General features: G+C 48.1%; 1 long non-coding RNA gene across 5 annotated transcripts; it reads left to right on the plus strand.

Annotated features, from left to right (window-relative positions):
- Positions 1-67953: 67953 nt before the first annotated feature.
- On the plus strand, positions 67954-224446 carry LOC102956089. 5 transcript variants are annotated; one of them, XR_006215889.1, is made up of 5 exons: positions 67954-68177; positions 132188-132309; positions 185644-185751; positions 213154-213570; positions 217995-218775. It is a non-coding gene; the product is annotated as an uncharacterized LOC102956089 (long non-coding RNA). The 5 variants fall into 5 exon arrangements; XR_001510306.2 differs by lacking the exons at positions 213154-213570; positions 217995-218775 and adding an exon at positions 222352-224446; XR_006215890.1 differs by lacking the exon at positions 213154-213570 and having other exon boundaries at positions 217995-218771.
- Positions 224447-288358: the final 63912 nt, after the last annotated feature.

The following is a 288358-nucleotide window of genomic DNA, read 5'->3' on the forward strand; positions in this document are numbered from 1 at the left end:
GAGAAAATTCTTCAGTCATTCTTCAAAGATAGGCTGCCGATGACTGAGCCTCTTCTGCAGTCTTCCTTCATCTGCGAAGGTCTTCTTTCCCCTTCCTTCCTGCAAGGTAATTTTGCTGGATATATAATCTGGGATTGCCAATTTTGAGGGGTTTGTTTTTGTTTTTTAACACTGACAGGATGTGGTGCTGCTTCGTTCTGGCTTCTGTGATTTCAGAGGAGGAGTTGCTACCGTTCACGTCGCTGCCCCCCTGTAAGTAATGCCTCATTTCTCTCTAGCCTCTTTCAGAAGTGTTTATTTGTCTTCAGTCATTGGAAGTTTAATGACGATGCATCTTGGCAGGTAAAGCCCACCAGTCAATCAACCCTCCTCGCCATGGGGATCAGATACAGAGCCTGCTTACCCTCCAGTAGCAGGCTTCAGACCCTTGCCAGCCCATGGGGTTATTCAAACGCACCAATCACGTCATCCCACGGGATACAGGGGTCACCCCATACTCTTGGTACTGCAAAGTCTGCCTCCCATGCCCCCTGTTGGTTAGTGAACCAACTGTATTCCACAGTGCAGGCCTCATGTGGCCCTGAATCCTCCTTCCCCAGGCTGTGAGTGTCAGTAATTAACAAATTGCTATTAATCTCATCTGACCCGTGTTGGGTGTGAGGTCTTCCGTTATCCCTATAACATCAGGATGGGAATCCCTGACCAATGTAGTGAAGAGAAGGTATTCAAATGTGAATGATCTAGATTCAATAATTAAAAGACAGAAGTTGGCAGATAAAGAACAATAACAGCAACAAAAAAACCCCATAGACACAACTTGTCTTATATGCTCGTTTATAAGATAATCACATTAAATTTGACCATATAGGTGGACTGAAAGTAAAAGGATGGAAAAAATACACCATGGAAACATTAAAAAGGAAAAGAGTAGATATGTTAATATCAGATAAAGTAAACTTCAGAACAAAGAAGACTACTGGGGACAAAGAGGGACATTGCTTAATGAGAAAAGAATCAGTACTCCAAGAGCGTAGTAATTTCAAATGTAAATGCCCCGAACATCAGAGCTTCAGAATAAATAGAGCCAAGCTGATTACAATCAGGGGCTTTAATATGCCTAACTCAGCAATTTATAAAGCTACTATATAGACATTCAGCAAGGATACAGAAGAACTCAACAATGCCATCCATCAACAGGATCTAACTGACATTTACAACATTCCATCCAGCGGCCTCAAGATACACATTTTTATTTTCAACCATTCATGTAACATTTACCAAAACATTCTGGATCATGAAACAAACTTCAACAGATTTGAAGCCATTGGAATCATACAGAATAAGATCTCTGACCACAATGGAATCCAATTAGAGGTCAGTAACAGAAAATTAACAGTACATTCTCAGAGCACTTAGAAATTCATTTGTCAAGGAGGTAACCTCAAAGGAAATTAAAAAGTACTTAATTCTGAATAAAAATGAAGAGACAAAATATCAAAATTTGTGGGAAGCAACTAAAGCAGCAGCACTGAGAAGGACATTTATAGCACGTTAGAAAGCAGGAACGATTTCAAATCAGTAATCTGAATTCCTACGCTCCAGAGAAAAAGAACAGCAAAATAAACCCAAAGGAGACCAAAAGAACTGAACTCAGTGAAATTGAAAACCAACAATAGAGAAAAATCAAGGAAAGAAAAACTGGTTCTTTGAAAAGATCAATAAAATTGATAAACCTCTAGCAAAATTGACAACAGTAAAGTAGAGAAGACACATATTACCAATACCAGAAATAAAATACTGAGTTCAACTCCAGATCTTTCTGTCATTAAAAGATAAAAGGGGACACTGAAACAATTTTACACAATTCAACAGCTTTGATGAAAATGAACCAAATTCTCTAAACCACAAACCACACAATTCACCAGCATGAAATACATAACCTAAATATTCCTAGAACTATTAAATACATTAAATCTATAATTTCAATCTTCCAAAAAAATTTCAGGCCCAGCTGGTTTTACTTGAGAACTCTAGCAAACATTTTTAAAGTGGCAGGGCACCTGGGTAGCCCAGTTGGTTAAGCGTCTGACTTTGGCTCAGGCCATGATCTCACGGTCTGTGAGTTCGAGCCCCGCATCTGGCTCTGTGCTGACAGTTCAGAGCCTGGAGCCTGCTTGGGCTTCTGTGTCTTCCTCTCTCTCTGCCCTTCTCCCACTCACACTTTGTCTCGCTCTCTCTCAAAAATAAACATTAAAAATATTTAAAAAAATAAATAAAAAGTGGAACGTTGGGGGACATCTGGGTGGCTCAGACCGTTAAGCATCCCACTCTTGATTTTGGCTCAGGTCATGATCTATCTCACAGTTTGTGGATTTGAACCCCGCATCAGACTGTGAGCTGACAGCCAGATCCTGCTTAGGATTCTCTCTCTCCCCCTCTCTCTGTCTCTCTCTCTCTCTCTCAGAAAAAATAAAAATAAAAAAATAGAATAAGAAGTGGAATATGGATTTCAATATAAAATTAAAAAAGATAGGATCTTCAAAAGGAAACATAGGAGAAAATCTTTGGGACCTAAGGCTAGGCAGAGTCTTAGATATAACATCAAAAGCACCATCCACAAAGAAAAAGAAAAGAACCCAATATGTTGGAATTCATCAAAATTAAAAACTTTTGTGCCATGAAAGACTCTGTTAATATGATAAAAGGACAAGTTGCAGAGCATATTTTTAAACACACGTCTGACAAAGGCCTTCTATCTGGACTATGTAAAAATCTCTCAAATTCAACAGCAAGAGACAATCCAATTAGAAACGAGGAGAAGACACACACATACATTTCACCAGATAGGCTATAGAGACAGCAAATCAGCACACGAGAAGAGGTTCACCATCACTGGCCTTTGGGGAAATGCACGTTAAAATCACAACACTTGTCACTACGCACCTTTTGAAATTGCTAAAATAGAAAATAGGGACTTATTGCGGTGCTGGCAAGGCTGTGGGGAACCTGGATCACTGCTATGTTGCTGGTGGGAATGAAAGGTGTGTTAGCCATTCTGGAAAGCAATTCGGCAGTTTCTTAAAAAACGAAACCGGCAACTACAATGTGTCCTAGCAATTACACTTCCGGGTATTTACTGCAGAGAAATGAAAACGTATATTTGCCCAGAAACCTGTACCGTCATGTTCACAGGAGCTTTATTCATAATAGCCAGAAAGTGGAAACCAACCAGATGTCTGTCGGTAGGTGAACAGGTAAACGAGCAGTGGTACATCCATCCCCTGGAGTACCGCTCAGCTGTAAAAAGGAACAAACTAGTAACACACACAACAACGTGAAGGGATCTTCAGAGGAGTAGGCAAGGTAAAAAAAAAGCCAGCCCCCAAAGGTGACATCCTATATTATTCCATTTATATAATATTCTTGAAGTGGCAAAATCCTGGAAATGGAGAACAGATCAGTGGATGCTGGGGGTTAAGGAGTGGGCTGGGGGAGGGGGAGAGAAGTGGGCACAGAACGGTGACACGAGGGAATCTTGCTGGGATGGAAATGTTCTATCTTGACTATATCAATGTCAGTATATTTTACTACACTTTTACAAGATGTTACCATTGGGGAGACTTAGTAAGGAGTACACAGGGTGTCTGCGTAGTGTTTTACAACCGCACAGGAATCTATATTACCTCAAATTCAAAGTGTAATTTAGAAAATGCTGAAAAAGAGCAGTCCCTGCCATAGCCTTCCCCCAGAGAGCCATTTTTATCTATTTTGGTCGTATTTCTTTGAAACTGACTTCTACGATATTCTGTATGCTTGGATTGCTAATCTCGGACTTGTTAATGGAAGGTAATTTTAGATCGATCTCCAGCTATTGGTACTTTATGGTGGTTAAAAATTTAATTATCGAGGCAAAATGGTAATTGAAAATTCAACAGCTGTTGTTTTGGAAGTCGTCCGCTTTCTGCATTGTCTATTTTCTCTGCGCCTCCTTTGTTCTGTTTGTTTCGGAGTTCTCACGGTGCTGGGTACCCCTGCCTCTGTTTTCTTATTTGTGAATCAGGGCCTACAATTTTGATCGGCGGCCCGGTCTGCCTGTGCGGTGGGGAGAGGGCAGGTTTGTTAGTAGGTAGGCTTCCCTGGAAGGTGCAGCAGCAGTGAGCTGGTCTTTCCTCAGTGGACCTCAAATGTCAGAACTGGACATTCTCTGGCCTGGCCAGGGGCGGGTTTGGGGTGGATGGGATGACACCTGCTAGCTGCTCTGTGCAGGGTCAGGGTCAGGGTCAGGAACGGTTGTACTGGGTTCATCCACGTGTCTCACAGCTGATCATGACTGAGGACCACGGGCCATTTGCCATCTTCTGGTGGGGTGCCTGGCCCCGTGGGTTAAGGAGGGCTTCTGGAGGCTCTGCAGCTCGATATGCAGTCTGTCTTCCAGACCTTATTTCCACCACCTCCGCAGGAGGTGGTCCCCTCCTCCTCAGGAACCTGAGACCCCTGCTGCAGAGTCCAGGGGGTTCTACCACCTATTGGTGCCTCCTCTCTGCGGGCCTGTAGATGACAACTTCCTCACTCTCCTCAACATCTCCCTCCTGTTCCCTTTTCCATTTAGTCACTGACACCTTCGTTTGCTTGCAGGTTTTTTCGACGGTTTGGTGGGGTTTGGGAAAGGAGAGGAGATCAACGTGTGAGTCTATGATCTTCGTCCAGAGTAAGCTGAACAACGGTCACATTTCCTGCTTTCCAAGGTGCCATTGTTCATTTAATCACAGCACAGGCAGGGCAAAAGGAGCGGTCACCATGTCACGTGTTCACATCCATTCTAAGATGCGTTCCGATCCTAAAACAACAAAGTGTTCCGGAACTGGGGAGAGAGTGGTGAGTCCGAACTTTCCTCCACGTCTGAAATCCCAGTTACTTCGTCTTCTTTGGAGACCGGCGAGTGCGTCTCTGAAAAGGAGGGCAAGTGAGAAGAGAAGAGAGTTGGGAGGAATAAAGATGACAGTAAGCTCTGTTCACACCACTGCTCGTATCCCTGCTTCACTGTGGAGTCCGTATTCCTTCCCTTTTCCCAGAAACAACAATCAACCCAAGTTTTAGGAGTTGATTTCAAATACAAAGAATCGAGAGTCTGGATTGGGCCAAAGCCAGATGTGCTGACATCTGAGCTTGCAGGGTGATGTCTGGGGGATCTGAGGGATGGCTCTGGGCAGGAGTCGTCCGGGGGCTTGGTTGACTTCAGTCCCCTGAGACCTGACCGCGTGACCCATACCCGTGGGACCTTGGGCAGGAATGTCTTTGCTTGGATCCTGGCCAATCCTCAGGCGCCACAAATGGAACATTTAACATGTGGAGAATCTTCATATTGAAACGGCACAAAGGGCAAGGGGCACGTGAGGAGAGTGGGGGTGGAGGGCATCGGCCAGACCAGGGTCACTCAGTGTCTTACTTCAGCCCTAAGAGCAAGGCCAAGCCTGGGTCTAAACAGAGAAAGGAGATGTGTCTCAACCAGATGGGACTGTCACGTCAGCTTTGAAAAAGATGAGGTGGGGGTGCCCGGGGGGCTCAGTCGGTCCAATGTCCGACTCTTGATCTTGGCTCAGGGCATGACCTCACGGTTCGTGAGTTTGAGCCCCGCATCGGGGGCTTGAGGTTCTCTCTCTCCCTTTATCTGTGCCCCTCCTTGCTTGCACTGTCTCTGTCTCTCTCAGAATGAAAAAATAAACTTAAAAAAAAAAAAAAAGAGGAGGTGGAGGGCGGCTAGGGATGGCCTGCAGGCAACTTCTGCGGAGACGGTGATGGCACATCCTGGGAAGAGAGTGTGGCTTTGTCCGTCTCTTGGTGCAGGAGAAAGTATCTCCAAAGAAGAGAAGCAGCACATCTTCCCCTTCGAAGTGGAGATCTCTGGGAATATTGATTTCAGCACCTTCTTAGCAAGAATGCCTTGTAGGGTTGGACCTATGGATGCCATTTTTTTGGCTTCTTTTTTACTTACTCGTAGTTTCTGCGTGTTATATCATGAGCACCAGATTCTTTGGTCACAAAAGAGCAAAGGAATGCGAAAAGGAATTTCAAATCTTGCATACCTCGCCTTGGTTGGGTCTTCGGAGCCCAGTTTTCTTATCTGTAACCTGGGGATGATGACAATGCTACCAGACTCACAGGCTGAGTGACAGGTGAACGTAGACACCTGGCACGTCACCTGCCCAGGGCAGAAACCTGTTGTTACAATTTCATGTTGATGTTGGTTGTCCTGGTGACCTGTCCTGAGCCATGGCATGAACTGTGCACCTGGGGACATGTGGGATGGCAGGATGGGCACGAGGACAACTGTACTATAAAAGCTTTGTCTTGCCTTTGAGGAAAGAGTGTGGCTAGGTTTCAGAGGGGCATATACGGGGATAAAAGAAACCTACTTATAGGGTTGCCGGGTTTAGCAAAAAACAAACAGGACACCGAGTTCTATGTGAATATCGGATAAAGAATGAATAATTTGGGGTGTAAATACGTCCTATGCAATATATTTGGGATATGTGTATACTGAGAGTCATTTGTTGTTTATCTGGGTTTCAAATTTCACTGGGTGTCCCGTAGCTTATCTGGCAACCCTCCTGTTTCACAGTGGCATTCACTTCCTGTGTCAGTCACTGTGATGCTTTGGGGCTTGCTGACCCTCTGAGGGAATCTAGCCTGGGCGTTTTCCATGTCCATGATTCTCATAGTGGGTCAAGGGCACAGCCAGGCTCGAGTCGGCCCCACCCCTCCTGGGCCCTCTTTCCCAAATGTGACCCTTCTGTAACCTTCTTGTGGGTCCTCTTTTGATGTTATTGGCCTCAGATCTGGCCGCCTTAAAACCTGGGCTTGCCACGAGGGCAGGGGGTAATGGTCTGCTAGACCATTGAGGAGCCTGGGGTCTTCTGGGAACACGTTCAGCGTTCCTCTTTCACAAAGGGGAGGCCTGTTAGGCAGACCTCAGACCCTGGAGAGTGGGGAGGCAGGGTCCAATGCTGGCCACCCTTCTTCCCCCATCTTCCTCTTCCAGTGCCTCCCTGCCCAGGACCCAACATTTTCAGCCTTTAGGAATTCCAACTAAGTCCCTTGCTCAAGGCTAGGAATTGAGTTGGCGGCTCTGGTTGATGCTGGGACCAGAATCACTGCCTCTTTCTGGGCCTTTCTAATAGGTTCTGCTGTCCCCATCCCCTCCCCCCCACCCCGCCCCGCCTTGTTCTCCGGCTGCTGCCCCTCTAACACGTTCCCACAGTCAGATGCTTTCATGGCCTGTTGTAGCAACATCCCCGAAATTCCCGAGGGGCCTCGGCCTGGCCAGCGTGTTTCCTTTTCTCAAGTGTACGTGGGAACGGGAGCTGTCTGCCGGGATTAACAGTGCACATGATTTCCTAGACTCTCTCAGCGCCTGCTTCCTGTTGGGGGCCCCTGAGCTCTGAGCCATGTGGGTCCCGCGTGCCCGAAGCGTGGGCGTGGCAGAGCCCTGGGGCCCTCCCGGGCCCTCCAGCTGACGGCCACTCCCCTGCCTGCCTTCGCAGACACACGGTGCAGAGGTGTGTGGAGAGGCGGGTATTGGCTCTTCTAGAGTTGACTGTGAGATCTTCAGGAAATTTGTGAGTTGGTTGTTGGCCCCAGCCCTTCTTAAAAATTATGTAGACTTGCAATTGAATAGATTATATGAAAAGCAAAGGTAATGAATAGTAATGAACGCAGAACTTAGCACTTCCTAGTTATTTCAGTACAGTTTTCCGTCATCGGTGCTCTTGAGTTATTTACATCTGTTGTTACGTGTGCAGTGGGAATACTCTACCGCATGACGGTGTGCGGCTGCCCAGCTCTTCCCGATTCCGGGCTCAGTGACATTGTCACGTTGGTAACCTGACACGGACCCCACAGGAGTCTTTACACCACGGGAGTCAGCAAATCTTATAAATTAGTGCTTTGTTCTTTGGAGACCTGGTTATTTTGTTTTTTTGACACACACACACACACACACACAGAGAGAGAGAGAGAGAGAGAGAGAGAGAGAGAGCATGAGTGGCAGATGGGTAGAAAGAGAGAGAGAGAATCTTAAGTGGGCTATTTGCCCAGTACAGAGTCCCACTCGGGGCTCAACCTCACAATGGTGAGATCATGACCTGAGCTGAAATCAGGAGTCACACGCTCCATCCACAAGCCACCCAGGAGCCCCCGGAGAGCTGGCTGTTAAACTTTTATCGGCACACCGCCGCTGATGTGCCATTGGCTTGTCTATTGAAAATAAGCGATCACACCATTTGAGTACGGTGCAAACGGGTGCCAGCCTGGCCCGCGACATCGCTGGTTTAAATTGGAGATCCTCCCCTCTCTGCTGCCCGGACTCCTGAAGCTTCTCTGGACCTTGGCTCTCCCAGCTCGTCCTCCTCACCCCTCCCTGCCATGCCGCAGCTTGCTGCCTCCTCACCTGGGTAGGTTGTCTGCCTCCCCACCGTGACTCTCGAACATTTATTACGTAGCTCCCCTTGGCCTTTCAGCCAAGTCCTTCTTTTCTTGCCACTATGCTCTCTTTCTCCGTTCTCCTGATCGCATCACAACATGCCCTGGGCACAGTTTCCTTAACGCTCACTGGACCCTCCTGGGCTGCACTAACACACCATTAACATTACCAAAACCAGTGACAGCTGTCTATACCTGCTCCCACGCTACCTGGACAGGTCTGCCATATGCATTTCTTCCTCTATCCTGACACCTCTGGGAGAAATGAGAATTCGGGGATATGACTGCATTTTATCTGGAAGAGACCTTTTCAGACCGCCCTGACCAGCATACGGAACCTAAGGATTTTATCTGACAAGGAAGGTGGGGGGTGGGGGGGACTTCACCCACAGCCCTTCAAACTCCAGACCACAGAGAACATTTCGTTGTTGAGAGGTGGTAGTTGAGACTGTGGGCCTTGTGAGCAAGACAGTTAAGTAGCTTCACTGCTCTTACTGGCTGAGCGAACTGGGGCACTCTGCCTCAATTTCTTCATCTGAAAAATAGGATAACCTTAGTGCTTGTCTCATTGGGCTGTTCTGAAGTTTAAATGAATTAATACACACAAAACTCCTAGAACACCGCCCCGCTAATAAATGTTAGTCGTTGTGCGTTACTGGAGCTGTGCGCAGAATTATATTCGGTGAACTAATTCTGCTAAGAAGGAGGTTAAAAACCAGTGACGTAGCCCACAGGCTTTTGTTTTATATGTGACAAAATGAGGCTCAGGCCTAAGAACTAGACCTCCACACGGAGGCCAGAGTGGTCAGGGGCAGCCAAGGGGAGGTCTCTCTACAGCTTTATGTATGCCCTTCTTCCCGCACCCTGTAATATCCTCAGTATTACCAGCATTGTGCTCTGAGAGCTGGGCTTGACTTCCAGCTGCAGCCGGGAGTCTCCTTCTGTGATTTGGGGTGACAGTCACTTGTAGCACGAGTCATCAGGGGTTAGGTGAGCATACGTGTCCAAGATAGTGGAGATACCAATGGTGATGAATAACGCTGGGTGGGGTGTTTTTCTGTGTGCGCATATGAAGCTCTGTTGCCAGAGAAGTTAGACTCTAGTAGGGAAAACAGACAATAAATGAACGATCGTGATATAATATAATATCAGGTGGCAATAAGGAAAAAAATCACAGGGCAAGGGGCTGGACAGAGGCAGGGTGGTAGGCCAGGCACCTCTCAGGACGCCATCTTGCCCTGTGAGTTTGTGTCCAGCGCTCCGTGGGCGGGTTGGGGGGCTCACTGGCTGGTCCCTCGACAACCGCTGTGCTGTCGTCTGAGCTCCTCTGTCTTCCCTTCCTCTAGGTGGGGCCCGGAGAGAGTCTCATTCAGCACTGCTCCTGGCACTCTCCTGGGGGGGAGATTAAATGTCTTTGCAAAGTCACAATCCTTGAGCTCCTAGGAAGACAACTCTCGCTGGGGTGCCTGGATGGCTCAGTCCGTTGAACCCCCAACTCTTGATTTCGGCTCAGGTCGTGATCTCACAGCTCGTGGGATCAAGCCCTGTGTCAGGCCTCATGCTGACAGTGAGGAGCCTGCTTGGGATTCTCTCTCTCTCTCTCTCTCACTCTCTCTCTCTCTCTCTCAAAATAAGTAAATAAACTAAAAAAAAAAAAAAAAAAAAAAGACAGTTCTCTCTTGTACTCCTGCCCCTCCAGCCATGCACGCTAGTGGGTGTTCCCGAGGGGTCCCCTTCCTGGGATCCAGGATACTCCCTGGGCCCCTCTGAGGGACACCATAATTTGCAACCATTTCTTTAAAGTTCAATAACAGAACTTTTAAGGGAAGTACCGATTTATAATTTTTCTCGGCATGCATTCACAGGTGCTGAGAGCGCTTCATGATGTAAAAAATATGTGATAATGGGGTGGCGAGAGAGAAAAGGATGCACTTCGTAAGTTTAGGGGGAGGACTGCAGTATGTTTTCGCATACCACAGGTGCCATTTCCCCCCCACAAGTGACTCTGGTGCTGTGGTCAGGATAGGTTTTATCAGAATGATTCTAGAGTGTGAGGGCTTATGCCGTCAAGGGCCTAGGCTGTAGTTGCCGTGATGAACGGGGACCCCGGCCCCGGTGGCTCCGGTTTTCTGCACGGGGGCAGAGCGCCAGCGCTGGTTGGCTGTGATGGATTGGGCACAGCCCGAACACGGATCCTGCCGAGGACCTCCTCGGGATAGTATAAATCATTCTAACTGTGGAATGACCCTCAGCGGCCCACATCTCCCCCTCGGCAGCTGCTTCCCGGACACCCTGCTGGCTCTAGTTCTCAAGTGTGTTTTCTTGAGAAACCCCCCGCCCACCTCCTTCCCCCCTGACCCCGTTCCCCCCCCCACCCTTCTCTCTCCTCCTTGCCTCCTCCCCACACCCTTCCTTCACCATCTCTACCTCCATCCCACCCCAGGCTCCTGAACCTAAACCCCTGTTGCCAGCTCTTCCCGCTCCTCTGCTCCCCCAGAGCTGTCCACACGTCTCTGCAAAGCAGAGACACCCCTGGCCTCGGCTTGAGGCAGAGTAAGTTTCCAGCGGCTACTGGAACCCGATTTACACACGTGCCCCATATGGTGGGGACTGCCGCCGGGGTCTTGCTTTCAACCAGCCGTCTTGGCAGAGCAGAGGGCTGCCTCCCGAAGTGGTACGATTCCTCCCAAAGACCCCTCCCAGGGTCAATAGTTACCTGCAGAAAGTTTTAGTGGAAACATGCAAATGGAGACGAGAAAGAATGAAACCCTCTTGGTCTGTAGCACATTCCACGGGAACCAAGAGCCGGCCCAAATTGGAGCGTGTTTCTGGAGTGTGACGGGGAAGGTGCAGGGTGAGGGTGACCCACGCAGGACCCATCCTGTAGCTTTTGCCCAACACATAGAAGGCTAGACCCGGGAGGCAATTAAGGCCATTTTGGGCAGTTTTACTGCCCAGGGTGGTGGGTGGGCTCTAAACCAAATGCCTGGCATGTCCACAGCTAACCCTGGTCAGGCAGCAGGTGCAGAACCAGCATCAAGTGATGCCCTCATATGCCTGCGCCCGGCATGCTGGGGGCAGGTGCACAGGGTGGCCGGGCCCTGCAGTGATGGTCAGGTTCTCTGGGGCCACCTGACTCCAGACAAGAAGGCTTCACACTTGACAGCGCTCAGGAGCACGGCCTCTCCGCCAACTGAGGTACATTCTGAACAGGCTGGGTCTCACAGGGCAGCCTGGTGGGATGCTATTATCCTTGGGAGGTGTAGCTCCCTCAAACACCCCCGTCCTGTTCAGAGACGTTCCACCACGTTGGCTGGAGTGGGTAGAGTGACCTGGTTTGCCCAGACATGCTGAGGCCTGGCAGCCTGGGCCGACTTCTGGGGGGACACTAGGAGTACCACAGTGGGGGGCCCTTACTTGCCGGCATCCTGGTTGAGGAGGGGCCCCCACAGCCCGCGGCTGCTCAGCTTAGCAACAAAGGAGAATGGAGTGCGGCCGCCGCTGAATTAGTGCAACCAAATTTCTCTGAATTGGAATCATGGAGGTTTGCAACTTTTGGAATAATACCAAGTTTCTCTGGGCGAAAAACAAAAAAAAATCGCACAACTTCAAAGCAGTGGAGTTGTGGGTAAGGCTGGGGAGCGTGAACGGATTGCCTTTCGTTTCAGCGACTGGGCAGGTAGGTCCCACGGAGGTCCTTTGCTTTCTGGTGCAGACCACGCTGCTCATGTGCTATGTGATTCTTGGGCTTTTGTGGATTACCGCACAGTCATTTTAACTTTTGCTGTGTTATCATCTTTAAAGCGGAATCAAGATCATCTCATTAGCCGAGGGATGATTCTGGTGCCAGCGTTGAAAACAACATACCCGCATCCAGTAACTTTGAGATGAAAGTTAGAGCAGATCGGATGTCGTGAGGAAGGCCCCAAACCCCAGGAAACACCAGTCTGCTGCGTTTAGGACAAGCATCCTAAGAAATAGTGGAGATAATGCTGAAAATAAAAGTAACACTAAAGATCCACAAATAGCCCCTGGCCCCTTACTTTGCGGCCAGTGCAAGGGAAAAATCACTCCGGTGTGACCTAGGCTTCTGCAGCCCATTCCTCATCTAGAATGTTCCATCCTGCATCCTTAGAGTCACCCTCCCAGGGCAGATCATTTCCTGACAGCTGCAGCTGGATTAACACTAGATGGGGGTGGGGGGTGGGGGAGGGGGTGGCCTCAAAGAAGGGTGTGCACATTTTCAACCCCTTCAAGACAGGGGTCAACAGATCCACTCCCGGATCTGTGTCTGTGCATTTAGCCATTGCTGCACCCACTGATGCACATAGAAAATGGCGAGGAAGTGGCACGTGTGCGGCCGTGGATCGGAGGTGGTGAAGGGACCCTGACTTCTTCCCTATGCACTTCTGTAGCTTTTGATTATCTATAATGATCACATTGCCAGTTTTTAAAAGTGGCCAATTAAAAACAACGCGGGAAGAGGGACAGCAAGAAGGAGGTCAGTGGAAGATCCCCATAGAAGGAGGCCAAGCGTCTGTCTTGCTGCTGGCTCTCCTAGTGCTTCTCTGCAGGATAGTCACCTGCAACAAGGACATCGCATGCCTCCCTCACACATCCTCGAGCCAACGTGGTCCTCACCTGTGCAGTTCCTGGTCTGGCCATGTGCAGAAGCTCAGGGGGAAAAGGGTAGCCAAGGTCTGCCAGAAAAAGGAGGGGACCCCATCTTTGTTCCAAGGAGGGGCCTCTGCAAAGAGCTGAGGCAAATCCCTTGGCACTGGAATTGCTTGGGAAACAGGATAGCCTTGGCCATCAGACCACTTCCAGGGAAATGACCAATAGCTGGGGATGTGGGACCTTTGTGACCCTAAGAGACAGAGAGGTGGATATTGAAGTTACTGCAAAGGGGTGAGTCAGTTCTGTACTAGAAGCGACTGAGGCAACATGCTGGGCATAAGCCAGGGAGAGGTCGGCAGACTCCAGACCTTGCCCTGTCATTGTGAGGGGTGCGGGGGTACCATCTCATGGAAAAGGGAGCTAGGGGACATGTCCCGAGGCTACAAAATGCACATGCACTCACTTAGATGGGGAGGGTCCTGGGGGTTCACCCAACTCCAGCAAGACCACCTCCAGGGACCCCTCTGAGGCTCCACAATGTCTACACGCTGCCTGCCGGGTGCTCAGCTACAGCTCTGTTGGGCGCTGCTCTCTAGAGTTGGTGTCACCTTAGTGACAGGGAAGGACTGAACGTGCAAGCCTGGGGGCAGCGTACACAGTTAACAGGCTTCCTGACTCTGACCGGTTCTTCCCCATCATAAATCCAATCACGACCTAATCGTGTTGAGCGTCATTTTGCTAAGAGTAGCATTTAGCACCTCGGGGCCACGCAAAGTAACGGTGTTTAAATGCAGACCAGGCAGCCAGCCTTGAGTCAGAAATGAGCATTTCTGCTGCCCACATTCGTGCAGGCGTTCAGGCCAGAAGGGGATCCTGGTACCTTTGCTGTCTGTGTATGTGGTCCACACATTTCCACTCATCGGGACAGCAGACATTGTCAAGAGCTGCACTGTGAAACGAGATTATTTGCTGTCTTTTTTACTTTTTTTTTTTTTTTTCTTTGCAAAAGATAGTACAAAACAGAGGTTACCTTGAAACTGGAAAGAGTAATTCTGGGTGAGCATGCTCTCACGGGTTTTAGCTCCTGTCCGTGGGCAGTTTGCAAACGTTTCCCTCCTCCTCTCGCCATTCATTTATAAAGAAACCTCCTACTGGTGCTATTAAAATAAGAGCTTACTCATGTGCTTAGTCAGTACTGAGAAGCCTTTCTTTCATGTGCACCCTATGAATGAGTTCTGAAGTAGCAGGCCTAGAAAACGAAACTGCTCGGAGAGAATACGAAAACGATTTGAAAGGGTGCCAGAAAAGACTCTGGGTGCACATGGAGGTGGTGGGGGGACATCGGCTCATGGGAGTGTCCCCAGGCCTCCGGGTTGTGACTGTAAAGGAGCAACCACGAGAGCTGTCGTGGGAATACGTGGCCCAGGTTTATGCAATGGAAGACCCACCTGTTACATACACCACGGGGGCTGCTTCTCCTAGTGAACGAGCCACTTGTAGACGCAAGGACTCATGGCTGCCTGTTGATTACGTGGGTGTAATTAATGCCCTGACGTTGGGTCCTGGCTCTGCTATTTATTAGCTGTGTGGCCTGGGGCAAGCTGCCTAACTAGCCTGAGCCTCGGTCTCCTTGCTGTAACCTGCAGATAATAGCAGCATTTACCCCAGAGGGCACCCCCATCCCTACCCCTCGAGCTCCACAGTTAGATTGACCACGATCCTAGTTATAAGAGTCTCTACTTCTGATCTGTGTGTGGCTGTCTTCGTCATTTATTATATAATCAGTTATTTCCAATAATATAATGAGCTCCCGAGGACCCACCACCCAAAATGAAATCTCCGACGAGGACAGTAACCTACATCTCACTAGATAGTCCCCAGTGTATCCGTAACCCCTACTCTCCACTCCTGAGGTCACTGTCCCCTTGAATCCCACATTCTTAACACTCCTGATTCCCCTTATTTGATTTTTGGCTTCTGTAGTTTTGGAAAATATGTATATTTTTATTTCAATTGTTTTTAACTTTATAAAAGGGGCATGCTACATGGAATTTTGGGGGACTTGCTTTTTACGTGTGATGATAGATTGCTAAGATCCATCCATAGTATTGTGTGTGTCTGTAATTCATTTGTTCTGACTGTGGCAGCATAGGGAATGGATACGCCAGAGTGTAGTCACCACTCTTCCTGAAGAGGGGCACCTGGGAAGGGGGAGGTCCAGATCTGTACTAGTTAGAGCCGTGCTGTTTATACCCATCCTGTGCCCATCTGCTGCTATCAAAGGGGAAGGGCTTCTCTCCTGGCGATGAACCTTGAAAGGGAATCACGACAGGGAACAAATGAATGTTCAACATCAGGAGATATGCCAAACCTTTTTCTAGAGGCTTCTGCCAGTCCCCAAAGCCACAGACTTCAAGTTCTCCAACACTTCATGGTGTTAGACCTTTCACTTTTTTTTTTTTTTTTTTTTTTTTTTGCCGATTGGATGGGTACAAAATGTTACCTCATTGTGATCTTGACTTGTGTTTGTCTTCGTGTCTTCAGAAATTTATTGGGCATATGCGTTTCCTCTTTTGCGAAATACCTCTTGGTGTCTTTTCCCCCTGATTCTCTGGGGTTGTTTCTGCTTTCTTTTCATAAATTGATTTGTAGCACTTTTACATGTATTATGGATAGTAAATCTTTGTGGTAGATACTATGAATATCTTGTTCCAGTTTTTAGCCTGGGCTTTCACTTTTAATTGTTTTAAAGTTTTTATTTAAATTCCAGTTAGTTAACATGCAGTGTAATATTCGTTTCAGGGGTACAATTTAGTGATTCAACACTTCCATATGTCAACCTGTGCTCATCATGGCAAGTACATTCCTTGAGCCCCATCACCTTTTCCCCCATCCCCCCACCCACCTCCCCTCTGGAAACCATCAGTTTGTTCTCTATAGTTAAGAGTCTTTCTTGGTTTGCCTCTCTCTTTTTTTTTTCCCTTTGCTCATTTGTTTTGTTTCTTAAATTCCACATATGAGTGAAATTGTATGGTATTTGTCTTTCTCTGACTGATTTATTTCACTTAGCATTATACTCTCTGGCTCCATCCACGTTGTTGCAGATGAAGCTTTCACTTTTAAAGGTACCTCTTGGTGAATAAAAGTTCTTGGTTTTATTATAGTTAAATTTATCTTTTTAGAGTCAACTTTATGTGTTCACCTAAGAAAATCTTTAGGTACCAGAAGGTATAAAATGTAGCCACCTGTATTATCCACTATGAATTTTAAAATTTGTTTTTGACATTTCATTTCTTAATCTCTCTGGGGTTATTTTCCAGATATGGTTTGAGGGAGATAGCCAAGTTCTTTTTCACACATAGATATCTATTTTTTCCGGCTCCCTTTATTGATTACTGTCCTCCCCTTGCTGACGTTCTTTATCATCTGTCACAGACCAAAATTCTTCATACACACGAGTCTTTTTCTGGGATCTCATTCATACCCTTGACGGGTTTTTCTGTCCAGCCTCATAAAAGTCCAGATGTCCCATAAGGTACATATCCCTTGGTCCCTTTACAGAAAAGTCTGGCTATTTTGGTCCTTTACTCTTTCAAATGAGTTTAGAATCATCTTTTCAGGTTCTGTTAAAAAGAGAACATAATGGGGGGCACCTGGGTGGCGCGGTCAGTTGGGCGTCCGACTTCAGCTCAGGTCACGATCTCGCGGTCCGTAAGTTCGAGCCCCGCGTTGGGCTCTGGGCTGATGGCTCAGAGCCTGGAGCCTGCTTCCGATTCTGTGTCTCCTTCTCTCTCTGCCCCTCCCCCCTTCATACTCTGTCTCTCTCTGTCTCAAAAATAAATAAAAAAGTTAAAAAAAAAAAAAAAGAGAACATAATGGGAATTTGGTAGGAATTACACTGAACGCATAGATTCTGTTAAAATATCAAATCATATTATCCATAAATATCTCTCCATTTATTGAGGTCTTCTTTAATATGTCTTGATAAAGCCTGGAAGTTTTCCTCATGGAGGCCTTTCATCTATTGCTAGATATATTCTCAGGGAATCGATATTCTCTGATACTTGTAAATGGTGTCGCTTTAATTATGTTTCCTAGTTCTTTGACATATATATATTTTATATCTTCACCAAATGTTATCATTTCTAAGGATTTGTAGATTTTTGGAATTTTCTATGTAAGCAATCCTATCTTCTGCAGATGATACCAGTTTTCCTTCTTTCATAATATTATTTTGGGGGTGAATTGGGACTAGGCAAACAAAGCAAATTATGTAGCGGTTGAGCAGCCAGTAAGGGCTCAATAAATGTTTGCGCTTATCGACATGACGGTCATTATTAATTAATGGAAGAATTTTAGAAGTTGTCTTAACCAAGTTCCTTATGTTAAAGAAAGAAACCGAATCGCAGTATAGTTTAATGATTCACCCCAGGTCCCATAGCAGTTCAGTGCCCGGACTGGCCTGGAAAACCAGGGTTGAGTTTCTAGGCTACAAAAGCAAGTATCCTTTCTCTTAAACCCGAATCACACATTGGGGTGCTTCTGTCTGGCACAAACTTCTGCAAATGGGAGCTTCTCCACGAGTGGGGCTTCTGCGCGTCCATGACAAGCATTTATTAAATCTGCAGCATGAATTAAGCTCTTCCCGTGTGTTGGGCTTTCCACACTGTGCACACTTCCAGGAGAGGAAAAATGTACACCCTACAACTCAGATGTACAGAAAATGGTAGTTTATTTCATTTAAAAAATTATCTATACCGATAATTTATCTATAGCTTATCTATCTGTATCTTATCATTTCCTGCTGATGGCAGAGGATGGAGGTCAACCTTAAATATGCCTACTGAAAGCAACTTGGGACCTTTTGGGATTTTTTTTTTAAGGTTTTAAAAAAATATTTTATTTTATTTTTTTATTTTAGAGAAAGGGGGTGGGGAGAGGGGCAGTGGGAGAGAGAGAGAATCCCAAGCAGGCTCCACATTCAGAGCTGCACCTGATACAGGGCTCAGTCCCATGACCCTGGGATCATGACCTGAGGCCAAAATCCAGAATTGGATGCTCAAGTGACTGAGCCACCCAGGCAGTCTGTGGACTCTTTTGGTTTAACTCACCGTCTTTTGGGTATATACCCAATTACACCAAGATACACATTTCCTTCTCAAAAGGTATTTCTTCTAGAGTCTCTGTCCCAGGTTGGCAGCCAGAAGAGGGAGAAGCTTATGGATTCTCGTGGTGTGAGGTGAGGCCCCTGAACTCCTCTACTCTTTGGGACATGGCAGGTGTTGGTTGGGCGGGGGCTTGCCTGGTCCAGCCTTTGAGCATCTGGGCACCACTGGCCCTGGCTGGCTCTCCGGGTCCTTTGGGATTCCCATGGTTCACATCTCTCTGACCTTGCAGATTCTCTCAATCTCAGCCTGGTCTGGCGTCTGTCCCCAGGTCTTTTAAGGGTCAACTCATAGCTATGCCTGTTTTCCCTCACAGAGGACACACCAGGGCCAGGATACCCCTCCTCTTCTCCCTGCATCTGTCCACTGGAAAAGGGCCTACATCCCCTTCATGCCAGACCAGGCTAGACTTCTACCGAAGGCTTCCAACTTCTCTTCATTCAGGCTTGTGGCAAACTTCATGGTCAGGTCGGCCAGGCCTGGGTCTTGACTAAGGGAACCTTTTAAAATCTAGAATAATGCGTGTCCTTTCTCAACCAGACCTATGTCCTTATGACCTCTAAAAATGTCAGTTTTGACACGCAATTCTCTTCCAAGCATTGTCCCAGTCAGCCCTGGTAATGGCTGGCGTTGGCGCAATGAGTAAGACTGAAGTTGTGTGGAACAAGCCTCTTGGTCTGTGCAAGTGTCTGTCTTTATGGACGCAGGATCCTGTTCTCCCCTTCCTTAGCCCATCCCTGAACTAATGAAAATCTGATCCGTCTGTCCTCTGCTTAGTTACTGCCCGGGATGCTGGAACTCAACACGCCTCAAAGAATAGCCTCCGACTTCCAGCCTGCAGATCCCTGTTCAGCATCCACTTGATCTCCATCCAGCCTTTACCAAGGACTTACTATGGGTATGGCTCTGTGAGAGCCCAGAGAGGGTGGGACAGAAGAGCTGCCTGCCAGCTGCTTGAAGGAGTAAAACACGTGCATAAAGGAACGCGTAGCAGCCACGCTTACGCGGCAAAATCCAATATAACCGGGAAGACAGGTCCAGAGAATCAAGGAAAAGCAAGACCATTGTATACTACGTTTCCTGGCTCTTATAAATAAGAAGGCTGAGCGATGTTTACCCTCTTGGCCCTAGTGGGTTGGAGCACACCTCAATCCTGAGATGCAAGTCGGTGTTTCTGCTGCTGTTCCTGCTGATGCTTGTAGCTTAATTACCTCCATGGTTTTCCAATGAGCGTTAGGGATACCTCAAAAACCATGTCTGCAAAGAATTCCGACTTGTTCATCGGTGGACAGTGAAAGGGTGTCCTAGGTGCGGGCAAAAGTGAGGAAGCACAGAAGTGTTCACCGAGGATGCCAATTCTGAATAAGGAAGGGATGCTCATTCTGAGACCAATCTACCCTGTCTATGTCTTCACACATGTATTGTATTCTTAAACATTTTTATCCAAAAGTATTTGCTGCGTTGTCAATAGAATTGATAGCATCCTACTATGTTATCTTCACTATTAATACCTTGTTATTAAAACTTAGGTGCTTGATGTGGTCAAAGGGAAAAACAGCTTAATGAGACAATGAACGTTTCCCGATGTTCCTGCTTTGTACGTCGTAATTCCCTTTTCCTGGAGTTTGGTGAGGATGAGGGAGCTTGCGTCTGGCAACTGGGGAGGATGCTCAGCAGTCACAGGGAACCAAGCGAGAATGGTGTCCGTCAGACAGTGAGCTGTGTGCATTTATTTAAAAAAAATTTTTTTAACGTTTATTTGTTTTTGAGACAGAGAGAGACAGAGCATGAACGGGGGAGGGTCAGAGAGAGGGGGACACAGAATCGGAAACAGGCTCCAGGCTCCGAGCTGTCAGCACAGAGCCCGACGCGGGGCTCGAACTCACGGACCGCGAGATCGTGACCTGGGCCGAAGTCGGCCGCTTAACCGACTGAGCCACCCAGGCGCCCCTGTGCGCGTTTATTAATACAAACCCCAAGATGCCAGGTAGCTTTCGTTACTGCACATGAATCAGAGAGAAAAGAGCTATCTCATCTTCTGAGGAAATAAATAGATGCACAAATAAAGGTTTGCCTTCAAGTCCTTTGTGCTGATAAGAATAGTAGCATTTTTGATCATTTATCGCTTGCCGGTCGTTGTTCTAAAGGCCAGGTGCATATTTGCTCATTTCTTCTTACTACACCCCGTATGGTCAGTGGTTATATTATTCTCACCCCCATTTGACAGGTAAAGGCACGAGTGGTGCATTAGCCTGCCTGGAGTTGCACGGCTAATAAGCAGCCAAGCCGGGACCCCCACCCAGCAATGCGGCTCCAGGCCTGCCTGCTAACCACCCCCTCTTCTTGGCAACTGTCTCCACAGAGGAATTCAAGAGGTGGGTGGATTTGATGTCATACTTTGTATTGGGCCCCTTTCCATTCATGTCCCTTGGAGTCTGCTAAGATTGGAGCTGGAGAAAAATTCCCTAGTTCTCTCTCTAAGTGTAGGGGAGTTTCTGGCGGCTTCTTTGGCCGGCTCAGGCTTCATCAGGGTGGGCATGCCCCCCCAGGAGCCCCCTCTCCGCCGTGGTCCACTCCGCCCCAGGCGTGGTGCTGCTGTAGCAGCGGGACTTGGGGAGGCACTGGTGGCTCATGGGAGGTGGCGTGCTTCATCCTTTACGTTCTGGGTCTCTTGATGTGGTTGTTTTCACGACTCTTCAAATCCTTTGAGTTTGGTTGTATGGGAAAAAGGCTTGTGTTTCTAATTTCCCTTTGGAGGCCATCTTGGGTCTGTGACGTGCAGAGGTGTGGACTGAGCGGCAGAGGGTGCCGGGACACCCAGGAAGTGGAAACCAGAACAGATCTCACCCCACCTCCGGGAACAGGCCAGCTCTAGCCTCTGGATGGGATTTCCAAGGAAAGGAGAAAGCTGATGTTTGATTCTGTGCAGAGACACTTAACCTGGAGAATACTTACTCATACTTTTTGATGTTTCAGGCAGAGAAGTTCATATTTACCAGCTTTCTTCCCTATACCCATCCCCCAAATCCACTGACCCCGCTCGGCCACCCCGCGAGGCCCATTCCCACGCCACTCCCTGGAGAGCCCTTCTTCTGTTCCTGAGGCTGAGATGTAGGCACCAGGCTCTGGGCTCACAGAGCCCATGGAACACGGACCACATGTCACAGCCGTCCAGGTCAGGCCCCTCCCTGCATCGGCTGCCCCTGTACAGAAGAGGTGCAGCTAAAGCCCGGGTCCTCGGACACGGGCAGCTCAGGCAAATAACTTGCAAGTAACTTGGCTGTGGGTCTGCTTCCCAGAGGGGTCCTCTAACTCCGGCAGCCAGCGGCTCCCAGGCCAGGCCACGCAGACTCCAGATCTTCTTAAAAGGCAGGTGTAGTGTGGGTAAAAAAGTAAGCTTAAAGGGAACATCTTCGCCTTACGGTTGGGCATGTGTGTGCCAGGCCCTATCCTAGGTGCTGGGATGCAGCAGAAAGAGGTGTGCGGTCCACACCCGCAGCACACGTCCCACGAGGGAGCCTCGGTCTTTGCCATGCTGGGTCCACACCGTGTCCACAGGTCATGACCACAAAAGCAAGGTGTTCCCAACAGCTTCAGGAAGAATCATCACCAGTGATTTAAGAATAGAATTCACTTTGCTGCTCTTTCTCAGTGACAAAAGCAGTTTCACACCCTTCCTCTCAGGAGAGCCCCCTTCCACCCCCCCTCTCACCCCGCCCCCCCACCCCCCCGCCACCCACAAGTGAGCAAGGACACCTACGGCTGGTGAACAGGGAAGACTCCCCAGGGATGTGGCCACCCATGAGGCAGGTCGGCTGGCCTTTGAGCGGAAGCAGATTTTTTTTTAAATTTTTTTTTAATGTTTATTTATTTTTGAGACAGAGAGAGACAGAGCATAAACAGGGGAGGGTCAGGGAGAGAGGGAGACACAGAATCTGAAACAGGCTCCAGGCTCTGAGCTGTCAGCACAGAGCCCGACACGGGGCTTGAACTCACGAACCGCGAGATCATGACCTGAGCCGAAGTCGGACGCTTAACCGACTGAGCCACCCAGGCGCCCCATGAGGCAGATTTTTTTAAATGAAAAGACACACAAAGGATTTTTAGGGCAGGGAAACGATTCTGTCTGATGGATACTGTCATCGTACGTTTGTTCAAAACCTCTAGAAAGTACAACACAAAGAGTGAGCCCTAATATGAACTGTGGACTTTAGTTCAGGGGCGCTGTTCATGATCCGGGTTACTGGAGTGGGGGGTGGGCAGAGAGCGTATGGGACTTCTTTGTACTTCTGCTTAATCATTCTACAAACCTAAAACAACTCAAAAAACAACTCTATTAATAAAACCCATTTAAAGTAAAAAAAAAAAAAGTTATAAAAAAAGAGAAAGGAAAGAGGAAGGATGTAGGGCACCTTCAGTTCCCTAAGGAGCGCGCATGGGGCTTAACCACAGCGAGGCCTCATCAGGGAGCCCCCTCTGGACAGTGATCCACCTGTGAGCCCTGATTGCACTTGACACGGGGGCAAGGGCTGCTGACAGGACACGAGGCTGATGACAGATTCTCTCTGGCCTGTGGCAGCCAATGGGACTCCATACATGACCTTGATCTGGGGGCAAACGGGAACTGCCAGAAGGGAAATGTATGGCCTTGATCAGGAGAGGTCCTTTCCAGTCCAGACTGGCCCCTGCAACACTGCGCCTGAGGGTGCCCCGTGGAGGCACTACGGCCAAACCCAGCTGCCGGTCACCTCACCCCCTGTGCCCCTCGAGTGGGCCTCTGGTCCCCAACACAGGGGCGCTGTGCTCCCACTTTGCACCAAGACGCCCTGTGGGCTAGCACAGCCTGGGCGAGACCGGCAGAAAACCAGAAACGATCGATTCGGGTTTTGGACCACCCCAAAGTCAGGAGAGAAGCTCTCAGCTTACAAGACTTTCTGACAATCAAAAGGAAAGACCTGAGAGTAAAAGTAGCATTTTATTCATCCAGAAATATTTATTGAGCACCCGCCCTGAGGAAAGCACTGTGTAAGGTAACTATTGAATAAAGAGCTGGCGGGAATGATTTGTAAAATGTGACCCCTATTGCTAGCATTTGGCCAGCTGGTTTCTAGCGGGTGTTGTCCACTTCAAATACCCACTGAGTGACTTGTAGGAGGCGGGCATCGTGCGGGCCTGAAAATATGTGCTGGCTCCAGACTTGGAGGGCTTGCAGAGTAGGGGAGAGGCAGCCCTTGGCAACCTTGTTGATACTCTTGATAATTGCTCTGGGGAGCAGGCGGTGGGCGGGGGGCGGGGGAGCAGGTGCCAGGCGGGGGGGGGGGGGCGGAAGGGCACAGACACTTAGTGGGGAAAATGGCTGCACTGTCAGTTTGGCAAGGTGAGAAGGGTGTGCAAACCCAAACCCACATCTCTCCAACATCACATCATACGCTCGCGGCGCTCGCCTCACACGCACTGGCATTCTGCTCACTTGTTTGCTGTCTTCATGATGAGTCACTCGTTGTGCTTAGATAGCTTTGCCTAGAGTGCCCGCTCTCCATTGCCATCAGACAGGAAAAGCCAGAATTACTTGCCATTCATCGGCAATATTAGATCGAAGCATGTGATCAACCTTACACTGATAGACAAAGACCCCGCGGTAACAAAGTGATGCTGTTGATTTTCTTACCCGTGGGGGGCCCAGCCTCAGGCTTGTCCTCTCTGTGGAAAAGGAAGTTCAGCAAGAAGTTGGACCATTTAAATAGTCACTCTTTCTCCTTCACAGAGTCAGAAGGATTCAAAGGAATCGAGCAGGACAGCACTGTTTCTCTCCAAGACACAGGGCCCAGTAACAGCTAAATCTAGAGCAAAGAATGCCCATGGGTGAAATCTTGTGTATTGCCCCTTCATTCATGACTGCGTTCCAAGAATGTCCTTACAGCATTTAGCATGTGTAAAACATCATGGCGGTTCAGTGGAGAAAGCAGAAAAATGAGCCAAGACCCTTATCCTCCGGGGACTAACAGCTCTAGTAAGGCAGGTAATAGCTGTACCCCCACTGTGGTCTAACACACATGGAGTAGGGGCCCTACCCGGGTCAGCACACACTGAGGGTGAGGGGACACTGGCAAGGAAGATGCTCCTTCTGTCAGGCTGAGTAAGCTGGACAGGCTGGCCTTGGAGCTGAAGCCAGAGGACTAACTGGGATTCTACGAAGAGGCTTCAAAGCAGAAAGGGAAGTGAAGAATGCAGAGAAAGTCGTGTTGTTCCATTAGATTTTAAGGGCACAGGGATTGGGGCTTCCAGAGGGTTTTTAAGGGGCTTTGGGTCAGATTCTGGACTGCCCCCAATGCCACCGAGGAGCTTTGGGTTTTGGTAGACAAAGGAGAGTCACTGAAGGTGTTTGAGCAGAAGGTGAGAAGGAGCTGATCTTTTAGGAGGTTATTGGCGGTTTGTACAAGATGAGCTGGAGCCAGAACATTTATTCAGGAGGCAGAATAAAGCAGTTAGGGACAGAGGATGACATTCTGTGCTCATATGTCCACAGGAAGAACACCCATAAATGTTGCCATGGGGTTATAACACACAGCATAGGCACCTTATATAACGCACATGCTTGTGTATATTTCATATGTACTTTTGGGAGTGAACACATAGAACTTTGTGAATTTTCTTCATATTTGAAAACTCAACATATTGACACTTGAAACGCCAAACGACAATAGAGTTATTATGCTTTGCTGACCACCGACTGGATCCCAGGCACTGTTCTCAGCCCTTCAAATAATGTGCTAATCATTTAATCCTTACAATAACCCAATGAAGTAGGCATTATGATCATTCCTGTTTTATACATGGAGAAACTGATACGAGTTGGGTAACTTGCCTGAGGTCCCACAGATAACCTCAGAGTTCTCTAAGATAACTTGCAGCAGACTTCCTTTAAATAAAATTCCACCCAGACATTCAAAATGTAGTTCTTTTCGCAAAGTGGATTTCAGTTTTTTTGGAACGGAGCAGTGGGCACAGTGAATAAAGTACTCGACAGGTGGGGTACCACACTGAGACTTTTTCTGCAGGGCCTCTGGCCAAGTTCACTTTCACATCAGCCGGTCATTAGCCTTCCTTCCTCGTTTCTGTGTTCAGCTACCCTTCCCTTCTGTTACATTGACCCAGCAAACAGTCTTTCTGGCTTTTGGCAAAGTTTCCCATCTACCTACCAGGCTATTATAGTTGGAATAAATGTTTAATGTGACACCCATCCTGGTCCCCGGGAGATGCCACCAACTTCTTTCTAGAGAGCTTGCTCCTTTAGGAACATTTCATTCTTTAGAGTTCTCGATTCAGTTGATAGATTCCTTTCAGTTGTGCTGATTTGTTTTAGGGAACTGCCTTTTGAGTTTGGAAAGGATTCAGTGGGGGATGCGAAGGTCCCACAGAGAGCCCATGCAGGTCTGCATAAGTGACAGGAGTTCAGTTCAGCTCTGTTCACAGGCCATCTACCGTGTCCAGACTCGGCCAGTCCTGACCTTAAGGAAGGAGGGACAGTCCCAATGGGCCAGGGGCAGAGATAGGTGGGTTCCCTCTGTGTCTCTCCCTAGCAGGGTGTGTTGGTCTATTTTTTCTCATCCAAGAATTTGAAAATAAATACTTTGTTAATTGTCAGTAGTCGAGCTTTGTGATTGTTTCTTTAAAGGGTGTTTTCTAAGGTGGAGGCCAGCCTGCTCCACATAACAGTGTATCTATCCGGGCTCAGTGAATAGCAGTTTGGGTGGGGAGGGCCAAGTTACAGGATTTCGGGAGTGTGTCTGCTCAATGTGAGGCCTTGTACTGACCGCCCCATCACCCGGATTCCCGGGGGAGAAAGCAGAGCCAAGAGGAGAGGGGAGGAGAGAAGAGGGGAGGTGGGGAGAGGTGGAGAGAAGAGAGAGCTGTAACACTGGGGTTTCTTTCTTGCAAGACAAAAACCGTGCAATGAAGATACAGGCAAACAAATTTAAAGAGTTGAAGGAAACCGAGCCTCAAAGTAAATAATTGTTGCTAAGAAAGACATTCCTTATCTGTCATAATATTGAATTTTTAACTTTGTGTTATAGAAAATCTCAAATATATACACAAGGGAATGTTATAATGAACCCCCATATATCCATTACCTGCCTTCAACAGTTACCAACTTAAGAGTCCATTTTGTTTCATCAAAAACCCCATTTGGCCACCGTCTGGATTTTTTGAAGCAAATCCCAAATATTGTATCATTTTGCCTGTAAGTATCTCAGTGGGCATCTCTAAAACATATGAACTCTTGTTTTTCTTAAACATCACTGCAATGATTATGCTTTTAAGGAATGATTTTGAGAAAAATTCATGAGGTTGGAAAAATAAATTTCCAGCATGCACACTCTTCTTATTACTTTTGGTTTTGAATGACTCTTTCTGTCCTTTAAAGCCTCCTTTGCAGCCTGACTCTGATCCTTCCGGAAGCTGCTCCTGGAGAAGTAAGAGGTGCTGTGTGAGAATGAGCCACTTAGGCATCAAGCCTCTGGATTCTGGGAAGAGTTGATCCAGAGCCCTGGACAGGGCTTTATAAATGCACCTGCCCTCTTTCTCGATTTTTGTCCATCTGACCCTCTTATGTGTGAACCATCTCTCTTCACGGCGGAAGGACCAAAAACAGCCATTGTCAAACAGAGCAGCAAGTTGAAGGTCAAGGGTCTGCCAACACTATCTCTTTGAAATGAAGAGAAAGACTCGGCAGAACTTGAGATGCATCTGACATCCAGATAGTGTTAGCTGACTAGGTCCCAAATAGGAGTTGGCTGTCTACAGAAATGCCCTGTGTAGGTGATACGAATCTCAAGTACGCTCTGACTTGATTAATTTATAACAGTGAGAAAGTAGAAAGCTTCTTGTCATCATGCTCAAGTGGAATAGTTTGGTCTTTCCTGGGCAATTGGCTCTGGGATGTTATTACACGATTCCCTAAGGGTCCTGGGGGATGCTGTAAAAGCTGTCTTTATGTGGGTCCCTGAATTTCAGGTTGTGGGTGTGGAAAATGCCACCCTGGGGAGTTGGCTCAGCTTAGTGGGTCAGATCATTCTGAGAACCTTCTTCACTAAGGTTTACAGTTCAGTTTCAGAGGTGAATGAACCGTTTCAGATGATCAAAAAGATATGCTCCCTCATAGCTCCCAGAGAATACTCTTTCCTTCTGCAGTTACGTTAAAGCTAAAGGTTGCGGCCAGAGTAGGAGCCAATCCATTGTATCATCATCAATGACATGAATGTTTTGCTCAAGTTCAGATGTCTACCAAGAGTCATTTTCTTTCCGAGGGCGTGTTATCAGTTTCATGAATATATGCTCTGCATTTCATTAGGCATTCTTCTAGCAAAACACGATTCTGAGTCATTTCTGAAATATCTGCTCTCGCCTGCAAGTTGTTTCTCAGTTTTTACAAAAATTGCCTTTTCTACTTACTGGCAGAAAAGTTTAATGCCGCACAAGCCTAAAATGGGTATGCTGAGAAAAACACAAGCACACCTATGGAGTTGTGGCCGTAACAGAGCATCGTGCTCTGGGCCACAACCTCCATCAACGGAGGTTAATCCATCTCTGGGCACAGCCTTGCAAGGGAAGGCTGAGTCGGAAGCAAAGTTCTGGACGATGGATATTCACCACTGTGGTTTTCCCGGAGCGTAAGCCAGAATGAGGTTTAGCGAGCTTGTCAGAGAACGCCAAGTAAAAAGGTAAAAAGCTGCTCTATGAATCACGATCAGAGAGTGTTCGGGTCCCAGCCCCACAGCGCTGTAAATACCACTCACTCATTGTCAGCTCCAGCCCAGCCCAGCCTTGCCCTGGTTCCCAGGGGACGGGTTCTCTAGAATGAACGAGAAAATATATCCTCCCTCATACCAGCTATTAATGTGTTTCTTTCAACTAGAGGTATATATGTCTCTAACTGTATCTGTTGTAAAAATTGTCCGGCTTGCCCCCCGGACGCCCACCAACCCAGAGTCCCAGTCTGCAGTGATGCACTACTGGGTCTCTGTCCAAAGTGATCCCATTCGGTTTAAGAGCTCGCTTTTGAAGGACACTCAGGGACAGGCATCGACCCATAACTCTGCTCCGTCCCAATTCCTTGGGGGTGTAACCACTCCATCCCGTTCGAGGATCATCTGCTCTCTGAAGTACATGCCTTTGAGATGAAGGGTTTATTCTCCCTCTGCGAGTAGGGCTTTGACGGTGGATATCCACAAAAGATCCCCAAGAGCTTCTGGAAGCTTGGTTCTTGGAAGCCACCCGAACAGGCCTCTCTGTGTGCATGGAATTGCTGTCTATGCCTCTCTCCTTGACTGCACGAGTCCCCGGTGGGAATCTTAGCCTCTTGGGGCTCCGACCAATTGCTTTCAGTGCAAGAGAATTGTTCTTGCTTCTTCTCGAACCACTGTGAGAAACTGGGTGTGACCGCATAGAAGTGTTGTTGTGGATCCTGGGCTTTGCAACCCAGAATGGATAAAGAAGAGCATTCCATAGTCAACTCGTTTCAACCACCCGTCTCTTTTTTCTTTTTCACGTTTACTGTGGCAAACTTGTATCCAAAATGCTATGAGGGATATGATGTGATAAGTTATATCTCCCATTCCTGTCCCCGCAGAACAGAAAGGTCCAGCAGGAGAGATGAGCCAATAAGCCAACTCTAACCCAGGCTAAGTCAGATGCAGCCCTCCTAGAGTTTCATATATGCCTTTAAAATATATATCTTTTCATTAAAAAAACCCCTTTTTTAGTGTTTTTATTTATTGTTGAAAGAGAGAGAGAGAGAGAGACAGAGCATGAGCGTGGGAGGAGCAGAGAGAGAGGGAGACGCAGAATCCGAAGCAGGCTCCAGGCTCTGAGCCATTAGCACAGAGCCCAACGCGGGGCTCGGACCCACGAGCCGTGAGATCATGACCTGAGCTGAAGCCGGACGCTCAACCGACTGAGCCACCCAGGCGCCCCTAAAATATATATCTTTTCAAGTAAATACCCTTGAACCACCTTGGCCATTAATATACCAGGGCCTATAACAGGGACTAAATTAGTTCCTTCATGAGCAGGTTGGGAAGCCTTTCATGACACTGCTGCCCCTAGGCCACCAAAGTCCAGTTTCAGCAACGTCCTCTGAGTCAGGTTGGTGCAATTCTTTGAACAGCCTCTTGCATTTTGCTTCTGTTGTTTTATAAGAATGAACAGGAAACAGAATGGACGTGTATGATAGTAATAAGAAGCTTCACCTGGGTGCATTGAAAGAGGGGAGGCCACGCTGAAAATCACTGGAAATACTGAAGGCTTTCATTCAATCGTGCATGCATTTCCTCAGTAGCCATTGAACAGCTACGGTGTACAAACAACTTTTCCAGGCACAGACCAAGGTCCCTGTCCTCATGGAGTTGAGTCTAGGGAACAAACAAGATACATAAAATATGGAGTGTAGACAATGAAAAGGACCAACGATGAAAGAGCAAAGCAGGAAAGGGCTGAGGAAGTAAAATCGGGGGACAGTATACTTTTTAAAAAATTTTTTTAAATGTTTTAATTTATTTTTAGAGGCAGAGAGAGAGACAGAGCAAGTGGGAGAAGGGCAGAGAGAGAGAGAGAGAGAGGGAGACACAGAACCTGAGGCAGGCTCCAGGTTCTGAGCTGTCAGCACAGAGCCCGACGCGGGGCTCAAACTCGTGACCCGCAAGATGATGACCTGAGCTGAAGTCGGACGCTCATCCGACTGAGCCACCCAAGAGTCCCTGGGGAGCGGTATACTTTTAAAAGGAGGGCCTCTCCCAGGACAAGGTAACTTTTGAGTAAAACTTGAAGGAAGTAAGAAAAGGACATAGATACCAGGAAGAAGAGAAATCTAGGCAGAGAGCAGCATGTGCAAAGGTCCTGAGGCTGGTGCTGACAGTGTGGTAATGGCTTTCTCCTGGTGTCGATGTACGTGTCTGAGTCTGGGTTGGCCTAACGGGTGCAAAGGAGCATTTACAACAGGTGCTTGTGTGGGAGAGCTGGGACATGAGCCATTCCTGAAAAGTGTCAGGTGGACTTCACTCAGAGATGACCCACAGCCCAAATGACCAATCTGTAAACGTTGAAAACCAATGAAGTTGGTTTAGCAATGAAACCACCGAAATGATTTCTCTTTCTCTGGTGTTCTCGCTCACTACTTATTCCCAGCGCCTCAAGGGCTACCCATAGCTACTGCTCAATAAGGGTTTGTTAAATGGATGTTTCAGGAGGCCTGCGGGGACCTTCAGTGTGGCGGTTGTCAGGGAGCGTCCTAGGCCTTGGATGAGTGTCTGTGCGGGACCTGCACTGCCTAACAGCCATGCTTGGAGACCGTGGGCTAGTCGCCTGGGGGCAGTGGGGCCGGGGGCGAGGTTCTGACAGGACCTGGTCTCGAGAACAGCAGGAACAGCAGGAACATCACTGGCAGATCCAACCTGCCCATCTTCAGTAATTGAGTATTTCCAAAGCACCAGAGAAATAGTTATTCAATCCCGTGTATCCTGAGCATGCTCAGTACCACGGAGCCTCAGTTTCCAAACTTTCCAGGCAAACTGCTCTCTCTCTCTCTCTCTCTCTCTCTCTCTCTCATCAACATGTTAGAGAGGACTTGCTTCCAAAAGTGCCCTTGCTTTCAAGTTCAAGCCAAAAAGAAGCAATGTGGCTGTGCTTCAAGCTGATCCGTGCAGAATAACCGCAAATGCCAGCCCCGGTGACGGTTTCTAATTGAATGTGACTTTCTTTGTTAACGCCTGTCCTTGCCCCCAGCAGCAAACTGACAACCAGGACTTGCCTTTGTGAGCTGAAGTGATGTGGCTGATAACCAACAGCTTGTCTTAATTTTTTCCTGATAATCTCACCGTACTTTTAATGAGATCGGTGGCACACGCTTCATTTCTGGGGCAAATTAATTTGTCCTTGCAAAACAGGGTGTCAGCGATTTTTATTTCCTTTGTGTCTGCCACAGAACGGGTTGTGTTTTCAGTGGCAGTTGATGCAACCTAGTATTTCGGCTGTTCTGCGGGAAGGACAAGCTTTTGCCAAGAGCAATAAAGCCAGCGTGACCACCATCACACCTCAGAGGATCGAAGTCTGGAAAGTGGTCTGCCGGCGTGTCTCCTTTCATTGTCCAGGTTGAAGTAGGTTGTGACTTAGCAGAGGGCCGGCGAGATGGGCGAGGGAGCCAGCCAGCCGCTCTGCCTCCAGGCAGCCTGGTCGTGAGAAGCAGCGTGGCTGCGGAATGTGGCCCTCTGTCCCTTCTGGGCTTTCACACCTGCGTCCCGTGTGGTGGTGACCTGGGCTTATGCCGTTGTATCGCTTGAGCCAGGAAGGGGGAAGCTGCTCTGGTAGCTGAGCACGTGGTACCCACGTCTTCCGTGGTCTCATTTCCGAGGTCTTCTTGCCATCGGATCAAATCCTCCATCAGAACTGGAAGGGTTTGGGCCACAGCATCAGTCATTATGGCAGTCGCCACGTTCTTTGCGTGGAGTTTTGACCTGGGCAGGTCGCGGAACAACACTGAGAATTAGCCATCTCTTTCTCAAGCCAGACAGAAAACGACGGGGCCAACTGAGTTTGCAAATGCTGCTTTTACAGTTTTAGACTCCTAGAGTTTGACCTGGGGCATTTCATGCTGTGAGGGGTCCCATCAGAGAAGGGAAAGAGATGCTGGTATCTTCTTTGATGAGCAAAGCAATGGGGTCCTGGAGGCTATGAAAGTCCCACAGGGCAGGGTGGGGTCTTCCCATGGCCACCCAACGTGAAGAGCAGGTGGGGCTGGTCGATTTCACTACATCCTCTATTTAATTTCAAGAAACCAGTCAAGGATAAGAGAGGCTTCTCCCTTGCTCTTCTGTCCCGTTAGGGGTTGACCCTAGTCTTACGGCTGGCCGTGGATTAGACCACACCTACTAAAACCCGGCAACACACGGTGATTTTAGGTGTCTGCGACACCATGTAGGAGGGCCCACGGGCCAACTCTCCTCCCTTCCAACTTACCGTTGGCAACCTGGAATGGCCAGTGGGTAGCAGGTGCCCAGAAGGTGAGCGTCCCCCTTGAGCTGAGGTCAGAGTTTTATTTTTCCTGCCTCGGAGTTAAAAGGAGCAAGTCATACAAGTAAGTTATCATGAGGCAGAAGGGACTAGAACCCACTGTAAGCAAACAAAAGCCGGGCATGGGTAGATGTCGTCAACACGGGCCTGGACAGTAGAGCCGTATGACACTCCGTAGCTCCCCCGCGGGCACGGCTCTTGCAGCCTGTGTGTCCCGGGCTGACATGCCTACGTGCCTGATACAGTCGTGAGTAATTTTGGCTCTGAAAAAAGTTGTCCAGTTCAAAAATCACGTTCAAAACCAATGTGCGGGACCATGTCTTGGGTCACGAGTCTCACCCAGGAGCTTTGGTTAAAGTGATATAGGGGGAAGTTTGGGTCCTCTCAGATGCCCACAGGCCATGTGGATACGGAATCAAGTTAGTCTTTGGACCCGGGTGGGAATGTAGACCAACTGAAAGGTTTCAGAAGAGCCTGACAGCTGTTTCAAGCAAGCCAGAGTCCAGATGCAGCCAGAAGCCATGTTCAGTTCATTACTGCTTGCCTCTCAGCCTGCCCCAATTTTTATTTTTATTTTTAATTTTTTTTCTAATTTTTTTTTTAACGTTTATTTAGTTTTGAGACAGAGAGAGACACAGCATGAACGGGGGAGGGGCAGAGAGAGAGGGAGACACAGAATCGGAAGCAGGCTCCAGGCTCCGGGCCATCAGCCCAGAGCCCGACGCAGGGCTCGAACTCGCGGACCGCGAGATCGTGACCTGAGCCGAAGTCGGACGCTTAACCGACTGAGCCACCCAGGCGCCCTGCCCCAATTTTTACACCATGGAAACCCTGATACCCTCAGCCTGACCCTTCACTTGGGCAGCACGTTTTTTGTGTTCATGCGAACCTGCCAGCACCACCGATGGTAACATTTACAGCTTGGAATAAAAACTGATTTGTGGTGCTATGAATAGAACAGCGCATAATTTTGTTTTTTTCACCCGAGGCTATCAGGTTACTTAACGATTCCATACATCTTCATATTCAGAGGGAGGATAAAATAAACTGCTTCCCCTGCTCAGTGGCTTGGCCACCTGAAAAACCCAGCCTCTGAAGTCAGTTCCCAGTGGGAGAAATCGCGCTTTACCACATCTACCTAAATCAGTCTCTGCTGTTCCAGTTCTGACTCAGGATGCTGCACTGTAAACGGAACGGCCACACTGTAAATGTCAGGGTCTTTCATACCAGAGGGAGACTGAACTTCTTTTCTGGGGCACATGGAGTCCCATGATCTAAAAGACACTGCTTTGAAATAATGAAAGTGCTCAGAAGCAAAGAGTGAAGCTTGATCCTGCACAAGAATGATATTGTTTAACCAAGCCTCCAAAGTCTTCATTTCGGGGCTAGGTCAGGTGCTTTTGGAATGTCCCCAGCTTCACCCAAGCAAATCATATACATTCACTGGCACATCCATGCAAATGCATTTAATATAATATATACTCATGAATATGTACAAATAAATATCATGAACATAACCTAGCTAGCAAGTATACATGTTTTATATAAATATATTCATTGCGAAAGTATATTTAAAAAAATTTTTTTTAATGTTTTTATTTATTTTTGAGACAGAGAGAGACAGCATGAGCAGGGGAGGGGCAGAGAGAGAGGGAGACACAGAATCCGAAGCAGGCTCCGGGCTCTGAGCTGTCAGCACAGAGCCCGATACGGGGCTCGAACTCACAGACTGAGATCATGACCTGAGCTGAAGTCGGACGCCTAACCGACTGAGCCACCCAGGCGCTCCGCGAATGTATATTTTTAATATAAATATCAATAATATGTTGTCAAATGAATGACTTCTTCCTTAAAACAGTCTGTGTCTTAAGTAGTCACCAAGACTCATATATTTCATATGAACATCCCCTCTGTATGTAAATCGATACTTACGGCACATTGCTTTTTATTTTGCCTCATAAAATGGAGAAATTGTTTTCTGATATTTTGGCTCTCCTAAATTTAAAATAGGACACTATTGACATTAAAAAAATAGAACAATATTATAATTCTAGCAGTTACAATTTTTTTTACCCCACCCAGAAAAGGAGTACTTTCCAAGCTTCTGGTTTCTTATTTAAAAACAAAAGAGAAAAAAATGATGACAAGTACAAGCAGAGTAGTATTCAAATTATATTTCAATTCAAAATTAATATTTAAAATAATGTTACTGAAAATCAGTTCCAGACACATGGCAGATTTAAACGTGAAAGATAAAACGATTCCACTTTCAGAGGACGACATAGAATATCTTCACAATATTGGCAAAGGCAAACATTTCTTAGTGAGGATACCAAAGGAGCACGAAAGGAAAAAGGGTTACAATAAGGATATTGATGCAATGTCGGGTACAGAAATGGATTCTCACCTGGGTGAAAAAGAAGGGTGAAAGGCTCAGGAAGAGGGGGTGGTGAGCCCCTTCCCTTATCTTAGAAAGACAGGCTTCAGAGGAGAGTGTGGAATGGCAAACAGGTGACAACTCCTTGGGGACAGAAAGGTTCACAGGCAGCAACACTGTCCAGCTACCACGTGGCAGGGTTCGTAATGTGCTGGCCCTTTAGACACAAGATCTCTTCCATCTTGCTGGTAGCCCAACGAAGCAGAGAGGACACTGAGGACATTGAGGCTAAGCAAGGTCGGATGACCAGCCCAAGGTCCGGCAGCTCATAAACGGTAACTGGGGAATTGGAGCCCACGTCGGTCTGGCAGGGCACCATGCTAGGTCCTCCTGGATACCGGGCACAGGGCTGGGTCCCCCACCAAGAGATTGCCCAGCGGTCCCCAAGCTCAGCATGAGTTTGTGTCTGCTCCTTTCCTGCCTTTTTCTGGCAAGGGCTCCTATTTGGCCACACGTTCTGTGTTGTTTCATTCAAAATATGAACGAACTCTCTGATAAGAAAAATCGCAATATAATTTAATTCTAAACAAAGCAGGGATTCGAAGAAAAGGCGCTGTTGGCTTTTCTTATAAATTATATTTTCATCGGCAGTCTTTTCGGTTTGAAGATCCTATGATACAATTGGAGGACAGAGAACAATGAGAACAGCTCCTCCCTGTAAGTTCCAAGGTAATTCAAGGTGGCGGTTAACTATTGAGTGATTAGAGAAATGTGTCTTGGGACCTGGCCCGGACTCAACGTCCTTGCATCTCCTTCCTTCCATAGCGTCTGCTACACTTCACGTTGCTGGCCGTCAACAGCTGTCAGATGTATGAAGAACGAGATAATCACACTCATTTTGGGGGCTCAGGCTATAGGAGCACTTGGGTGCCAGGTAGCATGTTGATATCAATTAAAAACGCCAATACCCACCTGCTGAGGTTAGTGGCATTAAGAGAGTCGGTTCGGTGCACATGCCTGGATATCAGGCGTTTGCTTCTAAGGGTTAATCCTGTGACTGAGACTCAAAAAGAAACTTCAAGAATTAATGTTCAAACTTCCAGGTTGAATGTAACACCCATGTGATGTAGGGTATGAAAAAAAATCTGTAGCGCAGGTTTTGAATAGATTCCTTCGTGTGTGAGCCTAAGCGTGTGTGTGTGTGTGTATGTGTGTGTGCGTGTGAGTGTATTTGACCCTTGGCGATGTCAAGGACGTGCGCAGAGCTTTGTTGAGGTCCCAGTTTCTCTTCATGTCCCAAGTCTCCGATCAGAAGCTGTGCCTCTAATACCCATTGCTCCTTGAAGCTCGAGACCCTTGCTACTCGACGTGCAGACCTTGGATCGGCAGCAATGAGTCCCCAGGGAGCTTGTAAGAAATGCAGAATCCCCAGCTTCACTCCAGACCTAAACAATCAGAACGTGCCTTCTACCGAGACCCTCTGGGGACCCAAATAGCCACGGGCATTTAACAAGCTGAGAAACGCTGCCCTGCAGTGTGAATGCAGGTGACATTCTCTCCTCCTACTCTTTAGAGCATATTTCTACGGTTCTTCAGATCCTTGCTTTGGTGATTTTGTAATTAAACATGCTTAGGGACTGAAAAGTTTAAAACTTGTTTGGCTTTCTCATGTTTGCTTGGCATCATGTCTGCAGTCTGGGGTTTCCTGGTCAGATGTGTTTTCTCACCACACTGCTCCCCAAGCTCTTCTCTGGAGAACAGAATTACAGAGGAACGGGGTTCTGCAGCCAGAGGAACACTGGAAGCTTGCAGGATCTGGTCTCCTATGGGGCCGTCCGAGGGATGTCTCTGGGACCAGATGTCATCAGCACTAATGGTAGACTAGCAGAATATTTGGAACTGAGCTACAGCCCAGTCTCTGTCCTAGTAGGTGCCTACATTTGCGATCACATTTTTTTTTGTTTGCTAAGAAAACAACTCCCTCCCCAATTTAGACAAAAACATGTTTAAAATTCTATCATTCTATCTAAAATTCTATCATTCTATCAGCCACTTTGATTTTTTTACATAAATGACTAATGGATTTAAAGGCCAGGCAGTTTTTAGAATCTCTTTTCCTTCTTGGATTTACCCCACTATTCCTGGCTTGAGTGCAGTGAGTTTTCATGAAATTTGTTCTTTGTTGCTTTAGTGTGAACTCGTTGCAGGTATCACTCTCAGGCTCTGTTTTCCTCACTGCCTTTCCTTTCCAGCAGCCTCCATCTCTGGTTACTCACCCACATCTCATCCTTACTTGCCCCCACCCCGACTCCCAGGCCCCAGCTCACTGTGGCTAGATACCCTGGGCCCCAACGTTTCTCACTGGGCCCTCAGTCTTATGTTCTACTTTTTAAAAATAATTTTTAAGCTTATTTTACTTATTTTGAGAGAGGACAAGAGCATAGGAGGGGCTAAGAGAGAGAATCCCAAGCAGGCTCCGCAATGTCTGCGCAGAACCCCATGGGGGGCTCGAACTCACGAACCTCGAGATCATGACCTGAGCCAAAATGAGGAGTCGGACGCTTGACCAATTGAGCTACTCAGGTGCCCCAGTCTCATATTCTAAAAGGAAAAGCCTGGGAACCTTGACTCCCCAGTTCACCAATAAGAGACCCCATTGCAACTTACATCCATGCTTTACTGTTTTTATGGCCCATTCATGAAAATGGCATTCATGGTGGAGGTCCCCATATCTCGCAGAGATCCAGCCACATTTCCGATCAGAAACCCACCCCAGCCTCACCGGCTCGGAGGCAGGGGACAGGCAAGAGGCCTTCAGGGACTCCAAGGTTAGCTGGGGCCTCCCGTCTTCTGTGCGGATCAGCGCACACATTCATGACGTGGCCCTGTGTTCTCAAGCTGTATGGAAATCAGTTTTTTTGTAAAGCCAAATAATATTTTAATTGCACTGGGGGAGAGCTGTCCTGCAGTGAGTCGTTTGCACGATGAAGAAGCCTCCTGCGATGCAGTTAATAAAAGCCTACCCTGGCATCTCAGAATTTCTTAAAACAGTGCACACACCACACATGCATATAAATACATTGATCAACGCACAGATATATTAGATAGAGTCATGCTAGCAGCTATACAAGTAACCCCAACACGCCAGTGGCTTAAGGCTTGGGGAACAATCTGGCAATGTCCCTCCTGGGTGTCAGGCCTTCTCCTTTCCCTAGTGATTCAGAGACCCTGGCTTCTTCTATCTCATGGTTTTCCACCGTTCCAGAGGCCTTGGAGGCCTCTGCACCCGGCCAGCAGAAGACAACGGAGAAATTCCATCTGCCTCTCGGAGCCTTGGCCTGGATAAGACCCATGTCACCTCCTGCCATCTCCCATTGGTGACAACCGGACTCATGGCCACCATAGGCCGCAGCGGGCTGAGCCATGCAGCTTCTGGCCACAACTTGGTATGAAGAGGTTGACAAAAACGCCTTCTCTGCCTCCCCTTGAGTGCTTATTCAAGGGTTTAATAAGCAAATTTCCTCTTAGATGTCTAACACTTCCTACGTGGAAGTTTGAGTGACTGCTGGTATCTTTAGTATATGGAAAGTGAATTGAGGCCCTAGGGAAATTTATTTGCATTTTTGGCAGGTGTGGGAGGAGAAGCACAGATCCTAAGGGCTTCCTGTGCTTTGCAAAGTCTGCTTTTTTCATCGTTACGATATTGATTTTAATTTGAAAAAAAAAAAAAGCAAGCAAGCAAGAGAGAAGTTAATTGCACAGAAGCAGCTTTGTGGTCTGTCACATAATGACACAAGACTCGGGGCTGTGGGGGACATGGGGCCTGTGTACCTCACCATCTGAATTCCTTTGGGCCTGGTTCTCGGGGTTCCAGAGGAATCATTAACCCTTTGCAGAAATGACCCAGGGCTCAAGCCTGCTTTGCACTGTTGATACTTCTCTGGATCATAGCCCTACTGAAACCTGGAAATAGTATTTGGGTTTTTTTTTCCCCCTAAAACATAGATGTACCAAGTTCTTGTGAAACTGTAAGTAATCCAGTAAGCAAAACACGGCCCCGATCTCATTTGTTCTGAGTGCGAACATCACATTAATAAGGGCTGGGAGGGATCCAGCCTTGTGCCTGGAGACACGGGGCCTTGGAAGGAAGAACCCAGAAGTGGAGACACATAGACTTAGGTGCCTCCTAGTTCTGCCACCTGAGAGCATCTGACCTTGGGTGAGAATCGTAGTTTCTTAGGCCTCTGCTGCCTTATCTATGAAGTGGGGCAAAATCACACACTTTGCAGAGTTGCTGTGTTGGTTGGAGACGTGGGGTACAGAGGCTGCCCGGCGAGTGGAGGGTGGGAGGTGATTTCCGTGGAATGCACTCCTCTCTCTGTGTTCCCTCCACCTCCTGGGGAAAGAGTCCCCCTCAGCCCCCTCCTCCCTGCTTTGACCATCGTGCAGGGCTGGCTCCAGTCCCAGTCCCAGATCAGATCTCGAACTAACCCGGTTTATTTGCCCTGAACCCCATGTTTGTTTCTCTGTGCAGCGCCTTCTCTTCAGGGTCTCACCGGCCCTACCCAAACACGTGCCCAATACTCCTCTCCTTTTTCCCCACCGGGCATATCCTCCTGCCTCCTCTGTTCCCATCTCCTCCCGTCCTCACTGCTCAGGTGCCTGGACGGTACCTCTTCCCCTTCCCTCTTCTCTCTCCGTCTCCGATGGCCTCCTTTCTGCTTCCCCACCAGCCCCTGTTCTTGCCTCAGCACCTTCCATGGCTCCAGTCTGCCCTCCACTTCGAGGCCAGTTGCCTCTTCCTACAGCTTCCTGCCCTTGGCAACCAGTGCACCCCGCCTGCCGCCCACCCAGCAAGAGATTTGCTGGCGGCCGTCCGGCTCTAAGAGTCCTGAGTCTGAAAGAAACCCTTCATCTGATGGCCAACGTCCTGCGGGCTAATCTCATCTTATTCCTCTAGCTCCTTCTCCTGCCCAGATGAAATCATTCCAGTTCAATCTGCTTGAACTAAACGTTAGCCAATCAAAGCTATATATTGATATATAGATATATATTGATATATAAAGATATATATTGGTTATATTGGATGTTCATAAGAAGAATCCAGCTCTGTGTTCCCTACTGTAGTTTCCGAACTCACCCCCCTTCCCTTTCAGTCTTCCCTTGCCTAGAATATATCCTTCGCTTCCCACTCTCTTTTCTTTCTCTTTTTACCCGCTCCTTCCTTCGCAAAGTCTCTCACCCACGGGTGTTGGTGTGACAATGGGGGGCGGGGGGTGGGGGTGGGGGTTGCGTGCTGGAGGGCAGTAGTGTGCATAGAGAAGACTGGGTCCAAATGAATGGGTTTTAAAGGGATGTTGCAAGTAGTATTATTTTTTTATTGAAGTACATCAAACACAGTGTTGTATTAGTCTCAGGTGCACAATATAGTCATTCGACTATACTATACATTATTCAGTGCTCATCACAAGTGCTCTCCTTAATCCCCATCACCTATTTCCCCCCCGTCCCCCACTTCCCCTCTGGCAACTGCCAGTTTGCTCTCTGTGTTTAGGAGTCCATTTTTTTCACTTGCCTCCTTTGTTTGTTTTGTTTATTCAATGATACATAGGAGTGAAATCATATGGGACATGTCTTTCTGTGTCTGACTTAATTCCTTTAGCATTATACTTTCTAGCTTCACCCATGTTGTTGCCAATGGCAAGATTTCATTCCTTTTTATAGCTGAGTAATATTCCATTGTGTGTGAGTGTGTGTGTGTGTGTGTGTGTGTGTGTGTGTGTGTGTGTGTATACCACATCTTCTTTACCCATTCATCTATTGATGGACACTTGGGTTGCTTTTGTATCTTGGCCATTGTAAATATCGCTTCAATAAACATAGGGGTGCATATTACTGAATTAGTGCCTTCAGTTTCTTTGGGTAAATACTTAGTAATGGAAATACTATATCATATGGCGTTTCTATATTTAACTTTTTGAGGAAACTCCATACTGTTTTCCACCGTGGCTGCACCAATTTGCATTCCCACCAGCAGTGCATGAGTGTTCCTTTTTCTACACGATGTCAGAAAAATGTTAGAATTATTAAACTTTCAAAAACTTAGTTTCCTTAAGCTTTAGAGTTCAACTTATAAGTTTATTATTTTACTTACTAGTCCTATTAATTATACCTCCCAAATATTTTAAATAGCCTTAAACATCTAATATATTTCATTGTCTTCTTAAGCACTCCCAATGTCTGTGACAAGCAGAACTTTCCAGGCATTTAAAACATTTTGTAACTCCACTGAATTAAACTTACAACGCATATTACACTTGATTATATGTTTTATTTATTTATTTATTTATTTTTAACGTTTATTTATTTTTGAGACAGAGAGAGACAGAGCATGAACGGGGAGGGTCAGAGAGAGAGGGAGTCACAGAATCCGAAGCAGGCTCCAGGCTCCGAGCTGTCAGCACAGAGCCCGACGCGGGGCTCAAACTCATGGACCGTGAGATCGTGACCTGAGCCGAAGTCGGACGCCCAACCGACCGAGCCACCCAGGCGCCCCATTGATTATATGTTTTATAACCACCAGGCTAATCTCTTGGATTTGCCAAAAAAATTCTGAAATATTATAAACCCTTTAAAGGTGAGACATACCCCGATTGCTCACTTAAAATTAGTGTGTTAATTTATGGGCCTGATTTATTCCCTCATTTCTCTGCTCAATTATGACCTTGTGGGTTAAGAGGCACATGTCCAATGTTACAAGACCAAGCAAATTGGAGTTTCCACGTCAAGGACCCACTGGAAGGATTTGGGCTAAGGATCTGGGTTTGACTTTCCCAGCCATGTTTATATCTACTGAACCATAGGTGCCACCACTTGCCAAGAGATTGGTCCCTCTGACCATGGCCCTTCCATCGAAGGTGCGGTCATCCAACTCTGGGTCCCTTTGAACCTGCCACTGCCTGAATTTGCATTTCTGGTTGTCTTCTTCATCCCCGTTCATTCTGGCATTGGCAACCCTCCACTGCCCTCCAATCAGGCCTTCACTTCCTCCTATCAACCATCAGAACCTCTTTCACCTTCATAGGTGCTTTCTGTGGAAGGGATTCTCTTCTCTTGCTGGATAAGCCCCAAACTCTCAGGGATGTTAAACTGACATACAGAAGGTTCTGCATCTGTCGCAGGCTCTGCCTCTGACATTGAAACCCTGCCCAGGACGGGCGCCTTGTCAGGACGGGGTCCCTCTCTTTCTCTGGGCCCGTTGAGGACCTGTTGTGCATGGTGTGGAATTGCCTGTCTGATCTCACATGTCTTTGAAACTGCAGTGGGTGCTGTATGATTCACATCCTCTCCTCCCGGTCCCCGTGGTCTGTAACATGTTCTAGGCAAGCAATACATAACTGTTGTCCTGCTGAATGCACTTACCCAGTGATGGAGGGCCAGATTGGGGCATGCTTAGCACAGCACAGGGTCAGACAGGCGACTGATAGCAGGGGCAGGATCCGCATACCCACCCCCATCAGCTGTACCACATTTCACCTCTTTCCACTTCTAGTTTAGCTGCTAACATAAAACTAATGTGTCTGCTCTTATCCCCGTATTCTCAAGGTGGCTTTTAACGGTAGAAACACTAATTCATATACCCTACATGAGAGAGACGCTGAGATCTTAAAATGTCATCACACTCTTGGTCCCTGGGGTTGCAACCATGGTCCTTCACTGCAGTTGTGGGAAAACGTTCACATCTCTGTTCAGCGCAGCTTTGTGAAGCTGTAAAAACTGCACGAATGCCGTCATCTGGCGGGCTGGCTAGCTTAGGCTGCCAAAGAGGGGTGTGTATCAGATCTTATATTTGTGAGGCCTTTTTGGTAGCAAGACAGAGCAAACTCAGAAAGACGGAGGTCCCACAAGAAAGAGGAGAATTTTGAGAAGATTCAGAAGTATCTTTTTATTTTTTATTTTATTTTTTATTTTTTTTAATGTTTTTTATTTATTTTTGAGACAGAGAGAGACAGAGCATGAACGGGGGAGGGGCAGAGAGAAAGGGAGACACAGAATCGGAAGCAGGCTCCAGGCTCTGAGCCATCAGCCCAGAGCCCGACGCGGGGCTCGAACTCACGGACCGCGAGATCGTGACCTGAGCCGAAGTTGGACGCTCAACCGACTGAGCCACCCAGGCGCCCCAGATTCAGAAGTATCTTATAGGATCAGAGAGAGGTTTGAACAGAGAGGCGTGGGAAGGGGTGGGACGCAGGTCTTGCCAGCCGGGTCCCTGCCGTTCAGAGTGGGCGGCAGGAACATAGCAGATGGAGTCACAGGCCTGTGGATGGTGATGGCGATGGGTTTGTCATTTTCTAGATTTGCAGACTTCCTCCAGGTACCCAATTTCTTCACCGCAGGCTGAGCTGGCCTTAGGGAACACGCGGGTAGAACAGGAGGTTTGGTTCTCATGGAAAGGATTTCTGCTTCTGGAGCACGTGGTATGCTGAGTCACAAAAATGTTAGGAGGAAGAAAAGGGAATTGACTGATACTTTGAGAGAGAAAGGGGCGTGCATGTGAGAACGAGTCTTCTTGGTCCTTGAGGAAAGAGACCCAGTCTGGGGGCTGGCTCCCTACACACCCCTTGCAGAAGTCCATCAGATAGTACTGGAGATTTCTTCCTGAGGCCGCCCAGACTGGAGACAGGGCAGGCTTCTGATCTGCTCTGTCTGGATCCATGCGGCCTCCCACTCGAGGACGAGGCGGGTCCAAGTTCCCCTGTGGTGATCAACCAGCAAAGGAAGGGCTGATATGGAGGGACAGGCAGGAGTGAGGCTGAAGTCACAGGAGCCTCCTCCCGCTGCCGCCAGCCATGGGGTCGCCCCAGACAAGCCTCGCTTTGCTTGCTCACCCGTGAACTGGGTGGTTGGACTACACGGATCCTTCAGTTTTCCAACAGGCTTGGGATTTGACTATTGCAAATTAACGATGGGATTGGAACGTTTTTCTAAGTGAATGACTACCACCTCTCCAAGTAGTTCCAGGGAAATATGTTTTCACATCATATTTTTTTGCAGAGTTCTGGATTTCAGTTTACATATCTGGAGATGCCACGTTTAGAAATTGGTGAGTACATTTGAGTATCCCAAGTCCGGGGAAGGGTCTGGCCAGATGGTGTTCAGAGGCTGAAGTGGAAGAACCTGAAAGACTCTCCTCCATCTGGAGCCAGGGCTGAGCCACATGTCTCTGCCACCGACTCCACCAAAGCAGCCCCGACAGATGGAATCAGGATTGAGTTTGGTGATGATTATGGAGCCTGCTAAGGGTCTGACGATCTTTGAAGACGCGGCATGTGACCTGATTTTTCTTTTTATCGTTTTTTGTTACATGTTTATTTATTTTAAGAGAGAGAGTGTGAACGGGAGAGGGGCAGAGAGAGACGGAGAGAGAGAATCCCAAGGAGGTTCCATGCTATCAGCACAGAGCCCGATGTGGGGCTCGAACTCACAAACGGTGAGATCATGACCTGAGCCGAAATCAAAAATTGATCGCTTAACCGACTGAGCCACCAAGGCACCCCTCTCTTTATCTTTTCATAATTAAAAATTTTTTAATTGTGGTGAAATATACATAACATAAAATTTACCATCGAGCCAGTTTTATTTTATTTATTTATTTAAAAAAATGTTTATTTTTGAGAGAGACAGAGACAGAGTGTGAGCGGGGCAGGGGCAGAGAGAAAGGGAGACAGAATCCGGAGCAGGCTCCAGGCTCTGAGCAAGCTGTTAGCACAGAGCCTGATGCAGGGCTCGAACTCACAAACCGTGAGATCATGACCTGAGGTGAAGATGGACGCTTAACCAACTGAGCCACCCAGATGTCCCCCATCGAACCAGTTTTAAATGTACAGCTCAGTAGTGTTAAATACATTCATGATGTGGTGCAACCATCACCCCCATCCATCTCTAGAACTTCTCCCGTCATCCCAAACTGAACCCAGACCTTGTTTTCAATTCTTCTGGATAAATACCCAGACGTGGAATGACTGGATCATAGAGTGATTCTTTTTTTTTTTTTTTTAACTTTTTTTTTTCCTTTGAGAGAGAGAGAAAGAGAGGAGGCACAATCAGGGAAAGGGCAGAGAGGGAGGGAGAGAGAGAACCCCAAGCAGGCTCTGCATTATCAGTGCAAGGGGCTCGATCCCACCCACTGTGAGATCATGACCTGAGCCGAAATCAAGAGTCGGAGGCTTAACCAACTGAGCCACCCAGGCACCCCGTGGTGATTCTATTTTTGATTATTTGAGGAGCTGCTGTATCGTTTCCCATAGAAGCTGTACCAATCTACTTTCTTGCTAACAGTGCACAAGAGCTCCATTTCTCCCCAAAATCCCCAACACTTGCTATTTTCTTGTGTGCATGCATGTGTGTGTGTGTGTGTATGTGTGTGTGTGTGCGTGTGTGATTTTTCTTTTTGTGACCACATTTTTTTTCTGGCTGGTTCTCACACAGGCTTTCCTTGCCTCTCTCTAGCTTTGGGGACTGGCTGTTTTCCCAGGCGCAGCACCTTGGCCTGGGGAAGCCGTGAGAACTCAGTGCCTTTTGAAGGAGAGTTTGGTTTCTGCAGTGAAAGAACCTTCATGCATGGGGAGCGTGGGAAGTCTTCCTGTTGCTAAGGAATGAAGTTGTCATGTAAACGGACCAATAGACCTGAGGAAAGGGACGGTCCTTCCAGGCTGGCGGGTCCTGTCTGCTGATGGATCCAGAGCAGTGGAGTTGGAAATGGACCATAAGAGCTGCTTATTGCCAGGAACTGAGCAGCCTGTGTGACTAAGGAATTCCTTTTGTATTCCTTTTGTCCTGTGTGTGCTAGTGAGGGGGTTGATAGAGAGATGTTGGTGTCTGTCTCTCCTGGGCAAGCCCGGCCCTCTCAGAACATTTTGTCTTCTGGGGTTCCTGGGTGGCTTAGTCGGTTAAGCCTCTGACCTCGGTTCAGGTCATGATCTCACAGCCCGTGAGTTTGAGCCCCGCGTGGGGCTCCGTGCTGACAGCTCGGAGCCTGGAGCCTGCTTCAGATTCTGTGTCTCCCTCTCTCTCTGCCCCTCCCCTGCTTGCACTCTGTCTCTGCCTGTCTCTCTCAAAAATAAAGAAACGTTAAAAAAAGGTTTTTTTTTTGATAAATAAAAGAACATATTATGTTCTGCCAGGAGGCTAATTTAAGAGATTATGCCTCGATGTTCACTTTTTCCTTGAGTAATGTTGTGAACTTCCTTTGTTTTCTGAGGCCAGTAGTAGAAATCCAGTTATGTTTCCATGATATTGCTGCTTAGGATGAAATTCTTTCTAAGAAGTGTAAGATGTCACTGAGCAAAGGAAGAGAGCCTTGTTCTGTAGTGTTCTAGAGTGCTATAAACACTGTCGTGAGGGGTGGGGGGACGCAGGCATGGAGGGAAGGAAGGAATCAAACCACTGCCAAAATAAATACCAGAGAAAGCCCCCAGGCTCCTTGATGTGTAGAATTTCCTCTGAGCTCTCTGCAAGACCCCAGGGACAGCCATTCATCACTTAATGCATTGAAGCAAATCATATAAAAAGGCTGGACAGATTTTTCTTTGAATTTAAAGTGGATTTAGAATGTAGAATAAGAAATATTGCCCTTGCCGTGTAAGTAACTTTTGAGGGAGTCATGTCCCCGCTCTATGGGAGTGCTGTAGATCCTGACCATAAGCGTTTAGTGTGTCTCTTCCTGCCCTTCCTAGGGTGAGGGCGTGGGGGGGTCTGGCATGGAGCCCCCTACCCAGCCACCCTCTTTGCCATTTACCCTTTTTCTTGCCCACCCTCTCTCTTACCCATGACCACCCCCCACCAGCCAACATGCTTTTCATCTCTGTTTTGCAAAATCCTTTTTCCTTGACCCCTCTAATATCAGAGTAGGATTTGGCAGTCACATGTTGGTGCAACGCTTTTAAGTGGACTCACTTCAGACTAAAGCGTGTGATGGGTTTTATAGTTTGCTTTAGGCTACCATTTAAATGACTTGGATAATGAAATGGACAACCGGCTGGACTAAAATAAGAGTCTCATCTGAGTTGGACAGCAAAGAACCATTCCTTCTTGCCTCTTGAACAGCCGCCATCATGATTTCTGAGACCCTTGAAGCTGATTCTGAAATCAGTTCTCACTTCTGCATCAGTTCATAAGTTATTGGGGAAATTAGTGGGTTTTTGCTTATGCTAAGAGTCTGTTCATTTGACCGGTAACTTCTTGCCCTCACACATCATATTCACGTGTACTTCATTTGAGCAAAGTAATAAATAAAACATTTGTTGAATTTTAGATCCAAAGAAACATGTTAGGAGGATTAAATACTCTTCGACCTTAATAAGGTCTCCCATGAGGAATTTGTCTTCAGTAAATCACAGAACAGGGTCTACTGGCCAGCCAGGTCAAATTACCTCCAATCATGGTCGGCTGATTTGATGCAGTTTGTTATTTTCCCCTTGTCTTTACCTGTGTGTTTTGCTCAATATTTATTGAGGCTCAAGGCACTGTAGAACAGCTCAGCCAGAAACCGTGCCTGTTCCTCATTTGTTCACTCATTCTATTGAGCACCTGCTATGTGCCAGACTCTATGCCAAAACTTCTATTCAGGAGCAATATTTCAGTGAAGTTGGTATGGGCTAAGACATACAATAGAAGACTTAGGGAATAGACATGATGTTGCATATTAATCCAAGATAATCAGAAGATGTACTAATTATCTAAAACAGGTTTAAAACAATAAGCACTTACTCTCACAGTTTCTGTGGGTCAAGAACGTAGACATGGCTTAGCTGGACATCTTCGGCTCAACACCTCTGATATGGGTGTTGTCAAGTTGTTGGTCAAGGCTGTGGTCTCATCTGACGGCTCACCTGGGGCTGGTAGTATCTGCTTCTAGTTTTACTCATGTTGTTGTTGGCAGGCCTTGTTCCCTCATCACCTGGGCCTCTCTATAGGGCTGTCTTATCATGTAGAAGAAGCTAGTGTGAGAGCACAAAAAAAACAGAAGCTCAGTCTTTTTATACCTTGATCTCAGAAGTGACATTCCATCACTTCTGCCATATTCTTTGTTAGAAGAGAGTCAGGAAGTCCAGCTCAGACTCAAGGAGATGAATTATACAGAGGTATGAATACCAGGAGGTGGCTTCTGGCCTTAATATATCATATTAATGTGTAGTTTAGTCGGACATGTTAATAAATAAAACTTATGTTTACTTTTAGACCCAAAGATAAATGTTGGGATTTATTAAGTAGTATTCTAACTTCATATTACAAATAGTGTTCTCCCAGGAGGTATGAGAGGCCATCATCAAATGGGGGATATCTGAGAGGCTATCGACTACAGAAGGTGTGTTAGTTAGGAATTGGATTTGGCTGCTCAGTGGCTTAAGCACATAAGCATTTATTTTTCTAACATAATGAGAAATTTCGAGGCAGATAATTACTGGCCTTTGCTCAGAGGCTAAGGGCTTTGTGTCTCTTCCAGCTTTTTTGCTCATGGCCTCAAGGTCACTGCTAGAACTCCTGCCTTCATGTCTGCATTCCAAATGGCAGGAGGGTAAGTGGGGAATGGGGGGAAGAAGGTGAAAAGACGACCAGCCCAGTCTCTTCCTCCTTTGTTCTAGGAAGTGCCACTCAACAAGCTCCATTCACATTTCCATGGCTGTCCCTACCTGTTGCAGACCCTGGGGAATGGTAACTGTATGAACCATTTATCTCAGAGTGCCCACTGCCTCCAGCCTTTCCCCCAGCTCATGGCTACAGAGACCTGACTACTTTGCTACACCACCACGCCCCCCTCTCAAGCTGATCTTGTGTCCCTCAAGCCAATAAGCTGATCTTGTGCCCATCAAGCCAATCATGGCCTCTGTTAGCAGCTGCTCTTGTGTTCTATGAGTTTGTGTGACCAGGCAGGGGGATTCCAGTACTCTCCCTGGAGCCTGCCCACTCTCAAGCTGACAAGGAAGGAAGCATTAGACTTTTATCGTTATGAATGGGAGTACAGAAATCACGGTACAGACAGCTTGGGAAGCCTAATTCAAATATCAGAAACTAACTTGGGGAAGTTGACAGTGTGAAACATACTTAAGAACAGGGTCATTCATATGTCCGTTCGATAACGATCTGGTGAGTGTCTGGCGTGTGCATGTCACTGCCAGGGCCACCCCAGTGAATAAGAGAGGCAAGCATGTGGGCACCTTTGAGAGACCCAGTGCCACCCTGTTTTGCCAGGGACTTAAGTCAGAGTCCTGGAATCCCATCTGCCTCTCTTGCCTATTCCTTATGATAGTGAGTAGTTAGAAGCTGGGAGTCCCAGAGAAAGACGGTCCAGGTTCGAGTCCCTGCCTTGCCAGTCCTGTGTCCCCTCGGGTGAGCTGCTGAATGTCTCTGTTTCCTCGTTTATAAAGTACCTGCCTTATGAAGTTGTGGGAGGATTATGTGAGAAGATACATACTGCTTAGCATAGGGCCAGGGGCACTGTAAAAGCTTTGCACATGTCAACCACATAGATGACGGTGCCGATAAAGATGATGGTGATGACAGGGACGACGACGGTGATGGTGACTGTTTCCACTTTAGAATTTGATTACACTTTCCTTACATGTGAGGAAGTGCATGTCGGTTTATATCACACATATTGTCTACTTTTCTTATTACAGAGAAAACACTTTTCCACTGCAGATGGACCCTTTTGCCTCTCTGTCTCCCAGGGTAGGAGAGATTCCAGAACAACTCTTGATTGGTCCAGAGGCCCCGACAATTCTGCAGACAAGCAGCACCTAACTTAGGAGAGCACATGTGGTCCAAAGAATTCTTTTGAAGTCGTTAACTGTCATTGCAATTTCCCAGAAATAAACTGATATAAATTGCATGTAGGTCTGCCCACTGAAGGTACACTTAGCTCCTTTTTAAACATTTTTTTTTAAAGTTTATTTTTGAGAGAGAGAGAGACAGAGTGCAAGCAGGGGAGGGGCAGAGAGAGAGGGAGACACAGAATCTGAATCAGACTCCAGGCTCTGAGCTGTCAGCACAGAGCCCGACACGGGGCTCGAACTCACAAACAGTGAGATCATGACCTGAGCCGAAGTCGGATGCTCAACCCATTGGGCCACCTTAGGGTGCATTTAACTCTTAACGTGACTTGTCCGTAGCATTAATAGGATCAACCTGAGCCCTGGATCCAGGGAATTAGGGGGAGGTAAAGGAATAAGAAATAGGGAAGAAGAAATTTGAAGAAGACAGGAATGCTGAAATAGGGAAGTTTACCCATGATCACCTCTACCTCCAGTGCTCAATGTGGTGTCCCCCTTCCCGTCCCTCTGCCTTTCTTTTGCTGAAGCTGAGTTCACTTCACCACGGAGAATAGGCCAGTGAAGGGACAGCAAGCCGAGAGGGCTGACCCATATCCAGCAAGAGGGCTAAGCATCTTTGGAGGCAATGGCTCCTTCACAAGAAAGTGCTTGTGAACGCAAATTAAGTTGTAATTGTCAACGTTTAAAGGCGTTTGTAAAAAGAGTCATTATGCAGTGAACTATAGCAAATGCTTCAAAATGCGCCAAGCACATGCGAGGTGCTGGGGACACAGAAATGATCAAATAAGGCACAGCCTGTTCTCATGTTGCAGCGTTTTTGTAGAAAAGATATTTTGCTTTAGAAAAGCCAAATCAGACACCAGGGAGTCTGGCAGGGGATCCACGCCAGGGTCAATGTCTGGGGCTGTTCAGCTCGCTGTACCTGCTGTCTCCCCTCATCCAAGTCCAGAGCTCCCGTAACTCTCTGCGTTACAGGCAGGGATGCGGTTGCTGTGAATCGAGTGTGAATTAGGACAACTCCTTCTTCTTATGGAAATTAAAACGAGTGGTCCTAAAATCTTACCTTGCAATCGCTGGCATAGTTTACTTTTTTCTTCTTGTGTCTGGATTTTTCTCCCCCTGGGACTGCTCTGGTATGGGGTTGCATCCTTGGTTCAAAGCCAATGTGTGTGTCTGCAGGAAAGAAAGTATGGATTAGTAAGACTGCTTTGCAGGCAAGAAACCAGCCCTGGAAGTGGGCAGCTGAACAAGTCCGGGCATGTCCTGCCATCCGTGACCGTCTTTGTTCTGCTTCCTGTTCAGGAGAGGAGGAGCAGCTCACTTTGGTGGGAACTTGCCTTTGTGAACTGAAGACACGGTGGGATGATCCCACTGAGGACCACGCGAGCTTCAGCATGAAATTAGACGCCCCCACCCGCCTCCAGGCACTAGGGAATTTTAATAATGAAGAAAACGCTTCTGTTGTAACGTTAAGTGAAATAAAGCAGGGCACAGTTAGGTATACAGTGTGGATACATCTATGCAAACAGATGAGGAGAGAAAGGAAGAGGGCAGGAATGGGCAGAGGGAAATACATCAAAATATTAACACTGCTTGGCCTCGGGCAGTGGGATGAATGGTCTCTACTCTTCTGTATTCTCTAGATTATCCCCAGACAGCATTTATAGCTTTTATAATAAAAACTATACAAACTTTATATGAAAACATACATGCTTTCAAGATCTTAGTACTTTCCCGCAGCTTTAAGAACACCAGATAAAAGAAACCCCTGTTATTCTGACCAGCAGATGCTATCTTGATTAGTATGTATTCTCTCACCATTAACCAGATAAATGTTAAACAGAAGCTGGTGGGAGCTATGGTTTGTTGGGTAATCAGCAGATGAAATCACCTGTGAAATGAAAGCAAAACAAAAATGGTATGAAAACAAAAATTAAAATTTCATGAACTACATCCGAAGACGATTTCCTCTTAGGGGCAGGTTAAGAAGCATCCTAGGTAAAACGAAGGTATTTTTGCAATCATTTCTCACGCACAGAAAAGATGCAGCCTTCAATGCTGTTTTCCTTTACTGCTTTGCAGATCTGTCTAGAAACTCCAGTGTCCAGGGAGGCAGCCTATAGGCTCAAGGGTGACTCTCTTGCCTGAACTTGGCAAGTTCCTTGTTGTAATTTTTAATGTGGGATTGTGGCATTGCTCTGTTGGAAACTGTTAGTGCCCTGATCAAGTTTTTGGAAAATCTTCGTATTTTCAAGTATTTATATAGTGTTTGTTGTGGACAATAGCATTTCCTTTTTTCCTCCCCCCTCCTTCCTTCCCTCCCTCCCTCCCTTCCTTCCTTCCTCTCTCTCTGTTTCTCTCTCTCTGTCTCTCTCTCTCTGTCTCTCTTTCTTGTGGTAGGAATATTTAACATGAGATCTACTCTCTTAAAATTAAAAATAGAATTACCATATGATCAAGCAACCCTACTTCTGGGTATTATGGGGAAGAACTGAAACCAGGATCTCAGATTTTTTTACACTCCCATGTTTAATTGCAGCATTATTCACAATAGCCAAGGTATGGAAACAATCCAGGTGTCCGTCAATGGATGAATGGATAAAGAAAATGCGGCAACATGGATGAACCCGGAGAACATTACGCTAAGGGAAATAAACCAGTCCTGACAAATACTGCATGATTCCACTTACATGAGCTATCTAAAATAGCAAAACTCATTGAAGAGAATAGAATGGTGGGTGTTGGGGGCTGAGGGGAGAGGGAAATGAGGAGTTGCTATTCAACAGTTACAAAATTTGGGTTCTGCTGGGTGCCTGGGTGGCTCCGTTGGTTGAGTGTCCAACTCTTGATTTTGGCTTGGGTCTTGATCTCACGGTTCATGGACCCTGCCTCGTGCTCTGTGTTGGCAGCCTGCTTGGGATTTTCTCTCTCTCCCTCTCACAACATAAATTAAAAAAACACTAAAAATTTTTTGATTACGCAAGATGAATAAATTCTAGAGATCTTCTGTACAACAGTGTGTCTGATCAATTTTTGAAAGGCCTGACAGAATGGGGAGGTTCACCAAATCCCAGATGATGGTAGCCTTAAGGCTATTTGCAGACTTTCACATTCTGGTACCCAGAGTTGAGCAGGGTAGAGCCCACTGTATCGATTATGACTAGGGTTGGTCGCATATAATAGGAACCTCCAATAACAGAGGCTCAAATATGGAACGTTTTATTCTTTCATGTAAAAAATTCTAGAAGTAGGCAGTCTAGGGTCACATGGTGCCTGCCCATCGTGGCTAACTCAGGCTGTTTCCAGCTCCTGATCCTGCCGTCCTCAGGTGGTGGCCATGCCCAGCTGCAAGGGGGACTAGCAAATATGGAATTGTTCTAGGAAGAATTATTCTGGGTTCAACTGAAAATCAGGAGCTCCATTATTTGGGGCAGAAGGGAGAGCAGATGTGGAGTTGGGCAATGAACAGTGGCTGCCATGCCATAATTTGAGCTGTGTTTGGTAGAATGTTCCTGGATCCCCCGGCGATGCATGGCAGTCTCTCAGTAGGGTCTGATGCACCCTTTCTTGACCCAGAGGCCTATAAACAAATAGTAAAGCAATAAGATAAATTACCTGCCCCACACAGCAGAATAGGACAGGATAATGACAACGGCATTGCCATTCCATGAGGGGAAGATGGGGCGGGGAAAGGGACACACAGGGGTGACTGGTCCAGCAATTCTGAAGTCTTCCTGGCAGCCAGGGTGAAGCCCCTGTGAGGTGGCGCCGGGAGGGGGGGTTGCCCCACCGTCTGTGGGTTTCTCCTTGGGGACCCTGCCTGTCCATTGCGCTTTGGGGCCCCTATTGATTTGGAGGGCCTTCCATCATCTTGGGGGACTGCAAATGATATGGGTTTGGAAACATGTCCTCAGTGGGAGCTGGGCGGTTTTTTTAGCCTACTTCCTGTTGCTGGAAGGTTGGGGGTCCCACAGTGGAATAGTAAATGCTTTTTATTTTTTTTGAGCTGAAATTCACATCATGTAAAAGTAACCATTTCAGAGTGAACAATTCAGTGACGTTTAGTATAACCACAGCATCGTGCAGCCAACACTTCTATCTAGTTCAAAACCTTTTGCATCACCCCAGAAGGAAATGTTGCATCCATTTAGTAGTTGCTCCCTATTCCTGCCTTCCCCGGCCCCTTACAACCACTAAGCTATGCTCGATCTCTGTGCACCTGCCTGTTCTACATATTGCATGTAAATGGATTCATGCAGTATACGATCTTTTGTGTTTGGCTTCTTTCACTGGGCATAATGTTTTCAAGGTTCAGCCCCATTAGAGTACGTATCAGCATTTCACTCCTTTTTATGGCTGAATAATATTCCATTGTATGTATCAAATACTTCTTTCACAATTTCTTTGACAAGTCAGGTTCTGCAAAAACAGTCAGCTTCTGATCTGTCTGCTTCTGGTCGGTTCCGCCTGGATACAATCATACCCAGAGTGGTTGCCAACACACAGGTCTCAGCCCTACTTGATTTCCCTTCTTTCTTAGCCTTTACCTCTCTCTGTTTTGACTGAATGGTGGCTATCTTGGATCTTCCCAGAACACAATGTGGGGAAGGCCATGCCAGTTCAGGCCTCGGTCACTCAAAGACCTTCTCAGTTCCAACTCTTACTATTTGAAATCTACAAGCAGTTGACTTTTTTGGCTTTGCAAAGCCCGAGTTTCTGAACTCTTTCTATTCCTTTCATGATAATAATCATTCCATTGACTCTCAGACAGCCTTGACTATAAAAAAGGGCATGATTTTGCATGCCACCAAAGAAGTACACCTCAGCTGATTAAATCATGGCACACCATTTAGGGTCAATGCCATTACAATGCATGTGTATATAAAAAGGGTGCATCTCAGAGTCGATGGCACGCAGTAATAATAATAATAACATTAATGGCCAACACTAAGGGAGTTCTTACTATATGGCCAGGATTGTGGATATTATCTTGAGAGGTATCATTATTATGATCTCTTTTATCAAATGGAGCAGTTGAGGCAGAGGGAGGAGTCTGACAGCCTCTACATCTCTTGATTAGAAGACTCCTGCTGGGATACAGTTTGCATTTGCCAAACCATAGCACAATTGCCTTTCATTCAGTCGTCTGGTGACAAACATTTATGGTCACCTGTAGGAGTGTGCATGTGGGTAGGGCAGGATTTTCTTATCAGGACCTTTCAGTCTCAGGGGAGGGGTAAAGGATTATAGTAAAATATGAAGGCAAGATAGGCAGACGGAATTTCAGTTGGCAACCTCATTCCTGGGCACCCTTTGTCCCTCGCCTGGCTCAGATTCTTCTGTGTGCTGGCAGTATCTTCTGTGGGGGGGACTATGCCCCTCCATAGGGAACATGGACCCGTTCTTTCCTGATGTCATAGACCAGATGCTATGGAAGGGCGTTGATGGCCCAGCCTGGACCCATACCCTGGCAGATACTGCTAGTTGCCAACTAAGAGCTCTGCTCCCCTTCTTGCTTAATTAAAAAACCCATTCTATGTCAAGTGGCAGTGCGTCCAATGGAAAGACTACCTTTCTGAGACTAGCTTGTGGCTAGGCAAGGCCCATGTGACTTAGTTCTATGTGTGGAATTATTACGTAGGATTTTCGGCAAGAGTGTCCATAATGGCGGGGGTGGGAGTGGCATTATACACTTCTTTCGTCTTCCATGCGTCTCCCTCCTGTCCATCTGGAGACTGTGGATTTGCTGGCTGGAGTTCCGGAAGCCATCTTGGATCATGAGGTCACTTGGAGGTTGAAAGCCATGCTCCAGCATGGTAGGTCAGAAAGACAGGTGCCCAAGTTCCTAGTGACCTTTAGAGGCTGCCACATCAGCCTGTTCTTCCGGTGCCAGACTGCTTTTACATGAGAGAGAAACAAAGTCCTAACTTAAGCCACTGTTAGTTTTTTTGTTTTGTTTTTTTTTTTTTTTTTTCAGAAACATGCAGCCAGACCAAATCCTAGTTGATGTACTTGCTCGACTGTGTGAAAGGTGGTGAGGCACACTAGAACGATCGAACCGCCATTACCACATGAAAGGGGAAGGGGAGGGTCCACCAGGAAAGGGTGCTGTTAGACACAATGACAGCATATCCACTCCAGAAAGCTGCCACTTGCTGGGTGCTTACTAAAGGCCCAGCCAGCCCTCGGTTAAGCACTCTACTTGCCCCACTCTTTAATCCACACCAAAATGCTGTGACAAGACTCTCTCATGACCATGCTTACTCTCAGTTCACAAAGGAGGGGAGGGAGGCCCAGAAAGGTCACTTTCTCAAGTTGGGATGTGGTTCCCATCTGGGCCTGTTTGATGGAGGCACAAACCCTACACGGACTCCAAGAAGCTGGGTAGATGTGGAGGCTGTGAAGAGTGGCTTGATCAGATCTGTGGCTTTGTCGCATCACAAAAGTGAAAGAAACAGTTCAGAGAAGGGAGTGGTGTATGATAAGCCAGAGGCAGGAAGACATGGCAGGCCCTGCGATACCATTGTTCGTGCAATGGAGGCGGGCAATACCTTGGAGTGAGGTCGGGGTGAATGATGCGAAGACCACAATGCTCTCAATGTAACTTCTACTCAAGCCCTCGATGGGGTTGATCCCTATTACATATGAGATTTAACCTGTCAGTTTCCATTAAGAGCCACTCTGGATTGAAGGCACTGCCTTACGTTCTCATTTGATTATATCAATAACCCATCTGCGGCCATCAGGAAGTGTACTGATCTTTTTCAACCCAGTTAAAGTTTTTGATTAGGAACTGTTTCAAAGGGAAAACTCAGATCGTGTGAGGTGTATGTGTCCACGTGAAGTGAACATTAAGAAGGTAATGCTGATGCTAAAAACATCACTGGGCTTCAAATGAGGATTGCAGCGCGGGAGCATAGGCTTCACTGATCTCTCGGCTGTTTGCAGCAGACCAAAGAATTATTTAGATCCTCGGCGTTTTGTTTGGTTTTGTTTTTCCAGTTATCAAGCCTAAGGGACTCCCCAGTTACACCAAATCATGCAAAATGATGAAGACGACCATCCGCTGCTGTTTACAATGGAAGAAGCCATTCGTAAGTTCCTCCGCTTAGCCAAGAATGGAGAATTTGACTGCCTTGACTCTTAGTAACGATTTCGCTTTGTGTTTTTCTGGCTAACATTTCAATAGGGTCTGTCTTCACCAAACCAGAAACAGCCGATACAAACGGTAACTCAGAACGTTATTAACATGTTTGCCAGGATTAAATAATATCATGGTGGGTTGAATACTTACTCGTGGATGATGCACTCTTTACTAGCACTCCCCCAACCCTAGGCCATAATACTTTTTCCATTTGAGCACAACTTCTCCTGGCTTTCCTCCGCCGTCACTGGCCAAGGATGCTGGATTCCTTTCCTGTGTTTATATGTTATCTCTCCCTCTCTCTTTGTCATCCAGACCAGATCTTTAATTCCATCTTTAGAACTTTAACTCGCAAATCTACCTCCAACATTGACCTTTCCCCCTCGACCGTTCCTCCCTACTCGACATCTCTGCATGGTTGCCTGAGAGGCATGTCCAAATGAAAACGACTGAAACAGAACCCACGATTTCTCCCTGCCCCAAACCGCCTCCCCCTGCACCACTCAGTGGCTCAAACTAAAAATCTGAGAGTTATGCTTGATTAATCTCTCTGTCAGTCCCCCTAAGCCCAATCCATTCATCAGTGTTACCTCCCAAACTTTTTTCTAATAGGTTCTCTTTTCCCCATCCCTGATGCAATCATCACATCCCCAACAGGGCACCCTGGACTTTCAGTTTCTACTGAGTCGTACATGAGTGATTTACACTTAGCGGTAAGAGTCAGCCTTGGAAAGTTCAGATCAGACCGCTCACTCTCCTGTTTGTTTGTTTGTTTGTTTGTTCGTTTACTTATTTATTTAATTTATTTTTAAATATAATTTATTGTCCAGTAGGCTAACATACAGTGTATACATACAGTGTGCTCTTGGTTTTGGGGTAGATTCCCGTGATTCATCGCTCGCATACAACACCCAGTGCTTAGCCCGACAAGTGCCCTCCTCAATGCCCATCACCCATTTCCCCTTCTCTCCCCCCCCCGCCCCCCGCCATCAACTCTCAGTTTGTTCTCTGTATTTAAGAGTCTCTTATGGTTGGCCTCCCTCCCTCTCTGTTTGTAACTATTTTTTCCCCTTCCCTTCCCTCCCTCATGGTCTTTTGTTACGTTTCTCATGTTCCACATATGAGTGAAAACATATATCTGTCTTTCTCTGACTAACTTATTTCACTTAGGATAACGCGCTCCTGTTTAAAGCCCTCAATGCCTCCTCATCGTACTTGGCATAAAATCTGAGCTCTTTCCCTGCCGCCCTCCCCAGCCCATCTTCTCTCCTTATCGCTTACCAAGCATTGGCCATGCTGGACTCTTTCGTGTCCTGTGGCCCATCAACCTCCTTTTGGCTTTGGGGGCCTGAGCATTCGCCGACTCCTCATCCCAGGGTGCTGCTGGCAGGCTCCCAGCGGCCATTCAATTCCCCACTTCAATGGCATCTCTTCAGGGTGTCCTATCTAGATGGCCTACTTATCTCAAGTAGTCCCCTCCTACCTATGCTAATTTGTTCACAGTTCATATCATTAGCTTGTATTTTTCTTGTGCGCTCATCTGTCTTACCACATCAGAATGTAGGCTTCATGAGAATAGGGCCCTTTGGTGTATTTTGCCCAGCTGTGCCCCAGGGCCTACAACAGCACTTGGCACCTGGCAAGCATTCATTAAATGTTTGTTGGATGGTTGAGTTCCCAACTGCTCTCATTTTGCTCCACGTAGTTTTCTAGCTTTTTGATTATAGCCTGCTTTGTTAAGTCAGGTTTTGTAATCATGCCGCTCATGCACAGTCACTGGGTTTTAGAAGATGATGCATATTTAGTATGTGATTCATCCATTTGAAATTCTAGACTTTTGATTATATCCTGTGAGTCAAATACTGTATTGATAGGAAAACTTTGAAATAATCAACCACACATACCTGGCATTTAACCAAGTCAAGAGCACTTACGAATAACAGCCAATACTTAGAGATATAAGCACTTTACATCCATTATAAGCCAATTATTATAAGCCATCATAAGCCAATACTTAGAGACGTAAGCACTATGCACCCATTAACTTTTAATTCTTATGTAACCCTATGAAGTTGAAACTATTTTTGTCTCCATGTTGCAAATGGGCCGAGTGTATTAGTTTTCTAATGCTGTGTAACAAATTCCCACAAACCGAGTGTCTTGAAACAGCCCCCATTTGTTAGTTCACACTTCTGTCGGTCAGAAGTCTGGGTGAGTTCACCAGGTTCTCTGCACAGGGTCTCACCCATTGAAATGAGGGTGCCATCGGGGCTGGGCTCTTATCTGAAGGCTTCTGGGGAAAATCCACTTCCAAGCTCGTCTGCCTAGTTGGCAGAGTCCAGTTCCTCGTGGTTGTCAATCTGAGGTTCCTTGTTGGATCTCAGTTCTTAAAAGGCTGCCCTCATCCTGACAATTCTTGTGCTTGGAGTACCTGACTTCCTCTTCTGCCTGCAGCTGGGAAAAACCCTCTGCTTTTAAAAGGCTCACCTGACAAGGTCAGGCCCGCCCACGAGTTCCCTTATCTTATGGTCAATGGACTTGGCCTTAATTACATCCTTTCTATTTTTTTTTTTTTTTACCTTGTTGTCCATTGATTTATCGATTCATTCAACAAATATTTATTAACAATCTACAAGGTGCCTGGCAATAATGTGTGGCAGGGGATGGAGTACGGCACAAAATAGACCCAATCTTCACCCTCATGAAAGACACATTCTTATGGGGAAAAATGAACAAGAAGAAATTAGGGAAATATGTGTACAGCCAGTTAACAAGAAGGGGGCATCCAGAAGAGAAACAGGGGTCCCTTCCCAGAAATCCTTAGATTAGTGTGGGCCTGAATAACCAGGAACGAGGATAACATCACTGTGCAAACACTGAGTGGTCCAAATTGTAATCTTTGCTCACAAATTATTTGCATCAGAAAGACTCCTAGAAAAGCCATATCAAGTGCTTAGTTTTCCTTTTTCTTTTTTACCACCTGACAGTGCTAGGGATCCCTAAACAGCACTGATGTCGTCAGTTTAAGTCTACGATGGGTCCTTTTGGGGGGTAGAAGATGAGGTGCCGGGATTGACCTTGAGCAGTTGTGTGATAAAGCTCCTAGCTCTGACCTCCTGCAGTGGTGCTGGCAAAAAGAAGCACATCTTCCAAGTGTTCCAAGTGAAAGAATCAGAGAGATGAGAATATGATTTATTTGAGCTGATGTTTCCAAGAGATGAGTGCCTGTGTCTGAGGAGGGCAGCCACTACTCTATACATCAGCCTGAACTCTGCCTCCCTGGGAAGGTCCAGTGTGCCCATGCTCCCTGCAGTAGAGACCAAGAGTCAGAGCTCTAGCTCCCCGTGGCCAGAGCTCCGGGCTGGCATTCAGAAGTAGCCCTCTGCACTGTACTTAGGCTGCTGTTTCTTGGATGGCTGGTGTCTGCAAGGTTGTTGGCCCTGCCGTCAGCCACAACATCCTCAATTCTGAGGTTCCTTCGTATTTTAACTCACATGAGAAGTAGAGGTAACCTTGAGAATCTGTATTCTTTTTGCACCTCTTATCTCTTAATTTGTCAGATGTCACCATGCGCCATGGTGTGAATCCATGCCAACCATCAGGTTTAGAGTGGAGTATACCTTTGAGATTATCTGGTCCAGGGATTTCGCCCCTGACATGCCTGGATACCTGAGGAGTCCAGGATTAGCACAAATAGTCTTTGTGTGCAAAGTGTTGCACGGTGTACATTTTACTGCTCTTTCTGGAGAGCCATCTGTAGCTTTTATTAGACTCTCAAAGGGGTCTCCGTGCACCCAAAGTTAAGAACAACTGATCTAACCTAACCCTTTACAAATGCAGAGATAAGTGCTCCTTGAGGATCCTGAACAGGTGGCCAGTTAGTTACTGTATGAAAAACTCCAGGGACAAGGACCTTCAGGAGGTTTGGCGATGGATGGGTGCAGTGGTATGCTGTTGGCTTGTCCCAGCTTGAAAGAACTAATTTGTGCCTTTCTTCCCAACTAACTTTCAGTGACATCATGCTGGTAGCATGAAATTAACACTGGAGAGAGAGTTTGCGTCAGAGAAGTCAGGAAACGCTACAAGTCAGGGCTTGTTTTCTTCATTTATGTTTGGAAAGCCTATTAGCACACTGTTAGGTGGACATAAGGAAGATGGAGGGGGTGACAGACAGGAAAGCCTAGGGCTTCCATTTCCTTGACTGGGAGTGTGGAGGTGCTGGCAGTGCCTGTGGGGACTCGGAGACGTGACTGACAACTGCCTACGTCAGCCCAGGAGAATGGCCCCATGGGCTGGGATAGTGGAATCTCTTACTGAGAGAAAAAGGGGGAAATCTGGACTAAGAATCTTGGCAAATAGTCCAGAGAAGAGGCAGAGGGGAGGAGAGAGAAGAAAGGTCAGGAACAGGAGGATGATTAGCACACTGGAGACATTAGGACATAGCACGTGGCTTACTGAGCATACAGTGCTTCATGACTTCCTTAAAGAGGGGAGGATGGGAGTGAGTGGTGGCTTATCTGCTTCAGTCCATGGTCAGCACCCAAATCTTAAGACTAATAAGGTGAGGGCATCAAGTCTTGGTAGCTATCTATAAAATAGGACTTACAGGATTCTTCAATTATTGAAGGCAATGAAAGGACCAAACCCACACTCTGTAGGGATGACAATTTCTACCTCATATAGAGGAGACACCAAGCTATAAAGACTATACACAGATACCTGAACAAATGGAGAGACATACCATGTTCATAGATTGGAAGACTCCACATTATAAGGATGCTAAATCTCCCCAAATTGATGATGTATAGGTTTCATGCAATTCCTTTTAAAATCCTAGCAGGATATTTTGTAGATACAGAGGACCTGATTCTGAAAGTTATATAGAAAGAAACAAGAATAGCTAAAAGAATTTTGAGAAAGAAGAATAAAGGTGGAGGAATTACATTACCTGATTTTAAGACTTATCACATAGCTACAGTAATCAAGACTGTGTGGTATTGGGGAAGAGATGGACACATAGATCAATGGAACAGAACAGAGAGTCCAAATACAGAGACACACAAATAAGGCCAACTGATATTCTACAAACTTTCAAAAGTAATTCGATGGAGGAAGGATTGTTTCTTTTCAACAAATGGTGTTGGAACAATTGGACATCCAGGCCAAAAAAAAAAACCCAAAAAACCTCGATCTAAACTTTGTACCTTGTAAAAAAAAATTAACTTAAAATTGATCATAGATCTAAATATAAAATGTATAATACTAAAACTTTTAGAACAAAACAGGAGAAAAATAGTTATTACCTAGACTTAAGACCAGGAAAAATTTTCTTAGATATGAGACCAAAAGCACAATCCATAAAAGAAAGAAATCAATCAATTGGACCTCATTAAAATGAAGGTTCTTTTGTTCTGTAAAAGTATTATTGAAGAGGATGAAAAGACAAACCACAGCCTGGAGAAAATCTTTGCAAATCATACATCTGATTTGAAGACTTGCATCCAAATGTATAAAGGAAACTGTAAAGTCAACAGTAAGAAAAGAAACAATTCAATTAAAAAGCAGGCAAAGATTTGGACAGACCCTTCACCAAAAAAAGATACACAGATGGCAAATGAGCACACAAAAAGATGCCCAACATCATTAGGCATCAGGGAAATGCAAATTAAAGCCACGAGGAGATCCCATTACACACCCATTGGAACAGCTAACACAAAAAATACTGACAATAGCTGTGCTGGGAAGGATGAGAAACAATTCATGCATGCATCAGTGGACATGCAAAATTTCCCCGTATGGCTACTCTGGGAGACAATTGGTCAGTTTCTTATTAAGACATGCAAACAGTTACCATATGAACCAGCCATTCCACCGCTGAGTATTTACCATAGAGAAATGAGAATTTGTGTCCATGCAAAAACCTGTATGCAAATGTTCACAGCAGCTTTATTTGTCATAGCCCAAAATATCTCTCAACAGGTGAATGGATAAACAACCTAAGGTATACCCATACAATGGAATAGCACGTATAAATAAAGGAATAAATATTGACCTGCACAACTTGGAAGGATCTCAAGTGTGTGTGTGTGTGTGTGTGTGTGTGTGTGTTGGGGGTATTTTGAAGGAGGGTGGTACCTCTGCATTCCAAGTCCTGTGTCAGCAGAGCCCAGGAGGCCTTGCACCCAGGCCTCAGCACAGCTGGTCTCCCCCTCTCTTTGGGTGCAGAGAGAGACTCATCCCCCTGGAGTCAATCCAGCCCTGCAGCGAGGCACGATCCATCTCATCAATATTTTCACACCAACCTCCTCTTGGGGAAGCTAGACTTGATTCACCTTCCAACCTGTGCCACCACGGACATTTTTCTCTAGTATTTTTCTCCCTTTCTTAAGAACGCGTGCCTCTTCTCCACTTCCCGAAATCCTGCCTCCTACATCCCTCGAAAGGCATCCTCATTACCTTAGTGAAAAATGCCACCTCCTCATCAAAGGGGACTTTTAGTTTAATCTGCAATGATTTAAGGTTTTTAGTAGAAGGACTACAGTCATGTACTACTTGGCATTAAATTAAAAAAATTGATGTCACTTTTCTTTTACTACGAATGACGAAATGTACCAGAGCATACGGAACATGGCGTGTGTGGGCCCCTCCTTGCCTGGTCAATGTCCGCTGTTGTGAAGGGCTCCCCCCGGGCCAAGCCCTCCCCTTGAGGAGCAGGTCTGGTCCTTCCTACTGCATCATCAGTTCTTTTCCCTTTCTAGTAAGTCATTTCTATCAGTTAAGTATCCCAATAAGTTGTTATCTCTTTTAGCCAAAAAGGACATTTCCCTGGACCCTATTTCCTTCTCCAGTTACAGCCAGTCCCAGAAAGCGGTGTCTCTTCTCACCCTCTTCCACTTCTCTCCCCGTCTTCTCTCCTGTCCCTATTCAGATCTTCACCTGCTCCTCGCAACACAGACCTTGCTTACCAAATCCATGATGCTTTCCAGCTGCCACCTCCATGATCTCACAGCAGTGCTTACACAGGTGGTCACTCTCTCCTCTTAAAGCTCCTTCTCCGCTTGCCTCCTCAGGCGCTACACTCTCCTGGCCTCCCTCCCACCTGGCTGGCCCCTGCCCCCCATCTTCCCCCACCATCCCTTCTCTGCTGGCTCCTTTCACCACACGATCTGCTAAAGCTTCAGGGCCCCCGGGCTCAGTTTTTGTTTCCTTTTCCCACACTCATTCCTCTGGTGAACTCATCCACTCTCATGGCGTCGCAGACCGCATCCCATCTAACTTAAGATGCACCACCAAGTTCAAGTGCCACCAGGAAACACTGCCAATGAAACTCTTACCCCTCACCATTCCAACTGCAGGTTTCCCTTTACTCTCAGAGTCCTTGGACTGCCGTGGGGTGAGGGGTAATGCTTCTCTGGACCCAGCCCCCTGTGGGGGAACAGGATGCAGACTCTTCTCTCTATTTTTTCTCCCCCGTTCTCTTTACCTCCCAGGCTGTGGGATCCTAACATGGTGTTGGAGAGGTATCCTTTCACATGTGTGATTGTGTACATTGTAAATTTGTTCTCTGGGGTTGTACAGTGTACAACCTGCACAACTATATATTGTTGCCTGACTTCACTCATTTTTCCATATCGTGTTTTTTTATTTATTTATAATACCCTGTCCTAAACTTTCGAGACTTAAGAGTAAGAATGAGACTCTTACGTTCTGTTCATTCTTCCCTGTCATATGGCAAAGGCCATAGTCATGGGCTTTGCTCCACTTGGGTACCCCTGACCCCATCAGTGTGATTAGAAGTAGCCAGGCCCTAGCTGACATAAGCTTGGGAGCCTATCCTGGAACCAGTCATAGTGACAAGGGGTGACATTCCCTTGTTTTGTTTAGCCCAATCCAAACTCTGCCCTGGGTATGGGGGTGGAGTCAGTCCCAACCAAGTGTCAAGGCTGCTACTAACGGGGGGAGGGATAGGATGAATGGGGCATCCATGGGGTCTACTCCACGAGGTCAAAGGCAGGGAAAGGATTTGGGAGATGGAAGTGACTGGAGCCTGTGTTGAGGCCCACAGACAGGAAAAGGTTCAGGATGTTGGAGGGAAAATACCTGTATTTGATTATTAACAAAATCCTAGAAAAGAAGTAAGGCTAGAGCGCGGGGGAAGGACAGTGCCGGATTTACAACAAGGGGATGGATCTTCTTCCAGGCAAGAGGGTGGTGGGGAGACCCGTTTGCTCGAGTGACAGAAAGACAATTAGGGTCTACGGCCATACCACCCTGAACGTGCCCGATCTCGTCTGATCTCGGAAGCTAAGCAGGGTCAGGCCTGGTTAGTACTTGGATGGGAGAAAGACCATTACGGACATTCCCCAATGACCTCGTGTCCCCTATTAGGAGGAGTACTGTCTGTACAGGCATTGGCATCATGGACAGCTTTGTATACTTCTTGGGACGTCCCGGTGGGCAATTCTAACCAGTTTTTTCCATTAGTGAGAAGTTTTACTGTTGTAAGGGATAGTTCACTCCAAGGCTAGGATTTTGATTTACTTCTCAAATGAATAGGAAAAACGTCTACGTTACATCTGCAGAATCTGGGAGAATGTACCATGATGTGAGGAGACGTGTGCACAAAGGGTTTTTAAAAAGTTCCTTGTGGGAATTCATGTTGGTCTGGTGGTTAGGAATGTGGGCTCTGACACCAGGCGGCCTGGGTACGTATCTGGGCTCTGCAACCTTGGGCAGCCTTCTGGCTCTCTCTGTGCCTTGGTTTCTTTGCTAGAAAGTGGGGATGATTTTACTCATAGGGCTATTTTGAGGATCAGAGGCGGTCATATCTCTGCATGTGTAGGAGAGTGACTGGCATGTAACAAACACTCTTCAACGTGAGCCATCGGTATCTATAAGAACCCTACAACATGTCCTCAGTCTGAGCACTTCAGGAGTGAAACTTGATTATTTTCCTAATTCACTGAAACCTAAAGTTTCACAGTGCTATTTTCATTGGTGAAAGAGCATGTAGATGTTTAAATCGTGTTTCCATGTAGCCCTATCCAGAGGGGCATCATTGTTTCCTTTCTGGTGGAAGATGCAGAAATCAGCCAGTTGAAAGAGAATCCACTCTAGAACATTCCATATTCACAACGATGGGAAGCAGTGCTACCGAGATGCCTTAATGAATGCTTTATTTGTGAATGTGTTGGGAGTGGCCTCCTCCTTCTCACACTAATACCCTCTCCCTACTTCCCAGCCCAACGAGAAGAGCTCTGGATGGAAAAGCAATCAGGAATTTAGAGATAACATTCATAGGATTATTCAGCAAAATACTACATAGGGAGGACACAGTCCCAGTGACCTTCCACAGTGAGGGCTCAAACTGTCCTCTGGGAGGAGGCCCAGCTTCAAATCTGAGGCTTTGACCTGGAATATTCCAGAAGGCTCATTGTTAACACTGTTACTATGGAAGGTCCCGCTGCTATAGTGATGAGGCCTCTGGCCGAGTCCTCCTGGCAGGAGGATGTCCCTGCTATGCAGGGACCTACGTTTCTCCCAACCATTTCAAATTTCTTTGATTTATTCCTGGCGATTTTTAAAAAATTAATATATTTTTTAGTTCTCTCCCAGGGATTAATGAGTCGACTTAATCCAAGTCTTCATAAATAAAATAAAGTCTGGCTTTTTATAACCGATAACCCCTGCTTCGATAGCCCCCGCAGACTCCTGGCATCAGGGTGGACTTCCCATGGGGCTGCTGGGCCCCCGCTGGCTAAGATATGTCCCTTGGGGATGACACACGATGATGCTGAAGCCACATCTTTAGGCTGTTCGTGAGTCTGCTGCCCCATCCTTGTTCCCCCTTCTCCCCTAAGGAAATCACTGCAATGAAAACTAGCAGGTTTTCCATTCTCCTGAAAAAAAACAAAAACAAACAAACAGACAGACAGACAAAACCCTGCAAGAAATGAGAATATTTGGCCAGCTGGCACACTACAACGTTCATGGGGAAGTCGAAGCACTTGGTCCTGTCTGATAGAGAATGCCCTACTTTTCCTGTTAAAAGAACCTGAGATATAGGAGTTATGTTTTCCCTAAGACGAATCTAGCTGTAAATGGAAAGTAGATCTTCTGACCCCGCCAGGATGAGGTCCACACTGCTCACAGATGCGGCTGGCCTGGGTCTTTTGCCCCCTCACAAAATGCAATTTCCTTAGTTTCTCTATATCCCTTAGGGGTATCAGAGTGTGGCCTACACAGCAGGAGGCACTAGGTCAAAAACGGTTTAAGAGCATCGGTGTTCACGCACGGTCTTGTGTGTGTCGCCTTCTAGAAGCCACGGTCGTCCTAAAGCAATCACGGCCGCATGTCTTGGCTTCTCAGGAGGCTGCTGAGTATCACATGATCTTGCTCTCCTCTTAGTCTTTCATAATTTAAAAATGCAGGAAGCTGTGGAAGACTGCCCCACGCCCAGTATCATCCCAAAGAAAACTGGGGGGTGGGGGGCAGAGGCTACTCTCTGCTCCTGCGTGTTAACATTCCTCAACAGCTTTTGAAAAGTTGATTGTTACACCTTCCTTTCATTTCTTGGGGTTTTCATATTCGCGTCTGGCGAACGCTGGAAGTCTGCAAGATGGATAGAAAAGGTTTGGTGAGTCCCTTAATCCTAAAAGCAGAACACACACCCTCCTGATAAACAGCTTGGGGGAGATCACGATTTGAGATCCCATGATCTGCTATGTCAGAGGAAGATCTGCAGAAGGAAACATGCACTGAGGTCAGTCTTGCCAGGGTGAAGTAAACCCAACCTCCTTAAAAGAGTAAGACAATATTCCTTTCTTCTCCCTTCCCTGAAATGCCCTGAAAAAGAGGAAGAGGTTCCTTTGGGCTGTGCAACCCAGGACAACGTTTCAGCGTGTATTTGAAATTCAAATGCACATGAGATTCGTGCATTTTATTTTTCCTGTGGCTCAAATCTCCTAAATAAAAAGCATTTCCCCTGGGTCGGCGCTCCCGCCCCCGTGCTGGCGAGGGGTGGGGGGGTGCTCCGTGTGAGGTCAGCGTTTGGGTCACTTTGCCAGGGGCAGGAGGCTGTTCTTCCAGGAAGGCCTGCAGAGACCCTGGGAACGGGACCAGCCCAGCTTGCAAGTATGAAGAGAATGTCGGAGAGGAAGTGGTGGCTGTGAGTCAGCGTGAGTCATCTTGTTCCAATGAGAATGAAGACTGAGGTGTGCGCCCTTTTTTTTTCTTTTTCTTTTTCTTCTTCTTTTTTTTTTCCTTTTTTCTTTCTCTCTCTCTCTCTCCCCTCTCTCTCTCTCTCCCCCCCCCCTTTTTTTTTCCTCTTTGGTCTCAGTCATGGGGACACCATTGGGAATGGAGGGAAGCCAGTGACTGCATGCTCAATGCTTTCTAAGTTGCGCACTGATATTCCAGGCCGGCTGTGCCTGAGCCAGTGTGGGCTTAAGTTCTTCACGGCCCCGGGGCCCTGGAAAGGTGGAGCCAGCTGCTTCTCCCCGGTGAGTAGGTTTCTGTCATTTTTACAATCATTTCTATAGTCTGCCTCAGAGGCTCGGCTGGGTTAAAGCATTGCCCTCTTGGAAGGGACACCGCATTTGAGACTTCGAGGATCCATAACTTTAGAAAAGTTGCTTCTTCTGCCCCCACCCCCAGGACGACTGTATTTTAGGCTGCTTGTCTCAGTCATTAATTGGGATCGTGTAGCTATTCGTTGCATGTTATGCTGTCTTGGAATAGACTGTGATGCTTGGTTGGAAAATAAGGTGTTCCAGACTCCCCTCTGGAGCCCTAGGGAAGTTCAGAGATAGAGGTGGGTGAACCTGTGTTAACCCAGGGCTGCCGAGGCTGGGCCAGCTTCTGCTTCTCCGAGGTGAAGGAAGACAGCCCCCTGAGACATTTTCTGGCTGCATGATCTGAGCCGCCCAGTTTCTAGTGCAAGAAATACGACAGAGAGGCAGAATTCTGGCTTCCCTCTCTATGGGTGTATGACTGATTCTGGGAACGTAGTTTATGCCTTTTCCTTTTGCTCGTGACTGAATATCACTAACTGTGGTAAAATCAGAAAGAAAATGTGCTGGGGGCTGGGGGCTGGTGGGCTGGGGGCCTGGGGGGCCTGGCGGCCTGGGGCAGTGGGAGAGGATTGGATAGTTGAGCCCTTGAGGCCTGATACGACCTTGATATGCGTTTCTCAGCCTGTTACTATTCTGATGAGACTTAGCCTTACAGTCAAGGAAACTACAGGAAACTTTTTTTTTTTTTAAATGTCATTCTAGTTACTGTAAATGAAACGGTTAAAATGTCATAAATACCTTGTGATAAACATTTTTTGAATTTGCTTAAAAAAACTGCACATCAGTAAGCAGGGGATGACAGGGAGCTTTTTCAGTAGGGTCATTTGAGTGTGTGGGCTTTCTGGGTTAATAATGAGTCAGCACCAATTGCTAAAATTGGAGCACCTCAAAGAGCACATGCGATCTGCCCCCGGGCACAGCACGGTGGCTGGCTGGCCCCTCCAGGACGTTTGGGCTGTTTGGTCTGTGGTTAGAATCGGCTTTGGGTGCGTTCCCTGTTCTGTGACCCCCACCCCCTCCCAGCTTTAGTCCCAGCCCTTCCTTGTGCCCCTGCGAGGCCCCTTTGCTAGCAGGTCCCTGTGCTGAGACCCTCCCCTTTGGATGATCCTTTTTAGGGAGGGTCTGCCTTGACAGAACTGGTTGAGCATACAATTTGTTAAGTTAAAAATCCAGAGCTGGTGAAGGGCTGGGACAGCCCAGGGTTAAAAGCTGCCTCTGTTGTCGCATGACATCACACTTGCTGGAGGACCGAGTGGCGCAGGGAGCGGGTCACTGCTTGAGCTTCAAAGCTGGCATTCTGCAGGTGACACATAGCGGGGGGTGGGGGGGGGTGGGGGGTGGGAAGGAAGGGCGCGTCACCTTAAAATCAGAGAGTAGGATTCCGAGGAAGAAAATCTCCCTCGAATCTTACTCTTTTTATCTGTAAACTGAGAACTATGTTAAGGAAAACAAAATTTTTTAATAACTGGGGTTGCAGGTGGGCGGCTCAAAGGCCAAATGCAGTCCTGTGTGAGCCTACCCCCACCCCCATCAAATTCTGTTCGCCCGTCCAGGATTGGGTCTCTGTATTCAGCTGACTCTGGTGAGGCCCCCTATTGTTTAGATCACAGGCCCTGTGAACCCTAACGTGGCAAGGCTCTGATGGCCTTGGCTTGGAAGCCTTGGGCTTCTGGACCATGACATTCAGAGGCTGCTGGGAGGGCTCGGAGAGGTAGCATCTGTCCAGTGCTTGCTTCCAGTAGGGCCTGGACACAGAAGGAACCCCATCGATGTTAGAGCTCTACTGGCTTCCCTCCTTACCTGGACTCTGAAGGTATCTGGGCTTGTGGCCCCTGAGCAGCGCTGTGATGTTTCCAGGCAAGATCCTGTGATTTCAGTGTCCTCGGTGGCAAGGCTGAGAGTCTCGAAACTCAGGATCTCAGCAAGGCACACACCAGGGATTTCCGAGGTGGGATCCCAGCCCACTCTGTGTCTCTCGATGAGTAATCTATGTAAGTGCTCAGAGAAATGCCATCTTCATGGAGAGCAGAGCCCAAAAAGGCGAAATTCCCTAGGCCGTGCCTCAGTGGTTTGTTCACACTAGCACATTCTCTTGTCCCCATTTCAGAGAACATGCCAGGTATCAGACGGGTGTTTATCACCGGCTCCCGTGTCTTAATCCTCCTGGATAAACGCTGTTGGGAAGGAGATATAAGCCTGCGGTGAACTGATATGATCACTCTGATAATCAGGAGAGTCATGTAAAAAAGGCCAGAAATAAGGCCACGGGCAGGTCTGAAAACAGAGCATTCATTAATACGATTTGCTGCTTTGTCATATTTTCCAACTACCAAAAGATGCTGATTCTAAGTGAGGGTGCAGGCAGGGAGTAAGAAAAGAAAGATAGAAACTGGGCAGATCTATTTTAAAAGGACACCTACTGCAAAAAGAAAATGCTGACAATTTGATGACATTTGGAAATTGCCCAGTGCCCTGTGGTCATGGCTCCCTCAGCTTAGAGACTGGCCTATTGCTGGCCGGCCCTGTCGACCACCCCGCACCCTTCGGCAGCACCCCAGCCTGGGCTCTGGTTACCTCCCTCCAGGTTTTCACGGTCCCTGACAGTTGTCCCCACTAGCCGTTGATGTACAGAGAGCTCACCCTCATGCTGGACAAGCTGCTGAACTTCTTGGGGTCTCACCATCCTCATTTGTGAAATGGGGTTAATGAGACGACGAGCCTCTTGGGGCCTTGGAAAGATCGGTGATGCTTAGCACACAAGTTACAAGGGGACTCGGCAGCTGCTAAGTACATATCCACTGATTCAGACATGCACTCAGACACCTTTCTACGTCTACCTGGGCCCCGGGCCCTGGGGGTAGCCATAAAGAATTGGCTTTCATGCTCCTGGAGTGAGATCTCATCTGTGTCCTGCTCTGATTTGTAAGACCTTTATTGATTTGGTAAACGGAGGTGCTTCAGGGGTCTCTCCAGGAAAACCCGGGGTTCTAGATGTTGTCACTATCCTCACTGCTATGACCACCATCGTTTTTATCGGTAACATCCTCGCGATGAGAGCAGCTCCCCCTTCCTTCAGCCCAACCACATGGTAGTAACTTTCTGTGCATTTCCTTTAACCCCCTGCCCCCAACGCGCACACGTACCCACCCTGGACGACAGGAAGGATGGCCAGTTGCTCAACCTATTCCAGGTACGGGAGTCCCAGGCAGGTGTATCAGACGGAGTGGCTGCTTCAAGATGTGCATGGCTGACGGGGGCGGGGGGGGGGGGGGAGGGGGTCTTCGCCTCCATCAGGAGAGGAGAGTCAGGAGACACAGGGGGCCAAGAGGGCGCTGTCTGTAATCCAGCAGACTGGGGCCACAGGCCAGAAAATCCAGGACCACTGGCCTCAGACCTGCTTCCAGGGTGGAAGCAGCTGGATGCTGTCCTCATGCTTCCTGTCTAAAATGAGCTGCAGGCAACTTCTGGTGATTTGAAAATCATCGCAGTATATGGAGGTGACTCATATTGAAAACATTAAGTAAGGTACACTTAAAACTAAAACCAGGGTGAGCATAACATGGCCTTTCCTTGCCAATTCTGAAGATATCCAAGATCACGCGGTGCCCCAGAAGCCAAATCTTTACGCTCATTCTTCAGGTGTCCGAAAGAAGGGACCACATGGGTCCCTTTGCTCAATCAGCCCTCTCTGGTATTGCAAAGTCAGGCATCGGGTGCTTTAGACCTCTCTTTTCTGAGAGTTTAGGCTTTGGCTGCTGAGCATGGCTGTCTCAGTTAGAAACGGTGCCACTTTGTGGGTGGTTTTCTCCCACAGCGGTTACCTGTGCCAAAATCCAGAAGCCCCTTTTTGTTCACAGCGTGGTGGCAGGGGAGTCGTGTGAGTCGTGTGCCGGGCCCAGTGCTTTGGGGCAGAGCTTGGGTTCCTCACAACTTCAAGAGGGTTCTGGTTAGACCACAGAGCTCAGGCAGGGAGAAGCCAACAGAGGATCAGAAGGAAGTTGGGTCCACCGGAAGGAGGAGAGGTTGGGAGGCTTGATGACTCCTCTGATTAAAAAAAAAAAAAGAAGAAGAAGAAAAACAATAACCATCTGGTTTTATTGCATCTTTTATAATCAAAAAAGCTAATGGTGATGGCAAATCTTATCCATTGCGGTTCTCCTGCTTAACTTTTGCATTTAGGATTGATTGCCCTGCAACTGAGGGCTTCTGCCCCAGAGGCTTTTAGCCTTTCCCTCCATGCTGTCCTTTCAAAAATTTATCATACTTATAATATTGGAATTTTTAGCAATGGCAGAAATGTATCACTTTAGCTGTTCTCCCTGGACAAATCTTTCATAGAGTGTGAGAGGGATGCATGGGTTTCTACCAATGTAGACAGATATAAAGGAAAACTTTACAAAATAACAGTGGCTCCGGCAAGTGTCAAGCTTGCTTTCTCTCAGACAGAAAAAGATTGGAAGCAGGCTGCCCAGGGTGATGGTCAAGGGGCAGCTAGTTCATTCATCTCTCTTTTCTGTTATCATTAGCATCGACTTCCTTCCTCAAAGTTATCTTATGGTTTAACACGGCTGCTGGAACTCCAGCCATCGCCTCTGCATTCCACATAGGAGGAAAGAGGAAAGTGGAGGGATAAAAAGCTAAGCATCCTAGACATCAGGCTCCTTTAAAGAGCTTTCCCAGAACCCCCAACTAACCCTTTCTGCCTACATCTTTTATTGGCCACTGTTTCTGTACGGCAGCCAGAGGAATATAGCTTTTTAATTGGGAACATTGCTGCCCCTGACAACGTAAGGGTTGTTGACAACACAGGAAGTAAAGGAGAATGGATATAGGACAGACAACAAGCAGTCTCCACAACAGAGTGCGCCAGAAGACAGCTAGATTTATGCTTTACAGCATTTAGCTCCTCTGGGACCAGGGTCTACTTTGTGAAATAACCACATTAGGCTCATCAGAAGAACTATCAGGAGGAGACTGGCTTCAAGAGCCCCGAACAACTTGGAGCGGGGCATTCAACGGGACAGAAATCGCTTGCTTTTTGTATTAGAGTCACATAAGATTTCTTTTCATGCCTGCATTAGCAAATATTTACCATTTCCCCAATAAAATAAAGATAATTCGAACACTGCTTTGTTTCCTGAGTGCTTGCTCGATGCCGGGCGCTGTTCTGGATGCTTTGCAAATATGACCTTACTTAAGTTCGCACAGACCTGTGTGTGGCAGATTACCATTATTGTCCCCATCAAGCAGACGAGGAATCTGGGACACGGAAGGGTTAGGGGTGATGGCAAAATTACACTGTTAGTAAGGAATGGAGCTTGGCTTTGAACCCAACAGTCTGGTTCTTTGACCCAGGGATGCGGAGGTGAAGCGGGCAGACCAGGTCTTTCCCATTTGTCTTTCTGGTGAAACAGACATGAGCCCAATAATGTCAGGCTGCTGTCAGTGCCCCAGCGGAAGGGCGCAGGGAGGTGGGGCGCCCTCACGTCTCGCAGCACCTCCTGCCTGGAGGGAACTCAGTCCAAGCTGAGCGTTCTTTCCCCCACAGAGCACATACCAGGAATCTCAGCTATGTCTGGGTTCATGACTCACCCCCTCCCTCGCAGCCAGCTTTTCCAGAGTCAGCTCCTGAGTCAGGACCACGCCCTTCCAGCCCCGAGGATACAGACGGGGCTTCATCCAGACTGGGCTTCAAAGCTTCGGCAGCCGTCCAGCAAAGAGCAGAATGGCCGAAGTAGAAAAGTTTCGGTTCCAAGGACACGCAGTGTATTCACATAATTCAACCTGCGCGAAGGCCAGAGAAGGTGAGCCTGTCACACCCTCTGCTCCACACGACCCCGTTATCCGGTGGCACAACCAGGGCCACGAGGATGCCTGAGAACAAGATGGATTTTTCGGTAAGGGGCGTCTGCTTAATTCTACCTCGGACCAAGTCCCCTCCTGTGTTTTGCTTGGCACCGTCCCAGAGCCTTACTCCGTGCCTCCATTTTCCTCCTCCAGCTCCTTTACAGACAGACAGATGGACTGGCCAATGAAACACACAGGCTGCGGTGGGTAGTGGGGATTTTAGGAAAGCTCCTTAAAGGAGCCTGGCATCTAAGAGGCTTAACGTTTTGTCCCCCACTTCCCTCCGTCCTCCTGTGTGGAATGCAGAGGTGATGCCTGGACCTCCAGCAGCCTCCTTGAAGTCAGAAGACAACTTGGAGAGAGCAAGCCAGTGCTAACGACGGCAGAGCAGGCAGATAGTCACAGGGCTTTGCCTGGAGATGTAAACTATTTTTGGAGCGGGTTTACCTGCATGATGCAGAGGGAGGTATGAGAAATCACTGCTGAAATTCAATCTGTAGGTCAACCAGGAGGGTCTGTGGGGTGCCAGTTCCCTTTGTATGGAGCTGTCTTTTATGCCTCTGGTATAAGGAATGAGGAAGGACTCAGGGCTGCATCCCCGGGTTATGGACTTTAGTGGCCCCTTCCTCATGTGAGAACATATGATGACCGTCTTGGTATAAAGATGAATGTCATGCAAACGGGATTCATTGTTATGTATTCATATTCACTACGTTCAGGTTTTTCTTCTGATTTTGAAATAAATGGAAACATTTGATTTGCAAGAGTATTATGCAGAGGGTGGCCCCGGGAGGGCAGAGGGCAACCACAGGAGGGCCTCCAGAGAAGGGAGCATGGGGGCTGGTCCCTGGAGGGGCGCCTCTGGATGGTGGGTGGCCCCGAGCAGCCTCTCTGCAGACGGCAGGTGCGCCCGGCTTCTCCTGGGGTCTTGATGAGCCTCAGCGGCCACGACACTCCTGTCACCTCTGGAAATGATACTGAGGATTTTCAGAGCAGATATGTCCTTCCTGTGCCACCTTTCCCATTGTCCCTCATCTCCCCTATAATTGCTCTGCGTGTCCAGTTGTCTTGTTCAGGGGCAGCAATTTCATTCTACAGGGTTAAGATATCAAAAATCTAACACTCCCTTATTCCCGAAGTCTCTACATTATACCAGATCTGCTTTGCACTCACGCTGCTGCTATGTTACCCCCTCAACCTGGCTGAGGGCACATTCAGATTTGGTCATTCTTGGGGATCTCTGTCCCAATGCTCCTGGCATCATCACACAGCCTCAGGGCTGTGAGGTGCCAGAAAACCGGAGCGGGGCAATCTGCGATCCGAGGTGGTCACCACCATTCCCACATTCCCACTCGACACCTAAGACCCAGCACCTGTGGGGCTGCGGAGTTGGTCGGGGGCCCCTGCTGCAGCTGGAGGGGCCCGCATGACCTGGTTGTCTGTCCCTGAATTTAGGCCCCTTCTGGAAACGTGCCTCTGCTTTCCTGACCATGGTGTGAGCTCCCAGCCTGTGCAGCTGAGGAGTATCCGGTGGGGGGGTCCCCCTCTACATGCCTCGTCCTGTCTGCTAACTGCTGCTGGGCCTCTCGTAACTTGGAGCCCCCCATCTTGGTGTGGGGGGGGGTGGTAAGAAGGAACAGTGATGGCAGAGCACCCTCGAAGGATCAGGGAACAACACTGTCCAACCAAACTTCCTGTGATGATGGAATGTTCTAGATCAGTGTTCACACGTAGCCACAAGCCACCACGTGCGGCTACTGAGCACTTGAAAAGGGGCCAATGCGACTGAGGAATTGGACCTAAACTTCTATTTTATTTTGATTAGTTTCAGATTTCAATGCCCAAATGGCCACATGTGGCTAGTGGCTGCCATATTGGAAAGCCCAAATCTAGAGCATGTTTTCCTGATCTGGGCAGCTTTGAAACATGGGCCATCGCCCTGAGGACAGATGTGGTACTGGTGTGAAGGGGTGAAGTTGAGCCTGGCTCTCAGTCAGTCCTCAGCGAGGTGGAGAGCTTCTGGGCCAGGAACTATGGGCCAGGCAGGTAGGGGGCCACCAGTGCCCCTAGGGCAAGACTTGTCCCCCCTTCTGGGCATAAAACCTGAGTTGGGCCTTCAAGGTCTCCAGTGGCCCAGAAGAATGACCTGCCCAGCAGGTAGCCCAGGCTGGGCACCTGATATCTAGAGCATTTCTGCCAGTTGTGTTGATGGTTTCTTCAGGCCTCACCTGAGGCCCACACGACAGACGTTCCCGCCTTGCGGTACTTGATCCTGCACATTCCTGTCTGGGGAGACGCATCCTCATTTTTGTCTGCGTGGAGCTGTTCCAGGGACTGACCAGAGTGGCCTAAGGGAAGCCTCAGGCTTGGTTCCTGTCACTGTCTTTCTACAAGTCCCCAAGATGTGTCTTTTGACTCTTTCGGCTTTTTAAGGGAGAAGGATTAGCCCATATTCAGCCACGACAGACAGGAAACACGCAAGCAGCCGGGAGATACGGTGAATGGGCGGAAGATCGCACACTCAGGCCCCAGGCCCGTGCCCCTCCTCCCCTCTGCCCTGTTCCACTGCAGCATCACAGCACAGCAAAATGATGCTCCCCCACGGTGCCCCTGAAGTCACCCCCAAATTCCAGGACTTTGCTTCCGGCCGCTCCCCCAGGCACGGTGCTGTGTGTTCTATTCCACGGACCATCTGTCAGTGGGGCGGCCACGAGCCACCCGGATGAAGCCGGCTCGGCTCCGCCAGCTTCTCGCTGCCCAGCGCCCGTGCCTGCCGGCCTCAGTCTCTTAACCTGTGAAATGGGAATATAGGAGTCACTGCCACAGAGGGCTGCTGTGAGCATGAAAGGGGTCAGTGCCTGAAGAAGTCTTAGCAAAGTGCTGCCCACAGTAGGTGTTACAGGAAGAGCTGTTGTTATTGGAATTGCTGCCTTTTTGCTGTTTGTTCCTGACCACAGACACCTTTCTCTGGGCCCCGGATCTCCACCCAGCAGTGGTCCATCCGCTCCAACTCGGGCATCCGGGGAATCCCATCATCCTGCCTCCATGTTTCATTTTCTCCAGGCCCCAGGCAGCATGAGCTGTATTATCTTAGAGCTCGGGAGACTGACTCGATTGTCCAGGCCTTCAGTACTCTTCGAGTGTGTATTGAGACCTATGGAGGCAGGGGATGAGCAAATGTGGTTGCTAGAAGGGCTGCTGGAGGGAGGTGCAGGTGGCGTAGGCCACGGGCCCCTCCTGTATGGGGGGGGGGTCTCTGAGGGTCCCTCGAAGGGTCCCTCCATTTGAGTGAAGATCTGAAAGGGGTCAGTTTGTGCATTTTTGTGTCGCTTTGTTTTCTCTGCATGGATAGGGCAGCTAGGGTAGGTCCCTGGCTCCCCCTGGCTAGCTGTGTGACCACAAGTGAGTCACCAAGCGTCTCTGATGATCTGTGGAGGGTGGTGAGGTGACCCACCATGGCGAGTGCTCAACAACCCAACTTGGAGCCATCATCATTAACAGGACACTCTTCACTGTGCATCAGGAGTTCTCCGGAGTCAAAGGGCGCTGCTCACCACAGCAGTCCCTCTATGTGAGCCCCAAGAGGGGCCATTTAATCTATACTTAAACCCCTTCTTTCCTTCCGGAGACAGCCCGGCCCATCCCTGCAAAGCACCCACTGAGAAGATATTCCATAAATAATCCAAAGCTTGTTTTCTGGTATTTCCACATTTTGGACCTCCCTCTGCCCCCCTGAAGCCATTCGGTCATATCCGTGGTCATAATTATGGTCCTAATTCAGCACATTCGGTAACATTCACTGAGCAATTATTCTGTCCCAGAAACAGCTGAATAATAACATGAGCCCCGGCTTCTTCCACGATGAGCCCTTCCAGCTGCGTGGCTGTCACCGCTGTGTTCAAGCTCTCCCTTCTTTCCGTGGTTCCTGAATGTGTGCACTGAGGTGTTCGGCAACCTTGACCCCGTGCTGCCCTTCTGGTCACGGACGGCAGTTTTTGGCCTCCCGCCCTCAGATGAGTACAATGACCCCCCTTGTCCTGGATGCTAAGCTGAGGTTTGGGGCCAACCCATCCATCAGCCCCCACACTGCACTTGTAGTCGGCTTGCCTCCCTGCCTCTTTGTGTGGGGCGTGTGCAAAGCCACATCTCCCTCCTTTTGCACTTGGGTACTGACTTCTTTGTTGGTCTCTTAATTTATTTTTTAGCCCAAGTAGAACTTTACATTATCCTTGGTTGAATCTTCTAGAATTAGCCCATATAGTCTCCAACATGAAATGTGAAGCTTTACGTCATCTGCAAGTTAGAGAGGTGTTTCTCTTAAGTCTTCACCAGAAGACTGTTGGGATCCGTGTAGACCAAGAGCAGAGAAGGGCGGCACTCCACTAGCGATTGTCTTCAAGGTTGCCATCCTGGGGCACCTCACGGACAGCTCACCTTGCCGTGCAGGTTTCACCGATGCTGACGATAGATGGCGAAACATGTCATATAATCAAATGTGTGATGGGACCCCGTTGACAAACGGGGCAGGTACTGATAATTTAGACACTCAGCCAGACTTCTCCTGATGGGTAGCCTTACCTCCTTCTATCTCGTTCCCTCCTCCCCCATCCTCAAATTCTGGCAGGTTTTGGCGAGGACAGCTAACCCTGGGGCCTGCTGTTGGATACCAGCAGTTAACCAGCAGTTAAATCTAGAACATTTAAACGCTCAGTTGTTGGGGGATTGTTGCTTTAGTTGGTTATGCATAGTCACATCCTCAGGGGTTGTGGGTTGGATGCATTCGATTCCAGATATGTGTGAGATATGCCTTTCAGATAGGCCACTGAGCCCGGCCTGACACATGGGTGGCTGTCTCTGTGTGGCGGTCCTTTTGAAGTCCCCAGAAGTGCCTGCTCTGGGGAGGGGAGAGGAGAGACGCAGAATGAATACAGACTGCCACCCAGCAGCACAAGAGGTGACTGCAAACGAGAATGCTCCGGGTGAGAAAGTGAGCCACGCAGTCACTGTCTCACCTTCCCAAAGTGGGTATCACGTGCTCTGTGTTCACTGACTGAGTCCGTCACCAGGGGCACTTGGACAGAATGGAAGCAATCACTCGAGAGAGGCCAGATTACACTGTCTTTAGGAAGTGCTGCCCCCCTCAGCTCATGCCCCCCTCCCCTTGCCCTCTGGTTGCCAGAATTATTGGAATCTTCCAACTCTAATTTCTACCACTCTGTGAACACGAAGAGCCAGTGGCAAGAGACGGACTTCTTATTCAAATGGAAATTGTTCTCCAAGTTTCAGGAAAGAGAGGGTTCCAGAACTTTCTGAGCCAACAGATTCCAAAGATCATTACAGTTACTCGGTGCTCTGCTGGTAGAAAAGGGGAGCCCCCTGGTTCTCATGTTGGAGGTTTTAATTTATATCTTGTGCAGGACTTAGGGGAGATTAACCATGCGGCTTAAACCGTAGGTAGTAAATCAATTCGATTTTGAAAGGGCCTCCTGGCAGCAGCAGGGGATGGAGAAACGAATATTTATGGAGCGTCTCCCATAGGCCCCGTGTATGCTGGCTGCTTTCTATCCATTAACTTGTTCAACCCCCATATCCATCCCACGAGGGCTGGCAACTATTCGCCCATATTGCAGACGAGCAGACTGAAGTTCTTGAGAGTTTCAGGGTGCACAGCTCTGCAGAGCCAGAATTCCCACCAGCCTCCCCCAAAACACCACGAACCTCTCAGCGGGCCAGATGTCAGGCCTTGTGTGGCATTCTGTTTCCCAGGACCGCATCCAGATTAAAGCCTTTGCGGATGGTTCAAATAAATCATTCCCAAAATGGAGGACAACTTTTTTTTTGGAACCTGAGCAGCTCTTGCACGACCTCAAGGAATCTTGCTGGCAACTCTGTGATTAGTCGTGGGGGGCATCCTCCCGCCAGGGGCACCTTGAGGGACTCACCTGGAAAAGGGCCCTCATCGAAGGTGACACCGACTTTCAGCTGGTTCTTTTTGAGGTCATATGAATGTCTCTTTTAATCTGCAAAAGTGACTAGGGAATAGAGTTTCCAGCTTTAATTAATTTCTTGAATAAGGTTCAAAAGTGAAAGTAATTAAGAAGGGGTCTGGTGAAAAGCGCCCTCGCCCCACTTCTCCTACTCAGTTCCCATTGACCTCTCCTCTGAAACCCTTCTCTTTGTTGTTTACCTGTCCGGAGTTTCTTTATGCAAATGCAAGCAAGTAGTTGAATGAATCTTTTTCTTTTCTTTCCTACTTTTCATAAAAACTAGCACAATCGTTTTTACTGTTAAACCACTCTTGGGTTCTCGAGAACACCAGGTTGTATGTTCCTTGCATTTGGGGCTGCTGAATTTCAGAGCTAGTGGGGTGGCCACGCTTCCCCGTCTCCAGTGTCCTGAGGGTGAGGCATGCGCTTGTCCAGGCATTCGAGGGACAGGCGGGCACGCAGGGAAGGCACCGCGTTCGAGCTCCTGTCCCTAGCAAAGCCCCAGGGGGCCAGAGCGGGGAGGGCCATCGTGGGGGCTCTGAGATGCGCTCTAATGGCCTGGGACCCCATTCCCCGGGGTGGCGATCTGGCAACTAGCCAAGGGCCAAAAGTGAGTGGTGACTTGGCCGCCCTGTGTTCCATGAGGGTCCCGGGTCCCCACAGTCAGCCTGGCAACAAATTGTATTTATAAAAGACACGGAGGAGATGATGGAGGTCGAGAGCTGAAAAAAAAAAATCCATCTCAGAATTCTTTTAAACAATTCCCTCCCCTCCCCCTTCACCAGTGACAGCGTGTGCTCTCACTACGCCATGAGGCACCCAAGTGGCCATGGCTGACGTTTCACAGCACCTTCTCTGGGCCAGGCACTATTCCAAGTGTCACGGAGTAACCCTCAGTGATGATCTCCATTTTTCAGGGAGGAAGCTGGGACTGTGGTCACTTAGCTAACAAGTTGGGGAGCCAGAGTTCAGGCCAGACAGCCAGCCGCCCAGCCACAGCTGGTTTCTCACGGCAGCTCCTGGGCCCAGGAGGCTTCCTGGATTTTACTCTCAGGGCACCCACGGGGTTGAAAGACAGAAGGCAGCACAGAGCCCAGGGGGGCTGGACGTCCGCACTGAGGCACGACAGACAGCCTTGGGCCCCTGTCTGGGCGGCCCCGCTTCTTTCGGAGGACTGGCTGGCCAGTAGCCTCCTTGAGAGGCACATCCTGACCAGGACCGTCTCCACCGGCAGCAGCATTTTGAGCTGTATGGAATTCTACACTTTTAACAACCTTTAATTTAACTCTTAGGGTAGACATCGACACTGACAGAAAAGAAAGCACATGTGTTTTTAAGAAGGCAATTTATTTTCAGGGGAGAGAGTCTGGGGGGAAACACTGGCAGGAGAAATAGCAGAGACTGTGAGTAGAGATCCAGACCCTGTGAGTCATCATTCAAGGCCTCTGTGTGTGTTACGGGCTGAATCGTGTCTCCCCGAAATTCACATGTTGAAGCGCCCCCCACCCCCCGCCCCGAGTAACTCAGAATGAGACCTTATTTGGAAGTGGTGTCATTGTAGACATAATTAAAGATGAGCTCATCGTGGAGGAGGGTGGCCCCTTTTCCAACATGGGTGGTGTCCTTACAAGAAGGGGACATTTGGACACAGACGGGCACACACGGAGGATGTCAGGTAGAGACTGCAGTGGTTCTGCCATAAACCAGGGAAGCTGGGAGGGAGGCTGGGGTCCGATTCTCTCCCTGGCGCCTTCAGCGGGAGGGTGGCCCTGCCAGGGCTCGGGCTTCTTGCCGGCCGAACTACTAGACGCATTTCCGTGGTTTGAGTTTATGGTAGTTTGTTACAGCAGCTCAAAGAAACTAAAACGGTGCACACGCTTCCAGATGCGGAAGGAGGCTGCTGGGAGCCGGTTTCCACCCCAGGTCCAGCTCAGCCCGTTCCCAGGCGGTCCTGGTTTATCTAAACAACTAGGACGTTCTCACTTTGTTTTAACTTTTCCTGAACTGCAGAAACGCGGAGGTCCAAAAGCGGAATTTGGTCTTTACGTGAGCTTTTTAAAAAGGGGGCGGTGGGTGGGGTGGGGGGAGAAAAAGAGAGAGCCACAACATCTTCATAGGTGACGGGATCCATGCTCTGGTGGGCCGTATGATGTGTCCCCAGGCAGGGCCAGCTTCCCGGCCACGGAATCCACGTGAGCAGAGCTCGGTCTAACCTCACTCCGAGGACCTCCCCCACCAGCAATCGGCAATCGGAACTTTCACCCGCGTTGTCTCTTCCCAGTCCTTTCCCTTCCACCAATGTTCACACGCATCCCTCCAAGTTACAACTTACGGAGCAAGCAGGGAGGCTTCTGAGGGCAGGGAGGTCACACTTTCCGTGGGGACTTTTCGCCGTGTTTCCTAGTTATTGAACAAGGGCGACTGTGAGCCTGACACAAACATGGCTTTGACAAGCAGTTCAGAAAAACAGGAACCGCCAATTCATGAGAACTTAAAGAAAAAAATAGTTTAAAGAACTGAGAAATTGCCACATTATAGTGAAAGAATGTCAGGTTTTGGAAATGACAGAAACGAGCAATTTTCACCTCGAAAACCTGGTGGAGTCAGTTACACAAGACGTAACCACACACAAACACGAGCATTTCTTATAATATAAGGGCATTTACAGTCAAGAGTATTTCATGGAAAGTTATTTTAGTAGCAAGGGTAGCCTTCAGCAATGAGTATTCGTCAAGAGAGTGAAACCCTGACTTCAAAGTCAGGAGGCAGCGTCTGAGTGCACTCGCAGGGTGCACCGGGGACTGGGGGATTGGGCCCAGCCAGGGGTTCGAGGCAGCTGGAGGCGTTGAGTCTCTGCTCACACGTGTGCTGGCTGGGATCCCCTTGTGACCCGGCAGGGCACACCCCCACTGCTGGGGCCCCTGGGTCACTGCAGTTTGCTATAAGAGCCAGCTTGAACATTTTTCAATAATTCTTTTATTGTAAAATTGAGGGCATTATTTGCTGCGGGGAAAATGGCATGCAAACTTGTGACCGTGGGATGTAAACAGCCTATTACCTTAAGGTAGTATTTGAAGAAAATATAAATGCACCAGGTGGAAAGTGTCCAAAGGGTGGAGGTGCTGTGTGACTGCCCCGGGCAGAGAGAGGGCTCGGCTGGGACCCGGGTGGCGTGCTTGGTCAGCCGTCTGGACACCAGGTGCGGGACTGTAGGTCCCGCTGGTGTGGGTGTAGGACACCCACAGGTCCCCCCGCAGAGCAGCCTGCTGTTCTCACTCAGGCTTGTTTTCTTCCAGTGTTGCCTGGGCAATCCATCACATAATTAAAGTTTCTTCAAACTGTCGAATGCTACAGTTCACGCGGGACTCTTTGCCCCAAATTTGTGGTCACCTTACTTTGCAGCTACATACAATTGGTATCTCTTCAGAAGGCTCCGCCTCTGGGGGTGGATTTAAAAGTGGCCCTCCCTGGGGCACCTGGCTGGCTCCGTCGGGGGAGCTCTCGACTCTTGATCTCAGGGTTGTAAGTTCGAGCCTCACGGTGGGTGTAGAGATGACTTAAAAATAAAATCTTCAAATCTTGCCAGAGAAAGACAAATACCATATGATTTCACTCATATGCGGGATTTAAGAAAACAAATGAGCAAAGGGGGATAAGAAGAGAGAGAGGCAAACCAAGAAACAGACTCTTAACTATAGAGAACAAACTGGCGAGTACCAGAGGGGAGATGGGTAGGGGGATGGGTTAAATAGGTGATGGGGGTTAAGGGGTACACTTGTGATGGATACAAGTGTTGAATCACTCTGTTGTACGCTTGAAACTGATATCGGACTGTATGTTTAACTGGAATTTCAATAAAAACTTAAAATAAAAAATAAATAAAATAAAATAAAATCTTCAAAAAAAAATGTTGCCCTCCCTGCTGAAGAGTTTTAGGACGTAAATCCAACAAAACAGTAACAATGCCCTGAAAGAAAATGGAAAGGATTAAACTCTGCCTCCAGAAGTACTCATTTTATTTTTTTTTAAGTTTTTTTTTAATGTTTTTTAATGTATTTTTGAGACAGAGCATGATCAGGGGAGGGGCAGAGAGAGGGGGAGACACAGAATCCGAAGTAGGCTCCAGGCTCCGAGCTGTCAGCACAGAGCCCGACGCGGGGCTCGAACTCACAGAGTGTGAGATCATGACCTGAGCTGAAGTCAGACGCTTAACCGACTGAGCCACCCAGGCGCCCCTAGAAGTACTGATTTTAAAACCAGATACATAAATCGGGGCGCCTGGGTGGTTCATACGGTTAAGTGGCAGACTCTTGCTTTCTGCTCAGGTCACGATCTCACGGTACATGAGATCGAGCCCCACATCAGGCTCTGTGCTGACAGCAGGGAGCGTGCTTGGGATTCTCTCTGTTCTTCCTTCTCTGCCCCTCCCCTGCTCTCTCTCTAAATAAATAAACAAATAAACATTTTTTTTAAAAAAAAGATGAAAAACACAAATACGTAAATTAGCGGATTGTGCTGGGGGGAGCTGGTTTAAAGAAGGGCTGTGGCCTACTCATGACTTTCATAAGCTGCTTTGCTCTCGTTCCTTTTTTTTTTAAACTCGAGGGGAGAAGACCCTCTATGTGGCCGAGCAGAACACTGCGCATTTAGATGCTTCCACATTAGAGCTCCCGGGAGACCCCTCCCCAAGGGGCTCCCTCATGGTTAGTCCAGGCCTGTCCTCACAGCTGGACCGAGTCCCAGACTGCATGGCAGCAATGATGTTCTCACTGTCTCTCGCTTTTTTTTTTAATTTTCAATTTTTTAAACTAAAAAAAAAAAAATTGGTTATACCTTTCTTTCAGCCTGTTCATATTCTTTGCCTCCTCTTCCTCTCTCCCTTCCTTCCTTCCTTCTTTTCCTTTCTTTTTGGTTGTTGTTCTTTTTTTTTTTTTTAAGTTTATTTATTTTAGAAAGGGAGAGTGCAAGTAGGGAAGGGGCAGAGAGAGAGGAAGACAGAATCCGAAGCAGGCTCTGTACTGACAGTGGGGCTTGAACTCACGAACCATGAGATCATGACCTGAGCCTAAATCAGATGCTTCACTAGCTAAACCACCCGGGCTCCCTGGTTGTTGTTCTACAAGAGCTCTTCTCATATTCTGGGTCTTAAACCTTTGATATATACGCTGCAAATTATTTCTCCCGGTCTGTTGTTTGACCTTTTACTTTGCTTATCGTGTCTTTTATTTTACAGAAATATTTAATTTTTATGTAATCCGATCTGTTATTATTTTCTGGACACCCAGGTTTTGGCTTGCTTAGAAAGTCTACTCCCACCCCTAGATTACAAAACTATTCTCACATACTTCTTTTTTCTTGTGGCATTTTATCATTTTATCTTTCTGGTTTAAAATACCAAGTTCATGGGGTTTTATTTTCCTTTACATCTTGAAGAAGAGGTATCCAGTCTTTCTTTAAATGGATAGCAGTTTTTCCTAGTACCATTTATTAAGCAGCCTACTTTGTCCTGCTGAAAATATTTTAAAGGATTTCTTTGAAGTTTATTTATTTATTTTTGAAAGAGAGAGAGAGAGAAAGCCCACGTGGGGGAGGGGCAGAGACAGAGAGGGAGAGAGAGAATCCCAAGCAGGCTCTGTGCTGTCAGAGCAGAGCCCAACACGGGGCTCGATCTCATGAACCATGAGATCATGACCTGAGCCAAAATCAAGAGTCGGATGCTTAACCAACACCCAAGCACTCCCCCCCCTTGCTGAAAATATTTTAAGTTTATGGGTTTAGTATTGGGAGACATAAATGAGGGAAAGGAGGCAATTTTGGTTGGTATGCAGAAGTCAGCGGGTTGGCTGGGCCTTGGGGCTGAGGGATGGAAAGAAAGTGTAGAGATTTCGGGGAATAGGACATAGAAACGGGAAGGGGTCAGGGTGGATAACCGGGGGCCAGCGGACAATGAACATGGTGGAAGGAAGGTAGGGCTGCAGCAGAGGGGGCTGTGAGTGGAGAGCCAATAAGAGGCTTGGAAAAAATGGATCCAGCTGGCAGTCAGCTCATGGAAAAACAGATGCTCACGCTGGATACAGGCCAGGCTGAGCCAGGCCCCGGGGAGACTTGTAGGCACGGCGAGAATCAGGTTCGGATATTTCCGTATTGAAACATTTGATCGGACGTGTGCAAAGTAGGCACGAGATCCAGGTAGAAGAGAAGCCTGATTTTCCCGGGGCCAAGGAAAATATCCTGAAGAGTAGGAATTGACACAGCCTACGAGAAGGAACCCGACCCCACCGAAGCGTGGAGGTTGGGTCAAACCAGATGATTTAGTGGAGCTCAAGTCTGCTAACAGCTTCTGATGGTAGAAATCTAGAAAGAGCTCCCAGAGGGCCCGTCTGAAGCCCCCTTTTCAAAGAAGTCTTTCCAGGATGCTGTGCCGCGAAGTCCTCAGGGGGGAGACCATTAAGTCCTCAGAACTCTCCCATCTGGGTCCGTGGCAGATACCAGCTGAACCAGCCTCATGGGCTTATGATCTGTGCAATTGTCCAGGGCTCTGTGCTCAGAATGCTCACGCCTAGATTAATGTTCTGCTGTTGCCATCTTGAAATTCTCAATCATTTCCGAACAAGGGGCCCTGCACGTTCTGCCTTCGGGCCTGGATGTAGGCCATGGGTCTCAGCACTCTACTTGGGAACCCAGACGTTCCTTATGGTCCTCCAGCACCGTGTTCCAGGGAGTCCTGCCGGAAGGCAGAGGCAGCAAGAGATGAAATGTAGTTGCCTTTCGTGACTGGATTCTTCACTACTGCTTTATGTAACAGCAGATCCTGATTTATGAAATGCGCCTTAAAAACAACTTACAGAAATGCAGGGGTGGGGATAGAATTTGCAGTGAAATTCTGTCCCCATTAAAGAACCTCCAGCCACATGACTTGCTGTGCTTGGGCCATGTTCTCTGTACCAGGCGGAACCCACAGAGAAAGAAGGCTGCCAGCAGGAGGCCTAGGTGCTCTACTGAACAGATGACTCAGCCGTGCACTTATCCTAAAGGTTCCCAGAGCTGAGAGTCAGGGGCCCTAACACATGAGTTGTAGGAGGCCTCTGTGTCCCCATCAAAGACACGCTCCATGGTGGGGAGCTGTTGGAAAACCTTCCTGGTTTATCCACCAATCCCTGGGGATTCCTGCAGATTGAAGGAATCTTCCTTTCTCTTTGGGATTCTTCTCTTACTACCCACTATGTCCTACCTGTGCAAGGACTTCCCTAGACAGGAGCATCAGCCTGGCGGCAGCATTCAGAGACTAAAAGAGCACCAGTCAGAGGGGGACCCATTTCTACCACTCCTGCGCACTAGACCCAGGTACCCCCCACTTAGGGAGAAACTTGCTGCCCAGTTATAGAGAAAGCACCGTAGTGCATGATACCAACAACATGGTCCCACTGTAATTCTCCTAAACACACAGTTATCTGGTGAGTTCTCCTTCTGGATTTGACAGATCAGGTTCCCAACAAGGAGAGTGCCCTGAGGACAGGGCTTGCTGCAGGGTTCTCAGACTCTGGTCGCTCACCCAACACCATGGTTTATGAAATGGAACCTCCGGGACATCCAGTGACAGTTGCCCCATAGGAAACAGAAGTTTCCATAAAACTTCCTCTCTGCTGTGTTTATGCTCAGGCTGCTTGTGGGTCAGTTATTGGTAGTGTGGCAATGGAAGCGAAGGGGTACCAGTGAGTAATGTAGAGCATAGTAGATGCTATGCCCCAAGGGAATCCACACTCTAGTACAGAATGAGAAACTTCTGGGTGATTCAAGAGAAATTCGTTTTATTACTATTATTATTGCAGGACTTCTCAGAGCCTTTGGCCATGCTTTGTAAATATCCAAAATGGCATAACCTGGACAGTATATGCTAAATGTCGATGGTGGATGGAACCTTCCCCTCTTTTTTTTTTCTCAGAGAATTATATAGGACCAGAGTTGCCAAGACAAAACATACCAATGTTATCGAAATTTAGAAGGAATATGTTAGTACGGGATAAAAGAGAGTGACATTTGGATTGAAATTCAGAAAAAAATCAGAAAAGACCCCCAGATCTTCCCAGGGGGGAAGAGCAGCATGGCAAAGTATGGCAGCATGTGGCAGGTCTGGGGTTGGCTGGCAAGGGCAAGCTTGGGGGCAAGAGGAGACTGGGGCAGTTTTTTAGGACCTCCATTGGCAGATCACAGTGTTGGGCCTTTCACCTGCAGGCAGTGTGCATGTGTGTGTATGTGTGTGTGTGTGTGTGTGTATGTGTGTGTGCGTGTATGTGTATGTGTGTGCGTGCGTGTGTGTGCGTGTGTGTGTGTGTACAGTGCTTAAAGCTTTTGAGCAAAGGATAGGTTGATTAATGATGCACAGCTTCAGAAAAATGACTTTGTGGGAAGAACTAAAGACATCCTGGAGACTCACAGCCCTTGTGGAAGGCGGCCTCAGTATGGAAGCTACATGTGGCCAGGAGGGAACAGACCCCGGTGGCAGGGTGGCAGATGGACACACGGATCGAGGTAGAAGAGGCAGCACGGATGACTGGCTGAGGTTTGAAACGCCAGGCCGCCCATGTCACCACTGACATTTCAAAAGCTCAGACCAGATGGTAACACCTGGGCCGGTACAGATGAGTCAGGAGAATGACTGTGACCATGTGAGGGGTGGGTCCAGAGTGGAAATAGTTTCTCCCACCCAAGCATTAAGAATATTACAGAGGGGTGGCACCTGGGTGGCCCAGTCGGTTAAGCGTCTGACTCCCGGCTTCGGCTCAGGTCATGATCTCACAGCTGGTGGGTTTGAACCCCGCATCGGGCTCTGCGCGAACAGTGCGGAGCCTGCCTGGGATTCTGTCTCTCTTCCCCTCTCTCTGCCTCTCCCCCTCTGGCGCTCTCTCTCAAAATAAATTAATCAATTAAAAAAAAAAGATAACATTACAGAGGGGTTGCCCCTCTTTCCCTCAAGTGTGTGCTGGCCGAGCAGCCACCAACAGCACGTGGGAATGCGTGCGTGCCAGGAGCACACCGCGGTGCCCGCCTTCGAAAGCTGTCCACGTGAAGAAGGAGTAGTGACCGGGAGAAGGAAGAGGCCAGAGCAGGCCCTTCCACTATGATGGACAGCTTACTGTGGCTGGTCCATAACCACAATGCTGGAGCCAACAGAATCCACTGCTCACCAAACTGCTTGTCCTGGAATCTCACAAATTTGCACGTTGACTTTGTTAATAAAGGGCTAAGGAGATAATTCAAACAAGCCCTGTGGTTTGGAAGTCACACATTTTGGTGCTTGATGCTCATGCATACGGCGAAGCATTTGAAGGACATTTCCTAGACCGAGGTTTGTTTCATGTTTGCATCAAACACGCAGCAACTCACGCAGCAATCTCCCGAAGAAATTCAGCTGGCCTCCGTTGTCGGTATATTCCCCTCTTATGGCCTCATCCCGTGCACATAGGTCTGTGTGTTCACATTTACGTATGAACATGCATGAGCGTGCCCTCGTATGCAAACATTTGGGTTCATGAAATTTTAATCCACCCTCAATCGAGGTATATAACCAGGACAGATTGATGGAAAGCTTTTAGGACTTGAAAGAACAGACGTGATAGTCATCTTGCATTAGAAAGAGCACCAAAGTATACTGAGGAGTATTTCTGCATTGCATGAGGAAGCAATGAGTTGTGAAAGGCCACAGTTATTTCATTAAGCGCAAAGGTACTGATGAGGATGCAGCAAAGAATCAGGAAGGAATCCTGGTGGAAACAGCTTACAGCCTTGAAGGAGAGAAGTCTAAGCACAATGGGAGCGCAAAGGAGGAAGGGAGAACGCTGGAGAGGGGCCGGAGGGTGACTTACCCTGAGGCCCACGGTGCTTGCGAACGTGGTGGCATCCGGACCAGGCCTTGAGAGCCAGGCGGATTTGGATGTGCGGCCGTGGCCACGGAAGGCTGTGCAGGTGTAGGGGTCCGTGCGCGCAAAGGCATGGAGTGGGCGTGTCCGGCGGTGGGCGTGTCCGGCGGTGGGCGTGTCCGGCGGTGGGTTCGAACAGGGGTGTCCCGTGCCCTTTGGCTGAAGAATCAGCACAGAGGTGGAGGACCCAGCAGGCAAAGTAGGTTGGTTCTGATCTGGCTGCTGTGACACAAATACACAAATACACAAATGAGTATACAGACCCTCAGGGAAGCGCCCATAGGACACATGCTTCTTTCAAGGTTGACTTTCTCAAACCATGGCTGGAATTCCGTTGGGGGGATTACTCTCAGAGCCCACGCAGCAGCCACCGGGATAAAAACCCTCATTGCCCCAGCTGGCTCACTTCACCTGACAGCTTCTAAAATCTCTCACACGGAATTTGTCACTCTATTAAGCATCCATAAAATGCACTTTGAGCCTGAAAAGCTTTTCCAAAAGAAGAGCTTGAAAATTGAACCTTAAGCAGCAGAAACCGTGACTTCCAAACCACAGGGTTTGTTTCAATTATCTCCGTAGTCCTTTATTAACAACGTCAACATGCAAATATGTGCGATCCTAGAACAGGCAGTTCTGGGAGCCGTGGGTTCCGCTGGTTCCAAGCAGCAAGAAAATTCCTTGTCTTAAGGACCAGATCCATTTGGAATATTCTTTATTAATCACGTACTATGGCATTAATATAATCCAAATCACCTAACTGTGTCTTTCCTTTTGTGATGGTGGGCACTTTCTTCTATCATCAGAGACTTGTCACCGTGCCCAGCCTGAATTCGATGGCTTCTCTCCAACTATTCCAAGCTAACTCTGGGTGTGTGTCTATCTGTCTGTCTGTGTGCTTCTGTGTTGTCCATGCTGCAGTCCAGGCTCTATACTGTTTTCCTTATTATGTGAGATTCCACTGGAAGGACATTACTAAGTTTTGTGAAATCAAAGCTCACATGTTGACTGAGATGCTGTGGGCTGAGGGTCCTCTGAAAGCTTGCAGGCTGGGGCTGCCTTGGTAGTGTCTGATGGCCCACAAGATATAAACCCTGGACACCTTGCAACTCTTTGTCACCAAGCAGAAAAACCAAAGGGATTTTCAAACCAAACTGGTTTGAGATGTCCTAGGGCTTCTGTAACAAAATGTCGCAGACTCGGCGGCTTAAACAGCAGAAATTCATTTGCTCACACTCCCGGGGGGCTAGAAGTCCAAGAGGAGGGTGTTGACAGGTTTGGCTTCTTCTGAGGCCCCTCTCCTTGGCCTGTAGATGGCCACCTTCTCCCTGAGTCCGCACCTGGTCTTTCTCCCCCGCCCCCCCGTCCGTATGCTTGTCTTCCTTTTTAAAAAATATTTTTTAAAGTTTATTTATTTTGAAAGAGAGAGAGAGAGAGAGAGAGAGAGAGAGAGAGAGCCAAAAGCAGGGAAGGGACAGAGAGAGAGGGAGAGAGGAAATCCTGATGCAGGGCTCGATCTCATGAACCCTGAGATCATAACCCGAGCTGAAATCAAGAGTCAGATGTTTAACTGACTGAGCCACCCAGGCACCCCTTAATTTCCTCTTCTTATAAGGACAGTCACATCGGGTTAGGGCCCACTTGTGTGACCTCGTTTTGCCTTAATTACCTCTTTAAAGGCACGATCTCAAAATACAGTGCTCTACTGCGGGACTTCAACGTATCAATTTTAGTAGAACACAATTCAGCCCATAACAATTGGTTCTAGGTACTGCCTTTAGGACTCCTCTCCATGCCTTTGTCTCACCAACGGATGAATCACACAGTAAGTGGCTAGAAGAAATGCTTGGCCAATTAATATTGTCATGCTCAATTATAAAGACAAAATATGTCCACCTTTGCATTCTTTATTGCTGGCTTCTGTGGTTTAGATCTAGCAGCTACAAAAATTCAGAATTTTGCTAGCCAGGGTGTCAAATCTCATCCTGGTTTCAAATAGCACGTTTTCATCTCAACCAGTTTTGGCCCAGGGCCAAATGCAAGTAGGCAGTGTATGATTCCCGTGCTTGTGAACCACAGGGGCCCCTAGATTTCTGAGCACGATCCCCTGTTCCTGTGGTAAAGGGCTGCATCGCCTGCCTAATGGCTTGACCTACTGTTCCCTCTGATGGAGGCAGCTCTCGGGCTCAGCCGGGCCCCTGACCAGTCTCAGGCCCCGCACCGAGACCTGCCGATTCCCTGGCACCCCATCATTGTCCCATGCTCTCGTGTCACTCCCGGCGCTCCTGCGTCAGCCCCACGAAGGCTTCCTTCCAGCCCGCCTCCCACAGGCCCTTTTCCTTATACCTCTCAAGTTCAAATTGTCCATGATCATCCTCCAGTGGGTGGACTATCTTTGGAGATGCTTTTGGCCTGAATCCTGCCCTGGATTTATGGGTTTTATGTTGCTTTGCAATTGTTGCCATTTTCTCCCACGTGTTCTGTTCACACAGGAAGTGACTAAGGTGAGGACCAGGTGAAGACAGACTGGTTCTTCTGTTTTATGCTTTTAAATATAATCCACTCCGCCCTTCCCTCAAGAGCCGTGGTTCTTTTATCACCGGAGCCCCACACACCAGGGTCTGAATTTCTAGCCCACTGCTTACTGGTCAGGCAAGTAGGATAATTCAGTTTGCATCCCTAGGCCTCAACATCCCCATCCATAAGATGGAGGTAAATGGTAACACCTTTTTCCAAGGCTGCTACTAATGTTAAATGTGAAACTCTTAAAAAAATTTTTTTTAATGTTTATTTATTTTTGAGAGAGAGAGAGAGAGAGACAAGAGCGCGAGCAGGGGAGGGGCAGAGAGAGAGGGAGACAGAATGTGAAGCAGGCTCCCGGCTCTGAGTTGTCAGCACAGAGCCCGCCATGGGGCTCGAACTCACGAACCAGGAAGCCATGACCTGAGCCGGAGCTGGATGCTTAACAAAACCTGAGCCACCCAGGAGCCCCTGAGTTTAAAACTCTTAATGCGGAGTTCGGTACTGAGTAGAGGCATGGAAAATGTCAGCTACGTGATTATTTTTACCCTTATTTTGCACATGCTGTAGCATTTTACAAAACTATTATTCCTTTCCTAGACGCACCTCCAACGTGCCACCTCATACAAATCCACTCTAACTTTCACTCTACTCTACGATGCCCCCCCCTCCCCCCCCCTCCAGTGACCAGATGCTGGACCACCAGACCACCTTCTCTAATGGCTGGAAAAATCTGGTTTGCATTGAACCAGTCTGTTTCAAACTTCTGACCCCCCATTCTGCCCTTTGGTGTAGCACAGTTCAATCTGTCTGTTCTCATGTTCCTCCAAGGCATTCCCAGGTCTAAAGTTCCTTTGACTGTTTCACATTTAATAAACAAATCCCTCTGCTGTCTGGCCACTCTCCCCTGAATATTCTCAGCTGCTTCCATCCTTCTAACTGTGGATCTTAGAAAGAGACAGGATGCTTCAGGTGAGGTCTGAGCAGCCCAGAGCAGAACCGGCCAGCACCTCACACCCCACTAAGCACCCTGGAGCCCTTTGCTTAGCTAGTGGCCACATCACACTTTTGTCAGTATCACATTTATTGTTAATGTAATCCTGTAAGATTTTTTTCCTCTTTAATTTCCGTTGCAAAAGACAAGTCTCCTATACTCTAAACTTATAAAGTTAGGGTTTGGGTTTGTTTTTTTTTTTCATCTAAAAATACATAACCTAATAATACTGCCTTTGTGAAATGCATTAAACCATTAAACCATTATCTCACCAAAAGCCTCCGGCATTCTGTTTGTAGGTCAATAAATGTGCTCCCTGCAGAGAATGGGTCATCGGTAGATCTGACGAACACGTGACTATGTTGTTGTCAAGTCACCGAAGTGGTGGGCAGGACCTGGTGGAGAATGTGGGCCTGGAGGGTGGCTGGAGGGAGACAGCCCTCCGCCTGACAGCAGTTAGAATTCTGGGCTCAGTCAACCACCTGCGAAACGACTAAACTTGTTTCTGAACATATTTCTCCATCGTGGCCTCTAGGACGTCTTTGGCGCTGCTGTCTTCCTGAAGCCTAGACAGGCCGCTCTCCCCGTTTCCTTGATTTCCCAATCTCAGGCCCCCGCAACAAGAAAATGAGATCGGCTGCAGGTGACCCGGTCTTACTAACCTGGCTGGCTCTTGGGACACACTACTTCTTTCTCTGAGGTCTGCTAAAGCCTTATTTTTGGCGTTTTAGAATTTTGTCGAGTGTAACCATAAAGGTCAGAGCTTCTGGGGTTAACTTCTTGCCCTTTTTAGCCACCAGAATAGCCCACGTCTGTGAATGCTAGAGCCGCTGACCAGAGCTCATGGGCTGGCTGCGGGCTGTAGGTCACTGAGGCAGGAGGCAGGACCCCGCTTGCAGGTTCTGGTACACATTTACCATCTCCACCCCCTCTTGGGCCTCAGTGGCCTCAAATGTTGCTTATGGTGCTTGGGATGGTTAACTTCTTTTGTGTCAATCTGGCTGGGCCGCAGTGTCCAGATATTTAGCCAAACATGATTCTAGATGTTTCTTTGAAGTTATTTCTGGGTGAGATGAAAATGTGAATCTGTAGACATTGAGTAAAACAGATTGCCTCCACAACGAGGGTGGGCCTCATCTAATCAGTTGAAGGCCTAACTAGGAAAAGACTGAGGTCCCTTGAGGAAGAGGGAATTCTACCAGTAGACGACCTTCAGACTCGAACCGTACCTCTTCCCCGGGTCTCCAGCCTGCTGACCTACCTTGTAGAGTTTGCACTTGTCAAACCACAGTTCCATGGCTCACTTCTTTAAAATAAATCTTTCTCTCCCTCTCTCTTTTTTCTTTCCCTTTCTCTCTCTATGCGTCTTCTATTGGTTCTATTTCTCTGGAGAATTCTGACAACTACAGTCCTCTGCCCAGTGTTAGCGTTATTTTGACTGGCAAAACAGATAAAATCGAAGGGAAGAAGTTGTGCTTTCTATCATGAGCCACACTCTCCTGTTTCTCTGTAGCCCACTTTGAATTGTTCCTTCCTGAAGGTACTCCACCAGGGCTCTGTTGAGCTGTAGGTGTTGAAGTGAGCACCTACTATGTGCTGCATGCTGGCTCCCCTTTCCATATTTCATGCGTGCCCTTTCCATGCGAGCTAGGCTGGTCATGTGTCTGTGACGATCCCTGTAAGTATGCAGCTCTTTTTCCTCATTCTATTGCAGAGGAGAATTAAACATCGGAGAGCCTCCCAGCCCTCTCGAGCCATCCTTTCCCTAGGGACTCAGTCTACGCGAACGTGCCTTTTTGGAGCCCGCTTTCCCGGAGAGGCAGGAACGCCAGATTTGGTGGAGCCTTCTCCTTCGTCCCTCTGAACCCAGCGGACGGGGGAGTTGCAAACCCAGGGCCTGGGGTCAGAGAGCCCTTGGTCTCGATCTAAAATCTGCCACTTGCTTGCAGTCCGATCTAGGGCAAACTTTTTAACCTTCCTGGGCCTCCGTTTCCTCATTTGTGAAGGGGATTTTGACAGTGCTCACTTCATGGAGAAGTCGTGGGGATTAGGTGAGAAGGGGTAGCTAATGACTTAGCAGACCGCCAGGCCTGGGAAAGGTGGCTCCTGCATTCACCAGACCCACCTTCTTAGGCCTTCTGAGCTGCGCTTTTCTTCTCTTCACCCATCACTCCTGCCGGCAGTCCCTGGTGTTGCTCACGAATATTCCCTCTCTCTCCTCCTGCACACACGGGGCAGGATTGTAGTTGCCCAGCCTTTGTGAAGTCACACACGGCCGTGGCCCTTGTTTTGGCCAAAGAAGTGAGTGTTGGACATGCGGCGTGAGGAAGAAGGTACAATTTTGTCGGGACAGGCCACTACGATACGGGAGGTGGAATTTGTCACCGCAACACAGCTTAGCCTGCTCTGACTGACACGCTCCTTAATCGTGAATATCTAAAATCACGCGGCCAATATATCCTTACATCTGTAGTATATATAAATAGCATTTATCATATGAATGTGTTTACATAAATATATAGAAATATTTACATAAATGTATAGAAGTGCATTTAAATTCCTAAGGAGTTATTGGGGGGGGGGGAATTTTTTTCAATGCCCCAATTTAACTTCCTATTAAAAATAGGAATTTGAAGCAGGCGGTGCAATTGCCTAATTTACTCATATTGGCTGCGGTTGGAAAATGACCCAAGGAACTATAGCCAAGTTCCCAGTCCAAGGCTTCACCCTGAGCTGGATTCAAAGCCCCCCCAGAGTGCACTGAGAAGAGAGCATTCACGGCATTCTCCTGAGTGTGTTGGAGAAAGAGGTGACATCATACGGGGTAGAGTCTCTTGAAAACTCCCCTTGGCCACTTTGCTCCTCCTGCACCTGTGCTCCCTGAGGCAGCCTCGTGTCTTACCACCTCTCCCAGCACACCTCTCTTCTGGTCCACTCGGCTTCCCCTCCACGTGGCCCTTCCCCTCCACGCACCTCCGGGTCCTGCCCTTTGAGCCCTTCCCGCTTTTCTTAGGCAGCTGGCTAATGAGGCTTCTTTGCTTTGCTCTAACCTTTATTTCTTCCTCACCCCCAAACCTAGTGATGGTCACCCCTTGACATCTTCAGAATCCACCTTCCTTGGAAGAGACGAGCAGGGAGATTTTCTATAACTCAACTTAAAGTTTTAATGTTGTCGGGACACCTGGGTGGCTCAGTCGGTTGTGAGCGTCTGACTTCAGCTCGGGTCATGATTTCACAGCTCGTGGGTCCGAGCCCCGCGTCGGGCTCTGAGCTGACAGCTCAGAGCCTGGAGCCTGCTTCGGATTCTGTGTCTCCCTCGCTCTCTGTCCCTCCCTTGCTCATGCTCTGTCTCTCTCTCAAAAATAAATAAACATTTAAAAAATGTCAGAAAAAATATTTAAAGAATATTTTTAACGTTGTCAATGATTCATTTTTTCCTGAAAATCGCTGGTGTTAGATTTTAATAGATCTTTCCTATCACAAAGAATGAAGTTCCATCTCTTTGGTGGGGTTCAGTCTTTCTCTGCTGCATCAATAGCAGTAATGTCCAAAAGAATCAGTTATTTGCTAACTATACCTGAGCTGTTTGGGCCTTTCAAACTTCTGCTACCAGATTACGCTGAGCAGATGAATTCATGTGAGTCCCTGTGAAGTATTTCCTACCTTGAGAGCAGGTTTTTGGCCAGGCTTTGGGGGAGAGTTGTTTGGATCTCAGACACTCTCACAGAAGGTAGGTCCCAGGGAAGGTCCCCAGGGCATCCAGTGAAAGTTCATTCACTGTCCCCTGGGAGCACCTCTGAGACTAGTAACTGTAAGCCGTAGCATGCACCATTTCGTGCAAGCCAATGTGAAAACACACCTATGTTCCCACCAGGGATTCAGAGACCCTTCTCCCTTCCCTGCATCGGGGCGATCTCACAGCTTCAAAGGAAAGAAGGAAGAGAAGAAAGACCACAAGCGTCTCTTGCAGAGTGGGAAGGAGACTCGGGTTCTCAGATCCCATCCAGGGGTAAGAAAGGGAAAGGGATTCTCTGCAGGCCAGGCCACTAGAGAGACTCCTGAAGCAAGGCCAACACACTCCCAACCCCCACCGGACATCAGCTAATTTTATTGACAGAGCTGTTGGAGAACATGGTTTTGGCGTGTGGGAGCACTGGGATCCCTAATGCCACACCCTGGAGCTAACCAGATGTGTCCACGCAGACCAGGAAGGGCTGGGCAACCATGAGCCTGGCCGCGCATGGCAGGGAAAAGAAAACCATTTTTGGGTAAATGGCTTTCGGAAGCGAGGCCGAATCGGTACATCTGGTAGTTCTGTTCCCGCATAGATGTAATAGTACATAGGGGTCAAAACCAAGTGCCTTGAGTTCTGGCTTTTTCAGAACCTCAGGCAAGTTACTGAACCTCTCTAAAGCCTCGGTTTTATGACCTACAAATGGAGACAGAACCCATCTCCTGGTTCGGCTCCTAGTGCAGGGACAACGCTCAGGCCAGTGCCCAGCAGGGAATTAGTGGACAGCCCGGTGGGGACTTAGCTGCAGCCACACGCTTCCTCAACCTGGCCTCACGCCCATGACCTTTCACGGAGGCACAGGCAGCCTCTGAGTTTGTTGGGAATCCCTCACAAGGAAGTGTGGGCTTTGTCTTGCCTTACATTTGATCGATCTTGCAGTGGAGGCATGAGAACACCACACTCAAGGCGCGTCTGCTTTAAAGTGGAGTGACAAGTCACTTGAGGATTTCTTACTAGTCGGGGCTTTCCGAAAGGCGTTCTGTGCTTCGGTAGTTTTTGTCTTATAAAAGTTTCCCACCTGCAGTTTAGTTTATAATTATTTTAAGAGCTTTTTATAAATGAGCTAGATTTCCTTTGCACTCAGGATAATTTACAGAGTCATCAGTCACTCCGTGGCAGCTGTGAGCTTTACCCGAACCCGGCAAATGCACCTTGAAAGTGAAACCAAGCACAAGTGGGAGCAAGGAAGACCGTCTTTAAGGGAAGTAGAAACGACTCTCCCGCACACGGCCCCCGCCGTGTTATCTGCTCGTAGAAACCCCTGCCATCTTCCAGAAACACACTCAAAATCGTTCACGAGGCTGACGTGAATCCCGTAAACGAAATGGTGGTGATTTCAGCTTAAAAGAACGGTGCCGGTCTACAAGTGGTATTTAGGGTATCCCTAAATAATTTACGGAACATAAGGGTAAAAGGAAAGCCTGCCTCTGTGGCAGCCTCTTGACCCCTCCAGAGTGCACCGTTTCCAGTTGGGAATTTTTTTGTGAGTGGGATGTTCGCTTGAGTCACTCAAGGCAAAGCGCAAATGAATCACACAGAACGCAGACAAAAGCCACCGCACTTCCCAAATTCAAAGATGTGACTTGAATGTGAACCAGACATTTGTTTTCCCCAACCCGGTAAGATTCTCAGAGTGTGCAGGGCGGCCGGAACCGCTCTCGGTGGGGCCTGTCCCCCCGCTTGGACCAACTGGGAGGAGTCAGAACAGCCCCCACCACCCCCAGCAGACTCCTGCTTTTAATGTGCGCGCCTTTCACCGCTCCATTTATGTTCCAAGTTTGGCGTTAGCCTCGGGCGTTGCTCCTGACACGGCTACTAATTCATTACTTTATATTCACAATTGCCCTTCTGAAAGGAGAATCTTGTTTCAGAATTGCACCTGGACATTTTAAAGTAAATAGGATGCAAATACTTAGCTGGCCTCGGGTGGACAGTAACTTCAGAAGGAAGAATGAATATGTAAGACTGCCATGGGGAAGGGGGGGGGGCGTGTGGGCGAGGAAAATAATTTGCATAATGGTGTTTGCTGCCTGGCGAAACTGAAACCCGGGCTCTGTGTGGGTGGGGCCTTGTTTCCTAACGTCAGCGCTGTCGCCCACGGACGCCCCCACTGACACATGGCGCCCTCCAGCCGCCCACAGAGGCAGCGGGATGGCAAGGCAGAGGGGCCGGGGCACCAAGTGTGAAACCAGAAAAAAACACCTGGAGGTCGGGCCATAGGATCCCTGGTCTCAGCCTGGGAAGAAACATGTACCCCACAGTAGCCAGGAGCCACACGAACCCTCAGGGATCAGGTTCTGGAACACTCAAGCGGACTCAGAAATGGACTCAGGGAGAAAAAAAGAGAAGAAGAAGAAGAAGAAGAAGAAGAAGAAGAAGAAGGAGAAAAAGAAGCAACTCTTGAAAAATGATTTATCCCCATTTTTCAAGACTTGTGTTGCCACACACACTGAGACCCCACTGAGACAGGTGGCTCTTACCCTGGTCGTAGCTCCTGTTTACTAGAGAATGGCTCAGAAGCCCCAAGGCTGTCCTAAAGGGGGGTTCCGTGGGCCAGCAACTTTGACCACCCGCTTGATCTGTATCCCTGAAACATTGCAAGGCATTTTGGTTAGTAGTAATTTGACAATGACGCGATCTTACAGTTTCTGTCATGTTTGGCTAGCTAATGTCTCTAAGTGACAGGGTGAGTCAGGGGGTGGGAGATAATAGAATGTTTCTGATACAGGAGTGATGTGCTCAAAGTACCAAATTTTCCGCTGTAATATATACACTGCCCTGTAGAGTTGTAGGAATAGACGCGCTTCGTAGCCGTGTTTCCTTTTGCTCTGTCTTCAGCCACCTGACCTGCTGGTGGCCGCTCGGGAAACGCTGTGGGGGAGCGGTCCCACTCTGGAGGCCTTGGACCTCGTGATGTTCTCGGGGACTCTGAAGTCCACGTGCATGTCAGCCATTGCAAATCACTAAATCACGAATGTTCTGTGATATAGGCGCTCTTTTAATGTAAATAATGCAAATTCTTTAGTGTGTGTTGCTAAACTCATGTTATTTTTTTTACATCGCCAGAGGATACAAATGTTAACTACTATCATCGTGTGTGTGTGTGTGTGTGTGTGTGTGTGTGTGTGGTGGTAATTCAGGCTCAGAGCACGAGCCTCACAGCTCTGAGATGGGCTTTGGCACTGGGCAGGAGGACTGCAAGGAGGTGGTGGTAACAACCAGGAAAGGCGCTTTCTGGGCATTTTCGGTTATAAATTCATTCGCCATTCATTTGACCCCAGGATGAACACCATGGTGTTTTCTTTTCTTTTCTTTTCTTTTCTTTTCTTTTCTTTTCTTTTCTTTTCTTTTCTTTTCTCTTTTTGTAATGGGTATAGCTTTACCCATGAACTTCTTATTTAAAAGTATTTTTATGGAACACTGAAAAGAAGGTAATAGGCACATGTGTCATTCTGTTAGGCATTTGTGGGGTGTTTGCCCTGAAACCTTATAGATGAGGCCAAAAGATAAGATCAGGAGGGCTTTATTTAGTTAGCTTAAACTTTCTAACTGGGCTGTGTTACTTTTCTTGTTACATTTTGGAAGAAGGAGGAAAAAACAGCCCTAAAACTAGAATTGGGTTATTATGTGTGCTGATTTCCACAAACATTACCTGGATGATTATGTCCCAGGTACCATGCCCCCCTGGGGGATAGTGCTCTTGTCCTTGGGAAGTGCCCGGAGGGCCAAATGTATGCCAGACTCTGGACCGGGTTCATTGTGGGAATGATCTCGTTTCGTCCTCACACAATCCCTGAGAGAGGTCCCATTTTGATCCTTATTTTACAAATGGGGCAAATGAGGCAAAGAGAGGTCAAGCAATGTGTCCAAGGTCACACAGCAGGGTAGGTGGCAGGGCCTGGATTTGAAGCCAGATTGTTGGATCCCAGAGTGCATGGTCTTAACAACCATGTCGCTAAATCACACTAAGAACAAAGCACTCTGGGAGCACAGACCTTAACTTGGAGGGCTCTGTCTGCTGGCATCCCCAACGTGTTTCAAGAGGAGTTGATATTCCAGAAGCCAGGAAGGGTTAGGGCTCCCATGTTGATTGGTGGCTTCTTCTGCTAATGACAGTAGAAAAATAGTGTAGACCAGGGTCACTTGTTCACACCTAAATATATGGTCATGGTTTAAAGGATGCTGGTTGTTTATAATCTTAGATCTTATCCAGTGTTACCAGGTCAACATTGGTGAGACTCGCATTCCTGTCCCACATAGTAAGATGTCACTTCTCGTGCACATAATTTGGGGCATAAAGTGGGTAAAAATATAACACTAAACAGAATGTTTCATCAAGATATGCTGCCTGGGGATTTCACTTATTGGCACTAGAAAGCTTCCTTTAAGTCGTGAAAAAAAAATGCATTTGGAATGCTCTGACCTAGGCAGCAATCACCCCAAAGACGCAGAGACAGGCTGTGGAGAAGCCAGGGGCCCCTCCTGCCCTTTGGTGGCATTTTCATGTTAGAAAGCAGGTAGGGGAGAAGAATTTTGTCCCACGAGAACTAAGCTCTCGGTGGCTACGGTGCCCAGCCCCAGGCTGGATCCCCCTGGACAGTTCCAAGCCTGAAAGGCAGGAAGAGAGTGGGCACGGAGAGGAGGAGTTCAGAGCAGTGGAGCTTCGGGGAGAGCACCACAGGAAGGAAAGATGTGGTTGAACCTTGAAAGCCCGAGTAGATGGAGGGAGGAAAAGGAGTATGAGAGGCCGCCGAGCAAAGGGAGAGGCCGGGGCAGGTGTGAGCTAGGAGAAAATCAGGCTGTCATCCTGGAAGGAGCAGGGAGATTTTATCTGTCTGAGAGTGGTGACCATTCTTGTCCCCATCTCTGTCCTTTCCTTCCCCCATCACAGGCTATCTTACTGCTGCTGTGATGGGCTAAGTTGGGTCCCACTCCAAATTCCTATGTCGGAGTCCTAACCCACCTTAGAAGGCGACTGTATTTGGAGATGGGGGTCTTTAAAGAGGTAATTAAGTTAAAATGAGGTCATTCGGGTGGACTCTAATCCAATATGACTGGTGTCCTCATAAGAGGAGGAGATCGGGATACAAGCACACGTGAGGGCACAGTGAGAAGGCAGCCGTCTACGAGCCAAGGAGAGAGGAAGAAGCTAGACTTGCCAACACTTTGGCCACAGACTTCTAGATTCCAGAACTGTGAGAAGATAAATTTCTGTTGTTTAAGCCACCCCCTGTGTGGTACTGTGTAATAGAAGCCCGAGCAAGCGAATACAAGTGCCCGATACATTTTTGTCGACTAAAAAGCAAGGCTAGATGGATGGGAGGAAGAAAATGTCTCACAGCTAGGGCAAGAACAAACCATAGAGGTCTTTCTCAACCTGGGCAGAGAATTTAAACTCAGTGTTGGGGGCAGTAGGGGACACTGGAGCTCCTTGAGCAGGGGAACCCAAGGCCAAGGTGACTGTAGGAAGACTGGTGTGGGAAGGCTCCAGAGCTCTGAGCCAGGCCTGGGGACTGCAAGAAGGCTTGACAAGGGGCTAGTGGATAGCTGATGGGCAATGGTGAAATGAAGGGGGTTCTTGCCTTCCTTTTCTGTTAGTATTTTCTCCTGGAGGAGCAGAAAAGGACCTCCGGTGGACCAGAAAATTAGAACTCCACCTGGAGACCCGCCCACAAGGGCTCCCCTCACTTGGAGGATGAAAGCGAGCAAGCTCTTCTCTAAGGAATTCAGAGTTCACAGTCTGTTAATTTTATCTGCAGGTGCAATTTTAGGGGGACCCAGTGCGTTCCCAGTACCAGCCAAAGGCTTTCACCCAGGAGAGTGGCACCCCTGGGAAGCAAAGAGTGGCTACATTGGGGCATCCAGGATCAGAATCCATTCTCAGACCAAAAAGGCCCAAAAGGGAAAGCACATGGGCAGCAGTGGGGGCTGCCTCTAGGCCTGATGGGCTCCCTGGCATGACTTGGCCACTGTGTTTTAATGTCACCAGCTTTCTTTGCTTTTCGGCCCACTGCCAGTGGGGGGCTGGTTGGGATTCCTTCTTAGGTCCTTAGCTTAGGTGGATCTTGGTTTCGCGTTAAACTCCTGCTTCAGTGTCATGGCCCTTTTAGTTTGTACTCTGAGCTACACAGTGATGAATGAATGAAAGATCAGGGCAGATCATATGTCAAATCTCAGCAGATTTGCCCATATAATTAGAATTGTTTCTACAAAGCAAATCAAAGCTGATTAAAGAGTACATTTTGATCAAAGTTGGATTCATATTTCTTGTTATTTCAAAGTTAAAGTTAATCTCTGTGAACATCTTTTATTTTTTTATTTTAATTTTTTTAAATGTTTTTATTTATTTTTGAGACAGAGAGTGACAGAGCATGAGCAGGGGAGGGACAGACAGAGAGAGGGAGACACAGAGTCCAAAGCAGGCTTCAGGCTCTGAGCTGTCAGCACAGAGCCCTATGCGGGGCTCGAACTCACGGAGTGTGAGATCCATGACTTGAGCCGAAGTCCGACGCTTAACCAACTGAGCTACCCACGCGCCCCTGTGAACATCTTTTAAAAGCCCTTGTGATCCTGGGTTGTTCTGAATCTCAGTGAGACCCCAACAGTGTCAGGAAACCTATAAGCATTATTTGTTATAAGCCTTTGTATCTTAAGCTCTTCAAGCATTTTTCTATCTTCAAGCAAAGAATATTGGGAGCCCCAAAATAAAATCCCTGGGGAACTGGTGTTTTATAAAATGGCTGGATAAGAAACAAAAGTTGAAATTGGGAGGGATTCTAATAATTAAATCATGTAGTCCCTTGTCATTACTTAGTCTTCCCTGTTGCAGCAAATGGTTTAACTTGGTTTAACTTGGTTTCCTGTTGTTTTCTGTATGTTTTAACTCCCACTGCAATTTCCTATGTAATCGTACAATAAAACGGAGTCTCAGAGGGACACTCCTGGCAAGTCTAGGGTGACATCTCTCAGAGTAGGATTTTTCATCAGATTAAGGCAGAGAGGCACAGAAGGGCTGCCTCCTTTGGACTTCTTTGGATCTTTCGGTGTATGTGTCTGCGTCTCTGGTTAAATGGGGCAGACTACGGAATAATGCCAAATGCCTCGCAAAGGGAGAAGAATCCATACTTGTAAGCCTTTTCCTTTAGAGTGGATAGTATACAACTACAGAGGCATTTCTGATTTAAGTAAGAGTCTTTCGGTTGAAAGTGACAGAAAACCCAACTCAAAGTGGTTTCAGCAAAATCTAGGATTTCTCATCTCACCTAAGTAAAGAATCTCAGAACAGGGTTGGCATTGGCACCTCTCAAATGCGAGGCGATCGAGACAGAACGCCGCCTTCTTTTTCTTCTCTTTCTGGCTCAGTTTCTCATGCATTGCCTCCCTTCTCAAACAGACTCAACTCCACGGGAACTTTGTCTTTCTAATTTTTCTACACACCGCTTAGCTACAGGCAATGAGTTGCTTCAAAAGTACTTTGCAATGATGATAAAATATTTTGTCCACTCTTATGCCCAAGGAACAAGTCCACTCTTAACAGAAAGTATCACCTAAAGGTTCGTCTGTGCTTGCGAGGCGAGAATGCCACAGGGATGTTCTTTCCAGAGTTGACCCAGGGAGTCCCCTTCCCAGAGCTGACCACTGAGAGGGTCGACCAAGGCCACTTGGCAAAACAAAACAACCCTGCATTTCTTTGTCGTCCGTGTTCCAGGCACATCCAGTGAGTTCCCAATGATTACAACCAGCAAGCAGATGATGGCTGCTGTATTATTTGGTGGATTTCACTGCTTAGTGTGATTATTCAGTTCGCTTTTAGCCCCTCACTGTGCTTTCCAGAAAGACACCATTCGTTCTGCTAGAGCGTTCACAGTCTGTTTCTGATTAGTTAAACTGGTCTTGATCCATGCTAAGCTCACATTTCAGCCTTGATTTATACCTTCTATCTGCAGGTATGTTCCTTGTTACCCCATACAGTAGAGGCGTCTGCTCATTGACTCCTTTGCATTTCCATGCAAACAAGGTAATTAGTATCAGGAATACCTAGCAAGGCCATGCATGTTCATATCACAAGAGAACAAGACATGGAGGGTAGATAATAAAATTCCTGATGCTGGGGCATAGAAAGAAATCCAGGCAATTCACTGAGTTGATAATCCCAAATTTTACAACTATTTGGTTATTGATTGATTGAGGAGAGAGAGGGTGAAGGAGAATCCCAAGCAGGCTCCATGCTGTCAGTGCAGAGCCCGACTCAAGACTCCATCTCACAAACTGTGAGATCATGACCTGAGCTGAAATCAAGAGTCAGACCCTTAACCGACTGAGCCACCCAGGCGCCCCAATAACACTTTTTTAGTGTCCTTCTTGAGTGGGGAAAACCTGATACTGGAACTATTCAATGTAAATGAGACTCTGTGGAGTTTAGGACAAGAGGAGCAAAAGAAAGTTCCACACAAGTGGGCCTAGGCCCTTGACGAACACCTGTCTATAAAGATACACTGCACACTCCAGCCTATTTTCAAGAGGAAACGTGGCCATCAAGGTTACCCTGTGGCCATTCATTCTCTATTCCCTCAATCTCATCGGCCTTGAGCTCAAATGTGGGCAAGGAAGGGCCTGAAGAACAACGCGGCCGCCAAATTAAGGAAGAAAGCCAGATTCACAGCGGTCACTGGTGATTGAGTAATGACCTCGTCTTAGCCGGAATGACGTCTTAGCTGGGGCCCAGTCTTATGAGGAGAAATACAGATGTCTCAGTCCTTTGTCCACCTCTGAGCCTGCGAACCCGCAATTTGATCACATGCCCTTATCCCTTTCCAACACACCAAGCTTTGCAACAAAGGTTATAGGAGACATTTGGTTTTTTTGTGTTGTTGCACACTTGGGTACATCTAGCAAAATGCGAAGTCTTATTGATCAAATGTGGTCTTTTCCAGTGTAAAACTGGAAAACAAGCCCACTTAAAATTTTTTTTTTTTACTAATATGTATTTTTTGTAAGATCATGAATTCCGTGTATTCATGGAATTCGGCTCTGCCTTCAGACATTTGAGGACCTGGAGTGGGTTCCATTAAAAATATCCAAATGAACCAGCATTTGGAAAGGGGTTTTGTGTGTGTATTGTAAGACTTTATAGTGAGTGCTTTTGTTTTCTTTTCCCCCATTTATACAGACTTTTGTTCTGCTCTTCGATAAAATACTAATAAACAGGAAGCTGAAAAAAAAATGTGGTGCAATTGTTCTGAACGTTGTTTTTCTGGTGAGGCTTTCTGGGCCACGCCACACCGTCCTATTCAAAGCAGTCCCTGTAGGTGGTGGTGTTAATAAAGAAATGAAGTCGGCCTGAGCTTGCTCCGTGGCTGCTAGCCTCCTGCTGAGGCCTCAGTCTCCGGGACCAGTGGGGCTTGCTCAGATGGTCTAGCAGTTTCCTCTTTACTTGTCCTGAACCAAGTTGCAGAATTTGAAGGAGGTAAAAGTTAGGCCATTCCTGTGGAAAAGATCTTCTTTCTTCTTTACTCCTCATACTGAGTTCACAGGAATATTCTATTTCTCTTGAATGTTCAGTGTGTGTGTGTGTGTGTGTCTGTGTGTGTGTAAACACCAGGAACGGTATCATAGGAATGTACAACCTTTTTTATCTTTAGGACAGTTAGTTACCTATAACCCTGATCTGTTGCCGTTTGAACAAGTTGTTAAGAAAACCCAAATCTTGTTCCTTTTTTTTTTTTTTTAAAGAATGACTTTAATAATCATAGCCACAGTGACTCAGTGGCACGAGCTACAACAGAATTATGGGCAAGGAAAGATACCCCTGAGAGTAACCCTCCCCGTCCCAGGACCTCTGCCTGGCCAAGTCCCAGGCTGGGTGAACTGGGGGGCAGAAGCTCCGGCCTCTGGAGCAATCAGAAGCCAGACTGGAGAAGCACAGGGATGTGTCCCTTCTTGGAGAGCTGTTGTCACTCATGGTACAATGCCACCTTGGCTGTTCTAACGCTGCACTTGTGGGGTTTCAGGTCTCCCGTGATCTCCCACCTCTGAGTGAGGGCTTGCAGACCAAGGCCTGGAATTTTGGACCCTCCTAGGCCTTGCCTTTTTCTCCTCACCAGGATGTCACCTCCAGATTTCCCACAGCTAGAGAAGCCAGGTGGGAAAAGGGGGTGCAGAGTTGTAGGAAGGGAGAGCCGAGGAAATAAGAATTTCAGGGAGGGAAGAGGGTCCCTGACAGGGAGATTGAGGCAAAGAGAGCCATCCCTCTCCAAAAGCCCCCAGAGGGCCCTTCCTCCACCACTGAGTGGGTGTTTTAATTTACAGCCACCCGAAGTCATCTAAATACCCCCACCTGCTCCAGTGAAGCCTGAACCCATGGCTGATGCCTGCACAATCCTAGACGGTTGCTTGCCCTTCTGCCCTTTTGTTTTTGTATTTATTAGAACTGAAACTAATGCTTAACACTAGAAGGAAAGATAGAGATGCAATCCCAGGAGCGTGAGGCTGGGCAGGAAGGGAAGGGAGAAAGGCTGTGGCCAAGTGTATGGACCTGCCTCCAGGGATTCCCACGGATCTGAGCTCTGAAGCCATTTAAAAAAGTTGTTATTAATGTCAAAAAAAAAAAAAATAGAGGGACTAAATAAACATCTCCTCTGTTACTCTGCACCTGGAGAAAAGCAAACCTCCTGGGCATAATAGGATTTCACCAATTAGATATCCCACGAGGTCTTTTCTGGGTTTAGCCTTCTCCGGGGAAGAAGTAGGATATGTAGAAGTGTGTGAACAGTCGCTGAGGTTCTGGGCAGAGGGTCCAGAGGGGAAAAGGTTTCTACATTGAGTTTTGTGTTTACAGGACCTTTTATGGCATAGCTGTAAAGAAGCCTGGTTCTTACAGGATTAACCACGTTTCCTTTAGGAGCGAGGCAGCCATTGTTCCCGGAGACAGCGAGCAGTGTTTTTTTCATTAACACATTGCACATTCTAGGGCCAAGTACGTAGATATTCAGTACCCTCATTCCTATTTTTGATATTTTATTTTCTGTTCAGACTCAAGAATTGCATCCACCTAAGTCAGCCCCCGTCAGTAAATGAAATGTTCCAGCAATGAAGGGTCTAAATGTTTCCTAGACCAGACCCCTGCCATGTTTGTGAACAGAAGATATTGGGGCTCAGATTTCATGAATTATTAAGTCTTTCTTAGATGACTGCGCTCCGCGGTTAGAGAGCAGATCAGTTATTTTTCTCTTTAATGCTAAGCGTTTTCACTGATTTCAGTCTTACTCATTAGAAAATAATCTGCTCACCCACAGATGCCAGGGGTTCCAGAACACAACCGCTCTACCTTCTCCTGTAGACATTTTAGACCTCCCCCCAGCCCCGCTGTGGCTTTCACAGTCAAATGTGAGTTGACTTGCAGTCATTGGTGAGTCGTATTTTTGGAGTATGTTCATCCCCACTGACGGTGTGGGGGAGATAAAACATCCACCCCAGAGCCCTCTGAAGGTCACACACCCTTGGATTCTGCCATCCGGACAGGAAGGTTTGGACACGATTATCAAAAAAATGCAACGTGACTAAACACAAGTTGTCAATGGCCCTGCTGTAAATTTGTAGGGATTTCCATGACAAATGTTATTTTAGTCATTTAAAAACATCCGTGCACTGAGCCTAATCAGCACATTTTTATTTTTGACATTTTTATATTTTAGGAGGGATTGGAAATGAATTTGATCTGTTTCAGTTTGGAATTTCCCCAAAGGTCATCTTACCAGCTTTAGACCTATGTTGATAACGCTTTCATTTTACACATAGTTATTTTCTGTCCGGTTAAGTGATCACTCCTTGCCTGGTAGGTGGCCTAGCGACTTGGTGATTTCAAAATCCTATGGTGCAGCAGATGTGGACATAGAGGCTGGGCCAGACCCGGCCCGGCTGCTTGCTTGGGCAGTCAGGTGGCTAATCTGTGCAGCAGAGAGTATGTGGGCAGCACAGGGTCCAAACAGGGGAGGACTTGGGTGGTGTAGTTTTAGAGCTTTACTGTTTGGTTGTTGGTTCAAAAGATCCATTCTCAGGGCTCCTGGGTGGCTTGGTAGCTTAAGCACCCATCTCTTAGTTTCGGCTCAGGTCATGATCTCACGGTTCATGTGTTAGAGCCCTACCTGGGGTTCTGCACTAACAGTGTGGAGCCTGCTTGGGATTCTGTCTCTCCCTCTTCTCTCTCTCTACTCCTCCCCTGCTCATGCTCTCCCTCTCTCTCTCCCAAAGTAAATAAATCAACATTAAAAAAAAACCCACAAAAAGATCCATTCTGTCCTGTAAATATCTATAAATATACACCCTCTCTAGCCTCTCCCCCAGAAAATTAAGAGAGCCTACAATTAATTGTGCCATATGGAGAATTTGCTTTCCTAGAAGATTTTTCCCTTTTCCTAGGAAGCTTATTAATAAATCTTCTTGGTTACTGTAACATTTCAGATATCATAAATACACAGAAACACACACAGACACACACACACACAAACTAGGTGAGACTTTTTTAAAAGAGAGAAATGATATTAGTTGATTAATCACGATTTCTTTTCAATATCAAAAAGGGCACTGTGTAATAACCTCAGTAGGAGAAGCTTCAGAAATTAAAACAAGTTGACATGTACCCAGTTCTGAATTAAAATGCACATTTGACTTTCATTTTTTTTTCCCCTGTCAAGCCTTCATAGTTTTTGCAGGACATCAGGCCTTTTCAGATCTAAGGCAAATATGATTTGGAATTATGTTTCAAATTCGAACTGTCATATGGCCATCCACGTGTTTTGCCATTGTTATGATATAGGAAATAATACTCTTTAATCAATAATTCACCTACTGGGTCCGTGATTTTTTTTACCTCCATCTTCCCTTGTATTTCATGACATTAATATTTCCTTGTTTACCTATTAAATTAATATTTGATATAAGCTCACCTATGAGATTCATACTTCATAGTTGCTCGCCTGGGCAAGTAGTTTTTCTGTGATGCCACAGCTCACTTAACTTGCCGTGTACATGTCAAGAAAATTAGCAAGATGCATGTTGTTCCTTATTCTGCAAAACAAATGTCACATGCTGCCTTTATCAACGACTTTTGGTGCTAACAGATGAATTTTAAAAATAAAACTTGCCTTTTCTATCGGCAAGGAACACTTCCTTTTCCCTCCTCCCTCTCCTTTCTGTTAGTTCTTTGAAAATTAGTAAACACTAAATAATCAACCCCAGTCGTCCCCATCTTCGGGGGAATTACTCACCATATTTTCTGCTTACGGTCACTAGGGGCTAATGTCGGGATCCACTATGAGCTTCCTGTTGTTTCACAAAACTTTCCTCAGCAGTGAGAGAGAGTTTGTGTACAGAGTGCTCACGGTGGGTATGAGATAGCACCCTGGTTTATTTTACTTCTGAAATGACTTTTAAAATATCAGTTTTAAAAGTGTGTCTTTCACCAAAACCAAACAGTATGCCCCCAATGTTTCTCACTGGGTTCTGTCCCTGCAGGGATGCTGTCTAGGCAAGTAGGTGTTGGGACTCAACTTCCACTTTGCAAATCTGTGAAAGAATTGCTCATGCCAGCAGCTGTAGAGAGGTCACTCTGTCGTGGTGTAATTTACCTGCTGCAGGACAGAGGGAAAAAAAAATGCATCGTAGAAAATAATCTGTGATCCTGTTCAGTCCTTATGAAGCTGAAGCTATTTGTGGATATAAAAAGTACTGTTATGGGGGCGCCTGGGTGGCTCAGTCGGTTGAGCATCCGACTTCAGCTCAGGTCATGATCTCACGGTCCACGAGTTCGAGCCCCGCGTCGGGCTCTGTGCTGACAGCTCAGAGCCTGGAGCCTGCTTCCGATTCTGTGTCTCCCTCTCTCTCTGTGCCTCCCCTGCTCAAGCTCTCTCTCTCTCTCTCTCTCTCTCTCTCTCTCAAAAGTAAAAATAAATAAGTAAATAAAGTATTGTTGTGATTCCACTTCTATGAGACACCCATCTTGTACAACTCACAGCAGACTTGAGGTTAGCAGAGCCTCGGGGTGGAGGCATGGAGGCTAGTGTTGAAGGGTGCTGAGTTTCTGTTTGGGAGGAGGAAAAAGTTCTGGAGAGTAGCTGCAAAACAGTGTGAATGTGTTTCAGGCCACTGAGTTGTATGCTTCAAATGGTTAAAATGGTAAATTTCATGTTGTGTATATTTTGCCCCAGTAAAAACAAAACAAAACAAAACAAAACAAAACAAAACAAAAACACGTGCATGGAATGGAAACAGTGTCTGAATTACTTTGTACAATAAAGTTAGATGCTAGATGTGATTCGCAAAGAATTACAGAAGTTATAGGGGGGAAAGGTCTTCGGAGGCACCACTCAGTCCAGACCTCTGGTTTTGCAGGCCTGGAAGCTGAAGCCCCGAGGGAGCACGAACCACCCCTGAGTGCTGGCGAAACACCAGGCCAGGGCTCTTTGCTGACCCTTTGCCGCCCCTCCCCAGACCTGTCATTCCTTCTCATTCTAGCAAACGGTGCCGCTGATTAGATTCACTTTGTGATAAAGACTTGCAGAAAGGATGTTTTAATCCTGCAGCCTTTAATCTGGATGGCTCTTGAGTTAGTCGGGTATGTCTCTGGGGGACAGCCTCCCAGCCCAGAGGCCATCTCCACTGCACCCGGTGGCCTAAGAGTGCCGTTAGACCCGGGGCTTTCATTTCACGGGAAAATCGTGTTTGAAACCAAAGTGGCTCCCTGGTGGCAGCTTGCAGGCCACTGATTCTCCAAGTGGGTAGTTCGAGACTTCTCCTTGCACGCAGCTGCTATTGCTTTATGTGGGCTTTGGATTGGACAGGGTATCCCCGTGCTTTTACCACCGTAATTCATATTTTGATACAGCTGCTATTCCTTTTTTTTTTTTTTAATGTTTTTTATTTCATTATTGAGAGAGAGAGAGAGAGACAGAGACAGAGACAGAGCATGAGCAGGGGAGGTGCAAAAAGAGAGCGAGAGACAGAATCTGAAGCAGGCTCTGGGCTCTGAGCACAGAGCCAAGCGCAGGGCTCGAACTCGTGGACCGTGAGATCCATGACCTGAGCTGAAGTCGGACACTCAACCAACTGAGCCACCCAGGCGCCCCCAGCTACTATTCTTGAGTGTAGCATTCTACTAAGGGAAGCATGTATGTGACAATCAACCATGTGATTTTTATAAGTGGAGTAAATTAGCTGGGAAGCTAAACCCTCAGGAAACAAATTTCAACAAACACTCTGCGGCCTTGCAATATACTTTCCAGAGACTTTTCTGTGATATGCCTTTATTTATTTATCTTACTGGTACCATTGAACAAGTGCTTGAAGCCACTTTTGAGATATATATATATATAGATATAGACATAGATGTAGATATATAGATATATAGATATATGTGTGTGTATATATATATATATATATATATATATATTAATTTCACCTTAGTGGAATTAATACTAATTATATTTCTTTCCACCCGAGTCCCGGTTGTAGACGACTTACCTACTTCCTAGCACCAAACACCCTGCCACACAGCATTTGATGGTAACACATCCGTGTTCAGCGTCAGCATTAATAATTCTGGGTGGAGGCCACGGCCAAATGAAGAAATTGCCTGATCAGGGGACCACAAAGCCCTAATGTGTGAGACAGGCATGACACAATTTTTCTTTCCAAATGAGGCAATACTTTTGCTTTTCAAAATGCGTCTTGCTGAAGAAAATGGCTGCTCAGTCCCATTCACTGGGATAGAGCGTGAGAGATAGTATTTCGGGTGGATTTGTGACTGGGGATGAAACACCACCCCAGTCAGTGGGAAGCGCGAAACATCACTTTCCAGGTCAGGGCTGTTCCAGGCTATTTCTGCGGTCCATTTGCACAGAGGGTAACCAGAGTAATGGGGCGAAGCCAAGGGAGGACGTCCTGGAATTTAATATGAGACATACGTCCAAACACGGGTGTGTCCATCAGAGTGTGAAATGGGCTTATCAGAAAAAAAAAAAAAAAAAAGAAAGAAAGAAAGGAAAAAACTAGCAGACTCATGACATTGCAGAGAAGGTGAGAAGAAAAACCTACTGAACAGAAAGAACAAGCAAATGGGGTGTGTGTTTAGGGGGGCATCGGACCCGGCCCAGGCTGCCGGCTGGAGGGACAGCGTAGATGTTTCACATCCAAGCAGCCGGCTGGTTAGGGCAGAAGAGGTTGATACCCACAGACCTGCTCCTGGATGGGGACCTGCTGGACAATCTTCCTGTGCCTGGAGTCAAGCTTTTTGTTACCTTAAGACCGTGGCTTCCCCAGCTTGGCAGTCAGTGTTCCTCTGAAAGCCTCTTTATATCGTGAGGTAGTGATATAGGGTCACGACCGGGAATTGCGTAGACAGTCATAATGGGTATGGCTCTTATTTCATGGTATTTTGTTTAAAATCTTTTGACTTGCCAGGGCTGCCTGAGCGGCTCAGTTGGTGGAGTGTCAGACTCTTGATTTCGGCTCAGGTCATGATCCCGGGGTCGTAGGATCGAACCCTGAGAAGGGCTTATCTCTGGGTGTGGAGCCTGCTTGAGATTCTCTCTCCCTTTCTCTCTCTCCCTCTACCCCTCTCCCCTGCTCATGCTCTCTCTCTCTTTCTAAAATAAAAAAAAAAAAAAAAAAAAATCTTTTGACTTTCCAAGTAAGTTGCAGAATTGTCATTAATACCCAAACATTTTCCTTTTCTTTAAAGTTTATTTATTTATTTTGAGAGAGACAGAGATAGTGTGAGTGGGGGAGGGGCAGAGGGAGGGAGAGAGAGAGACTCCCAAGCAGGCTCTGCGCTGTCAGCTGCAGAGCCCGACATGAGGCTCGAACTCACAAACTGAGAGATCATGACTTAAGGCCAAAACCAAGAGTTGGACTCTTAACGGACTGAGCCATCCAGGCGCCCCTCAAAACATTTTCCATTAAAGCTATAGTTTATGAAAAGTGCCTAGAAATGCCCCCTGCCGCCTTCCTGAGTCATCTCCTTGGATTTGTTCTTCCCCTGCAGGCAAAGAGATTTATTTCCATAGCAGGGGTTTCCAGTGTCCTGTTTACAGACTTGAGATAATTCTTGCTGGCTTCATGTACTGACCTGCTTTTTAAATAGTCCTGTCACGAAGCTAGGTAGGCAAAGTGATATTTTTATAACAAGGCAAGACTGACTTTCCCCAAAGGGAAAGGACCGTGCTCCACAGAATAGTGAGACCAAATCTCCATTTCTCTTTAAAAGTTCTACCACTGCTTATTTAAAACTGCATGGAATAAGTATCCGAGTCTAGAAGGAGGTGGTGGCTTCCTCCAGGCTCTGACTGGATGGGGTCAGTCTCCGTGTTGATTTCTCTCCCCTCCCTCCTTCCTTCTTTCCTTCCCAAACTTCTCTTCCTCCTCCACTTTTTCCTCTTGCTTTTCCTTTTGGGTCCCCATCTTCTCTTTTCTGTACATTTTTAAAGAAACAACGTACATAAATTGCTTCAAAAAACAAGAAAATGTTTTTATATTTTTTCTTAAAAAAATGTTTTTTTAATGTTTGTTTTTGAGAGAGACAGACAGAGTGTGAGCAGGGGAGAGGTAGAGACAGAGGGAGACACAGAATCAGAGGCAGGTTCCAGGCTCCAAGCTGTCAGCACAGAGCCCGACGTGGGGCTCGAACTCACAAATCGCGCAAGATCATGACCTGAGCCGAAGTTGGTGGCTTAACCCACTGACCCACCCAGGCGACCTTATTTTTATATTTTTTTCTTAAATAAAAAGACATGAATTAAACAGTGCAACCACCCGGTATTATTAGTCTGCAGGAAGAAAGAGGCCGAGATAAGCTGCAAACAACAGAAACACAATTATTTTATTATCATTTTTTTCTTTTTAAAAAAATTTTTTTTAATGTTTTATTTATTTTTGAAGCAGAGAGAGACAGAGCATGAGCAGGGGAGGGGCAGAGAGAGAGGGAGACACAGAATCCGAAGCAGGCTCCAGGCTCTGAGTTGTCAGCACAGAGCCCGACGCGGGGCTCGAACTCACAGACCGCGAAGATCATGACCTGAGCTGAAGTCGGACGCTTAACCGACTGAGCCACCCAGGTGCCCCTCGTTTTTTTTTTTTTTTTCAATAGTGGAGTGACTCAGAGAGGATTGTACTCCCACCAAGTGGGCCAGACAGGATCGGAGTTAGGGTGCCCTGGGGGCGAGGTGTGTCAGAACACTGGCAGGTGAAAGGAATAAAGAAGCCCCTGGGTGGTCTGAGAGGGGTGCCCCCTGGGCCCACCGGCCTTCCTGGTAACCACAGCCATCTCTTGGCTCCCCTGGAGTGGGACTGTGGGCCAAGCGGGAGACCCTGGTCAAAGGGCTCCCCTGGGAGAAGCCCTCTCTGCTAGTGGGATAGTCCTGTCTGCAAACATGGCCTCTCTAACCCCAACCCCCACCCCCACAGTGTGGCCTGAAACGAGGCCGGAAGAAGTCGCCTGTTAGAGTTTTACGGACATGCTGGAGCCTCTCCTCTGGGAGTGTGTTAACCACTGGTCCAGAAGGCTGAGCTCAGTGACCCAATGCCCACACCCCACCTCCCCAGTCTTTCCAGGGAACGGAGAGGGAGGGGCCGCAGGGGGAGGGGTGGCAGAAGGGAAAGGAGGTGCCGGGTGGCTTTAGGAGTTGAAGCGGGCATTGGGGTGGGCGGGGGTCCCTGGGATAACCCTCAGGTACAAAGGAAGTCTAAAGTGGGCTTGACCCAGGCTGGCCTTTGTGAGGGAACGGAAAGAAAGCTGTGTCTTTTTCTCTTTCCTTCTATTCCTGTTACACAAAGTATTCCACTCTCAGCTCCCAGAGTTTGGCTGGTTCTGGCTAGTGCTGTGACACTGTTGGGGAGGGGGCCCAGTAACGTGATGACCCTGTGTGTGTGTGTGTGTGTGTGTGTGTGTGTGTAAACGGTATTATTTTTATTCATGTGAATTACCTTGCTAATCATTTCCCAATCTTTATGGCGATTGATATTATTTTGATATGTCTTCAAAATCCATAAGAATCACGGTCTTGGGTCCCACTTAACACGCAGGAGTGGTAAATTCGATTCACATATGTGGAGTGTCTCCTATAGGCCAAGCACAGTGCCCAGCGTAGGGACTTTGACAACGGACCAAATGGTACCTAGAGCTTAATTAAGACCCAGCGCTAGGAACCAGCACCTTGCCCTTGAACCCAGTCCTGTGCCCACCTCCCCTTCTGCCCTTAGGCCCTGTGTGTTTTACTGGGCGAGAGCGCCCCCAGATTACCCAGACAGCACCACTCGCACGGCCCTGGGAGGCTGTGGCACACAGATGTGGGGGTCAGGGGGCCTCACCCCGGGTCTTCTTGATGTGATTTGTCTAAGCAGCTACTTCCCTGGGCCTTTCTGTCTGTGAAACAACTTCATCTGTGGAATAAATGAATGAATGGGCCCGAGCCCGTCTGCCCGGCCTGCCTCTCTGTGCAGTCTTGAAGTGTAGATGAAACCTTATCTACAAATGCCCCTGTGAGCTGGGAGCTCCTTTGCAAACCCAAAGGGAAAAGAAGAACGGTATTAGAATAGTCAATCTAACACGCTTCTAATTTCTGTGAAACGCACACTGGATTCCTTCCTTGGCATGAAGGCCTTTGTTTCCTCCACCGCAACCACACTCCGTATGACCCACTTAGCCTACCTTGGAAGAGACTCAGTGCGCCAGCGTGGCGCTTCCTCCCGATTTATCCACAGCGGCCTTCCATCCAACGTGCCCTCTTCTTTTTGCTGACCTCTGCCCCTGAGGACGTCTAGCAGGACAGAGGCCTGGGTGTGCCAAACGTGTTCTAGCCTTGGTTAGGAAGATCATACACCCACAAACCTCCGAAGCGAAATGTTATCGAATTGGATAAACGGCCTTTGTGGAGCTTTTCTTTTCCGTTTCATTTCAAGGAGCTGCTGATGTGGTTAACGGGGCAAGTTTTGAGAAGAGTTTTGAGTCCGCATCGAGGGGAAAGGCTTCCTCCTGGCGCGTCCTAGGCGCTTGGGCAGAGTGTGGAATGGGTCAGTGAAAGAGTGAATTAATAAATTAATATTCAGGGATGATTGCCAACAGGCAAGCCCGCGGGATCATGCTGATTTCAGGGTATGGCTGGGGAATCTGATAGAGGGAACCATCTGATGAGTGGTCAACTCGAGCTGTCCTTCCTCCCTAGCCCCTCAAGCGGGTCCTCTTCATGACTTTACAGGAGGAAGTCCCCCTCCTCCCCTGAGGGCATTCTGCACTGGCACCGATGGAGCAAGCCTGACCCATCCCTGATGCTCACCGCAGGGCATGTGGGCTCGGCCCCTCCATGAGGCGCTCAGTCCTGTAACAGACGGAAACTTGAGGCTCACCAAGGTGCCAAGCCGAAGTGATGAGCCTTTTCCAGGTCTGCTGATAATTTGGTTTTAGCACAAACTTGAACACCCAATAGTGAAGACGGTTTCCTCTTTGCTCCAGAAGGCCTCATGTGTAGGAGATGGTAAACCACTTCTCACACGCTGGTACTCCAGCCAAGGTGCTTGGTGCTGGCCAGGCAGGGTCAGCCAGCCACAGAATCTGTCCCGGAGAAGTCGCAGTCGAGCCAGGTATGTGGCAATATGGACAAACAGCCTCTATGGAAGAGGCTCCATGGGATTTGGGATGGTGACCATCAACTTAAGTGGCACTGAAGAAGACATAGTAGGAAGGCAAGAACACTGGCTGGGCCAACAGATGTCTGCCGTCCTCCCCTGACTCCTCATTTACTGTCACCTGCAGAAGTGGACCACCCGTCTGATGGCTTCCGACTCTCTAAATCAGGATACTAAGAGGGACACCCGGGTGGCTCAGTTATTCGAGCGTCCGACTTTGGCTCAAGTCATGATCTTGCGGTCCGTGAGTTCGAGCCCCGCGTCGGGCTCTGTGCTGACAGCTCGGAGCCTGGAGCCTGTTCCGGATTCTGTGTCTCCCTCTCTCTGACCCTCCCCCGTTCATGCTCTGTCTCTCTCTGTCTCAAAAATAAATAAACATTAAGAAAGAAAGAAAGAAAGAAAGAAAGAAAGAAAGAAAGAAAGAAAGAAAGAGAAAGATACTAAGAGTATCTGGCTCAGAAGATTGGGCAAACTTGATCGTTTACACAATGTACCTGGGACACTCCATCGGCAAATGGCAGCTGTCAGCTTCCTTCACCTCATTGTACCAGTCTGTGTCAGCCCTGGGACTCTAGTAGGTCCTGAGCAAGCAAGTTGACTCTTGCTACCTGACAAACTGTATCCATCCACCATTTGTGAATCCACGAGGCAGAGTCTCACCAGTGCCCACTCTGTACCAAACACTGTCCCGGGAGGGGACTCAGGGAAGCCCTGCTTTCCTGCCCCAAGAGCCTGAAGGAGCCAATCTTGACATCTGGGACCTTGCAACTATGCCAGGGAGGCCTGAAGCATGAGGCCTCTGGGTTGCCCGGTGACAAGGTCCATCCTCCCAGGGAGAGGTAGAAGGAGGTGCCTTTCAACCCACAGAGTGACATTTGAACTTCTGTTAAGTGTGGGGGGTGGTAGCACCGAGAGAGAGAACGGCCTGGACCATCTGCACCAACTCCTGAGTCCCAGCGGCCAGCGGGGGCCAGACTGTGGTCACCCCCAACGGGAGGCACATAAAAGGGTTGGGGAAGCCATGTCCCAAGAATTGAGGTGAGTCTGGGTTTGAGGACAGGAGTTACTCTTCACTCATTGCTGGCAAGAAGCAAACAGACCATCGGGACACCTATGATGTTGTGCTTCTAAATGAGTCCAAACGGAAAACGACAATGGATTCCGAATTACTTCTTGGAAATAAATTGTGGGTAAATACCATTTGCTTGAAGCCTGGAAACCCTAGTTTCCTTTGGTTTGTGTTTTTAAATGCTTTGACGATGTGGTTTGCTTCTCTCCAAGAAAAAAAAAAAGAGAGAGAGAAAAGTAAATAAAGGCTGACAACCGAGTGAGATCACAGCCAAGAATTCTAAGAGCCCACAGTCACCTGGGGCACGACGGTTGGCAACAGGGGACAGAAATTCAATATGGATGTGAGATCCATTCCAAAGGCATCAAACCCAACACCGAGATGAAGAAAATATACATTTCATGATGGGGCCCACATTGCCATCCTTCTAAGGGGAAATGTAAATGAGGATGTTTTTAGGGATTATTTCCACTTTGTCACCAAACTGAGATGTTGTCCTTGTTCCCTGCCAAGGGAGGATTGTGGCTGTTGTTCTCGGGAAGCAGTGGGGCTCATCCCCTAGCAACAGGCAGCAGCAGAGAGAAGGCTTTACAAGCAGTGTCGCCTAATAAACGCAGTGGGAACAGTGTCAACAACAAAGACAGCCACGGAGGGAGGGACACTGGAGGCAGAGCATGAGGCCGGAAGGGAGTATGCCTCCAGCCGTAGGCAGGTGGGAAGGAGGTCTCTATGAGGTGGGAAGCCCCTCTGATTTGCTGAAATGGAAGATTCCACATTTTATTTTGCAGGCGAGCTAGGATGGCCGTTCTGAATTAGTTCCATCGGAAGTGCTTTAGTGCTGTATTGTAACTTTTTTTTTCTTTTTTTCCTTTTTTTTTTTAATTTTTTTTTTTAACCTTTTATTTATTTTTGAGACAGGGAGAGACAGAGCATGAACAGGGGAAGGTCAGAGAGAGGGAGACACAGAATCTGAAACAGGCTCCAGGCTCTGAGCGGTCAGCACAGAGCCCGACGCGGGGCTCGAACTCACGGACCGTGAGATCATGACCTGAGCCGAAGTCGGCCGCTCAACCGACTGAGCCACCCAGGTGCCCTCTTTTTTTTTTCTTAATGCATCCTACTCAAAACCAATCCATAAAGCAAATTTGCTGATCAGCTGTCCCTGGGACCTCTGTGTGCTAGCTCAGAAGCTCATTCTGGTATTCAGAGGAACTTGTCAAACGGGGCCCTTTAGAATCTAGAAGCAGGTCTCCCCGGCGCTTGGGGGAGAGTGAAACTTCTTCATTCTAGCCTTCCTCGGAGACTGGCTTTGCTGGTCTTCACGCACCCGTTTTTGTAACTTCTCAAATGAATGTCACAGCACAGGCAAGGAGAAGAAGGCTCTTAAATAAAGTCCAGGTGTTTGGGGTTTATAGAAGAAATCAAGGTTGCTATTTTCCACGAATGAGATGGTTGCCGAGCAGGTAACAGGTTGCAATGGTTATTGTCCTCTGCCTGTTCCCCGGGCCCCTTCGCTGCTTCCTTTTCTAACTGCTCTGTCAGAACCCGGGTGGGGATTTCCTCTGGCCTGGCTCTCCTGGGCTTGAACGGCAACCTATATAGGCAGATTTCAATGCTACGTTTTTTTAATCGTTTCATTTTATTTTTATCCTAAGTGTACTGCTGCATTTTTTTTTTTTTTAAACAAAATGATTAACAATGAAAGAGTTTGGTTTGGAGAGAAGCCTTTACAGAAAACAAACTATAGAAAGTAATTCACGAGGAGTGCAGTATATAAAAAAAAATTTTTTTTTCTGTAACCTTTTAAAAACAACGTTACCAGCTGTGCTATCACAAGACTGCCCTTGACCTCCACAATGTGAATTAAGGCAGAAGGGTCGTAAGCAGCAGAGTTCCTATCTGACTGTACATTTTTGTCACCTATATCAACAACCATTTCCCTTTCTGTTTGAGAGATCTATGAGATCCCCTGCACGAGGTTCTGTGGTTCAGGGCTGGTGGTGGCTGCAGGGTAGCGATTTCACTCGGGTCTGCGACAGCTTGTCTTAAGCTTCATTGGTCTTAGAGCTTAATTTCCGCTCCCAACAAATCGGGCAAAATGGAAAGTGGCTTTTGGAAAAGAGTGGGTGAGCGACCGATCCATGCACCAGACGTCCTTCTGGAGAGAGACGGTGGTGATTCACTTACCCATCTCTGAAGAAAATAGGTAGCATTACTACTTCTTGGTTGCTAAACCAACAGACAAAAAACTATGGACCCATGTTCCTGGCTGAAGATAGGACGTTTATCCAGGATCTTTTATTGTTCCTTTGATAGGACTTCTATCGAGACAGTTTTAATCGTGGTGAAACGTTTGGTGTCGCTCTGGGTTTTCCTCCTTGTCGTGAACAATTTGAGGCGTGAAGTGAAGGAAAGCCCGTCTTATCAGAATGTTCTTTCCAAGACAAGTCTCGGCGAAGAAGCAGGCTAAAGAGTTCGGACTCTTCTCTATTTCAGGCAACACCGTGCTTATCAATAACTCCCCCTGGGTGCTCTGTTCACTGTGGCTTGCTCGGCTCTGTCACCATCCCTGTGACGAGGTGTGAAAGTGGGCTTATATTCCACTTGTCACCCAGGGGCTCCACTTTCTGTTTAGTAGATCTTCGGTAAGGAAGTGAGAAGACATGAGGAGATCTGTATTCAGTAAATAAGAGTTAAGTCTTTTCAGATTTCTGGGCTGGAATTTAACAAAACAAGGTCTGCTCACCAAAGTGGTTACATCTAAACTAAGTATAGACTGGAGATAAATCTGACAACCCCTGACATCTTTAAATGTCAAATCCACCGCCCATCACAGATGACATCGTACCTAATGATCGAACTCCCTTTAAAATATACTCATGTAAATACATTTTTGTGAAACCACAAGCTGTTTCTCTCAGTTTTGTTTTCAGCTGGCTTTGATAAAGAGAGTGATTGGCATCCTACAGTTAATTAAACAGCTTTCAAGCCACCATCAATGAAAAGTTTTAGGTTCAGAAATATACTAGGCTCTTCCTAGTCCAAGAGTTTCCACAGTGCTTTTTAATTGTGCTAACAGACCCTGTCAGAGGAGAATTACTTAGCTCTAGCCTGGGTTTACAACCCAAATTATCCTGTTCTTGTCGGTCTGATCTGTCTTTGTTCACTCACTGTATCACTAGCATGATGGCTTCGGTTGACACTAACAAGAAACGCGATTCCTGTGTCTGTGTTCACTTCGATACAACAGTGTTTAATACATTACACAGTCCTTATTCTTGTACACATTTCATTTTGTGACTAGAAAGCTACTTGTTTTCTCTTTGTGGAAAACAGAAAATCAAATGAGAGAGACTCATTTCCAGGTCAAGAATTCTGAGTAACCAGGTTTCTCTCCTCCTTGTCTGTCTGAATTCTTTTCTCTTTTTCTTTTTTTTTCTTTTTCTTTCTTTCTTTCTTTTTTTTTTTTTTTTTTTTTTTTTTTTTTTACCCAGTAGCAGTTATTTGTAGATTCTGGAAAACTATTACTTGCTTTCAAAATAAATAAATAAAAAGCCTGGTCTTCCGATTTTACAGTTGAACCTTCCCTAACCCTTAAAGCCAGGTTACTTTACCAAAATTGTCATCAGTTCATACATGATGGATTGGCTTCAAGTAGAAAGGGATATCTAGCAAATTGGGGGGAAAACTCTATTTTACTTCCGCTCAGGACTGTCTCTGAGTATAACAATGGTATTTGAAAATCTTGCCGTTCACAAAGGCATTTTGTGAAAAGAAAAGCTAGCTAGTTGCCCATGAAGTAATTATGCTGAAGACAATTTTTAATATGGAAGCGTTCACGTTTTGGTTCATAAACTCGTAAAGAAAAAACAGTGGGGAATTTCTTTTTAATGCTTCGAACATTTCTTCAGTGAAAGCTCTTCTACTGTGCCCCTCGGCTCTTAAGAAATTCCCGGGTTACAGATACAATTGAGGGCGAACTCGAATCTGTTCCGTGAGCACGGCCTTTTTAGTTGTGGTAAAACAGAGTTAAAATGACACCCGTTTTGAAGAAAGTGCTTCAAGATCATGTCATGTTTCACTCTTTCCAGATGACTAAAATCATCATCATTTCCCAAGTCTTACCTCGGGGGAAGGGGACATGTGTGGTTTAAAAGAGTGGGCAAGTATTAGTTAAGGTCAGGCTTTTTCTGAATGTGAGCCTTCGATGGTGCTGGGTAAGGGCAAGGGCAGATCTTCTAGGGTAAAATACTCATACAGAAAAATCTCTTAAAGTAACAAATTCAGGTGGTTACCATAGTCTTCTCTATTCCCTGTCATCATGCACTGTAGTGTTCATTCAAGGCTTTTTGGTTTGTGTGTTTTTAAATGCTCTTGTCTTGCCTAAGTCAGGATTGGAACACAAAAGCATGAAGTGTAAAGTCTGAATCACATGTTTCAGGTCTGGAATTAAACGGCATAACCCATGACCTTGAATAGAAGATGTCATTACATGAATACTGTCACCGGGTCACGCTCACCAAAAGCAATGTCTACCTCTCCCCAAGAGCGTTTGAAACTGACCACAAATGTGTCCAGTGATTTTAAATCCCCCCCTGCTAAGCTTTCTGTCAGTCAGCGTAGATTTTCAGTGTCCTTCCTGAGTTTTGTCATTTCTTTCTTTTTAGTTCTTTTTACTGTTTGTTTGCTGGTCTATGATTTATGAAGAAATCCACTTTCAGAAGAAATAATGACTTACTCTCTGTGGGTGTTTCCTTTCTTTACTACCTGAAGAATTTTCGAGTATGAATAGATTACAAGAAAACAGACCTGTGCAAAGAAGGTAGAGGAAAAATATGAACTAACTTTTCAATTGTTTGAAATGAGGGGGATACTGGGCTGAATCTACTGGTGTTTTTCAAATTGTTCCTCAAGTTAATTAGCCAAAGCACAGAGTAGCAAGCATTTCTTTCTAATATAGATGTTAAAAACAGCTTAGCTTTTCTAAATATAAATAGCAAAGACTAATGCTCTTAGTATTGCCTGAAAAATTTAGAAATGTCTGCAGGCTGTTGTGAACAATTGTGTCTTTATGGAGAGTTGTTTGGGCTTTTTAGAAACTCATTAATTTGATTGTAAGCGTCTGAGTGTTATCAGGAAAAGAAGCTTTAGAAAATGGTTTCAGAATGTGTCATTTTCTCCTTGGTTTAATCTGAGATGGTGTGTGGGCATGCTGGTATTTTAAAAGGCTAAAAATGGTGTATAATTGCTATGCCTTCAAATATGAGGTAGGGCTGCAAACAGAGAAGTTTTCTTCAATCGTCTCTCTCTGACATTCTGCTTGTCTTCCAAGTAGTAATTCTTGGATTTTTAGCAAGGATTCTTTCATTCTTTTTTCATTTTCAATTTGTTGTTACAATTCAGCAAGAACAAAATTTAAAAAAAAAAAACACAACAAACCATGTCAGCTTTCTATCGTTTTGATCTTAATATTTAATGTTTCATAAAATTAAAACCCTGTGTTTTCATGTTAACTAGTTTCATTATTATTTTTTTTTTTTTTGTGAAATGATTTGCGGTATAAGACTGCCATTTGGTTTCAATATTAATCTATAAGATGAACTACGTGGGTGTCATTTATTTTCAGTAGTAAATAACTGCTTCACGGGTTATTTTACCTTAGCATAATTCCACTGATTCCTCTGGGCTTTTGGTCTGCGTGGTCAAATAATATTTGATGTGTGTGTGTCTGTAAAATAAAAATGACATGCTGCCTCATTACAAGCAAGTTCATGGTGTAATGGTGACCAGAATTGGGGAATGTCATGTAGTTGGTTTCAAAATCCAAGCAGTGGATTATTCATTAATTATTCTTTTTTCCAGGAAAAGTCTGATTTGGTTGTTGCAAATGTGGATTTACTAGAATTCTTTTTTTTTTTTTTTATAAATCATTTATGTGTGTGTGTCATTTTAACCTTAAAAGGGGTTAATTTAGCAAGAATAGATACCTTTTCTGTTTGTATTGTGGCTTGTTCAATTTCTCATAAACTGTATTTGGTAGCTAAAATGTTGAAAGCAGTTTGGGAACAAAATGTCTGCTTAAACCATGACAAAATTGGCCACAATTTGCCGATTGGGCTGATAACAAAAGCCAGCAACACAAAATAGGTAGAAAAACAGTTTGTTCGGTGATGTGAGACCACTGAAGGTCTTTATGCATGTTATTTTTTTTTCATTCTGGTGTTTATGTTGCGCTGGAAGACAAGTTTTTGCTCTCACCCATAGATTTTGATTAACCATTTCATCTGGTGGATTTCTTTTAAAACTCCAGAAAACAAAGCTGTTCACCTGGGCTCTGAGACACATCTGAGTTGAAATCCAGCTTTGCCCCTAAACCCCACGTCTCATTCAGGCTCCACCTGCTTGTAAATGTCTCAAAGCTCACAATTTGATCTTTTAAAGCAGTCCTGAAATGCCATTGTTTCAGGTTTTCACCATTGACTTGTATGGCTCTCACTAACTTTTTTGCAAGTGTCAAAGAAAAATTACAGTTTGCAGTTTAAAAAAGAGTTCTCTCCCCGAGCATGCAGTTGAGAAAAACGCCAACAATTAAATGTACACATCGACTCTCCTGTAGCTTCACAGACTGTGCAAACATAATCAGGGTTTTAACGCGAGACAATACATTTTTTCAAGCGATAGAAAAAGACAACGGCACCCTCTCTCCTCTCCGTTGTTTTGACTTCTCCTGCCATGCCTGCGTGTGTGTGTGTGTGTGTGTGTGCGCGCGCGTGTGTGTGATGGTCTTATTTTTCTGTCTTAAAAATCAGATACTCCAGGGCAATAATTAGGATGAGGCTTATGTTTCTACTTATCTAATCTTTGTTTTCACAAATAAATACAAATAACTCAAACTGAAACTTGATGGCTTTGGTGATAATAAAATAGCAGCCACGGGGAAATTTTCTTCATTTTAATGTTCTTTCACAACCCACATTCAGTTTCGGTAGGAAAATTATTAACCTTTCAACAGCCTGCTAAGACATAGGCTCCTAATACACTCTGGAGGATGATTTGCAGGTTTTGGTTCTATTTTGAGACTTGGTTGTACAGTTTTTTCTTTTTCTTTCTTTCTGTCTTTCTTTCTGTCTTTCTTTTTCTTTTTTCTTTCCTTTTTTTTTTTTTTTAAGACCAAGGGCTTTCTTTGACAGCGATAGCAATGACTTGAAATCCTTTCGATTGGTATCTTTTCAGCGCGTGCATATTTTACAGTGTTCGTATTTATATTTGATCACGGGCAGAGGGAGGGCTCCTATTTCCTGTTCTCCTGCTGTCTGAGGCTGTGAAAGAGGAAATGTTCTGTAGCCTCACCGGTTTTCCTCATTCTAATCCTTGGGTGGACACTGTGAGTCCCGTGTCCCCATTTTTCAAAATCCAGCTGAGCCGTATTTCGGAGAGGGCCAGTGGCTCTGTGTTAAGCATCTGGCTTGACTCCTGCCTGCCTTGGGTGGCCTCACGTCAGTGTCCGTCACTCCAGAGCAGGTCAGGCCCGTCTGGCCTTGCGGTCCTGAAGGTCTGCGTAGCCGCCAGCTTGCATGGAAGGCTCAGCACGGGGGTTTCTCCCTGGCTGACTGCTGTTTGGTTTACACCTCTGGTAGGGGCGTGCGGGGAGGTGATCATGATCTGGTAACTCCTGTGTCTTCACCCGAAATGCACAGCGGGGCAGAACGTGGGACAGGAGAGGCACTGGGTGCGTGGGGTGATCTCAAATGGCAGTTTCCATTTTAGGTGTCTTCTCCAAGTCTGGCTGGGACGGCCACACCTGCAGAGAGGGCCCTGAATGGGACGTGCCCTACGTCTGGCGAGGCTGGGCCTCGTGACTCATAGTCCCCTTCTCTGTTCCATCTCCCCCACCCTTGCAAATCCCCGGCCTCCCCAGTGCCCTACCCTACCTGTTCCCACCACCCCGACGAGGCGGACGGTGGAAGCTGAGGAACATCTTGTTATCTGTGCGCACCTCCCTCTCTGCCACTTTCAGTGTCTTCCTCCTCCTCCTCTTTCTTCTTCTTTTCATACTTCCTGTATGGGGTTAGTGTTTTTCTTTCTTAATATTAAACAAACTATGTTTTTAATGTTTTGGGGGGGGGGCGTGACCAGGGGCACCTGGTCACGTTGCCGCCTACCTGCCCGGTCGTGGGCTTCTGCTGGTGCCAGGTGTCGGTGCGAGCAGAGCTCTGAAGCCCAGTGGGTTTTGCCCCCACCGCTCCTCCCAGGGTAGCAGTAAGGAGGGTCAAGCTGGTGAAAACATTATCCTCCTCAGGGAAAACATACTGAGAGCGAATGAAAGGAGGGCCACGGTGGGGCAGGGGGCCTGCAGCTTGGCTGAGAGAGCAATGTGATGACTTGGGGGGGGGGAGGGTAATCACTGGTACAGGTTTAGTATCCCAAAGGGCTCAGCCTATGCCAGGCAGATGAGCAGTACCCAAAAAAGGAGATCGAGGGGCACATCGTACCCACCTTCCTCCCCAGGTCACTCCAAGAACTTGTTGAAAGTCTCAAATAGCCTCTGAGTTGCTGGCTCTTTCCTGCCACCGTGGGGATCTCAGGAGAGAACCATCCGGTGAAGAACTTGCGAACAGTTGACTAAACGGAGAATGTCAGTACATGGCCAATGTGCAGTCACCCGCGGTCACTAGGGACCAAGCCCATGTCTCCTTATCCAAGAGCATCGCTAGGTCTTCTGAACATCAGTCACCACTGGGGATTCTTAGGTGTGTGTCTGAACCACCCTGAGACATCCCTGGGCCCCACTGCCAAAGTTTCCAATCTAGAAGTTCCGGGAAAGGGCTTGCAGATTTGCATTTCTAACAAATTCTCAGGTGATGTGATGCCGCTCGTCCAAAGACGCGTGTTGAGAAACACTGGTTAGGGCCATGGGCCGTGGGTGATGGGAATACCTAAAAGGCCAATGTCTGATGGACCTGTTGGCTGTTTCCATTTTCCCTCCAGCGCCAAGTCCCTTCGTGTGCTCGGCACTGCCTCTACGATAAACCCAGTCCTTCAGAGTTTTGCCTCTCTTCGTAACTAGAGAGCAAGTTTACCCGTAGTTTTGGACTTTCACGGCGTCAACCAGACTACAGGTCTGCTAAAATGGTTTTGAGGTTTAGTTCTTTGAAAAGTGGGTTTTATCTCAAGGGTAGTGAAAGTGGCCAAGGCGAGGGGGTGGGGTGGCAGGACTGGACCAGGAAATAATCCAGTGAGGGCCACCCTTGGGTTGCCCAACACTCTTGTCTCCATTTCCATCTTCAGTACAGATGGAGGGAGGCATTTAATAGGCACCTCTCTGTACCGAAAGATGGGCAAACTTCCAAGATCCATGGGGGAATGAGCTGATTGAATCACCTGTGAGCTCCTGTTCAGCCCGGAAAGGGGGCCGAACATCTTGATCGGGATGCGAGGTGGGAAGGTGGTTGGCACCATTTCACCAGCTACTTGCAGAACTCCCTGTTGTCTTCCAGGTGGGAGGGAGGAGCCTAGTAGCGCCAACCTGAGAGGGCCGATGCCACGCTTAAGGGAGGGCACACGTCTGAAACTGTGTCTGACATATGGGATGTGCCCGATAAACGGTGGCCAAGAGGACCTGGGTGTGTTCTGGGGCAGCCCGGGGATAGGCTCGTGCTCTGCTAACAGGGGTTTTGAGGGACACGGAGTCTTTTCTGAACCACGTGTAGGTCTGTAATGATGCGTGGAACACTTTGCAAAAACTGCTTCTCAGGGGACATCCCCTCAGGAAAGGCTCTCGGTCTGCTCAGAGTTACGTGGCTTTGGCTCTAGAAATGGGAGCCCCCTTCAGAAACCAGGGAAGGGGGGCCCCTCAAGCGTGGGTTTCTCCCTCCCCTGCCCTGACATGTCTGGCAGCCCAGAAGCCTAATAATTTACACAAGGGACCCGTATCACTTATCTCCGAAGTTAATCTGTGATCGTTTTTGGCTGTGGCCTCGCAGTTTTAACTTTCTGAGAAACGAAAACAGTGCAGTCCCAAGAGCTGGACACCTTGGTGTTGTTGAATACACTCTATCCTCCTGGGCAGCTGTTTCGAAATCTCAAAAAGTTGGCTCCCAACCCTGTCAGACTCCACCATGAGTCAGCACGAACAGGATGTGAGTGCCTGGCCTGTCATTTTCCCAAGCGTTGACAAAGACTCTGGTGCAGAACAGGCTCAAGTGTGTGTTCTGTACATGGGTGGCTGGGGGCTCTGGCTTGGCCTTTCAGCGGTGAGACATTGACAGCACCATGGATGTTACAGCAAACTGAAGTCTCTGGCTTTGCTCCCCCGCCCCCGTGCCCCGGTCCTTACTGCCTGGGAAAGAGGCTTGGGTGAAACCATCCAGTGAACCATCTGGTCTGGGGGTGGATGTCTGAGCTACTGTTTTCTTCCCCCTTCTCAGTTTCCCATGCCTGGAGCCTTTCCTCTGCTATTAGGAACGGAAAGGGAAGGATCCGGGAGCTAGCTCAGGGAACATCCAGAAGGTCGCCTGGGCTCCATTTCGGGTCCAAGACGAGGGCTTGTATTTGCAGTGTGATGTTTGTGACCCCGGGGCCATGCCTCAGATCTGAAGGAAAGTGAAGTTGGGCGCGCAGGGGGAGACCTACTGGGGGGCCCTTCAATACTAGAGATGTAATTCAGCCAGACTGGGAGTGAGCACAGGAAGAACATGTGACCTTTGGGACTGTCCAATGTGAGGCTGGTGGTTTCCACCAACTATCAGTGGATGCTGGCATGTGGGAAGCCACATGTGTGACTGGCTCTTAATTAGGGGCAGATCTTTTAAAGTTCCTGAATGGGCTCTCCTAGGTTGTTTTTTGAATGGTAACTACATAGCAGGCCAACATGGAGCCATTATGGATTTTACTTATCCATGCAAGAGCTCCTGAACAAGCTAGCTCTGAATTTAGGGACTAGGTAGGAAGGATCCACATCTCGGTCCCAGTAGGGTCCCTTCCAGTCTGATCTTAGGACAGTTGCCAACTTCCTCCCTTCGGGTGCCTGTAAAATGAAGGTTGAGCACGTGATCCTTAAAGCCCTGCCACGTCTCACTCTGTGATTTTGGTCAAGGTCTGCATGGTTGGATGTCTGTTACTAAAGTCTGCCCGGGCTGTCATACTTTGGTGTTTCATCCCTCAGAAGTGGGGTAACTGGAGGACAGCACAAGTTCCTAAGCCATCTCTCTATCTCAACGGCGACACTAGAGGACCCAGGTTTTCCCTTGCACCCTTCTCCCTGGCTGACACATTTCTTCGCTCCTATTTTCCCTTTGCCCGCCCAGGAAGGCACTGCATAAGAAATCTTGGGGTCAGTTTCCAGACGTTAAGCCACAATAGAAAATGCCAGCTCATAGGACACAAATCAGGAAGCTGGTTTTCCCAACAGATTCATCTGGGCAACGCTCTTCCCAGAATGTCAGATACCACAGAGCCAGATTTATCACCTTTCAGAAAGCCCGGTGTTTCACTGCCACTGGCAAATGGGGCCCTTGACAAAAAACAAAACAAAACAAAGCAAAACAACAATAACAAAAACCCTCAGGCTGCAGGAGTTGATGTGAATCAGCTAACGCATTTGCACAGAAGGTTAGGGGAAAGGTAGAAGGAACAACAATACAGAGTTTCCAGAAATAAATGCAGACTATCACAAGTGCCACGCGAGTGTTGGGAACAGCAGGGACGATGAGTGTTAAGGGGAGCTTGAAACTCTGCCAACTCAGTAGAACTCTGCCGGCAAAGGCTCCAAAGTCTCCTTGTGCAAAAAGGGTTTGGGAAGCACACAATGAATGAATTTCAACAGTTTTCTTTATTTCCTAACTTCTCAGCGTCTTTTGTATGCTACTGTGCATTGTGAATGAATCTCTAGGGGGAGGATGGAGTTTTTCCAAAATCGGGCACCCCTTTCCTCCCTTTTTACAGAGAATTTTGCGCCATTAACAAAGGTCCGGAAATGGGAAGGGGCAGGGGCAGCTGGTTTTCCTGGGAGACTCAGGGCTGCATCTTGGGCAGGTTGCACATGGAGGGGACGGCAAACCCAAGGAAGCTCTGAGTAGACAGGCAGAGCCCGTATCTTCTCTGCCCATCAGCAAGCAGTGCCCGGTCAGAGAATATGTCTGCAAAAGCACAGACCGGTGTGGATTTGACCTCCCTCCCATGGCAGTTCTGTCTCCTGCCTTCTCTTCCTCCCCTGGAATGTCTGAGCCACAGATTTAAACGCAAAGCTGGCTTGCAGGGCCATGATCTTTGGGGGAGGGGACATCATCTATATTCCTGCATTGACCTGTCCCTCTGCCTGCCTTTGGAAGGATCCTTTCACTTGTTTGGGAACTGAGAATAAGCTTCCGCAAACAACCTGCTGCTTGGGAGCCAAACCATACTGGTCTCAAGTGGCAAAGTGGTTTCAATTAGAACCTCTGTCCTTAGAGCTGTCTCAGCCCTCTGCTGTCCTCAGGGCTTTTGTATGGTCAGGGGCCCCTTCTCCCTCCACCTCATTGAGACTCCTTGGTGCCAGTCACTCCATTTGCGATGTTTTGGTGCACCTGGGAGGCTAACTCTCTTGGGATGGAAAGAGGACAGGGGACCAGACGTTCAGCCTCCATATTCCTTGTCCCTCCTCACTGGGCTGCAATTCCCTGGTGACCTCTCTCACGTCTCTTTGGACCCTTGAGGAGTGCTGCTCGGTGTAGCACCTGGGCAAACACTGAGCAAATACCAGACTTGTCCTGAAAGTCCTGTGTGACCCTTTAACAAGGCCAACAGGAGCACGTAGGGGAAGAGCCTCAATGTGCCCCAGCAGTAGACCCTGACCCAGAAGGTCAGAACTAACTTCAGCTTTCAGTAAACAGGTAGTGGGCTTCTGGGAACATCTGCCTTTTCTGTCTCTTGTGAATTATTTTTAAACGAACGCCCTGCTGCCCACCCGCCCCCCCCCCCCATCATCACCGCCCGCAATGTTCGTTGATTATCGCTGTTTGAATAGGTGGTGATAAATTTGATTCCCCAGCTCACTGTGGCATTTATGATCTGTCTTTCCCTTTTCGGTTTCCATGTACTGGAGTGACTGTCTCTCAATGCGGTTGGCAGTGACCTGTGTTTTTCATGCATGTTTTTGTTTCAGAATAACTGGGAGGTGAAACAAGAAGCTCTATGACGCAGTTGATCGAAAATGACACAGACACAGAAAAGTCAGGACTCGGCCCCCTCCAGTGCCTCCACCTGCTGCCCACGGCCAGAGTGCAGGTGAAGGGTTTCCCTTGGGGCTTGATCCTAACTAAACCCCGGAAGACGTTTGGAACTCTTTTTCCACACCTACTCTAATCGTGGCCTGTTAATGATCACACTCAAATCATCACTAACTTTGAGCTTTCTACTGGAAAGCTCTGTCTTCTCAGCTGCCTCCTTTTCTTCCCCCGCGCATCAGTCACCCTCGTTCCACGAGGTTTCTTGGGCTCATACTGTTATGGCATGTTCTAGAGTTGAGTTGGATGGGACCCACTCTGTCCCTCCCCCTTCCCAGCACTTACCAATATCAACAGTTATGCTGTTTGTTCACTCATTAATTGGCCGTGTACCTCTCTACCTGCCTTCCAAATTTCAGTTCAATAAAGGAAGATTCTAGTCTGTCTCATTGCCCAGTCTGTCCTCAGCACCTGGCGCTCTGCTCAATAATTATGTGTTGACTGGATCCATCATCTTATCACTTCTCACACTGACTCTGTGATATTGAGTTGCCCAGTATTCTAACCACTGTTTGGCGGATGAGGAAATTGTGAATCCATTTACCTCTGGTGATCTAAGGGGGTAAATGGAGTGGCCAAGGTGGGGACACAGGCTTTCTGTCAGTATACTGGGCGGCAGGAAAGGTTGATCATAAACTCTCTATTACCTGGATAATCAGATTCTCACCTGAAACCAAGTTTTGCCTTGCAAATCAATGTCCTTAGGTTAAATCTCATTTGCTTATGTTCCTGGAAGATTAAAGGCAACCATGTAGCAGAGGGATGTGTCCTCAGTGGGGAGTCTGGAGTATGGGGCCCTTGTCCTCGCTCTGCAAGCTGTTGCCTGGGTGAATCATCTAACTTCTCTAGGTGCTACTTTCCTCGGCAGAACACCAAGAAGACCAGATGATCCCAAAGATCCCACCCTGCCCTGAGGTTCCTTTCCCTTCTCTGCCAGATCTGTTTTTCAGAGTCTAGAACTCTGAGGAGGCAGTGCAGAAAGGTATCGTGGGGAAACACAGGCAAAGCCCCTGAGAATACACAGAGCCCAAGCCCAGTTGTGGGTTTATGGACGTGCCCCATGGGGTGCTCACACATACCGAAACCCCTTTAGACACATCCCTGTCCTGGTATATTTCGTTCTCAAGAACAACAGGAGGAGAAAAAATAAATTGAACGCACAATTCTAGGGGGATGGGGCAATGGTTCTGAACCCTGGCCAGACGTCAGAATTACCCAGGAGTTTTCAAAAATCCAAATGTCCAGGCTCCAAATGCCCAGGTAATTCTGTCATGTAGCCAAGGTGAAGAACGGTTGATCTGGGGCCAAGTTGCCCAATATGGCTAGTAGCCACGAGCCACATGTATCTCCTGAAAACTTAAAACGTGGCTGTGTGACTGAGGAGCTACATTTGTAATTCCTTTTTATTTTAGTTAATTTAAATGTAAACATCCACATGGGGCTGTGCTTGTTGCATTGGAAAGCACAGATCTAGAACACATGTATCATCACAGAAAGTTCTACCAGACAGCTCTGTCTGGGTGAACTCTGAGGCCTATAACCACCAAGTGAAATTACACTGAATGAAAGGGAAGTTTAAGGTAATTATCTCAGTCTGTTAATTTGACTAGGGCCTGCTCTCCTGTCTTGGGCCTGCAATATATTTTTCATCCACCTCTTGAGCCCGGGCTTGGGCAGCAGCAAGAACGACACGCTTTCAAAGCAGTGCATGGTAGGATCCGGAAGAATTTACAATACCTACAAAGGTCCAAGGCTCTGACTCAAGTCATTTGGCATTGACTCTGGCTATTCCTTCAGTTTGCATCTTTGAAGCCCCAGCTCTGGAAAGGGAGCTGTCTGAGTGATTGTTTCATTACCAGAATGTAGGACAGTGGGAAGCAGGCCTTCCAGGAAGAACTTTTGGAAAAGCAGATTGCCAAGGGGTGGGGGGGGTGGGGAGGGTTGGAGTGCTGCAGGAGTTTGGAGTTCTGTAGGAATTCAGGCTTTGAGATGGGCTCACTGAGGCCACTCAGCCAGCTCAGCCAGTTTGGGGTTACAGCTGGAGAAGCAGAAGCCAGAGCTGAATCATTTTCTGCTTATCACTCAGAGACTGTCAGAGTTTTTTTTCTTTTTTTGGAGGGAAAGCACCTTACAACAAATAATAATACTATTTTGAATTTCGAAGCTTTCCCTTTTTCAAAGCACTTTACCACCTCTGACTTATTTTGTCCTCACAACAAGGCCATAACCTAAGTAGGGAAAGGGTTTTTACTGCCTGTCTAACACCCTGAGCAAAAGCTCAATATTGTGGAAAGAATTAAATAGTAAAAGCGGAGACTCTGAGGCATTATTTTGTCCTCTCTGGTCACACTCAAGCACGTAGCAGCATAGCTAGAACCAAACATACCTGAATGTTGCACTCTTACAGGGGATTGTGTTTTTCAAAAGGACATAGGCTTCACATTTGTTCTGTCTCATTTCACCCTAGCTTTCTAACTCCTGCGAGTTGATGGTTGGAGGCCATTTTTTCCTCAGAGGTTTGTGTGACTGGCAAATGTGATAAATACACCTTCAGTGTCTCCCCACCCTCACCCCCAAGTTAGTTTTAAAGTGGAGTGTGGGACAGAACAGAGGACAGGGCCCCTGTGGGTCTCCATGGGAATAGCTCTGCTTCCCTCCAAAGGACAGAACTGGAGCGAAAAAAAAAAAAAAAAAAAAGAAGCCATAGACCGACACGGCCACCTTGGAGCCTTCAACTCTCTCTACGTGTAGAGCTGCCGAGAATCGTTTCAAACCTCACTTGCCAGTGGGGAGAAAACACCCAAGAGTCTGTGTTGAGATCGAGTGGGTGGCCTAGCCAGGATGGCCATCTCCAGCAGCGGGCATGGGAGTAGAGGTAGCAGGACCGAGGTAATGCCATGGTCTGACCTCTTTGGGAAGGTTGTCCCAGCTACTGTGAATTCTCCTGGTCATTCCATCATCTGGCCCATCTTTGGTATCTTATGTACCTAGGATACGATGAGAGGTTTTCAGATGCTTTACTGAAAGCAAGACGCACTTTCTGGGGCATTCCCCTAATCGACTGTTCTGGTGAAGCTCGTCAAAACAGGAAATGAGGTTAGCATGGAATGACTTTCTCTTAGAGAACTCGTGGTGCCTCTTAAAGACCACCACTTTCTTCCCAAATGCTTGTGAACTTTGTCTGATGCCTCTTCTGGGTTTGTCCGGAAACTGGAGTGAGTCTGCTCTTCTGTAGTTTTTAGAACCCGTTCCTTCGGAAAATGGCGGTGATACTTGCTCGTTCCCAGCCTTCCAGCCCCTCTCCCTTGCACCTCAGTATCTCGAAGATGTCTGCAAGTTGCTCTGGAGTTAGAGGTGCGCATCCTTCAAGCCCAGCAAGAACGTGGCTCCGTGCACGTGCCCTTGGCTGAGGTGGTCACACGGGGGCTTTAGGGAGTTCCCTCCTCATGCTGCTTGGCCCCCATGCTCCCTTTTCATCAGATGTGCCAGTAAGAGAAAGGAATCCAGTGGATGAAAACTTAGTGAAAACAATCCACTTTCTTGCCCTGCTCCACGTGTGGGCATCTGGCTCAGAAAGGCACTGTAGTTGAAACAGCTGTGCCCAGCTTCCTTCACGTGAATCCCCACGCAGGGTTCTTTGACTCAGTTTTCAAAAGCAGTGAGGGTTTCATAGCCTGGGCGAGCGGCAACATGCTTATCTCTGCTGAGGCTTTCTGACAAATGGCTTGACCTCAAATTTCTAGATTTACATGTCTTTTTGTTAACACTGAGCTCCTTTCGAGTCACATTTGCTTTTACCCAGTAGAAGGGAGTCAACCTGGAGAACGTCTGGCCTTGAGTCACAGGCGTCCACGGAGGACTGATGTCTCCAAACAGGAGAAGTGGATTACCTCCTGGAGGTCTGCCTATGCATTATGCTCTCACTTCTGTAATCATGGGTCTGCCTCCCTTTTAACATGACGTAGCAGGACCTCAAAAGCCACTCTGGGTCCCCATGATGAGTGGGACATGCTCTCCTTTAACCTGGGGTCCCTGCCTCACTTTTTCCAGGTCTACAACAGGTACCGCCTTTTCAGGGACGGTCACTTAAGTAGTTGGATGAATAAACGTGCACCTAGAACAATCCCAGCTACCACCTGAGGCTTTCATTTGTTCGGGACACAACTTTTGGTGGTTCACACATTACAGTTAGCTCTTGAACCACATGGGGGTTGGGAGCACCAACGCCCCACACAGTTGAAAATCTGCCTATAGCTTTTGATCCCCCCAAAGCTCAACTACTAATGGCCTGCTATTGACCGGAAGGCTTACCAACAACAAACGGTTGATTCACACATACTTTATTTGTTATATGTATTATTTTTATTAGGCAGTAAGCCATATTAAGCAAATTACAAAGAAGGGAAAATACATCACAGTGCTGTACTGTAAAACATCCAGGTATAAGTGGGTCTGCTCAGTTCAAACCCATGTTGTTCAAGGGTCTGCTGTATTTCCAGGCCTCATCACAGGCCCCAGAGATGGCATTATTATCCTTTTGTTTCAGTTAAGAAAACTGAGTTTCGGGGCACCTGGGTGGCTCCGTCGGTTAAGCGTCCGACTCCTGATTTTGGCTCAGGTCATGATCTCACGGTCGGGTGTGTGAGTTCAAGCCCTGCATCGGGTTCTGCACTGACAGTGCAGAGCCTGCTTGGGATTCTCTTCCTCTCCCTCTCTCTGCCCCTCCTCTGCTCATGCTCTCTCCCTCTCTCTCTCAAAATAAGTAAATAAAACATTAAAAAAAAAAAAAAAAAAGGAGTGTGACTGGTAAGTGACAGAGGAAAGATAGCTAAACATAACTGAAAACAGAAGGCAATCAAAAGTCCAAGGGTCCCTGCCGAGTCCTGGGCACCCCCTCCGCTGAGCAGAACTTCAGGCCCCCGCAGCAGCTACCTGAGCCTTTTCCTTCCTCCCTCAACACTGGCAGCCATGTTGGTCTTGCCTCCTGCCCTCTTAGCAGAGGGTCTTTGGCAGGGCGGGGCGGGGGGGTGGGGGGCAGGATGTGGATACACTTTGGTTCTGCAAACTGCCCACTACTCCAAGTGTGGTTGGAAGGTCAAAAAAGGCAGAGGTCCCGCCCTGGCCCCTGGCATCAGAATCTGCCTTCTCACCAGATCCCAGAAGACCCGTGAGCACAACTGCTAGAGCTCAGCTCTCTGGGCCTCTTGAGGTCAGAGCTCTGTGGTAACACCTTCTACCTCCAGAGCCCAACGTGTGCCTGCCTTACGTAGGTGGTGAGGAAATGTTGGTAAAGTGAATTTGGTCTTTATTCTTCTGAGAAGCTAGTTGGGGAATTTGGGGGGAATCAGTCAGAGACTCTCTGGGGTCCCAGGCAGGCCCCCACCCCTCAGCAAACAGTGAGGCTGTTTGAGAGTCAAGGGGACGGAGAAGGGTATTTGGGCTAAGAAACCATAAAAAGAGTTACATCAGTAGAAGGGGTTGCTGCTGCTGTTTGAGGAAGAAAAGCAAAAAGGAGGGAAATGTGGCATCCAAAACAGGGTCCCGCCTGCAGCCCTTAACCATTCTTACTCCATTATTTTTATCTTTGGAACCTCTAGAGGCGGAAGAACACAGCCCTGTAATCGGTCACTGTCTTTAGGTTACCTTCCGTCCATCTGCTGTTTTCTTTCCTCCAGAAGTTACTTTACCGACCGTAACTCCCCCACACTCCTGTCATCTCTTTGAGAAGGAAAAGCTATTTGGCGGTTCATCGCCGGTTCTGGCATGGCTGCCTTACCACGAGCACAGTCAACAACGGGAGCTTGAGCATGAGCGTGTGCGCGTGCATGCGTGTGTGTGTGTGGGGGGGGGGGGGGGGTGACCGTGGGTGTCGGTAGTGCGCGAGCACCTGTGTACGTGCCGCGGGGTGCGTGGTGGGTGTCTGTGCGTGGGTGGAGGGGGCGTGGGGGCGGGCGTGTTGTGTATACCGTGGGAGTCCCTGCTGTGCGCAGGCGGGTGGGTAAGCGGGTTATCTGGGATGTGTGCGGGTTGTGGGTGGGTGTGTTTGTGCGCGGCACGGGTGTTGAGCACACCCCTTATTGGGGGGCTCTCTTCAGAGTCCCGCAGAACTCCTCATGGCACCACCCGAAGAGGAGGCAGCACCTCAGGAAGGATGTACCCGGGACAGGATCACCTGAACAGAGGCCCCATCTTCCTGCCCTCCTCGCTGACCTAGGGCCAGTCGAGGGGCGCATCGGCCTCCAAGTGTCGTGTCTGGTGTCCGTGCTGGAGGACAGCTGAGTTCCTTTCCCAGCACTACCTCTCCTGCTGGCACCCACAGCAATGCCTTTTCTTGCACAGGCAGCCAAGGCCAACCATGGATCTACTGGGCTGCAATATGCTGACATAGATCCAACCACGGATCTACTGGGCTACTGGGATCTACGGGGCTGCAATATGCTGGCAACAGATGAGGGTGACCCACCCGGTCCCCGAGCAGCTGGTGCCCGGTCTGCTGTCCGCATGGCCCCTGCCCCAGCCCTCACGTGCGGTCCCTCGGCAACAGCACTGCTCCTGTTAGGTAAAGGCTACCTCACTTTCCTTGACACGTCTCTTCCGAAGACAGTCATGGCCCCTGAAGGCATGGCCAGTGCTGGGGCCTTTCCTTTAGGGTTGGAACAATGGAGACCCCATTAATTACAAGACTCAGGCAGACACGCCCCCAGTTCTGGTCTGCCTGGTCCCTGGCAAGCTGTGGGATCTCTGAGCTTTGGTTTCCAACTTCACCCTGTCAACTAGGAGGCTGTTTGCAGTAATGCATGAAAGCATAATGTACAGATTCAGTTATGGTGGCTGTGATCATTATTATTTTCATTTGTAAAGATTGAGGATTAAAAAAAACACAAATATATCAGGAAATAGTAGGAACATACCGTCAGTGAAAATACTTGGGTAGGGTCCTAATGACCTAAGCTATAAATATAAAATATGAAAAGGAAGAAAAGATCTAAAAGGCAGGGGGGCCAAGACAGCAGTCTCAGAAAAGGAGAATAGTCTTAGAGAGAGAGAGAGAGAGAGAGAGCGCGAGTGAGAGCTGGAGAAACATAGGACCAGCCTTCCAGAACTCTGCTTCCTCTTCTTGGGACAAGCGTGACAGGCCCTGATTCCGAATCTGCAGAGCCAGACGTGGTATAGAAGCATCGATTTGCTTTAATGTAAATATTTTGATGTCTTTCTTTGCCTGAACTTTTAACCTTGCTGGTAAACAGGGTAGGTAGAATAAATGATTGTTTTTCTGAGAACTGACTTTTGAGGAAACGGGGGGGGGGGGAAAAGGATTTTTATTAGCTAAATTGTCAGTCTTGTGCATGATTGAAAACCTCACTTTGCTGCTTCTCAAAATCTGCTTCAGGAGACCAAGAACTGCTTTATTCTAATTTCTGAAAAGGAAAACTGTAAAATATAGAAATACACCAATTCAAAAACAGCAAAACTTACAAAGACAATGGAGGGAGGGGAATCGTTCTATGGAAGGTTTCTGAAATGAGAAGAAGAATTCAATTAAAGTCCAAGTTGTTTCTAATTAGTGATTTTCCAGGGGACGCCTGGGTGGCTCAGTCAGTTGAGCGACCGACTTCGGCTCAGGTCATGATCTCTTGGTCTGTGAGTTCAAGCCCCGCGTCAGGCTCTGTGCTGACAGCTCAGAGCCTGGAGCCTGCTTCATATTCTGGGTCTCCCTCTCTCTCTCTCTCTGCCCTCTCCCGCTCATGCTGTCTCTCTCTGTCTCTCAAAAATAATTAGTAACTTTCCGCCCTCCATTCCCCTGTGGACTCTGATTAAATGCTCATCTCCTCACTCCATTTCCATCCGTTGTCACCTCTGAGGTCTTGGGATGGAAGTCAAGAGGGCATCGGAGGTCCTGACCTCAGAGCGAGCCGTGAAATAGACTTGCAATATGCAAGATACTACTTTTCTCTCCCCAGGCAGGCAGTGTTTTGTTTACAGGCACTGTCCCTGCCAGTGGATTGTCCAAGAATATTGTATAATAAATGCAACAATGACAGGGAACCAACAGAACGGGGAAGACACGGATTCTAGCACAAGTTTTCCACCTGAAAGTGTCATTTAACCTCTGCCCTGCGATTTCCTTAGCTATTAAATGAAGATACGACTTTTTGGCTTCAAGCCCCATGGAGTTGTTGTTAAAATACAAGACCTGATTCAAAGGGATACATGCACCCCAATGTTTACTGCAGCATGATTTACAACAGCCAAGGTATGGAAGCAGCCCAAGTGTTCATTAATGATACGGATACAGATAAAAAAGGGGTGCGTGTGTGTGTGTGTGTGTGTGTGTATACACACACAATGGAATATTATTCAGCTATAAAAAAGAAAGAAATCTTGCCATTTGCAATGACACAGATGGAGCTAGAGGGTATTATGCTAAGCAAAATAAGTCAGTCAGAGAAAGACAAATAGTATGCGATTTCACTCATATGGAAATTTTAACAAATGAAACAAATGAGCAAAGGGGCGAAAAGAGAGAGAGAAACCAAGAAACAGGCTCTTAACTGTAGAGAGCAAACTGAGGGTTACCAGAGGGGAGGCAGGTAGGGGGATGGGATTAAGGAGTGCACTTGTGATGGGCACATGGTGTTACAGGGAAATGTCAGTCACTCTGTTGTGCCCCTGAAAGTAATATAACACCGCATGTTAATGATACGGGAATTAAAATTAAAAACTTTAAACAAAAACCCCACAAGATCCAAAATATGCTTTGAAATAGAGGGAAAGAGGAAACCCTCTCCATGCTCAGATTGTGATGGAGTCCCACCAACGTCGTAACAGGTGACTGTACGTCCTTTGGGTTCAGAAGACTTGATGGAGACCCCAGTCTTGGAATGACTCTCCTGCCCCTCACTGTTTGCACCTACGATATGTGTGCCTGTTGGTTGAATGCTGGTGGAATTTCTTTCAAATAATGGTCCCATGGGGAGGGAAAACTGAGGACATTGAGAATAAATGTTTCAAGTCTTCTGAGATAGGGTGGTACAGATAGGACTTCTAAGGAAGTTTCTCCCCGCCTTCTTATAAGAAGGATGAAGGGGAGGAGAGGGAGTCCCAGAAGAGGAAACAAATGGCCGCATCTTTTTAAAGATGGGATTGAAAAAAACCCACAAAGCGTGTTAAGAGAGGCAGCTCGTGAGAAGCCAATTCCTAACGCTCTCGGTCCTCATCCTTCTCCCCCCCTTTTCCTCTCAGAATAAATTAAAGAACCGGCTAAAATCCAAATTGTGTGTGTGGTATCTTTATCTGATCAACCTCATCCTCTAATCACATCTTATCTTTGCTTGTAAAGCAGCTCCCTTCCTGTTCTCCAGGCACATTACTTCTTTAAATGTTATGAACACACACACATATGAGTCAACCCTGCAGAAAAACAGAACTGAAGGTCTTCTTCCTCTGCAATTCGTTGGGAGGCTTCGTTCTGGAAGGCCTGAGCTGGCCTTACTAGCAAACGGTTCCACACATCCCAAAAGCTCTGCAAACAGCTCAAAGCAAACAAGGTGGGACATCAGATGAATACTAAAGAATGGAAATGTCATTCATTTCCCCATCTGTGTCCTTCCTAGACGACAGGGAGCATCAGTCACTGCAAGTTTGTTGAGACTGGTAAGTTAGAGGATTTATTTGGAAAGCTGTGTTAATAAGATATTTTATTTTAAAAAAATTTTAACATGTATTTATTTTTGAAAGAGCAGACAGAGCGTGAGCAGGGGAGGGGCAGAGTGAGAGGGCGACACAGAATCCGAAGCAGGCTTCAGGCTCCGAGCTGTCAGCACAGAGCCGGACGCGGGGCTCGAACTCAAGACCCGTGAGATCATGACCTGAGCCGAAGTCAGACACTTAACCGATGAGCTAGCTACCCAGGTGCCCCAAGATATTTTTGAGAAACTCAGTTGTGCGTGGTTAATGCTATCTTTTCTTCCCCTTGATTCATTTCAAACTGTTGAAGTTGGAAAGTTGGGGGCTGTTTTAAGATGCACTAAGCTGAAAAGAGTCATTTTGTTGTGGTGGTGTTTATTGTCACTGTTCTTGTTGGCTGGTTGGTCCTAGTGTCTACAAGGCCCCTCCTCTCTGGGTTCCTGGGTCATGACCAAGCCAGTGTTTCTCCAGCCAGACGGTGAAATGGGTGCTTTTAAGGCAAAGGCAACATGAGTCGTGTCTCTGAATGTCATTCCTTTGTGTGTGTTTCTACACTGAGCGTTCTTTGCAAAATTACACAAATACTTGTATGTAAGCTGCAGTCTATGTAAGAGTGGGCCCCATTATGGAAAAGGGTAGATTTAAAAGTATTCCTTCCGTCGGCGAATAAATCTTCCCCATTACCTCATCATTACAACTGTTAGTCACATTTGAAACTCCTTCGATTTCCTTCTCCTAACCTCCTCCCCCATCCCGCCTTGGAAAAAGGCCTCCCTCGTGTAGCAAAGCGTTTGTGACTTTGGCATAAAATACAATCTCTGATTCCCACCACACCCATCCAAATTCAAAGAGAAACGCATCTTTCTATCAAATTGAGACAGGAGTGTAATATTTATTGAAAATCTATGAGCCTATATTGTTCTCAAAAGCACTTCCATACACTCATCCATGGCCCCATGGGGCACGTAGCAACGTCATCCTCATTTTAAGACAGAGAAATGAAAGGGCGCCTGGGTGGCTCAGTCGGTTAAGCATCCGACTTTGGCTCAAGTCATGGTCTCACGGCTCGTGAGTTTGAGCCCCGCATCGGGCTCTGCGCTGCCGGTGTGGAACCTGCTTGGGTTTCTCTCTCTCTCTCTCTCTCTCTCTCTCTCTGCCCCCTCCTACTTGTGCTTTCTCCCTCTCTCAAAATAAAAAAGCATATAATGTATTTCTAATCATCTGGAGCTCCAGATTCAGTAGCAATCATTTAAAGAGAGAGAGAGAGAGAAATGAAGTCTCAGGGTGGGCATGCAACTTGCCCAGAGACCCAGTTAGGAAGTGGCGAAGCTGACGCTCAGAGTGGGTTGGTTTAACCAAATATTTTAAAAATTTCAATTTAATTTGTGAAACAGCCCTATCTGGTGGGTATGATTGTCCCCAACCTATCACCAATCCGGCAGGTCTGAGGCAAAGCTGTACAACCAAAGACCGGCAAGACTTGGAGGAGGCACCCATGGCCACCTGGCTCCCATCACCGGCCGCCAGGGAGATGGGTGCTCCTGGGTGCACTTCATTGCCTCCCTGTCCACACGCAGGCTGACCACTCCTTGTGCTCCCTGTGCATGGTAGAGTCACCTCCTTCTAGAAAGGAATTCCCTTCGGAGCCGCCGTGCCTCTCCCTCCTCTCTGTGAGAGGCATCTCCTGCTTTCTGAGTTTCAGCCCAGAAGGCAGGTGGGGAAACTTGGAAAATAGGAGGTCTTGCTCTTCTGGACTCACTGGCACTCAGCCCCAGGGACTATAACCATGATGCACCTGACAGCAGAGTCGCAGCCTGGAACCTGGAGACGTTTGCCGGGAATTCTCCGAGTCTCTTGTTGAGGCACAGTGGCCAGCTGTCTCGGATTCGGCAGCGGGGGTGCGGGTGATACTTGGCAGATCATCTCGAGCAGAGGGGTGCAGGGTGAGAGCATCACAAGAACACTTTGTCTCCCGGAAAGCTCATTCCAATCATCCTTCCTCGGTGCTCAGATTGCTGAAAATTAAATACAAGATCTGCTTTTATCACCCCTGCAGCTCTTTTTTTTTTTTTTAAGTCTCACACACTCACACAAAAATTGGGAACTTGATCACTGTGGGCTGACGATGTATTTTGAAAAGGAGGAGGGCAAAACCCTTCTTTCCCTGAAAGTTCCCATCCATTGTTGGGTAAACATCATAAATCTATTGCAGAGAGACAGGCTGCATGTACTCAAATTACCTCCTGCTACAATTTTAGCTTTGAGTTTTAATGCCCTAAACATGAACAGCGCTGGATCCTAGTGCAGGTCTGATTAATGAGGCAGCTTTGCCGACTATAGGGTCGGAGAGAAGCTCCCCACTCCCTTCCTTTTTTTTTTTTTCCTCGTGGCTTAGTAACCACTTCAGCAAATTTCCCTATTAAATATACAAGGCAACTGAGTGTAATAAAACCTAAAGGTTGTGGCAGATAAACACTAGCGTCTCTCTGGGCAGACCTCGCCAGCTGACAGAGAGCGGGTCTGCTCAAGTTTGCCCTTGGAATCCCCAGCGTTGCGTCGTGAATCCCAGCCTAGAAGCCACGCACACCTTGCCACTTGTCCATGGGTCATCTTCAGTCTGTGGGTTACACTTGCAGGGCCGTCTGCTTCCCGGGTGGTTACGTGGTTTGTACATGGAGGAGTTGGACGTGCCCTAGTTATGTGTGAGATCATCAGTGCCCTCACTTGGCATTTGCCAGCGGGGCAGAAAGTCATACTTGGGAAGTGACCCGAATTAGCGCCTAACATCCAACCAGGAACGCAAGGGGATTTTGTCTCGCCCAGATATTGCCTGCCCCTGGAATACGGCCCTGAATCATATTTGTCGGGCATTTCATACACCCTGGGTACATTTAACCAAAAAGGCCGAGCCCTCTGTGAGGTGGCAGAGGGGCTCTGCATATACGATCTCATTCACTGTCCACAGCAGCCCTGTCCAGCCAGAGACATTATCTCCATGTTTCTTACACATAATCAAGCAGGCCTATGTGATGACATAACTTGCCCAGTGATGGAGCTGGAATCTAAGCCAGGCTCTGACTCCAAATTCAATATTCTTAAGCAATAAAACCTCTCCCTTCCCACTCCGTTCCTACTTGCATCCTCTTCATACACACACACACACACACACACACACACACACACACCCCTTTACACTTGAACCCTTGGGTGGGCCAGTTACATCAACAACTTAACCACAGAACCTGGGTTGGCCCAAATTACAGGATTTAGAATCTAAAATTTGCCTGATATTGAGGCTTCAACAGAGTTAGTATTTCAAGGGAGTTCTGATTCTTTTCTAAACAAGCGTTCTGTACACTTTTTGTCTGAAGGGTCAGATGGTAAATATTGTAGGCTTTTCAGGCCTTTATGGCCTCTGTCACAATGATTCCACTCTACCACTATAACGAAAAGCAGCCATAGGCAGTACGTAAAGGAATGAGAATGGCTATGTTCCAATAAAACTTTATTTACAGAGACAGGCAGTGGGCCAGATTTGGCCCAAGGGCCACAGTTTGAGACCCCATTAGTTTCAACCCAAGCCATCATTAAAAGTGCTATCAACACCCTAAGGTTTTAAACATTGGGTCTGGCTAAACTGTCAGGGCAAGACTAGGTGCCAGGGCCCTTACAGTTAGGCAGAAGTTCATGTCTGCTAAATAAGCACTGGGATCAATGTTGCTCCCACCCCACAGATGGCCAGGCCAGCAGGTCTCAGTATGTGCTTCACAGGGAGGTAACATAGGCCTTTTGCCAGAAAAAAAAGAGTTTTCTGGACTAGTAAGTTTGGGGATCTTGGGAAATAGTCAAACTATTTCTATGACCGCAGGACTTCTCAGGGCTTTCAATATACTGATGAACATTCTTTATCTCTATAGGAAGGTAAGTCATTCAAGTCTCCCAACTTTGTTGGACTTCTGTGTGCAATCCTTAGTTGTGCAGAGAGGGCAGCAGAAGGGGAAAAGATGTGACTTTTGGTTCGGACTCATTTCCATTTCAACAGATGGGTGAGTTGGCTGAAAATGTCAGATTTGTTGAGCTGTTGTTATTGTCCCGTTTTTTTTTTTTGCTGTTGTTGTTTTAATAGCCTTCGGAGTTTCCTCGTAGTCATTAGGAAGAAAACCCCTGAGCTGAATCAAAACAACAATGACAAAAGCAAAAACAAAGACCTGAATCCCCACCAGCACAATTCAGACCTTCTTGGCTAGTGTCGGTATTCCACAGGCTGTGTTTATTTCAAAACGCACCTGCTTCCTTTTTTCTCCCTCATTTCCTAAGTGCCGCTGAGAATCCCTCCTTCTTGTCCAGGGACCCAAAAGGACCCCCTGGGGCAGGACCCACACAGGTCTTGGGTTGTGCATTCCTGGCAAAGCTGCCGCCCCTCCTACCCTCTGCCCCCATTCCAGGATGAAGGACCCTTCCCCACGTCCCCTCCACTCAGGCGTGTGCCTGGTCCTGAAGCCAGGCTTTAGCGAAAGCCTTTTGTAGCTGTCTCCCTCATCCAGGGAACCTCGGTCTTTCAGATGAGATCCTTTGTGGGCAGAGTGACCCCTTTCTTATTGGGAATCAGTGCACAGGGGGACCCTGGCCCATCAGTGGGGCTCTTGTATTTCCTGCCTAGAGAATCCCCTGTTTCCTCCTGGGATGGCAGACATTGGTTCTAATCCTTCCCTCTCCACAATCTCGCCTCCCCAGCCTTGACCTGCAAAAGAACTCCAAGAAAGCTGCCAGACCTCTCCTTGACTCAGGCAGGGGAGGTGAACGCCGCCTCCTCTCGCTACAGTGAGCCCGGCAGAAGAATGGGGCAGGTGAAGGCCAGACAGGCGTGAGTTCAAATCCCAGCCCTGGCCCCCACCAGCTGTGTGATCCAACCTCAGACCCAACCTCTCTGAGCCTCAGTGTCCCCATTTGTAAAACGGGGACAAGAGCAGACCTTGCCCTACGGGGTTGTTGTAGGGAAAGCAAATCAGTGCCTGCGTAGGGCCTGGTGCCAGCGCCCAGTAAAGGGGCGTCCCGGCGGGGCCTGACAGCTCATCAGGAAAGGCTGCTGCCTGTCCATCCCGGGGAGGCTGTGCCAGATCAGAGGGAAGCTCAGCAAGCCACTTGAAAGGGACCTTGACTCATATTGTGGTAACTGAATATGCAGTTCAGGAAGTGCTTCGCAAGAGCAAACTGGGCTCCAGCCGCCCCCTCGTCCCCCTGCCCCTCTGCACAGCACTCATGGTGCCATGACGCTGTTCCCAGCAGCCTTCCCGTCTGAAGTCAGCTGGTGCTCAGGGGCAGTGTGGACAGCAAGACCCAGGCGTGTGCGCTGAAGGCTGACGGGTGTGGGGGGCCGTGCGTTCATGGACAGACTGTCCAGCCGCCCGGGTTCTAATTCTGCTCCATCCGTTAGGTCAGGTGCTCAGCTCTCCTCTCTTCTCCATCTGCACCTGGCACTCGCCTGGATCAGGCCCGCGCTGAGCCCTTGACGGGCCCTGTATCACTTAATCCTCATAAACAGCTTCGCAGGGAAAAGCTCTAAACTTCTCACCACTTAAGGATGGGAAAAGTGAGGCACCCAGAGTTTATGAAACGCTGAAGCACGCGAAGGGTGAGTCCCGGAGCTGGGATTTGAACCCGGGGAGTTGTCCTCCAGAGCCTGTCTCCTAACGGCTCGCATCTAGAACCTGTCCTACAGTAGGTCTCTGTGCTTCCTACTAGGAATGGAGGAGCAGGCGGCGTCCGTTGGCCACGCGCGGGATATTGTGAGCCTGGAGGGGAAGGTGAGGTGTGGGGCAGCTCCACTCGGGCTGCTGCTTCGCTGGCAGGCAAGGGAGTGGCTCCTGAGTTCCTGCCAGGGTTCCTCTGGCTCCCCACGCCTCCCGTGCCTGCCACCCCGGGAGTGCACCTGGCCACTGTTCCCACATCCAAGCCTCCTGTACCGGCCGCCCTGGGAGTACTCCTGACCATGTCCACTGCTCCCTCTTGGGACCCTCCAGCCCCCCAGAGGCTCTGACTGAATGTTCCGAGGCCAGGGCAGCAGAACCCCATGTGCGCGGGGTATGGAAGAGAAGTGGGGGGTGGCTTGGGATGAGGCCGGTGCTGAATGGGGCAGGGGAGGCCCGGGAGGAGGAGGCCCATAGTAGGAAGAGGCGGTTAATAGTAGCCCCATCCCCACTCCCTGTGCCTATCTCCACATACCCTGCCAGCCCGGAGGTGGGGGAGGGGTGCGTCCCAGGGAGAGGGACATGGGGCAGGGAGTGAAGTGACCGGAAAGTGCCGTGCCACAGTGGCACAGAGTTGCTGAGCTGGCTCATAGGTCCTGAGACCTGCCTCATAGGCCTGCGGGAGAGAAAACTCCGCTGGCCGAGCCATCGCCTGCCGGGAAATCAGGGCTCATCCTAGTTCCTCATTCAAGGCACACACCCTAACTTCCAAGGCAGTTCAAAGCTTGGTGTTGCCCAACTCAGGCAGGGGACACTGGGCGTGCCGGGTCCTCCTGCACACCCTCAGATCTCGAGCCCTGGCCACCAGTGTCTGGACTGTCTGGCCTCCAAGGCCAGACGGTGACCCCGTCCCTGGGTCCCGGAGCCCACGTGTCGAGGAGGAAGCTGTCATTCTGATGGCCCAGAAACATCTGTTCCCCATTCGTCATTGTCAAGCTCTGATGTCCTTTGGGACTCTGTTTGAAGGACAGTTTTTACTGTTGTAACCAAAAAAGCAAAAGGAAGCAAACAATCACGGGCCCCTTTATTTCGGGACTTTTTTTTTTTTTTTCTGTGTCAGAAGAAAGCTATTTCAGTAAATAGGGCTTTGCACCAATTACCTGCCCCCACAGTGAGCGACTGGAGCATCCCCCCTCCCCCTCTCCACACCCCACCGTGCTGAGAAATTGAGGTAAATACATTCGGGCCCAGGCTGGAACAAAATGAGCCAGCAGGAAACATTTGGTTTCCACCTGGGTTTGTGCATCTTTTGAAAGATACCTGTGACCCAGCCCAGTGTCCCTCGTGCTCTGTGATCAAATGCCTGGAGCACAGGGCCAGTGTGTGTGTGTTCACTGGATAAGTGAGTTTGAACTCATGGGCACCGTGGAGGTTCACCAGTGCACGCTTCAGCCGTCCAGGCTCGCTGCCGTCCTCGGAGGCAATTAAGCCAGCTCGGGGTTCTGGAAGGCCATAAAATGCCCTACCTGCTGGAGGCCGAGGGTGGCTGAGTGGCCCTCTTGGAGCTAATGAAGGATCACAGGCTTGTCCCGGGGCTCTGCTGAACCCTGGAGGACCCGGTGTTTTCCTCCTGTGGATTTTAGGGAGGTGCTCGCGTTGGGAGGCCAGGAGAGTGTTTCCCAGCAGGATGCAGAGGTCTGGGTTCCTGGGATGTGATGAGTCAGCCCCTTGGTCCCTCTCTCCCTTCCTGCTTTTCTCCCCATGCAAAGTGTTGTAGTTTCTTACGGCTGTGGAAACATCCTTGGTAGCTAGAAACAACACAAATGTATCCCCTGACAGCTGTGGAGGCCAGAAGCCTGAAATCGGTGTCACTGGGCTAATGTCAAACGGGGGGGTCCTCCTGGAGGCTCTGGGGGATTCAGCTGCCTGCACTGTTCCAGCTTCCAGAGGTCGCCGGGATTTCTTGGCTTGTGGCCCCTTTCTCCGTCTTAAAATGAATCACTCTGACATCCGACTCCATTGTCCCTGACCTTCTCTCTTTTGGCCTTCTTGCCTCACTCTTACAGGGACCCTAATGATTACACTTGGGGTGCACCCAGATGATCCAGGGCGAGCTCTCCATCTCAAGATCTTTAATTTAATCACGTCTGCAAAGTGCCCTTTTGCCATATAGGGTAACATTCAGAGTTCCCAGGGATCAGCCCGTGGGATTTGAGGGTGTGCAGGAGGACCCGGCGTGCCCCGCGTCCCCTGCCTGAGTTGGGCAACCCCAAGCTTCGAACTGCCTTGGGAGTTAGGGTGTGTGCCTTGAATGAGGAACTAGGATGAGCCCTGATTTCCCGGCAGGCGATGGCTCAGCCAGCGGAGTTTTCTCTCCCGGACTGCCATCCTCTGGGCCCTTTGTGACAGAGTTCACTGAAGCTTTGGACTCAGACCTGTGACTCTGGGATTGTCTGCTATGTGGGACGAAGGGAGGACTTGAGGATTCGTTTCGGTGCCATCCTACAGATGGACGAGTGCGTTGGTAACCCAGGCCTGGCATAAAGGACCCCACTTCTGTCACCAAGGGGTATCCCTGGGGTGCTCCAGAGCAAGAGAATGATGTTGGCTTCACCAGTTTCTGCCCCTGGCTATCTATTGTACAACAGGCTCTTCTATTGGCCTTGTTATTGCCAGAGCCCTGATGGAGTTCATGACCCACTACCTCGAAATATGGCACCTTGCTGGACATACGGGGACACACGGGGTAGCTTAAGATGAAGGGGTCTGAGAAAATGGCAGCTGGACAGTCACTTGGACCTCCTCCTCGCCTTGCCCTTCTTCCCTGAAACTGGTCATGAAACACTGATGGGAGAGGTGCACCCCGCCCCGTACCCAGAGGAGAGGGGCATCCTGATCTCTAAAAACAAATAGATAGCAAGGAGATTCCTACAAACAGGCCTTACGGCGTGTCCCCCAGTCTACAGCACTTACCTCCCACTCCTTAATCGATCACACTCCTCAACTCTTTACCAAACTTTGCGTAGAACACTCGGGTCTGACTGTTTCCCTGGTTTCTCATTTCCTTAAGAAGGCTCCTGTGTCAGGTGAAACTCCCATTACGTCAATCGGCATGCTTCTTTTCCTATTCGTCTGTCTTTGTCAGTTTAATTTTCAGGCCCAGCCGAGCATCCCCAAGATGGTTGAGGAAAAAACAGGTTTCCTCCCCTACAGCCAGTCTCTCGCTGGCTGAGTGTTGCCAGGGGAGGAAGAAAATCTTCCTCCTTCTGGGATAGTAAAGTAGTCGCTAAAGTAGTATCACCTTGGGGCGCCTGGGTGGCTCAGTCGGTTAAGCGTCTGACTTCAGCTCAGGTCATGATCTCACGGTTCGTGGGTTTGAGCCCCGCGTCGGGCTCTGTGCTGACAGCTCAGAGCCTAGAGCCTCCTTCAGGTTCTGTGTCTTCTTCGCTATGTGCCCCTCCCCCGTTTGCAATCTGTCTCTCTCTGGTCTCTCAAAAACAAATACATGTTAAAAAAAAATTAAAGGGGCGCCTGGGTGGCTCAGTCGGTTAAACGTCCGACTTTGGCTCAGGTCACGATCTCGCGGTCCGTCAGTTCGAGCCCCGCGTCGGGCTCTGGGCTGATGGCTCAGAGCCTGGAGCCTGCTTCCGATTCTGTGTCTCCCTCTCTCTCTGCCCCTCCCCCGTTCATGCTCTGTCTCTGTCTCAAAAATAAATAAATGTTAAAAAAAAAATTAAAAAAAAAAATTAAAAATAATAACAAATAAAGGACAAAAGACTTTTCTTTAATTATCAGAATTGATAGCTATGTAAATTTACAGATAACTCACAGGTGTTAAAATAAAAAAAGTCCTAAACTCTGAGTCCTCTTGGGAACAAGAAGGGTGTCGTTGGACAAGAGGTGAGACAGGTCACAGCCAAGATCAGAGGAGGCACGAGGTGGCGTGGGGTTGATCACAAAGAGAGCACAGAGCCAGAGCAGGCTGAGGCAGGTAGGGCACAGATGAAGACATCAGCCTCAGGAAGACTTTCAAAGAAAAGGCTCCGGGACAGGAGGGGGCCGCTCTGCAGAGAGGGGGTGCCTTGAACCTACAACTCTTGACCAAAGCATAATTTGCACAGGACTGGGAAAAATCCTGAGATGTGGGACTTTAGGTGTTAAAGCTGGGGACAGTCCCAAGCAAACTAGGATGGTTGGTCACTCAAGTTCCAACCTGTCTCTAGAATGTTCTTGTCTTTTCTTTTTTTTTTTTAAGAGAGAGAGTATGAGCTGGGGAGAGGGGCAGGAGGAGAGGGAGAGAATCTTAAACAGGCTTCAAGCTCAGCGAGGATGGAGAGGCTCGACCCCACGACCCCTGGATCATGACCTGACCCGAAATCAAGAGTCAGGTGCTTAACCGGCCAAGCCACCCAGGCACCCCTAGAATTTTCTAGTGATGAAAGAATCTCAGTCCCCCGAGGCCACGGAGATGCCCCTCTCATCCACCGCTCATGCTTGGGGATGGTGGGTGTGGAAGATGCAGGGTAAGGTCACCCCACCGTTTCCTCCTGGAGAAGACGCAGAGCTTGTCTAGGATTTGGGACTCAGAAGTGGAAGGCGAGCACTCAAACACCTGTAAGATTTCATGAGAACGACAAGATTTTAACGATCAACTTTAATAGGTGACTTGGTTTCTCAGACTTGGTACTGAGTCAGTGTGGAAAAGATTCTTTCTCTAGAGGAGAAACCGCACCGGAGTTCATTTGAATTTCAAAGAGCAGTTTATCTTAAGCTAACACAGCTCAGTGAAGCCTACTGCAGTGGGTTTTATGACCAGGGGTACACCTGAGTGCAAAGGAACCCCGAAATCTAGATTTGGGGTCCTTGAGGCCTCAGCCACAGTTTTCAGATCCTCCAGAAACACCCAGACAGCTCAGCTACGTGCCAGAAGTGCAAAAAATTATAACTTTCATCCTTTTTTTTTTTTTTTTTTTTTAATAGCTAAGCTCATCTTAACAGGCCCCTTTCCTGTTGGTAGCAACAGAATATTTCATTCTACTCACCGCAGACGTCTCGCTTTCTACTGTTTTAAGACTTACACTCATCGAGCTCGACGTTTTCCGATGGTGCCCTAGGTTTCTTTTCCCCCCTCTTCTTTTTCCAAGATGCAGCCCCAGTGCCAGAAGTGGATCAGTGTGCCCTGTGGCATGGAGGAGGGTCTAACCTCACGGGGAAACAGAGGTCCTCCCTCCTGGTCTCCAGGTGTCCGTCTCTGACCTCTCCGTGTTCCCGAACCGCGGTGTCTCTGTCTGGGTTTACTCTCCGCCTGTCCTGACGGGGGGGGCCCCGCGCTAAGCTCTGCTCTAACTGGTGTCTGTCCCCAGATTGGCTGACAAGTAACCCATTGCGCCATTGTGAGACGCTCTGTTTATCCATTCACCTGTGGATGGCCGTTGGGGCCATTTCCAATTTTGGAGTATTATGAATAAACAAACACACATCGTTTTGTGGACGGATGTTTTTTGCTCTTGGAAAACCACATAGGAGAAATATGGCCAGGTCGCACTGTAAGTGGATATTTAATTTATAATAGCTGTCAAATAGTTTTTCGAGGCGATGGTTTGCTCCCACCAGCAAAGTATGAGGGTTCCAATGGCTTTGTGTCTTTGCCAACATTTGGTGTGGTCAGTCCTGATAAGAATTCTAAGCATTCTAGTGCATGAGAAATGGCATCTCACTGTGGTCTTTTAAAAAAATTTTTTGGGGTTTTTTTTTCTCAATGTTTATTTTTGAGAGAGAGACAGAGCTCGAGCAGGGAAGGGGCAGAGAGAGAGAGACACACACACACAGAATCCAAAGCAAGCTCCAGGCTCTGAGCTGTCAGCACAGAGCCCGACACGAGGCTCGAACCCACGAACTGTGAGATCATGACCTGAGCTGAAGTCAGATGCTTAACTGACTGAGCCACTCGGGCGCCCCAGTCACTGTGGTTTTAATTTGAATTTCCCTAATTAGTAATTATGCTGAGCAGCTTTGCCTGTGTTATTGGCCATTTGTGAAGTGTCCATTCTTGTCCTTTGCTTATTTTAAATATTGGATTGTGTATTTTTTATTATGGCTATATAGGAATCCTTTATATATTCTGGATACAAGTCCTGTGCCAGCTAAAGAGGTTGTGAATGTTCTCTCCCAGTCTTTGGCTTGTCTCTGTGCCATTTTTTTCCTTGAAAGAGAAGAATTTTATGAACACCACTGTATCATTTCAAAGAGGTTATGAGTAGAGCTTTACGCATCCTACGAGATCTTTGCCTACCCCCAAGATTGCAAGAACCTTCTATGTTTTCTTCCACAGCGTGTATAATTACAGGGTTTTACTTTTAAGCTTACAGTCGATCAGCCTCCGTATGTGTGGCTAAATTTGTATATGAAGATTTTCTAGGGATTTTGTTGTCGATTTCTACTATCCACGGGGTCAGAGATAAACTCCGTATGGTATCATAGAAACCACAGGCAACAACAATGGGCAATTACCTTTCAAAGAAATTACATACGAACATACAAGTAGTCTTTATTTTACCCTCATCTTTGCCACGTTGGGTAGCCCTTTTCCGTGTCAAAGGCACAAGTGTCCATGTGATGTCATTTCTCTTCACCCTGAATAACTTCTTTCCATACTTCCTGAGGAAGCGTTCTCTCACCTTGACAATGTCTATGTCACCTTCACTTTTCAAAAGATATATTTGACTGGATTTCAATTCCAGCATTTATCATTTCGTTATCTTCTCTCGTAATTTCTCGTTGCTTCGGAAAAAAGTCAGCCGTGCTTCCTATCCTTGGTCTCTTATATCTGTGATATTTTCCTTTCTGGCTCCTCCAGATTTTTCTCTTTATTTTTCAGTAGTTTAACTATGATGTGCTTTTCCATGGCGTGTGTGTGTACATGGTGATCTTCCCTGTGCATATTTTTTGTGATTCTTGGGTTTATACGTTAATATTCTTTGAGGAAATTCAGGACATTTTCAGCCATATTCTCTCAAGTATTTTTTTCTGCCCACTCTCTCTCTCTTTTCCTCTTCTGAAATTCCAATTACACATATATTAGAATCTTTGATACGGTACTAAATGTCACGGAAGCTCTTTCATTTTTAAAAAATCTCTCTCACGCTGTGTTCTTAAGATTGGATACTTTACATTGTCCTGTCTTCTGGTTCACTGACACATTTCTTCTGTTGCCCCCAACTTGATATTAAGCCTAGCCACTAAATTTTTCATTGCTGATTCTTGGCAGTTCTAGAACTCCCACTGGATTCTTGTTTGTTTGTTTCTGTTACTCTGCTGGACTTCCCACCTGGTCAGTCATGTTGGCAATCTTTTCCTTTACATCCTCAAACATATTTATAATAGCTACTGTAAAGTTTTTCTCTGCTAACTCCAAAATCTGAGTTATCTGGGAGTCTGTTTCTATTGAATGTTTTTTTTTTTTTCCTGAGTATGGGTCACATTTTTCTATTTCTTTGCATGTCTAGGAATTCTTTTATTGTATACTGGTCTCTGTGGGCAATAGGTTTAGAGATTCTATATTCTGTTGACTTACAGCAGGCAGTTAATTATGGCATATCAGCTTGAAGTTTTAGAAGCTTGGGTTTACACTCTTTAATATGGATCTCGTTTGATTTTTCTTTAATCCAAGGGACAATCTTTAATCCCAAGACATAGTCACTGCTCCTAGATATGATTCCCTCCCATTGCGCCCCACCCCAGGATTTCAATGGAATGCCCAAGGTATTTATGAAATCTCTCTTGGAAAAAGTGGCATGATTCAAACTCCAAACTCTGTCTCTCATTAAACGGGCAACAGTTGAAATCTCTGCTCAGCTTTTTAAACTTTTAGCTCCTTTCAGGATTTACCCCCTCCATTTCCAGCCCCTCTGGTAGCCTTGAACTCTGTCCTCTGACACCTCGAGCAATAAACTTTATGCCTGGCTGACTGAGGAAAACCCTCAGCAAAAAACTGTCTAAAGATAGATTTCGCCCAGTGTGGTTCCTTCTTTCGAAGGTCAAAGTCTCTCCAATTTTTGCCTGTTTCTAGTTGTTCTGCAATATTTTAAAATAGTTATTTTTAAAATATTTTATTCAGAGTTTGTTATTGTTATCTGCTGGAAGGTTGACCCAGTAAGAGCTACTCCATCATCCTCAGAACTAAAATTTCTTCCACACCCATTTTAAGGTTTTTTAAATGAATTGCAAAACTGACCTCCACAAAGGTTATACCAGATTATCTTCTCACCCGTAGTAGATGAGAGTCCTTGATATTCTTTCCACTTGGCAGCTAGGATTTTTAAGCTAAATATCACGAATGCTGGAAACTTAGAGATCACCAGAGACAGTGATTCTCATTTAGGGCCCCTGAATCCCAAAACAATTCATGAAAATCATACTGGGTTGAAGGACAATTTCTACAAGTTATAAACACGATTTCCAAATATAAACTATACAAGTATCCCTAACTAAAACCTTAAACGCGGTTACTTTTGGTTAGAATGACATCCTATTTTTCATGGAGACACTGGTTTCCCTGGCTGGCCAGGACTTCTGTTTGACAGTTAACATGATTTTGGCCAACCCAAACTGACAAACTACATTATTACTGATAAGGGAAGTGTGGCTTTTAGGACATAACAACCTTGGGGAGAAATTCAATCCGAAGAATTATTGGTGGCCCTGGGCCCTAGGAACAGAGATGGGAGTTTCTTGAAGATGAATTTAGCCTTCATCATTGGATCTATCTTTGTTCGTACAGCTTTGTTGGTGATAGCACTCGCCCCTTTATTTGCTGAAGCCCAAAGACATAAAAGAACTTGCCTGGAGTTACACAGACTTACTCCCACTGTGGGTACAGAGATCAAAACCCAAGATCAGTCTTTGTTCCGAACACAGCGGCACATTTTAACTGTGAAGGAGTAATTCTGATATCTACCATGGGTTCAGAGAGAAAAATATAAAAGAGTAAACTCAGAGAAGACTATTTTAGAGAGCTATCCTGGGAGCACGGTAACGATCGGGTGGACAGTCGTGTTCTTTGAAGCGCCTGTGATTTCCAAGTCATTAACTTTCAGGGGCAACGAAGAACCAACCACAGTCCAGGTGAATGGATTTTAGCCGAATGCAGACCCATTGTCCCCTGCCAGGTTTTCCTTTATTTGTCTATGATGTCTGTTTCTTATGTTTTGATGCTGGATTCAGATTCACATGTGCAGATTCATTTCTCCTCAATTTCCAAACGCAAATGCTTCCCACCTTTTGTGATCATTTGTAGAAATGACTGGAATAGGGTAGACACACAGACTGCTTTCCTTTTAGAACTTCTCCATCACCCAGCCCACTGTTCCATGTTCCTTAGTATATATTTTCTGTAGCAAGACTTAGGTGTGTCTCACGTATTTATTTTATTTTTTTCCAGAAAAGTCAGGGTTCTCCTTTGAGGCACTGATCACGACACCATGGAGACTTTAGCAAAGACTTGATGCTTCAAAGGGACTTAGATCAACGTTTAATTACCTCCCCCTGGAGACACTTGGTGCCTTTTGCTGTGTGTGCATATGAGGTTGGGTGCGTGAGTGTGCAAGGTCCCGTGTGTGTGTAAGGTCCCGTGTGTGTGTGTTTGTGAGGTTAGCTATGTAAGAGCAAATGTGAGCGTCCTCTGCCGCCTCTCTGCCATTTCAATTCTAACCGTGCTCTGGAAGGCTGACGGGCCGAGCGGGGCACTCCCCACCCGGTGTCTGTGTGGAGCTTGTCCCAGGAACCCGGAGTGCAGTTCAGACTGGCTCAGACCCATCTCAGAGGGCTGGGATTGTGATGACCAGATCCTTCAGGAAGCAGCTGCCACTGAGGAAGGAGAAGCCAATCTAACCCCCCAGGTGGCCATAGGCTTTTACCTGTTCTCAGGAGCACACCCTTTCCCACCTGTTTTTCCAGCCAGCCAGGCCAGCACCGGAACAAAGGGGGAAGCCCCCAAGGGCTCCACATCCTGGGGGTGTCGCCGGGACTCATGTGTGAAAAGACACGGGACAGAGCAGTGATGGGATACCGCGAGGGGATAACAGCTCCGCAGAGACGGGCTGCAGGAGGGGGGCCAGGAAAGGCCATCCAGAGGAGAGGCGAGAGCTCAGTACACACAGCAGGGAGCCAACTCAGCCAGGGTCCCCTCCGGTTGTGCAAGGCTAATCCTGAGGGCGGGGCCAGGCTGAGATAAACACAGAACCCTGCTTTTTTACAGATAAGATTGCAAAAGGGGTCTGTTCCTCCTCCAGGCGCTGCAGCACTCTTAGCAAAGCTGGATGCTTCCGGCTGGGGGCCTTAGATCCCGTGCCTCCATCTGATGGTCCCTCGTGCCCCTTCACCATTTTTCTAAGCTTGACCTGACGGAATCTCGCTTTTTGCCTCTGCTTTGTCCTTGTCACCATTTGTGACAATTGAAGGCATTCTGTGTGGAGAGAATATGACCGCGGGACCCCTCCGACTTCAAGCCTGTCCACTTGGATCTATGTTTTCTCTACTCTCATATGAGCTTTTCAAATAAAAGGATTGAGAAGCTGAGTGCTTTGGACGTATATTGTAGAGATATAGAAATGGGTGTGGACTCTGAAGCCAGACCACCTCGTTTAACTATAGCTCCAAAGGGCACTAGCTGTGTGACCTTGGGTAAGTTGCTTAACCTCTCTGGGCCTCGATTTCTTTATTTGTAGAATAAAGACAACGATAGTACCTACCTCATAGGGTTGTTAGGCAGATTGTATTAACTATTATGTATGAAATTTATGAACAATTCCTGGCATATAGGAAGTACTATGTGAGTGTGAGCCATCATTGTTTTTATAAGTATTATTTTGCTGCATTTCCTTGTGTTCATTGCACATGCCTAATTTCTACAAGAGATCCAAATATCTTTATTATTAAGGTGAGGGGAAAGCCTAGCTCCCTCCCACCTCCCCAGTCCTGGCCTGTACACAACCCCTTACCCTTGCTTTTCTGGCTGGGGCCAAAGACACCATTCTTGTCCCTGTGCCTGGGTAGGGGTGTTGAAACAGAGTAGATGCATTTACTAGACTGTGGTTTGGGCTCCGTCTGTCTTTCAACTTATAAAGTGTCTGCGTGATTTTTTTTTTTCCGTCATCATTAACAATGGAATTCTTTTGTCGTAATTTTTTTTACAATTAATATGTGCACATCGTTGGAAAATACATATATTGTAAAAACCTTCAAGTACAAAAAGCCCCCCAGCTCTTGCCGAAGGCTGATTTCCTTCCCTTGAGGCAATCACTGCGATCAGTTTCCTGACATCCTTCCAGGCTCCTTCTAGAACAACATTTATTTTTTAATGCCTTCTCTGATTTTCCACTAGGCACCATTGGTGCAGCTGCGTAAATGAGCCTGGGTGCACAGGCCTGGGTGAGAATGACCTCTGGGCTAAGGTCACCAAGTCTACAGATTCCGGGGCTGGGCCTTTCTCGGCCCGAAGGAACTCAAAAGCCCGCTTAAGTGGTTTGAATGGCTTGACATCAAGGTCATTTTCCCACAGGGCCCAGACTGATCTCGTAGCGTGGTTCTAGAAACCACCCTCAGCCTTTGGTCTGCCACCCCAGGCCTGGTGTCTGAACCCCTCCCGGCCTCTTCCTTTGAGCCTGGCTCTTTGACCTGAGACTTTTTGCAGGCTTTCGCCCTTTCCTCTCCGGCCCTGCCGAGAATGGGACTCCCTAGAAACCCGCATAAGACACCAGAACTGACCCAATGCAGCCCCAGCCCACCCATTGTGTCTGGTCTCCCTCATCCCTCCGGGTCACTGGACTCCTCCACCAAGACCCTTGCTGGAGCCACCGATCTTGCCCCCCTGTCCTGCACCGCCTCTGATTCCGTGGGCTTCATGCTCTCCCTGGCTACAGCCTGTGAGGCAGCATGACCCTGCTATCTGTGGCCTCTGCGGGTGATTGCCAGGTGACTTTGGGCCTCCCTACCTACCTTGGCCTTGGTTTCCTCACTTGAAAAGTGGGGAAGGAGAGGGTTCCCCTGGGTGCGATTTATATCCCCTGGATACATTTATATCCCCTGGATATAAATGGTGAGCTCATGGCCATAGTAGAAGCAGGGGTGTGGGTCAATGAGAGCCAGTCCAGTCCCATAGAAGAGGAACACGCGGCAGCTTTGGGAAAGGCACTCAGACCTGTCCCTGACCTGCTTCACACCTGGCAGAGTGGCCCTTGTCGCCAGTGGCAGGTGCCCCGTGAGCCCTGTGAGTGGCCCATGCCATGGCATAGCCTGAGCTAATTGCAAGGGAGGCCAGGGGCTGCCCGGGGTTGCTGCTCAGCCTCCAGCCAACCGCCACGTTTGAAAAGCTGTGCCAGGTCCCCATAGACGATTCTCTGTCCGAAAACCGGGAACAAGGACTAATATAGCCATTTTCATTTTGATAGGGGAAAAAAAAAAAAGTCGCTCCAAAGCACTTTATTGGTTTCTGAACAGTCTCAGGCAGAAAGACGTGGCCCAGCCCTGTCTTAAGGCAAGGCTTCCTTCCTCGTGGCCTTCAGCATCACGTTGATGACAGCCATGGGGATGTAACAAAAAAAAAGTGACAGTAACAAGTGCTACCACCTTGCAAATTTCAAATTATGTGGGCAGATACCCGAGGCTCACTGCTGTCAGAAGAGTGGCCCCGGCCCCCCCCCCCCCCTCCCCACCCCACTGCTACAAGCAGCTCAATGACAAGGACTTTGGCTTTTAGTGTCTGCATCTCCAGAAATGCAGGCCGGGCCGCCGAGGTCATGCACTGGAGCAAGGGTAGAGAGTATCAGCGTCAGAACCAGACATTACCACAAACCTCGTGTAATTGGCAAATGGGCGTGGAAAGGCTTGCACATTCATGATCTCTGCAGAGGGACCATATACGGGGACAGGCCATCAAATCTCACAGGGTCAAACCCTGAGGGTTCCCCCATCTCTTTCCTCCTCCAGCCCCCATTGGGCAGACCTCTGGTTTCTCCGCTGAGCTATCCAGGATTCTGATGGACAGGATCGCTCTCTGCCAGCTCAGCTCTGTACCCAAGGAACTCGGTCATTGTGCGCACGCGGGCTGCTTTGGATAGTGGATCTCCCCTCTCTGCCCCACTTTCGATACCCAAGCTGTCTCTCGTATTTTCTTCTTTACAAACTGCGTTTTTCCAAAGATTGGGAAATAGCCACATCAGGATGAGAGATGCGTGGAGGCAGGTGAAAGAATGGTGGTCGCTTTTCGTCTTCTTTTGGTTTTCTGTATTTCCAAAATTTCCACAGTGAACATCTATCGTGTGTGTGTAATCAGGAAAACAGTCTGATGAAATGGAATGGGGACCTTGAGGCTGAATATTCTGATCCACAGGTGGATCAGAAGGGTCTTAGAAGGCTGCCTGTTAAGACAGTACTGGAGACCGGGCAAGAAGACGGGAGACTTCCTGAAATGTTGCTAAAAAGCCCTTTCTCCCTCCCTACGATTGCTGGGGTCACCAGTCATGGAACTGCTGAGGATCATCTTGTCCTGAGCTCCAGACCTCTGTGGCTCCTACATGGGCAAAGTTCTCCTGCTTCAGAGACTTGGTGCTGCCTTCCCTGGGGGGCCCACGCCCCTATCCAGCCAGCACCCATGCACACAGCCTCATACTGAGCAGGACGGCCACTAGGCCACCCAGGCGCCCCGGGTGCCTGCCCCACGGTCATCAGAGACGACAGCCCCAGACTGGATGGTTTGCCTCACCTAAGGCAGCCAGGACGGTTTCCACTGGGCACTTTTTCTGTGTGGTGTGTTTTTCTTTCTTTGGTAGCTCGTAAAATCCCCCCGCCTGAACCGGGCCCCTTCGTCTTTCATCTCCAACCTCTCCTGGAGCTGTCCCTATTTCTTTTTAATTGTGCCTTTTTTTTTTTAAATGGAAGTTTCCTATTGAATTTTTATGACAATATAGAGACGTGGATAGACTCCAACAAAAATGAAATCTTTATGGAATAGTCATTTCTCTCCTGGAGCCTTCTGACAAATGTTCCTCTGCGGATATATATACATTTCTATACATTGGTGGGGAGCAGGAGGGGGGCAGCCCCTCTCGTGCTTGGCTTCAGCTCAGCCGGCTGAGGGGCTGGCCGCTGAACTGGTTATTATTGCGGCGTCATGACCGTCATGACCGCTGGGGGAGCGGGGCGCCGCCCCGCCGGGGGAGTGGGGGCAACATGAGGGAGGGAAGGAAGACGAGATGTAAATCTTTCTCAGGTACGATCCCTTTGCCTCGGTGTCAGCTGAATTAGCACACTCCCTAATCCCAAGCAACCCGCCTACGTGACTGCACTTGCATGGGGGTGACCCACTCGCTTAACCCCTATCCAGCACCTCCTGTCCTGGCTCCCAGCCTGGCCCGAGAAGCCTCTGTTCTCAGGCCTAATGCCGCGTGTGACCGTCTGAGGTCGCTGGCATGTTTCTCTTGGGTGAGCGTCACCAAGTGTGATCTGGGGATGGCTTGGGATCTGCAAATGGCTCTCCGGGGATGGGGGGCCTGGGTTGCCTTCGCAGGGTGTGAGTACTTGTGCCAGGATGGGAAGGAACAGTTATTCATTTATAAATAGGTATTGGGAACCACCTACACCGTATGCCTGGCCCAGATCTGGGCACCAGGGATTTCCTTGTCCCATAGAGCTGCGGTTCTTGAAAGAGGAAACAGGCAAAAATCAAGTACACGTGTGAATGAATGTGATGATTTCGGATTGTGGCACCTGCTATGGGACAAAGTGGGAGCAAAGAGGGGCTGCTGAAGGAGAGGAAGCCCCTCCAGTTTAGACTACGGTCAGGGAAGGCGGCCGGCTAAGAGAGTGCTGGAGACCGGGCAAGAAGATGGGAAGCTAGCATGCTCAGATCAGGGAAGAACATTCAGGCCAGAGAAACCAGCAAGTGCAAAGGCCCTGGGGCCAAATGCACTCAACATGTTGAGAAACAGAGAGAAGGTGAGTGTGGCTGAGTGGTGTGAGCCACCAAGGGAGCAGGAAGGGCTGGAGCAGGTCGGGGGTGCTTTGTGAGCCGCCCTAATTAACAGCTCTTAGTTCAAGTGCAACGTGAGCCACTGAGTGCATTTAGGGAGTAGAGACCTGACAGGAACTGGTTTTCATTTTGAAGACATCATTTTGACTTCTGCGTAGAGAAATAATGATAGAATCGTATTAAAACCAAGGTGCCAAGTGTTTGGAGCCTCAGAAAGGCAACACGATGTTCCAACTCTCAGGGGAATTTGGGAGGAGGGACAGAGTGGGATCGTTGTTTCTTCGGGTTGTTTGGATCCAGAGCTCTTTCCTCGAGCTGCAAGGCTTCCTACATAACTTGTCCCCGGCCTAAGTTTTGAGGAGAACTGAGCAGTGGTAGTTATGCTTGCCTCCTGGCAGAGAATAAACTTTCGAGCAAGAACAAAGCACCATAGATCTTACATGTGAATTTCGTCAAGGACTGGAGTCTTCTGCGTGAGCGTGCCAACTGTCTGCTCGGAAAGAGGGACAGTCATAAACATCCTAATAAGGAAGAAATGAACATATTTTAGCATCGGTCATGCGGCAGGCTCTGTCCCACTTGTTAGGTCCTATCACTGCCCCAATGCCCTGAAAAGTACATTAAACATAGAAACTGGAACCAGAGAGGTTAAGTAACTTGTTCAAGGTCACACAGCTAAGGGGCAGAACTGGGGTCTGAACTCAGATTTGCGTGATTCCAGCGTCCTTGTTTCTGTCACTCACCCTGATGGCTTTGGACTGTATCCACGCACTGAAGGGTCAGCGGTCCCCTTTGATAAAAGCTGTCACAGTCTCTTAGAGACAATGGGGACCATGGCAGGGTGAGGCTGGGGCACCCTCAGGAGAACCTGGTGCTTTCAGGGTTCCTTCCAGACCCTTCCAGCCATTGGCCCATGAGTACAGAGCCTGCCTGAGGCCTGAAACTTAAAAAAAAAAAAAATGCTTGACACTTGAATGAAAAATTAACCCAAAATATAAGAAGAAAACTATAAAACCACAGCTGGTAATTTAAATTAATTAAGGCCAAGAAAAATGAAAAAAAAATTTTTTTTACCTTCATGTCTTCCTTCTCCGACACTCACCCCTGCCTTATGCAGACCCAAGTTTCTTCCTGAAAAACTTCTCGTCACATTTCCTGCAACATGGATCTCCGGGCAGTGAATGCCTTCTGATCTTGTTTGTCTGAGAAAAGCTTTACTTCTCCTTCACTTTTTTCAATTAAACTTTTTATTTTGAGATCTTTGTAAGTTCATAGGTGAGGTAAGAAATAAATCAAAGAAATCTTGGGGGCCCTTTACTCTGTTTCCTTTGAAAGTGACATCTGGCAGAACTATAGTGAAATATCATAGCCAGAATGTGGACACTGATAACTTTTACGGATATTCACCAGTGTGTGTGTGTGTGTGTGTGTGTGTGTGCATATGCATTCTGCCCTGTGTACTTTTATCTCACGTGTGAATTTGGGTATCCATCACCACAGTCAAGATACGCTTTCCTTCTGTCACTGAAGGATCTCTCAGGTTGCCATCTTATTTATTTTTTAAAATCTTTATTTGTTTATTTATTTTGAGAGAGAGAGGGAGAGAGAGAGAGAGTGGGAGGGGGAGAGAGAGATGGAGAGAGAGAGAGAGAGAGAGAGAGAGAATCCCAAGCAGGCTCTGCACTGTCAGCACAGAGCCCAACTCTGGGTTCGATCTCACGAACCCTGAGAGCATGAGCTGAGCCTCAACCAAGAGTCAGATGCTCAATGGACTGAGCCACCCAGACCCCCCTCATGTAGCCATTTTATAGCTATACCTCCGTCTCTCCCATTCTCTCCCCTTCCATAACTCCCGCCAACCAAGAGTCTGTTCTCTGCTTTCATAATTTTGTCATTTCAAGAATATTGTATAAGTGGAATTGGGGGGTATCTATGCCATTTTTGCTCAGCAAAACTCTTGGGAGATTCATCCATTCATTCCTCCAGCGGGAGGAGACCCAGCATCCTCTTGATCCCTGAATAGCACCCCAAGGCACGGATGTGCTGCGGTTTGTCTGCTTAACCCATCATCACTGAAGGACATCTGGGCTGTTTCTAGTTTGGGGTGGGGAGATCAGGGAGAAAGTGGTCCAGCAGGGGATGGAGAAGGAGGCCGAGAGAGAGCACAAGCCTGTGCGGAGAGTGAGGGTGCACAGAAGGACAGGGCACAGGTGACAGGTGCAGGTGGCTGCCTCCAGCAGAGGACGCTGCGGGTGAAGAACAGTCGGAAGATTCTACCATATATAATCACACCCCACAGATTGCTTACTTGCCGTGAAATCTATATTCTCGGATAAACGAAAGTTTCTTAGTGGACTCTTCTTCTTTTGGGAAGAGGCAGCGCAACTTGCAGGAGACCTGCTCCCTCGGTTGCTACTGCAGAGACGTTTGTGCCCACGCACGTGCACAGACGTGCGCGTGCAAAGGCCAGTCTTTGGGTCTATGCGAAGAATGCACCTTGAGTTCTGTCTTGCAAATGAATTTTTTATGGGTTTGGGTTTTATGTGAACTCTTCATGGCTCTCTAAAGATACATGTTTATTGTTTAAAAAAAATTTAGAGGACGGGGGTGTCTGGTTGGCTGCTCAGTTAAGCGTCTGACTCTTGGTTTCGGCTCAGGTCATGATCTCACAATACGTGAGTTCGAGCCCCACATCAGGCTCCATGCTGAGGGTGTAGGGCCTGCTTTGGAGTCTCTCTCTCTCTCTCTGCCCCTCCCCTGATCGCTCTCACTGTCTCTCAAAATAAATAATAAATAAACCTTAAGAAAAAAAAATTTCTACTTTAGAGGACAAAGAAGAAAGCAAACATTACCCGCAATTTGTTATTTTTTCTTGTAAAAACATTGTCGTATTGCACATATTACTTTGTGTCACTCCTGATTTTATTTGCTAATTGTTTAGGGCAGAATTCGAAATATGTCCCTCAAGATTCTGTGCCTAATCCCCAGGACCTATGACTCTGATAAGCTATCATGCCCATGAATGGCAAAAAGAACTTTGTAGACTTAATTAAAGTTATTAATTAGTTGACCCTCATCTAGAGAGATTATCTTGGATTATCTGGGTTGGCCCAAGGAAATCCCATGAGCCCTTAAAGAGAGCTGAGAAGCATAAAAGGGATTTGATGTACCATAACTGTCTTTGAAGATGGGTCCACAAGCTAAGAAAATGCAGGAGACCTCCAGACGCTGAGAATGATCCCCAGCTGACAGCTAGCAAGGAGCTGGGGCTTTCAGCCCTGCAATCAGGGAACTGAATTCTGCCAACACATTCAATGAACCTGTAAGGGGATCCTCCCCCAGAGCCTCTGGATAAGAGCATATGCTGGCTGGCACCTTGATTTCAGCCCGCGAGACCCCGAGCAGACATGTAGCTGAGCCATTGTGCCCTAAAATGGTTCTATCCATACCTTCACTCACCCTAGTAGGTACACTTTTTAAAAGCAAATCCTTCATGGGGCGCCTGGGTGGCTCAGTCGGTTAAGCGGCCGACTTCAGCTCGGGTCATGATCTCGCGGTCCGTGAGTTCGAGCCCCGCGTCGGGCACTGTGCTGACAGCTCAGAGCCTGGAGCCTATTTCAGATTCTGTGTCTCCCTCTCTCTGACCCTCCCCCGTTCATGCTCTGTCTCTCTCTGTCTCAAAAATAAATAAAACGTTTAAAAAAAAATTAAAAAAAAAAAAAAAGCAAATCCTTCAGGCTTCCAATACAGTCAAAGGGAGTAGCTTTATTGAAATTTATTCTCTCGCGTGAAACAAACAAACAAACAAAAAGGTAAAAAAAAATATATGAATCTACAAAAAGCCACTGAAAGGAACCAGCGAGTCTGGAAGGGGTGCAAGATACAAGATCAACACAAGAAAATCAGTTGCATGCTTATGTGCAAGCAGTGGGCAATCCGAAATTGAAATAAAAAATACCATTTCTAGAAACATAAAGATCAGAACGACTTGGGGATAGATCTGACAAAGGCTAAGAAAGGCCTATATTCTGAAAACGATCCAGTATTGCTGAGAGGAATTGAGTAAAATGTAAATAAACGGACATAGATTCAACACGATCCCAGTCAAAAATCCCTAATTCCTTTGGTTTTTGTCCAAATCAACAAATTGGTCCTAGGATTCAAAAGAAAACACAATAGCTCTGCGAAAACCAAGAGGATTCTGAAAAAGAGAACCCCTTTTTAAGACTAGCACTACCAGATTTCAGGTCTTGTTATAAAGTCCCTGGAAAGAAGCAGTATATAGTGGCATACAGACAGACAGATCAAGAGAACAAAATATATGTTTCAGAAATAGACCTGCAGATATGTACACAACTGATCTTCAGCAAAGATACCAAGAAAGCTCCATAGAAAAAAAATACTCTTTCAGTAAATGCTGGGGAACAACTGAATAATTACCTGCATGAAAAATTGGACTTTGACAAACACCTCACACCGTATCTAAAAATTAACTCAAAATGGATCACAGGCCCATTTTAAAAACCTACAACTGTATAAAGTGCAACATGAAATATAGAAGAAAAATTCTAGGCAGACAGGCAGGTCCAGGAGACTTTGAAACTGAATCTGCAACTCTGAGTTAGGCAGAGACTTTTAATTAATTAATTAATTAATTAATTATTTTATTTATTTTTTGAGAGAGAGAGCACGCCAGCAGGGGAGGGGCAGAGAGGGGGCGGGGACAGAGGATCTGAAGCAGGCTCTGTGCTGATGGGCTGACAGCAGCGAGCCCGGTGTCTCACAAACGCGAGATCATGACCTGAGCTGAAGTCAGACACTCAGCTGACTGAGCCACCCAGGTGCCCCTATTTACCTTTTTAAAGTAGAGAGAAGGTGTGCGCACATGCGTGTGCAAGCAGGGGAGGAGCAGAGAGAGAGAGGGAGAGAGAGAACCCCAAGCAGGCTCTGTGCTGTCAGCGCAGAACCTGATGTGGGGCTCAATCTCAGGAGCTGTGAGATCATGATCTGAGCGGAGATCAAGAGTCCGAGGCTTAACCAACGGAGCCACCTAGGCACCCCTAGGCAAAGACTTTCTAGATAAGACAGCAAAAGCATGACGCATAAAAAGTTTGATAGATTGGACTTCATAGAGTTTTTAAACTTCTGCTCTATGAGGGACCCTGTAAAGAAGGGAATAGATAAGCCACAGACTAGGAGCTATCTGCAGATCACATGTCTGACAATAAACTTGGAATCCAGAACATTAAAAAAAACAACCACCTCCAAATCAATAAGAAAAATGCAAGCAACCCAGTTTTGTAAGTGGGAGAAGGAACTGAGCGTGTACTTCACCAAAGAAGAAATATGAATGGTACAGAAGCGCAATCTCGTTAGTAACCAGGGAAATGCAAACAGAAACAACGATGAGATAGCCCCACACACCTTCTGGAATGTCTGAAATTAACTCTCCGCGCTGAATACTCTCCGTGCTGAAGTGGGCGAGAACCGGAACCTTACACACGGTGGTGGGAATGGAACGTGGTCCACCCACTTTGGAGAACGAATGGGCAGCGTCTTCAAAGTTAAGCATACTCTTACCATATGACCCAGCCATTCTACTCCTAAGCGTTTAGCCAAGAGAAATGAAAGCGTATGTCCACACAAAGACTCCCACACGAATGCTCGCAGCCGCTTTATTTTTAATGACTCAAAACTGGAAAGAATCCAGAGGTACAGCTACAGGTAAATAGGTAAACACACAGTGGCACATCCACATGATGGAATGTGACTGAGCAGTAAGAAGAGACAGCCTATCGACACAGGCAAGAACACGAATGAATCCGAAATAATTACGCCGAGTGAAAGCAGCCGGAGGGGCGGGGCACACACTGCACAAATCTGTTCACGTAAAATTTTTAAAAACAGAAACTAACCCATAGTGACAGAATGCAGAACAGTGGAAATGTAGAGTGTGAAACGCACGTGTTAGAAAAAAATAAAGAGCCAAAATCAGTCGTCCGGGTTTTCGTCTCAGGAAATTTTCAAATGTATGCAAATTTTTAAAAATTATTCAAGAGGCTGGGGGATTCTGGGATGGACTGCTGAGTCTGACCAAAAATAAATAAACAAATAAATAAATCTAACGGTAATACAAATACAGGAACTCCCTCCCCTGAATGGGTGGGTATAAAACGTGCTGACCCAAGTACTACTGGAAATGAGTGGAAATTGTAAAACCAAAAGCAAAAGGAATTATACGTAACACTGTATTCTGACTGATAAAGTTGTTTCCCATGGGACACGCGTTAATGATTCTGAAGCCACCCATTGTGAATTTTGGAACTGAAAACTGAAGTAGATGGATGGCCGATGGCGGGAGCCAAGGTCCTCACTGCTGGAGTGACAGGACACAGGCAAACAAAGTGGGGAGGCTGGAATGATTCACGTGGCCAGGGATTAGCATTGGAGACGTCAGTAAGAACTCACGTCTAGCCTAATACAGACACAGAGGGATGCGTACAAAATATCTGTAGATACAGGTTGGTGTAAACACATATTTACATGTTTACATGCGTAAACACATCTGTTAGCTAACAGAGCATACAAGAAAATGACACCCTTGTCGCAATGAGAGCATCTGGTGCCCAGATTTCAGATGTTAGGATCACTCTCTGATAAAAGGAATTAGGACATCTTGAAGAAATGGCCGAGTTTAGGATGGGCAGGGAATATGCAAGATGATCCTAGAGCATCTCGTAATGTCAGAAAGTAAGAAAGTGCTCAGAAAAACAAACAAACGACAATGCACGATGGTGGGGGTGTGTCGAAGGAACCCAGCAGCCATTTGAAAGAGCTCTCAATGACCAAACTGGTATAATCAGAGCAATAAAGTAGTACTGGATTATAAATAACACAAGTATAAAACAAATATGCATGACTCATACTGATACATACGCATATGAAATATTCTGTACTGATCACGTGAATAGACGAGTGGGGGAGAATAGACAACTCTCCCACGGGGTACAATTTCAAATAATCGAGGTAACTACTCCTCCCCCAAGAAGGTGGAGCAGAGCTCCCCATTCCTTGAGCGTGGAGTGCGCAGTGGTTTCCTTTCAAGGTCTGCACTATGGGCAGTGTGGGTGGCTCAGTCCGTTAAGCGTCCAACTCTTGACTTCCGTTCAGGTCACGATCTTGTGGATCGTGAGTTTGAGCCCTATGTGGGGCTCTGCACTGACAGCTGTCTCAAAATAAAGAAATAAACTTCAAAAAAAGAATAAAGTATGAAAAGGGAGAAAAAGAAACTCAACACATATACACACTACCTCCGCCAGACGTCAGGGTCAACATCAAGAGTGATAAGTCATGTAGATGTCTGTACTCTTGATATGATGTGATGAGAATGGCACTTTACCTCTGTGTCTTCCTCCCAGAAATCCACAATCCTACCCTAATCATGAGGAAACACCAGACAAACCCCAGTGTAGGGACATTCTACAAAACGCCTGACCAGTACTCCTGAAAACCGTCAGGGTCATCAAAAACAAAGAAAATCAGAGAAACTGCCCCAGCCAACTGGAGCCTAAAGGGGACCTGACAACGAAATGTAACGTGGGATCCTGGGTGGAACGCTAGAGTCGAAGGACATTTGGTCAAAACAAACGAAATATGAAGCAAGTATAGACTTCAGTTAACAATAGTGTTATCAATATTGGTTATGAAACAGGACAGATGTCCCATCTTAATATAGGAGCTGGACGGTAGGAGAAACTGGATGTGGTGTATGTGGGAACTCTTCAGACCCTTTTTTCAACTCTTCTGGAAACTTAAAACTATTTTAAAATCAAAAAAAAAATTTTTAAATAGAGGCTAATCCCTTCCCCCGCACTTCTCATGCTCTCCCTCCTTTCTCCCTTCCTTTAAGAACAACAACACCATCACACATGTTTCAGCACCTTGTCATTTCCAGCTGTCTTCCTGGATCATTCTGCAGGAGCCTTGGCACGACCCTATGCTGTGTGTAGTCCGCTCCAATTTATAGACGGGCCAATTTATAGACGGCCAAGGAGGCAAAGAACCCATCCAAAGTAGCAAGAGTGCGAGCAGTGACCCCAGGACTCGTGCTGGGCTCTCCTGGCCCCACCCCATCACCCTGCCACTCTGTTTCCCACGGGGCCCTCTGATGACAAACCACTTGGGGCCCAGTGTACGTGGTAATCTTACACTCCAACTTGACTTGCCTGGACGTGACCTGAAGGTTGGGAGCATCATCTTGCTCCTCCTTTCCCCTTAGAAACAGTCATCTCAGAAAGAAGACAGCCAGGAGCTGGCGTGGGTGCCGGAATTCCTTCCCGTCGAGGGCACTGCCCCTCATCTCTCTGTGCCAAGCACTTTCACAGGTAATGATCGCATTTGGTGAACCCCAAAAATATCATGGAAGGAAGTTACTATTATCTCCAACTTGCGGTTGAGAGCCCTGAGGCTAGAAAGTGATGATAACTGAATGCAAACCCTTCCCTTTTCTCTTGATCAACCTGTTGTCCCTGACACTGGTTCTGGCCAGCATCCACCTGCCCGGCGTCCCAGATAGAAGGTGCTTATTCCCCTCCAGGGTGAGCTCGTGGTACCCATGACCGCCATGGCTTGATGCGGCCTCTCTAGCAGCCAGATATCACCTGCTCTCTGCACGTGAATGTGCCTTAGGGAGCTCATCAAATCCCAATGGAGAAATGACATCCTCTGGGGAAAATATCTGCAGTGAGGTGACCATCCTGTTACCTTTCTCTGTCCTTCTGGACCACACTCGAGTCCCCACGCATGCACCTGAGAGTGTGGGCAGAGAAGCGTCTCTGCTGAGTGGGATGAAACATCGTAAGAGCTCTGAGGGTTGAAACTTTGAAGAGGTTGAGATCTTTGAGTGCTGAAGAACCTTTGAATCTCCCTTCAGCTCCCCCTACCCCGACCACAAGCCCTTCTCTTGATGTAAAACATGTGTTCAGATTGAAAACAATGAGGCATATGTCTATGCCGACAAGACTGTTTTGCTTTATGCTTCCTCAGTGGTTGGAAACAGACCTACCTCTGAGATCTGCATGACTCTAAGTGGAAAACACTCCCTGTCAGTCATATCTGTGGATTTGCGAGATGGAACAGGAGACCGTTCCATCTCTGCTGCTAGGAACACCGTCTGTGTGACCTGATTGTGTTGGGAGTGGGTCCGTCTTCCAGCTGCCCCCACGCAACCCCTGTGGAGCAGACATGATGAAGGTGTCTAAACTCACTTGGAAGCTGTTAAAGTTAAGCTGAAATGCCCAGGAGCCAACGGAGGAACCTTCCAGAACAGATACGATGTGACACCCCCACTGACCCTACACCAGCCATACAGATGATGTCTTCATCCACACGACCAATGGCCTCACATCAAACCAGGACATTTGGCTTCTCTCTTCTGTCGCGTACGTAACCAGTTGACCCCGGACGAGTTACCTGGCCTCTTATTAAGAAATGGACTAAATACTTTCTGGAGAATCTTTCAGCCCTAAAAATGTATGAGTTTTTTTCCTCCGAGTTGATGGGAAATCAGCTACAGTGAACACTCCTGTAGATTCGGTCTAAATTAGGAGATATCAGCATCCCTAGAGGAGACCAAACCCTGAGGCGGGAGGAACTCCGGAACCACACGGGGAAAGGATTTGGGATCAAAACCGATAACAAGAGTAAATGCACAGAAGACATCCAGGTTGAATCCACCTTCAACAAATCTGGACTGAGTAACTTCTACATGCAAATCACTAAAGTGCAGGAGTGGGGGGAAGGATGACAGCACGAATCTCTCAAAATCCTACATTCTAATTGAGGTACTAAGAAATTCTTGGCGGAGGAGAAATAACTTGTATAAACAATGGGACGCCACGGGGTAACAGCGAGGCTAAAAGAGGCATTTGGCGGGCAGATGTACAGCAGGAGGCCAAATTCAGGTGTAAAGCAAGGGAGAAAGGAGGGCACTCAAAGACCAAGTCTCATAAGCCTTACTTCCTGGTCCACGTTAGCACTCCAGAATTCAGCCCTGAGAGCCACCATGTCCAATGTTCCATCACTGGGGGAGCAGCCAGGATTCCGGGGCTGGTGGCAAGTTCTGGAAGGGCTTCCTTAGTCCGAGAGGATGTTGGTGTCTCTGGGCTCCACGCCACCAGGGGAGAAGGCCAAAGGCACAGGGGTACTGGTGCTGCCACGCCAGGAGGAGTTCCTGCCAAGGGGGTGGGGAGATGTTTCACAGTCAGGACTACATATCTGGTCAGGGCAGAAGGCAGAGTGTTGGCCGATGCTCCGTGTCACCTAATTCCCTACCCGAGCGAGCTAACCCTTCAAGCTCCTGACTGGCTGGCACTCATCATCATAGTCATGCGACTGAGTTTTCAGTGAGTTTTCTCCTGAAAACTAGTTGGGATGACCAGGAAGTTAGCAAGAGGGTCAGCCCTGCACTTGGTTGGAAAAGAGAGGTTCTCTTGCCTTGGGGTCATTTTGGGAGAATTACGCAGTGTATGATTTCTGTTGAGAACAAAGGAAGGTTAGGATTTTGAGAAGAGAAAGGGGATTTCCCTTCTTTTTGCCGGCGGGATTTTTCTGGAACGGAGCACTCGTGGAGCATTCTTGCAATTGCACTGTTTCACTCTTTGTTCGGACAACGACGCCTAGAATAAATGTCTGTAAGGCTGGAAGGGGCTTCAAAGCCCATTTTCAAGGTAAACTAACCAGAGATACCTTGGCCTTTTCGTCATCTGTGTCTGCTAGGGCCGTCATAGCAAAGTATCGACAACGGTACCGTCTCACAGTTCTGGAGGCCAGAAATCCGAGATCAAGGGCTCAGCGGGGTTGGTCCCTTCTGAGGACGGTGAGGGAGAATCTGGTCCAGACCTCTCTCCCCCTGCTTCTGGGGCTGGGTGGCAATCTGTGGCATTCTGTGGCTCATTGACGCGACAACTTGATCTCTGCCGTCGTGTCCACATGGTGTTCTCCCTATGTTGTGTGTGTTTCTATCCGAATTTCCCCTTTAAATTTTATAAAGACACCAGTCATGCTGGACTAGGGGCCTCCCCTAATGCGGTATGACCTCATCTTACTGACTACATCTACAGCGGCCCCAGTTCCAAACGAGGTCACGTTCTGAGGTACCGGGGGTTAGGACTCCAACACGTGACGCTTAGGAAGACACAATTCAACCTCTTACCGTATCTTTTCTGCCCAGGGAGCCAAGAGCGTGGGCCCGTCAAGCCACAGGCAGGGAGAGGGATGCCGTGCTGGGTCCCTCACTCTCTGGAGCAGCTCTGGACGGGCTTTGCGCCACTGTCCCTGTGTTGCAGGTGGAGACTGGGGTCAGGTCCGTGGCAGAGCCCGGCGTGAACCAGGATCACCGGACACCCACCCCCTTCTGGGGCTGGGACTGGGACAGGACCCCCAAGCCCACCTTGAGGAGAGTGGGTTACACCAGGTAGAGGATGACCCCGAGATTCTGGCACATGAAGTGAGAACCACCGTCCTGTGCAGACCACTCCTCACGTACGCCTACAGGAGGGCCAGGGTAAGGGTCTGTTCTTTGTGCCCACCCAGGCGAGATGCGGCCTCCTCACTGTGCCTCAGTTCCTTCCCCTGCAAAATGGCGGCGATGCTCTGCCCTGCCCGGCTCTGCCCACCTAAGGTCAGGTGAAGCCCCAACAGGTTGACCCCATGGCACGGCTTTGGAAAGACCCACAGACCTGGTGACGCGGGGAGCGTCGTCATGACCGCTGATGTGCGGTGCAGCCCGAGCCGACAAGTGCCAGCCGGTGGCTGTGTCATCTCCTCCGGGAGTCCTAGCGCCTGCTGACAGGGACAATGTCTGATGACTAAAGCATATCTGACCCTCCCCGAGCCTGTTTCACATACAGCAGAGACTCAGCCAGTCTTTGCTGGCAGTCTGCCTGCCGCCGGCCTGCCCGTCCAGCTGCTCAACACGGAGATTGAAACCCACCCGGGTTGCATTTCAGAGGTCCCGGCCTGCTCTCTCCCTGCTCAGTGAGCTCTGAGGGGAGCGGACTTGCGGGCTGGGTTCTGGCCAGGTGAACCTGCCCGGAGGGGGAGGAAAAGGAGGAGGAGAAGGAGGAAAGGAGGGGGAGGGGGAGGGGGAGGGGGAGGAGGAGGAGGAGGAGGAGGGGGAGGAGATCCCAGCATGCACCTGTGGCTTAGCTTTCTCCCTTGCGGGAGGGCCTCCCTCTCTCTCCACTGACTTTTTCCAGAGCACCTTCACCCTATGAGATTGACAGCTTACTCTTGGTTGGGAACAGAGTGTAGGAAGGGGTCTTTTCAAACTGCCCTTGCAGCCCTGCCTGCCAAAACCCCGCCACTGCCGCTTTGCCTATTTACCCTGGCCACCAGGTCTCTCCCAGCTGCCCTAAGAAAACAGATTACTGTCCAGAGCAAAGTCCTTGCGTGTTTCCTCTTTGGAGATGGATCAAGTTTTGAAAGAAAGGTTTCCTGCAGCCCATGGCACCATTTGGGTTTGTTTTATCTGTCTCCACCTGTGGGGCAGGGACTTAACCTGTTGCCCAGGGCTGGGCCAGCAAATGACTGAAAGGAAAGCAAAGCTGGCCCGGTGCGCTTTTCGACAACACACCGAGCGGCCTTGTTCTCCTCTGCCCAGCATTGTGCGGGTGAGGCCCAGGCCCAAATCTGAATAGGGCTCCGCGTAACTTGATATGTTTTCTTTCTTTGCTGTAGTCTCAGTGTGCCAAATTTAACTATGCCCCAATCTGCGGTCTGTATATATAGTGTTGTTGCAGGAGTGGGGGGGGGGGTTGCCAGAGGGGGGAGGGGAGCGTATCCATGTTGCAGGAGTGGGGGGGGGGGTTGCCAGAGGGGGGAGGGGAGCGTATCCATGGGTTTTTTTTCTATCTTTTTTTTTCCTCTTGCCTGCTTTGCTCACTGTTTGCTATATATAACTTAACATGACCGTCCTCACTCTTTGGTCATTAACCCTTTGGAGATACCTACTGCAATTTGTGTCTCCCGGAAGGCCCCTCCACCAGTGCCCTCAAGCGCCCTGTTCGGGAAGCGCCGGCTGGCACTGTCGGAGTTAACCGCAGGCCTTTGGAAACTTGAACTTCCCCAGAAGTGCTTGTGCAGCAATTAGCAGATCCCCACTCAGATACAGAAAACTATCCCCTGCCCCCCTTTGCAAACAAGCAGAGAAGGCCCTCGGAGCCACGAGTCAGCCCTGTGCCTCTTTCCAAAAGGCTTGTATCCTGTACCTTCCAGAAATGTGATAAAAGGTCCATCTTGATGTTGCTGCAAGGTTCCTAGGGGAAGTAGGAATCTGTTGTCCAATTAAAACTCATGAGGCTGGGCCTCACTTCTGAGATGCTGGGGTGGATGAACACAAGGGTGGCAGAAAGCTTCTCATTTCCGGCCTGCGTGACGACTGACCCTGCCTAGGTGGATAGAAGCCCTGTTTCACTCTGCTGGAGGGAGAGGGCTGGCAAAATATTTTGGTAGCTACTAAATGTTGGGGACCAAAGAGAGCTCCTCACCCAGTCCAGGCCCTCCTCTCAAGGGCGGGTGGCCATCGCTCCTTAGGACCCAGGGTCCATGGGATCAGGCGATGGGAGGTAAAAGCCTCAGCTCTCGCTGTTCGCTTCTTTCAGAAGTCACAGAAACGCGGGAAAATACAGAACCTTGAGTCTCCTTGTGAGGGGGAAGATGTCTTGGGTCATCTTGGGCTATATTTAGAATGGAAAATGTGCTGGCTCAGAGAAAACTGGTCATGTGTCCTTCTCCAGGCTGTACCCTGAGCAGGGAGCCCGGCCCCATCGGGCCCCCTTCCTCCCATCTTTCACACAGCCCAGATGCCCCTCCTCCTCTAGGGAGACTTCCCAGCCATAGGGAAGACCCCGCAGGGTCGGGCTGGATGACCCTGTTAATAAACTTTACAAGCACGAGGACCATGATGCTCCAGTGTGGCACTGTGTGCCAGGCACGGTGTGAGCCCAGAAGTGCACGTTTGGCGTGCAAGTGGGAATTGTGCTAGCTTGAACCGCTCCCCACCCCTGCTTCGCCAGGTGCGAGCGCTGGGGATGGACACAGGGATCCTGGCCCGAAGGGCACTCACTGGTCTGGCTCACCTGTTGTACTCTGGGCCACAGGCACGTCGGGCTGCACGACGGCGATCGTTTCTTTTTGTAAGCATCAAAACGTTTTCAAGAACATGGAACTTTGTTGCATCGCCATCTTGTTTGTGGATCGGCACATGATTTCTCAGAAAGGACAACCCGACCCCGCCCTGTCACCCCTTCCAGCCCAGGCCCTACCTCCCACTCTACCGAGGACGAGGGTCAGAAGTAGCCTTGCTAAAGATCACCGTCTGCTGTGTTCGTGGGGACAAAGGGGACAATGGGAACGCAGTCTTGGGTACCTGTTGTGGGTCAGGCACCACTTTCAACCTTCACAACCTCTCCGAGAGCTGGGGGTTATTGAGGCCTTTTCCCAGTATGGAAACCAGGGGCTGGATGTCTCCTCCAAGGACCGACGCGTCCCTCACCCGCCTCCCCCTCCTCCCCCTCCTCCCCATGCTGTGCTGGTCCGACCTGTGAAATGCAGTCCCTCAGTCTCCTGTCCCATGGCTTCCCACCTGGCCCACAGCCCAGCCTCCTACCCCTCTAGACTCTGATCCAGACAGAAGCCAGCATGATCTTCGGGAAATGTAAAACCAAGCCACATCCTTCTCCTGCTTGGAACGTGAGAGTGGCTTCCGGGTGTTCTTAGAACAGGATTCAGCCTCCCCACTGTGCATGGCCAGTACCCCCCACCCCAGCTGTGCTACAGCTGTGGTTCGCCCACTCTGCACTCGTCCCGCCAGTCCCAGGGCCTTTGTATTTGCTATTCTGTGCCTGTGGTTGGGACCCTAGACCCTGAATCATTCTAGTCTTCCTCAGGGAGGGTCAAGCACTGTTCTAGCTGGGGGTTAACTCTGCACACCTGCACACCTATTCTCTCGGGAGGAACGAGACGCTCAAGCTCCCACACTGTGGGGCTGCTGCCCGCCCCCTCCCTCCCGACCCAGCCCCAAGACCCACGCTTCTCCCAGCAGCCTGAGGGAAGTTGCTTCCTTCCTGCACATGCTGTGCTGGGTGTGAATCTTCCACCATGGGCAGATCTCAGGGCTCTGTGTTTGGGGCAAATAGCTACTCTTTCATGAGGCTTTAGGTCATGAACTGACACGTCATGTCTTGGAAGCCCATCCGGAGAAGAAGCTGACCACCTTGGCTTGCTCCCGTCGGCCTTTCTGAAAACCCAGTACGGTGACATACTTTCAGCCCCTGGATTTTCCATTCCAGTGTTGCATCAGCTCGGAAGAAAATTCTCTTCTAATTGGTGACACTCAGGTTGGGCTGAACGTCCATTGGGCCATCCGTACACCATTTAATCTATCCCTTCAAAATAATTCATTCTTAGTTATCAGGCCTGCTAAGATGACCCGAAACTGGCCCTTTCAAAGGGTTTTTCCACGGTAGCCTGGGACAGCAGCCACTTGGAGGAGGCCCTCTAGGACAACAACCAATCCGTTGCACAAGATCATGTGGGAGGCCCCCAGAGAGCAAATTAAGTCCCCCCCCTTCTCGTACCCCCCTCTGGTCCCACCAGCCTCCCCATTTGAAGTCTATAGAGTTTGGAATATGTCCCCTCTCGCTTAGAACAGAAATTTTCAAATGGAAAAACAGAGAGAGACAAAGAAGACAAACATACATTGACTAGATCACTGAGACGATCTGTCCACCAGGATTTGCCTTCCTGATTTCTTTTATAGCCGTAGTGTCGCCCTTTCCTTGTCATCAATTTAACATGTAACTTTTTTTTTTTTTTTTTTTTTTTTTTTTTATTTTTGGGACAGAGAGAGACAGAGCATGAACGGGGGAGGGTCAGAGAGAGAGGGAGACACAGAATCGGAAACAGGCTCCAGGCTCTGAGCCATCAGCCCAGAGCCTGACGCGGGGCTCGAACTCACGGACCGCGAGATCGTGACCTGGCTGAAGTCGGACGCTTAACCGACTGCGCCACCCAGGCGCCCCAACATGTAACATTTTTTTAATTAAAATTCAGTATCATTGAACAGGTCATAGGGTGTGAGCAATATTTTCCTTGTTCTAAAAATCCACATGTAATGAAGCTGCCATTCACGATTGTTTTCCACTGGGCTGCTTATTAAAAAAAAAAAATGAGTTTCAATGAACAAAAATAGGTGCATTTTCACAGCGTGGGGTCCATCAGGAATGAAAACCCTACCAATCACAACCCCAGCCCCTGGGGGTGCCGCGGGGGGATGTTGTCAGATGTCAATTTGGGCTGATTGTTTCTGAGGCCATGTGACTGCGGTTCTCGTGTCCTGTGGTGCATTTTATAGACTGATGTCGTCTTTTGGAGATACATGATTAGATCAATGGTTATAGATGAACGCAGTTCACGGCGTGCTAGAATCAAGGGAGGATTCCCACAAAGTTATCAGAAAAGGCTTTAGAAAGGACACGGGGTGGGGGTGGGGGTGCCTGGGTGGCTCAGTCGGTTAAGCATCCAACTCTTGATTTCGGCTCAGGTCACGGTCTCACGGTTCGTGAGTTCGAGCTGCTCGTCAGGCTCTGTGCCGACAGCCCAGAGCCTGGAAACTGCTTCGGATCCCGTCTGATTCTGTTGGATTCTGCTTCTCTCTCTCTGCCCCTCCCCTGCTCAAGCTATCTCTCTCTCTCTCTCCCAAAAACAAATAAACACTTAAAAATTTAAAAGAAGAAGAAGAAGAAGGAGGAGGAGGGATACAGGGACCAGGGTGCTGAGCTGTGGTGCTCCTTGCCTGTGACCGCACCTCCTGTACCAGGAGACAAGGATCCTGATAGTCAGACCCCCAAGTCACTACTCAGATGCCTCTGGAGGCACCAAAGTCCCTGCAATGGGATCCCACACAACAGCAGGCGGGTGTTTGACTTCAATACCTGAGCCTACAGGTAAAAACCTGGTGATTTCTGGCTTTCTTTACCAAATCCAGGAGATCTGCACCCATGATATCTTCACTCTTCCCCCTCCCCTTTGCCCCAGTATCAATCTGCTAAAGCTGCTTAGTAGCCGTGCACGGCCCCTGGCTCCTTCCATTTCTGCTGGGCCCTGTGGGTATCTGAGTTGTGGCCTTGCCCCATGGGACATTTTTTTTTTTAATGTTTATTTCTTTTGGAGAGAGACAGAGACAGAGTGTGAGCAGGGAAGGAGCAGAGAGAGAACCCAAAGCAGGCTCCAGGCTCTGAGCTGTCAGCACAGAGCCTGACATGGGGCTCGAACTCATGCACCTCGAGATCATGACCTAATCCAAAGTCGGCTGCTCAACCGACTGAGCCACCCAGATGCCCCCCTCCCCTCACCATGGGACATTTAGATGAGAGGGAAACTCACAGCTTCTAGCTTCACAGCACCTCTTTCCTTACTGTTGGTGTGGTCCTGAGCAAATCATCCTAGAGCCTCAGTTTTCTCATCTCTGTAATGGGATGACCTCAAAAGGTGGTTCTGGTGCGATATAAGAAAGTCTTGGGAAAGAGCACAGCACCTGTGTAATTCTGTCCTCCCTCCCTGCTACCTGCATGTCCTTGGGGGCCACTGGTGTCCTCCAGGGGAAGACAACTGGGCATTCAGTGTGTGAACAGCCTGCCTTCTCCCTAAACCGATTGATGCAGGGAGTGAGGACAGAATTACTCAGAAACAAGTGATTTCCCAGCTGTGGTCTCCGCTCTGATAACAAAGGACTCGGCCCAGATTGGAGGGGAGGCGGGAATTGTGTGCAGAAAGGCGGTCGGGACATCTTGAGTTTGTTTGTAACTAATCTCAAATAATTTAGATCTTTTTAATTTGCAGCAAATCCGATTCCCTCAACAACATCTGTGGTAAAATATTAGGAGCGTGTGCGGAGACCAAGTGTGGAGGGTTTTTTCTTTCCCCCACCACCAAATCCAGAGTTACCCTCCCAATCGTAATCTTATCAGATTTAACTGGTTCCACGCAAACAGATCTATGTATATTTTCAGTAGTTTCAGCTGAAACCTGTTAAGAACAGATGTGCAAAGGGCTGCCTGGCACTGATCCATTTAAATGTATTTTTCCATGAACAGCCTTTTCTCTCTGCGCTTCCTCAGAGGAGGGGAAAACAAGAGAGTGGAACCGTCATTAAAGTGGATATTACACGCTTCTGAGTTCTCCACAACCAGAGTTTGCTGTTCGTTTCCAAACAGCAATTTGGCACACAAGGCTGTGAACACAGGGTGTGCATTTGACGGGCAGTGTTGGCTGCGAGACCATGTGGCTGGGAGGACGGGCCCACAGCTTGCTCTAGCTGCCGCCTGGGGCCAGCCCTCCCCGCTGCGGGGCGCCTCACAGCACACGCAAGTAAGTTACCCACCTCTTCGATCCTTCAGTTTTTTTCAGCTAAAAACAAAAAAAAGGAGGGGGGTATTAAAAAACTCCTACAACTCAACGGCAACAAAATAATCCGATTTCAGAATAAGCAGAGGGGCGCCTGGGTGGCTCAGTCAGTTAAGCATCTGACTCCTGATTTCAGCTCAGGCCGTGACCTCCCCGTTCGTGAGCTCGAGCCCCGCGTCGGGCTCTGTGCTGACAGCTCAGAGCCAGGAGCCTGCTTCTGATTCTGTGTCTCCCTCTCTCTCTACCCCTCCCCCACTCATGCTCGGTCTTTCACTCAAAAATCCATAAACATTAAAAAATAAAGAAACAAATAAACTTAAAAAAAAAAAAAAGCAAAGGATTTGGATAGATGTCTCTCCAAAGATGAGATACAAATGGCTAACAAGCATATGAAAAGATAGTCAATATCACTAAGCCTTAGGGAAAAGCAAATGAAAACTACAAGAAGATATCACCTTATACCCACTCAGGGGGAGATATATGTATATATACATATCAACAGAAAATAACAAGTGTTGGTGAGGATGTAGAGAAATTGGAAGCCTCCTCGATTGTGGGTGGGAATGTGAAATGGTTCAGCTGCTGTGAAAAACAGCATGGAGGTTCCTCAAAAGATTAAAAATAGAACTACCATATGATCCAACAATTCCTCTTCTGGGTACATTGCCAAAAGAATTGAAAGCAAGATCTCAAAGGGGTATTTGCACACTCGTGTTCACAGTAGTGTTATTCACAAGAGGCAAAAGGTGGAAACGACCCAAGGGTCCTTCAACACGCGGCTGTATAAGCCAAAGGTGGTGTATACATACAATGGAATATTATTCAGCCTAAAAAAGAAGGAAAATCCGTCACCTGCTACAAGATATATGAAACTTGAAGAAATGAGCGAGTCACAAAAGGGCAAATCTTATGTGATTCCATATACATGGGGTCCCTAGAGTCATCAAAGTCACGGAGACAGAAAGTAGACCGGTGATTGTCGGGAGCTGCACGGAGGGGAGAACGGGGAGTGACTGTTTAATGGGTAGAGTTTCCGTTTTGCAAGATGAATAAGATCTAAGATCTGTTGTAAAACCATGTTCATGTACTTACTAACGCTCCTGAACTAAACACTTAAAGTGATAAAGACGGTAAAAACAAAAACAGGGGGAGAGGGTCTAATTCAGATGCTGATCTCGCAGATGGAGATCTGTGGGGATCCAAGGAAATAAACACACACGTAGCAGGACTTTGGGCCTGTTGGCTGTGGAGATTATGTCTGTGACAGAACGAGATAAGATGGGTGATGCTTTCCCAGGTTTGAATTTCTGCTCTTAAGAACATTTTTCTCGGGGCACCCGGGTGGCTCAGTCGGTTGAGCGTCGGACTCCTGATTGGGGCTCAGGTCATGATCCCGGGGTCATGAGATCAAACCCCATGTCGGGCTCTGCGCTGAGCATTCAGCCTGCTTGGGTTCTCCCTCCCGCCCCCCGCCCCCGCTCCTCTCCCCCACCCACTAGCACATTCTCTCTCTATCTCTCTAAACAACAACAACGGCAACAACAACCACTCTTCTCTCCACCTTCCCATTTCCCACCTGACAGAGTTCATCCAGCCTCCCAGGACTCCACCACAGCCTGTAGCCATCTCCAGAGGTGTCCCCACTGGGCACCGGGGCCTCTTTCTCAGCGTGTGCCTCTGGAGCAGAGCTCTGTTGCCGTGGCCTATGTTTCCCCTGTGGCTGGCACTGTGGGGGGGGGAGGTGAAGGCGCATGTCCCACGTTCATGGTCTCTGAGTAGACCACGGGGCTCCAGTTGCCTCCGTTCTGCAGGTTTCCCTTGCACTGACTTTGCCCCTGCACTGGGAGAAGGGAAGGCGGTCTTGGCATGGGGGGGTGTTATGGCAGATGAGACTCAGGGGTTCAATGCCAGCTGGGAGAAGCAATATCATTTCTAGGTCCAGTTCTGCCACCTCTTTGCCCCCGTGTGTCACCAGTAAAAGAAGGGCGAAGGCAAAGCTGGCTTCATAATCTTTCAAGATTCCAGATCTTTGGGGAGGCGGCGGGCAGGGGGGGGGCTCTGTCTTCCTGGAGTTCTCTCCAGCCTGATTGCCTCCACAAGGCACAGCATCTGGGAACCTCATTACGTCTGTGTTGCCTGGTATCTAACGGGACATTCTGGGTTGAGAGTTACCACAAGCCCCTTTGTGTTTTGACATGAGTGGAGACCCCGTGGTGATGCATCCTGGGCTCTGATTGCAGTGTGATCTGCTGACCCCCGAGACAGAGCCCGGCCAGAGTGATCTTTGGCAAGGTGGGCATTTCTGTCACCTGACAGGAGGGGACCCCGCCTTGCAGAGCTTGCCTCACAGGAGCTGGAAGATGAGCAGCTGGCTTGGGAGGTGAGATCAGATTTTTTCAGGGCAAAGTAGAACCCCGTTTGTCTTAATGAGGAGGAAAGAACAAAATCAAAGCATTCGTGAACACTTCAAAGGGGTTAAAGGACCACATCTGGTTCCCAATTAGTGTCCCTCCTGGCCAGGCAGGTGTCAGGTGGAGAATCCCATTGTCCTAATCAAGGGGGAAGGTGCCCGGGGCTTCTCTTACTGGCTGAGAATTGGTGGGGGCTGGGGGCCCCTGTTTCTGGGATCTCCAGCCCCATGCAGACCTCTGGTCTGTTTAGGAGACAGCTCTAATGAACCATACTTGTCTGTGAAGGACCTTGATCTTCTCCAAGCTTCTTCTATTTCCCTTCTATATTTCTTTCTCCTGATTATTTTCTTGCCTGCTACTTTTGTTGCATTTTTGTCTATCCAGAAGTTAACACCCAAAGGCCTTGATTTCTATAACCAATTCTGTGCTTTACAGAAGCAAAAGTCAGTAGGTCCAAACTTGGCTCTTTTATTCATGTGACTCACACTGGTTTGGGGCAACATCTCTGAGCGCAAGCCAGAAACTTCCATAAAGGGGGCTACTGCCTGGAAACCTGAGAACACTTGGCAAGTGAGCCCAGCCCGGAATGTTTTCAGACCAGCACTGCCCCTGACAAACAGAGACTGAGGCAAGACAGGTCAGGCTCCCCCGCTCTACCTCCATCTTCTCCAGAATGCTTCTGGGTTCCCTTTTTTTACTCATGTTCCTACCCCCCAATCCACCAGTTTGTCAGAATCCACATTTCACGTCCATCCACAGCCCTGATTTCCAAATCATTATAATCAATGATAACGATCAACTATCATAATCAATGATAATTAGCATTTATCAAGACAGTGGTTTCCCCAAAACGACTGCCAGCTCAGCCCGTGACCTTTCTTTTCAGTCACAAACAAAAGGGGGTTTGTGTGTGTGTGTGTGTGCGTGCGTGCGCGTGTGCGTGCACACGCGCACGCACGCATACACGGGCACTTGCGCGCACACCTGCCTCATGAACATACCCGTAATGAAAAACAGGATAGATTACAGAGAATGGCAACCTAATGGTTACAAAAAGGTATATGAGGCATAACCCATTAGTGAGCTACATTTTGTTCAAAACTGAGGTACTCAGGCAGAATAACACGCCTTTGTGCCGGAATGCACTCAGCTGTAGCAATGACTAATAATATAGCTGAGGACCTGTTCACATTTTTCCCCTTTTGTGCCTATTTTCATAAGTTAATAACTCAAGCATGAAATTATTTCAGGCTGAAGACTGGTGGTAAGAGCAGGGCAAATGTGTGGGAAACAACTTTTTGTTGTTGTTGTTACTTATTTTAGTTTGGCTGTTTTTAAGTTAGAGGAGTGGAGATGTCAACGTGCGTTTTCTCCGGCAACGTGTTTTGGTTAAGCCCCCAAAAGTTGGGATTTCATTATATGAGACAAATGTTTAGTGACTGGAGGTAGGAGTTAGTGTTCCTACAGGTATATGCTTCTGTTTGGCATAGGTTGGGGTTGCAGGTGGTTCCGGGGGAGGGGAGAGGGTTGGATGAAACGGAATCAGAACATTCTAAGTGCCATCATTCTGGACTCCCGTGCCTTCAACTAGAAAACTCCTATCCCACCAGAAAGGTAAAACAGCTTAGTGAGCAAACGGCTGGCTGTCTCACGCAGCGGAGAGTGTGGGTAGGGGTGAAGCCTAGTGCTGGGTATCGGTAAATTCCTGGAGCAGTGTATAGAACAGAAATGTGATGAATAATATTAATGCCTCTCCTTACAGTCTCAGGACTCTGGGGTTTACTGAGCATTTCCCTGTACACAGAACCAGAGAGTGTCCATCTGGAGGAAACCAGATTTCATACAAATCCTTTAAAAATGTTTCTTTCCTTTTCATTTATCGGACCAAAGGACTTTGAAAGACACAGAAAAACAGAGAATGATCTATCAAACACCTGAGTACCCCCATCCCACAATTAACAAATGTTAATTCTGTTTTGTAACAATGGCTTCAACTTTTTTTTTAAGTAAAATAACTGAATCATGACTGCTAAATTTGTACCTTTTCCTTGATCTCACAGATGTGCCAAGTAAGGAGCAGAAAGCAAAAGGACTCGGCTGAAGTGTGCAGCCTCCAGCAGCTCTCCCATCCTTTATGAACTGGATCTGGAAAGGAGACTCTCAGGAGGGTAAGACTAGCGTTATTGTCCCCCTGACAGATGACCAGGAAGGGGCCCCCAGTGGATGTGAATGACAGCCTCCCTGTTCTAGATCCTGTGCTGGGCTCAGGGGCCAGAACAAAAGACAAAGCCCAAAGCAGCCCAGATCCCAGCCTGAGAGAGGGGAGCCGAAAGCACCTGCATGAAGGAGAAGCGATTCCCTCCGGCCAGGGTCCGCTTCACCAGGCGTGTAATTCAGAGGCAAGTCAGCAAATACTTAGGGAGACATTCCATAGAACACATGTACTTCATAGGGTATATTTTAATCAGTAGCTCAATCATGGATCATTGCCAAAGAAAAGCAAAATATGCTGCCATCCTGTGACACAATGTGATGATTTCCATTTTTACTAGTAGATTGCTACACACACACACACACACACACACACACACACGGGCGTCTGAGCCTGTTGAGAGGTCTTTCTTTCTTTCTTTCTAAGGTGAAATTGGACAGGGTTTCTGCGTATTATCTGCTTGTCTCGGAGCTTCTGGGGCTACAGCTCTGTGCGCTGCATGAGCTAAGCCCACCTTGCGGTTCCATCATCAGGTTCCGCAAAGCCACTTGCGCCAGGAGCCCCACAAGAGCTCGCTCAGGGTCCACCAGCTGGAATCTGAGAGAGAGCAGACTAAAAATACCCAGCTCTGCGGACTCACGCCCGGCTCCTGGGGGGCTTCCAGATTGACAGCTCCGTTTACACACCCACAATGGGTTAAAACAAAAAAGAAAAAAAAAACCAATCTGCACGTTTTCTTCGCCTTGATTGATTTGAGCTCAGCTCTAGAGAGTTTTGCTGGCCATTTGCAGAATGTTGAAACTCCCTAGAACTGTTTTAGGAAAAGTAAAAGGCGGCAAAGCAGAGAGAGCAGGCTGGCTTTGTCAGGGTCTGGGGCTCTCCGGCCACGGTCACTGCGAAGCTGCGGCCAGTCTCGGAGCGGTCGGACCCTCACGGGACCGCACGCGGGTCCCTCTCCCACTCCAGCTCAGAGGCTGCCTCCCTCCGCCCATCCCCAGAAGGCACGGAACTTTACAGTTCACACATTTAACGGAGAAAACCCAGGTCCGGAGCCCGGAGCCCATGAAATGGAGCGCACAGCCCTGGGTGCGCAGCTCTCACAGTCCGGATGTGTGCAAACTGCTCCCCTGGGCGGTATTTGGGCCGATGCTTTGCGGGGAAGTACCTCCTCCTAGAGAGTGTCCTCTCCTCCCAGGCCTCGCGGGGAAAACTTACAAAGACAGAAAACCACAGGGTTCCTGGCACATGGGCTTTGGGTTTATCAGCTTAGAGCAGATTCTTCCTGGCCTGAGCCCGGGGCCCTTCCTCTGACTGCAAAGGCAGAGGGACACAAGCAGACAGAAACGCACTCGCTCAGCAGCTGACTCACGCCCAGAGTTGTATTCAACCCTCAAAAAATTGTCTACAAGAGATTGCTGAGGGTCGTGGTGCCTTCTGTCTTGCTCTCTTTCTTTTTATCCGGCGCCGTGTCACCACCTTTCAAGACACCTGAAATCAACCGAGAAGCAGACCGAAAGAGGGCTGGCGGGTTTTGAACACACGGTACTAATTCACACTCTGGTGCCTCAAATAAACAAACAAACAAAAAACCCAAAAAACCAGCAAGAGTGTTTCTAAGGTAGATCCACCCCAGTTCACTTGAAGGGGAAACCTCACTACTGCGGACGGTGACCTTGTGGGACATTGGAAAGCTGGCTTTACAGGGGCCCTGTGCAAAGCAAACTGGGCAGGGAAGAAATGAAGCCGTGATTCCTTGAACGGGGTTTGGCAAGATTTGGTTAATGACAGCCCCATCATTTCTACAAACCCTTTAGCAGTGTGTGAGAGTTCCGGTTCCTCCACATTCTCGTAACGCCCATTACGGTCAGTCCTTTTTATTGTAGTCATCCTAATAGTTGCACAGTGATATCCCGTGATATTGATTTGCATCTCTCTAATGGCCAATAATGATGAGCACCTTTTCATTTACTTGTTTATAATTCTTAGATTTTGGTGATATATCTGTTGAAATATTTTGTCCGTTTTTTAATTGGGTTGCTTGATTTCTTATTATTGAGTTTTGGGAGTTCTTTATGTATCATGAATACAAGCCCCTTATTAAATATATGATTTGCGCATGCTTGCTCCCCAATGGTAGCTTATCTTTTCATTTTCTTAACAACGACTTTTGTTTTTATTTTTTAAGGAGTCTAAAAAATCCATTTTGGGGCGCCTGGGTGGCTCGGTCGGTTGGGCGTCCAACTTCAGCTCAGGTCATGATCTCGCGGTCCGTGAGTTCGAGCCCCGAGTCGGGCTCTGTGGTGACTGTTCAGAGCCTGAAGCCTGTTTCAGATTCTGTGTCTCCCTCTCTCTCTGCCCCTCCCCTGTTCATGCTCTGTCTCAAAAAAAAAAAAATCCATTTTTTTTCTTTTATGTGTTATGCTTTTGCTATATCTATGAAATCTTTGCCTAGCCCAAGGTCACAAAGATTTTCTTCAATTTCCCTCTGGAAGCTGTGGATATTTCAACCTATGATGACCCATTTTTTGAGTTAATATTTGTCGATGGTATGAGGTGTGGATTGAAGTTCATCTTTTTTGCCTCTGGATATCCCAGTGTTCCTCCAGCATTTGTTGAAAAGACTACCATTTCTCCCTCCCTGCCCTGTTTGCACTTTTGTCAAAAATCAGTTGTTCATGCACGAGTGGGTCTGTTTAGTCTTGATTCTGACGTTCCATTGATATTGGCACTTACGGTCACTCCACTGTCCTGATTATTGTCACTTTATAATAAGTCTTGAAATCACATGGTGTTAGTTCTCCAACTTTGTTCCTCCTTTGCAAAGTTGTTTTGACTGTTCTAAGTCCTTTGCATTTCCGTATGAGTTTTAGAAGAAGTTTGTCAATTTCTACAAGTTTGCTGAGATTTTGCCCAGAATTGCATTGATTTATAGATCAATTTGGTGAAAATTTATACCATAAAAACATTGAGCCTTCTGACCCGTGAACACAGTATCTCTCTACCTATTTCGGGTCTCTTTCATTTTTATCAGCAATGTTTTATAATTTTTAATGTGTAGATTTTGTCCACCTTTTGTCATTTTCACTCTAATTTATACTTTTTGATGTTACTGTAAGTAGTACTTTTAAAATTTCAATTTCCAAGGGTTCACTGCAAATATACAGAAATGCAAGTGATTTTTGTGAATTACTCCTGTATCCTGTATCTTTACTAAAGTCACTTTTTTAGTTCTAGTGGCTTTTTAGTTCTATGGGTTTTTCTATGTAGACTCCGTGTCACCTTCCAATAAAAACAGCTTTCCTTTTCTATTTCCAACGTGGATCTCTGGATTTCTATTTCTTGCCATATTACACTAGATAGAATCTTCAGTACAATGTGGAAAAGAATCTGTGAGAATTTCTGATCTCAGGAGGGAAAGTATTCAGTCTTTCATCATTAAGAATGATATTAACTATAGGGGCGCCTGTCTGGCTTAGTCAGTAGAGCATCTGACTCTTGATCTCTGGATTGTGAGTTCAAGCCCCACGTTGGGCATGGAGCCCACTGAAAACAAACAAACAAAAGAATGATGTCAGTGGTAAGTTTTTAGTAAATGTCCTTTATCAGGTTGAGGAAGTCCCCATCTATTCTTCGTTTGCTAAGAGTTTTTATCAGGAATATTTGCTGGATTTTACCAAATCATTTTTTTTGTATCGTTTGAGACATACCACAGTTTACTAGTGTCATCATTTTCCAAATTTGAGTGAAGTGGGGAACATTGACCTCTCTTTACGTCCCTTTAGCATCTCTGTTAGTGATATAGCTCATTGTCTCAAATATTTCTTCTACATACTTTTAGAATCACATTAGACAGTGTTAGTTTTTGCCTCAATCATCAGTGTAATCTTGAAAACTCAAGAGGAAAATGAAAGTCTCTTGTAATGACCCATATTACCAATATTTTTGCTTATTATGTTCTTTCTTCCTTACTGATGTTCCAATAGTCTTTCTTTTATTGTTTCCCTTCTGTTGAGAAATATTCTTTTGTCCATTCTTATTCCATATGTCTGCTGGTGACAAATATTCTTAGTTTTTCTGAGACCGCGTTGATTTCCCTTTCATTCCGGAAGGATCTTTCCACTAGAAAGGACCTTTCAGCTGGAGATAGGATTTTGAGTTGGCCATTTTTTTCTTTCAACACTTCTTCGATACTCTGGCCTCTGTGTTCTAGCAACAATTATCCATCAGTCAAAAATTTTTCCCCTTTAGGTGGAGTGTCATTTCTTTCTGTTTCCAATATATACATATTTCGCTTTGTCTTTCAGAAGTTTGAGTTTCCGAGTTGATGTGCCTTGACGTGGATTTCTTTGGATTTATCCTGTTTGAGATTCGCTTGGCTTCTTAAATCTGCGGCTTTGTGCTTTTTGCCAAATTCAGAAAGTTTTAAGCCATTACTTAATGAACACTTTTTCAGTTCTGCCCTCTTTTCTTCTCCTTCCAGAACTCCAATGTCACGGAAGTTAGATCTTTTGTTATAACACCACATATCCCTGAGGCTCTGTTCCCTTTTTTTCCAGCCCATTTTCTTCTCTCTGTTGTTCAGAATGGATATGTAACCATGTCCCGTCTTCCAGTTCGCTGCGTCCCCTCGGTTCCCCTGGTGAGTGCCTCCCTTGACGCGGGTTTTATCGTTGTTGTTTTGGTTACTGTATTTTTCAGTTCTAAAACTTCCATTTGGTTCTTCTTTATATTTTGACTTTCTTGCTTGGGACGTCCTAATTTTTCATTTGTTTCAAGAGTACTTGTCATTGTTCTTTGAAGCATTTTTATGGTGGTTGCTTTAAAATGTCTGTCAGATCATTCTAACATCTCTGTCATCTTGGGATTAGCATTTATTGGGTGTTTTCTTTCAGTCTGAGATCATCCTGTTCTTGGTATGGTGCACAATTTTCTACTGAAACTGAAAATTTCGAATATTATGTTACAAGACACTGGATATTAGTGCAATCGTCTGTGTTAAATGGCTTCCTCTGGCATTGCCCCAGTAGGGAAAGGGATTGGTTAACAGTGAGTTGTGTTGTTCCTGCCAGGTGGACGTGGAAATCCACGTTCCCTACTTGGCATCTGTTGACACGCAGGTAAAAGTAAGAAGAGGTCTCTACCTCACTGCTGGATGGAGACAGAAGTTCTGGCTCCCCACAGGGCCACCACGGATAGCTCCCTCAAGTAGAAGGTCAGAGTGCCCCACTGATATTCCCCACAGGGCCTGGTTACCACTGAAGGTGGAGAGAGCTTCCTCTGATGCCACTCCAGTGGGGAAACGGAGGAGAGCCTGGTCTCTGCCAGGCGGGGGTGAATGTCCAGGCTCCCCCCTCCCAACCCCATGATGACAGTGTAGAGAAGCTCATTAACTCTGCAGATGGAAGTCTGAGCTCCCTGCTCAGTCTTCTCAGACACCATCCTGGGGCGGGAGAAGTCAGTAGATGGGGATGACGTAACACTCGGCTGGAGCATCTGCCCACCTTATCACATTTGCCACGACACGCACCCTCAGCAGAGCTGTGAAAACACTGGCCAGGGAGCTGTTTACGCTTTATCTCACTTAGCTGTCACACCCACCGCGTGGAGCAGGCAGTAGGTTAGTGCTCTCTATTCTCACAGACGGGGATCTAGAAGCAGGGAAGCTGAGTAACTTGAGCAAGGTCAGCGTGAGTCGACAGCAGAATTCTCAGCTGGGTCTGTGTGATTCTCATTCTCTTGCTTTTTAGCCCCCACGTTTTATTGTTGATGGAATTCCGGTTGGAGGGAATGAGGGCCCTTTGGGGAAATGAGTTTGCAGAGGTCAGAAGGAAGGACCTAGAAAAAAGCTAAGGAACGTTTCCAGGAGAGGCGTGGGTGAACAGCAGACCTGCATGGTTCCAGGGGACACCTGGGGAGGCAACCCGTGGCGTTTCATAGAGGCAGCTGGGATTCCAGAATTGGAGAAACCTGGGTTCAAACCCAGACTCCACACTAATCCCACCGATGGCAGGAGTTCGGGCAAGTTGTCGAAGCCCTCCAAGCTTCTGTTTTCACATCTGTACAGCAGGAGGATGACGGTATCTCCTTGGAAGCTTCCCAATGGGTACAGTGAGGCACTGTACATGAAATGCCTAGGCTGTGCCAGGCCACAGGAGATGGCAAATAGGCGCTGGCTGTTCATTTTATTTGCTAGTTCTCTGCAAAGTGGCAGGCACTACGACCCAGAAACTTTCGATGACTGGAGGACGACACCGGGCTACATGGCAGGGGCAGCCCGGAGCTTGTCCGGAAGCAGGGAGGCCTCACAGAGCCCAGAACCTCATCGGAGACCATTTGCAGGGACCAGGACGGTGGGATGGAGTGCCTTCTGACCTGGAGAGGTCACTTCCAGTCTTTGCTCCGGCAGTGGCGGCAGCTCCCGCGAAGGGAAGAAGCAGCAGTTTCTGTTGGCTCTCAGACACTCCAGCTGTCGTCTTCGGGAATGTGTTTCTCCACCCCAGAGGGAAGCGGATGACTGAGAAGGGAGGCGAGCGGTTAGGCGGGGCCTTGCAAACTCTAGCCCGTTAGCTCCGGTGTGCTGGCCATGGACCCCAAGCCAAGGCCAGCGTCACGGCAGGTTATGGCGCACTGCACGCCCACTGCACCAATGAGATGTATTTGCAACCTTAATATAAACAGATTACATTTCTTATCCTAATGTGGCTGTTGGCTAAGTGCCCGTGAATTTTAGCCTCCAGGAGGAAAACGATTGCTTAAGCTGAGCGTTCACTACTTTTACTTTCCATACACGGCTCGGGGCTCCTTCCGGGCACCCGTTCACCCCCAACACACGCAGACACACGCACACGTCCACGTGGGCCGCCACGCACGTGCCTTCGCAGGGACAGGCCAGTCGTGCGCTCGCTGACCCCCTTTCTGCTGGCTGCAGACTGTGGCAATATTCTGGCTTTGGGGGAAAAAGTCCTCTCCATGCCACCGTACATTTTCACATTCAATACACACTCTGGCTTCGGCTTCCAGATTCTTCCTCCTACCCACCCACCCTCCCCCCCCCCCAGATGAATACTTTAATAGCCCACTCTATCAGTCAGTGTCCAACATGCCTTTTACATGGGGAGGGGAAGGCCGAGGAAAGGAGGTCATTTCCCTGAGGTCCCTATGGACTCAGCGAGTGACAGAGGTTCTCCGGAGCCACCACAAGCACCATCACCATTGTGAGGGGACTCTTTCGGCCACCTCGACCGGCTCCTTGAGGCTGACCGGAAGTGGTTATTGGAGAGTCTAAGATCCAGCCACGCCAGACACAGAGGAGCCCTGGGCAGTGGGACTTGGGCTCATTCCCATCAGCGGCGTGCAAGTGATTTCGTAAGAGACAGTCAGGTGTGGGCTTGCACACCATTCCCTCCCTGCCTCTCCCAAATCCCACCCCTCCCGTCCATGTTTATAATCCCTCCCTCCTACTCTGTCTCTGTCTCTCCTTCTTCCTTTCAGAAAGTCCTCGCTCGTCTTTCCCTTTCCTCACGCTGGCAGCCAAGCTTATGCCCCACACGGGCCTACAGAATTCTTTCCTCCCGAGCCAAGGAAGTGGGCACAAAACAATGTCCAGGCTGCGCCCGTCGGGGGCCCCACATCAAAGACGCAGGAAACAACTGTTTCCCTGTCTCCTGACAGGTCAGCGGCATAGCCCTCCAGGCAGCGTCTCTGCCCAGGGAAACAGCCCCGGCGGCCCCCACCCAGACGTTCAGATCCTGCGGGGCAGGGGGCCAATTTCTCTGGCCCTTTCTCTGTGGAAAAAGTGCAAGACGCAGACCAGTTTGGGAAGGCGATTCTAGTCAGACCACGGAGCAGATGGGAACGACTCCAGGGGGATGCCTGCGTGTGTCAGGTGTCTGTGCGGTCCTGGCACACACACGCGCACACCCACGCATGCACATTCACGGCATTCACGCACGCACCCACACACGCGTGCGCAGGGAGGCCCATCCACGGGGATGTTGCCCTGGGCCTCTCACTTGGCCCGCTGTCAGCTCAGAGCAGTCTCTCTCCCTGGTGGCTTGTAGGAGTGGCCAGTCTCCCCTCAAATTGTCTGCACTCGCACCCATCTGACAGCCAGCCTCCCGTCAGGCCCAGGGGAGGGCCTAGCGAGACGCACACCCTTCCAGAAGGGCCAGGAGCGCCTCCCGCCGGAGAGTTCCATCCAAATATTCATGGGCAGCCGGCCAGGCCCTTGGGTGCCAAGATGACACCCATCCTTCACAGAGTGACAGCTGGACACTTGCTCCTGCCAGCCCCCTCTGCCACACTATCGGCGCCCCCGTCCCAGGAGCCAAGCAGCCCAGTGCCAAGGCTGAGCATACCGGGGGCTTGCACCAGGATGTCACCCGCAACCGCTGTGATTCAAAAGACAGGACTCTGGGGCCAGAAACTTGGGTGTGGTGACCCCGTGTCAGAGTTCAGAGCCACAGTGCCGTGTCCCTGGCAGGAGGGGCACCCCCCGCTTTCTCGGGGTCCAGTGTCAGGAGAGCTCGTTTTTAACTGGGGTGGGGCAAGAAGGGTGAGTTACAGAGTTTTGTTTTATTTTTAAAGTTGATCCATCTTTGAGAGAGAGAGAGACAGAGCTCAAGTAGGGGAGGGGCAGAGAGAGAGACAGAGACACAGAATCCAAAGGAGGCTCCAGGCTCTGAGCTGTCAGCACAGAGCCCGACGCGGGGCTCGAACTCATGGACCTGAGCCGAAGTCGGACGCTCAACCGACTGGCCCACCCAGGAGCCCCCCTAGTTTATTTAACCAGTTGCAGAATGTTAGATATTTGGGTCGTGTCCAGTCTTTGACAAATACAGACAATGCTGCCTTAAGTGTACCCTTAAGTGTGCACATCACTCACACACCTGTGAGAGCACGCGCAGACGAATTCTCAGAGACCGAGGTCCCAGGGGAAGGGAGATGTGCCTTTGTCGTTTGGATAGATATCGCCAAATTGCCCTCCCCCAAAACCGCTATTTCACAAACAGCTAGGATGGATCAGAGCACCTGTTTCCAAATGCGTATTTGAACATGGCACGTGATCAAAATGTGAGAGCCTGAACAATGACAAATAGTATCTTGGTGTAAATGTATTTTTCTTCTCGTTAATGATGCTGAGCGTTTCTTCAAATGCTTCAGGGCTGTTTGTTTCCCATTCCTACAGCTCGTCAATTCATGTCCTTTGCCCGTTTTTCTATCTGTTGGCCTTTTATTGATGTATGAGTCTTTATATATTAGGGACAGTTGCACTTAGTGATGTTAATCAAAACAGTTTCCCCCAATTTGACATTTGCCTTTTAGGTTTGTTGATGATAGGATCGGTCGGCCATAGAGAGAAAACTCGATTTTTAGGTAGTCCTTTTCATCAATTCTTTCTGTTTGGGGGTGTTATGCTTTGTGTTTGTGCTAATATGCCATTCCTCCTTCTGACGTGAAAAGGTAAAAGTTATTATTTTCTCTTAAAACTTTGATGGTTTCATGGGGCGCCTGGGTGGCTGGTCGGTTGAGCGTCCGACTTCGGCTCAGGTCATGATCTCACGGTCTGTGGGTTCGAGCCCCGCGTCGGGCTCTGTGCTGACAGCTCAGAGCCTGGAGCCTGTTTCAGATTCTGTGTCTCCCTCTCTCTGTGACCCTCCCCCGTTCATGCTCTGTCTCTCTCTGTCTCAAAAATAAATAAACGTTAAAAAAAAAAAAAATTAAAAAAAAAACTTTGATGGTTTCGGAGCACCTGAGTGGCTCAGTCAGTTGAGTGTCCGACTTCGGCTCAGGTCACGATCTCATGGTTTGTTAGTTTGAGCCCTGCGTTGGGCTGTCTGCTGTCAGCTGAGAGTCCACTTCGGATCTTCTGTTCCCCCCCCCCCCGCCCTTCCCCTGCTCTCTCTCTCTCTCTCTCTCTCAATAAATAAACATTTTTGAAAAAGTTTAAAAAATTTGATGGTTTCATTTTTGTTTTATATTTCAAAAGTTGATCTATGTAGATTTTGTTTGGATAGATCATTAAAGTATGGATTCACCTTTTTTTTTTCTTTTCTTTTTGGATGGTCCCCCATTCTGTCGTCCCAATACTGTTTCTTCCCATCCACGTACTAACCAGGCCCGACCCTGCTTAGCTTCCGAGATCAGACGAGATCGGGCGTGTTCAGGGTGGTATGGCCGTAGACCCAATACTGTTTCTTGAGTGAGCCACCCTTCCCCACTGACCTGAGATGCCTCACTTCTCCTCTCACAGAGGCCTTGCTTGCAGTTGCCTCTCCTAGGGACTTTCCACTCTGAGGAGCAGAGATGCTTCTTAATGAGTGAAATGCAGAGGTTCAGAGCCCCCGGCCCGAAAACATCCCCAAAGGCCTTCCTTTTTATGTATGGCTTAAAATACAGAGAAAAATGCTCCTTGCTTTAGAAAACACAACCTTTTCTGTTTGCTTAACTTCTCACCCTTCTCTTATAGGTGGGCCCCCAGTGGTTAGAAGGGGAGCATTCGTGCTGTCCGCCCTGCATAAAAGCTCAGACATTTGGGCTGTAAGGGAAAGAACTTAATGCAGGAAGTAAGGGCTGTAAGGGAAAGAACTCAACTTAACGTAGCTGAGAAAGAAATCCACTGGTCAGTGCCTGCAAAGTCCAGGACTGGCTTGACTCTATGACATCAGCAGGACTGGATCTCAATCGCCCCATCGCTCTTGAGGGGGGGCTCTCCACTAGAGGTGGCTGTGAGCTGGCTGCCAGCAGCTTAGCTCGAAGACTGTCTTCTGAGCAGCCCGGGTGACAGACACGGGAATGGCATGACGGGACCATCCGCCCATCCCGGACATTGGAACTGGGGCATGGGATGTGCTAGTTAGTGGTTCTGGGTCACCCGCCCACCTCCGGACCAGGCAGCCCACCAAAACGGCGTGAGCTGGTCCTGGAAGGACGCCGGTGCCAGAGAAGGAGGATCAGATCCTGAAAGGCGGTCACAGCAGGTGCACCCCACACCCCGCGCCCTGCTCTTTCCTTGACCTTCTACACGTTGGTTCTTCTTTCCTGGAAGTGCAACATGCAGCTGTTCCCTTGCCTAACTTGCCACCCTGGTCAAATGGCTTCACTTCTCCATGCCTCAAATGAAGATGTTGAAAGGACCTTTTGCATGGGGTTGTTGTGAGAATTCACTAAAATAACAGACCTCAAGCATCTGGCACCTGGTGCCCAGCAACTCACTGCTCATTTGCTCAACTAGGTTAAAAGGTTCTGATCGCTGTGTCCCAGGACAGAAAGACCCCTCCCTCTGCAGCTCCAGGGGCAACTCAGTGCATTAAAAAAAAAGGGGGGGGGGCAACTGGCAGGTGAAAGGCAGACAGGAAGAGCAAATAAGAAGTCAAATTACTTCTTCGTAAGACACCTTGATGCCCTAAGGACAGCCTGTTACAAGCGGCCATCACTCTGGGAAAAGAAATTGGGGTCTCAGAAACCAGACCCTTTGAAGAGTAAAGCCTCTCACTTTGGCCAGCCTCTGTGACAATTCTCATTGAACATTGCCCAGAAATAAGTTTTGATGGCACGTGCTTCTCATGAGGATGCTCCCATGTTCGCAGTTTTTTTCTGAATGATCTTTACCAATAAACCTCTCTTCTCGTGTCCTTACCCTATCTCTGTTCTATTTACGGAGCAAGAGAACCCCAATTTTATCCAGGGAGGTAATGTGCCCGACTAAAAGACTACATTTTCCAGGCTCCTTTGAAGTTCACTGTGGCCATGTAACTAATTTCTAGCCAATGGGATACCAGCAGAAGTATGGAATTTATAGGAAGGTAAGTTAAAAGGAACTGATTCAATTGTGGAGATATTCTCTTCCTCCTTCATCGGGCCATAGATGGGAGAGCAGGAACTCCTGCAGCCTCCTTGTGACACTGAGAGCAAAAGCCAGAGCTAGGGTTGTGGAACAGAAAGGCAAGAAGAAGAAAGTTCTGTAAGTCTTTTCTATGGGTATGTAAACACTTGTGTTTTACGCTTCTGTCTTTGGAGTTTTCGGCCAAATGCAGCTAAATACAATCCTAGCTTGAAACATGATTCATCCCTCAGCAACCCTTGGCTGATCTTCACCCTCTGGAGAAGAGTAGAAATGTGTGCATGCCAGTATCCTGAATAATCTTGGCCTCCTCAGGACCTGAGAAGGGTTCCCATGGACTTTGGACCCCATGGGGCCTTAGGGTAGGGCCCAGGCTACTTCCCTCCGGTGAAACAAAAACACTTTCTCTTTGCTCTGGGAAGGATTTAAGATGCATTGACCTACCTCATCAAATCTTACAATGCATGTGATTTATTTTTCCGTGCCGGGCCCTGTTGGCTAAAACTGAACCACAATCATTTTACTGAATCGGTAAAGAAAACTCGTGTCAAACGGTAACTTACACCAGACGTGTGATTCTGTTTGTAACAGTTTACAGTTGACCAATCACTTTCTGTGCATTATCACCACCCACACAGAGAGAGAGAGAGAGAGAGAGAGAGAGAAAAGGGGATGGCTGTATCCGCTGTACTAGAACCTGGGCCTCGGTCACTCTGTCATCTTCAGACCAGCCCTGCCCTGGGTCAGACCAGGTGATGGGGACAAAATTTCACAGAAGTCCTTCCAAGAGTGGTCATGTTTTTAGAATAAGATATTGAAAACATTATCTTGACAGTAAAGTCAAAGCAGATTTTATCTTCCTTAAGCTGCTTGTTGGTGGTTGCCAAAGGCATAGACACAACAATCCAGTCTCCTAAACTAGAAGGTAAGCGTCCTGTTCAGCATCGTACCAGTATGACACAAATGACAGAAAACTCCGCTCAAACTAGCTTAAACAATCAAGGGGAGGTACTGGCCCGGGACACTGAAAAATCAGGCAGAGGCTCCGATCTTGGACAAGTTTCCTGAGTCCCTGAAGCTCCAGTTTTGTACTTCTCCCATCATAGGATCCCAGAAGCTGTCCCTCCTCTTTCTCTCCACTGTTTGACTCCTCGTTCCATGTCCTGTGCCATCCGGGGAGGGCCGCTCTTGCAGGCTCCAGCAGAAGAGAGAGGGCTTCTCCCGGGAAGCTCAGCCAACGGTCCCTCGGGTGCCATGGGCCCAAAGTCAGGGCAAAGGAACAAGCTAATTGGCTTAAGCCAATGCGAGCCGACCCCTGAAATACGGGGTAAGGGGAATTCGCCCAACTAACATAGCTGGTGCTGCTAAAGGGGGGGCTTCCCAAGGGAAATTTCGGGACCTAAGCTTTAGGGTAGGGAACGGATATCAGTTGCCATATTTGTCCGCCTCTGCTATTCACCTTACCAGTCACGTTGACTGGCGTGGCCAGTGATGTGTGATCCTTATCGACAATTAATCGGCTCCCACGTGGAAACTTTTCACACAGCCTCCACTCCTGGGGTTAGCTCTGTATCACCGGCTTAGCTTCGTTTTAACCCAGCTTGCACAGAGCTTGTCTCCTGAGAAATTATTTAAATCTCACTAAAACTGTAATGAAGCAACTTCTGGGCTAATTGTCCTCTGCTACGGCCAGGGTATCAGAGCAGCAGGATAGAAGGTCTCAGAAATGAATCTGACGTCACTTTTCGATGTAAAGTACAATGTTCCTGAGGACAATGTCAAACTACCCCTTCCCTACCTTCCGTATGTTGATGGTTGCCCTGGCTCCCTTTCTTTGTCCTGTAATGAATCATTCTACAGCTGCCCATCTTAAAGAGAAAACAAGAAGCTATCAAATCCAAGCCCCATGCAAAGCAGGAGACCTCTGCATGGATCCCCATAAGAGATCCATGCCTCCTTTCCGGGGGCCAAAATGCCCACCAACATCAAGAGATGTCCCGAGGGCTCGAGTGTGGCCCCAAGTTCCTTACGTTAATTAGTCCTAATCTTTTTCTTTAGATGGTATGGTCACTGAGAGGCAGGTGACGTGCTATTCCAGAGGGCAAAATCGGGACACATCCTGATGTGACATCCATCAAATTTGTGCAGAGAGATGTCACAACCCCCACAAGACCTTATCCCTTTCAGGCCGCACATGACCATCTTCTCCAATTATTTCATGCACTTCGAGGTTTCCAGCAAATCTAAACACAACGATTGACACTCTCAGGACACAGTTGAGATTATTTCACTTTGTTTTGACTTTGCTTAGCCTCAATACCATTTTTCCACATTTTTTGGGTCCTAATAGCTTTTTTCTATTAAAAAAAAAATTGCCAGTAAGCCCACCACTTAGAAATAACCACTAGAAGGAAACAAATCAAAATTTTAGCCGTCTTTCTTCTGTATGTAAAATACTATGTGTGTCGGGGCGCCTGGGTTGAACAACTGACTCCTGATTTCAGCTCAGGTCATGATCCCTGGGTGGTGGAATCGAGCCCCGTGTCAGGGTCCACACTCCGCACGTGGATTCTCTCTCTCTGCTTAAGATGCTCTCTCTGTCTCTCTCTCTCCCTCTGCCTCACTCCCCCCCATGCACGCTCTCTCTTTGTTTTCTCTCTCTAAAATAAAATCAAAAAAACTTTTTTTAATGTGTGCACTTTCCTTTACAAATATGAGGCTCGTTACACTTATTTTCATTAGGAAGTAGTCTTTTACAATGTACCTAATGTCTGCTTAGCACTTGGTCTCATAAATGTATCATGACTTATCTAGCCATACCCTGCTTGCTTACCTCTAATTAGAAAAGATTCCTTGAAGTGTCACCACCGGGCTAGAGTAATCTCACCCAATCCCCCTGACAGCCCCGTCAGACAGGAATTATGATTATCTTCAGTTTACTGTGCGGAAGGTTAAGTAAACTACTCAGGGAGTGCCAGCGGGAAGACTCTAATTAGCACTCCCACCTACATGGTTGCCCTTGTCCCCGGACCCTTGGATAAATTGTTATCTTTTTTTTTTTATGCTACCTTGAAAGAGAAATGTTAGCTTACTGCTTTTATTTGCATGTATCCGGTTGTTTGCAAGTTTGAGCATCTTTTGATTTCTTACGGAACATGTGCATTTCTTTCCCTTCGCGTTGTCTTATCGTGTTTTTGCCCATTTTTCTGTTAGTCTCACTCTAGGCACGCACCTCAGTGATCGTGCAATTCACCCGCTATCTGTCATGTATGTTCCCTGGTTATTTCTGCGCTTTTGAGTTTTGTCATGGTGACTTAGGACGGAGAAACTTTAATATTTCTACATCTGCCAATTATTTTCCTCTGTGACTATTCCCATGAATTTCACCCATAGGAAGTTTTCATCTCTCCCAGGTGCAGATACATGTCTTACTTTTCTTTTCTGTTACAATGAGTTCATTTCCCACATTTAACTCTCTCATCTATCTGGAAATTATTGTTAATTTTCTTCTCAAAAGGTCAACCCAGAAGTGCCTGAATAAGCTTGAGTGGGGTGGGCCATACCCATGACCTGTTCCATCACACCAGTACCTGGATGTGCTCACACCGGACTGTCACTCACGATACCTGGATGGTCCCCTGCATGGAGCACACCCAGGCATTATACTTCCATGGGTACACGTTGGCTTTTAGCACTCACGTCCTTTACTGACATTAATCCCATGGGAACTAAAACTGCCAGACTTTCTTTTGTTCCGCGGTTGAGGGTACAACTTTTAGAGAAACATCTCTACCACTTGCTATAAATTTGGATGTAACCCTTTGATGTAACAGTATCCCCAAGTAGATGTCATTTGGTCTTCGGCTTTTCATCTTGTTGCATGATTTCCACGTATAGAGTCAGGTGCCTGGAATATACTGGCCGACACCTAGTTCTCTCCCTTGAGAGATGTATTCTACTTCTCGGACCACTCTGTTTCCTTAGCTCTCTTGCGTACCGTTGTTGGCCATTCGGGCTGTTCCCTGCTCTCATGGTTACATAGGCAGCTGACAAAATAGTTTCTGCTCAGCACGTTCTTCTGTGTTTCATTTTTAATTTTCTGTGTTTGTACTGATATATATTCAGATTCAATTTGTGCTGATGGTTTGGCCTCCTATTCCATCCAGTTGAAAGGACTTTGTGTCGTTCGTGATTTGCTTGTCTATTGCATTTTGGGGGTGGGCTCTTATACCCATTGGATGATCAAGAAAGACATTGTACCTCCAAGAGAGGAAGGCTACAGTATGCAGAGAGCAGTTGGTGGGTAAGAATTTGCATCTGTCCCCAACACTGATACCCTTGGCCATGATGCTGCTCTGATTCTTGCCCCATCCGTGGCATCCAAGGACGCTCCAAGATACCAACTGCTTTGCTGACATTATTTTAGGTACACAATGCTTACCAGATGCACCTGTTTAACCACAAAAGATTCCTAGTTGTTTGGGGAGACTCGAACCCGTGTTGTCCCTCGCATTCTTTTTGAAATGTTTGCAAACCACATGGTCTATAATTCTAGACTATTCCCCCAGGGATTGCCATAAAGCAATCTATCCTTTTACGGCGTTTGAGAATGGACAGTTTGCTTAGGGGCTAGCTTCCCAGTATTTTTATCGGTGTGCTTCTCCGAGGTCATCTGAGAACTTTCCTCTTTGCCTGGGCTGAAGACTGACTCATTTAGTGCATCCGAGTGTTGTCTCACAGTCCTGGGTTCTACCTTTTTCAAGATCACCTGAAAAACTAGAAAAGTGGGAGGATAAATTGAAATTGCGGGCTTTTTTGTCAAGTCTTTACATGTTAGCAAGATAGGGCAAGAAAGCCCTATCCCTTTCTTGCGCTCTTCAAGTAGCTTTAAAAAGCCTTGTGAAATCATGGTCCTTTAGTAGGTTTCTGCTTATTCTGGGTGTTAGCCTTCTCGATGCTGTCCTCAGTAGGGCAGTCCCTTCATGCACATTCTCTTTGATTCTGTGCCCCCCTTTCACATTTTAGGCATGCTTTTCTAAAGCATGATGATCTAAAGCATGGTGATCTGAGATCACCAATGACCACCTTTGGTGGCCACATTGGTTTTTATTATTTTTTTTTTCTTGGTGTTTCCTCTCGTTTTGTTCCTCCCTGGGATTAGTCACGTGAATGAGCAGAATTGAGGGTTTTCTCTCAGTCTCTTTCTTCACTCGGTCTCTGTGCATTTGGACACTTGAGCCCCAGTCCTTCAGGTTAAGATTGGGTGGCACTAAGGAATTTTGTTTAATCTCTCCAGGCCTTGTTTTCTTTATGCCAGATTGGGGATGATAACGGCATTAACCTCCTGGCGTTGCTATAAGGGAAATAGTGCATAGTCAGGTCCTTATTAGTATTATTATCTGCCTATTATTGAAACCCTTTGTGGTTACAAGTGATAGAAAGCCAACGCAAACTGGCTTAGACACTAAAAGATTCTGTTGGCTCAGAGGATTTTCCCCAAGGGCTTGCCTTCAAGCAGAATCTAAGTCACCCCAGCCTTAGGCATAGCTGAGTTCAGAGGTCTGTTAATGTCACCAGAACCTGAGTCTCTCCATTTGGCTTTCCTGCTGCTTCACATGGAGGCAAGATGGTCGCAGCAGCCCCAGGCCCCTGTCTCCCTTGGGCCCCCAGCCTGGCAGAACCATCCTGTTTCTTGGCTCCTCTTGGAACTGGCCCCATGCCCAGAGCAGTAGAAGCCAAATTCTGAACTGGAGAGATTTGCTTTCCCAAAAGGGAGAGCCCAGGAGCCTTCCTGACCGGGAGTGATTTCGCGGACACTCTTGGGCACCTCCTCCACTCTGAAGCTCACAACTAGGACCTTTCAAAGCAGCTCTTTTCCAGCAGGATGGGCCCCACCAGAGTGCAGAAAGATGACCTTGAGCCCTGGACACAAGTCCTTGCTTCTTACTCCCTCCTTGACTTGTCTAGGTATTTTGGGCTTTGACCTACATCTCTGACAGCAGCTAGACTCCTTCCTGGGCTCCACACAGCTTGGTCTTGGTGGCTGGGAAGCACCTTTGCCTTTACCCTTTGACCCCCGCCTGTGCCTGCCAGCTGGGTTTTCCACACCTGGCCATTGACCTTCAAGTCACCCTTCTAAGACACGCCTGGCTATTCATGGTGTTTATCGTGTAACACTTCCGTCACATATGGCACTGGGTACCGTTGGTTTGGTTTTTTTTTTTTTTTTTTTTTTTTTTGTAACCTAGAATCCGTGCACCCTTCCTTTGCACAATTGTGTGTTCCTCTGTGGCATGGTCTTGACCATCGGGCAGTCCTGGTGGGCGGGGAGTTCAGGTGCTGTCTCCCTGTCTGGAAGCCGAAGGGTATTGTCCCAGTGCCCTTTCCTGTCCCAGAGCGGAGCTGAGCAGCCTCAGAAGGAGTGACCGCGGCCCATCCCCACCCCGCAGAGGCACCTGACACACTTGTGCTCCCTCCCGGCCTGAACCCCGCGCTCCAGCTCAGAAAACAGCTCTCCTGTGAGCCCCTCGACAACGTCCCACACATTCCCCTTTTGCTTGAGTCAGCAAGAGTAGTTTCTTTTCAAGAACCCTAGCTGATATTCTTGTGCTGTGCCTCATCGTTTCTGGTTTTATAGATTTATTTGGGCTTTTTTTTTTTTTTTAATTCCTCCCTCTGAAGTTTCTGTTTAAACTCTTTCTGGCCACACTGGCAGGTCTCCTGCCGCATGTTCTCAGATTTGGGTTAGTACATCCTGCTTCCTGCCAGGACCCCGCTGCTCCAGGGTGGATCTGGGCTGCGGTCCAGCAGACACAATTCTCCACTCTGACACCATCTACATGCCCAGATGTTCCCTCCGTATACTTCCTCCCTCTTCCTTTCACTTCCAAAGTCACGAACTTCAAGCGAAGGGAGAAATGAAAACACCACCTGTACCACCCATTCCGTCAATTTCCTCCTCCGAACTTCAAAGTGCGTAGAAACGTACTGGATTGAGACTCAAAGGCTCACCGTCTACCACCCTTGGAAGAAAAGTTGGAAACCATCACAGGCCTTTACTCAAGGGCCATCTCTGACCGACGGGCTATGGCTGGCTGGGTTTCCCACCGGGGCAGGGTAGGAAGGTGTCCTGAGGGATCCGCAAGGCCTGCTCGGAAGTTGAGAAGGAAAAGTACAGTGAGTTCCCCTCCTCCAACACCCCCCTCTGCACATTACAAACGAGGAGACTGAAGCACACACGGATCAAGTTGTCTAAACTGGAGAAGAAGCAAGGGCGGTTCTGGGGATAGATTCTAGGTTGTTAGGCCTTTCCTATTTTTTTTTTTTTAATTAAAAAATATATTTATTTATTTTTGCAAGATGGAGAGACAGAGACAGGGGCAGAGAGAGAGAGAGAGAGGGAGACACAGAATGGAAAGCAGGCTCCAGGCTCCGAGCTGTCAGCACTGAGCCAGACACGGGGCTCGAACTCACAGACCATGAGATCATGACCTGAGCCAAAGTTGGATGCTTAACCGACTGAGCCACCCAGGCGCCCCCAGGCTTTTCTTATTGACAATGATGTCTCTTTCATGCTGGAGTCCAGTCATATATGAGGTCATCAAGGGCCACTTGCTGATTGCCTGTTATGTGTTCCACACTCAGCCTCTTCTGGACACCCTGGCGGGAGCCGGCTATACCTATGAGCCTATCGATAATCCTTCTGGAGAACTTTCAACATCCCACTTTCCATGCCCTGGGGCCAGCATGGGCTGGGGGGAGGGGGCAGCGCACAGGATCTCCAAGGTCTGCAGGGCACCCTGGGAGCTCACCCATTAGTTGGGACACTATTAGACTGCAGCCAGCAAATTTTAGGGACCACCGTCCCAACACAAACATACCCCATTTCCTTCCAAGTGGGGAGAAAACAAACGGGCAGGTGAACCTCCCCCAAGTGCTAACATTCATCACACTTGAGATGGTGAGTCGATCCAAATCCAGATCTGGCATGACTCATTAGAGCTGGCTGTGGGGAGACGGGGACGGATTGTCTTCACCCTTCCTGTACAGCCAGGTTCTTATTTAAAAGTCCATCCTATTTAACTGTCAAGGTGGGAAACTTCATAAAAGCCAAAATGCCTAGAAGGAGCAAGGGAGCACGCTCACGGGTGATAAGAAGCTTACGGAAGCAGATAGCTCAGGGAATGGGGCGGCTACCCCCAAGCATTCACTCCGCAGTCCCCTGGGAGAGGGGCATTGCTCGAGGGCCAGGAGCTCCCGAGTGGAGTTTCCTGATAAGGAATAGAGAATGGCTCTGGGAGAAGCAGTCCATACGGACCCGGGACCCCTAGTCCTCAGTGGCCTTAGTGATGGGCGAGCATCCTGTTTTATTAAAAGCCTGTTGCTGGCAGGGAAAGCCGTCTGCCTGCTGTGTGGGCAGGGGCCCAATATCGCTGCGGGCAATTCCAAGCCAGTACTACTAGCTGAAATCAAACCAGGAAAGAACAGGACTGTTTTTTAGCTGATGAAGCAGTACTTTTTCTTTCTTTCTTCTCTTTTTTTAACAGTTCTCTCTCGCCTGGCTCCACTGTGTACTTTTTGTGTGTGCGGGCATGCATGCGACATTCTTCACCGGGCTGCAGCTGGGGCTCAGTCCTGGATGAGCCCACCCCTACTTGCTCCTCCCTCACCCCCCCCTCCTCCCTGCGCTGCCTCACCCCGGTGTCACAGGCCTACCCAGCCCCCAGCCCCTGGGTAGAGGCGGGGAGCAGAGGGAGGCTCAGACTGTGGCCCGAGGTTATTTACAGGGTGGGGGTGGGGGCGGGAAGAGAAATTCGCTGCTTTGTTTATCTTCTGAGTCTGGAAACTCTACAGAATTCATCCATTTCCAAGGAAGCCTGCATGTGCAGGCTTCCAAAACTAAAAAGGAGATTCACTTCAAAAGAAACTAAGTGAAAAGCTGTTTTCTTTGTGAGCTGATTTGTTTATTATTATTGTATTTTTTTAACATTAGGTTTGCTGAAAGTAGGCAAGGGGAGTCATTTTTTTTTCCATATTTTTATTGCATTTTTACTCTCATCCTCTGTTGCCTTATCAGTGAGGAGGGCAAATAATATTTTAAGAGACTGATATAAATATGTTCTCAGCTCATCTCACACATAGCTATGGGAAATCGAGGTTCTGCGTAAACGTTTACAATCACGTTTTCTGCTGAGGTTATAGAGGACTGAGAGTCTTCCATTCGTGTTTTAATCAAATTCACTCAGATTGTCCCACTTTTACAAATGAAAAACAGTGTGCTTCAACACAGATCTTTACGACTAGTTTTTAAAATAATAAAAACAATTTTAATATGCTGGATGGTTGTCTGTACATGATTTCTCTGGGTCTTTTCACAATTTGGAGTGAATGGTGCCCATAGCAAATATAGCATGTTAATTTACTGGCCTCTTTTTAACCCTGCACTCAAACAATAAACTTTTCATGTGGTGCCAAGAAACAGTATATGTTTTGAAAAAAAATTTTTAAAGACACAGTCAGTGGAGAAAAGGAGATTTCAGAAACAAACGTAAAATGTGCTTGAAAATGTGTTACTTCACATGCGAACATTCGATTTCATATATCCTTAAATATAAATATTCGATTTTTAAAGTTTCTATTATTTACCGCATTATATGAATCATTGTACTGATGTAAGCCTAAAATCATGTAAACTTACAAGTGTTGCTATGTATTTGAATATCTTATGGGATTTGTTTATGGGAGTTTCAAAATCCTGGGGAGAGGTAGTCTATGGCGCAAAAAAAGAGTGGCATGAATCATGTTAAAGCTGATCTACTCTTTTCTAAACTGTGTCTTTTAGGTAAAAGATATATAACAAATTGGATTTTTTTTTTTTTTTCTCCACTGTCTGATTACTTAAGAGAAACTAGGGGATTATCTTTATGGTGAGGAAAAGGGCACAGAAGGCAGTATTTTTCTTTTTTTAAAGAGGGGCAGGGCTCAGTGTTCTGCTTACTCTGCCTTTGCTGGTAAATTTAAAACATTAACTTCAAGCTTTGATATTGTGCTTTCTTGTGAGTCACTGGGCCAAAAGCCCATCCTATCCTATATTGTCAGGCAAGGGTCCAAGACGAGAAATCAGTAAAGCACAGATATAAGAAGTCTTTGCCTGTGCAGCGAAACAATCGTCATGAAGAAAGTTCCATTCTTGCCGTGGGAATCCATTTCTAGATAAATGTAGTTAAAGCCTTTCAGTGCCAGAAGAAAACTTCTGCAAGGAAGAACTCAAAGAAAACCATTTTCCATGCTACAGACAAGTATTAACACTACTGATCAACATTTGGTCCAAGAAAGAAATGATTACCTGTTTCGGCTTTCAAAAGGAATTCAATATCCTGTTGACTACAGAGCGGGCTCAGAGAAATGGGACTACTGAGTAATGCAATCGATCCCTTCCAAGAAGGAGAAAGAGGGTGTAGCTTGGACCACAGGAAGCACCATTGATAATATTTTTTTTCTGTTTCTGGAAAATCAACCAGGAAAGAAAGTATGTCTGAAACATTTAGAAAATAGGCTGTCCTGCCTCTGGTTCTGGAACGAGATGTCATAGGATCACTTTTCCCTACTCCATTTCTCCGAATACAACTAAATTCCCTGAAAACTATTCAACTGACAATGGTAAAAGAAATCTGAACGTTGGAAAACAAAACAAAACAAAACACGGTGGACTGGAAAGAAACCTCAAGACTTGAGAAGCAACTTTCTGAGTTCCCTGGATTTTCTTTTTATTTCCCATGTACCCTGATCTGGGCACAGGAGGGGCTTGCAATCTGGAATCACCAATAGGCACAGACAAGAAAACAACAACAAAAAACGAAACCCAAGAATATCCTCCTCTCTCTGGTCAAAGTTCAGGAAAGGGAAAATCCAACAGAGGCCCAGTAAGAAGTTCCAGCCCCCACTACAATCCAGGGTCCTTGCAAACAGTCTAATCTGCAGGCAGTGGGGGCGGAGGCAGCAGAAGCAGCAAAGCCCCAAGCAGTTCTGGCCTCTGGTCCACAACTGAGACATCAGCGGGTGGCCTGATCCACCCACAGCAGCAGCAGTGAAGCCCCATGTCTCCCTGGCCTTGACCCAGTAGCGTAAGGAGACCCAGGCCCAGCAGCTACTTCCCGGCTCCCAAGGGTTGCCCAGCAACAGTCTCCTAACATAATAATCACATAAGAAAGCAATACAAAGTGATATATTAAAAAATATAATAATTAAATCAAAACGGAACTCTAAGAAATGTTCAGGCAACCCACAGAAAGACAAGAACAAAGGAACAGAAGAATGAGAAACAGAAGGAACAAACAGAAAACAAATAATACAACACTAGACTTAGCTTTAATAGATCGCTAGATACCTTGAATGGAAATGGTCTCAATACACCAATTGAAAGACAGAGATTGGCAGGGTGGATTACAAAACGCGACCCAACTATATGTTGTTTATGAGAAACTCACCACAAATTTAATGACACGAGGAGACTGAAAGCAAGAGAAAGGGAAAAGATATACCAAGCAAGTATTAATCAAAAGCATGAATGGCTATGTTAACATCAGACAACATAGACCGCAGAGCAAAGAAACTACCATGGGCAAAGAGGATTATTCCACTAAGAAAAAAATAGTTCTCCTGTGAACCAAATAACAGTTTCAAAATATCGAAGCAAAAACTAAGACAGCTGAAAGAAAATTAGACAAATCTGCAATTGCCTTTGGAAGCTTCCCACCCCCGCCCCCACTCCCACCCCCGCTCAGAAACTTTAGGACCACTAAAGAGAAAATTAGACCACCACCACCAACTACAAAGATCTAATTGGCATTTATAGGATGCTCAGTCAACAACCACAGAACATCTGTCCTTTCAAAGGGCCCATGGAACATTCATCAGGGTAGACTGTATCCTAGATCGTAAAGCGAACCTTAACAAATTCAAAAGAATTAAAATCATAGAGTATGTTGTCTGACCACAATGGAATCAAACTATAAATCAAAACAGGAGGTCAACAGGAAAATTTCCAAATACTGGAAAACTAAATAAACTTCTAAATAATTCATGGGTCAAGGAGGTAATCTCAAAGGAAACTTTAAAAATTATAGCACTGAATGAAAATGAAAATGAACATATTTTCAGTGCTATGATTTTTAAAGTTTGTGAGAGGCAGCTAAAGCAATGTTGAAAGGGAAATTTATGGCACTAAAAGCTGCCTTGGAAGAGGAAGTATCTCAAATCACTAATCTAAGTTCCTACATCAAAAAATTTACAAAAAGAAGAGCAAAATAAATTCAAAGCAAACAGAGAAAGGAGATAATAAAGGGCAGAAATCAATGAAATTGAAAGCTGGAAAATCGTAGAAAAAAACCATTGAAATGCCAAGACGGTTCTTCAAAAAAATAAAATAAAATAAGATTACTAACTTCTAGCAAGATTGGCAAAGATAAAAAGGAGACACAGATCCCGATCCCCAATATCAGAATTGCAGGAGATACCACAATAAATTCTGCAACTATTATAATGATAATAAAAAATACTACAAACAACTTTATGTTCATAAATTCAACAACTTAGAAGAAATAAGACAATTCCTCTAACACCCAAACTACCAAAACTTAGCCAAGATGAATTGGATGATCTACTCAGTTCTTTAACTGTTGAAGAAATTGAATGTGCAATTTAAATGCTCCACAAAAGAAATCTTTAGGCCCAGATGGCTTCACTAGAACATTTTACCATTCAAAGAATAATTAATGTTATTTCTATATAATCTCTTCCAGACATAAGAAAGGATAAATCACTTCCCACTTCTATATATGAGGCCATCATTGCTCTGATACCAAAACCAACTGAAGACAGTACCCTCCCCCCAAAACCCCTGAAGACTAATATCTCTCATGAACTTAGATGCAAAAATCATCAACCAAATTTAATCAAATCCAACGATGTATATATAAATAGTAAGACACTATGACCAAGAAACATTTATGCCAGGTATGAAATACTGATTCAATATTTGAAAATCAATCAATGCAATACACCATAGTGACAGGCTAAAGAAGAAAAATCATATGATCATATCAACTGATGCAGAAAAATCATTTACCAAAATGCAATAACCATTAATAATGAAAAAAACCTGTCCACGCACTAGGAATAGCAGGGAAGTTCTTCGGCCTCATAAAGAATATCTTCTGAGCCCTACATCAAGCATTGTATTTAATGGTGAAAGATTAAATGCATCTAAGATCTGAACAAAGATGTAGAACAAAGCAAAGATGTCTGCTCTAACTACTCTTACACACAGTATTAGAAGTTCTAACCACTGCAGGGGCGCCTGGGTGGCTCAGTCGGTTGAGCGTCCGACTCCAGCTCAGGTCACGATCTCGCGGTTCGTGGGTCTGAGCCCCGTGTCGGGCTCTGTGCGGAGCCTGGAGTCAGCTTCAGATTCTGTGTCTCCCTCTCTCTGCCCCTTCTCTGCTCACGCTCTGTCTCTCTCTGTCTCTCAAAAAAGAATAAACGTTTAAAAAAAAAAAAGTTCTAACTGCTGTAACAAGACGGGAAAAAGAAATCAAAGAATCAGTAAAACTATCTCTGATTGCAAGCAGCATGACTGCATAGAAAATCCCAAGGACTCTGGGACAAATAGCTCGTCCTCCTTGCCTGGGCTGCATCAATCAAGCAGGTATTTGCAGTTGTTCTCAGGGTTTGCCGCAGTAGACAGCAGCAGGGGGACAGAGAGCACTGCATGGGCATGGTAGGCCAGGGGACACCCCAACTGCCCGACTCTCAGCTGTGTGCCCCCGGACGCCTTCCTTGATCTCTCTGAACTTTGGGCCCCTCATCCGAAGTGGGGTTTTATGATAGAATCCAGAGCCTATAGCTGTTGTGAGTATTCAACGAGAGCCGGTGTGCAGACAATTGATCACTCTATACTTGCTGCCGTCCTGCTACTGTGGCTGCTACTGAACGTGATGGTGCCATCTGCTGAGCTGCCCCCAGGCACTGTCACTGAAGCCAAGAGTCCTGAATTCCCCTGTTAGTGGTCCTGTGACTTGTCGACTCACCCAACCATTCTAAGCCTCACTGCTCTCATTTATAAAGTGGGGACGATAACCCCTCTCTCATAGGTTTCCTGTCAAGACCTATGAGGTCTTAAGACCAAGTGGAACAACGCATAAAAGTGTTTTGAGCCCTTGATGATAATAATAATAATAATTAATAATAATAATAATGGCCAGAATTTGTTGAGCACTCCCTGCTCAACACAGATCGCTTTTTGCCTACGACCTTTTACCTAATCCTTATAACGATGAATTGTTAGTCTATGCAGTTTGGGAAACTAAGACCCCAAGAAGTAATGTGTCCAAAGACATAATTTGTAAGGGATAGAATCCAAATTCAGACACCCAGAATCTGGCTGGGCTCTCATGCTTTCCAGAGAAAGTAAGCTAGTGAGGACAAGAACAGCTTGGCATGGGGGCTCACTTCCACTGGCAAGATGGGTACGATCTGGTGTGGGAGCCTCAGAGAGCAGTTTGTGACAGGCAGGGGGGGAACCAAGAGTCATCCTTGGCAATGGCCACTGGCTCCAAACTAACAAGCTGTCTGAGAAATGAGGTGCCCTTTGGTGGAACACCAGGTGGGACGTTAATGAGAGAGCCATCCTCCCCCCACCCCCATCGCGTTTCCTTGAAAGTTCCAACAATTAGGCTGAAGCAAACTACGTGCCCAGGTCTAAAAATAACTCCGTCACTTCCAATAAGGGCTCAGTCTGGGCTGAAGTCATTCTTTCAGGTGCAGCAAAGGAATGCTTGACTGTGCGTCATGAACTTAAAATAGGAGCAGGGTCAGAGGGCCAGCTGGGGCTCACAGATGCCAAGTGGGCAGTTTCTCAGCTGGTGTTTTCTAATATTTCCTGCTTTAAACAGCAGGTTTCTGCCTTTTTTTTTTTTTCAGTTGAGAGGGGGTGAAAATGTATGTTTAAAACGTTCACTAGCTTTGCTTTCTCTCATCTCCACGTGTATTCTTTCCACCCGTCATTTGCATTCATTTTTACTGGCTGCTCATGCATTGTCCTGAAATATACTAGTCACAGAAATTAAAACAGGCAATTCCACCTCTTTCTCCCATCATGGATGGATCCATAATGTTTTTCCTGAATATCCCTGGCCAGAGTTCCCCAGGGAAACCGCTGGTTGGACAATTCCCTGATCCCATGGTATGCTGGAAATGGGCTGTCCATTTGTCCAGGTGCTCTACAGAAAGTGGCTCTTTTGTAAAGGAGAGTGGAATCGAGTCTAAGATCCTACCAGTTCTGAGAGTTTGTGATTGATTTCCTTTTTATAGCCTGGCTATATTTAGGTTGATGAATTATATTCAAGATGGAATCATCGCTGATTCTGTCAATGAATTGTTTTTGTATTCAAAAGCTACCGAAAGGACTTCTGATCCAGACAAGACAGCATAAACTCACTTCTCCCTTTCCTCCTCCAGCTAGGTACAATGATGAACTCTGGAAATATTGCAAGAGGTCACCAAAGGAAAACTCTGAAAGGGGAAAGAGAGAGGGAAACAAGCTAGAGATCCTAGTACTGCAAGAACAACACAGCAGGGGGGTGTCTTACTACCCCCTTGTCCAACAGGAGAAGATGATCTCGGCTTGGCATTTCCTGCTGCCCAACCGGGCTCCAGAGGAGAACCAACAGAGGTTCCCTCTTTTTGGTGGGCCTGAGATTCTCCTCTCTCACGGACAGACACCTGGAATGGCCAGATGGTACCAAAAAAGGGGGTTACAGCATAACAAGCAACCTCGCCTGGGAAGAAGCTTTTTTGTCTCCATGGACCCAAGAGGACCCCTTATCTAGAGGCACCGGGAGAACCAGCCTGAGGAATTTCCTTCAGTCCCCTCAGGTAGCAGCAGGGAGGACCAGTGGGAGCCCCAAGAGACTGTAATAATATGACAAACGCTCTGAAATTAAATTGCCATTGGACCCACAGCCCACTAACCGAGGCCAGGATCTGCTTGTTAACCTAAATAGGGTGAGAGCTGGCTTAAAAAAAAAAATTCAAATTGGATTGAGAGTCTCCTAACATAAAAGGCAAGATGTCCAAACATACACATCATATCAAGAACCAGGAGAATAACGTAGATGAGAAAAGACAATCAGGTGACACCCACTCTGAGATGAACCAGGTGCTAGAAGCACCTGACAAAGACTTTGAAGCAGCTGTCATAAAAATGCTTTAGAAAGGAAGTGCAAATTCTCTTGAAACAAATGAAAGAAGAGAAAAAAAATCTTGGCCAAGAAACAGAGCTTATAAAAAAGGAACCAAATGGAAATTATAGCACTAGGAAATACAAATGACTGAAATAAAAAACTCACCAGATAGGCTCAATGGTAGAATGGATACGACAAAAGGTAGAATCAATAAAATTGAGGAAAAAACAACAGAAGTCACCCAATCTGAGTGACAAAGAGAAAGCATACAGAAAAATTTCTCTACTGTAAATGATGACTTCGATTCACACATTAGTAGCTTTGAACACATGCAGATGGGCTGCTTAATCACCTTAAGAGAACTAATGGTTTTAAATAGTGACAAATAATTGGAAAATAACAAATTTTAAATGACACCATTTACAAAAGCACCTAAAATATAGGGAATAGTTGGGGCACAGATGATTTTTTAGGGCAGTGAAAATACTCTGTATATTATAATGGTAGATACAGGTCATACATTTTTACAAACCCATAGAATGTGTGCCATCAAGAGTAACCTGTAACGGAAACCATGGACTTTGGGTGATAAGATGGGCCAATGTAGGTTTCTGAACTGTAAGAAATGTATCTTTCTGGTTGGGGATGTTGATTATGGGGGAGGCTATGCAAGTGTTGAGGGAAGGAGTGTATAGGAAATCTTTCCTTTCCTCTCCATTTTGTTGTGATCCTAAAACTGCTCTTAAAAAAGTCTTTAGAAAATAGCCAAACAGGAGCACCTGGGTGGCTCAGTCAGTTAAGCATCCGACTTCAGCTCAGGTCATGATCTCACAGTTCATGGGTTCGAGCCCCACATCGTGGGTCCGAGCCTGCTTCAGGTTCTATGTTTCCCTCTCTCTCTGCCCCTCCCCCACTCATGCTCTGTCTCTTAAATATAAAAAATAAAACAATTTTTTTTAAAAAAATAGCGAAATAAATGTGATGAAATTTAATTAAGAACTATAAGATTATTGTTGAAAGATATTAAAGAAACCCCAAGCAAATATTTATAGAATGAAAAACTTAATGCTCTAAAAAAATTTTTTTAATTTTTAAATTTTTTTACTTGAGAGGGAGTGTGAGTGGGGGAGAGGGGTGGAGAGAGAGAGAGAGAGAGAGAGAGAGAGAATCTCAAGCAGGCTCCATGCTGAGCATGCAGCCTGATGTGGGACTTGATCCTAAGAGACTGGAATCATGACCTGAGCTGAAATCAAGAGTTGGGTGCTCAACCAACTGAGCCACCCAGGCGCCCCAAGACTTAATGCTTTTAAAGTCAATTCTCTCCAAACTGATCTCTAGAACTAGCACAATTTCAATATAAATTCCAGTAGAGTTTTGTTAATTTTATTTTTAGCATAAACTTCATCCTATAATTTATTTGGAAAATTAAAAGACCAAAACAATCTTGAATAGGAACATTTGTCAAGACTTATTCTGAAGCTTTAGTAAATAAGACAGTGTAAGATTTGTGTAAGCATAGACAAATAGACCCATGGGACAGAAATGAAAGTTCTAGAAAACAGACCACTCACATTCAATACCTTGATTTGTGATTTTAAAAAAAGACACTGCCATGCAATGAGACAGGAGGGATGGTCTTTTCATAAACTCTGCTGGGTTGACTGCATATTCATTGAAAAAAAAAAATTAATCTTGACCTTACCTCACACCAGACACAAAAATTAAATCAGGTAGGACACCTGGGTGGCTCAGTCAGTTATGAGTCTGACTCATGGTTTCAGCTCAGGTCATGATCTCATGGTTCCTGAGATCTAGCCCCACATTGGGCTCTGCTTGGGAAAATCTCTCTTTCCCTCTCTATCTGCCCCTCCCGTGGTCATGCTCTCTCTCTCTCAAAATAAATAAATAAATAAGCTTAAAAAATCAAATCAGGTAGACTGTAATCTAAATATGAAAGGTAAAATGATAAAACTTCTAAAAGACAACATCAGAGAATAATCTCATGAGCTTGGACACGAAAAATTTTCTCAAACACAGTACAAAAAAACCACTAAGAACATGAGAAAAGATCAGTAAACTGGACTTCATTAAAACCAAGAAGTTTGTTCACCAAAAGACACCAAGAAGAGAGTAAAAAGGTTGGGGTGCTTGGATAGCTCAGTGGGTTGAGCGTCTGACTCTTGATTTCAGGTAAGGTCACGATCGCCGGGTCATGAGATCGAGCCCTGAATCAGGATCCACACTGACTGTGGAATCTGCTTGAGATTCCCTCTCTCTCTTTCTTTCTCTCTCTCTAAAAAATAAATAAATAAATAAATAAATAAATAAATAAATAAATAATTTAAAACCTTAAAAAGAGAGTGAAAGGCAAGCCACAGAGAAACAATATTTGCGTATCTTAAACTTGATTGAAAAAAATTGTGTCCAGAATATATGAGACATCTTCAAAAACCATTAGTAGTCCAATAGAAAAAAAATGAGCAAAAGACTGGCACAGGTACCTCACAAAGAGGCTATACAATTTATCAGTAAATATGAGCAGGGGAGTACAGAGGACGTTCACAGGGTAACACCACTATATACCCACCAGAGTGGCTGAAAATGAACAGACTGATAACATTAAGTGCTGGAGAGGATGTGTGGCCATTGCCACCGCCAGCCACTGACCAGCATGGCGGTAAATGGGTGCAATCACTGTGGAAAATTTGGGGCAGGATTTACTGCACCTGAACAATGTAGAGCCTGCGACTCAGCAGTTCCCCTCCTTGGTATACCCCCAACTGAAACATATACACACATGCGCACCGAAGACACGTACTAAAACCGTTCAGAGCTATCTAGTTAAGGAGCCAAAGACTGGAGACGTGAAAAGTTCTAAAAGGAAACCACACTAAAATGGAGTTGGGAGGCCAGAGGTGGGAGTTCTCATGCCCTACCCCTCCTGGCCAGTTGCAGAAAGAGCCACACCTTTAAAAATTTTTTTAATGTTTATTCATTTTTTGAGAGAGAGAGAGAGAGAGAGAGCATGAGAGTGGGGAGGGGCAGAGAGAGAAGGAGACACAGAATCTGAAACAGGCTCCATGAGCTGTCGGCACAGAGCCTGACGTGGGACTCGAACCCATGAAGTGTGAGATCATGACCTGAGCTGGAGTCAGACGCTTAACCGACTGAGCCACCCAGGCGCCCCAAGGTGATACTACTTTAGCGACTACTTTACTATCCCAGAAGGAGGAAGATTTTCCTCCCCTGGCGACACTCAGCCAGTGAGAGACTGTAATAACTCAGCCAATGAAAAACCACTATAATTTGAACCCCCGTTGACCTTAATGGACTTTTTTTTTTTTTTTTTTTTTACAACAGACCTCCCAACTTGTCCCTTTCCTCTGTAAAAGAGCGTTCCTCTCCTTCAATTTCTGGACTTGCCTATGCTTTTACTCTGAAGCTACTTTGTCCCGAATTGCGATTCTCTGCTTTTTCTGAATGAACCCATTTTTTTTACTGGTAAAATAACTGGCAAGTTTTTTTTTTTTAAGTTTATTTCTTTATTTTGAAGAGGTGGGGGAGCGCAAACACGAGGAGGGGAGGGGCAGAGAGAGGAGAGAGAAAGTCCCAAGCAGGCTCCACACTGTCCATGCAGAGCCTGAGCAGGGCAGGGGCTCCATTTAGGAATAGTGAGATCATGACCTGAGCTGAAATCAAAAGTCGGCCGCCTCACCACCTGAGCCACCCAGGCCCCGATCTTCAAGGTTGGTAGAAATAGCCCAGAGTTCCATCAACAGTGGAATGGATAAATATCTGTGGTGTCCTTAGCAGTGAAATTGAACAATCTAAAACAACACGAGCTAACACAGAACTGAAACCTTCAAGTTCAGGGTAGGGAGCCGGGCAACCAAGAGGGCACACAGGATGATACTATTGACATGAAGGTCAAGAACAGACAAAGCTAATCGGTGGGGATGCAAGTCAAGATGGTCGTTATTTGGAGGATGTGACTGGAAAGAAGCACAAGGGGGCTGTTGGGGTGTTTGTAATGTCCTGTTTCTTTGTCGCTGTTGTTGTCTTTATCTGTCTCTTCTTTTTCTGCTGAAGTATAATTAACATCTAGTGTTATATTAGTTTCAGGTGTACAATATAATGAAGATTCAACAGCGTCCTGCTCCTCAATCGGGTCATGGTTTCATAGATTTGGTTCCTTTGTGAAAATTCGTCGCGCTCTTACGCAGATCACTTGTGCACTTTTCTCCATGGATGTCTGACTTCGGCAAAGGGTTGACCTAAAACACTATGTTGGAGTTTGCAGAGGTCAACACAGCCACAAAAACTTTGTTGCTTCACAAAGAGTATTTTATATGATGCCCCAAAACTTTGGAAACCAAGATGCCGTTTTCTCACTCTGAGCCAATAAACACACAAACTGATAGAAAAGTCATTGGGTTCACAGATGACTTATTTGTAGACAGTCTACACCACGTGTCCTAACATCTTCCATCCAAAGGCAGGCCAGCCTTCCATTCAGCAGAGAGGCCCTGCTCACCTGTCAGACCATCCGCTTCTCTGAGCCCAGGGAGTTTGGTTATGCCCCACTGTGGTCCTCCCACCCTCACCCTGGTCCTCCCAGCTGCTCACCTGACGCCATGACCGACATCAGGGCAGGCCGCCATGTCAGTGTGGACCTCACCAGTGACCCATTCTTTTCATTCCATGCTGATGCCCCCTGACATAGAGAATTGGAGACGGAATTCTTTGGGAATTTCCGGTCTAAAACCATCTAGAGAGCTCTTGCTGAGTTACTGAAGATACCTTTGCTGGAACACTTGGCTAAAATCCTGGCATTTTTTTATGAGGAAGCGGGTTTTAATTTGGAAGATGTATCTGCTGAACTATAGGGCCATTAAACACCAAAGAGCTGGTTTATTTCCTTTTGAGATGTTTTAAGCTTTCTAGTCCCTCATTCCCTTCAACCAGTAGGATGAGAGGTATTGGTATAACCAGCTGGACATTTTGGTTTTTTTTAGTTTATTTACTTATTTTGCGAAAGAGAGCACAAGCAGGGGAGGGACAGGGAGACAGGGAGAGAGAGAGAGAGAGAGAGAGAGAGAGAGAGAGAGAGTGAGAGAGAGAATCTCAAGCAGGCCTCATGCTGTTAGTGTGGAGCTGAACTTGGTTGGGACTCAATCTCATAAACCGTGAGATCATGACCTGAGCGGAAATCAAGAGTCAGACTCTTTTTTTTTTTTTAAACGTTTATTTATTTTTGAGACAGAGAGAGAGAGAGCATGAACAGGGGAGGGTCAGAGAAAGAGGGAGACACAGAATCCGAAACAGGCTCCAGGCTCCGAGCTGTCAGCACAGAGCCCGACGTGGGGCTCGAACCCACAAACCGTGAGATCATGACCTGAGCCGAAGTCGGATGCTTAACCGATTGAGCCACCCAGGCGCCCCAAGAGTCAGACTCTTAACTGACTGAGCCACCCAGGCACCCATCAGTTGGACACTGTTTACAAACCATTTGTGTGCAACCTGTCATCTTCTCTCCCTCCGTAGGTAGCTAAAGTTACGTTAGAGCAAGGGGACCCTCGAGAACACCCAGCATAGCCCCCTGGTTTGCCAAAGACAGGGCCAAGTCTGGGGGAGGGAAAGGGATTTGCAAGTTGAGCTGTAAGAACACAGGTCTCCTGGGACACCTGACAGTGACCCCACACTTGGGGATCTGAGAACAAAGCAAGGTGTTGTTGAGCCCAAATTAGCTGTCACCTCCTTCCCCTGATTCCTTTTCTTTGCTTCCTACCATCAAAGTCAGGTTCCAAATGCGTCCATGGGAGGGGCCAGGAACCGTCTCTGTCCCCCGCTACAAGCAAAAGGCCCTCAGGCATCCTCATCTGGGGTGAGCTGGAGGAAAGAGGCAGCCGTGTGGAAGGGCCAGCCCCGAAAAACACGAGTGCTTGAGGGGGCTTGCAGAGGGGTGTAGCAAAGAGTAAAATTCTCAGCCTCTGGAAATGCACATCATGGGTTCAAATTCCACCTCCCCCACTTACCGTCTCCGGGCCTCAGTTTCTCTAGCTGGGAAGCAGGAATGACGGTAGAAGCCCCTCGGTCAGATTGCCGAGGACAACGAAGAGTGTGCGAGCTACTGGAACAGTGCCCGAATGCCGAGGCACCGCAGGTGGTGAGGGAGGACGCGCTCCCAAAAGGGCAAGGGGCCACGCTTCGGGTGTCTTCAGTGGATACAAAAGGCCGAGACGGCTCTTGGTCATGGAGGTAGAGCCTCTCCGTTGCCCAAGCGAACCACTTCCTGGCTTCCGTGAAACCCTCAGCTCTTAGTATGACCAACCGGTTGGGCTAATGACCACATGCCATGACGCCAGAGACAGAGAGACAACAAAGGGAGAATCTGATCAGTGGAGCCTGGACGGGGCGCGGAGAGGTGCCAAAGGCAAACCAAAGTCACTTGACCGGTGGGCCCGCCCTGTGGAAGGGATAAAGGCTACCTGCCGTACCCTGAGAGCTGGGAATATCTTCCCCTTGGAAAACATTCCCTCCTGGGCTCTGTCAGTTGATGGCTGACATGTCCACTCTTAGATAGCCATTCCTTTGGCTTAATATATGGTCCTCTGTCCAAAAGACAGAGTCCTGGGGCACCTGGGTGGCTTGGTCGGTTAAGCATCTGACTTCGGCTCAGGTCACAATGTCCTGGTTCGTGAGTTTGAGCCCCGCATCGGGCATCGGGCTCTGCACTGACAGTGTGGAGCCTGCCTGGAATTGTCTCTTCCTCTCTCTCTGCCCCCTCCCCAACTCGAACATGCTCTGGCACATGCACGTGCTCTCCCTGTCTCTCTCTCTCTCTCAAAAAAAAAGACAGAGAGAGACGGAGAGACAGAGCCCTTACTGGCAAAGTGGGTGGCCCCAATTTAAGATGTGCTGTGCTCACGTGGTTCTGCACGTTTTTGTTTTTGTTTTTGTTTTTGTTTTTGTCTTGGAGAGAGACAGAGTGTGAGTGGGGGGAGGGGCAGAGAGGGAGAGAGGGAGAATCCGAGCAGGATCCTCGAGGTCAGTACATAGAGCCGGACGCAGGACTCCAACTTGCGAAGCCATGATTCCACGACCTGAGCCAAAATCAAGAGTCAGACGCTTCACTGACAGAGCCACCCAGGCGCCCCTGGTTCCTCACGTTTTATACAAAGCTTCCTTTTCTGTGTCTCCCCGTGAGTGTGACAAGGGTCTGCTCACCCAAGAGCTCTGGGACAGCGTGTGCAGCTTCCAGACTGCCCATGTTAAATATGGTTAGCTGATTACCACGACCTGTCCTCGCTGTGAAGGGGCTCCCACCTCAGAGTCTCATTCTCGCTTCTCTGTCAGCCTGGAGTGCTCAGCCAGGCGCCATGGTCCTCCGGCCCCTCGGGTCTCTGGGGTCACTCCTCAGATAGGCCTCTTGCCCCACACAATCCTGTCGCCTTGCACTCTGATTTTCATCAGTGCTTCTGCAGGTTCCTTCTCTGTGATCTGTCCCCCTCACTAGCATGCCGGTTCTTTCTTTGTCTTGATGTCACAGCATTCTAGCCCCTGAAGCAGTGCTTGGTATGGGCAGGTGTTGAGTAGGTAACTGATGAATTAATGAATGAGTGGATGAATGAATGAATGAGCAGACCAGTGGATGAATGAATGAATGAATGGATGAATGAATGAATGAATGGATGAGTGGATGAATGAATGAGTGGATGAATGAATGAGTGAGTGGATGAATGAATGGATGAGTGGATGAATGGATGAATGAATGAATGAGTGGATGGATGAACAGTGAGTGGATGAATGAATGAATGCATGAGTAGATGGATGGATGAATGAATGAGTGAGTGAGTGGATGAATGAGTGAGTGAATGAATGAATGAATGGATGGATGAATGGATGAGTGGATGGATGGATGAATGAATGGATGGATGGATGAATGGATGAGTGGATGGATGGATGGATGAATGAATGAGTGGATGGACGAATGAATGAATGAGTGGATGAATGAAAGAATGAATGAGTGGATGGATGAATGGATGAGTGGGTGGATGGATGAATGAATGAATGAATGAGTGGATGGATGGATGAGTGGATGGATGGATGAATGAATGAGTGAGTGGATGAATGAATGAGTGAGTGGATGAATGAATGAATGAGTGGATGAATGAATGAATGAGTGAATGGATGAATGAGTGGATGGATGAATGAATGGATGGATGAATGAATGGATGACGAATGAACTGGACACTTCCGTCACAACCTACGCAGAGCACCGGGCTTATTAATCCTAATTAAAGCAGAGTAAGCGCTTTCGCTCTAGGTCCCCGGGGCCCTTCTGTAAAGGCTCCAGTGGAAACTGCACAGAACAAAGATGTGACAAAAGAACTCATTCGTGCGGAGGAGAAGCTGGCCTGGGGACCATGTTACGCTGCATGCTTTCATCTGCTACATTTGTGTTTGCTTCGAGGGTTTCGTGTGCTTTTTCAACAAGAGAGTATGGGTAGGAGAAGCTGTTTCCAGACTCATCACAAAACCAGCACCACGGGCAGCATCGAACGTCCACGGAGCCCTTGCAACGTGCTGAGCGCCATCCCAGGAACCCGACGCCCGCGATCGCATCCGATCCCCACCACGACGCCGGTGTAGACATGAGAAAACCAAGGCCTCGACCGGCTGGCATCCCAGCCTTTCCAGTTGGTCTCCTTTCCTTTCCAGTTGCTGGGGTAGCTCCGAGTGGGCAGGAGACACCCCAGCTGTCCTCTGGCAGTGTGCCAAGTCACCTCATCCTGCGCTTTTCTAAGATGGGAGGGTCAACCTGCAAAACGATGAACATGGGGCCCGCCACTCTTAGAAGTTCTGCCTCATTCCCTGACACCTAGGGAGTCACCCCAGCCTGCTCCGGCCCAGCTCTGGGTCAGCACATTCAGCAAATCAAGTGCAGCCGAGGCCCGGCCTTCTAGCTCCAGCCTCCCCGCCTTGTCACACGCACCACCCCTCCCAGCGGAGCTTGCGCTGGTTCATTTCCACGGCCGCCGGGTGGGCTGCCTGCCAGAGGGTTTTCATGAGATGTCCGGTTGCTGCAGATTCAGTGCCTGACAGGGCGGACACTCAGTAAACTAAAGATGCCCCGCAATGTTTTTCTGTTACTGATTCATTTTTTAGTCTAGCTGACGCCCCTCTGTGGGCACCGTATTTCACACCCGCTGTGCCCCAATCCAACGTGACAAGCTCTCTCCTTGGGAGTACAGAAGCGACGAAAGGAAGTTCATGGCCTGCACGCTACCACAGAGCAAACACAGGTACAGGTCCCCTGTGGAGTGTTAGTAGCCTGGAGCCATCAGGCCTCCCAGGAGCCTGTTTGTCAGGATAGGAAGCTTCCAGGCTCATTTCAGCAGTGTGTGGACAGAGCCCCACAGGATAGGTGACCCTGAAAACTGGTAGGGAGAGAAGAGTCAGCTGGTTCTCACCTCAGAAACGAGAAGACTTTTCTCCCCACGTGAGAACAGGTGGATGGAGATGGGACTTCACATCATCCATCTTCCGCGAAGTCACTTATACCGTGACCTTGGGCAAGTGGCTCAGCTTCTCTGAAGCTCAGTCTCCTCTCCTGCAGAAGGAGAGTGATGGTCTGAACTTGCCTCTAGGTCCTCGAGGCTGCAGCCTGCCCTGTGCAACCAGCTGAGGGAGGTTTTGTCAGCCAGACTTCATTCCAGGCCTATTACATGAGAATCTGTGGTAGGTGGACTCGGGTGATTCCCACGCCCGTGGCGGGGAGGGGGGTTGCAGGTCCTAGAACAGCTGGCTCCTCCCCTCGGTCTCAGCTCTGACGTCTGTGAAGGCCCGAGGCTCCCCACCCAACTCCCCCCACACACCCTTGTCCTGTTTGCCACAGATTCATTTCCTGACTTAAGGATGGACATGTTTAGGCCCGAAGGCCCCCGAGAGGGAAATGTCTACTCACTTTGTCATCCTGCTTCCCAGGGGTGTCCTCCGGGGACAGGCCCTGGGGGCCCAGATGGCTCTGGCGCCTCCGTCAGGAGGTGTGGGCCTCCAGGACAGTGTGGACAGTCCCTGGGGACATCTGAAGGCCTCTCAAGAGATGGTGACAACAGACTCAAAAGGGAGAATTCCTGCTAGTCATAAATTATCCTCTCCGACGCCAATGGTTTTTCTGTTGTTAGAGATGATTATTACAGGCGTGAACAATGGCCCCGCTGTTCTTTCTCTGCTGGCTGAGAAGCAGGACATCCAGCTAGCTCCCGAGTCACCTCACAGCAGTTGGCATGGAAAATATCGACTTCCTTCTTATTTCTTGATCCTCGTTGCTTTTCTTCCTTCGTTTCTTATCACCTCTTAGGCGTTTTCATGTTCCTGCTCTTCTCTTCATTCTTCACGCGATAATGCTTATTTAATTTTGAATGTTCTCTTCCGGTCAAAAGTTGGCTTGCTGGGTCCAGACCAAATGGAAACAAACATGACGAAATTTGTGCTATGCTGAAGGGCGCCTGGGCGGCTCGGTCGGTTAAACGTCCGACTCCAACTCAGGTCATGATCTCACGGTTCATGGGTTCGAGCCCTGTGTCGGGCTCTGGGCTGATGGCTCAGCACGGATTCTGCGTCTCCCTCTCTCTCTCTCTCTGTCCCTCCCCCGCTCACGCCCTGTCTCTCTCTGTCTCTCAAAAATAGTAAATAAATGCTTAAAAAAAAGTTTAAAAACGTTTGTTCTATGCTGAGAGGGATGAAGACGAAAATGAACGCCAGCGATTGCGGCAACGATGACATTTGGGGACGGGCAGAGGGCACCGGGAAGCGAGAGGCCGGGCTCGCAGGAGATGTGCCATTCACTCTCGCGGGTGTGTGTGTAAGGCACAGGTGTGATGATGCTCCAGCATTCTCCAGTAGAGTGCTTCTCAGCGTGTGACCTCTGGGCTAGTGGTCTCAGCGTCACCTGAGAACTTGGGAGAAATGCAGATTCTCGAGTTGCATCCCAGACCTACTGAATCAGAAGCTCTGGGGGGGTACGGCCTGCGAATCCACTTGAATAAGCTTCTGGTGGTTCCAGTGCTGCTTGAGGTTTGAGATCCGTGACGTTATGCTGCGTAGACACCTCACTCGCTGTCATTAAGTGAAAGATTCGCTTGATATCTGGACATGGGGTAGGGGTAGTGGTGGGGGGGTGGGCACCAGAAGGCGAGGAGGAAGGGAGGTGGGAGACGCCGACCTGCATTGGTTAGGGGGCAGCCTGGGGCAAAGGAGGCTGAACTGGGGAGTTAGGAAGCTGGGAGAAGTGAATTCAAAGAAGAATCCTTTTTCCCAAGTACAATTTCTATACCATCTTGGTAAAGTAACTCTAAATCATTCTTCTAGGGTCTACAGCAAATGCTAAGTGAAGTAACCGCTTGGTTCCTAAATTATTTCTGAGAAAGGGCGAACATTGCTTCTTCCAAAAAAGCTCCGAAGAGTGACCTAACAAATACACCCAATAATGGTGACACTGCTTAACAGTTGGTGAATGGTAACATTTTCTGTAAGTGGCTTCGGCTCTTTTTACTTTATTTTTCATTTTTTAATGTTTTTATTATTTTTTGAGAGAGGGGAGGGGCAGAGAGAGTGGGACAGAGGATCTGAAGAGGGCTCTGCACACGGGCAGCAATGAGCCTGATGCAGGGCTCGAACCCACGAACCGCGAGATCGTGACCTGAGCCGAAGCCCAACGTTCAACCGACTGAGCCGCCCAGGTGCCCCCAGATCTTTTTTTTTTTTTTTTTTAACGTTTATTTATTTTTGAGACAGAGAGAGACAGAGCATGAACGGGGGAGGGTCACAGAGAGAGGGAGACACAGAATCTGAAACAGGCTCCAGGCTCTGAGCGGTCAGCACAGAGCCCGACGCGGGGCTCGAACTCACGGACCGTGAGATCATGACCTGAGCCGAAGTCGGACGCTTAACCGACCAAGCCACCCAGGCGCCCCCCCCCCCCAGATCTTTTTAAAGAAGATGCAGCTTGACCTCACCTCCCCCAGCCCCACCGTTTACTGGGCTTTACACGTTAGCCGTGAATGGAGTCGTTGGGCTATTTGCTTTCCTTCCGCCATGGTGTTCAGCTCTATCTTTGTGGCCATCTGTGGATGCGGCTCATTCTCATCGCGAGGTGGTAAGTGCCCCGTCATTTGGACCCTGCTCATTCTGATGGACACGTAAGTGAAGATCCCGTTCAACGCTCCCATGTCCTCATGGGGGAGAGGGGATACTGCCGGTGGGAAATCACCTTTAAATATATTAAAGGGGAGTCTGGGGTTTGTTTGTTTGTTTGCTTGTTTCTTCTAATTTGAACGCAAAGGTCTCCAGAGACACAGCTGGGGCTACATTATCCGTTTTCCAGGAAAAGGTCTCTTTGTCCGTGAACTCACTCTCTTCTTCTTTCGGTCACTCAGCCACCAATTGCTGAGCAGCTACCCTGGGTCAGGGATTGCACTGGGTGCTGGGAACCAGAGTGAGCCAAACCCCGGAGGTTCGTAGAGACCCCAGAGTTGGGCGTGTCTGAGTGCCCTGCCTTTGTGCAGATGACAGAGCAGGGGCTGCCCAGATAATTTTGCCCCGTGGAGATGGCGGGGTGGGGGCCATCTGGCTATTCTGACCTAGGCACCTCCAACCTGGAGAAATGAAAGAGCCCATCACATCCAGTCCACCTGTTTATAGCTTTCCTAAAACTTGAGCGGTCCCACTGAAACAGACCCTCTCCTTCCCCCCTCCCCAGGTGTCCCAAGTGTTAGAACTGGCCGGGTCCCTGGATTTGGAGGACCCGTACTCCACACGGTGCGGGACCCTGCCCGCCAACTGCTCTGACCTGAACTGTTGGTTCTGTCCAGTCAAGAGGCTCAAATCCAGTAAACCCAGGGTATTTTCATGCATTGACTATTCTGAGGAGTCTGCTATTGCCAGACTGTGTGAGGGGCACTGTGGTTATATCAATGGCTCAGACCGACCCTGTTTTTCCCCGAGGAGGACCCATAAGAGGAATACCATAGTGCAGTGATGGGACCAGCGGGAGGACAGGGGCCATAGGAGCACGGGAGAGGCCCCGACCCGGTCTTGGAGGGCCAGGAGAATCCCCAGACCGGGATGGGAAAGACAGAGTAGACAGACCAGGATGGTTAATTTGGGCAAGTTGGCTAGCTAAGGGATGCCCGGAGAGCTGGTGCAAGCATTATGTCTGGGTGTGTCTGTCAGGGTCTTTCTGGAAGATGTTAGCATTTGCACTGGTAGACTGAGTAGAGCAGATGGCCCTCCCCAGTGTGTCCAGGCATCACCCACCTGCCCAATGGGCACACAGGTAGAAAGAAAAGCAGAAGAAGGGTGACTTCATTCTCTCTCTGCCTGAGCTGACGTCCCTCTTCTCTTGCCCTCAGACATCACTCATGGTTCCTGGTCTTTCGAAGTCAGATCGGGACTTATACCAAGTCCTATGATAATAAATATCCTCTCGGACACATCCTTTTCGTTCCGTTTCTCTGGAGATCCCTGACTAACACATAGGCCAAGGTGGAAGTCCCAGCTTGAGCACAGGGCCAGAGCAAGGGAGACCAGGCCTCTGCAAGGATCTGAAAGCATTTCAGGGGTAGGGACCAAAGGAACAGGGGCAGAAGCTAGCCCAGAGGAGGCGGGCCTCATCCCAAACTCTGGTCTCAATTTAGGGCAGAAGGGTCTCCGGAAAGGCAGACAAGCCAAGAAGGGGCATGAGCCCCTTCTCAGCCCTTCCCCTGTGCAAGGAGTTCTCTCTTGGGCACGGTGAGGGCCTACAGGGGACTCATCGCCTCTTGCAGCTTTCAAATCTCTCCCCCCACTGACAGGAGCCAGGGACTGGGATGGGGTGGGGGGGGCACGGGGTACCCCATCAGCTCCCAGGCGGAGAGCGCCAGCGTGCTCGGCAAATGTGTGCCCACAAACCTCAACACCCGGGCTTCTTTATTAAGCCATTTCAGGTGCTGGCCCATTTGGTGACCTGACACGGAGCCTGTCTTTCTGCACAGCTGGCAGGGGACCGATTGGCAGGTGGTGGGGCAGAGACCCAGGACTGCAGACAATGGAGGCTTTAATCCCAGGTCTGATGCCAAGTCTGGGATAAAGGATGGCTCTACTCAACTCACACTCTCACCCAACAAACCAGTGAGATGGCGTGAGGTCTGCGGGCCCCGGACACCTTGGTGTCTGTCCCCCTACTCCCATGCTTGATGGAGCTACTGGAAACCACAGGGGCAGGTTGTCAACGGTGCAGCCCTGTTCTAGCTGTGTTAGTGGCTCTAATGCCAGCCTCACACTGGCTTTCAGATGATTTTCACGTCTCTGTCTCCCTTGGGGCGTGCCTACGGGAGAAAAGGTAGGGTGGTTTAACGTCAGGGCGCAAGTTATCATTTAAGGTGAAATTTCCACCATAACTCTACACAGTCCTTCTGGATAAAATAAAGCTTACGGGGAACAGCCTTTCTCCCCAAGGACAAAAGAGCCCTCGGTCCGCGGTGGGGCTTGGTGAAGGGCTCGGCCGCCAAACTCAAAGAAATAGTTCCCTGCTGACTGCAAGTTTTCGTCTTGCTTATTGTTCTGTTTCGAAGCCTGGGAAGACGGAAGGAAGTCGCAGAAATACCTCCGAACCCTGGGGGCCTGGTGAGGGGAACGTGTCCACATGCCTTGCAAACCCCACCTTGACCGGCTGGGATGAAGTCCCGCCCCAGGATGGGGCCAGAACCTCCTCCAGGGACGGTTGTACCTGCTGGCGTGGTTTCACCTTTGCGGGCCTCTCTCATTGCCACGATCCCTTTCCTCCACCTGCGAGACCGAAATTCCCTCTTCCTCACCTTCTCCCACACGGGGTGCAAAATGGGACCGACAGCAGAGGGGAAAACCTGGGCCCTAGGCCAGGAGCCTCCCCAGACTTCAAGCGATCCTCATCCAGGCAAAATGCCTTCTTTTTCTTCGGGAAGCTCCATTTCGTGAAGTGAAGGGGGGCAGGGGTTAATCTGGGTGGCACTGTGACCCCTAAGCGGGAGCCTGGGGATTGCACGACCCCAAATCCAATACTCAGAGCGGACTCTGCAGTGGACGTGACTGCTGGGAGAGACCCCGGGGCCCAACAAGGCGGGGGGGTGGGGCAGGGTGAGGGCAGCATGTCAAGACCACAGGGCCGCCCAGACAGCCTTCCCGCACGGTTACCAGGGTTTGCACCCCATTCATGATGACCACACAGGGGTACACACCCAGAATACCCCAGACAAGTGGCTGTAGCAAGGGGACAGAAAGAGAGCTGATGATGGCCTCAGTAATCTGTACAAGTGTAGCTCTAACTTCCTGGTAAGGAAAGGGAAAGAAAAAAAAAAAAAAGGAAAACAGTGTGGTATGCAGCTCTTATTGTCTAATAAAAGAAAATATTCTTCAGGGAATTTTTTTTTTCCTGGCAACAAATTCTTGGAAGAATTTATGTGACAGAACGCTCCAGGGGAACATCCTTGTGCTGGGAGGGAGGCCACCGAGTCTGAAGGGCCTTGGAAATTCCAGTCATGCACATGGCAGGGGGGGCTGGGATGCCATGCTGGTCCAAGGGTTGGAAGGTTGATCACAGGATGTTGCTCAGAAGGAGGGAGGGAGCTGAAAGATGTCCCCAGGGATTTGAGGTGGAGGCCAGGGGCTGTGACAAAGACCATGTACCACATCACTTCACTGTCACATCCTGCCTCGGTGAAAAGTCCGGCGTCTACCCTGAAGGACAACAGTAAAGGGGGGGCCGGGAATGTGGGGGCTTGCTCCCTGGTTCTCTTCATGTTCTGGGGCAAGAAAGAGAGGGAGACAGGGGGGAAGGAAGGGAGGGAGGGGGAGACCAAAAGAAATCTGGGAGGATGGGGGCATCTGGGTGGCTCAGTGGGCGAAGTATCCGACTTCAGGTCATGATCTCGTAGTTCATGAGTTCGAGCCCCACATCAGGCTCTGGGCTGACAGCTCAGAGCCTGGAGCCTCCTTTGGATTCTGTGTCTCCCTCTCTTTCTCTGCCCCTCCCCTGCTCACGCTCTGTCTGTCTCTACAAAAATAGTTACACATCAAAAAAAAAAAAAAAAAAAAGAAAGAAATCTGGGAGGATAGAGAACAGGACAGAGGTGAATGAGGCATAGATCAGGGTAAGAGGCAAAGCCAAGGCCGTGATTAGGAGTTCTGCCTTCGCTGCTGTCTGGCTTCAGGCCTCACGAAGTAAAACGTGACCACCAGGGAGCCCATGGGAAGTTGGCCAAGTGGGCCTCAGGAGCTGACTTCCATGATACTGGTGGTCTAGGAGGCTCCAAGTTGCCATGCTGGCAGAGTGAAGGAAGACAAGAGCATTCTGGCAAAGTACTCTGTAAAGGGGTCTGTGAAGGGCTGGGGACAAAGACCTGGAGAGAGGTGAGATTCGTCTGGCCCACGGACCTGCCCTCATTTCCTCAACAAACCCACCGCACACGGAGTAAAGTCAGACAAGCTTGTGGGGAAGAGAGGAGAGAAATATCAGCAGATCGAAGGGTGAGTTAAATGTCTGGGAGACAGAGGGTTCAAGGACTGTCTGTCCCATGAATCAGAAAGGAGGGGGCCGCATCTCGGGGTTGCACCCTGAAGGCTGCAGCGAGGACCCCACCGTGAGGATTCTGCCTGGCTTCTCTGCTACTCAACTTCTCCAGCCGCCAGTGGAACTCAAGGGTGCTCCCCCAGGGGCCCCCCAGGATTCTGAGCGTCTTGGTCCCCGAGTGGGACCTCCCATCTGGGCATTGAATGGGTGTGGGGGGAGCTCAGTCTGCACAACTTGAAGTAAGCCCACCTTCCACCCCAAACTCACATCCCCCGGGGGCTGTGAGTCAGCCCCCTGCACCGGGGTAAATCATACCAACAGCCTCCACAGAGCCCTCACTGTCTACACAGCTGTCTACACAGCCCAGTCAGCTGCCCAGGACTTGAGAGGACTCAGCATGGCTGAGACCCATCCCAAAGACGCAAAGCCACTTCAGGGAGCGGAAAGGCATCTTAAAAGATGCCTGATCGAAGGCATCTCCTTCTGAGTTTTCAGAAGGAGTTTTCTACCCAAAACCAACCAACCAAAGGACCAAATTGCAAGCGTCTCTTGTAAACGGCGAAGGAATCGATGCCTTGCTCACATTTTGAGCGAATTACAAAATCTCTTACCCTGGGTCTTCCCCATTCTCCCGTACCCTCCTCCTTCTGTACTGAGTTTGTAAAACAAACAAACAAACAAAAAACAAAAAACAAAAAACAAACAAACAAACAAAAACTATAAATTTGGAACTTGATTTAAAGTTTTAAATAGATGCACTGCCGTCTGTTACTTAAGCACGTGTAAGAAAGTAATTGTTCTACGTTTTCATTTGTAAAGTTTTACAGACAATTCCACGCTGTCATCAGAAAAAAAAAAAAAATGTTTCAGTTCTCCTCGAAACGGCATCATTTTATAGAAACTTCTGAATCTTCGCCAAAAGGCCCCAGGGTTTGGGTTTGCCGTTGGTGGTTGCAGCTGAGCGTTGTCCTTGAAGCGGCCGTGACTCAGCTTATTCAAAATAGACTTGAGTGTAGTTCTCCCCTTCAAAGATTCAAAACTCATCCTTGGCACACACCCTGTGACCGTCGTGTTACCTCCGTAACATCTGCTCAGTGATGTCCCAATTCTACTGACTCACGGGGGAACCACAGGCTGCAAATGGCCACAGAGCTCACACATATGGAGTGGGCCGCACGTCACCTGCTGCGTGACTCAGCAGCCAACAGATGCCACCACGGAAGAGCAGAAGAAAGACAGAAGGCCGGCTCGTGCACGAGAAAACGCAATGACGTGTTTATCGCACGATTCCGGTGGCATGTGGCTGGTCGGGTGTGGACCGCCGGGGTCTCTGATCAAATGGGTTGAGATGGAAACGGTTGTCTCTTTGGGCAGCAGAGGTCCAGGCTGGTCTGGAAAAGGAGAGGCAGCTGTGTGTCCCTCTTGAGTCCCTGGCCAGTGTCCGTGTGCTGCCCGGGGCCCTCTTCTGCCCAAGAAAGACCCTCTGTGCAGGTGCTGAGCACCCCCACGCCTGCGTCTGCTCCTGCCGCCGGCACCAGGGTCACTTGGGATGGTGCCAAAAGGGAAGTCTGGGCCAGGAACCTCACCAATTGTTCTGTGCCCGCTCTCGGGCCTTCCCATGATCCTGCTCTGCCGATGCTCCTGCTCCCCGCTTCGGAAACAAACAGCCCACAGGGTGAGCGAATGGGAAGCCTGCCATCCCAGGATCCATGGTGAAGCAGAACCGAGGGTGACAGGCGCTGGTGCATCTGGAAGGCCAGGGCCACCCGAGCTCCGGGGACCTCTGTCTGTGTGTCATCATGACCAGTTAGGAGAGGAAGCACATTCGGCACAGCTTATCTTTTGAATACACCCGAGGAGACTGTCAGTATGATCACCAGGCCCGTGTGACGGATGGGGAGGCCCAGTCTTCCAGAGGGTCACTTTCTGAGAATGAGGGGGGCCGCCTTTTGGGGAAGGGTAGGGAGCCCAGGCGTCTGGTGTGTGCCAGGCCCAGCAGACTCCTTGGAAGCTCTGGAGAGGGCCTGGTCTGGAGGGAGAGCAAGAGGCTTATGGCTCAGGGACGGGCGACGTGGACAAGGCTGGGAAATCAGGCCAGGCCCTCCAGAAGTAAACTTTTGCACTGAGCTTTGAAAGTCGACTCTGAAGCTCCCCAGTTTGAGTTCTTTTTCTTCTCTCCCTTCCTCAATTTCAGGGTTTCCTCCCCTGGTCCTTCAGCAGCCCAGGGACTCAGCATTGTTCTCGGATATCTAAAGCCTCCTGTTCTCTGTCCCCCCTGGGTCTCCCTCCTTTGCAACATCTCTCTCTCTCTGTCTCTCCCTCTGCAGCAACATCTTGTGTCTCCTCACTGAGAGGACTTGCCTCCTAGGGCCCCCATGCTTCGTTATTGGGATCAAAACCTCTAAGAATCAGATGAGTGACCATTTCTGGAAAAAAATGTGCTAAAATAAAAACATAAAACAAATATACAATTCTAGGACAACGAAGGCACCTTGAATCTAGGTTCAGAGCTTCTGAATGCGTTAGCCTCTGGCCCGTGTACATAATAATATCTCTCCACATCCACATTGAGCTTCCTAGCAACAAGCGAGAAATGAGCCCTCTGATCAGCCCCTCATTCGGGAGGATCTTTCTTGAGCCTGACCTACTTTTTTGAGAATCTAATGAGAGCCATGGATTCCTGCCTCCACCCCATAAAACGCACATATCTGAATACATCTCAAGCCCAGCATTCATTTTCAGAAGTTTCAGATTCCTCCTGGAACTCATTCATAAATATCCAACTCTACCTTCTGATGACACGCAACTAATTGTGAGTCTAAGGACCCCATACTGTAATCTCCTTCTTTAAATGGGTCCTCTTCCATGGGGTCTCCCCTAAACCACCAGCTGGAAATCCTCTCTCCTTCACTGGGTCTCTCTCCTCCCTCTGTGAGGTCAAGGCCGTGGGTTTTCAGTACCTCTTGCCATGGCACCTGGACATAGGGTCAACATTGCGGGTCTGTTCTTTAATACCCTGAACACTGGGGTGTCTCCCACCCGGATGTTAAAGCAGGTTGGACAGTATACAACTTGGCTGAATATGTTTGCTTATTGGATAGGAAATGTAGCAGAACTGGGAGAAGGGAAACTGATAAAACTCTGTGTGAGGGGATACCAACAAGAGTCAGAGGTTTTTTCTTTTAATGTTTCATTTATTTTTGAGAGAGAGAAAGCAGAAACAAGGGAGGGGCAGAGAAAGAGGGAGACTGAGGATCCAAAGTGGGCTCTGTGCTGACAGCAGCAATCCCAATGAGGGATTTGAACTCACAAAGCATGTGAGTTCAATGTGAGATCATGCGAGAGTTCATGTGAGATCACGACCCGAGCCGAAGTTGGACATTTAACCAACTGAGCCACCCATGTGCCCCAAGAGCGAGAGGTTTTTGTTTTGTTTTGTTTTGTTTTTTAAAGTCTATTTGTTTTTTGAGAGAGAGAGAGAGAGAGACAGAGCTCAAGCAGGGAAAGGGCAGAGAGAGAGAGGGAAACACAGAATCTGAAGCAGGCTCTGGTCTCGGAGCTGTCAGCACAGAGCCCGACGTGGGGTTTGAACCCATGAGCTGTGAGATCGTGACCTGAGCTGAAGTCGGGCGCTTAACCCACTGAGCCACCCAGGAACCCCAAGAGTGAGAGTTTTTAATCTGTGAAAGTGGTGGCTGACAGGGCATATGTATATATAATATCAAGGAAATCATGAAGGCGCACGCTGGGATTTGCTTACCAAAACCGAAAATACTGAAATTAAGAACGCCTGCAAAAATTGAGAGAGACAACATGTTCTATTGGCTTTAACACTAATTTATGTAGTGGGTAAGGGAAACATATGGCCCTCATTATCCTGAGAGGTTATGTGAGTCACAGACACAAATAGGCTGAAGAAAGTTTTGGAGATTGCTGAAAGGAATTAAAGGAGCCCTAAATAAATGGAAAGGCATCCTGTGTTCAAGGGTAGGAAGACTTAATGTTGTGAAAATGGCAATACTATCCAAAGCAATCTACAGATTCAATGCAGTCCCTATCAAAATTTCAACAGCTCTTTCTTTTTTGTGGAAATGAAGGAATCTATTCTCCAAATTCGTATGGAATCTCAAAGGACCCCATATATTCAAAACAATCTTGAGAAAGAAAAACAAAGCTGCGTTATTTCTAGCCAAGGTATAGAACAGCCCAAGTGTCCATTAAGAGATGAATGGATAAAGAAGATAAAGAAGATGATACCTCTATGGACTGTTGCTTGGCTATAAAAAAGAATGAAATCTTGCCATTTGCAATGACATGGATGGACCGAGAAGGTATTAGGCTGTGCGAAATAAGTCAGACAGAGAAAGACAAATAGTGTGTGATTTCACTTGTACGTGGAATCTAAAAACCAAAACAGAGGTACAAATGAAACAAACCAGAAACAGACTCATAGATGTTGGAGACAAACTGGTGGTTACCCCAGAGGGGAGGGGCTGGAAAATGAGCAAAATACGTAAAAGGGATCCGGGCGCACAAGCTTTCAGTTATAAGTCCTGAGGATGTAATGTACGGCATAGGGAATATCGCCAATAATATTATAATAAGGGTATATGGTGACAGATGGAAACTAGACATATTGTGGGAGTCATTTCGTAGTGTATACAAACATCAAATCACTATGATGCACACCTGAAACTAATAAGATAACTGTGTGTCATTTATACTTTAAATAAATAAATAGAAAAACAAAGTCAGAGAATTTGCACTTCCTGATTTCATAACTACTACAAAGCTACAGTAACCCAAACAGTGTGGTACCGGCATGAGAATAGACACAGGGATCAACAGAACAGAACCGAGGGTCCAGAAGTAAATTCATGCATCTACGGCCAATTGATGTTTCACAAGAATGCCAAGTCCATTCAAGGGGGAAAATACAATCCCCTCCGTAAATGGTGCGGGACAAGTAGATTTCCATAGACAAAAGAATGAAGTTGAACCTCTCCCTTACACCATGTGCAAAAAGTAACTCAAAATGGACCAGTGGCCGTAATATAGATGCCAAAACCACAAAACTCTTAGAAGAAAACACAGAAGTGAACCTTCATAATGCCATATTTGGCAACAGATTATTGGATTTGACAACAAAGGCATAAGCAACAAAAGAAAAATATACTTAGACTGAACCTCATCAAAATGAAACTTTTGTGTATCAAAGGACATTATTTTTTTAAAGATTTTATTTTTAAGCAATCCCTACACCCAATGTGGGGCTTGAACTCACGACCCTAGTCAAGAGCCACAGGCTCCACCGACTGAGCCAGGACATTTTTTTTAATGTTTTATTTTCTGAGAGAGAGAGAGAGAGACAGTGTGAGCAGGGGAGGGACAGAGAGAGGGAGACAGAACCCGAAGCAGGCTCCAGGCTCTGAGCTATTAGCACAGAGCCCAATGTGGGCTCAAACTGACACAGGGCTTGAACCCACGAACCTTGAGATCATGGCCTGAGCTGAAGTCAGACGCTCAACTGACTGAGCCACCTCGGCACCCCACAAAGGACGTGATTAAAAAAGTAAAAAGACAATCTATAGAATGGGAGAAAATATTTACAGATCACATATGTGATAAAGATTTAATATCCAGAATATATAAACTACTCCTGCAAATCAACAACAAAAAGACAAGCTCAGTTTAAAACGGCACAAAGGACCTGAATAGACATTGCTCCAAAGAAGATATACAAGTGGTCAATAAGCACATGAAAAGATGTTCAGCATCATTCGTTAGGGAAATGCAAATCAAAACCACAGTGATGAAGGGTTTGGCCTTGGCAACCAAGGAGAGATGTGGTTTGAGATTCCACCCTGGATCAGCGTCATGGCCATGTGCTTGCTCATCCCCGGCATAGCCACTGCACACATCCACACGTTCACTAACAGGGGAAAGGGAAAAAAGGCTTTCCAGATTTTCATATCAGTGAAGTTTGATGGAAAGAGGCACATCTCTGGAGTTAATTGTTACTATGTGTCAAAGCGTTTGGAGACTATCAATCAAGGAAGCATTTTCCTTTTTTTTTCTTTAATGTCTATTTATTGCTTTTGAGAGAGAGGGAGTGTGTGAGCAGGGTGGGGTAAAAGAGAGGAAGAGAGAGAATCCCAGATGTGGGGCTTGAACTCACAAACCATGAGATCATGACCTGAACCGAAATCAAGAGTTTGACGCTTAACCAGCCGAACCACCCAGTACCCTTGGGTGGAAGGAAGTATTTTCCTGATTGATGTAAAATAACTCAGTTATGCTCATCTACCCTTCTAGAAGGTCATGCACTGTATTACTGTAGTGCATAATAAAAACCACTGGTGTACCAATGTTCATTGCAGCCTTCTTAACAGCTAGAAGATGGAATCAAACCAAACATGCATCGAGAGATGTCTAGATAAAGATAACTTGGTATTGACACACAACGGACTATTATTATCCAGCCTTACAAAAGAAGGAAGGACTGACACATGCTACAACATGGATGACCTTGGATATGTTGTGCTAAGTGAAAAGAGCCAGACACAAGAGGACAGATTTCGTGTGCTTCCACTCAGCCGAGGTACCTAGAACAGGAAAGTTCATAGAGACAGAAAGGAAAATGGGCACGAGGGACCTGGGAGCGCTAGAACGGGGAGTTACTCTTAAAGGGCACGGAGTTTCTGTTTGAGGTAATGAAAACGTTTTGGAAATAGACAACGGTAATGGTTGCATAACGTTGCGAAAGTCTTGAAAGCCCCTGAGTTGTACACTTTTAGAAAGATTGAGAGATGGGGCGCCTGGGTGGCTCAGTTGGTTGAGCGTCCGACTTGAGCTCAGGTCATGATCTCTCTCTTCCTGGGTTCGAGCCCCGTGTTCGGCTCTGTGCTGACAGCTCAGAGCCTGGAGCCAGCTTCGGATTCTGTGTCTCCCTCTCTCTCTGCTCCTCCCCTGCTTGTGCACTTTCTCTCTCTCTCTCTCTCTCTCTCTCACTTTCTCTGTCTCTCAAAAATAACTAACTAACTAAATAAATAAATAAAAGATTGAGAGAAATGTGTGGGTTATAGTCTCATCACAGATCATCAGGAACATGGTGGCATGAACCACTGGCCTTTGCAGGCCCCCGATGGTCCCCAAGCCTCATTCCTCACAAGTGTGGGTGACGGCATTCCAGAGTGGAGTGCCTCAGCTTCTGCCACGGAGGTGCCCCTGAGATCCAGATGACCAGGGTGAGGCTGAGCCAGAGGCTCCGCAGGGACCTGTCCTGGGATGTGGACAGTGTGTTAGCTGTAGATGTTCCTCAGGCAAAATGGAACGGCCATGCACGTTTCCAGAAAATCCATTGGCCACTGGTGTGCTTTGGAGCATCAGACATGTCTCAGGTAGAGAAAGTCCTTCAGGTGCAAAATATTCACTCTTTTAGAGGAAATATAGTCCATTGATTGACTAGTAAGAAAGAAACACTCTCGGGGAGCCTGGGTGGCTCAGTCGGTTAAGCGTCTGACTTCGGCTCAGGTCATGATCTCACGGGGCTCGTGAGTTCGAGCCCTGCATCAGGCTCTCTGCTGTCAGCCGGTCAGCACAGAGCCCGCTTAGGATCCTCTGTCCCCCTCTCTCTCTCTGTCCTTCCCCGCTGGCACTCTGTCTCTCTCAAAAATAAATAAATCGTAAAAAAAAAAAAATAAAGGAACAAAGAATGCAGTGGCAGGTGATGAGGGGATCTGGGAATTGGGGGTGGCGTAGCGGGAGACCAGGACTGCGCCAGAGGGCTGGGAAAGCAGGAAGTACAATCACTGCCTCGCGGATGAGTCCATCTGCCCCGCTGATCTTCCTTCCTGCTTTAGTCACTGCAGATACCACCCCGGGTGAGGACCTTCGAGCCAGGGCTAGGTCACACCCCCTTCCGTGAGTGGCCCAGGACAGGGAGAGGAGGGCTTGCTTCCCAGACTTCCCTGCTGGAGGGTGGCCTACAAGACCATTCTCCCATCCACATCAAACGCACTGGGGAGATGTCATCCCTGAAAAGGGAACTGGGGGCCAACAGGTAGGAGGAACCAAGGAGGCACAGCCCAAAGCCCTATCCTTCCGTGAAATCCACGCCCCTCCTGGATGAACCTCCAACCCCTCCCAGATTCAAGGGTCAGGACCCACACAAGGCTCTGTGACCGTCTCCTCCCCAGGAATCTTAGGGGTATGTTTGTGCATTGGGAGTGGCCGTGCCAGACAGAAAATTCGTGGCTTTTTAACTTTGGCTGCACAACCTGAGGTCCCTGGGCTGTCCCACGAAAAAAAAGAAAAAAACGGCGATCCCACTGCCTAACTCTCAAGATCTTGGCCACTCCAACAGGAAGCAGCTCCAGGCCCACCGCTGGAGGGGGACATGTCCCCAGGGCAAAGGACCCCTCTGGGAGAGACTGGTGAAGTCTGGTGATGTCACCCCCTTCTCCCCATGCAGCTGATCCCGGGGAGACAGAAGTGACTCCTTGGAATGAATGGCAAGTACGACCTGTTCCTGGTCTCAGCAATCTGCAATGTTTGCACCGACGCCAGGCCAGAGGCAGGGCGGGAAGCCAGGAGGGGGGTCAGGGCCCAGCTGGCACAGAAGGACGCAGGGGGCCGGGGTGGCTGGGGTGGGGGACGCAGGCGGGCTCGGGCTGCCGCAGCAGGGGCTGAGATCAGTCACACAGGGAAACGTCCCGGAGGAGGGGTCAGGCCGGGCGGGCGATCTGAAGAGGGAAAAGAAACAGGCTGACTCCACGCCAGGCCTGTCACCAGCAGAAACGTGCCAAGCCTGGAACGTTTCCCATTTAACAGATGAGAAAGTGGCCAGAGCTTCCATCTTCCCCAGGGCGGGGCGCGCAGCCAGTGAGTGGCAGAGCCGGGGGTCCAAGCCCCAGTCCCTCCTGGTCACATGGAACCAGCAAGGAAGATACGAATGGACGGTTGTGGATGGTGGTGATGACCCAATGAAGGACAGTGTTGGGATTCAAAGGGGGAGAGGCCTTGCTGGGAATTGCAATTGAGGGCTGGGTCTTACAACCCCAGGGGAGTGGGGCGTGGGGCGGGGGGAGCTTCGGGGGGGCCCAGGCTTTTATCTCTTCCTTTTCCTGTCTCCTTCTACAATGACTGACTGACCACCACTTCAAAGTGACATTGGAACTTCCACCCCTGGACACAGCAGGTGACACCTCCTGGGAACCTTGCAGGCCAGTTCACGGCTTGCAGCTGTTCCTCAGGCAGAAGGGTGGCCCTGAGGGCGCTGTCACAGGGGCAAGAAAGGTGGTGCACGTGGACCGGACCTCAGCAGAGAGTTTCCTAAAGGTCCGTGTGCCCATTGCCGAATGCCATCCCTCCCACTGCAAACCCGCTCTTTTGGGCTCCTGGATCCAATTCCAATGTGTTGTGGGGCGCAGGGGTGCTTGCTCCACAACACTGAGCAATGCTCAGACAACACCAGGGTGCCCCACCAGACTCCCCCTTACACACACACACACACACACACGCACGCACACACGCATGCACGCACGCGCGTGCATGCACTCACTTCAGACACCAATCCAAAATCCAGGCTGTTACCTGTGCTTCCTACGGGCTGTAAATCAGAGGTTCCTAAGACCCCAGCTCGGGTTGGATTCATTTGCTAAAGAAGCTCACAGACCTTAGGGAAACATTTTGCTTCCTAGATTACTCGCTTACGATGAAAAGACACAACTCAGGAACAGCCAGAGGGGAGAGATGTAAGGTGCTGGGACAGGGCTCCGAGCCTTCATGACCTCTCCGGGGGTACCACCCAAACTGTTTCCGCCACCTGAGAAGCTGTCTGAACCCAGTCCTCTTGGGCTTTTGTGAAGGTTTCATCACACAGGCGCGAGTGTCTAAATCATTGGCCATTGGCAATGGATTCAAACTCCAGCCCCTCTCCCCTCCCTGGAGAGGGGCAGAGACTGAAATTTCCAACCTTCCGATCACCCGGTTGGTTCTCCTGGCAACCAACTTCCAATGGCTGGGTTACCTAAAAGCTTTCCAGCAGTCCCCTCATTAACATAACAAAGACACCTTTATCACTCTTATCAGGGAAATTCCAAGGGTTTAGGAGCTCTGGGCCTGGAACAAGGTCTAAGAGGAAAATACATTTATTATAAATCAGGACAGCACACTTTCCCAGCACATCCCCCTGCCGTCCAGCTGTGCCCACCCAGTGGGTGGAGGCAGGCAGGGAATGCGGGCAGTGGGTCCGAGGGAGGTACCTGTGATTGGTCCTGCTGCCCCTTGCCAGCACCTGAGTCAGGAGCAAACCCATCCTGAGCTTGTCCTCTGCAAAAGCACTGGCTGCAATTTGCAGAGAACATTTTCCTGCGATCTCCAGCCGGTCCTGGACTCTCTCTTGCACTGATGCTCCCCTTGGCCTCTGATAACTGAAATCATGCAACGGTGAAGGTAATTCTGAGCGATGTTATACAGGACCTCAGGCCAGATTGGAGTACACGAACATCTATTAAAGATCAATCGGTATTTTCTCCCTTGCCTTCTCAGCTCACTGTTTAAAACAAAAACTGAATTAGAACAAAAATGTTGATACAGTAGCTACTAATAAGAGTTAGGCAGTTATCTTATCTTGGGGAACTTGCTGAACTCTTTCCAGGACTGTCCCAGGAAACTCCTTGATCCCATGTAACAGATGAGTAAAGTGAGGCTCAGAAAGGGGAGGTGAGCTGCGCAGCCCACACTGCTGAAACAGCAGCACAGGGCAATGAACCTGCAGTGTTGGCCCCCCAACCCATATGCTCTATTTCACTTGCATAGGGTGAATGCTACCACCTCCCTCCAGCCCCCCATCCCCGATCCCAGAGGTCTCTCTAATTAGGAAAGATTTTTCAAGTGAGAATAATCAGGACTACTAGGGATATACTTAACTGTCAGGCCCCACCCTTGCCTATTAATATCCTATTATTCCCGGAGCTCCCAGCATTGCAGCTCAGTGCTCTGCTGGCATTAGCTAAATGTATGTGGCACAGCTATTGCTTCCAGGACAGTCTTCAAAAGAGGATTATGATCCATTTACCTGGTTCCTTAGTTGGCTGTAGGGTTAAAAGTAATCAACACCAAATACTTATGTGCAATGTTTTTGTTGAGCAGCCCTATTTGGAGTGGGATGGGGAAAGGAGAAACATATAGAAAGTTAAAGTGAAAACCCAGTGCTACATTGTCAATTTTAAGCAATAAGGAAATATCCTGGGGGTGGGGGGTGTGGGGGGGAGAGTCACTTCTGATGTTACCAATATAATGTTAATGTTAATGTAAGGTTACTAATGTTGATGTCGCTAATGGAGCATTATCCCTATTAACATCGGGAAAGTGTTTAGCTGTCCTCAGGGTACAGGGTGCTCCCTAAAACCTGCAGGTGCCTGGTTGTGGCCAGTTTTGGGTTGTAACCGCTAATTAAGCTCAGCTTATTCAGAAACAGGCTGCCTTCGTGATCAAGGGGAAGCGGCTCCACGCTCCTGATACAAGAGGCCCTCCCTGTGGGTCCAGGACCCTTGGTCTTTGCACTTAGCTGCCAGCCACGCTCTGTTTCGGTGCTCAGCTCTTCTGGACAAGCCTGGTCTCCACCCGACCCAAACCAGATCAGATTTAAGGATTAAGGTTCCCACAGTTTAGCCCTATGAGCACAGTTAAATAATGATAATAATGAATCTACAACGACCAACCAACATCAAAAGACCTAAGTGTGAACTATGCTAAAGGAAACTGGCCTTTGATAACCGATCAGGGAAAGCGGATGGGGGTAATGCATTGAACACTAGGTCTCAGGACAGACCCTCTGAAGCTACTGTAGTTTGGGATCTGGGAGTGACCCCAGGAGCTCCTCCCACAGAGAGGTTCTCAGAGAACCTCAGAGAACTCAGAGCCTCCTTGGCGGTGATCCTCGGGCTTCCCTGGGGTCGACTCGGACACTTCAACACGGCTGCTGTGCTGGGGAACGCACCCCAGACTTAAGAGCTGGCTGGGGCTGACAGCGGCCGGGCCACCTGCTTGGCAGAGGCGGGAGGGGAGGCCTGGCCAGGCCCCCTGCAACCACCCCCCAGCACTGGCTCAGATGAGAATGGACCGGAGTTGCCTGCAAGTCCCAAGTCACTTCTGTTAAAACCCAAACCTGGCAGTCACTGCTCTCAGCTGCCACAATCCTCAGGAACACTGGGAGGACATTCCTTCCTCGGACCTTATGAAGGTGGGCACAGCCTCCCCCCCAAGACCCGGAGTGCCTCCAGGCTCCAAAGGGTTCTAGAACCTGCCCCGTGGCCCCCATCACACGCTACCCCAGGGACCTCGAGTAGAAAGCTCCGTTCTTTGCCTGTGCGGTGCAGTTGGGATAATTTGTAATACATTCCTTTTTGCTCTTCATCAACTTCAAATGTATCAAGATGTCCTGAGGGCAAAAGAACCGATTTAACTCTCTGATTAGAAGGAATGCTCTTGGCCTAACGCCTCACTCATTTTGAAATACTGACATTAACCGGGAAAATCACTCAAGCTCTCTTGTTACTTCCTGTGCTTAATTAAGTGGCTCTGCAGGTGACTCACCCTTTTATTTTTCAGAATGACATCAGACTTATTTTCCATTTTAATAGCCTGGTTACTTCATTGATTTTTTAAAATCCAATTTCACTTTCTAGTGCAATTTTTTATGTTTTTTTTTTCCCCCTCCACCCCAGGAAATGTTAACTCCCATAGTGGCTAAACTCCAACAATTACAAATGCCTCAGTTTTGTTTTGTTTTGTTTTGTTTTGTTTTTTAATTAGTCCCGGGTCCAAAATCAGAATTTGAAGAAGGAATTAGAGGTGGAGTCCTTACATGTAGAGGTATAGTCTTTACATGCTAATCACCTAAATAATTTCACAAAGTGTTGGAGTTTTTAATATAATTAACTATCGGTGCTATGCCCGAGAGGGGTCCCCGCATCCTGCAGGTGGTGTTGGGGTCCCTGCAAAAAGCCCCACCCACAGAAGTCACCTCTGGCTCTCAGGTCCCTCCTGGCCCAATGAAATCTTCACTCTGGTCACTTTCCCCCATTGATTCAAGGAGGGTGATTTGAGCTCCTTCACTATTGATCAGGAGGCTGTTTAACATTTATTAATCTGGAGGTTAATTGTCATTGTTGTTTGGTAAAGCCCGTTGTTTGAGGGAAGACAGGAGATTTTCTCCATATAACACAGTTTGGACTCACAGTCTTGAGAAAAGGCAGATGCCAATGTTTTGCATGACATTTGTTTATTATTTGTTTCTCTTTCTGTCGGGGGTGGAGGGGGGGGGGTTATTTGTTTGGCTCTTGGGCGAACTGAGTGAATTTCATTTTTTACCCCTCACTGAGGGGTTTTCCTCCATTTAAAGGTCATGTCCTGATTCGATTTCCCAAAAGGAGGCACCCTGGATGGGACAGGGAGAGCACTCATTCTGGGCCCAGCCCTGCTGGGCCCTCAGCGTTACATCAGGGCAATGTGCACAGACCCAGTAACAGCAGCCCAAGGTGGCCCCAGCCTTCTCTCTGGACAGGACCCGAAGGGAACCAGACACGGGCCAGAGGTGAATGTGGTGCTGCCCAGAGCGCTTCTTCCCCAAGGTTCGGTTACAGCCAGAGAACTTGCCAGGGCCGGGTGCACTACAGGACTTCGTGATGCATTTTTGTTTTAATCCAGGAGGAGTCAAAGATATAATGCATGCGGTAGGCACTCTGACATGCCAATTGTCTTCCTTCTTTAATATTTGCATAATGATAATGTGAGAGAGTTGACCGATTGCCTGCAGGACTGGAAGAATATACACTCCGATGATCCTTTCCCCGCTAAGAAACGTGTCAACTATTTGCTCGTAGTCACCTTCTTGCTCTTAGAATGTCCTGGGTCCTCTGAAGAACTGAGATTACTTCTAGACTAATGTCTCATTTGAAGCAAAGCGGCATCATGATGAAACACGTCATGGTCTGTCCCTTCAGAAAGTTCTTTCTAACCCGTCAGCAGTGATCAGAAATTATACTAGCCATGGGGTGGGGACAGAGAAACCTGAGCTGGATCCCTGCACTTGACTAGCTGATGATCACCCAAGAAGGCAGCTAGTCCACAGAGACACCCATGACAAGAAGCGATGGATGGCAGTGGGACAGGGAGAGAGGGGCCCAGGTGGTAGGGAATGACGTCTAGATAACAGCACCCACATTGCTATCAACTTTCATAGCTTTCTAGAACCCAGCTCCATGTTTCTGCTTCCACTGGGTTCCATGTGTGGATGATCCCCCATATCCCTAGAGCCTCAAACCCAGAGACAGATTGCCAGCCCCTTTACTGACATCCCACAAAAACTCTTCAAAAGACATTCGTGTATGTAATAGACTTTACTGAACGGTGGGTGGGGGTGCCTGGCTCATAGAAGGTATTCAACAAAGTTTTATCGGAGGACTCCGTCGAAGGACTCCAAACTGAACATTGGAGTAGACGTCTTTGTTCTTTTTTAAAAAATGTTTATTTATTTATTTTGAGAAGGGGAAATGGGCAGAGAGAGAGGACCCCGAGCAGGCTTTGAGCTGTCAGCACAGAGCCAGAGTGGGGGCTGGATCTCACGAACTGTGAGATCATGACCTGAGCCAAAGTCAAGAGCCGGATGTTGAACTGACTGAACCACCCAAGCGCCCCATAGACGCCTTTGTTCTTAGGCATCTCCAGGCTTCACCCTTGAGGATCTTACTCTGGGGACTTCATCCTGCAACATGGCCCTCCCTGCAGGGGCCACCGAATGACCTGAGTTTACTCCTCATGGGTCCCGATTAATCGCCGCCCTCTTCCAGTCATGCCTGCTGGGACGATGCGCCCTATCGTCCCATTCGTCCACCCCAATTATTCCGGGGGTGTCTGGGGTGGGGGTCACCCATACCCTCGTCGCCAGGACATGAGGAGGGTGGAGAGGCTGGATGGGAAGGAGGAGGTGGGTTTCTCAGAACACCGCCCCACCTTGGGCCTCATCGCCTGGGTGTCTCCACTGGAGGGACTGCCTCAGCCCGGTTGTCGGGACACCAGGGAATTGGGTCATTTATCAGGGGAGCTGAGGCCAGTCTCTGATGCATCAGATCTTCCCGGGGCTTTTGTCTCAGAGCCATGGTGCTTTGCTTTTGCACAGCTAAGTTTGTTCTTCCTATTCACCTCCTCGAAACCGAGCAATCGTTTCAGGCATCGTCCGTAAGTAGCTAACTTGAAAAGAAAAGCAAGAGAGCAGCTACCATAAAAATCAGGAGGGTCGTTACCTCCAGTGGAGGGAAGGAGGAAGACACCATTTGGGGGGCACCGCAGGACTGTTCCGGAAGATGCTGTTACTTCTTCTAACCTTGGGCATGGACACCCAAGTGTTCGCTTCACGATTATTCCTTAAACTGCTCAGATACATGCTCGGCACTCTTCCGAATGGGTGATACGCGTCATGAAGCGTGTGGCATATTCCACAATAAAAACACGCGTAACAAGTGTTTCTGCCATGGCTACCTCTCCCTGACCGTTTTGCCAAGCTGCGCCGGGTCCGGTGTGCATCTGGGGAGGACCCGCATCGGCCACCGATGCCGCCTTCCCTGCCCTCCACCACAACCCAAGCCACATCCCTCCCTGATTTCCAAAACCCGTGACCACTGTCGGAGGGCCACATTGTGGGCACTCCCGCGTCTTCTACCTTCCCAGATGTTCTGCACAACATAGAAACATTAAAAAAAAAAAAAAATGTTGCAGAGAACGCTCCTGCCGTTAGCCCTACCTCCATCCTGAGTTTTCCGCTGTGGGGCACGTATTACCATAGGACGCAGGGGGCTGAGGGACAAGTAAGAGCCAGACCTGCTCTACCCAGGTCCATCCCCAGTGATCCTTCCTCCCCGGCCCCCTTGCTCGGCTTCACTCTCCCCCACGACCTAGACCTTTGTCGCTCTTGTGCCCCAACTCCCAGGTCGTCCCTCTACCACCTGTCAGCTGCAGCCTCTTTGGATTATCCGCTCTGTGCTGTTGCCTGGCCTTGCCTTTCCCCCACCTGTTCACCCAGTGAATTCTCCCGGACCGTCTGCAGAGTCGTCCCTGCAGACGTCAGTGCCCAGGAGAAGTCTTGGTGATTGCACATCCAACCCACCACCTCCAGCTTCACACAACTGGCCACAGAGCTCATGCCAAGGGTACGTCCTTCATGGCCTTTGGACTCAGAAGCTGCTATTGATTCTACTGGCCGGATGCATGCCTTTCCTTTGAAGTGTTTGCGTAGTGAGCCGGCGTGCGGGCTGTCGGCAGTGATACAATGAATTGTTCATGGGTTCCAGCTCTCCTGTGCGTCTGCGGGTCCTTAGTGAGGATTCCAACTCAGTCAGGACAGGGCCGGGGGCGTTCACTCCCACTCGCCCTCCCAGACCATCCCCACCCCTTCCCCCGTGTGAGGCAGCCACAGATTCACGTCCCACCCCTGCCTCTTCCTAACTGTGTGCTCTTCGGTGAGTTGCTTAGCCTGTCTGAGCCTTCGTTTCCTCAAGCATTGAGTGGGGTGATAATTTCTTCTTCCATCCGTCGAGGTTTCATCCACAGACTGGCCACTGGCTGCGGCTCCTTCACCCCCTCAACCTTGGGACCCTGATGTGCCTTCCTGGGCTCTGGAGCTCCTCCCTACAACGTCCTCCACAGCCAGCAAGGCCACCATCGTGGGGAGAACAGCCGCCTCCAGGGGAGTGGGAGACCAAGAGAACCACGTGAGTTTAGACTCTTAGTCACACAGCTAGTTGGAGATTGTGCTCAAAGCATTTCAGGATGGATTCAGCATTCGGGCTACATACACATTTTTATTGAGCGTGTATTATGTGCCAGGCACTGTGTTGGAGCTAAAGATACAGTCGAGCATAAAAGAGCCTGTTCCTTGCCCTTCCAGAGCACACAGTCTGTTACAGCAGCAAAAACTAAACAAATAAACAGGAATTAAATTCTGCACAGCAGTAAGAGAACGGGGGCTGGCTCAGGGGAAGGTTCTCCCAGGAGGTGGTGTTTAAGGGTGAGTAGTGTTGGCCACCAGGGAAAGCAAAGGAGTGTCTCTGGGGCGGGAACAGCTTGCACAAAGGCCCTGAGGAAGGGCTGGAGGTTGGAGCAGGGGAGAAGGGCAGGGTGGTAAGAGAGGAGATGTCATCGAGGTCCCTCTGTAGGCTGGGAAGGAGTTTGCATTTTATGCGATGTGTTGTTGGGCACCCCCGGTGGGTCTGCTGATGGGGTGATGTGGTCTGACCTGCATTTTGTTTTGTTTTGTTTTGTTTTAATGTTTGTTTATTTTTGAGAGAGAGCGAGAGCATGAGCAAGAGACAGGAGGAGGGCGCGCGGGGGCGGGGGGGGGAGGCAGAGGATTTGAAGCCAGTTCTGCACTGAGAGTTCAGAGCCTGACACGGGATTCAAACCCAGGAGCCGTGAGATCACGACCTGAGCCGAAGTCAGACACTTAACCGACAGAGCCACCCAGGTGCCCCTACTGAAAAATGCACCTGCATTTTATAAAGGGCACCTGGACTGCTGGGCTGACTGGAGGGAGAGACAGGGGAGTTGGCAGATTGGTAGGAGAAGCTTGCAGAGGCAGGCAAAGGTGGTGCCCTGGGGCCCAGCACACAGGCAGCGGGCTTCTCCAGCCTCAGTTTCCTCTGTGTGACAGGGAACACTCTCGCCTCCTAGCACTGTTGTTAGGGTGACACATTCGCAAGGGGCCTGGCGCCCTGCCTGGCCTGAGTGAACGCTGTTGTTCCTTCCCACGGGACCCTCCCTCTCGTTTTTAGTAGGAATTTTCTAAGGACCCAGCAAACCCAGACTTTAGACATCACCTTTCCCTTTTGTGTTAAGATGGAAAGAAGTCCTCCACTTTAACGGGGTCAAGTGTACCCATCTTTCATCCCTTGGTTTATGCTTCTTGTGCCTCACTTAAGAAGTCCTTCCTTCCTTGCTATGGGGTCTTAAAGATATTTCCGTTATGGTTGGAAAGCTTCGTTTTTACGTTTCGGTCTTTCATTCGTGTGGATCTGTGTGAAGCCTGGCTCCCTACTGCGTGGCTGTGTGACTTTGAGCAAATCGGGTGCCCAGTGTCCCCACCTGGCCGCTGAGAAGGTTACATTAGGTCATCTCTGAGGCTTCAACCCGTGACCAGAGATACGCCCGTTGGGTGTGATGAAATCACGGCACAGATTTCCTCGTGCCCTGCAAAAATGCAGCCATACTGCCAAGGCATTGGCCGCCCTGCCCACTCTGCTGTTCACAAAACAAAGCACCTTGTCAAAGCAGGTTTCCCAAGGCCCACTTCCTGGCCAGAATTTCACTGTGACATTTTAGTTACGTGTTATGTCCCAGGCTGAGGAGGGAAGGGGAAGCCTCCAAAACTGGAGTTGTGATGGAAACCATATATCGAGCTATACTGGTATCTTTAGAAACTCCCACCTGCAGGATGGCTAAGCCCTGCGGGTCGGTGCGCATCCGGGTGGAAACATGTCTCAGGAAGTGAATGGCCGCCTATAAAAACAAACATACGCACAAACCCCCAGTCTGCAGTCATGACGATACAGAAGGTGGAGGACACTCTGTCATGCGACTTGGGGCTGACCCTGCCCGGTGGTAACAGCATGTGGGAGGAGTTCTTGAAGACCCCCCAGTCGGGGGAAGGTCAGATAGGGAGGAGGTGATGTTCCCAGGGGGGTGGTACAGATAGGGAAGCTCAGCCCAGGCTCATCTGAGGAAAAGTGTGTGCAGATGACCATCATCAGGGGCAGGAAGATGCGGTGTCTTGTAGGACACAAGGGTGGAAGAGACTGGGAGGATGTTGGGAACGAAAGCCTTCTATCCGTAGGGTTCCAAGTCTTGCAAGGCAGAGGCCAGCTGTCCCTGTCCCGTGGCAAATTCCTGAGAAGAGAGAACCTGATTGACTTGAGGTCTGTGATGGCTAATCTTTTGTCAACTGGATGGGGCCATGGAGTGCCCAAATGTTGGCTCAAACATTATTCTGTGTAGGGTGTTTCCACAAGGGTGTTTTGGGATGAATTTAACCTTTAAATGGATAGATAGAGTAAAATGCATTGTTCTTCTTCATGTGGGTGGGCCTCATCCAATCAGCTGAAGGCATGAATAGAAGAAAAAGGCTGACTTTTCTTGAGGAAGAAGGAATTCTTACTTGATCGCTTTTGAGCTGAGACATTGGTCTTTTCCTGCCTTCAGACTCTAGCTGAAACATCAGCTTTTCTTGGGTCTTGTGGCTGCTGGCTTTGACTCTGGAACTCAGGTTAGTACAATACCTTTGACTCCCTTGGGCCTCCAGCTTGCCAACGACAGTTCTTGGGAATTCTGCGCCTTCGTAATTATGTGAGCCACTTTGTGTGTCTGCCGTGTGTGTGTGTGTGTGTGTGTGTGTGTGTGTGTACAATCTCCACACTCCATAAGCCTAGTGGTTCAGCCCTTGGACAGTCCTTAAGCCTTTGTATGTCAAGACCTCACCCAAGGCTTGCCTGTGGACAATGCTCAAGTGTGGCTTTTGAATTAGTGGGGACTGAAGTGGCAGCCAGCACGTGAAGCCAGAGGATCCCGAGGCACTCTAGCAATGTCAGAAAGGGTCTGCCCCTCAGCTATCCCCCACCCCCAACGGTACACATGCAGAAGCCGCACCAGTCACCCTTGAGTTAAGTTCCAGCAACTTGGTGTCCCAGGGCCCCAGGCAGGTTGTGTGGCGTCGGGAGGGGACTACCCCCCCTCCCCCCCCCAGACAGTGCAGGACTCCAGGGCAGGCTTCCTCCGAGCCTGGCATCTGGGCATGTTGTTGCCACTTCCAAATGGTTTTAAAACTTGTAGGAACCAAGGGGCCGCGCCAGGACTGGGACGTTCTCTTTCATGGAAGACTGACCTGTGGATGAGTAACACCAGCCGAACCCCAGGGCAGCGTCCGTCTGCAGCGGGCGAACCCCAGCGAGCCACGGCTCGTCCTGCACCGACCCTGGACCGCAGTGTTCCCTCTACAGCTCCTTGTTCAGAGCCCAGCGCCACCCGAACCGCAGTAGGGGAAGGTGTGAGCAGGAGACAAGTGCACTCTGCACTCCTGCCCGGCCTGCCCCTCTGAAGAGAGCCACAGCAGTCCCACCCCAGGCCCCAGGGAGCCCCTCAGCCTGGAGCCCTTCTGCTTTGGGGCCTCCCTCATTCTGTCTCCTCCTACGGGAGTCTGCCTCTTTCTCCCATCAGTGTGTCTGCGCCTTCAGTGAATTGCTGAACGATGGACAGCTGGTGGCACGTGGGTCGTGCATTTGCTGTCTCTGATCTCACAGTTCCGGATGTCCTTGGACTCCATCTACCATATCGGAGTCTGTACGGGAGTCGGGTGGACCCTAACCCAGCAGCTGGGATCTTAAGGAGAAAGCAGACCCAGGAACGCATGCGCAAACACACACACACGCACACGCGCAAACACACACAGAGTCGTGGGAAGACAGAAGCAGAGACTGGAGTGGCGTGGCCATAAGCCGAGGTCTGCTGGGAGCCACCAGAAGCTGGAAGAGGCAAAGGGGGACCCCCATTAGAGCCTTCAGAGAGACATCACAGCCTCGCCCACACCCCCATTTCAGACTTCTGGCCTCCAGAACTGTGAGAGAATAAATTTCTGTTGTGTAGTCCCTCGGGTTTTGGTTATCGTGTGAACATGGTGCAGTTGCGGACAACAGCCTATCTCTTAGCGGCGCCTCTGCCTCCCTTGCCCCTTTCAGTCTGGACCTTTCCTCCCCCCCCACTGCCTGGCTGGGGGACCCCCAGAACCACCTCTAGAGACCAGCCTAAAATCCACTAGCTAATCACTCCAGACTCGGGTCGGGATCCATTTCCAGTTTTGCACGTGAAACTCTTCTCATATCCACGTCCCGGCTGCGGTGTTTCCCAGAGCGCGGTGGGGATGGTGACCGGCAAGATGGCGGCAGGCGGCGGGTGCCTGATTTTAACGGTCGTACGTGGTTTTAAGGAGAGTTGGAAAAAGCGAAACTTGAACATGGAATGCATGATTTCATGAACATTATTGCTTAGGATGAGGTTAGGTAGAAATCGAGTTAATTTAAAGTTGATGTGAAGAGAATAATAAGTAAATGTGGGACATATTGGCACGTGAATTGCTGAGATATGGGCAGTGGAAGAAACAGCATTGTTTGGGAGAAAGACAATTCTGGGTTCAGATTCTGTTTTTCCTACTGGTGTTGGGACCCAGTGGCAATTGCTGAATCTTTTACCTCAGATTTCTCTTCTTCTTCTTCTTCCTTTTTAATATCTATTTATTTATTTTTGAGAGAGAGAGAGAGAGAGCATGAGCAGAGGAGGGGCAGAGAGAGAGAGAGGGAGACAGAGAATCTGAAGCAGGCTTGATGCGGGCAAGAACTGTGAGATCATGACCTGAGCCGAAGTCGGACACCTAACCGACTAAGCCACCCAGGCTCCCCTCAGATTTCTCTTCTGCACAGAGCATCGTACGGCCTTAACTGAAGGTTTTCCGAGAAAGATTACGACAAAAGGTGAACGAGAATGTGCTTTGCATGGTACCCAACATATGGGGATGCCCAGCGAATGGGGTGTCCCTGCTGCAATGCCCAGCAGGGCTCCCACTCATGGTCCACACCACTCCCATCCTGCTGTGCCCAGAACCCTGTGTCTGGATCGAAGAAAGCAGCAGGCTTGTCCTGGTGAGAATGCAGAAGCCCTGTCATATGGCCTGGGCAACCAGAACAAGGTATGTGGGTACCTTGGGATAAGGGACAGCTCTCCTTAGCCCCTACCTCCTCGATCACCTTTATTCCTGGAGGCATCACGCTAAAACCACACTTTCGCTGTTGGAGCTTTGGGATAAACACATCTTAGGTCACCCTGGTGGTGAGCAGAGGAGAGGGACGCCAGTTGCCTTATGAGGCTGTGCTGGATCATGCTGTCTGGAAAGTTCTGGAAGGAAACTTCTTGCCTAGACAGTGCTGGAAAGATCCATGAGGAACATCTTATCCCGAGGCCCGAGTGCAGTGTCTACAGGGCTTCCAGCTTGCCTTTGGTGCAGAAACACGTAGATGCTCCATCCCAGAGCCACAGGGGCCCTGGCACTGTCGCATCGCACAGGGACACGTCTCGGATTCCCAGGCCCACTTCCAAGGTCTCTTGTAAATGCCAGGCCCTAGACACATGCTGCGGGGACGCTTGCAAGGCCTCCCCAGTCTCCAGGGTGCCTCCTGCACTATCAGTTACTGAAGATGTTTTTAACTGACTTGAAATTAACTCATTTTGTGTGTGTGTGTGTGTGTGTGTGTGTGCCATAACGTTGCTTCGTCCAAGTAATACTATCATTAAAATTATGGGCTTTGTTTGATGTATCTGTGATATTTGTGTGACAAGTGTCTCATATTGATTCATGTGCTATATATTTATTTATTTTGGTAAAATATACAATATACATAACCTGCGATTTACCGTTTTAATCATTTTTAAGTGTACAGTTTAAGGCCCACAATTTCTAGTTCTTTTTTTTTTTAACTTTTTTTTTTTTTTGGAGTCTATTTCTGTTTTTGTCATCTTTATACCCATCATGGGGCTCAAAGTCACAACCTCAAGATCAAGAGTCACAAGCTCTTCTGACTGAGCCAGACAGGCACCCTTCTAGCTAATTTTAAAATGCTGATATTGGGGGGGCGGGGCGCACCTGGGTGGCTCAGTCGGTTGGGCGTCCGACTTCGGCTCAGGTCATGATCTCGCAGTTCGTGAGTTCGAGCCCCATGTTGGGCTCTGTGCTGACAGCTCGGAGCCTGGAGCCTGCTTCGGATTCTGTGTCTCCCTCTCTCTCTGCTCCTCCCCACCTCGCACTCTGTCTCTATCTCAAAAACGAATAAGCATTAAAAAAATTTTTTTAATAAAAAAATAATAAAATGCTGATACTGAGGGAGGCTTGGACAGGTTGAGAAACCTCACCTCTGCTCACAGGTACCTTAAGGGTATAGATGGAGACTTGAAATGAACCCAGCTGCCTTGATTCCAAAACTGTATTTGTCATGATGACAGTAACCAGGGGGACACCAGCAGCCACAGCCACAGTTAACATTTACGGAGCCTTTACTATGTGCCAGGCGTTGTTCTAAGAACTTTAAACTTTATATGTGCTTATAATCTCATAAGTATATACCTAGACACTCAAATATATATGTCATTTACATTTACACATGTAATGCCGTATATGTGAGCGTGTATATGTCTCTATGTACATACAGAAAACCTCATTTAATCCTTAGGTCCAGCCCTGTGAGGTGGGTACTGTTTTCATCCCCATTTTACAGATAAGGAAACGGAACCAGACAGCTGAGCTGCCCAAGGCCACACAACCAGCCAGAAGAGCCTGGAATGTAGCCCAGACTGTTTGGCTCAGGGCTGGGTTGTGACCACTCACACCTCCCTCTGTGGTGGGCTAAGGAGGGTGGACGGATGGAGGTCTCTCCTGAGACCCTGCCATGGCACTCACCCCAAACAGGGAGGTGAAGAGACTGGTCACAGTGTGTCACACGAATGACTTCAGTCCCTGTCACCCCATGGGAAGCTTGGGGCAAACCTCTCTGGGCCTGGGTCTGGGCCTGGGCTTGGGTTTGGGCTTGGGCCAAGCAGAGAGGGAGACGCACATGCCTCCAGAGGTTCTGGTTGTCCCCTGGGCGACGGGCAGTGTGCATTGTGCACCTTCCATGGGTATGGAAGGGCAGCCAGTGACCATGACCTTGAGGAGAAAATGGCCCCTTAAGATTGACCCTGTGACCCACAGCTCATCGCCAAAGTGCTTCTCAAAGATGGGCCGCTGTATAAATGAAGAACCAGTCAAACACTTGGAAGGAGCAGGTCTGTGGGCGGCCTGGGAGGGGTGAGTGACTGTTAACTCGTAGCTACTTCCAGAGGAGTCTCTGCCTTTCTCTGGAATGAGGAAGAAGGCAGTGGGCAGGACCTAGCTGGGCGCAGGTGCTCTCTCTCTCTCTGCAGCACCAGCCCTGCCGACCCGCAGCACTGGACACAGGACCCTCTTCGAGCCTGCGGCCCCTTGTGAGCTGGGCCTCTGCGGGTGGGGCTCGGGGGTGCGTTTCTAGATGGTTTCTGGAGACCCTCCTTCTCAGTAAGGCCCCTACCTGTTACCTTTCAGCCGCAACAGAACATGAAGTTTCTGCTTTTATGTATTTATCTTCTGGTTCTGGCTCCTGGCCTGCATCTCTGTTCACGAAAAGGGTTGGAGTGCCGGGCTTCTAGAGCCATGTGCCCAGCAGTGCCCAGCAGCACTCAGGAAGATAAGATTATGACCAGGAGTGGGGCACTTGTGCTTGTGGCTTGTTCCTCCTATGGCCCGGGGGGGTGAGGGTGGGGTGGGGGAACAGTCTGACGCAGGGGGATTTCCCCCTGGATACAATATTGCAATTATTTGGGGGGGGGGGTATGCTGCTTTTACAAAAACCTTCTATTTTAATTGGACCTTCTAACAGAATTGTACTTAGAAGACTTTTGTTTGTTCCCTATGTTGTATGGCAAGATACACGAGGTGGCCACTCTGCCTTGACGTCTCTTGGGTCTAAGCTGCCCCCTCACTCCCACCCACCAACGCCTTGGCCCGGAAGATGCCTCTCATCGTTATGCAGCTGACGGGGAAGGAGACAGGCACGAAGACGCCCTTCTCTGCTCTCCCGGTGCCAGGACCCACGCACAGAGCAGAACACGAGGCCTGGAAGAATCTCACCCTTTCGTCTCCGAAGGGGGTCCACATATGGGGTCATGAAGAAACAGAGAGGACCCCATGCATCCCAGTTTACGGAGAATGAGAGACCCCCAGCCCCGATACTAGACGTCTGTCCCGTGGGCCCGTGTGCCCAGTGGGCACTTGCAGGCTGGCCTGGCGGGGGCACGGAGCAAGCACAGACCCTGTAGGCCCCAGTCTAGTTTAGACCCCAACTGGGTTGCACACCGTGGGCTACCCCGCTTCATGCCTCGGGGTCCCCATTTCCAAAATGGGCTAATGGAGACAGTCTCAGCAGGACAGCTGGCAGAGTAAGAGCCGACGCTCCGGTGGTGATGGGGCTCAGCACGGCCAGAGGGGCTGTGTCGGCTGCATGGCTTCTGCTCAGCAAGGCGTGCGCCGTGGTCGGCTCGGGGCCACATCCACCTGAGGGTAGCTGAACTTCAGCTCCGAGCCATGGTACCTGTCCGACCAGGGTGACAGCCCCTGAGAGCCCGGAGCAGCCCGACAGCCTGCCGTCTCAGTGGAGAAGGCAGGCTGGGCTCCAGCCAGGGGCATTGAGTGCGGGTGCCCGGGCCAGCCGCAAGTTCAAGGCTTCCGGAAGCGAGCCAGCTCTCACCACTAACACACACCTACACGGACGCACACACACAGACGCATTCACACACCTATACACATTCACACACGTGTGCACGTACACAGACACATGAACGTACATATGTGCACATGGGCACACATTTACACACACACCAAGCACACATTCATACGTGTAAACGTACACACACACTCCGGCATGTGCACACATACACAGGCATACACAGACACCTAAACTCACTCATGTACACACACACACACACACACACACTCCCACACCAACAGTGCCTGGTCAATACATGGGGTTGGCCTTCCTAAGAGAAACAGGTCTTTCTCAATCATCCCCTGTTGTTCCCACTGGGCACCGAAGGACGTGGCCCAGGGCAGCCTTAGAAGGACAAAGTCCCCGGGGGGGGTGATTTCCCAGTCAGGAGCTCAGCCCCGAGGGACTGCCCGGTTTTACCTGGTGGCATCAGGCCCCTTGTCACGTGGGGTCGGCACCCTGCAGCAAATGCTCTGACAACACCCGCCCCTCTGTGCGAAGGCCACCTGCCTCCCTTATTTCCCTGTGACTCATTCGACACCTCTGGCCACAAGAAGACCTGGACCCGGACCCGGACCGGCATTTCTGGAGCCTCGCTCTCCTGCCTGCAGGACCTACACCCACGTCAGCCACTGGCCAGTTCCAGCATGGATCTTGTCATGGGCAGTCTTCTCCTGAGCCACCTGCCGCAGGGCCCCAGCGGTGGGAGCCAGCGGACTGTCCCTCTGGAGCCTGCAGCAAGTGAGGGGACCAGTGTCCACCCCCGCTGTCCCACAGGCTGCTGTGCAAGGTAGATTTCTAGTGAGGGAAGATCACTAGCCCCTCCCAGGCCCGGGTGCTCTGTCCTGTCCCCCCACCGCACACACACATCTATGCCAGGTCCTGAAAGGAGGCACTGGGAGAGTCCAACCTCATTAAGTCCTCCCATGTGGCCAGCCGTGCTGGGTCAGTCACTGGAAGAGGCACAAGAAAATGCAGTAACCTCCCCACTGTCCCTGGTTGGCCTCCCTCTGGTGCCAGCCTGCCCCTGTATTGTGGACCACCTCCCTCCCTCCTTCCCTCCTTCCCTCCCTCTCTCTCTCCCTCTCTCACACAGCTTCCAGAGTCCTCTGCTCAATTCCAATCTGTTTCCATGCAGAGCCCCAGGCTTGCTGTCCATAGTCCCAAATGCATTAAGGTGCTCTGCTGAACAAAGAGAGTCTCCCACCATAGCTATCAAAGAGAAAAAGGGGGGGCACCTGGGTGGCTCTGTCACTTGAGCCCCTGACTCTCGATTTTGGCTCAAGATCTCAGGGTCATGGGATTGAGCCCCGTGTTAGGTCCATGCTCAGCATGGAACTTAAGATTCTCTCTCTCCCTCTCTCTCTGCCCCTCTCCCCCACCCTCGTGTGCTCTCTCTCTCTCTCTTTCTCTCTCTAAAATAAATAAAATAAGGCAGTAAAAATAAAAAGACAGATGCATGCTCTTTCTTACTCTTTTGCTTTGTTTTTCTTTAACATTTTTCAGATCAAGGTCTTATTAAGCAAGACTCCTGTCTTTGGCCAGAGAGAATCCCAAGGGTGATTTTTAAGCCTTTAAATGAGTGTAGAAGGAGAGGCTACCAGCGTGCCCTTGAGTTGAGAATGAAAGACGTCAGGCAGGGTCACAGAATGAAAGTCTGGGGTGCAACCACTGGTCAGTTGAGCTGAAATGAAGCAGGTCTGTCTTAAGAGTTACAGAATCAAATTGCAATTCTTGCTTTTCTTGCTGCTGTTTCTTGAGGAACTGCTTCTGGTTTGGTCTTCGGTGATCTTGAAGCTGAATTATGCAGGGAAAATGTCTACGTCTGTCAGAAACTTTTCTGTTATGGATGAGAGGGGACTCTATTGGCGCCTATAGTTAACAGGGGAGGGGGACACCGCTCAGTCGAGACTCAATCTCTCCACCCACAATGAGGCCTTCTTCTGGCTCCATCTGGGGATGAGGCCCCAGACCCCACTTTCCCAGTTCAGGCCTAGACTCATCTGGAGGGTTAGGAAGACTTCTAAGAGGAGGGCGCCTGGATCACGGCCTTAAAGGGTGTTGGCCACATCTGACAGCTGCACCCACACACAAAGGTACAGCCCTCACACTTGGGAGTCCTTTCATCCACCATCGATGAGAGACTCCTTGATGAAAGGTCCCTATAAGGTTTGGCCCTGGTTAGGAGCTGAACCAAAGAAGAAACAAGGACGTTGGGGACCAGGAGAAGCAGGCCCATCCAGCGCAGGGACCTTCCTTCCCTACCCTCCCACCAAAGCTGCAACGGATGCCTTCAGGCTGCCTCTCTTCTTTCCATGCCTCCAACCCAGTTTCTTGCAAGCGGTCAGCTGGAGGGGCTGGCCTTTTTTAAATGGTTGTTTCCCTCTTAACCTGATAAAGCCGGTCCATGAAAGTCATTACCCGCTGAGGGACAAAGAGGAGCAGGACAGAATACACACACGCACGTGTGAATACACACACGATCATCAGGTGTGGTGGGAGTGAAGGACGTGAGATCCTCCTGTCGGAGAGACACCCAGTCGCTGGCGCGCCATTCCCGTCACAGAAGAGACAGCAACCTGTTCTGAAGTCAAATCACAGGGTGCGTTTTACGTTATCCAGAAATTATCATGGAGGGCCGTGGGCACCAGCTTCGTAGATTCCATGTTTACACTACAGAACATGAGAGAAAATAAGACCACCTTTCTTCAGTACAGGACCACGATGTGGAAAAAGCCCACTGAGCTGGAAGGGGGAAGAGGGCATTGTCAGGAGCCAAGGGAAATCTCTTCAAGAACAACAGAAAAATAGTAAGCCTCTTTGCTCCCCCCCCCCCCCCCCCCCCCCCCGCCACAAAGTGACAAATTTGACTTGTCAGATGCAAGTTCAACTTGTGGACAATCCACTCACGACTGATAATCTCTATGGCAACTGCTGTGTCACGTGATGACACAGAAGCAGTGGAGACAGAGGCAGCGCAGCTTTCCGGACTGCTTTTCTTCTAGTAGATTCCACGAGGTCAGCCTAATTAACAGGAGCGGGATTGAGTCCTTGGTTTAAGTCACTGGCAGACGTTCTCAAGGAAGAATGAAGATACATTAGCACCTTCTCTTCCCATCCATGGAGGCCTGTGCCAGGACAGGGGAGGGGGGCCTCCAATGTGGTGTCCCCTCCCCCCCCCCACCCCTCTTAACTTGCCAAGCTCCAAACAGCACTTCTAAATACTCTCTTTGTAGAGTCGTGTCTGGAGAAAAACTCTAAATCTTCTCCTGAAGCTTTTAAAATATCAGACACTGGTGAGACAGGGAGCCAGGAATACAAGCCAAGTCCTCTTTTAAATTAGTATTATAAATTTCTACTTATTTAATTTCCAACTGCTTCTCCCTGCAAAATACAGGTACAATGTAATTAATGCCCTCCATCCATGACATTTGTTCTTAGTCTAGAAAATGCTGTCCCTTTCCCAAGGCGTATCTCTTTCAGTTGGGTCTAATGTAGGTCTGGTGAGTTGGTGAGGGTGGAAAGTTCATTCATTTTCATAGATTTAAAAAAATGAGATGCCTATTGCCTTCCTGACGCGCTCAGCGGTGAGGAGGTGACAGGGCTATCTGCCCTTGTGGGTCCCGTCCACTGTGCTCAGTGGTCACTGTGGCCCTTTCCACTGCCGGCACTGCTGTGGGGATCTGTGGCCCGGCCGCTCAGGCAGCTCTGGCCAAGTCTAGAGCATTTTGCTTTGTCTGCCACAGGACAATTACTCCATTGTCTCCAGGTTAATGAAGTTTTTGGTCAAAACGCAATGATCTCCATCTCTTGGACCTCTTTGCTCTTCATCTGGACGCAAGAGTCCATCAATCCCTTCAGAATTGCTTCCTCCTCCAAGTCTGTTCTGCGGACTTAGTGTGTACTTGGAGGTGTGTTTTCAGCCATCGTGTCGGCCGTTGTGGAGCAGCCCCAGCTTCCAAGCAAACCGTGTACGTGTGAGCGTGTATGAGCTCTGGAAATCAGCAAATCATCCACTGAGAACAAGTCAAGGCTATTTATCTGGAGCTTGCTCTCACAAGGAAGTCAGCCACCATCTTGCATTTGGTAGAGACTGGGGCAGGGAGAGGCATGGAAAAGCTTTGGTGGAAAAGGGGGAGGGCTCCAGGTGTGCCAGGTCGGAGGCTGTCGGTGGGGAAAGCTGTAGGCTAGTGTGTGTGAATGGTTCCTGTGGGATTGGTCAGGGGTGCACATCTGGCTTTAGCCTATCAGTTCTAAGTTGGAAGCGGGGACAGGATTTAAGGAAACTGACAGCTATTAATCAAGTCCTGGCAGTTGGGGTTGATTGCTCTAAGAGCTATTGTTTGGCCTCCTATGCTGGTTGCTACAGACGGCGGGTCTGAGCTCTGTCTTATATATGGTCTGGCCATTATCCATTTGTATATTTAGTTGCTTAGCGTGTGTACAAGACATCTCCCAGAACCTAACTGAAATCAGTGAGTTCGACAGGTGGGAGTTGGGGAGGGAGAGTCATTTTTGAACAAAAAGCCACAGATGGAAATTCAGCATGCTTTTAAGAGAAGTGGGTTTGAAGGGTTCTCACTCAACTGTTCCTTTGGCCCAGCAGAAATCTCCGCGAAGGCTCACTGACCTTTCTCAGGCACTATAGTGATCGGGGATCATACGTTGCTACCAGGGTATGGCAGAATGGCAACCACGAAGCAGGCCAAGTCAGCTTCCAGATATACCCATCCTCAACTTCCCTTTCCTCCCCGCTCCCTCTCAGCCTAGAGCCATCTGTCTACCCTACGTACCCACAGGTGTCATTTCAAGGTCTTGTCTTCAGACTTACTGTTTTTCACCAAGGGAAGAATTATTGAGAAGGCAGTCAAGGTTAATCTATTTTTAATCAAGAGGCAAAGACCAAAGATAGGAGCTAGGTATGGAAAGTCAGATACCTTGCAGCAGGTGGTGGTTCTGAAACGCCATTGTCCAAATGGCAGCCAATTCCACCCACACGTCAGGCGGGCGACAGGATTTCCAGACGTGCCTCTTGTTTAGACAGGGAGTTTCTGCCCCCAGTAACATGCCTCCAAGCAGCAAAAAGATTCTAGACCTTTCCAGAGGTCACAGGCTGGAGCCTTGTGGGCCACATTCAGTCTGGAGATGTGTTTTGCTTGGCACACGTGTGTTTTCAGTTTTTTAATTACTTGCCAAGATTTTAAAATCAGGAGCTTGCCTTTCACATAAAAAAAAACTGTAGGTTCCAAGTTCTTCTGAATCTTTTTTTTGTTGTTTATTTATTTGTAATTTTGAGAGAAAGAGAGAGAAAGAACACGTGGATGAGTGGGAGAGGGGCAGAGAGAGAGAGGGAGAGAGAGAGAATCCCAAGCAGGCTCCGTGCTGTCAGCGCAAAGCCCAACGCAGGGCTCAGTCTTACAAACCGTGAGATTCTGACCTGAGCCGAGGTCAAGAGTCGGACCCTTAACGGACTGAGCCATCCAGGTGCCCTGCAAGTTCTCTGGAAAATGGAACAATCTGGCCACACTGGGTCATCTTCTCACCCGAGGCCGCTGAGCAGAGTGACCGCTGCCCCCATTGAAAGGGGGACCGTGGTCTCTTCTTTGCCAGAGTCTCCATTTGGCCTGCCATTTTCTCCTGGATGTCACTCTTACGGACTAAATGTTTATTACCCACCCCCCAACCCTCCCCAATTCATGTGTTGAAACCCTAACCCCAGTGTGATGGCATCAGGAAATGGAGCCTCCGGGAGATGATCGGGTCACGCTGGTGGAACATCACAAATGGGATTCTTGCCCTAGAAGAGCCGTGGAAGAGCTCTCTCACCCCCTCTCTGCTGCGTGAGGACGCGATCAGATGATAGTCTGCCACCGGAAGAGGGCCCTCGCAGAACCTGACCACACCGGCACCCTCATTTTAGGCTTCCAGCCTCCACAACTGTGGGAAATAAATGTCTGCTGTCTATAAGCCACCCGGTCCGTGGAGTGCTGGGTGCTTGGGGACCAGTGTCAAGAGTCAGCCGTATGGCTTTCTCAGGGCATCGGTTTCCTCGCCTGTCAAATGGGATAGGACTCCTAGCTGCCACACCGATGAGTCTCCACTGGGCAGGAGAACGTGTCTGGCTGTCAGCTGCATCCACTAGGACAGGCTGGTTACGCTGCGGTAACGAGCAAACCCAAAATTCAGCGTCTGCGTCAGCCCAGGTTTCTGTTTGTTGCATGTGTCACACACCTGTCTTGGACCGGCAAGGCTCTGCTCAGGGTCACCCTCCCTCAGAGCAGCAGGGTGATGGAAGATCCCCCCAGGAGTGCCATCAGTCTCTGACAGGAGGAAGGAGACACGGTGAATCACGCTCTGGGCTATGGGCCTCTTCCCAGAAGAGACACCCATTACCTCAACCCCCATTTTCTGGGCAACATGAAGTCGCATCCAATTTCAAAGAACGGCCCCAAGCCTTGTGACTCTCTGTGTCACTCTGTGTCACTCTGTGCCCTCTCAGCACAGCTGGCTCCCCACCTGTGACCCCCTGTCTCACTGCTCACGCCCAAGGAGACCTCCTGGGGAGGTTTGCCCTAAGAGATAGGATACCTCCTTCCTCAAATTTTAGGCGTAACGATGAAGCAATAATGATACATCGCCATAAAAAGACCCCTAAGGACCCGGACGCTTCTTTTGCCTCAGCGTATAAAACCGTCTCCTTCATACCTGACCAAAACTTCTCGTGGGTTTTCTCCATCAGATGAGCATCTGGGCATATTCAGTTTGCTGGAACCATGCTCCCACGGAATAGTTTGGCTCTGATCCCAACAGCGGCACCGTGTTAAGTGGATGAGGCAGGACCCTATTCAACTCCAGACTCCCCTTCGATTAAAGAGAATTCTCACATTGACTTAAGACAGAGAATGCTTCTGAAGGCTTCTTCCGAGGTCTCACAAGAGTGAGGAGTGCAAAGACCTCTTCACTGTAGCATAGAGACCTCTTTGCACGGCGACACATAGGTTCTTGGGGTGGTGCAGAGAACTTGGGAAAAGTGTAGCTGCTCCCCACAGCCTACTCCACGGTCTACTCCCCAATGGGGAAGAGCATATGCTGTCTCTCCCCTATCCAGAGACCCCAGAAAGTGTCCGCGAATATGGAACGCCTCTGACACCCACCCTTTGGATGCCACACGGCTTTGTCCTGAGGCCACTCTAGAAGAGACCAGAAGAGCCGGTTAAGAAGGCTGCACTGTGAAAATGCAACAAAATGACGCTTACCCCCATTGTGCCTGGTGGCTACTGGAACATTCTTTGATAAAGGAAGGGAAAAATAATTTTGAAAATGATTTTGGAAATGCTCTCCCAGATGGCACGGAGCTCCCAGGCTGTCCTGGGCCCTGACTCTCCACTTTATGGTCATTACTGTATTTAATCTCCACCACAGCCCTGTTAGGCGACTACTGTTATTATTATTTCTGTTTTATAGACAGCATTATTCGTAGCCCAGAGTGGTCTGAATCTTACAAGACATCCCTACAAACTGCATCGGCTCCAAAAAAAAAAAACCCACTTTGGGCTGTGTACGCAATGAAACAAAGGCACCCTCTCTCCCCACGTCCCTGCTTTCCAGAGGGCAGTGAGCCACCTTCCCCTTTCTCCCTGGAGGAGCTGGTCGTGTCCTCGCTGCCCCCACCCCCATAATCCTGGCAGGCCCTGAGGTGAGGGCTGGAGGGGATTCAGCAGAGATTCGCGCCTCTGCTCCTCCCCCCCTCCTCACATAAAATCATTTGAAGAGGTCAGACGGCACAGAGCTAGTAATGGCAAAGCTGAGATTCAAAGCAAGCAGCCCAAGCTTTGAGCCACCAAACTATGCTGCCTTCCATTATAATATGATTACATTATAACCCAAATTCGAAAGACCACCCACTGCTTTCTTTATTGGATCCTTCCAATAAACTGGTCATGCTGGTAGCACAATTCCCTGAGGAAACAGAAAATGACTATTCTAAAATAAATCTGGTGGACACACCCAGCCACAAAGTGGGAGGTGCTTTGCACAAATACAACCAGGCCCGGCTCTCCAGCGCGTCTCCGCTCAGGGTTAAGAATCCAGGACTCAGCCACCAGGGGCGGGGAGCTGGAGGCAGGGAGAGAGGCAAGAGAGACCGGCCACAGCAAGCGGCAAACAGGGCACAGAAAGAAGAGGGATTTAAAAGGCAGATCCGAGGGGGCGCTTGGGTGGCGCAGTCGGTGGAGCTTCCAACTCTTGGGTTCGGCTCGGGTCCTGGTCTTGCTCAGGTCATAATCTCACAGTTCGTGAGGTCGAGCCCCACATCAGGCTCTGGGCTGATGGCGCGGAGCCTGCTTAGGATTCTGTGTCTCCTTGTCTCTGCCCCTCCCCCGCTTGTTCTCTCTCTCTCTCTCTCTCTCTCTCAAAAAAAAAAAAAAAAAAAAAAGATTTTAAAAGGCAGATCCGAGAATTCTGACAGCGCCACGGGAAACCAGGTCCGCCTTCGTGAAGGGCCTGAGGACGGTGGGCGGGGCTGGACGGAGGCCACACCAGGTGGGCGGGGCTCATTTGCATGACACTTAACACCAAGTAGAGGTGCATCAGCGGCCTGGCTTCGTAACTGGACTTGGGTCCTGAAAAACACCTTCCCTTTCTAAAGGCAGGAAGGGTGCAGCTTTAGAAATAAAGTCCCCCCAAATGCTAGAAGAATGACATGCTTCCAATACTTCAAGGTACCCCCGCCACCCCAGACGCTTGAGTTACCCAGAATTTGGCCTCCTGGAAACACCTTGTTGACTTACTTGCAGGAATAAATGAGGTACCGGCGCACGCGGCGCACGGAAGAACAGGGAGGGGGAAAAGAGTACGTTAATATTTTATTCACAGTCCCTCGGATTCCTTTGGAGAGCACCTTTGGGAATATTTCCAACCTGGGGCTTCTCTCTTAGTGTGGCCAACATAGACTGGGAGGCTGGCGCTAGTAACCCTAATTTGCAGCTGAGGTGACTGAAAGTGCTCTCGTTCCCAGGCCTGTGTCCCCCCCCCTTCCCCCCTCCCCCAAGGCCTCTGCGGCCACCTGGTGGTCTGCCCTCCCCCCAATTCTGGATGCAGTCGCTTTGGGTGGGGGGAGGGGGGTGGAGGAGAACAACCCATTGCAGGAAAGGGGAAACACAGAAATGCAAAAGGAGAAACTGAGAGGAAGTTGGGAGGGAAGATGGAGAGGAGTCCCTGCCATGGCACTAAGTGAGCTCAGGGGAGAGCTGGGCCCAGACACAAGAGGGGAGACCTGGTAGGGCTGGGTCAGGACTGAAACCCTTGCTAACACTGGCTCAGCAAAAGAAACCTGCACAGTCCCAGAGGACTTCCAGAAGCTTCCTTCCCCACAGCGGGCACAGAGCCCACACAGCCTTCCCTCCCCAGCCCCGCACCCCCACCCCCCTGTCTCTCTATTTGGCAAGACTCTCCTGTCATCAGCTCCTCTGTACCTTGGGTCCCTCCTGTCACTAGAAACTAAGTGAACCCAGCAGTCATACAGGATTCTAGGAATTACTCCTTTCCAGTTTCCTGAACTGGCTCTCACGAGTGCGTTGAAAAATCACGCGCCACACAATCAGGAGTGCTGTTCAACACAAACTCCTCGACAAATGGTTCCAGGCAGGAGCAGTTTTGGCAAGTTTTGACAGTTTTGAGAGACTACGTATCAGGTTAGGTTTTCTGAGGTAATTAGGCCTGTCTGGAGATAGGGAACCCACAGGAGGAGGCCTTCTCTCTGTGGGCCCATGCCCCGGGGCCATGAGCACACAGCTCAGCGCTCAGCATTTCTAACTATGCTCTTCCTTCAGCCCTGGCTGTGGGACCTCTGCCCCTAAATGCTAACTCTGGGGGAACATTTCCCCAGACTCAGTTTAACAAAAATGTTCTGTAAGGCTTCTTTATTTTTGAGAGATGGAGAGACAGAGCACGAATGGGGGAGGGGCAGAGAGAGAGAGGGAGACACAGAATCCGAAGCAGGCTCCAGGCTCCGAGCTGTCAGCACAGAGCCCGACGCGGGGCTCGAACCCATGAACCACGAGATCGTGACCTGAGCCGAAGTCGGATGCTCAATCGACTGAGCCACCCAGGTGTTCCATCGGTTTTAGAAAACTGTAAACCCCAAGAGACATTTCTACCAGCCCTCTGAATTGGGGTTTAACCTCACATAATTTATAAAACTTTTAAGAACACATGAGTGTTTTGCAAGATTAATGTCTCAGACTTTTATGTTAAAAAGTAAAAGCGGTATACTTGGTTAATATTATACCATATGAGGAAGACCATTAAGACCAGAAGGCCTTGGGGCGCCTGGGTGGCTCAGTCGGTTAAGCGGCCGACTTCGGCTCAGGTCATGATCTGGCGGTCCGTGAGTTCGAGCCCCGCGTCGGGCTGTGCGCGCTGACAGCTCAGAGCCTGGAGCCTGTTTCGGATTCTGTGTCTCCCTCTCTCTCTGACCCTCCCCCGTTCACGCTCTGTCTCTCTCTGTCTCAAAAATAAATAAACGTTAAAAAAAATTAAAAAAAAAAAAGACCAGAAGGCCATGAGGGCATCAGCCATGAAGCTGCGTGTTGACAAGGGAGCAGCAGAGACCCTGGCTCTCAAATAAGAAGCCACGCCAAAAATTCCTTGTATCTTGGGGTGCCTGGCTGGCTCAGTCTGTGGGGCATGTGACTCTTGATCTCAGGGTCGTGAGTTCAAGCCCCACACTGGGTGTGGAGCCTACTCGAAAATTTAAAAAAAGTAATAATAATGGCGTGTATTTTTTCACTGACAGAATTTTATCATATTAACATATTTGTTATATTAACATATTTGTCATATTAACATATTTATCCTATTAACATATTCTAGACACCGGGGTGTAGACGGGATCCTCTCCATTTGCAGACGAGAAAACTGAAGCCCAGAGAGGGAAGGACACACTCGAGGTACCACACGAATAAGAGGCAGAGCGAGGGTTTTTGCCCTTGTCTTCTGACCCTACCTACCGTTGTTCATTTGACCGCCTCACGTCTTCCGGAGTGTTTACGTGAGCAAAAAACGGAACGCCACAATGTCATTTCAGTGGGGCTGGTCTTCACATTCAATGGTAAAATGACAAGCTCCATTTTAACCCTAAAGAAAGAGGCATTTTTTTTTTCTTCCAGTCCTATGTCAGGAGCTGTGTAGCATCTTAAAGTTCCCACTTCTTGTTTCTAGATCTGTCATTAACTCTTCCTGATGACTGAGTGGGTTTTCCTTTGAATGTATTTTTCTGAAGCAACCGAAGAGCTTTGCGTTATTTTTTGGGTTTTTTTTAATGTTTTTTTAAATTTATTTTGGGAGAGAGAGAGAATGGGGGAGAGGCAGAGAATCCCAAGGGCTCCAAGCTGTCAGTGCAGAGCCCGACGCAGGGCTGGATCCCCTGAACTGTGAGATCATGACCTGAGCTGAAATCAAGAGTCGGACACTTAACCAACTGAGCCACCAAGGCATCCCAGCTCTTTGTGTCTTTTATGGCAAGACAGATTTTAAAAATCCCAAGGAGAGGGGTGCCTGGCGGTCTCAGTGGGTGGAGTGTGCGACTCCTGATCTCAGGGTTGTGAGTTCAAGCCCCTCATTGAGTGTAGAGCGTAGACGTAAAAATAAAATCTTAAAAAAAAATTTTTTTTTTTAATCCTCAGGAGAAGGAGGTTGACCAGAAAAGGTGTGGGGGGGTAGGAGGAGGGGTGGTGGGGAACACACTGTTGACCCGTCAGAGCATGGGGCATACACCTCTAACAAGAGAGTTAGATACGTACCATGTCCCCCACACCCCCCCACAGAATTGTTAAATAGTCTGCATATTTGAAACTTAAAAAGTAGTTGTTCAGGAGTAACGTGGCCTGTGGATGCGACGTGGGATCTGAAGTTATAATCCCGAAGGGTGGCTGGGCTGGGAGGAATGGTGAACTCTCAAAGTCTAAGAGCCATGTTTTTTAAAGTCACATTTGTGACTGGGTTTGTTTTGTGCCCTGTATTCGTTTCCACTGCAGATAGGGAGGTAACTTTTTCTGCTGGTGGCTGTTTTCCTTTGGGGAGCCTGGCCAACGAAAGGTCACGCAGAAAGCAATCACTCTCAGAAATGCCACAAAAGCAGGGCAGACAAATGCCCTAGTTTTCCGAAGAGCAGACTGTGTAAACCAGAGGAGGGTACTCTGCTGTTCCTCTTTGGCAGATTCTCAAACGAGTTAGCAAATAGTGACTGGAGATAAGGAAAACTTTGTTCAGAGATCAACCTCTGAGCTGACTCAGGTTACCTTCTACTCTCTACCCAGGGGAAAGGGAGACCCCAAAACAGGTAGCAAACAGTAAGCTTTTCTAGGAATTAAAAGAGAAGTTCCGGACGCCCCGCAGCAAAAACCTCTTCAGAGTTCCCCTGAAGAGAGACCTTTGAGATCTGGGGACATGGTGGCCTTTCCCACCACTAAGGGAGGGATCATTAACAAATGTGCTGGGGCAATTGGCTATCCACTGAAAAAAGACGGAAGGATTAAAAAATATAGAGGACAACGTGTTTATGACCTAGAGTCAGAGTGGGCAAGGCCTCAAGCAAGCAAGACACAAGCCACGAGGCCAAGAGAGAAAGAGTGATGTCAGCGTCATCAAAATGTGGAACTTCTGATTCAAAATCAGAAATCACGAGAAGCTGAGATACAACCAAGCCGAGAAGCAATGAAACGAGGGAAGATATTGGTAATATAATATGTGTGTGTATGTATATATGTATACATAGACAATACATCTTACATATATACAGAAATGTATACATGGATACATAAATTCTGGATTATTATTATCCTGATTCTATCAAGTATCCCTATCAATCTGTAAAGAAAAAAAAAGACAAAGACCCACAACCTAATAGAAAAGTGGAGACAGGCATGACCACCTAATTCCTACAAAACACAAATGGAAAGTGGGAAAATCCAGGGAGACTCTTTCTTTACCTCTATAGTGCAAGTTATTTCCAATGAGAGCTGATTCTCGTATAAATGTCATAAATAAAAATAAAAAATTACCCACAGAGTAAACCCAAGCAATGGTGACTTGTTAGTTTGCCAACACGTAGGGAGTTCTTAGTCTATAAAATATGAGCCCTTTTGTGTGAACCCAAACAACTGTAAGGCAGCAAGGCCAGAGCGTGACGCAGACAAGGCCGGGAGGCTGTGAGAAGCAGGGTCCAAGAGGGAGGCCGGCCCCTGGCGGCTCTGTGCCAGGTAGCCTGGTGGGGACTCACCTGTGCCCAGGGTACTGGGAAGGATAGACCCCAGATTGAAGACTTTTCTGACCACCATTCCACTATATATGTTACAGTACGTATATGCAAGCCTGAAAAAAAGAGACTGGAAAGGATTTTATTCCCCCTTCCAATGCACAATTTTAAAACCACATTTGAATGATCAGTGTTGAAGTTCCATTTAGAAAGAGGCTAGAATGAGCTGTGTGACCTCAGCCTTCAGACTGAAAAAGCATCGGCCATAAACTTTTGTCTTGACGCCTTTTTCTCTCTTTGATTCCTCCCCCCCTCTTTCCCCATTCACCCACTTATTTGTTGTTTTTTTTTAATTTTTTTTTAACGTTTATTTATTTTTGAGACAGAGAGAGACAGAGCATGAACGAGGGAGGGTCAGAGAGAGAGGGAGCCACAGAATCTGAAACAGGCTCCAGGCTCTGAGCTGTCAGCACAGAGCCCGACGCAGGGCTTGAACTCACGAACCGCGAGATCATGACCTGAGCCGAAGTCGGACGCTCAACCGACTGAGCTACCCAGGCGCCCCTGTTCTTTAATAAAGAGTAGTGTGCACCTTCTGAGTGTTGTGCTGTGCTGATTTCCAGGAGACAGTGGCCACCTTGTTCTTGACTTCAGGGCTCAGCAGAGGGGAGGATCCAAGCTAGGGACGTGAGGGACACTGGAAAGATGACATTGGCAGATACTGGGGTCTTCCTGGAGGGGGTGCTGAGCTGCCCTAAAGGCCCCAGAGCAGCTACGGGTCCATATCATGCAGGCCTGGGGATCCCAGCAAAAGCAAACCCTGATCTCTGACCAATCAAGGTTAACTTCAAAGGCTTTGGGGCTTCTTTGAAAGGAAAGAAACATTCTCTGAGCTCCTGCTATGTGCTGAGAACCGCCTTACTATAAATAACCCCCCCTCCCCTGCCCCCTCCCCTGCCTCCCATCTCAGTCCAGCCCCCTTCCTCTCTATGACACACTCCATCTCTGTATCCCAAGGGGTCTGTTGAGAGATGCATTTTATGTTGTACAATAAAGCACGTACAACCGGAGGTCTGGCAGGACCTGCCAGCAATGTGCAGCGTGTGCTATGAAGCAGCCGTGTTCTTTCCAGTGCGGAGGCCACCTTTGGCATGGGTTTCAGCAGTTACTAAGAGTAAGCTCATCCACACTCCAGGAAAAAAAAAAAAAAAAAAAAAAAAACCACATTTGAAATCCAATTCGGGCCTTCCCATATCTCTAAAATGTAGACGTATATGGATCTTGGCTTCTCCTTCCTTTTTCTTCACTTCTAGGAAGTTGGGTGCCATTCTTGTCTTGCCACTAATGCTCAGTACCTGGGCACAGGTTGTCTCACCTGTTCTCCAGAGTGTGAGGACCTGGGATGGATCAGGAACATGGCAGTGTTTTGATGAATCCTCTAGTCCGTGTTTGTGTTCCTCAACTCCCTGCCGTAGAGGCCGTGTTGGTCTCCCTGACTTCTCGAGAGGTCCCTTTAGCCTCTGAATTCAAAACGAGTTTGAATTCTGAATTCAAATTCCCTTGCACTGTCTGAGCTGCCCTCACACTCTGGGGCCTCTCTCTCTCTCTCTCTCTCCTTAATTCTCTGGACACGATCCCTTTGGTTCTGAATAACCCAAGACTTTCCAATCTTGGAATAGCACTGACACCCTTATAAACCCATTATGACAGGGAAAGATAGGATTCCGCAGGCAGAGAGGGAAAGGTGAGGACCTGAGGTCCCCGGATGGAGAAAAACATGTATTTTGGAACAATGCTGGGAGCCTCTGACCGCAGCAAACCCCTTAGGGTGTAAGGTTCCTCTTAAGAATGTAACAAACACCACCTACTCCCCCTCAGGTTTCCTTCAGGAATTTGACTAAAGACCGGACTAAAAATAAGTAGTAGACCAGAAAACGTATGACCCACAAGGAATGATATGGCCGTAAACTACCCTCATAGGATGGAAACGAGTCCATCGGGAATGGACAAGCCAGCACCTAGAGCCATCAAGCCAATAAGGGTGGGACCTGAGAAGGAAAAGGGGGAAGGGGGAAGGGGGTGGGGGGAGAGGGCTGACCGGAACCTTATAAAACACAGTGCCTTTCCTGTTGCCTCGGGCAGTTATTTTCCATTGCCCCCTCTCTATAAGGAGAGCTCTCATATTGTTCTTCCTTTCTCATCTTATACTCCAATAAACTTTTGCCTGCTGCTCATTTCATTTTGTGTCCACCTCTTCATTCTTCAAAGCAGTGAGACACCGGACCCTGGGTATTGAGATTAAAAACAATCCTGTGATGCCATCATCCTCCCTGCCCCCACCCCTGCACCCTGCCTCCACCCCATTATCTTCCCCACAGGGCAACCTCACAAACACAGCACTGTGTGCTGCTTACATTGTTTTGTGCCACCTAGGTCCACAAGGGTGAGTGTGCTGGGGCCAGGAGGGGCTGGGGGAGAGATTCAGGCGAGAAAAGGCCCAAGAGACTGCAAGCCCAGGGAGGCCCTCTCAGAGGAGCTGGGTTGCACTGGAGCCGGACAGAAGCAAAAGGGCTAAGGAGGTGTGTTCTGAGCAGGGCAGAGGGCCGGCTCCCTGGAGGATGGGGACGCGATGCTTGGAGAGGCTGCTAGGTGCAGGCCCTGGCCAGGGTGGCAGTAAGAAAAAGCTTGGAAAAGGACAGGAGGAGGGGCTCTGGGGGGTTCTGGAAAGCTGAACCGAAGGGCTTGGACCTTCCCCAGTGGGCAATGTGTGACTCTGAGGGCTTTGAGCAGTAATTTGTGATTTGTGTAATCACTGTAATTTGTGATTATTTTTTCTCCCATCTTCGGGAAGAAAAATGGTACAGTCAACGACTCCTCTATAAAAAGCTTCGTCATATTCTTTAAGCATACTACCACCCTCCTTTTCCTGGCCTTAATTATCCTCTGGCCTTTCTGTGAAAGCTCAGTTTCTCAACCCCACCAAGGCTCCCGGGTGGCCTCTCTTCGCATCCAAGCCACCCAGTCCTGTTTCAGCCCAAAGCAGGAGGTGGGGTTGGGGAATGTCCACAGGCTTCAGCCATGTCTCTGCTGTGTGCATTTTACCCAGCTGAGCTCAGGACTTTAATGCATGATCGGGATCTTCTAGTTGGGGGGGGGGGGGGGGCAAGGCCTGGGAGGCGAGTGGGGGTCGCGACCCAGCTTTCCCCTCTAGTGGTTCCCGATGAGCCACTACAGTACTCAGTATTTGCTTTACACTCCAGAACAAACAATAAGAGCTCCTTAAATGTTTGCTTCAAGCACAGCTTGGATTTTGCCCCATTTTCGTGTTGTCCAAGGAGATAAATTCCCCTAATGCTAAACCTGGATGGTCAGAATTGAGAAATCGCCCTGCGCCAGGACACGGGAACTTTTATTTTGCAACTCCTGTCTCTGCTCCTTAATGTCTGGTTTTCTGTTTGGGAGTCTCCTGGGGTGATGGTGCCACCAGATAAAAGTTGTAATGAGAGAGGGAGGGGTCCGGGGCGAAGGCGGCTGGGCTGCAGGCGCGCAGTAGGTCCGCAGAGGGACCCCAGCTGCCCGTGAATGCTCTCTATTCATGAACCCAGGCTTTTGTTTGAAGTCTGGGCTCCGTGGTGGAGAGCGGAGAACTCGCTGAACTGGTCTGGCGACTGAGGAGGGGTGAACGCTTCCCCCCCGGGGCCAGCACTCAGGTGAATGAAGTCATCAATATTTTCGGGCAGTCCTAATCTGTGATTAACTTTTATCTCTGCTGCAAAATAACAGCCTCCTTTTCAACCTGGTAACAATACGTAGTTGGCTCCCGGGAGGGGGCTGTTTCAGGCGGGGTTCCAACCACAGGGCAGCCCTACACAGAGGCGGCCTTGACAAAGCCGCTGGGGCGCCCCTGGGGAGAACCCGGAGTGGGGCGGGTGGGGGATGGCGGTAAGGGGTTCCCCCGCCCCCCCAGCCCTGGCCCTTTTATTCCAGTATACCGAGCTATTTCGACCTCAAACTCCGCTTACCCGAAGCAGGCCACTTTCTCCTGTTCTCTCTCCTTGTTTAAGCACCCTGTATTCCCCGCCCCCTCCCCCGCACACGCTGACCGAAAAACCTTGATCAAAACCATCTAGTAATTTCTGAGGACTGCCTCGTCCAAGCCTGTGTTGACTCCCTCCGTGAGCACAACCACACCTCAGGAGGCCTTCCACCCACCCTCTTCTCTAAGCCCTCACCTTTGCGGGAGACTTAGTTTCGCAGTCCGGGTCAGGTCTCCGACCACAGAAGCCAGGGTTGTTTTTCCAAAAGGCCCATTTGTTCCTGTCGTCCCTCTGATTAAGGTCCTGCTGTGGGGACTCTTGAGCCTGGCACTCAAGGCCCTTCACAGTCCGTCAGAGAACTCGGGGTCCTCAAAATCAACACCCTGGGGAATGAAATAGGGGAATCAGACAGGTGAAACCCGGGGCTCTTTTGGTCTATATTTTGTTTGCTAAAAAAAAAAAAATATATATATATATATATATATATATATATTTGCATTTCATATATATATATATTTTTTTGCATTTCAATTCGTTTAACGTGGTATTTCTCTTTTGACTTGCATTTATTATTTATTTATTTATTTCTTTATTCCCCTTTTAATTCCAGGGCAGTTACCACACAGCCTCATATAAATTTCAAGTGTAGAAAATGGTGATTCCCCAGTTCCTTATATAACTCCGTGCTCATCAAGATAAGCAAGCTCTTTGTTTACTCAGTTTTGATGGCGACAAACAGAGCAAAAAGTTTACTTTCCCCTTCACTCTAGTGGTAGAACGACCCAGGGAGCCCAGTGGGACCTCCCTGTGGGGGCCGCAGTAGGGAGTGGTGGGGACCAGAGCTGGGACACGGGGTGCACATTTTAAGGAGGAACTCACTCTCGGGATCTTGCAAGTACAGGGCTGGCACCTGAAAGGCGAAGGCCTGTGCAACTTCTGCTCCTGGAGCCTCACTTGCCTCACTCCGGGCTGACCCTTTTGGGGGCGGTGGTGAACTGGAGAGTGGACCCACCCAAAGGAACGGCTGCTAATCAGCTTTAGTCAGTTGCCAAAAGGCAGCACTGTGGTCCCGCTGCTGCTGGAAAGGCACAGAGGAGGTGCGCAGGAACGTCAAGTGACAAAATAGACGTTACGAGTAAAATTATGGATATGGAGCCAGGGTGAGTGTTGAATTAGCGTCATTCTGTGTTCAAGGAGTAAGTTATTAACGGCAGGCAGCTGATCGGCTCTGAGCCCAGAGAGCACCGGCTGCTTCAGTGGAGACAGTGGGCGGTTCCAGCGTGCGAGCTCTATGATTACAGGACCCCAGATAATTCTTCACGGAGCTTCACTCTACTCATTAGGCAACAGAGGAAGAGAAAGACAGGAAAGAAGAAAAAAAGACTTAAAAAAAAAAAAGCACACAAAACACTTGATAGAAAAGTAATAATACTTTGAAATATATCAGCATAGCATCTATAAATAGGCTTAAACTTACCCTACTCCAAGAGAGAAATTATCAGATTGGATTTCTAAAATATCCAGCTATATCCTGCTTCCGAGAGACCATCTAGGACAAAGCCACACAGAAGGGCTAAAAATAGAGGGATGGAAAAATACGCACCATGTAAATGCTAGCAGGAACAGACAAACTGTAATATAAGGAGAGAAACCACATAATAATCAAGACACCAATTCACTCAGAAGCCATCATTGTTCGAAATGCATATGTGTCTAACACACGCACACTTCAAAATATGGTAAGCAAATTGACAGAATTATAAGTCAAGAATTTTGACTCATCTAACTTTACCAGAAATTGAGAAACCAAGCAACTAAAATAAAACCAAGCAAGTGAAATAAAATATTAGGATATGAAAGATTTTGGAAAATAAAAGTAACAGGCATTATCTAACGGTTGTGTGTGCACGTGTGTATGTGTAAAAGTCTTCAACCAAAGATAGTCATTATTTTCTTTGGAAATATATAGATCGCTTAAAAATTTGACAACCTAATAGGTCACAAAGAAAGACTCAACAAGTGTCTAGAATGCACCAAAATCACATAGATCATATTTTCTGAGTGCAACCCAATTAAATTAGAAATCATTAATTCAATAGTCAATAATCACATTAATATGTTGGGAACTCAAATTATTCATAGCTTAAAGAGGAAATTACATCTGAAGTTTCTTTGGAATAGATTGATAATAAAATTATTACAGATCAAAGTGGCGGATGGCAACTAAAAGGATATTTAAGGTAAATTTTAAAAAATGAATAAACTTATTTTAAAAATATAGGTGAATTAAAGTAAATCAACTGAGTATTCAAAATAAAATCATCGGGAACATCCTTAATGTGATCAGCAATGTCTACCAAAAATGTAAACATTCTAATTAACAGCAAGACTTTGGAAGCTTGTACGTCAATATCAGGAACAAGACAAGGATGTCTGTTATTGACATATTAATATATGTCTGGTATTGATATACCAGTATCCCGGAAGCCATGCTGAAGGCAATAAAACAAAAACAAATAAGAAAAGTGAGAACTGACCCCCCCCCCCAAAAAAGACAAAAATGTCCTTATTTCTAGGCAGTATGATGAACTACGTAGAAAATTCAAGAGGGTTTTCAAATAAACTATTCAAACGGAAAGAGGGTCGAGCAAATGTGCTAGATGTAATACACACTAATTAGTACCATTGTACGTGATTAGTTAAACCAATTAGAAAATATAGTAGGCAAAAAAGATCTCATTTATAGTAACAACTAAAGCTACAAGATAGCTCTATATACATTTAACAGAAGATGTGTAAGTTGTTTTGGTTTTGATTTGAGTTTAGGGAGACTTTTTCTTTCTTTTTTTTTTTTTTTTGGAGAAAACTTTGAAGCGCTGCTAGGAGCATAAAAGAAAATATGAGTTAGTGGGGTGATCGATTTATCACGTTCTAGACGCTATTTAACAAAGATGACAATCACCCCCTAATTATTCTCTAAATTAATACAATTTCATCCCAAATCTCACTTTTTTTTGGTAAAATTCAACAAGCTGATAACCATCGAGACTAATTATGAAGTTATAATAATTAAGAGAATGAAATATGGAAATTTGACATATGACAGAAGGATTATTATAGATTAGTAAATAAGAGGGGAATGGTGGGCTCATCCAATAAATGACTTGGGAATAATAGGTTATCCATATGAGAATAAGTTACTTACATCACAACACCTGCAAACATAACTCTATGTTCACTAAATGCCTAAGTATAAAAAGCGACGACTTTAAACAATTTAGAGGAAAATATTGAACACTATCTTTATGAACTGGGGGTAAGAAATTATTTTCTCAAACTGGACACAAATGGGAAAAACTTAATTCAAAAATTAATAGACTACTTAGCATAATAAAAAGGATCACATTATATTTTTAAAAAACATTGCTCATACAAAAGTTTTCAGCGTTTGGCCACATTCAGATATTTGCAGTGCAGTCATATAACTAACAAAGAGTCAGAATCAGAATACATGAACACCGACAAATCAATGAGAAAAAAACCAAATGGCCCAATGAGAGAAAAAAAAAAAAGGGTAAAAGACGTGAACAAGTCGTGGATGAGGTAATCCAAATGTCAAACGGACATTTGAGTAGATGGTCAACTTCATTAGTAATCACAGAAATGGATTTCAAAAAACAAAGAGATACTACCTCTGTGCCAGTTACAGCTCCTCTGAATAAAGAAACAAAACCAATAGGATGTGCATATGTGGAAAAAGATAAATCCCTGGCTCATGCAATTATGGAGGCTGACAACTCCAAATTCCGCGGGGGTGAACCAGCAGGCTGGAGACCCAAGGAAAAGCTGGCGCTAAAGTTCAGGTCTGAAGACCCAATGTTGCAGATGACATCTAAAGATCAGATTGCTGGAGAATTTCTTCTTGCTTGGGGAAGTCAGCCTGTTGTTCCATTTGGGCTTTCCACTGATTGGATGAGCCCCCCTCCCTCTTCCCCATGTTATGGAGGTCAGTCAGCTTCATTCAACGTCTACCATTTTAAGCGCAAACGTCATCCAGAAACACCTCTCGGAAACATCCAGAATAGGCCCAGCCAAGATGACACATGAAATTAACCATCATAACCTCCAATACACCAGATTAGTCAAAGTGTTTGTCTGCCAGTACCAAGTATCGGTACAAACACGAGGACGGGGAACTCACGACGTGCTCATGATGTAGAGTGGAGCCATCCCTTTGGAGGGTAGAGATCCACCCTGGAGAAACTCACACACAAGTGCATAAATATTCACTGCAGCATAGACAGCGAAGTTGAAAAGGAACTAGAAAACCATTAGCAGGAAATAGATAAGTTAATTGTGATACTTTACTTTTTTTTTTTTAAAGTTTATTTATTTATTTTGAGAGAGAGGGAGAGGGGGAGGGACAGAGAGAGAGTGGGAGAGAGAGAGAATCCCAAGCAGGCTCCATGCTGTCAGTGAGGAGCCGGATGCGAGCCTTGATTTCACGAACCCATGAGAACATGACCTGAGCCGAGATCAAGAGTCAGATACTTAATTGACTGAGCCACCCAGGTGCCTTTAACCGTGATACTTTAATACAACAGAATATTATACAATGGTTAAGATAAATGAGTTAGAACAACATGTATCTGCATGGACAAAACTAAAAACGATGATGAATGAATGACAAAACTTAGCTTCAGAAGAATGTATAGAGTAGGGTAGAGTTCCATGAAATTTAAAAACGTACAAAACAGTACCATATTATTTAAGGATGAGCACTGTAGGAAAATCTAAAAAGCATGTTTGAGATTAAAACACACTAAATTCAAGGTTGTGGTGTCTCTGAGAAGTAGGGATGGGGACTAAGATCAAGGAAGCCATGGGCTGTCTGTATTGTTTATGTACTATTTTTTGAAGGCCTGAAACAAATGTGGCAAAATATTCAGACTTTAATGAAACCATGGGAGTGTGTGAATATTTTTTTACATTCTTCTGTACACTGTTCATGTGTTTAAAATATTTCCAGGGTACCTGGGTGACTCAATCGGTTGAGCATCTGACTTCAGCTCAGGTCATGATCTCTCAGTTCATGAGTTCGAGTCCCACATTGGGCTCTGTGCTGACAGCACAGAACCTGCCTTGGATCCTCTGTCTCCCTCTCTCTTTGCCCCTTTCCCGCTAGTGCATGCACGGTCTCTCTCTCTCTCTCTCTCTCTCTCTCTCTCCCCCTGTCTCTCTCTCTCTCTCTCTCTCCCTGTCTCTCTCTCTCTCTCTAAAAAGTAAACAGTTAAATAGGGGCGCCTGGGTGGCTCAGTCGGTTAAGCATCTGACTTCGGCTCAGGTCATGATCTCACGGTCTGTGGGTTCAAGCCCCGCGTCGGGCTCTGTGCTGACAGCTCGGAGCCTGGAGCCTGCTTCAGATTCTGGGTCTCCTCTCTCTGCCCCTCCCCTGCTCATGCTCTGGCTCTCAATCTCTCTCTCTCTCTCTCTCTCTCTCAAAAAATAAATAAACATTAAAAAAAAAAAGTAAAGAGTTAAAAAAAACATTTTAAAAATAAATAAATAAAATATTTCCCCCAAAGGAGTGTACAGAGAGTGCTGTGTGTCAGGTGAGGCATTCCAGGAAAGATATGTGTAGGAACAGAAGGTACTGGAAGAGTAAGTGTCCCCAGACTGTGACCCCGGGGTGTTCCTGCTAAGGACAATCCTCACAGAGCAGCAGCATTGCAGGAGCCCCGGGATAGAAAAGGCAAGCAAAACACAGGGGTGACAGATGCCATGAAGTCCCTGTGGTACATTGAGTCTGGGACTGTGGGAGCCCAGAGGCCAGCGACCCCACATAGATGAGAGTGCAAAGGAGGAGGTCTGTCCAGCTCGACATGGTCAGGGCAGGCCGCCATTTATGAGGCTTTGGGGGCTGCGGTGATCTGTTACCATGAAGTGTTATGGTATTTTCTCCAGAGAGGGGTTGGCCCATATCCGCTCAAGTGGGTTCATGTTCCCCTCCCAAGAGTCCTATTGATAGAAAAAGATTTTTTTTTTATTTTTTTGATGTTTGTTTATTTTTGAGACAGAGAGAAAGAGACAGAGCACGAGCAGGGGAGGGGCAGAGAGAGGGGGAGACACAGAATCCGAAGCGGGCTCCAGGCTCCGAGCTGTCAGCACAGAGCCCGATGCGGGGCTCGAACCCACGGACTGTGAGATTGTGACCTGAGCTGAAATAAGAACCCCAACCGACTGAGCCACCCAGGCGCCCTGACAGAAAATGATCTGAGTCACGGGGCTCCTGGGTGTCTCAGTCAGTTAAGCATCAGCCTCCTGATTTCAGCTCAGGTCATGATCTCATGGTTTGTGAGCTCGAGCCCTGCATCTGGCTCTGCACTGACAGTGTGGAGCCTGCTTGAGATTCTGTCTCTCCTCTCTCTCTCTCTGCCTCTCCCCCACTGATGCTCTCTCTCTCTCTCAAAATAAATAAACATTTTTTTAAATTTATTTTTTTAACGTTTATTTATTTTTGAGACAGGGAGAGACAGCATGAACGGGGGAGGGTCAGAGAGAGAGGGAGACACAGAATCTGAAACAGGCTCCAGGCTTGAGCTGTCGGCACAGAGCCTGACATGGGGCTCGAACTCACGGACCGCAAGATCATGACCTGAGCCGAAGTCGGATGCCTAACCGACTGAGCCACCCAGGCGCCCCAATAAATAAACATTTTAAAAAAATTCGGAGTCACACGTGCAAGTCGACCCATCTGACCTCAGCACGGTAAGACTCTCAGGAGTATCTCGGAATCTTCTGCCAGGAATTGGTGAGCATCTCCTTTTCCTAGTTTCTGGTTATTCTGAGCACCCTTGTCTTTGGCTTCATCTAGCATTCTGTGTGGCTCTTGAACACAGAGATAGTGACAGCAGAGGGGCAGGGAGAAAGGAGGTGTGAGGGGAAAATAAGGGTTATCAGGTTTTGCGTTCCGCCGTCTCCTGCTCTTAGTTTGGCTTTGTTTTTGAAAAAAAAAAAAAAAAAAAAAGGCGGGGGGAGGGGGGAGCTTCTTAAGAAAAGTATTTGACGGTATAAAATATTTCCGACCTGTTTCTTTAATGGGGTTGGGAAATGAGAAGAGGCCCATGGGGTTAGCGGGACATAGGCCAGGTTTTCCAGTGGGGCGACGGGTCGCTGGGACTGTTCTCGGGGCCTGAAGTCTCTGGCAGATGGCCCTGCAGAGGGGTTCGTGCAGCTGAGTCACTTGGAAGGGACAAAACTCTTCTCCGACCTCTGCACGTGGAAAAGGAGGAGCTGGCAAGTATTTAGACGCGTTTTCTTTAAGTCTGTTGTTTTCTTTCGTTGGTGCTATGAAGCCAGCCAGAGCCAGCTGTCTCTCCCCTCCCCGTGGTCCCCAGGGAGCCGCATCCTCGGCTGGGATGGCCCACCCTCCATCAGGGCTGGGATGGGCCGGGGAAACAAGCCGAGGACCCAAGGTGAGGTTAAAGGTAACAAGCAACAGCTGGTTAACATTTTTATTGCAAGGTGCACAAGAACAGCGAATTGTTTTGTGAGTGTCGAGTCTCCTGGGTAAAGCCGGTGTCCCGCTGCATTCAGACCAACCCCGGGAATGAGGGAAGGAGGGACAGCACCAGGAAGAGGGCCCTTCGGGTGAACGCAGACGCTTGACCCTAGTCGTCCCCCGTCATGGTCTTATCGTTATTGATGAAAAGGTAGACATCAAATAAAGCCGAGCCAGATGGTCCAGCCCATGGCCACACACCACGAGGCCCCGTGCTCTGCCCTTGCTGCCGTCGGTGCCAGTCCTGGGGAACCTCTCCAATACCGCGAACCCAGAGGTATGTCTTGGCAGAAGTCACAGGAATATTTGGAGGGTAAACCGGATGATGTTAATAAAGTGCTCTGAGTCTGGAAACAAAGAAGGTGGCTGGTCATGGAGGCGAGTGGAGCCCCTCTCGGTGCTTCCCAATGCGTGGCGAGACCTCAAGAAGTAAAGGAAAGCCAGCCCAGGAGACTCACGTGCAGTGTGTCACAGGGCCCGAGGGTTAAGTGTGCAAAAGCACTGAAGACACACACAGAGCTCAGCTCATGTTTAGGCAGGTCATCTGATGGCCTCCTGGAGTGCACCAGCAGAAACCTAGATGGAGAGAGCCCGGGGCACTGGGGCCTTTGCTGAGGTGGGAGAGGACAGAGACGGCTCCCCTCCGCCCACTGGCCCGCCCCCTTCTGCTTAGTCCTGGCCTCAGAGGCTGCCTGCCCATCCTGGGGAAGCTGACGCTTTCAATATTGGCACGTCGTTACTTTCATGGGTCATTCAGTTCTATCTGTAGGTTGGAATTTATTTTACAGATAAGATTTTAAGCACATTTTAATCCAAAGACCACGGTAACAAGCACGCTTGCTTGCCCTGTGCTGACTGCCTGCCCAGACCGGGCATTGGTGTGGGGGGACGGCGGGGGGGGGGGGTGGCCTGCAACTGTTCACTCTCGAATGACCTCTTGCCTAGACATTACGTTCGCCAGTTTGACAGATAAGGAGAGAGGCTCAGAGAGGTAACGTTGTCTAATTCAAATCACACAGCACAGGAGGTGCAGACAGTCAGTACAAGCAAAGCCAGACTTTAGTCCTAAGCTGTTCTTTTCACGGCTCTGCACAATAGTAAAGGTGAATACCCACTTTGAGGTGAGAATACCAAGGTTAAACATTAAGTATTCTCCTAGAATTTGCATGAAGGCAATTTGCAGGAAAGCAGAAATGCTGTTGTAGGAATGCCCATTTTGCATGTCTGGAAAGTGCCGAGTTGGAAAATGAGCAAACACAGAAATCAGCAGAGAGGCTGTGAGGTGCTATCTTGGCTCTGATGGGAGTTTTATAGGAACAAAGACCAGGCACCCACCCCTCTCTCCCCAGTAGTCACCTCCCCCTCCCACCACCACCACCCCACTCCCACTCACCCCCAGTGCTTGGGAAGCCTGAGTCTCCCTGTGTGGTTTTTTTCTGACACCAAAGAAATACATGGCCCCGACACCAGCTCTCCAGCCTCTCCAACACCAACTGGGTGTCCTGCAATTCAATTCTATTCTGACACTAACCACCCACAGTTAAGGCAGACCCCACAGGTGAAGGGGTCGTCTCCCAAGACGTCTCCCCACTTCAGATGCCAGCTGCAAGTGAAACGCTCAGGCTATTCACACTTCGGCCTGGCTGGCTGCAAATTCCGGGGTCCCCACACCCCTTCCTTGGGTTCAGTGATTTGCTAGAAGACTCACAGGACTAAGGAAAGTGTTCTCCTTAAAATCACCAGCTACTGTAAAGGATCCAACGGAGGAACAGAGCAATGGAAGATGTGTGCGGGCCAGGCGCGGGGCAAGGCGCCCGGAGCTTCCAGGCTCCCTCTGGCTGTGACACCCTCCCAGCGCCTCCGTGCTTTCTCCAGCCAAGAAACTCCCAAACCCTGCTGCTGAGGGATTTTACAGAGGTTCTGTTACATGGGTAAGATTGATTCAACTCCCGGGGGAACCTGAGTGGCTCAGTGGGTCGAGCGTCCGACTTCAGCTCAGGTCACAATCTCACCATTCATGGGTTCGAGCCCCACGTCGGGTTCTGTGCTGATGGCTTGGAGCCTGGAGCCTGCTTCCGATTCTGTGTCTCCCTCTCTCTCTGTCCCTCCCCTGCTCATGCTCTGTCTCTGTCTCTGTCTCCCTTATAAAAAAAAAAAAAAGATTGATGAAACTCCTAGCCACTAGTGACTGAATTTAATCTATGCCCCTGTCCCCTTGCAAGAGGTCACAGGTGACATTGAAAGTTCTAACCTTCCAATCCCATAGTTGCTTTCTCTGGCTAACTAGCCCCTACCCTGAAGCTATCTAGGATCTCCCAGTGGCTCATGTCAGGAGCATACAACAGACAGTAAATCCTGAGGGTCTAAGGAGCTCTGTGCCAGGAACTAAGGACAACAAGCAATTTTTTTTTTTTTTTTTTTACATCTCCTTATCTAAATCCAGTCCCTGTTGACCAAGGCACGGGCATTCCAGGCTCAGCAATTCCAAGGTTCTTCGGGCAATTTTTAGCTTAACGATCATAGGTAGACCTGACAGTATTACAAGTATGTTTCATGCAGCCAGGAGCTATATCGCATTTTGACTTTGCATGTTAACTTGGCCATCTTCTCTGTAGTTGACCCAGGCTTTATTCCGCTGTGGTCAGAGAATCCGCAATGTGCCTGCTCCTCGGGGAGCTTACTTATGATTTTCTTCATATTCTAGGATGGCCATGTGTTCTCTGATTTAAAAAAAAAAAAAAAAAAAAGAAGTGCATACACACATTTGTTTATTTATTCATTCATTACTCATTCATTCATCCGTCCATCCATCCCTTCATTTCTAGTGCTCGTCAAAACCTCTGGATTTTCACAACACCTGGGCACGCTGGCTTTCTCGTTTAGGGTTATTCAAGTCATTGCTCTTTAACATCTTGGCGTGTGAAAAGCTGCTCACCTCCAGCGCCAGCCTCCTTACTTTCTCTGTCACTGGATGGTGGCTAGGAAGTCAGGGACACTGCCGAATCCCTTGCCGGATACTCACGAGGGCAACGGGGCAATGCCACAGGCTGTGATGTCTCCTGCCATGTCTCTGTTTTGGGCCAATAGGACTGAAAGACCGCAGAAAGGTGTGGAAAAACTGCACAAAGTCTTTGTCTGTAAAGTGGCAGTAACAATGCCTGTGTCGTGAGGCTCCCGGCACCATGCACGTGGCACGCCAGGCATTGCCCGGGCAAAGTGCTGAGCCCATGGGCTGCCCTGGCCACCAGCTGATAGCAGAGCTCTGTCAACGTCAGCTATCACTGCTACTCTCATCCGCTTTCCTGCTGGCTCCCATCAAACTGTCCTGTGGTCAGAAAACAGCAGAGATGACCAAACTACAGCACCAAGAAGCTGCTGTGGGTAAACAAACATCGGCATCAGAGGCAGGATTTCTTGTCATGTAAAATAGGAAACAGCTTAAAGCTTATGAACACTCCGGGCTGAGTGCACGCACTGCTTGCCAGGCAGGATTCTAAGTGCTTTCCAGGTACTAATGCCTTTGATGCTCCCCATGATTCCATGAGGTGGGTGTTCCCATTATCCCCTTCTTACGGACAAGGAAACAAAGGCATTGAAAGTCACTAACTCACTTCCAATCACTCAATTAGCAAGCAGATCTACCTACTGTGACATTCCATTTACGTGAAGTTGAAAAACAGGCAAAGCTAGGGGCGCCTGGGTGGCTCAGTCAGTTAAGCATCCGACTTCACCTCAGGTCATGATCTCAGTGATTCACAAGTTCGACCCAGCATCGGGCTCTGTGCTGACAGCTCAAAGCCTGGAGCCAGCTTCAGATTCTGTGTCTCCCTCTCTCTCTGCCCCTCCCCAACACACACACACACACACACACACACACACACACACACACACTCGCTCTCTCTCAAAAATAAATAAACATTAACAATTTTTTGAAAAAACAGGCAAAGCTAATCTATGGTGATAGAGATCAGAACAGTGGTTTCCTGGACAAGGAGTGGTAGTAGGGAGCACGTGAATACGTGTGCACACGTGGATGCACGCATGTACACACACATACGCACACCCCCCTTTTGCTGAGCTGTATGCATTTTTTAAAAGAAAGAAATAAGAAAATTAAAACAGCATTTAGATAGGAAAACAAAACAAAACCTACATAGCCTGACTGGTGCAGTCGTAGAGCATGCAACTTTTGATCTGGGGGTCATGAGTTTGTGCCCCATGTGGGGTGTAGAGATTACTTAAATAAATGAAACTTTACTTAAAAAAATTTTTTAATGTTGATTTATTTTTGAGAGAGAGAGCGAGAGAGAGAAAGAGTGGGGGAGGGGCAGAGAGAGAGGGAGACACAGAATCCGAAGCAGGCTCCAGGCTCCGAGCTGTCAGCACAGAGCCCAACGCGGGGCTCGAACTCGCCAACCGTGAGATCATGACCTGAGCCGAAGTCGGACGCTTAACCGACTGAGCCACCCAGGCGCCCAAAAACTTTATTTTTTCTTAATGTTTATTTATTTATTTTGAGAGAGAGAGAATGTGTGTGTGTGAGTGAGCGGGGGAGAGGCAGAGAGAGAGGGGAGAGCGAGAATCCTAAGCAGGATCCATGCTGTCAGAGCAGAACCCAACTTGGGGCTCAATCTCACGAACCGAAACATGAGATCATGACCTGAGCTGAAATCAAGAATCAGACAACCGACTCACCACCCAGGCACCCCAATAAATTAAACTTAAAAAAACAAAAACAAAAACAACCACAACTTCCCAAACACCACTGCTTGAAGTTCTGATCTAATTGGGTGGGGCAGCAGTCTGATTTAGAAGTTTCCTCAGTGATGTCACGTTGCCACAGGGTTGAAACTGTTGCTAACTGCAGCCCCACTAGGAAACCCAGGGGGAAGCAGAGTGACTCTGCATTGGGATTACCCCAAGAGCTTGGGGCAACCACGCGGCTCTATTTCTCTACAGTAACCCTGAGTTGCTCTGGAAATCCTTTTCTGAATCCCTCAGGTGTTAGATGCTCACCCATGACATCTGCACCTGTCTCACTTAAAAAAAATTTTTTTTTAATATTTATTTCTTTTTGAGAGAGAGAGAAAAAGAGCGCAAGCAGAAAGAGGCAAGGGCAGAAAGAGAGGAAGACACAAAATCCGAAGCAGACTCCAGGTTCTGAGCGGTCAGCACAGAGCCCAATGTGGGGCTCGAACTCATGAACCATGAGATCATGACCTGAGCTGAACTCGGACGCTTAACCAACTGAGCCACCCAGATGTCCCTGTACCTCTCTCATTTTTACCAGGCTCACCTTTTCTTAATTCCTCATCCTTTCCTACTTCTTGCGGGGCTAAGGAGCTATATTAATTATCTTGCACTAGCTAACAAATTACCTTAACACTTGGCAGCTTAAAACAGCCAACGTTTGTTGTCTCACACTTTCTGTGGGTGAGGAGCATGGACACGGCTTAGCCGGGAGCCCTCGCGAGGTTTCAGTCAGGCTGTCGGCTGGGGCTGTGGTCTCATCTGAAGGTTTGATATGAGGTGTGAGGGTCTCCTTCGAGCTTACTCATGCAGTAGTTCCTATGCCTCCGTCCCTCACCACCTGGGCCTCTCCAGGCCACCTGCCTCCCTTGAGACGGACTTCCCCTAGGCTGTATGATCCCAGAGAGAGCACCCCAGGTGGAAGCCACAGTCTTTTTATTTAATTAACTTATTTATTTATTTATTTATTTATTTGCCTTCACCTTTTCATAACCTAGTATCTTTGGGAAAAAAGCAGGGAGAAATGATCATGTGAAGAGAGGAATTATTTCCAAGGACCTTTTGGTACTTCATTTGGTTCGACATTTTCACAGAGCTGTTCCCTCCCAGGGGCTTCTGTCTGAACCCACGGACTTAGAAACAGACGGTGGAAGGGCCTCATGAAAAACAGTGTGAGTGCCTGCTGTATACCAGGCTCCATCCTTGTCTGGGTTTGGGAGTGCTGGCTATTCAGATACATTGGTTCTGGGCTCCATGGAGAAGCTAGTGTGATGGGTGAGAGAAGACGAGCGGGCAACTTGTTAGGGTCCTCCCCACCCCCGCCAGAGCTATGAGCGGTTACTTGACCTTTGGGAGCCTCAATTTCCAAAGATTCTTAACTGAGAGATTATGTTTGTGGTGCCTTCACAGCTGGAGTTCGAGCGTTCCATGTAGGCAGATCATCTACTAGATGGGAGTACGAGTAGGTACGACCAATGCTGTGGCAGAGGTTACCCCCTAAAATCATGTCACAACCAGAGTCAGCCCTGAGACTGGGCTTGGGGGGTCCTGGTGGTGGTTTGAGCACACATTTATCCCAGCTCTACAGGAGGCTCTCAGGAGCCCCAGTGACCAGGAACCATGGTCTAGAGAAGAACTGCAATGGGGAGTGATGGCCCCTGGGTTCATGTTCAAGGTGCAGGTGGGTCCCGAGTCCCAGCGGGCCATGTCTGGGCTCAGGGCCTGGTCACTCTGTCGGTCAGCTCCCCCAAGGTCTAGGAGGGGAGAATAGTCCAAACAGAGGGGCCAGTTTCAATCTTGGTCATTTCCTCACGTTCTCTTGCTTTACTCCTGCCTCCTGTAACCCTTCTCAGAGATGAGTCACCTGGCCACTTCCTCCTGGCTGGAGAAACCTTTTAAGAGGTTGCTGATTCTGGGTAGATCCAGAGTTAGCCTCTGCCATGGAGTCTTTTCAGTTTTCCACCATCCACCCACTTCCAAATTCTTCCCTTCACACTTTTCATTTGGGTCCTGTTTCCCAAGTGATGGAATTCCAGCGCATCAACCTCGGTCCCACCTAAGGGGCAGTCGGCTTGCCTGGCTAGAGAGGGAGGCTGCTAGGGCCCGGGACACGGGGGTCCCACACCGAAGAGGAAGGCGCAGGCAAATGCCAAGTGAGCATCAAGGGTGTGTTGTCCTAAAGGTCAATGCCATGGTGGCGGGAAAGCGCAAGGCTCTGCACCCCCTTCCTCTTCCTAGCCCCAGTGCTATCTTGGGTAATTCCTTTGGTCCCCTTTAGATATTTTTCCCTTCCAGAAATCAGAAGACTATTGAGGATATGACAAAATAATAAATGTAGAAGAACTTGGAAAACAGTGTAATTCAATAACAATAAACACTGCGCGTCTGCTAAGCGTCAGGCTCTGTTCTGAGCCCGAAGCCAAGATAGAACTCACATTCTAGCAGGAAGGCAGAGAAAACAAGCGGGCAGAGGAGACAGGAGGAGAGGGCAGAGTTTGTATTAAGAGGGTCAGGAAGGAAGCCGGCTCAGACCAGGGTGAGGTGAGCAGTGAGCCATACACCTACCTGGGGAAAGAACATTCCAGCGGAGGGAATAGCCAGGTTCCTGAGGTGGAGGCTGCATGTGTCGATGTTTGATGTTTACGGTGAGGACTCTGCCCTGGGGGAGGGACACGTGATCCATGAAACAATGCAGGGTATTTGTGGCCCTGCGGGGGACATTTATAAAGGACCTTGACTCAGGCACCATGCTGACAGCAGGGAGCCTGCTTGGGATTCTCTCTCCCTCTCCTCTCTGCTTCTCTCTCTCTCTTTCTCAAAATAAATGAACTTAAAAAAATAATAAAATAAAAAAATAAAGGGG

The sequence above is a fragment of the Panthera tigris genome, chromosome A3 (assembly GCF_018350195.1).
Source record: "Panthera tigris isolate Pti1 chromosome A3, P.tigris_Pti1_mat1.1, whole genome shotgun sequence".
Classification (NCBI taxonomy): domain Eukaryota; kingdom Metazoa; phylum Chordata; class Mammalia; order Carnivora; family Felidae; genus Panthera; species Panthera tigris.